The sequence below is a fragment of the Dendrobates tinctorius genome, unplaced genomic scaffold (assembly GCF_039654945.1).
Source record: "Dendrobates tinctorius isolate UK_male_01 unplaced genomic scaffold, ASM3965494v1 ptg000270l, whole genome shotgun sequence".
In the NCBI taxonomy this organism is placed as follows: domain Eukaryota; kingdom Metazoa; phylum Chordata; class Amphibia; order Anura; family Dendrobatidae; genus Dendrobates; species Dendrobates tinctorius.
The window spans coordinates 2,793,070-3,081,427 of record NW_027361937.1 but is presented as its reverse complement, the minus strand read 5'-3'; the positions used below and the strand labels follow the sequence as shown (position 1 = coordinate 3,081,427).

Here is a 288,358-nt window from a genome sequence, read left to right as displayed (position 1 = left end):
ATGCTTTGTCTCGAAGTTTCTCCCCAGCGGTTAATACTGAAAAGGAGGAATCTATTCTGTAGAAAGGGGTGGTGGTGGCAGCTTTTGGTTCTGAGTTGGAAAATAGCATTCTTAAAGTCCAGGATGCAACACCAACCAACACTCCGTATGGGAAATTATTTGTGCCTAAAGCCCTGAGGAGAGCTTGGCTTACGGAATGTCATGAGTCTTGTTTGGCAGGTCATTCAGGGATTGCCGAAACTAGAAAATCGATTGGCCGGAATTTCTGGTGGCCTGGTGGCTAAGAGAAATCGTCAAGTGGGTGCGTCAGTGTACCATGTGCGCTAGGTCTAAGGCTTCTCATTCTCCAGCGGCAGGGTTGCTGTGCCCATTAGAGGTTCTTAGTTCCCCATGGACGCATCTTGCAATGGATTTTATCACCGACCTGCCGGTATCTGAGGGTTTTTCTGTCATTTGGGTTGTGGTAGACCGGTTTAGTAAGATGTGTCATCTGGTCCCGTTCAATAAATTACCCTGCGCTAAGACACTTGCCAGGGCATTTGTGGAAGAAATTGTCAGACTCCATGGTGTCCCCACGGACATTGTCTCCGATAGGGGACCAGAGTTTGTGGCTTGATTTTGGTGTGCCTTTTGTGACAGACTTAAGGTTCATTTGTCACTTTCGTCGGGTTATCATCCAGAGTCCAATGGACAGACCAAGAGGAAGAACCAGGACTTTGAGCAGTTTTTGAGATGTTTTGTAGCAGACAAATAATCATACGTCTTCTTCGGCTGGGTGTTCTCCTTTTTTTGTGGTACTGGGAAGCATCCATCTTTCGGTCCTTTTTCTAGGATTGGGGCAGCGGTACCTGAGGAGGAGAGTTTTTCTGCAAATTTGGAAAGTGTTTGGACCAGTGTGCGCCATAATCTGAATCAGGCTAATAGGAGGTCTAAGAAATATTTTGACAAGAAAAGAGGGGAGGCGAGGTTTATTGTTGGGGACATGGTTTTGTTGTCCTCTAGGAATCTGCATTTAAAGATCCCTTCTAAAAAGTTGGGGCCTAAGTTTGTAGGACCCTTCAAAGTGGTTCAGATAGTCAACTAGGCAGCAGTCAGATTGGACATTCCTTCGTCCTGGAAAATTAATTCAGTTTTTCATGTATCTTTGCAGAAGAAAGTTGACACGCCTGATAAGGTGGCTATGCCGTCTGCTCCCCCAATTGATGAGGACTGAGTTTGAGATTTAATGCATTCTTGATTCCAGGTGGCACAGAGGAGGCTTACAGTATCTTGTGTCCTGGAAGGGTTTCGGTACCGAGGACAATTCCTGGGTAAAAGCTGTGGACGTCTTAGCCTCAAGATTAATTAAGGCTTTTCACATGAGATTTCCGAATAAGGCTCGGCCTAGAGGATCCGGGGGATCCTTGTTAAAGAGGAGGTACTGTAAGAATCTGTTCAGTTTGTGACTATCCGCCATTTTCTTGTAGCGTTCTGGCTGCTGGTCTTTTTCCCCTGGTGCTGAGTTTGTCTTGGGTCAGGTGTTTGTATTACCCTTTATTAACCTGCACCTGTCTCCCATTCCTTGCTGGACAACAGTGTTAATCAGCTTGAAGTCTGGCTTGGAGCCTTGCTTTGCCTCCTGTGTGTTTAATTAGTGCAGTTATGGGACCTCTGGTTCTGCTAGTCTTAGTTTCTGTTTTTCAGTTTCTTTCTGCAGCCTTTTCTTTGTTTTTCTATTAGGAGGTTATCTGTTTTTGTGCCCAGTCCTTAGATCTTTCAGGGACCCCCTTCCCCCTATCTATAGGTCTTCGCTTGAGATTAACCTAGGATCATCGGTGGGTCTATTCACAATGAATGGGTCGCCCACACCATCGTAGGGTATCAGCCTACTCGCAGTGCAGGGTCAGTTTTCCCCCTCTTACCCTAGTCCTGTGCTGCAGAACAGTAACAGCTAATGGCCCAGGAGTTAACTGTTATTGCCCTCCATTGACGGCAGAAATGTAATAACCTGCCACCCACCGGTAGGTCGGAGCTACCGGGATTTGTCTCCAGATTTGAAGGAACGTTTACCAAACAGGTTTCCCTTTTGTTTGAAATTTTTATTGCCCCACCGGTCTTGGGTTCTATAATCCTTCCTTTTGCCAAACGAAGGCTTCCTGAAGGCTCTCCCATAGAAGGGAACATATGAATTAGGGAACCCCTTCTTTCTTTCCCCTGCTTTGGTCAGGATTTCATCCAGTACTGCACCAAACAGGTACTCACACTGACAGGGTATAGCGCAGAGTTTGGCTTTAGTCTGCATGTCGCCTTTCCACCCTTTTAACCATAAGGCCCGGCAGGCTGCATTGGTTAGTCCTGCAGTTCTGGGGCTGCCAGGCGGAGAGAGTCGGCCGAAGTGTCTGATAGGAAGACCACTGCACCTCTGATTAGGGGGATGGAGGAACACAGTTTGTCTCAGGACGTTCCGTTCTTTATACTCTCCTCCAACTGGTCTAACCATATCAGTATGGATCTCCCAGTACACGTGGCCAATATTGCTTGCTTGATGGCCCCTGTGTATGTTTCCCAGGACCTTTTGAGGAGTGCATCTGCTTTGCAATCTAGGGGGTCGGAAAGCATTCCCAAATCTTCCACTGGCAAGGAAGATCGGCGGGAAGTGGAGGCTACAGCCACATCTACCTTGGGGGCAGGAGGCTAGATCCTCAAACTGATACCACCGCTTGGATGTTGTGGGCATGAATCCTCTCTGCCCCTGCTTCTCCCATTCCTTCTTCACTAGCTCCTTTATTGCTGGGATTACTGGGAATGCTCAACCTTTCCATTGGGAGAGGCCTGCAAACATTATCTCGAGGAGTTTTGGGGTCTTTAGTATCAGACAACCCCATAGTGTTACGCACCGACTTGACCAGGTTGTTAATGCTGTCGGTACGAAAACACGTGTGCGCCTCTTCCTCTGAGGACAATGATTCTCGGGATACCTCTGAATCAAGTTCCCCGCTATCTGAAGGCGATCTGGACCTAGGTGAGGTGGTCTCCCTGCTGGGCTTTTGCCCTCCGACACTACTGGAACCTCCCAGTGCCTGTAGGTCTTCTCTGATCATTAGTCGGATGTCCTCTGCCCTTACTGAGGACTCTTCCTGCAGGGTATGCCCAATGCAGATTTGACATAACCTCTTGGGATAACTATCTGGAAGGGGCTGGGGGCATAAGGCACATTCCTTATGTTTCAATTTTCCGGTCTGTTGGAATAATGCATATTGATCTGTATGTATTGCAACAACTACTACTGTACTGTTTTATATATTGTGCATATTGTGAGATTGTTAACAAAGTTCAGTGAAGAAAAAAAAAAAAAAAACAGACAGGATGCCCCCTCCTTCTCTTCCCTTCTTGCTGTTGTAATGCTCCCATGCTGCAAGCCACAGCAGATACCAGACTGATCACATTTCATGCTGTAAGCTGTTCAACCTGGATATGAATAAATCTACATTCTGTGTTGCTGACTCTGGATGTTACTCTGATTAATCCACTGCTAACAGGTTATGGGCCCAGAGTCCTAGAGTCCCAGATCACAGAGAAAAGAAAAGAAATGAAGACAGCAAAGATGGCCACCAGCAGCTCCATGAAGTTTACAGTACCAAGTCTCACTAACCAGAATTATCAATCCTGGAAATTCAAAGTGAAAATGCTGCTGATAAGAGAAGGTACGTGGAAATACACACAGGAGCCTAAACCTGACCCAGTATCACAGGAGTGGATAGAGATGGATCAGAAAGCACAAAGTACCATATCACTCAGTATAGATGATGATCAGATTGTGCATGTGTGTAAAAGTGAAACTGCAAGAGAAATGTGGGAGCAGCTGCAAAAGGTGCATGAGAGGATACATTTAAGCAATAAACTTTCTCATGAGAAAATTGTACCAGTCTAAACTACAGAATGGCCAGGATATGCAGGACTACATTACAAGCATTCTAGAGATTGTAGAACGCCTGAGAGGCATTGGGGAAGATTTGAAGGACTTTCATGTAGACGCATTACTGCTTAGTGGTCTTCCAGAAAACTATGACACGCTTGTAACCGCACTAGATGCGCGCCCAGATGATGAGCTTACATTGGAGTATGTCAGAGGGAAACTTATAGATGAATATAAGCAGAAAGCGGAAGGTGTAAACAGCAGGACATGCGATGCAGAATCTGCTTTACAGACACAAAATCTAAATGATAACAGAAAGCACCTAAAAGAAACACGTGAATGTTTTGTTTGCAAGAAATCAGGATATTTGAAAGCTGACTGCAGAGTCTGGAAAGCTAGAATGAATCAGCTGAAAAAGCAAAGCAGTCTTCAAAGGGTTAAAAGTGCTGTGTCTGCAGAAAATGATTCTGTGAATACTGAAACTGCATTTACTGTCAGTGTAAATACATCAAAGCATGCATGGTGTATAGACTCTGGAGCAACTAGTCACATGACTAATAAAAGGGACATCTTTTCTAAGCTTAACGAAAGTAAGTCAGAGAAAGTGATTATGGCTAATGGTCAGTACATGATTCACAAGGTATAGGAGATGGTTATATTGATTGTCAAATCTCACCAACACAAAGCAAGAAGATCCCAGTAAAAAATGTGCTCTATGTGCCTAGTCTTGAGAGTAATTTACTATCTGTGAAGAAACTCACAAAACAAGGAAATGAAGTTACATTTAAGCATGATAGCTGCATCATCTCAAAAGAGGGCCACACACTAGCAGAAGGAAAAATCACAAATGAACTTTACCAGCTTAAATGCAAAGAGTGTGTGTATACTGCTCAGGAAGAAAGGCACAATAACTGCATTCATGTATGGCATAGGCGCCTAGCACACAGAGACCCAGAAGCAATAAGGAAGTTAGTTCAAAAGCAACTAGCTGAGGACATTACAATTGATCTATGTAACCAGATAATGAAATGTACTAGCTGCATCAAAGGGAAAATGTCTAGAAAAGCTTTTCCTAAGAGAAGTACTACAAGAACAGAACAGACACTAGATTTAATACATACAGATGTCTGTGGTCCAATGAGCACTCAGACTCCTGGGAAGAAGAGATATTTTCTCACATTTATTGATGATCATTCAAGATATACAGTTGTCCATCTGCTTCACAGCAAGAAAGAAGTTCCAGAGAAACTTGAAGTATATCTAGCTGAGGTATATAATAAATTTGGGAGAATGCCAAAGATTCTACGTGCACATAATGGGACTGAATACACAAGTAATGAGACACAGAGCATTTTAAAGAAAAATGGAATCCTATTTCAGACCACTGTACCGTACAATCCTGAGCAAAATGGTGTCGCGGAAAGAAGGAACTGAACATTCTGTGAAAGTGGAAGAAGTATGTTGTTTGATGCAAATCTGCCCACAGCATATTGGGGTGAAGCAATCATGACAGCTTGCTATCTTCAGAACAGACTACCAGGTAAAGCTACAGAGAAAACTCCGTTTGAGCAATGGAACAGCAGAAAGCCAAAACTACATCATATAAGAATATTCGGAAGTAAAGTGCTTGTACATGTTCCCAAAGAAAGGCGAACTAAGTGGGAATCTCACGCTAAGGAAGGGATCCTGGTAGGCTACAGTGAAACCCAGAAAGATTATAGGATTCTACACCCAGAAACAAACAAGGTCACAATAAGTAGAGATGTAGTGATTGATGAGAACTTTGTGTCCCCCAAGTTTTGTGACATCACGCCAGTAGTCCAGCTGAAGTCACAATTGCAAGACAATAACAAGGAGGATGTAGAGGTCTGGCTGGATTCTTCAACCACTGAAGGAACAACAGAAAAATCAGGTGAATCTGAAATCAGGAGATCTTCAAGATCAAACAGAGGCGTACCAGCTAAACGTCTATCCTACATAGTCAAGACACTACCTGAATCAGAGCCGCAGTCATGGGATGAAATGCAAGAACTACCTGTCCATGAAAGAACAAAGTGGATCAATGCTGCTAATGAGGAAATCAAATCGCTTCATCAACTTCAAACTTGGAAACTCACCAAGCTGCCACAGGGCAAAAAGGCAATCAAGTGCAAGTGGGTCTTCAAAACCAAATATGACTCTGAAGGTAAAGCCCACAGATTTAAAGCAAGGTTGGTGGCAAAAGGATATTCTCAAAAATATGGCGAACGTTACAATGCTAGTTTGCTCCAGTCGCTAAACAGACCACGTTCAGAGCTTTGTTAGCTGTAGCTGCTGTACAAAAGATGAATGTCAGACATTTGGATATAAAAACTGCCTTTTTAAATGGTGACATTGAGGAGGACTTATACATGACTCAACCTGAAGGTTATGTAAAAAGGGGGTGAAGAGAATCTTGTTTGCAAACTACAAAAATCCCTTTATGGTCTTAAGCAATCAGCAAGAGCATGGAATACCAAGGCGAATAAGGTCTTGTTGGAAGAAGGTTTTAAAAGAGGTCAAGCGGATCCATGCTTATACACAAAATATACAGATGGAAAGTGGATGTATATTCTCTTATACTGTATGTGGACGATGTGATTGTAGTTCATCAGGAAGACGCAGAAATTGGAAAAATGGCTGAAATTCTGAACCAGCATTTCGAAACGAAAGACCTTGGAAATGTGACATATTATCTAGGAATCCAAATCCAGAGAGAGGAAGATGGAAGTTTTCTTCTAAACCAAAGTGCAAAAATTAATTCAATTCTGAATCAGTTTGGAATGTCAGAAGCCAAAGGTATATCAACCCCAATGGAACCATCCTACCTGAAGCTGGAAGGAGAAGATGACCTGTTGCCAAACAATGAGAAATATCGTCAGGCAGTGGGGGCACTTCTATACATATCAACTATGACTCGACCGGATATCACAACAACAGTTGGAATCCTTTGCAGATAAGTGGAAAAACCACGCCAAAGAGACTGGAATGCTGTTAAGAGACTTCTCCGATATTTAAAAGAAACGCAAGATATAAATTTAAAGCTGTCTACATCGGGAGATCTAGAACTCACCGGCTATGTACGGCCTTTTGGACAAAACAGTAAAACAAACCGCTAGCACTTTGTGCAGTTCTTGAACTAGTGGGGGTCAGACCACTCAGGGTTAACAATGTCCTTAAAAAACAAAATGTGCACAAACACTTTCCTGGAGTCCGCCTCTCCATGCCTCCAACAGCCCAAACTAAGCCTGGAGTTCAGCTATTTAAATCTAGACCATGTGACACTCCATCATGTGACTGATCACATGATCCTGACATCACACAGGTCCTGTAAGGACACTGAAGGGAGATATATGTGGACCCCCTCCCTCCCACTCTATGGAGGGCCACTAAAATCAGCCAATAATATAACTTTCAATAAACCGATCCAACACATAGTGTGCTGGAGGAAACGATTCTGATTTTACATCACTGACACCATCATGCGCAGTGACACACATCTCCCCTCCATCAACAGTGACTCTGTCACACCATGCACCGAGCTCCTGTGCATAATGTCACTGATGATCACTGTATTATCTGTACACTGACACTACTGTATATGCAGAGCTCATGTGTATAATATCACTGGTGATCACGGTATTATCTGTACACTGAAACTATATACAGAGCTCCTGTGTATGTCACCGGTGATCACTGTATTATGTGTACACTGACACTATACACTGTAGTATAAACAAACCTCCTGTGTATAATGTGTAGGGATTTCCTCTGGTAGGCAATGGCAGGGCCGCAGTAATAAGGCAACCACAGGCTTAGAGTCCAGCTTCAGTGGTTTAATGTCACTTTAAAACAGCAGGTTAACAGAAAGTAACGAAAAAACACAAATATACTCCAGCTTGGAGAACCACCGGTCCCAGACTCACCCTTGCATGGGACGGGCTTAACTAAGCGGCTGCCAGAGCAGTGGCATCCGCCAGGTGCCATTCCCCGGGTTGTTTGGAGTCTTGCTGCTATAGCTCTGCAGCACGGGTTGTCCAGCAAACAATTTCAGGCTAACTCCAGCCAAGTTCCTGTATCTTCCACACACACTCAGCATGTGCCAAATACCAACCTCCATTACATAGCCCATAACCCCACCCACTGGTGAGGTAGACATCACATGGGCTGATCACGTGACCATGACATCATCGCAGGTCCTTGTCTTTAAGGAAAATCCTGGCCAAACTTTAATCTGCTGGGAGAAATGTATCTCCCATCCAGCAAAACACCCTTTGCTGTACCACATACCTCCCTCCTTTGTTCAACCCTAGGGGGGTGGACACATGACATGCAGTGAACTCTGGACTGGGCATCTGCGTTATCCTGCAGTCTGCCTGCCCTATGTTCTACTGAAAATTTAAAATTTTGCAGGTACAGGAACCACCTGGTTCATTCCCCTCTTTAGCTTGACTCATCCATGTAAGAGGTGAATGATCTGACTCCAAACGAAACGTTCTCCCAAGCAAATAATAGCGCAATGATTCAAGTGCCCACTTAATGGCCAGGCACTCTCTCTCCACAATACTGTACCTGGTTTCAGCTGGGGTAAGCTTCTGGCTTAGGAAACTAACGGGATGCTCTTCCGTGTTAACCTCCTGAGAGGCATCAGTCTGCACAATGAACTCTCTTTTGAAATCGGGTGTCATAAGAACTGGTGTACCACACAGTACCAATTTTAACTTTACAAAGGCTTCCTCTATCTGATCATTCCAGTGGACCATCACAGACTTCCTCCCTTTCAAGCAGTCTGTTAAAGGCGCGGACAGGGTTGCAGAGTTGGGAATAAACCGCCTGTAATATCCCACTAGACCTAAAATGGCTTTTACCTGTTTTGTTGTAAGGGGACAGGGCCAGTTCTGGATTGCCTCCACTTTGTTTACTTGGGGTTTGAGGATTACTCTCTCAATTACGTAACCCAAGTACCGAGCTTCCTCAAACCCTATGGAACACTTCTTTGGGTTGGCAGTTAGCCCTGCTTATCGCAGAGAATCTATCACCACCTGTACTTTTGGTAAGTGACTTTCCCAGTTGGTACTGTACACCACAATATCGTCTAGATAGGCTGAGGCATAGCAGCGATAGGGACGGAGAACAATATCCATTAACCACTGGAACATCGCTGGCGCGCCATGCAACCCAAGGGGTAATACTTTATACTGGAACAGCCTCTCGGGTGTTACAAAAGCCATTTTTTCCCTCGAAGCCTAGGGGTACCTGCCAATATCCTTTTGTGAGGTCAAGGTTTGAAAAATACCGTGACTGCCCAAACCGCTCTATCAACTCATCGACCCAGGGCATAGGGTAGGCGTCAAATTTTGAAATTTCATTAAGTTTTCTAAAGTCATTACAGAACCTTAGCATCCCATCAGGCTTGGGTATTAGGACTATTGGGCTGACCCACTCACTTTGGGACTCTTCAATGACCCCTAACTGCAGCATAGTTTTTACCTCTTCCGAGAAGGCTTGTCGCGGGCCTCATGCACCTATATGGCTTTAGCAGGACTGGCCTGTGGTCCGTGACAATGTCATGTTGGATTAGGGAGGTGCATCCAGGGACATCTGTATTTCGGCTAACAAACTCCCGGATGTCCTGAACCTGTCTAGGAGACAAAGTATCTGTGATTTTGACTACAAAGAGGGTTTCTCCTGACTCCCTCAGAGGTAATGGAGCCTTCTCCACCTGAAATGCAGGCAGCCGACTATCCCCACCAAGGAGGTCTCTATCTTTCCATGGTTTAAGCAAATTAATGTTATAAACCTGCTCTGGCTTTCTCCGTCCTGGTTGGTACACCTTGTAGTCTACTGGCCCCACCTTCTATATAATCTCGTAGGGTCCCTGCCACCTTGCAAAAAATTTGCTATCTACTGTAGGCACAATTACCAATACCTGATCCCCAGGGCTAAAGGTTCCTACGCGAGCCTCCCGGTTATAGACCCAACTCTGCGACCGTTGTGCTGCCTCCATATGTTCCCGGACTAATGGTAGGACTGTCTTCATTCTTTCTTGCATTTTTGCAACATGTTCTATCACACTTTGGTGGGGGGTAGGTTGGCTCTCCCAGGTCTCTTTGGCTGTATCAAGTAAGCCCCGTGGATGTCTGCATTACAATAGTTCAAAGGGCGAGAACCCTGTAGATGTCGGGGCACCTCCCGCACTGCAAACAACAAATATGGCATTAAGAGATCCCAATCCTTCACATCTTTGGAAACTGCTTTATTTAACATGCTCTTCAGCGTATTATTGAATCTTTCTGCCAGACCATCTGTTTAGGGATGATAAACCGATGTGTGCAATTGTTTAACATTTTACATAAATGGGGTTCCCTGGTCTTTTAACATCTCTTGAGGAATTCCCACCCACGAAAACATACCCATGAGTTCTTTTGCTATGAGCTTAGCTGATGTGTGGCACAGTGGAACGGCCTCAGGATACATGGTAGCATAATCTAGAACGACAAGGGTGTGTTGGTGTCCCCTTGCTGACTTATTGACAGGCCCAACTAAATCCATTGCCACTCTTTCAAAAGGTACCTCTATAATTGGTAAAGGCACCAAAGGACTCCGAAAGTGAGGCTGGGGACTGGTTACCTGGCACACTGGACAGGAATTACAGTACTGTTTAACTTCTTCATGGACACCTAGCAGGTAAAAATGCTGCAGAAATCGGTCTAGGGTTTTCTTTTGGCCCAAATGCCCACCAAGTACATGCGCATGTGCTAAATCTATTACCAGCCTACTATATGCCTGAGGTACCAGTGACTGTTCTACCATTTCCCCACATATTTTCTCGACTCGATACGACAAATCTCGGTTCAGCTCAAAGCGTGGCAACACTGTAGCTGCCCCAGGTTGTTGGGGTTCCCCATTGACAAACAGTCCATTATCCCTGGCTCAAGTCAAAGTAGGGTCTCGGAGTTACGCCGTACCAAAATTGTCACCTGATACATTTAAGTCTGAAAATTCAGGTCCCAGCGGCAAGTCTTCCACCTCTCTAGCCAATACTTCTATGGGAGAATTCTTCCCCTCCTCCACAGAAGGGAAGGTTACCTCTACCGCCAGCACTTCTTCCTTTCTGCCACCAGGTTCATGCCCTACTTCTGGAGAATGTAACCTGGTTGCCCCTGGTGCCGGCAGTTGCTCAGTGGGTGGGACAACAGTTGGCCAAAGCACAGAAAATAAAGTAAAGTCTCTTCCAATTATCACTTCATAATGCAAATTAATCACAACTCCCACTTCGTGGCACTGCCTCCCTGCTGGCGTGTTTATCATCACTAGTGCGGTGGGATAGTCTTTTAAGTTCCCATGTATACACATCACCCCAATTTTCCGACCAGTATACTCGCTGGTTTGTACTCGGCTGGCTCGTACCAGGGTTACGAGACTCCCTGAGTCCAGTAGGGCCACAGCCAGGGTGCCCTCCACTTCAACCTTACACAAATGTTCCCTATTCGGGGTGCCCATTGCACACATCGGTTTGGCATAGTGGGACTGGCGGTACCCAAAGTTTGTGTCCATGGGCTCAGCCAGGAGGGGGCAATCAGCTCTCATATGATCTGGTTCCTCGCACAGCCAACAGATTATGGGGCTCCTTTCTTCCCCAGATAAGTCCTGAGTGGCCTTCCTTTGCGCTGCTCGCTGAGCCAGGGGTGGAGACTTAGGTAACCTTCCTGTTACCTTCCGGGGAGTCCCTCCCTGTAGCTCTTTGGTAGCCCCATATCTTTCTATGAGGTCTATCATCTGAAGGGCATTAGTAGGGGATGCCTGCCCGACCCTTGTTTGGAGGGAGTGGGGCAAAGCCCTCCAAAATGTATCAGTCACTATGTGGTCCAGCATGGCTGTGGGAGACAATACCTCAGGCTGCAACCACTTTTGTAACAGGTGCACCAGATCGTAATACTGGGACCGAGCCAGCTTGGAGAGGGGTAAACTCCCACTGGTGTACCCGCTGGGCCCGAACTAACACATTTACCCTAAGACGTGCCAGTATCTCACCCTTAACGATTGTGTAGTCTGCCCTTTGCTCAGTGGGTAGGTCCTGATATGCTTTCAACGGTCCTGGGGCCAGAAACGAAGTGATGATTTCTGCCACTGGTCCCGGGGTAGTTTGTCCCTCTCAGCCACTCCTTCGAACATCTCCAGGTAGGTCTCAACATCGTCAGACTTCTCCATTTTGGGAACCGCTTTCCGGACATCATGGATTCCCCGGGAATTTCCTGTTGTCTGTGTTGTCGTGATGTGCTGTATCAACGACCAATTGGTTTCCTGCTGCTGTTGATTAAATATCAGCTTTGCTGCGTAGCTTCTTGCTGCTGCTGCATGGCATCCTGCTGCTGCTGCTGCATGGCCTCCTGCTGCTGCTGCTTAGTCTGCTGCTGCTGTTGCGTGACTTCCACAAGCATTTTTACCATGGTCTCCATTTCTGGAAAGTTCCCCACCTGGGTCTGCGGCACTCTTTTCACCTAGGACATAAGCTGGAGTACAGAGCAAAAAACAGCCCGGTCTCACTGCGTATTCCCGCATTCAAGCCACCAATTGTAGATATTTGCTCTGGTAGGCAACGGCAGGGCCGCAGTAATGAGGCAACACACAGGCTTAGAGTCCAGCTTCAGTGGTTTAATGTCACTTTAAACCAGCAGGCTAACAGAAAATAACAAAAAAAAACACAAATATACTCCAGCTTGGAGAACCACTGGCCCCAGACTCACCCTTGCATAGGACGGGCTTAACTAAGCGGCTGCCAGGACTGCGACATCCGCCAAGTGCCATTCCCCGGGTTGTTCGGAGTCTTGCTGCTATAGCTCTGCAGCACGGGTTGTCCAGCAAACAAATTCAGGCTAACTCCAGCCAAGTTCCTCTATCCTCCACACACACTCAACATGTGCCAAATACCAACCTCCATTACATAGCCCATAACCCCACGCACAGGTGAGGTAGACATCACATGGGCTGATCACATGACCATGACATCATCGCAGGTCCTTATCTTTAGGGAAAATCCCGGCCAAACTTTAACCAGCTGGGAGAAATGTATCTCTCATCCAACAAAACAAACTTTGCTGTACCACAAATGGCACTTATGGTAAAATTAGTATTTTTTTATTAATGATCAGTATTGTAGTATTCGGACACTATGTGGTGGTAATATGTGGTCTCGCAATGGTGTGGTGGTATTTGTCCCTTGTATGTGGCATCAATGTTCATTCTAAAAAAATGTATGTGACACATTCTCTTAAAGAAACATAAATAAAAATATACCTAAAAATAGTACTGGATATTTTAACGAATATTTAATAATTTAATAGGTTAGAGTAGAGTAGGGCATGACCAAAAGAGTCTAGCTTGTCGTGGTGGCTAAAAAAAAATCTTTCAGCCAAAACAAAAGCTGCTGGCTTTTGTTAGATCTTGCGATCTTGTGTTAGATGGGAATTGATAATGTGTGATTGATGAGGATTTGTGTGACGTCCGTCCGCGGATCTGGGCTGCAGTAGGGACAGCACCCCGAGAAACCCCGAGACCCAACAGATCTGACAGGCACACAGTAATTAGTTTCACTTCTCTCTCCTTGCCCACTTATCAGAAAACCCCACCCCTCCTAGTTATCTCCTGACTCTACAGGCTCTGTGAAACCTGATATCACAGTGACTCAGCAGACCTTCTAGTGAGCAGATATCAACACTTTGGCTTCTCAGGCACATTGCGCCTGATTTCAACACAAATTGAAAGGTTAGTATTTTCTTTTTTTATTCATCACGATTGTGTATTTAGCTTGTTTTATGAAGGATTAATGCTAAGTTAGTGTACATAAGTACTGTTTTCTTAGACAAAAGGAGGGTGGCTTCTAAGGCACATTGCGCCCTAACACATACTCTTTCTCTCTTGCTTCAGATTTTCTGCTGCAATGGCCAGAAAACAGTATGATTCATCTAAACCCCTTCATTTAGAAGAAATGAAGATTTTTTTGTTAGAAGATGATGAGGAAGAACCAGCAGTAACTGAGGATTTAGAGGAATCTAGTGACATTTCATCTGAAGATGAGGTAGCAGAATGTAACACTGGTTCTGGAACAGAGCAGGATGATGATGACACTGATACAGAGGAAACAGACACAGATCTAGCTTATTATTTGGGCAAAGATAAAAATACAAAGGACGTCCCAAGGACGTTCCAGAACAAACACGACTCTACCACCTTCTAAAAGACGCAGTTGTACTACCTGCTCATTTGTATCTGGTTTCAGAAGGTTTTCTAAATATGACTGCAAAATATGTAAAGAATCAATCTGCCTTTCCCATGCAACTTTCGTCTGCCAGCCTTGCTTTTCTAAGTGTACCTGTGCTGCTTCTGCTGCAATTGAAACCACTGAAGATGAGTAGAAAATAATTAAGTAACATCTAAGTGCAATATCCTTTAAGTTTTTTTCCATAATTTTATATTTAAGCAATAGTTAAGTAAAGATAACTGGAGCCTATTTGGCGGTACTACCGAAAAGTGGTACTTTTTGTTTTAATAAGTTTATGGTTAATAAATGTTTTTTTTTGCATCTGATTTGGTGTAATCTCTTTTAATACATTCCTATGAAGGTCACTGACTACTTCTATAGTCCTGAAATTGAAATATGTAGCTACTATAGGTGGTTTTCTGACCTGTGCTTGTCAGGCACATTGCGCATGAACTCAGGAGAATCTATATTGCGCCTAACGGAGGGTTAACCCCTATACAGGGATCTGGAATTGTAGCAAGGCCCAGGGGGTGGCTATCTAGAAGCAGTGCGCCAGAGCTGGACGGTCGCCAATAGGGAAGAAGGCAGGGAACCAAAAACGTAGTCAGAAGCCGGGCGAGCAGCGGAGGTACAGAAACGGCAGGCAGTGGCAGAGTCGAATATCCAGGTCAAGGTCACAAAACGGGAGGGCGGTAAAGGTACAAAAAAATGGCAGGCAGTAGCAGAGTCGAATATCCAGGCCAAGGTCACAAACCGGGAGAAAAGCAGAGGTACAAAATCGTCAGGCAGTAGAGGGGTCAGAAATCCAGGCTGAGGTCAGAGTCAAACAATAGTAAATCACACAGTAGCACATAGGGGAACCAAGAATATATCCAGCGGCTTGCAAGACCAGTCCCAAGGTATTTGAGGGATCAGGTCATCCCTCACAGGCTCCCGGACTGATGATGTCTTGAGGACCGCCACCAGGACCAGGCCAGATGGTGATGCACCAACCCCTCCATGACCGACAGAGGAGCGGAGCCTGCGTCCATCAGATGCCTGCGCAGGAGCCCCTTCTCTGATGCCGCCATCACTCGGGGGTGAACCACGGTGCCTCCCAGTGGCCGAGGCAGGAACAGCAGGCCCCGAGTCTGACGGCGATGTGACAGTCCGGCGCCTCCTAGTGACCGAGGCCGGGACAGCAGGCCCCGAGTCTGACGGCGACGTGACAGTATCCCCCCCCTCTAAGAGGGACCTCAGGACCCTCAAAACCCGGTTTGTCAGGATGAAGGAGATGAAATGTCCTAATTAATGCTTTGGCATGGATGTTCCCCGCGGGGACCCAGGACTTTTCCTCTGGGCCGTAGCCCTTCCAGTGTACAAGATACTGTACGGAGCCTCTCACAAGGCGGGAGTCAAGGATACCCTGGACTTCATACTCCAAGGTTCCCCCGACTGAAACAGGAGGAGGAGGGGACTGGACAGGGTGAATTGGGGAGTAATACTGGTTGAGGAGAGACTTGTGGAACACGTTGGGCAACTTAAATGACTGAGGAAGTTTTAAACGGAAGGCTACCGGGTTAATCACCTCTATAATTTCGTATGGGCCAATAAATCTGGGACCCAGTTTGGCAGATGGCACTTTAAGCTTGATGGTTTTGGTAGAGAGCCAAACCTTGTCTCCAACTCACAGGTGTGGCCCCTTAGATCGCCGTCTGTTCACAGCCGAAGCCTGTCTAACCTGGGCCCCTTTCAAGTTCACCTCAGACCAAATCGTTTTTAAGCGATGTATATTTTTCTCTACCCCAAGGAGCTCCGACATCCTGGCCAAGAATGAACTAAAGCGCGGATGCAGTCAATGGTTGCAGAAAAAGGGGGTAGTCTTAATGGAGTCCTGGTATCGATTATTTAGGGCAAACTCAGCTAGTGGCAGATGTTCCACCCAATTGGACTGATGTTCTGACACATAACAGCGGAGGTATTGCTCCAGAGCCTGGTTGGTACGCTCGGTTTGACCATTGGTTTAGGGGTGGTAGGCAGAGGAGAAGGACAACTCAATACCAATGCGTTTGCAGAACGCCCTCCAGAATTTTGAGACGAACTGGATACCTCTGTCAGATACAATATTCACTGGAGCACCGTGAAGACGTAAACATGCACAATGAACAGTTTACTCAAGGTTTCGGAGTTAGGTAACCCAGACAGGGGGAAAAAATGACACTGTTTGCTGAACCTGTCCACCACCACCCAGATACACGTTTTCCCATCTGAGGGCGGCAGGTCCTTTATGAAGTCCATGGAGATGTGGGTCCATGGACTCTCAGGGGTGGGCAAGGACTGGAGCCAGCCGGCAGGGCGATTATGGGGGAACTTGGCGCGGGCACAGACTTCACACGCTAAAACATAGTCTTTACAGTCCTTAACCACCGTCGGCCACCAAAAGTTCCTAGTTACCAGTCTGGTGGTATTATTGAGACCTGGATGGCCTGCCAGAACAAAGTCATGCGATTCTTTAAGAACTTGTAGGCAAAACGCAGCCGGGACGAACAATTTTTTGGGGGGCGTAGTGTCAGGAGCTTGTTCTGGGGACCTACGGATCTCCTCCAGAAGGTCCAAAGACTCTGCCGACACAATGATCCCATTGGCCAATATCGGGACTGGCTCACAGTCCTCGGCTTATGAGGTGCAAAAACTGCGAGAGAGGGCATCAGCCCTCACATTTTTAGTACCACGGCGAAAGGTGATTAAAAAATCAAGCCTAGAGAAGAACAAGGCCCACCTTGTGTTACACCCGGTCCCCGTCCTGGCGCTGCGCCCAGGTCTGCCGCTGCTCTCCGTTCTGGGCACTCACCTCGAGCCTCTCATGCCACTGCTCAGCATTCTGTCCTCCCTCCTGCCTCCTCCTCCTGGCGTCCTGTGAGGAGATCTGTAACTAAGGCTATTAGGGCACACCCGCCCACTCTCTTGCCTTCTTAAAGGGGCGGCGTGCATTATTCCAAAATGCAATCAACTAATGGCAGCGCACAGGCTGCTATTTCTGGCCTCTCCTCCATAGGGAGAGCGCTGGAGCAACGAGTATCTATCATTGCTACATCCGGTTCTCATGCTAACCTATCTGCACTGCATCTGCAGTCTCTGTGCATTGTCTAATGCTCTCTGTTTCCACAGCATATCAGTATCCTGTGTTACCTGGTTATATCAGCAACCATCTGGGCCTAAGCCATCCCGTTCCGCCTACAGCCATCCGAGTCCAAGGACTGTGTGAAGGTCACTGGATCCGACTCCTTACCAACTAATCGGATCCAGGATCCAGCGCATTACGAACTCTGCTGTAACTTTTGTTATCCCTTTTGGTCCCGCTGGGACAGCTGCCACGTGTTCGGGGTCTAACTGGAGGTAGCACCTGTGTCCTCCGGGTATTCGATTCTGGCCCTGCCTGAGGGGCTTTATTACGGGTGCCCGGGGCTCACTAGTCACGCCCCCTTCGGAGCCCCCCGGACCGTCGTCCTGAGGTTCCACTTAAAAAATAAAAACGAATGTGAACTTCACCATCTCTGCCTCCGCTTCCATTCGTTACAGATTGCTCCGGCCATGGAATCCGCTGGACCCCAGAGGCCTCCAACGTTGGAGTTGTGCCAAGAGGTGACCCGTTTAAGAGATCAACAGGATAAGATCACGACGTATCTACGCAACCTGTCCACCCGCATGGATTCTCTGCAGAACCCGGCTGCTCCTGATTCACCTAGCAACACCCAGGTACCTGCTGTCATGACAAGCAAGGGCCCCCGCCTGGTGGCTCCTACCCGCTTCCATGGTGATCGCACTCAGTGTCTGGGTTTTCTCAATCAGTGTACCCTACACTTCGAAATATTGGGGCATATGTTTGCTTCTGACCATGCCAAAGTGGGCTTCATTATGTCACATCTTGCAGGAGAGGCTCTCGCCTTGCTGAATCCATTATGGGAGAGAGGAGACCCGCTGGTTAATGATCGTTAATCTTTCTTAGAAACTTTTCGCAGGACCTTTGGTCACGTCGACCGCTTCTGCCCTGCTTCGCTTACACCAAGGAACCCTCATGGTGGCTCAGTATGCTGTTCAGTTCCGCACCCTCTCGTCTGAGTTATCTTGGAACAATGAGGCCTTGCTGGCTACCATCTGGGAGGGCCTATCTAGAAAAATTAAGGATGAGCTGGTGGGACGTGACAGGCCTACCATCTTGGATGACCTGATTTCCTTGGCGACCCGGATTGACCTGCGTTTTCAGGAGCGTTCCATGGAGATTAAGCGTGACAGGAGGTCCTACCACCTGGACGCTAATTCTTCCAAGACGTCTACCTCATCCTCTTCTCCCGAAGCTATGGAGGTAGATCGAGTAAGTCTGGCCAGCCGCCGCCAGGAGGTGCGCCGCAAAAACAGAACCTGTTTGTACTGTGGTAGTTTCGATCACCTGATCCGCTCCTGTCCAAAGAAATCGGAAAACTCCTGTGCCTAGGCTCGGTAGGAGAGGCCACCCTAGGTAGAGAACATTCCTCTCCTTCGTTGCAGATCTCAGTCTCCATGACCTGCGGAGCAATAAAATTTTCTGGACTCTGTCTGTTGGACTCCGGAGCCTCCGGAAGCTTTATGTCATGGTCACGTGTGTCAGGACGCAGATGATGCCGCAAGGCGAACCCATGTGACACACGTGACCCTGGATACACCGCCTCCAGTGGGGCGCATTTCAATAATAATGCGTGCAGGTGGATACGCCGCCTCCACCTGGCGAATTTGGGAATTACACGTTATACATAAAATATCTGGAAACACCGCCTCCAGTATGGCGAATTTAAATAATAAGGGGGAACCTGGGAAACATTAACAATGGTGGGCCCTGCTATAGGGAAAAGGGAATTGGAGACCTCCTGAGCTCCCCTGAGCCAGTGTCCCTGCACTCCTAACATTCCCTATGCCGGTTTCGCACCGGGCGCCGCACGCGTACCTTAACGCCCTTGCTCACCCTGACCCTAAACCCTCACTAGGGAATGGGTCGGTGCGGAGACAAATCCCACCACTGCACTAATAACACACATGAGGAAAGAGACAATACAGGGGAAACACCACTTAGCTTTGCTCTGTTGCGTGCGCTCCCAGCAACAGAGCCCTCCACCTGAGTGCATCATCTCCTCCACCCGGATCCATCACCATAACAGGATCCTTCACCTTAGTGCAACCTTGGAGCAGAGTCCAACACCAGTTGCAGCTGCTTAGAACCAGAGTCCCAAGGATGAGTTCAGCTGCTGACACGAAGTCGAGCATGCTTGAGTCCAGCTCAGCGGCCAAGTCCCACATGGTGAGTGCCACTCTCCATAGTCGCCACTCCACCAGCCCATGCAGACACTTCCCGCTGACACCATCACTGCGACTCCACCACGCCATGCCAGCCCTTTGTCCAGACACCATAGCTGACACTCTTCCCCCCTGGCTAAGCTGCGCAGGACTCCTCACCAGCTCCATTCTTCATCCAGGCTCTCCAAAACAGAGTGAACACAAACTCACAATATCACAGGCAGTGATTGCACCCCCTGAGCACACCTTTATAGGGTGTCACACCTGATCCATAATTAAGTGCAAAAAACCCTAAAGTGCAATACCACTCACCACCACCGGGGACAGTCAAGACACCTTGGAACTTTCCAAAGTAAAAAAAGTTCACTTTGCATTTAATACCGCCAGATCCAACACAGGATCATGACACTTTATCCAGCAGACGCTTGTGGATCGCTACCACTTACCAGTTCAGGCTCTTCCCAACCCGTTGCGAGTAACCGCTGTCGATGACCAGCCTTTGACCAAACCCGTCCAGTTCCAGACTGAGCCAGTGGAACTCCGGTTAGGTCTTATGCATTCTGAAAGAATCCGTTTTTATGTGTACCCTGGTTTGTCTCACCCCTTGCTTCTAGGTTTGCCTTGGTTTCAGAAACATGAACCAGTCCTTAATTGGAGAACAGGCGAGATTCTACGTTGAGGAGATTCCTGCTCGGACCGTTGTTTAACCCGGATTGAACCAGCTTCACCCCCGGTCCAACCTGCTACCCTGCCTAGATTACCATCCGCTTACTGGTCCTTCTCGGATATCTTTGGGAAAAAGGAGGCTGAAAAACTTCCTCCCCACAGGTCGTATGACTGTCCTATAGACCTTCTTCCTGGAACATCTCCTCCCCGTGGGAGAGTTTACCCTCTTTCCCAGGCAGAGACTCAGGCTATGTCGGACTACATCCAGGAGACCTTGGCCAGAGGGTTTATACGAAAATCATCGTCACCAGCAGGAGCAGGCTTCTTCTTCGTGAAGAAAAAGGACGGATCCCTGCAGCCCTGTATCGACTACCGAGGACTGAACCAGATCACGGTAAAAAACAGGTACCCTTTGCCTCTAATTTCAGAACTGTTTGACCGTCTCCGAGGGGCCAGGATCTTCACCAAGCTGGATCTCAGAGGGGTTTACAATTTGATCCGAATCAGAGATGGAGACGAATGGAAAACAGCCTTCAACACTCGTGATGGCCACTACAAGTACCTGGTAATGCCGTTTGGTCTAATCAATGCTCCCGCTGTTTTCCAAGAGTTCGTCAATGACATTTTCAGGGATCTGCTTTACACCTGTGTTGTTGTCTACCTAGAGGACATTCTGATTTTTTCAACTGACTTGGTCTCCCATCGCAGACAAGTGCGCCTGGTCTTACAGAGGCTCAGGGAGAACAGACTGTACGCCAAGTTTGAAAAGTGCCTCTTTGAACAATCCTCTTTGCATTTCCTCGGTTACATTGTTTCCTCCACAGGATTAAAAATGGATCCAGAGAAGTTATCGGCTGTACTCAAGTGGCCTCGTCCGTCTGGGTTGAAGGCCATACAGAGATTCCTGGGCTTCGCCAACTACTACAGGCAATTCATTCCTAACTTCTCCACCCGAGTGGCGCCCATCTCAGCTCTAACCCGGAAAGGTACAAATCCGAAGGATTGGCCTCCTGAGGCTGAGGAGGCCTTTGTTTCTCTCAAAAAGGCCTTTGCTGTCGCACCTGTTCTTCATCATCCTAACTCCAATAAACAATTTTTTCTTGAGGTCGATGCCTCTTCAGTAGGTACGGGAGCTGTACTAACCCAGAAATCGTCCTCCGGGCGAATGCATTCCTGTGTTTTTTTTCCAAGGTTTTTTCTTCCACAGAGAGGAATTATTCTGTTGGAGATCGGGAATTGTGGGCTATCAAATTGGCTCTGCAGGAGTGGAGGCATCTTCTAGAAGGAGCTCTTCATCAGGTAGTCGTATACACCGATCACAAAAACCTTGCTTACCTCCAAACTGCACAAAGGCTGAATCCTCGTCAAGCCCGCTGGGCTTTGTTTTTTGCTCATTTTAACTTTGTTCTTCATTTTCGCCCAGCTGACAAAAATGTCAAGCAGACGCACTTTCCAGAGCCTTTCTACCTCCTGATCAAGAAGAAGAACCGCAGCACATCATTGAACCCTCAAGGATAGTCGCAGTCGCTTCTACTGATCTTGCCCGGCTGCCTCCCGGGAAGACTTTTGTGTCAGCTTCTGAGCGTACTCGTGTCCTTCGGTGGGGTCACTCGTCCAAGTTGGCTGGTCACGCTGGCCAGAGAAAGACTCTGCAACTCATCTCCCGGTACTACTGGTGGCCTGCCATGGCTAAGGACATTCTGGAGTACGTCACAGCCTGTCCTTCCTGTGCTCATAACAAGACGGCCAAGCACCTACCCGCAGGTAGGTTCAGCCTCTTCCAATTCCGTCTGCCCCCTGGCAGCATATCACGATGGACTTCATCACAGATCTCCCAATCTCATCTGGCTGTTCTGTTGTGTGGGTATTGGTGGATCTCTTCTCTAAAATGGCTCACTTCGTTCCACTACCCGGTCTTCCAACTGCTCCCGATTTGGCAGACCTGTTCATCCGGCACATCTTCCATCTCCATGGTTTCCCTCTCCACATCATGTCCAACAGAGGAGTCCAGTTCACCTCAAGATTCTGGAGAGCAGTTTGTAAACTGGTAAGAATTGAACTGGATTTTTCCTCGGCGTACCATCCCCAGTCCAATGGACAAGTGGAGAGGACAAATCAAATCCTGGCTGGATTCCTGCATCACTTTGTCAACGCCCATCATGGCGACTGGGTAGATTTACTGTCCTGGGCCGAATTTTCTTACAACAATCAAGTAAGTGAATCTTCTGGAAAGTCTCCCTTTCAGATTGTTTTCGGATTGCAACCCGGAATACCTCTTCCCATCTCCGGATCATCTGGCGTTCCAGCTGCCGATACTTTCTCCGAAGATTTTTCTAAGGTCTGGAGGGATACCAAAACTGCTCTGGAGAAAGCCTCCCAGCATATGAAAAGGCATGTGGACAAGAGACATTTGGATGCGCCTATCTTTTGTCCCGGAGACAAGGTATGGCTCTCTTCTAAGTACATCCGGTTAAAGATGCCATCCTACAAATTGTTGGGTACCCGGTTCATCGGGCCATTTGAGATCTTCTTGACAGATCAATCCAGTCTCGTACAAGCTGAAGTTGCCCACTTCCCTACCTGTGCCTAACTCCTTTCATGTTTCTCTCCTCAAACCAGTAGTTTTGAGTTCCTTCTTTAAGGATCCGGGTACCACTCCTGACCCTGTCTCGGAGGATGATGTTTTTGAGGTAAAACATATCCTGGCCGTAAAAAAAGTAAGGGGTAAGACCTCCTACCTGGTGGACTGGAAGGGTTTTGGTCCTGAGGAGAGATCTTGGGAGCCTAGGGAGAACATCCAGGCTGTGAGCGGGCGGTGGGACTGTGCAGCGTTCCAGTGTTGGATATGGAGCTGGGGTGGAGCCTGGGCAGAGTCTCAAGAGGGCCCGAAAATGTTGCCAGTATGGGGCCCTGAAATTCCTGGTGGCAGTCCTGGTAAATTACAGGGTGGACCATTTGTATGGATACACCTAAATAAAATGGGAATAGTTGGTGATATCAACTTCCTGTTTGTGGCACATAAGTATATGCGGGGGGGGGGAACTTTTCAAGATGGGTAGTGACCATGGCAGCCATTTTGAAGTTGGCCAACTTTTTGTTTTTTCCAATGGGAAGAGGGTCATGTGACACATCAAGCTTATTGAGAATTTCACAAGAAAAACAATGGTGTGCTTGGTTTTAACGTAACTTTATTCTTTCATTAGTTATTTACAAGTTTATGACCACTCGTCTCCCACTCTTGACACAAATGGCCAACTTCAAAAATGGCCGCCATGGTCACCACCCATGTTGAAAAGTTTCCCCCCTTCCATATACTAATGTCCTACAAACAGGAAGTTGATATCACCAACCATTCCAATTTTATTTAGGTGTATCCATATAAATGGCCCACCCAGAACACTCAATTTCCAGCCTGAGTAAAATGTGAGCGTAAGACTAAGTAAATAGAGACACAGTTACTGTGGGCCCAGAAATATTTGGAAGGTGACACAAGTTTTGGCATTTTAGTTCTTTACTAAAACATATTGAATATACAGTTATTTCATCAATATGGGCTTAAAGTGCACAATCTCAGCTTTAATTTGAGGTTATTCACATCCTAATTGGAGTAAGAGTTTATTTATTACAGCTCTTTAATAAGTATCTGCCTATCTTTTTAACTCCTTTTACCCCCCAAAGTGGTTTACATGTTAATGACCAGGACAATTTTCACAATTCTGCCCAGTGTCACTTTATGAGATAACAACTCTGGATCGCTTCAACAGATCCCACAGACTCTGAGATTATTTTTTCATGACATATTGTACTTCATGATAGTGATAATATCTCTTCAATATAACTTGCGTTTATTTGTGAAAAGAAATTAAAATTTGGTGAAAATTTTGAAAATTTTGCAATTTTCAAACTTTGAATTCTTATGCCCTTAAATCACAGAGCTGTCAGGAACACCGCACTGAACTTGCTCACTGAGCCAGTGCGCGTGTCCTGAGTAAAGCGAACAGTGCTCAAAGATACCTGTGGAGCGGGCAGTAACCGAGTAGATGCGTATTTCAGAGCCGCAGGACCTGAAGCACGTGACTCCTAGAGGCGTGGCCTAAACTCCACAGAGCTAGGAGCTGCAAGAGAATTCCTAGCAGAGTAACTGCGAGACAAAGTTACCAAGGGGCATAGACAGGGAGAATAGTCAGGACGTAGCCAATGAGTCACACACAGAGATAGCTGCAAGGTACCAAAGGGGTGAGCAGAGAGTAGTCAGGTCACAGGCAATGAGTCATACACAGATATGGCTGCAAGGTACCAAAGGGGCGAGCAGAGAGTAGTCAGGTCACAGGCAAAGAGTCATACACAGATAATAACGCAGTACAAAATCAACAGGCAAACTCACAACGGGAAACAGAGCTGGGTCAGAACCATATAAACAAGCTATAGCAACAAACAGGCACACGGGGGTCAGCACACTAGGCCAAAGGCAAAAGTATAACAGGCAGGGATTGAAGCTTCCCAGGGGTTTAAGAAGCTCTCCCAGAACCAGAAAGAGGCCACAATCATTAACCACAAGTGTGCAGGTCAAAACCTGCACAGAGCTCCAGACATTAACCCCCGGTGTGCAGCTCAAAAACCTGCACTGGGATCATGACAAGAGCTATGTCACACAAAATAGTTAATAAATAACATTTCCCACATGTCTACTTTATATCAGCACGATTTTTGAAACAAAATGATTTTTGTTAGGAAGTTATAAGTATTAAAAGTTAATCAGAGATCGCTCCTCTTAACAACAAAATTTACAAAACCATTTTTTTATGGAACACCTCACATTTGAAGTGACTTTGATGGGTCTATAAGATAGAAGATACCCAAAAGTGACACCATTCTAAAAACTGCACCCCTTAAGTTGGTCAAATCCACATTCAAGAAGTTTATTAACCCTTTAGGTGCTTCACCACCGCACAGTTCATCAGCGTCTTTAGATGCACAGAGGTCAGACATTTCATGAATTCACATTCACTTTGACATTTAGACCATGGTCACATGTAGCGTAAATGCCGTGTATTTTCTGCTGCTTTTTTAACATTCCAAGCAAAGTGAATGTGATTTCATGAAAACTGAGCCCCCCATGCATTTAGAGACGCTGCTAAACTGTGCGGCTTTGGTGCTTTTTTCTCTCTGTAATCTTCTATGTGAAACCTAAATAAACTTGTAGATACTTTTTTAAGTGCAGAATAAAAGCTTATATGTGCTATAAATAGCACATTAAAAACTCTTGACTCACATCTGCACAAAAACCACATCAGTTAAGGGGAAAAGGCAAAAAAAAATGCAGCACAAAATGCAGTAACCAAAGAAAATTGTTATTGTGTAATTTGGTGTGGACACCTGCAGAAAACGAAAAACACAGTATTTCTGCAAGGTGTGAATGTGGCCTTAGGTTACTTTCACACATCAGGTGTGTGGGGTCCGGCGGCGTGCGGCGGAAAGCCGGGCCGCCGGATCCGGCCTGCAGCCGTGACATCGGATGTGTATGGGGCGTCTGATACGGCTCGGACAGGATTTAAAGGAGCCGCAGGAGGAGGTGGACAGAGGCAGCCGCTGAGAGAGACAGCTGCTGAAAGGGAGGTGAGGGGAGGGGAGGAGAGGAGAGGGGGGTGGAGAGAGAGAGAGACATGTGGGGTTAACACTCAGTGTCCAGGCGAGAGAATCTCTCTCTCTTGCTGGGCACTTGTGGGGTTAACCCCACAGAGAGATCTCTCTCTCTCACCCAGACACTGTAAGTGTTAACCCCACAAGTGCCCGGCGAGAGAGATCTCTCACAAGTGTCCGGGTGACAGAGAGAGAGATGCAGAGATCGTTTTTTGCAGATGCCGGACAGCTAATTTTTGCCGTGTCAGGCAACAACCGGACACGACGCATAACCATCCGGCATGATGCGGCGACCATGAAAGCTTATGGGACAAAACCGGATCCGGTGCTGGATCCGGTTATGAAAAATTTTGCCGCATTGTGCCAGATTACAAAAGCCGGATGTGTGAAAGAGGCCTTACAGACACCAAAAAGCCAGATGTCATATAGTGAAGTTGCATAAAGATGAGAAAGTTCTGTCTGCTATGACTGTGAATGAAGAAACAAAAAATAAATCCATAAGTCCCAACTAGAGATGAGCAAGATAAAACAGATGATGTAGCGCCAGCCCTGGTTAACCAAAAGCCACGCCGGAGTTGCCAGAAGGTAAGAGAACTTCAGTGACCTGTCCAGCCGCCAGGAACCTCTGACCTGGACGATGGGCTGGAGTACCATGAATACAACCAGTGGCAAAAATTATGTAATCACCAGCCTTGGAGGAACTTCATTCAGTTGTTTAATTTTGTAGAAAAAAGCAGATCACCGACATGGCACAAAACTAAAATCAATTCAAATGGCAACTTTCTGGCTTTAAGAAACACTAAAAGAAATCAAGAACAAAAAATGTGGTAGTCAGTAATGGTTACTTTTTTAAACCAAGCATAGGGAAAAATTATGGAATCACTCAATTCTGAGGAAAAAATTATGGAATCATGAAAAACAAACCAACAAAAAAACACTCCAACACATCACTAGTATTTTGTTGCACCACCTATGACTTTTATAACAGCTTGCAGTCTCTGAGGCATGGACTTAATGAGTGTCAAACAGTACTCTTCATCAATCTGGCTCCAACTTTCTCTGATTGCTGTTGCAAAATCAGCTTTGCAGGTTGGAGCCTTGTCATGGACCATTTTCTTCAACTTCTACCAAAGATTTTCAATTGGATTGAGATCCGGACTATTTGCAGGCCATGACATTGACCTTATGTGTCTTTTTTTCAAGGAATGCTTTCACAGTTTTTGCTCTATGGCATGATGCATTATCATCTTGAAAAATGATATCATCATCCCCAAACATACTTTCATTTGATGGGATAAGAAAAGTGTCCAAAATATCAACATTAACTTGTGCATTTATTGAAGATGTAATGACAGCCATCTCCCCAGTGCCTTTCCCTGACATGCAGCCCCATATCATCAATGACTGTGGAAATGTGCATGTTCTCTTCAGGCAGTCATCTTTATAAATCTCATTGGAACAGCACCAAACAAAAGTTCCAGCATCATCACCTTGCCCAATGCAGATTTGCGATTCATCACTGAATTTGACTTTCATCCAGCCATCCACAATCCACGATTGCTTTTCCTTAGCCCAATGTAACCTTGTTTTATTCTGTTTAGGTGTTAATGATAGCTTTCGTTTAGCTTTTCTGTATGTAAATCCTATTTCCTTTAGGCAGTTTCTTACAGTTCGGTCACAGACGTTGACTCCAGTTTCCTCCCATTCGTTCCTCATTTGTTTTGTTGTGCATTTCCTGTTTTGGAGACATATTGCTTTAAGTTTCCGGTCTTGAAACTTTGATGTCTTCCTTGGTCTACCAGTATGTTTGCCTTTAACAACCTTCGCATGTTGTTTGTATTTGGTCTAGATTTTAGACACAGCTGACTGTGAACAACCAACATCTTTTGCAAAATTGCGTGATGATTTACCCTCTTTTAAGAGTTTGATAATCCTCTCCTTTGCTTCAATTGACATCTCTCGTGTTGGAGCCATGATTCATGTCAGTCCACTTGGTGCAACAGCTCTCAAAGGTGTGTATAAAGAGTAGAGGGCACCACACAGAGGGATACACCGAAAGTCTGTAAAACAGCAAACTGTAAAACATAAAGAGAAAAGCTACAGACTCAAACCAGGATCACCTGAATAGACAAAGTAGTTTTATTGGACACAAAAAAGACATAACCAATTAAAAACATTTAAAAAGTCATAAACATGACAATAACCAAACCCTGTTTAGCCCACAATAGAGCTAAATGACTCCGCCAAAGGGCAAATGTTGCACACATGCAATTTATAGCAACCTATATCCCATAAGACAATACAGCATTCAAGACAATAGGTGTAGGTGTTAATAAAGATAACACAAACTAGTTGTTGAATATGAACAAAATAAACCAAATACACCTATCAGGAAGTGGAACGACACTTATTTACTTGTCCCCCACATATTGTTGTAAACCATTGAAATGTAAAAATGAACATTCCCAAAAGCTCAAATCACCATATATAGAGCTATAAAGAATCCACAAGGGACAAGTGCCCTTTGGGGGAGTCATTTAGCTCTATTGTGGGCTAAACAGGGTTTGGTTATTGTCATGTTTATGACTTATTAAATGTTTTTAATTGGTTATGTCTTTTTTGTATCCAATAAAACTACTTTGTCTATTCAGGTGATCCTGGTTTGAGTCTGTAGCTTTTCTCTTTATATTTTACAGCTCTCCAAGGTGTGCTCACTCCTTTTTAGATGCAGACTAACGAGTAGATCTAATTTGATGCAGGTGTTAGTTTTGGGAATGAAAATTTACAGGGTGATTCCATAATTTTTTCCTCAGAATTGAGTGATTCCATAATTTTTTTCCCTATGCTTGGTTTAAAAAAGTAACCATTACTGACTACCACTTTTTTTGTTCTTGATTTCTTTTAATGTTTCTTAAAGCCAGAAAGTTGCCATGTGAATTGACTTTAGTTTTGTGCCATGATCTGCTTTTTTTCTACAAAATTAAAAAACTGAATGACCATTCTCCAAGGCCAGTGATTCCATAATTTTTGCCAGGGGTTGTATATCCACTTACCTCTAGTCCCAACTGTCATGTCTACAGTGGACAGTCACGGATTTGGATCTACACCCTACAGTGTGGGGCACCTGATAACTGTCCCTCACTACCACTGCCCCTCTGAAATCTCCTCCTGCCAGGGTAGAAAAAAATGATAATTGGGCGTGGATTGGGGTGTGGTCACAATTTGCAGCAGAGAAATACAAATGGCGTATGATTGGTCCCTCTTTCTGTTGTTAAAAAGTTGGTAGGCATACTGAAAGTCTACATTTCAATTGCATCTCAGTTGCTTCATTTTAGGCCGGGGTCACACTTGCAAGTGCAATGCGAGAAACTCGCGCGAGTCTCTTGCATCAATACCTGGCACTTCCACCTGCACTCGGGACCGGAGTGTGCAGCTGCATGTATTTCTATGCAGCTGAACACTCCGGTCCAAACTGCCAGCGGCAGTGCCGGGTATTGATGCGAGAGACTCACGTGAGTTTCTCGCATTGCACTCGCAAGTGTGACCCCGGCCTTAAATAAAAAATAGCTGCACGCAGAGACCAAATCACAAAGATTCTGTAACTGTCCAAATATTTCTGGACCTAACTGTGTATTAACCTCAGGCAGTCACATGCGCAGAAGTATGTATGTGACATTACATGTTTAAGAACACGAGACAACCCCTTTAAAATAAATGCAACATCATCATTTATTAAGAAAATTGAGTGCCCTGAGTATCTTTATTTCCTATGTTTTGTGGATTATCATACGGAAACAGAACTGTCATGGTCCAGTCCGGAGTTTATTTTCTGCTGTCTTCACTCCGGACTGGTCATGCGGGAGTTAATCTCCTCAGCCTCGTTCTGGAGCTAGCTGGGCTATTTCAGTCTCTCACAGCCTGCTGACCAGTGTTAGTGATAGCTCAAGCTTCCAGTTTAGAGCCTCTGACCATTGTACCTTGGTGTTCCTCCTGCCTTTGACTGATATTCACGTGTATGAACCGGACTGATTTCTGACCCTGTCTCTTGGTAGTCGTCTCTGCTGTTACGTTTCCTCTGGCATCTGACTCCCCGGCTTGTACCCCGACCACGTATTTCGTCTCACGTTTTGGACCCCGTGCTCATGTTCTGGCTTTCTGACTCTCGGCTTGGTATTTTGACTACGTGTATTGCTGCTCCTTCTGGTACGTCTGCTCCTTCTGGTACGTCTGCTCCTGCTAGTTTCTGACTCGGTTCATCTGACTATTCTCTCTTGTTACCTGTGGCACCTGTGCTGTTGCTCAGGGTTGCTGCTCTTAGTGTGTAACCTCTCTTCCCTCACCAGCTCCCCCTGGTGGAGGTTTCACTACATTATCACTAACCAATACATTTAAATGGGATTTTGCACTTTTTTTTCTTTGGTCATGGATCTGCTGCATAACTTGGCAGATCAAGTGTCCAGTTTGACGCAGATGGCGCAGGACTTTTCTGTGAATCATCAGTCCCTTGTCATGTCTCATACCCACTTACAGAAAGAACTGACTGAGACTATTAAGACCATGCAGGGAAACACCTCTCATATTGTTTGTCAACCAGGTGACTCTGTAGATGTTATTTTGCACTCTCCTGAACCCTCAGTTAAACTTCCTGACACATTTTCTGGCGAAAAAGATCAATTTCACATATTCAAGGAGAGTTGTAAATTATGGTTTTCTATAGACCCGGATCGTCTGGGGATGAGACTCAGCGGGTGGGGATTGTTATCTCCTTACTTAGGGAGGGTCCCCAATCCTGGGCTTTTTCATTGCCCCCTACTGCCCCTGAACGGATGTCGGTAGATAGGTTCTTTGAGGCCCTAGGACTTATCTATGACGAACCGGACCATGTTAGGGTGGCGGAGGACACTATTTTGGGTCTGGGGCAAGGGAAGCACTCAGCCGAATGGTACAGCTCCGAATTCCGTCGATGATCCACTGAGGTGTCCTGGGATGACTCCGCTCTGAGATGTCTGTTCAGGAAGGGACTGTCAGATTGTTTGAAGGACGCTCTGGCTCTCCATCCACCTCCCAGCTCATTGGAGGAGGCTATTACTCAGGCTATCCGTATGGATCAGTGACTGTGGGAGAGAGGTGTTACTCAGCGAGGGTTTCCGTTTTTCCCTGCTAACCCTGATGTTTTGCTTCCATCTGAACCTATGAAGTTGGGAGCCACCAACCCCCAGGAGAAAGAGGGGAAACGGCGATGTGATGGAAAATTGTGTTTTTATTGCGGAGATCCCGGACATTGGAAAAAAGACTGCCCCTCCTGTCCTCCGACTAACAAGCGGCTGAGTCTGGGTGATAATCGTGGAGGTCACCCAGACTCTCAGGTACCTTTTTCTTCTTTTTCAAAGATACTGCTAAAGGTGGAACTTGGTGTCGAGAACGGCTTTTTCCCTACTTCGGCTTTTGTAGACTGTGGGTCATCCCTGAACCTGATTGACTCTAAGCTGGTGGCTCGCTGTAGATTAGGGACAGTTAGCTTGGGGACTCCCTTAAAAATTGTGGCTATTGACTCTACACCTCTCACTAAGGATGGTCTCCATTTCATTTCTAAAGAATTCACCCTCAGGGTGGGGGCCCTACACCAGGAACGCATGTCATGCTTTGTTTTGGATAACCTCCCTGCTGGCCTGGTGTTAGGGTTTCCCTGGTTGCAACGGCATAACCTGGTTATTTACTGGGGGTCCCGGGATATTGTTAAATGGGGACTTGGTTGTTCTGAAAATTGTCTTGCTACTGTGTCTATGTCATCTGTCAGTCTGGAGGATATTCCGGAGTACCTGAAGGATTTTGAGGATGTGTTCTCCGAAAAGGAGGCTGAGGTTCTACCACCACACCGCCCATTCGATTGTGCCGTGGATCTTGTTCCCTGTGCCAAATTGCCCAAAGCTCGGCTGTACAATCTCTCCGGCCCTGAGCGGGCTGCTATGAAGGAGTATATCTCTGAGAGCCTCCATAAAGGGCATATACGGCCATCTGTCTCTCCCGTGGCAGCGGGGTTCTTTTTTGTGAAAAAAAAGGATGGTGGTTTACACCCATGCCTCGATTTTCGAGAACTGAATAAAATAACCATAAGAAACGCTTACCCTCTCCCACTGATACCTGATTTGTACAATCAATTGTTGGGGGCCAGGTGGTTCTCTAAGTTGGACCTCAGGGGAGCATACAATTTCATCCGTATGCGGGAGGGGGACGAATGGAAAACTGTGTTTCTCACCTCTGAGGGTCTGTTTGAAAATTTGGTTATGCCCTTTGGTTTGACTACCGCACCAGCGGTATTCCAGAATTTCATTAACCATGTTTTTTCTGATTTTATTGGACGCTTTGTAGTTGTTTATCTTGACGATATACTCATATATTCTTCTGATAGACAAAGTCATATGGGTCATCTTCATGCGGTTCTCCAGAGGCTCAGGGAGAACTCACTCTTTGCCAAATTGGAGAAATGTTCATTTTTTACTCAAGAATTGTCCTTTCTAGGGGTCATCCTGTCTGCTAAGGGGTTTCGTATGGACCCTAGGAAGGTACAGGCCATTGTGGATTGGGTGCAACCCAGAGATCTCAAGGGTCTTCAGCGATTTCTGGGTTTCGCCAATTATTATAGAAAATTCATCAAGGGGTTCTCTCAAGTGGTAAAACCCCTCACTGATGTCACCCAAAGGGGGGCGGATCTCAAAAATTGGTCAGCTCCAGCTGTGGCGGCGTTTTCCTTGTTAAAAGAACGTTTCATGACTTGGTGCAACCTGACATGTCTAAACCATTCATCATAGAAGTGGATGCCTCTGAGGTGGGAGTGGGGCTGTGTTGTCCCAGGGGCCCACCACATTAACTAACTTAAGACCCTGTGCCTTCTTTTCTAAAAAATTTTCCTCTGCTGTAAGGAATTATGATGTGGGTAACCGAGAGTTGTTGGCCATTAAATTGGCTTTTGAAGAATGGAGGCACTTTTTGGAGGGGGCTGTCCATCGTATCACTGTCATTACAGATCACAAGAACCTGTCTTACATCGAATCCGCCAAACGTTTGACTCCGAGACAGGCAAGGTGGTCACTTTTTTTTTCCCGATTTCAGTTTTCCATCACTTTCAGACCAGGTTCCAAGAATGTGAAGGCGGATGCCTTGTCTCGCAGCATAGATCCTGTATCGCCACCTGAGACTCCTTCCTCCATTCTTCAGCACGGGGTGGTAGTGGCTGTGGTGTCCCAGAGATTGGAGCAGGAGATTCGTGAGGCCCAATCTCTTGCTACTCCGTCCATACCTGAAAATAAGCTCTTTGTGCCTGTCCAGTATTGGTTAAGGGTGCTTCGGGAGTTCCACGACTCAGCTCTGAGTGGGCATCCTGGAATCTCGGCCACTCGTGAAGCCTTCACTAGTCTGTTCTGGTGGCCCTCGTTGATTTCTGACGTCACTGGTTTTGTGTCCTCCTGTGAAACTTGTGCCCGCACTAAAGCCTCCCACAACCGGCCGGCCGGGGAATTGGTGCCACTGCCAATTCCGGATAGACCATGGACTCACCTGTCCATGGATTTTAGCACCGATCTCAAACCTTCTAATGGCAAAACCGTGATCTGGGTAGTTGTGGATAGGTTCAGTAAACAAGCACATTTTGTACCCTTAACGGGCCTTCCTAATGCTGAGACTCTATCTAAGCTATTCATTGAGCATGTGATTTGGTTGCATGGTGTGCCTGTCAGTGTGGTGTCTGATAGAGGGGTGCAATTCATGGCAAAATTCTGGAGAGCTTTTTGTAAAAGGCTGGGCATCAGTCTGACCTTTTCATCGGCCTACCATCCCGAGAGCAATGGTCAGACTGAAAGGACCAATCAGTCTTTGGAGCAGATCCTGCGGTGTCTTGTCACATCCAGACAGGATGATTGGTGCTCTGTGATACCTATAGTGGAATTCGCCTTCAATAATCGTGTCAATCAGTCTACTGGTACTTCTCCTTTCTTCTGCAACTATGGGTTTCACCCTCATTTTGGTGAATTCTAGATTCGGAGTGTCCAGGGGCTGATTCGGCCTTTTTGCGGTTGGAGGAGATTTGGAGGGAGGTTCAGAGAAACATTGGGGAGGCTCAGGGCAAATATAAATTTTTTGCGGATAAATGACACTCGGTGGGGCCGACTTATCAGGTGGGGGATAAGGTATGGTTATCCACCAAAAACATAAGGCTGAGAATTCCTTCTGCTAAGTTGGGTCCCAAGTTTATTGGTCCATATGAGATTTTAGAGGTGATTAATCCTGGGGCCTTTCGCCTGCGTTTGCCTCCGTCATTACGGATTCCTAATGTGTTCCATAAAGCGCTTCTGAAGCCGTCGGTGCCTTCCTCTGATGAGTCTCCCTCGCACCCGCCAGCTGTTATGGTAGATGGTCAGACCGAGTATGAGGTGGAACAGGTGGTGGATTCTTGTATGCTCCGTCGTTCACTTCAGTACTTGGTCCATTGGAAAGGATACGGTCCTGAGGATCGGTCATGGGTGCCGGCGCGTTCGGTCCATGCGGATCGGTTGGTCCGTGCCTTTCACGCTCGTCATCCAGGGAAGCCTGGGGGTCCAGTGGCCCCCCCATTGAGAGGGGGGTACTGTCATGGTCCAGTCCGGAGTTTATTTTCTGCTGTCTTCACTCCGGACTGGTCATGCGGGAGTTAATCTCCTCAGCCTCGTTCTGGAGCTAGCTGGGCTATTTCAGTCTCTCACAGCCTGCTGACCAGTGTTAGTGATAGCTCAAGCTTCCAGTTTAGAGCCTCTGACCCTTGTACCTTGGTGTTCCTCCTGCCTTTGACTGATATTCACGTGTATGACCCGGACTGATTTCTGACCCCGTCTCTTGGTAGTCGTCTCTGCTGTTACGTTCCCTTGCTGGCATATGACTCCCCGGCTTGTACCCCCACCACGTATTTCGTCTCACGTTTTGGACTCCGTGCTCATGGTCTGGCTTTCTGACTCTCGGCTTAGTATTTTGACTACGTGTATTGCTGCTCCTTCTGGTACGTCTGCTCCTGCTAGTTTCTGACTCGGTTCGCCTGACTATTCTCTCTCGTTACCTGTGGCACCTGTGCTGTTGCTCAGGGTTGCAGCTCTAAGTGTGTAACCTCTCTTCCCTCACCAGCTCCCCCTGGTGGAGGTTTCACTACAAGAACCATATATAAAACAGACAAAATAAAAATATTAACTGAAAATCTGTGACAATGACAGAGTTCTATGATCAGGATAGCTCTGCTCAAGCTACTTATTGTTCAGCGAAATTAAGTTTAATGTATATTATATATAGATTTATGAAATATTTTATCGCAATCTAGCACAGGTAGAAATTACTAGAATATCAAGCTTTCTGGAATATGGGACATGCATTTTACACATTAACCGACTTGTAAAATTCCAGAGTCAAGTACAACAATAAGGCCAGGGTCACGCTTGCGAGTGTGATGCGAAAAACTCGCGAGAGTCTCTCGCATCAATACCCGGTACTGCCGCCGGCACTCGGGACCGGAATTTCAGGTATTTTTTTGCAGCCGCACACTCCTGTCCAAGTGCCGGCGGCAGCGCCAGGTATTGATGCGAGAGACTCGCATCACACTCGCAAGTGTGACCACGACCTAAAAAAGGCAGTGGAATACGGGGTTCACAAACCAAGCTACAATACAAAAGCAAAGACAGGCAGGCTTGATACATTTACATAAAATGTAATAGTACGGTACATATACTGTATTGTGCTCGCTTGCACAGAAAACAGAAACAAGGAATCGGAAAGGTTACCAGAAAAATTTACTTTGTACACTATCCATTTTTACCACTAGATGGTGCTTTAGACTACGTTACATAACATAATAGTGTAAGTTTCATTTTTCTAAAATAGAAACTGACAGTTTCTTATAAAATGACAACACACATTGGGGCATATCAATACTGTTTAATTCTTATACAGTCTTAAAATGGTCACATTTATCAAACTGGTTCATGTTGTTTAACAAATCTTGCGCACTTTAAATCTATGATACTGTTGTCAGCACACCATATCGGCCTGATTTAATCCAGAGCTCGAACAATGTGACTGTCAGAAATGGAACCAGCTACAGTATTGTAGAAAACAATCCAGGTTCATAGATATAAAATCTTTGTCTTTATTGGCAAGTTGTATTGCAGTGCACGGACCCAGCGATTCATACTGCGATTCATACTGCAATTCATGCTGTACACGTTTTTGGCAGCATGATTCACCTGACAGGTTCCTTTTAACAGAAGAACATACAGTGTGCAATAGGTTTTAGATTCCATGGTCAGCAGACTTAGGCCTCTTTCACACAGCCGTTTTGTGCCGTCAGGCGAGATCCGGCTTTTTTTTGTAAAACCGGATCCGGTTTTTCCCCATTGACTTGTATTAGCGCTCGATCACGCCGGATGGCATTGCGGTTCGTCCGTGTTATGCCGGCTCATTCCGGCGTCTGGAAAAAACGGCTACTGTAACGTTTTTTGTCTCCGGCGAAAAAACCGGAAGCGCCGGATCCGGATCCGCTTTTTCTAAAAATAGCCGGATCCTGCCTGACGGCAAAAAACTGATGTGTGAAAGAGGCCTTAGGCCTCTTTCACACATCAGTTTTTTTACAATCATTCATAATTTGTCAAAGTTTGAAAAAAATGGATCCTGTGCAGATTGTAAAAAACTGATGCGACGGATCAGTTTTTTTGACGGATTTGTCAAGGCAGCTGAGGTGAACTTGCGCTTCTGGAGAGAGAGAGAGAGAGAGAGGATCCGTCGCTGTCCGACTTTTCGACGTACACAAAAAGCGATCATATGTCTGTTGTCTCCGTCCAACAGACAAAGAATTTTCGACGGATCCGGCGAACGATGAAACGTGCGGCCATCTGTCGCAATCCGTCGCTAATACAAGCCTATGAGAAAAAAACGGATCCAGCGCTGGATCCGTTTTTTCCAAAAAACAACGGTTGGGACTGATGGCAAAAAAATGATGTGTGAAAGAGGCCTTAACGGTGTCCGACTAAGGCTGCGGACTTCCACCGTGAAGCTCTGCCCACTGCTGCACCTCCTCTGGTCAGCTCCGCCTGCGGCAACATACTTCTACATGCGGCCCGCGTGCCCTAGCTTTAACATTGTGTACGCAGGTCATGCAGATGTATGCGGATGCCTCAGCATGCGTGATTTTGACAATGCAGCGACCGCATCAAATTGCAACATGTTGCGTTAGACAGGGATCGCCGCAACGTCAAAATGATGCATGTGGAGGCATCCGCATACATCCGCATGACCTGCGTACCCAATGTTAAAGATAGGTACGCAGGCCGCATGCAGAAGTATGCGGCCGTATGCGGAGCTGACTGGAGGAGGTGAGGCAGTGGGTGGACCTTCACGGAGGAAGTCTGCAGCCCTCCGCAGCTCCTCCATACGCAAATGTGAAACTAGCCTTATAGCTCTCAAATAACAGGATTCCTTTAATGCCACATGAACTCAAACAAGGGAGCTGACATACGGCAAGTAACTGCTTTTGCTGAAGGAAACAATAGTCAAGTTCATAATCCGTTTACTATGCAGAGAGTGAAAACATCCATGTACACAAACATTCATATTTTCTTTAAAGGAGATGACCCATACTTGCACAAAACCTTCTTAAATAAAAAGAGTGCATTATGTAAAGTAAAAACAGCATATATTGAATTCTCTGTGGGGAGGTAAAACACTGACTAGAAAGCAACAGCATCATTTCTGTTGCTCTCTGTGGTAACATAGGCCTCCAGCATGGCAATACTTTGTTGATTCAAATATGTCATGTAGGACACACAAATAACACTACTGCCCTCTGCAAAAGATGCCACAGACTGGGAAGGATACTATGGGCTTCATTAATTTCTTACACTGCTCTCGTGAAAAGAAAGCTTTGCTCTAAAGTATTCGTTTGCTATGGGCAAGAAAAATGGATTTACTATAAGACAGTTTTGATGAATGAGACTTGATAAGAATTATCCTGTACAACCCACACAAGGGAAACAAGGTTCTTTTTTTCGCGACCCACCCTGCATGTGATAACTTCGCAATATAATGATTTATTGTGAAGAAAGAGGGGAAAAAGGAACCATAGGCTGGATAAAAATAAAATTTACTTTTTACTTTATTCCATTAAAGGGAATCTGTTACCTGTTTTTTCGTATACAAGATGCAGCCGCCGTCATCAGGGGCTTATCTACAGCATTCTGTAATGCTGTAGATAAGCCCCCGATGAAACCTGGCACCTGCGCATTGCAGTACTCTGCTCTGCCCTCAACAGGGCAGAGCAGTGCGCCTGCGCCAGAGCCGCGACGGGAAGTAAAGAAGACATTGTCGCTAGAAGATGGGAGGCGCTGGACCGGATCGCGACACCCATCGGACCCGGACCACCCCTGGGTGAGTATAGTCTAACTCGTTTTTCTTCTCTTTCAGGTTACATTGGGGGCTTATCTACAGCATTCTGTAATGCTGTAGATAAGCCTCTGATGGCAGTGGCCACATCTTGTATTCCTTTAAAAGGAAAAAAGTGTTGTCCAGACAGATTCTAACGTATTTCTGGCCGTAGCCCTTAGTCGTAGACACACACTGACAACTGAAAGAGCCCTAAGGCCAGGGTCACACTAGAGAGGAATACGGGCGAGTGAGAGGCGTTAAAAGCACACATTACACACGAACAAATGATTCTCTATGGGGCAGCTCCCAACAGCCGTATAATTCTCGTCCGTATTGTCAGCGTACTACGCCCAGAGTACGCTAATGCAAGTCTATGGGTGCGCAAAAAATACGGATTACACACGGACCACACGTGTGACTTGCGAGAAATACGCAGGTCTTTTGGCAGGTGACAGGAAATGGGCCAATCCATCATCAGGAAGCTTAGACATGCTAATTAACTCAAAAAGCGCTCCAGACATCCAGGAAGTACGCCTCCACGGAGTCCTGCAGCGTCATGGCGCCATATTTCCTCAATGTGGAGATGCTTATTGTATTAGTGCAGGAGCGGCCAGAAATCTAGGACCAACGTGATGCCCATTATGCCAACCGGGCAAGAAAGGAGGTGTCATGGAGGCGCATATGTCGCCAGATGTTCCACGATTTTGGTGATCAGCCACGTGAGGAGCAGCAGCAACTGAGTAAGTGCAACTCAAAAACTGTTTAAAATTACCTCACATCAAAAAAGGCATTTAGAATCAGCCCCCCCCCCCTTCCTGTGCTTGGACTTTTTGCCTCATGAGGCGGGTAGATTTTTATGTGACCCATGGTTTTACACTGCCATAATTTGGCCCAGGCCAAAAGCTCCTCATCCTCCTAGCCAACCAAGTTATTAAGTGTAGTTACTTGATACCTGAACTATTGTGACCCTGTGTATCTGGCCTGGATATCCTAATTATATATGCCACCCTGGGTAGAAAGCACACCCTAGAAGGCCACATGCCTAGGCTACTGGTAGCAAATTTGACCTAGCAAATATGTGAAATTGAGAATATTTCCTGTCACATTGCAGTGGAAGATGTGATGAGACGCTGGTGCAGCGCCCGCGACCAATACGGGCGGGAACGTCAGCAGCGGGCCAGGAGTGGTGATGCGGGCCACACAAAGCGAAAATATATTTATTATGATCGCCTCTCCTTCCTCGCTCCTATTCTGGATCTGAGACCGTAGGTGGATACCTCACACCACATTACACAGATACTTTACAGGGCCAAAAAAATGTATTTATTTTTGGCTCTGTTCTATTTCATAACAGAACTCAGTCCAACCTTACAGAGAGAGGAACTGGCTCAGATACCGAGCCCATCATAGATCCTGGGTCTGTAGGGGATGAGGTGGCTGGCCCATCTTCTCCCCCTCCAAGAAGCATGGGTGAAGATTCCTCTCAGGAAAACCCAGTGCCTGCACCACAAACCCCACCACCAGGACCACATCCACAAGCAGGACCGTCTGCTGCTGCACCATCAGCCATACAGGAGGAGCAGGGCAACATCAGCAGCAGCTCAACTGCCCAGATCTTGGGCTCCCCACAGCCTGCTGGACCATCCCGGTGAGGAAGAAGAAGGCACCATATCCCTGCCCAAGATACCCGTACCAGTGTTGACACAGGGGTACTCAACTATCTGGCTAGAGTCAATAATGATGATGGCGAGGAGGCATACTCATGCAGCCTGGCCCTTTATCTTCGTGCCCTTTCCCGTGAGGTGAGGCTACGAATTTGAGGATCTTTTCAGATCCTGCTGGATGCAAGCACACACCCCAATACCCCATATGAGTTATTTGAATATCTGGAGAGGTGGCAGCTTTCACCCAGAAATCTGATGCGTCTTAGACACCCCACACACATGCTTGCTCAAGCAGGCTCTGAGGATCCTCAAATACGTGGGCCTACACCTCACCCCCTTCCTCCGCCTACCCAACCTTTCCAACAGCAGCCATATATGTCTGGCCCTAGCCAACCTCACCAATATGGCCACTTGTTCCCACCCAGTGTTGGAGGCTGGTCCCAACCTGGTTGGGGACGACATGGCTATTTTGGTGGGTATGAGACACGGGCCTACCAGCCCCAACAAGAGACCCCTCTCCAGTATCACTCTGGCCAGTACCAACCACAATCCCAGGAGGCAGTACACTACCCACATCATGGGCAACAGTATGCCCCCACACAGGGCAATGGCCAAGTTGGGCAAAGTAGCCAGCAGCGAAAACACAGGCTGGTCTTCCGCCTTCTCCTCCCCCGACCTACCAAAATTTATAATGTTGCCATTTTGGTATTGCGTAATGGTTTTGTGGTTGTTTTGTATGTCAGAAAATGTTATTTGTACCCAATTTTCACATTGCACAAAGGCCAATTTGGCCCATTGCCACATTTATCATATGTTTTTCTTTAAAAAAAAGGAAAAAGTAAACATTTGTCTACTACATTTCACGTCTCTGTCTCAATTCTAAAAAAGGGTGTCAGCATACTAACATACACTTACCAATGCAATTAAACAGTCACAGAATCATAAGGGGTTTAAATATATATATTTAGACAGACAGAAACCAAAAAATTATAACATAGACACAGCATGCACTTGCCAAGAAGTTTCCCCCTCAGATGACATAAAGTAATTTGTGAAAATATCACGCACTTTGAGCCCAGAGAGCGGTCTAGGTTGAGGGTTGATAGGTGGTCTCGCCCTACGCACATTGTCCGACCCACGCACAACACCAGCAGAGAAGGAACAATCATGTATCCTGGTGAAGTTATGAAGAACCACACAGGCTTTAACAGCTTCATTAACATTTTGTTCAGTCAGCTGAATGGCAGACTGGAGTACCCGCCATTTGGTACAAAGAATGCCAAAGGAACACTCCACCAGTCGCCGAGCACGTGATAGGCGCAAGTTAAAAATTATGCGCCGGTGGTCCAGGTTGCGCCGGTGATATGGCCTCATGACATTGCGCGTTAACTGAAAAGCCTCATCTGCCACAAGGACATAAGGGACTGATTCTTGAGTGGAGCCTGGTAGCTGGCGTGGTGGTGGTAGATCCAACTGGTTGGTGCGTAGCCGCCGACCCATAATAGAAGTATTGAAGATTCTAGAGTCTCCCGTCCTTCCATAGGCCCCAATGTCAACAATTATAAACTTGTATTGAGGGTCAGCCAGAGCCAACAATACAACAGAAAAGTATTGTTTATAATTGAAGAATTGGGAGCCAGAGATCAGCGGCTTACGCACCCGGATATGTTTGCCATCAAGGGCCCCAATACAATTAGGAAACTGGCATTCCTCCTCAAAGTCCCTTGATATCCTCAACCAGTCTTCCATCCTGGGCTCGGGCATGACCAGGGCCGGCCCGAACGTATAGGCGAACTAGGCGGCCGCCTAGGGCGCCGACCCAAAGGGGCGCCAGAGAAAAAATAGAAAAAATTCTAAAAAATCTTTTCAAAAGGCAAAAAGTTTTAGGGATGGAGAGAAAAGTGTACATATTTAAGGGCAAATATGACGCAAGAGAGGTTGGTTGGGTTGGCAACAATTTCGATAGAATCTGAAGTTGATAAACAAATTAATCTCGGCGACTTAGTGTCATCCTTTTAAAAAAAAAAGGCAGGGAAACAAAAATTTTAATTACCTATGGTCGTTTTTGTTTTGTGTTATTGATTACTTTGTATATATTTGTCCTATACAACTTCTCAGAAGATTAAAGAGTTAGGAGAGAGTTAATTAATCATTGTTGTCGTGGTTTATTTTGCTCCTAAATTTATATCCCAAGTTTTCATCTACTGCTAAGAATAGTAGGGGCGCAACAAAATAGTTTCTCCTAGGGCGCCGAAATCTCTCGGGTCGGCCCTGGGCATGACGAGTTGATGTAGTTTTGACCATTTTTCACTACATGTCGACCTGACTATGCCAGAAATGGTAGATCTTCCAATGAGAAACTCATGGTGGAGGGCGGCATAAGATAGGCCAGTGGACAGGAAGCTGAAGAACAACAGAAATGGAACATTTTAGAATGCACAAATTAACAAAAGACCAGGTACATACATACTAAACTTGTTAGTGATTCAGATCTACTAACACACATATATTTGGTCGCACAATGACTAAGGCTAGTTTCACATTAGCGTTTTTTTGCGCAGCGCATCGTGCGCATAAAAAACGCAAAGAAAAACGCAAAACAAACGCGCGTTTTTTTAACGTCATGCGCACGCTGATGCGTCAAAAAAACGCAGCGTTGCTTGCGTTTTACATGCGTTTTTGCATGCGTTTGCGTTTTTTTATGCACATGCGTTTTTAGGTGTGACATTTTTTTCCATTGTCTAGAGAACATTCTAGACTTGTTTCACTCAAAAACGCATGCGCAAAAAAACGCAACCGTGTGCAAGACCATGCGCACGCATGCGTTCCCATAGACTTCAATGTGTTGTTTTTGCGCATTCCGTGCGCAAGCGTGCGCATGCGTTTTTTTGCCGAGACAGGGCGCACCAAAAAATGCAACATGTTGCGTCTGGCGCGCCTGGCGCAAAAGACAAAAAAGCGCATGCGCACGAAAACGCAAGTGTGCGCAAGACCATGCGCACGTCATGTTAAATATAGGTGCGCAGTGCGCATGCGCACTGGTGCGCACGATGCGCTGCGCACAAAAGCGCAAATGTGAAACCAGCCTAAGTGATATTCAGTACATATTACACAAAACATTCTGGTCTGTAAGTTTAAACATATCTGGAATAAGATGAGGGCATTAAACAGTCCAAGAAGCAAAAAATATATACTTTGGGCAACACATCTTGAACATAGAGAATGTGGTTGTGTAGTACATACCGTAATGTGAGTAGAAGTCGCTCCTCTGCAGATATAGCTTTGCGCATCCTTGTGTCCTGAAAGGTTATCCCAGGGCGCACTGTCTCCAAGAGTCGATCAAATGTTGCAAGGCTCATGCGACAGTATTGGTAAAATTTTTCCGGATGCTCCCGCAGAGGCGGTTAAAATGACCGCTTGTGAGTCGTAGCCTCAAAAGTGGATGGACCCACATGCGTCTCCTCCTCCGTGGATCCACTATCACTGGATACGGTTGACCAAAGCGGCGTGACAAAAGCCAGTTGAAGAGAACCTGCTCAGTTGTGTTGAAACTCAGACTGTCTGCCATGTTGCACATACAACACCAGCACACCTAGTCAAGGCAAGGTCAAAAATGGACAGAATGGAGGCAGCCACCTGTTCCTGAGCCAATAAATAGGGTGCAGGCTAATGATTTAAATAGTTTGCAGGCCTCAAAACCGTTAAATGTCCATTTTGCAAGCCTGCGAGAAAATCTCGCCATACGGATGCCATACGGATTACATACAAATGCTGACATGCGCAAAAAACGCGACCACACCTTGCTTACGGATGACATACGGAGCACTATTTAGGGGTCATTCATCCGTATTAGGCATGTAAAATATAGACCGTATTTTGCGTCGGTTAGTGTGACCCCGGCCTATGGAGCGTTTCCACAACTCAGACAACTCCTTCTTAATCCGCATGCTTCCCCCTTGTAAAATACCAGCACTTATATTCACTGCCGGTGCCATACCAACGGTGCCGCTGGTACAGCACCAGCAGTGAGTATAATTGTTATTTTACAAGGGGAAAACATATGGATTGAGATGCAGTTGTCCAAGTAGTGAACAACCCCTTTAAGCCTAGTTTCACACTAGCGTATGGCTGAGGTGCGGAGGGCTGCGGGCTTCCTCCATGAAGCTCCGCTCCCAGCCGCGCCTCCTCCATTCTGCCCTGCCTCTGTCGGCATGCGGCCTGCGTACCCTCTCTAGCATTGGGTACGCAGGCCGTGCCAATGAATGCAGATGCCTCCGCATGAGTCTTTTTGACAGTGCGGCGACCTGTGCCAAACGCAGCATGTTGCATTTTGGTGCGCTCGCCGTACCGTCAAAAAGACATATGTGGAGGCATCCGCATTCATCGTCATGGCCTGCGTACCTAATGCTAAAGATAGGGTACGCAGGCCGCATGCCGACAGAGGCGGGGCAGAACAGAGGAGGCGCAGACGGGGGCGGAGCTTCATGGAGGAAGCCCAATATTGCGGGCTTGCGGAACGCACCAAATAATAAAGATGGAATAAGGTGCGTTTGCAGCCCTGGGTCCACCGTGCAGAGATGATAAACTGCTGCTCGGTAATGGCGGAGAACTAAGCGAACACCGGGGGGGGATATCCACTGACCCGGTGTGCACAGGAGCGAACTCTGTTACCTCACAGAGCCTCTGAAACAAATGCCGGAGCCTGTTAATACTCACAGGCTCGGCACTAGCTAACAGTCACAGAACTCTGCCTCAGAGACTCGGGGGCTAGAGTCCCTCTAGACCACTAGCACTCTGCACCACAGCTGCAGTGCCAGCAAGAGAATGGAAATTTTAAATTGCACCAAGTGCGCCCAGCACCGCTCCGGCGGACGCCACTAACCACACAGAGCAGGGAGGAAAGTGCTTAGCTAGCGCACGGCGCCGCTGTAAGGAATGCTGCTGCTCGTGCGGTGCAGAGGTGCCTTGTGCTGGATGGCACTATATAGTGCTAATGCTCGTGTGGAGAGCGGGATGCTCTGTGCCACCTAGACTATGCCACTACTGGCGCAGACTCTGACTCTGTAGCCCTTATACCATACACAACCAAAGGGAGAGGATCATAATGAGTCAGTCACCAGTCTCATGCATCCATCTTCACACACACAACTACCCATAAGAGTCCATACTAGCACATGGCCATGCTGCTCTTTTATAGCGGCGTCCTTCCGGGACCTTCCCAGTAGTGGAAAAAACCCTCGCTCCTTGTAACCTATTAAACAGTTCCGATATCAGGGGCAGAGGATACTTATTCTTAACGGTTATGGCATTAAGACCCCTGTAATCGATGCAGGGACGTAGTTCTACATTTTTCTTCCGGACGAAGAAGAATCCCGCCCCCGATGGTGATACTGACTTCCTAATGAATCCTCTTGCCAGATTCTCCCTGATGTATTGGGACATGGCCTCTGTCTCCGGGAGAGATAAGGGGTAGACTCAACCCTGGGGAGGCACAGCACCCGGCAAGAGGTCAATAGGACAGTCATAGGGGTGATGCGGTGGAAGGGTTTCCGCCGCCTTTTTGGAGAACACGTCTGCATACTGACGATAGTGTTTGGGGAGCGGGGAAAGATCTGCGGGAACCTCGGTGGAGGCAACCTGAACGCACTCCCTCATACATCTACCCTCACACGATTTACTCCAACCAAGAATCTTCCCTGAGGACCACTCTATATGGGGAGAGTGATACCACAACCAGGGGACCTCGAGAAGGACCTGGTCGATACCTTCGGGAATGACGAGGAGGGATATCGCTTCCTGATGAGATGGAGACACTGAGAGTAACAATGGGGCGGTCTGGTGGGTAATCTGTGAAGGCAGAGTTGCGCCGTTCACCACTCTGACGGTGACTGGCCTAGATAACATAACCAGGGGTATTGCGTGTCGTTGAGCGAAGGCAGACGACATAAAATTGCCCTCCGCTCCAGAATCCACGCAAACCTCCACCGCTAGAGTGGAAAAACCAAACTCAAGTGTCCCCTTAAAGGATAACTTGGAGAAAAATGCCGCTGATTCTAGTGAGCCGCCTCCTACTGCCACTAGGCGCAAGCGTTTTCCCAGCCGCTGTGGGCACCGGTTGGCAAGGTGACCAGACTGCCGGCAAACATGACAGATCACAGGGGCTCGAGCGGACCAGGGCCTGGATCCCTCATGGGAAGCCCCCTGACGTTCGGACACCCGATCGGGAGATTCCAGAGGTTTACCAAAACTGGGTGTCAACCTAAACCTCTGCCTACACTGGGACCGCTCCAACCTTCGCTCGGCAAAGCGAATGTCTATACGAGTGGAGACGGGTATAAGCTCCTCCAGTGTGGCGGGAATTTCCCTGGTAGCCAGAGCGTCCTTCACATGGTCAGCCAAACCTCTCCAGAATGCCAGAATGAGGACCTTATCTGGCCACTCCAACTCCGAGGTCAGCGTCAGGAACTGGATGGCAAAGTAGCTGACCATGGACGAGCCCTGTGACAATGCCAGCAGTTGGAGCGTGGTGTCATGGGTGACTCGAGGTCCCAGGAAGACCTGCTTCAGAGTGCCCAAGAACTGCGAGGCACTCTGCACCACATGATCACCATGCACCCACAGCGGTGTGGCCCACTCCAAAGCCCTGGCCGACAAGAGGGAAATAATAAATTCAACCTTAGCCCGCTCAGAGGGGAATCGTGCTGCCAGCAGCTACAGCTGTATAGTGCACTGGCTCATGAAACCCCTACAAGAAGCACTATCGCCCGAGAACTTCTCGGGCAGCGGGAGGCGGGACAACGTCGGGGCAGGGATGGCAGTGGTAACACAGGAGACAGCCTCCGTGGCTGCCTGAACAGCGAAAGCAGTAACATCCGCAGCTGAGGCTGAATGCTCGAGAGCCGCCAACCTGCCCTCCAGCTGCCGGATGTACTGCAGCAGTCGCTGTTCATCCGCCATTACTAGCCAGACCCTGGCGCTAGTATAATGTTACGGGCTTGCGGAACGCACCAAATAATAAAGATGGAATAAGGTGCGTTCGCAGCCTGGGGTCCACCGTGCAGAGATGGTAAATAGCGGAGAACTAAGTGAACACCGGGGGGATATCCGCTGACTCGGTGTGCACAGGAGCGAACTGTGTTACCTCACAGAGCTGCTGAAACAAATGCCGGAGCCTGTTAATACTCACAGGGCTCGGCTGGGTGAGCACTAGCTAACGGTCACAGAACTCTGCCTCAGAGACTTGGGGTTAGAGTCCCTCTAGACCACTAGCGCTCGGCACTGCAGCTGCGGTGCCAGCAAGAGAACAGAAAGTATAAATTGCACCAAGTGCGCACTGCACCGCTCCGGCGGACGCCACTAACCACCCAGAGCAGGGAGGAAGGCGCTTAACTAGCACACGACACCGCTGTAAGGAACGCTGCTGCTCGTGCGGTGCAGAGGTGCCTTGTGCTGGATGGCACTATATGGCACTAATGCTCGTGTGGAGAGCGGGATGCTCTGTGGCACCTAGGCTATGCCACTACTGGCGCAGACTCTGACTCTGTAACCCCTATACCATACACAACCAAAGGGAGGGGATCATAATGAGTCAGTCACCAGTCTCATGCATCCATCTTCACACACACAACTACCCATAAGAGTCTATACTAGCGCAAAGGGTTAAAAAAACACACACATAAGAATAAAGTATTTTAATTAAATATAACACAACATGGTTTGCCATCTTTATTGCACGCCCAATTCATGCGACGCCATTGTTCTCCTGTAATAAAAAGTAAAAAAATAAATCAATAATATACTCCCTGTCCGACGCAGTCCAATTAATAACGAGTGTCCCACGATGATTTCCCCTACAGAACATTGACAGTTCATGTCACTGCTCTATAGGGTCTCCAGTGACACACTGACAGGAGACAATGGCTCATGCAGTGCATCACTGAGGTTACCTGAGTTCATTCTCTCACTTTAGGGCATTGCTGCGTGTGAATTTTCTCACCCAGCATTGCCAGTGAATGAACTTAAGTGACCTCACTCCTGGCAGCAGCGGAGGGATATACATTACGTAGGATTACCTCCGCTGTCAGTGCATCGTGGAGGCCATGTAGAGCACTGACATCACCTGATGTCAGTGTTCTACACCGGAGATCGTCCTGGGACACTCGTTTATAATTGAACTACGGCGGAAAGGTAAGTATAGGTTGTTTTTTTGTTTTATTTTTATTAAAGGAGATGAGGGCATCGGGAACTAGGTGATTGGTAAGTATGTATTCTATGTTATGTGTTGTATGTTATGTGTATGTTCTGTATGTTATATATTTTATGTTCTGTATTTTTTTTTGTTTTTTTTTACATTCAACACGTTAGCCAGATGATGGGACTACTACTGATGGGACTTGTAGTCCCATAGGACGATGCCTGCATACACACACACACACAGCCCCCGTACAGCCCAGCTCAGCCCCGGCAGATCCCGAACAGCCCCGGCAACCCCCGCAGACCCTCCCGGATAGTAACCCTTTGATACTATAAGACTAATAATGGATAGGTGTCTAATTGACGCCTCTCCATTATTAACCGGGCTTAATGTCACCTTACAATAGCAAGGTGACATTAACCCCTTATTACTCCATATACCACCACTACATGACAGTGGGAAGAGAGGGGCTAAGTGCAGGAATTGGAGCATCTTAGAGATGCATCATTTCTGGGGCAGCTGCAGGCTGGTGTTTGTAGCCAGGGGGGCCAATATCCATGGTCCCTTCCTAGGCTATGAATATCAGCCCGCAGCTGTCTGCATAGCCTTTCTGGCTATTAATTATAGGGGGACCCCCACGTCATTTTTTTTGGGGCCCCCCTATTTTAATAGCCAGTAAAGGCTATGTAGACAGCTGCGGGCTGATATTCATAGCCGGGGAAGGGGCCATGGGTATGACCCCCTTCCCAGGCTATAAACATCGGCCCCCAGTCGCTGGCTTTCTCTCTCCGGACTAGAAAATTGCGTGGGAGCCCACGCAATTTTTTTTCCATTTTTTTTTAATTAAACAGATATTGCGTTTAAGGCCGGGGTCACACTTTACGAGAAAATCGCAAGAGTCTCGCACCTCAATACCCGCCATTGCCGCTGGCACTCGGGACCGGAGTGAGCGACTGCATGTATTTCTATGCAGCTGAACGCTCCGGTCCGAATGCTGGCAGCAGTGTTGGGTATTGAGGTGCGAGACTCGTGCAAGTTTCTCGTAAGGCCGAGATCAGACATGCAAGGAATACGGCCAAGTCTCGCATGTTAACAGCCGACACTGCCGCCGGCCTCGGAGCATGCAGCCACATAGCAATACATGGAGCCGCATGCTCCGCTCCCGAAGCCGGCAGCAGTGCGGGGTGTTAACATGCGAGACTCAGCCATATTCCTCGCCTGTCTGAACCCTGCCTAAAGTGTGACCCCGGCCTAACACAGATTTTTTTCTATCTATGGATATCTGTATCTATAGAGATATCTAACTATCTATATATAGATATCTGTATCTATAGAGATATCTAACTATCTATCGATAGATAGATAGATATATCTATAGATAGCTAGAAAGATATCTATGTATCTATAGATGTATGTATAGATATATCTATCTCATTCGTTCTATCTATATATATAATCTATCTATAGATAGATTATAGATATAGATAGATATTGGATGGATAGATAGATAGATAGATAGATATGGGATAGACAAATAGAAGGAATGAGATAGATAGATAATAGATAGACAGCTCTATAGACAGATCTATAGAAACATCGATCTATCCCATATCTATCTATCCCATATATCTGTCTGTCTGTATAGCTATCTATCTATACCATATCTATCTATCTCATATCTGTCTATATATATCTGTCTGTCTGTCTATCTATCTATCTGTGTGTGTAATGGAGTGTGGGTTGGACAAATGTAAAAGAGGAGGTTGGACAAGAAGTGACATCACAATTTTTTTTTTGTTAAATAGCATATCTTTATTTAGCTTACAAAAACGCATTCAAATCAGCATGAAAAAACCGCATGAAAACCAGCATAAAAAACGCATGAAAAACGCACGGATTTTTACCTGCGTTTTCTGCCAAGAGGTGCAGATTCTAGACCTACTTCACCACCCTGATCTCCTCACTAGCCAACAACCCCAAGAAACTTTTTGACACTTTTCACTCCCTCCTCAGGTCAAAAGCACAAGCCCCGATCACAGAGATTTGTGCTGATGACCTGGCCTCCCACTTTATAGAAAAAATAGATTATATCCGTCAGGAAATCTGCTCCCAACCACCAAGTGCTGTGACTCCCATCCCTTCCTGCGTCTCCCCTGGCTCACTTTCCACATTTGATCCCATCACAGAAGAAGAAGTCTCCAGACTCCTCTCTTCCTCTCATCCGACTAAATGCACTACCAACCCCATTCCCTCACATCTCCTCCAGTCTCTCTCTCCAGTCGTCACAACTCACCTAACTGCAACCTTTAATCTCTCCCTCTCCTCGGGCATTTTCCCATCCTACTTCAAACATTGTTACTCCATTACTAAAGAAATCCGCTCTTGACCCATCCTGCACAAACAACTACAGACCAGTCTCCAATCTCCCCTTCATCTCTAAACTTTTGGAGCGCCTAGTTTACTCCCGCCTTACCCATTACCTCTCCACTCACTCCCTTCACAGTCCGGCTTCCGCCCCCTACATTCGACTGAAACTGCACTCATCAAAGTGACCAATGACCTTCTGACTATCAGGTTCCTGACAGTGCCGGCATGCAGCCTCCGCTGAGCAGGGACTCACCAGTGCTGTAGGGGTCCCGGGAACAGTAACAGCTGGAAAGTACAGACGCACAGGACCTGAACGCTGAAGTATTAGCAAGCAGGCAAGGGACCTAAAGTCACGTGACCACAAGGGGGCGGGGCTTAGCGTCCTGCTTACTGAAATGGAAGAACACTCAGAGTCGGGCAAACCAGAAATCATACACAATACGGGCGAACAAGGTACAGGAGGGACAAGCAGATGGGAGGTCAGACGAAGCCAAAGGTCATACACAAGAGGGCAGTGCGGTACCAAGGGGACGAGCAGAGAGCAGTCGAGTCACAAGCAGAGGGTCATACACGAGAGGACAGTGCGGTATAAGAGGGTCAGGCAGAACTCGTAACGGACAGAACCGGATCACAACCAAACAAGCAACAAGTTATCAGGCACAAGGCACACGTATACAAGAGGCCACTTAACTAAGCCGAGGGCAGGAGTATAACTGACACCGGACCTAGGTCCAGTGAGCATTAAATAGCCTCCTTCTGCCAGAGAGAGGCAGCACAATTAACTCATATCTGACCAGGACGGGCCAAAGCGAAATCCCATCCTGGATCATGACACTGACAGCACAACGTAACAGTGACCACTCTCTGCTCATTTTTCTCGACCTATCTGCAGCCTCCTCTTCCTCTCGCTGTCGGGGTACCTCAGGGCTCAGTCCTTGGCCCCCTTCTCTTCTCTCTCTACACGGCCCCAATTGGACAGACCATCAACAGATTTGGCTTTCAGTACCATCTTTATGCTGATGACACACAACTATATACGTCATTCCCCGACCTTACCCCCGCTGTACTACAGAACGCCGGTGACTGTCTGTCCGCAGTTTCCAACATCATGTCCGCTCTCTATCTGAAACTCAACCTCTCCAAAACTGAACTTCTTCTGCTCCCGCCGTCTACTAACCTCCCTAAATCTGACATTTCCCTCTCAGTGCGTTGCACCATAATAACACTCCGGCAGCAGGCGCGCTGTCTGGGTGTTATGTTTGACACCAATCTCTCCTTCACATCCCATATACAATCTCTTGCCCGCTCTTGCCGCTTACACCTAAAGAACATCTCTAGAATACGCCCTTTTCTCACCATGGAAACAACAAAAACCCTCACTGTAGCATTGATCCATTCCCGCCTGGACTACTGCAACGCTCTATTTATTGGCCTCCCTGTTACTCGACTATCCCCTCTCCGGTCCATACTTAATGCAGCAGCCAAGGTCATCCATCTGGCTAATCGGTACTCGGACACGTCCAGTCTTCGCCAGTCCTTACATTGGCTGCCCATTCATTATTGGATCCAATTCAAAGTACTTGTTCTCACCCACAAAGCTCTCAACAGTGCAGCACCCCCCTACATCTCCTCCCTCATTTCTGTCTATCGGCCTAAGGGACCGCTGCACTCTGCAAACGACTTTCGACTAACCTCTGCACCTGCAACTTTCGACTAACCTCCGTACCTCCCACTCCTAACTCCAAGACTTCTCCCGCGCTGTGCCAATCCTCTTGAATGCTAAACCCCAAGAAATTAGGACTATCCACAATTTGCATAGTTTCAGACGCTCCCTCAAATCACATTTGTTCAGAGCGGCCTATCACGTTCACTAATCAAAGTCATTCTATGTGTAAGTGTGCATGTGTAGCCCATTCACTATCTCCATCCATACCTCACTCCCTCAAGATGGCTGGACCATCATTGTAAATACACCATTGTAAATACACACCTGTACTTTGTATCTCCCCCACCTCATTGTAGATTGTAAGCTCCCACGAGCAGGGTCGTCTTAGGCCATGTGCACACGTTGCGGATTGTGCTGCGGATTTTTCCGCACGGATTTGTATAAATCCGCAGGTCAAAAGACCTGCGTTTTAGCCTGCGGTTTGACACCTGTACAATGGAGCAGGTGTAAAACCGCTTCGGATTCCGCACAAAGAAGTGGCATGCTGCGGATTTGAAACCACAGCAAATCCGCATGGAAAAATCTGCAGCATGTGCACTGCGGTTTTCATTTTCCATAGAAAATAAAGGTACCGTACAACGCAGCAGAAACTTCTGCGGATCCGCAGGGCCAAATCCGCTGTGGATCCGCAGCAGAATCCGCAACGTGTGCACACATCCTTATTTTGCTTTAATTATTGTATTGTTAACGTTGTTACTTATGACTTGTGTTTTGAAACTTAAACTGTAAAGCGCTGCGGAATATGTTGGCGCTATATAAATAAAGATTATTATTATTATTCTGTGCGGAAAATTCTGCAGGCAAATCCGCAATGTGTGCACATACCCTCAGGGTCAATCCAGGTCTCTTGCCCCAAACCTAGCCTAGCCTCATTAGCAAACAGAAGTCTGTAAGTTTGGGGCAGGAGACCCGCAATGAGTCTGGGCATTATGGTATTTATACAGACCATAGAATCATAGAATCATAGAATGGTAGAGTTGGAAGGGACCTCCTGGGCCATCTGGTCCAACCCCCTGCTCAATGCAGGATTCGCTAAATCATCCCAGTTAGATGTCTGTCCAGCCTCTGTTTGAAGACTTCCATTGAAGGAGAACTCACCACTTCTCGTGGCAGCCTGTTCCACTCATTGATCACTCTAACTGTCAAAAAGTTTTTTCTAATATCTAATCTGTGTCTCCTCCCATTCAGCTTCATCCCATTGCTTCTAGTCTTTCCTTGTGCAAATGAGAATAAAGTTGATCCTTCTACAATGTGACAGCCCTTTAGATATTTGTAGACAGCTATTAAGTCTCCTCTCAGTCTTCTCTTTTGCAAACTAAACATTCCCAAATCCTGCAACCTTTCCTCATAAGACAGGGTTTGCAGACCGGTCACCATTCTGGTCGCTCTTTTCTGAACTTGCTCCAGTTTGTTGATGTCTTTTTTAAAATGTGGTGCCCAAAATTGGACACAATATTCCAGATGAGGTCTGACCAAAGAGGAGTAGAGGGAAATAATGACTTCACGTGATCTAGACTGTATGCTTCTGTTAATACATCCTAGAATTGCATTTGCCTTTTTTGCTGCTGCATCACACTGTTGACTCATATTCAGTCTGTGATCTATTAGTATACCCAAGTCTTTTTCACATGTGCTGTCACTTAGCCCTATTCCTCCCATTCTATATATGCTTTTTTCATTTTTATTGCCCAGATGTAGTACTTTGCATTTCTCCGTTAAAAACCATTCTGTTAGTTGCTGCCCACTTCTCCAGTTTATTTAAATCTTTATGAATCCTCTCTCTCTCTTCTCTAGTATTAGCTATCCCTCCTAGCTTTGTGTCATCATGATATATGGAACCTGGCCTTACTCTAGGGTGCTGCCCATACAACACAGCCAGCACCCACGCTGTATGGAGCGAGCTCAGCTCTGGAGCCTGTTTCATACAGTTATCTGTCACACTAAGCGATATCGCTAGCAATATCGCCATAACGTGTCTGATACTTATCTCCGACCGCGCAAGAACGTCCTGGACCGTTTCTCGTCAGCTTCCTGCTGGGCTTCCTACTGTGGAGACGAGCGACGCGTGGACGCGGGCGGGAGGACGTCAGGATCGCCTTGTCTGACAGGTAAGTAACGACCCCCGACCGCTGCTATGTCGCTGGTGAGATCTGCCTGTGTGGCAGCTCACTAGTGACCACTTAGCGATGCACCAGCGATCCTGACCGCATCACATCGCTGGTCGGGATCGCTGGTGCATCGCTAAGTGTGACAGTACCTTTATATGTCTGTCATCAGTTGCCAAGGGGTTGATCATTAAGTTATATTTCATGAGATGGTACCAATATAAAATATAACTAATTCTACAAAAAACATTCCCTCATACAGCTACATTGATAGAATAAAAAAGAAATTACAGCTCTTGGAAATGAGACATCAGAAAAATGTATTATTACTTATTTTACTCACTTATATGGTGCTATTAATTCCACAGCGTGTTACAGACACCATTGAGCACTGTCCCCATTGGGGCTCATAATGTGGATTCCCTATCATTATTGCTTTGGAGTGTGGGAGCAAACCACATTGGATTTGAATCCAGTACCCCATCAGGGGTAATCTCTGAGCCATCATGCTGAAAAGCCTGGGGACTCCAGAGGCCAAAACAAGCATAGTTCCTAAAGGATTGAGCATGTTTAACATTCCTTTGTAAGTTTTTAAGTATTTATGCCTTTTTCTGTGATTTTTATCTGAATTGACAAGGCTACAAGCAGAAAAAAGAAACATAGTTGCTTTTAAAAACAGATGTGAACATATTTTACCTCAGAAAAGCCATAACGCAAATACTAGGCAAATCTGCCAGTGACTCCTGCCCCCCGACCCCCCCCCAGTGAGGAAAACGAACCGGTTCTTTATCACACGACGACGTAACAAAAACGCAGTTATTTAGTCTTTTTTATCTTACAGAACGTTTAACGTGTTTTGAACTAAGAATTTAGCAGGTAACGTATTCTACGTCATAACCAGCCATTAACTGAGAAGAACCGTTCGGAGACAAGATGGCGACGGAAGGCTGGTCAGGTAGGTGACGTCACGCTCCTGGCGCGGCTTCTGGGGCCAAAGAGATAGGCGGTGTTTGTCGTAAAGCAAGACTGCGGTGTAGGTCGCTCTGCTGGGACGCGAGGAGGCTTTGTGTTCGGGAACGGTTGTTTGTGTGGAGGAACTTCAAGGAAGCGAGAAAGGAAGGACGACTCTGAGAGTAGGTGAGCGCCATGTTTAACGTTCACTGTGCATGTCGAGCAGTGGTAATATGCATGTGTTCTGTCTGCGCACTATGGCGCGCACGATGAGGCCCCGGCCATGCCATGCTGCGCTATCACGTTTTCCAAGGTGCAGCAACGGTAATGGACTGCTCCGGTAGTAATGAGTGCAGACACCGACAGGAAGATGATATATATGTATATTACACTGCCTGCATGTGGCCGGATTTTACATGATGTAAATTTGTATATTGGGTATTGTGGTAATTTCTGTTAATTTCCTGCTCCTTGGTTTTAATCCAGTTCATGTATTCACTAATTGGATCAATCATGTTTCCGGTTGGCGCTGGCATGTAGAAGACCGTGGTGCTCTGTAATAGGGTCAAACTAACACTATAGAGGTCCACACCGGGCACCCCCACTGATGGCGTGTGGCTGCCGGCCAGATGTGCTCCGTCCTCTGCAGAGTACTACTACACATCTGCAGCATTGATTTGAATAGGAGGCGAATGTGCAGCACCAAGCCCTGGTTACTATAAGGCTATGTGCACACGCTGCGGATTGATCTGCGGATTTTTCCACTCGGATTTGGTGAAATCCGCAGGACAAAAGTCCTGTAGTTTATCTGCGGATTAGCCTGCGGTTTTGCCCTGCGGTTTCACACCTCATAAGGATAAGGTCTGAAACCGCTGCGGATTCCGCACAAACAATTGACATGCTGCGGATTGTAATCCGCGGCAAAATCGCACGGAAAAATCCGCAGCATCTGCACAGCGGTTTTAGTTTTGCATAGGCTAACATGGTACTGTACACGGCTGCGGGTCCGCTAGGCCAAATCCGCTGTGGATCCGCAACAGAATCCGCAATGTGTGCACATAGCCTAAAGCCCCCGTTACACACTGAGATATCGCTGTAAAGTCACCGATTTTGTGACGTAGCAGCGATATTGCTAGCGATATCGCTACATGTGATACTTACCTCCGACCGCCTCCCCCGCTGATTATCGCTGGTTGCGCGAGAAGGTCCTGGACCATTTCTCGTTGGGCGCTTCCTGTGGCGCCGACGAGCGACGCGTGGACGCGGGCGGGAGGACGTCAGGATCGCCGCGTCTGACAGGTAAGTAGCAACCCCCGACCCCAGCGATGTCGCTGGTGAGATCTGCCTGTGTGGCAGCTCACTAGCGACCACTTAGCGATGCACCAGAGATCCATATCATTGTCGGGATCGCTGGTGCATCGCTAAGGCTAGTTTCACACTAGCGTTTATTCGACGCAGCGCACGGCGCCGCTAAGCCCCGCCCCCTGCCGGCTCCCTGCCCGCCCCATCCGGTCATCGCCGCCTATCGCACATGGACGCTTGCGATCTGCGCACCCTATCTTTAGCATAAAGTGCGCTGGCCGTGCGCTAGTAGGATTTTGGCGTGCGCTGCGCACTTTTGAAGGTGCGCCGAAATGCAACAAGCTGCGTTCGGGGCGCACCTTCAAAAGTGCGCAGCGCACGCCAAAATCCTACTAGCGCACGGCCAGCGCACGATCTGCGCACCCTATGCTAAAGATAGGGTGCGCAGATCACAAGCGTCCATGTGCGATAGTAGGCGGCGATGACAGGATGGGGCGGGCAGGGAGCCGGCAGGGGGTGGGGCTTAGCGGCGCCGTGCGCTGCGTCGAATAAGCGCTAGTGTGAAACTAGCCTAAGTGTAACGGTACCCTAAGTAGACAGAGCAGCTCAGCAAGTGGGTACTTCCTGCCAGTGGCCGCCAGCTGAACTGCGGGGTGCCTGGCGATAATAGACCAGACATTGATGACCTATCCTAAGGATAGGTTATCAATGAAAAAATAGTGGACAACCTCTTTAAATATGAATCTGTCAGTAGGATCAACCCTCCCAAGTCGTCTATATTTGCATATAGGTCATAGGAAGCTGAATAAAATGATACCTGTAATCTGAGCTCTTATTCTAGAGACACATTTTTCTTAATATGTAGCTGAAGCTGTTAAGATCTCTAAAGGCCCCCTCTCACATAGCGAGATCGCTAATGTATCACCGATTTTGTGACGCAACAGCGATCTCGCTACATGTGACACGCAGCAGCGACCGGCCCCCTTGCTGGATATCGCTGATCGTGCAGGAATGTCCTGGGCCATTTTTTCGTCGGCGTCCCGCTGTCCAGCGCGCATCGCTGGAGCGTTGCTGCGTCGCTGAAGAGATCTGCCTGTTTGGCAGCTTACTAGCGATGATTTAGCGATGCACCAGCGATCCCTACCAGGTCGTATCGTTGTCGGGGTCGCTGGTGCATCGCTGAGTGAAACGGGACCCTAAGGCTGCGTTCACACGTTCAGGTTTTTTCACGGCGTTTTTTACTGCGAAAACGCAGAAAAACAGCATCCCATGCAATCCTATGGGATTCCGCAATGCTGTGCTAATGCTGCGGAATCACATCGCGGAAAAATATGCAGCATGCTCATTAATTTGCGGAATCGCAGCGATTCCGCCCACATAGGAATGCATTGTTCTGCTTATTTTCCGCATGTGGCTGTGCCCGCCATGTGAAAAGTAAGCAGAAAATGTGCGGATGGTACCCACGGTCCGGAGGAAAGGAGACTGTCCTCCGGGCTGTGGGTACCATATCCCTGTAAAAAATAGAATTAAAATAAAAAAAAATCGGGTTATATTCACCTTCCGATGTCCCGCGCAGCGTCCCCAGGCTTCAGCGATACACGCGGCAGCTCCAGTTCCCAGTAATGCATTGTGATGACCTTTGCTGACGTCGCGTCTCACGATGCTGTAGCGGTCTTGCGAGACCGCGACATCATCAAAGGTTATTGCCGCAATGCATCACTGGGAACGGGACCTGTCGGAGTATCGCGGAGGCCTGGGGATGCTGCGCGGGACGTCGGAAGGTGAGAATATCATTATTATTTATCCCAGAATACAGGACGATTTTCCCTCCTCGCTAGGTTCACTTTCCACTGTTCAGCGTGTGTCTGGGGGAGGAGCAGCTGCTCTCTGCAGTGAGGCTGCTAGAGGGGGGAGGATTTCTTACTGTGTGATGAGGGCTTCTTCATGTGGACGGGGAGGGCTTGTAGCTATGAAGGGTGGGGTTGTTGCTATAGAGGGCATGTTTGGAGTAAAGTAGTAGGTTACGACTAGTTTTCATTTCAATGCCATAACACCCCCCCTTGGACGTTCTGTTCAGAATATTTCGAAAACCGTGCAAACTAGTGACAGAAAGTAAATTACTTATTGTCATAATTCTGCAGCCCCGATATGTACTGAGATTATGTGAAAAGCCCGGACAACCCCTTTAAGCAACGCTGTACCTTGGTCAGTTCAGAACCTGGTGGTACTAACCATGAATGCAAGTCCGTTAGGTTGAGGGACTCACCGGGCAGACCAGATTCTTCAGGGCCAATGGGAACACTCAATGAGGGCAGCATCCTCCAACCTAAAAGAGTTGACAGCTGTAAGGCGGGCACTTTGTGCAGGAAAGGAAATCCAAGGGATACATATCACAATATTGTCCGACAACAGCACGACTATACCTTATATAAAACGACAAGGGTGTACAAGGTCAACATCCCTGATGGCAGAAGCCAAAGAGCTGTTCAGATGGGCAGAAAGCAACCTTTTGTCCCAATCGGGTACATAATTGATAGGGGCAGACATTCTTGTGGCAGATTTTCCAGGACGTCCACCTGACAGCACCATGGAGGACGTCCTCTTCCTCCTTACAGGGACAGGAAAAGCACACGAGAGGTTGAAAGGTCATGTCCCACCCCCTCAGTGTTTTTCCTGTCCCTGCATGGAGGGACACACGAGAGACTGAGCTGAACTTACCGGAGGGGATCGTGCGGCCAGTCCAATCCTTTCCCTGTCAAGAGGTCCCGGGGCCGAAACTCTCCAAGAGGGGAGTCCCTCTGCTTCATAAGCCAGGAGCAGGACGACGCTCCTGGAGGGAGCCGTTCCTCCCCGGGGAGGCTCTCTGCTCCAGGACTAAGCGCCATAGCAGGCGATGGTCGGCTCCCCGTAGGCGGCTGGCCGAGCGGGCACAGGCAGGAGGACGGCGCGGTCGTCGTCGGGAGAAAGGAGCGGCGACTCCAACAGACCGCCACAGCAGACGGGGGTTGCCCCCCCCCCGCAGGCGACAGGCCGAGCGGGCACCGGCAGCAGGAGCAGAGCGCGGTCGCGCGCAGGCGCAGCCAGGGCAGGAAGTGGAGGAGGCGGCCTATCGCGAGAGTTCGCGCGTCACGTCCGGTGACGTCACACGCCGGCCTTGAATCCCAGCGCGCGCTCCTGAGGTCCAGATCGCTCTGCAGAATCGCGCAGGATGGAAGGAAACGCTCCAGCAGGTGGAGGGCAGACCACCCATCCCCCGCAGCCCAGTTCTGAGTAGGTGCCCCATTCTGTATTATTAGGAGAAGGGAACCCCGGCTGAATCCCCCTCTGGGGTGAAGGACCCGGCAAAAGCCACCTCCAAATCGGTCCGATGCCCTGTATGTAGGATAAAGCTGCCAGACACCTATAACAAGACCCTATGCGGACCCTGTACCTCTAGGGTCATAGGCGAGGAATAGCCATCCCTCCTTGCCGAAATGAGATCGCTGATAAGGGAGGAAGTTCAGGCCTCTACAGCCAGCCTCGCACGGCGTCAGTCCCCCAGCCCAGGGCCGAGTCGCAAGCGTCCAAGGTGGGAAGCAGACCCAGTTTCGGAAGCAAGCCCTAGTGAGGAGTCTGACTTCCGGGAGTCAGATCAGGAGGAAGAAGGCGAGATCCTGGGGGATAGACAGGATCAGAGCAGGAAGTACTTGTTCATACTTGAGGACACGGATGAGTTGGTCCAGGCAGTCAGAAATACTATGCAGATAGAGGAAGTCCCTAGACCACAGTCCAGACAGGACTTAATGTTTGGAGGACTGGTGGCCCGGAAACAGGTAGTGTTCCCCGTAAGTGAACACATCAAGACAATGGTCCAGGAGGAGTGGAAAGAGGCAGAGCGTCGGTTGATACTCTCCCAAGACTTTAAAAATAGACTGCCTTTTGATCCCGAGGAAACACGGGCATGGGAGGAAGTCCCTAAAATAGACATTCCTGTCGCCAAGGTTACCAAGAAGACGGCCATCCCATTTGAGGACTCATCAGGTCTCCGAGACCCGATGGATAGGAAGGCGGACGTCTTGTTAAAGAGAACATGGGAGATGTCGGCGGCTCTTATTAGGGCCAACATAGCAGCCACCTCGGTGGCCAGGTCTCTGTTCTTGTGGATGGGGCAGTTGGAGGAACACCTAACCAACAAGACCCCTAGATCAGAGATCCTAGCATCACTTCCTCTCATGAAATCGGCCACGGCGTTCCTGTTGGATACGTCGGCTGAGTCAGTGAGGTTTGCAGCCAGAAACGGCTCCCTCTCTAATGCGGCCCGAAGAGCAGTCTGGCTTAAATCCTGGTCGGGGGATAACGCTTCTAAAACAAAGCTATGCGCCATCCCCTTCTCTGGCCTGAGGGTATTTGGTCCAGCCCTAGCTAACATTCTAGAGCTAGTGTCCGATAAAAATAAGGGATTCCCGGAGGAAAAACCCAGACGGCCCCAGCCCTTTCGGAGAGGCTCCTCTAGGAGACAGACTGACTACAGGGGTCGGGCAAGGTCCAATAGAAGCTCCTATAGGAGCTCCTTCAAGGGGGGAGGAACAAGGGTCCCCTCTTCACATCAACATCTAGATCGAGGAGGCAATGACGCCATAGGTATTGGGGGGAGACTTCGCCACTTCGCAGCAAATTGGTCCCAAGTCACCCACAATCAGTGGGTCCTCAGAACCATCGCGGAAGGCTACAGTATAGAGCTTTATTTGCCTCCCCCCGACAGATATATTGCCCCCACTGTCGTCCCGAAGGACTCCGCAATGTGGACGGACCTACAGGACATGGTCAACTCAAAAGTCATAGTACCAGTTCCCCCGTCGGAAAGAGGAAGAGGGCACTACTCTTCCCTGTTTTCGATCACAAAACCATCCGGTGAGGCCCGCACTATCATAAACTTGAAACCACTGAATGCCTGGGTCAGGTACAAGAGATTCCGGATGGAATCGATCCGATCCGCAATCCTCCTAATAGACAGGGACGCCGTCATGTGCACCCTAGACCTGAAAAAGGCATACTAGCATATAGATCTTTTCGCAATCCGGAAGAACTCGAAGGTCCCCAGATTCTACTCCCTGATTTCGACGGACCACCCGGAAGGTGTAGACGCCCTGAGTCAGACTTGGGGAGAATCCCTCTCTTATGCGTTCCCACCACTGGCTCTCATACCGGCAGTGCTCAGGAAGATACGCGAGGACCACGCAAGAGTGATGTTGATCGTGCCATACTGGCCGAAGAGAAGCTGGTTTCCCCTTCTAGGAGCCATGACAGTAGGGAATCCAGTCGAGCTACCCCCGTTGGAGGACATCATCCACCAGGGCCCAATCCACCACCCGAACCCAGCAAGACTCCACCTATCGGCTTGGATCCTGAGAGGGACATCCCGAAGGCAAAGGGGTTGTCGGATCAGGTCATATCCACCCTACAGGCCAGTAGGAAACCGGTGACATCCGCAATCTATCGAAAGATATTGAAAAGATTTTGTCTGGAGGGTGGCAGGTCTGATCTCGTGGCAGGCACCCCTGACCTCCCTAACATACTAAGCTTTTTGCAGGCAGCGTTTAATAAAGGCCTTAAGCCCAGCACTCTAAAAGTCCAAATTTCGGCCTTGAGCGCCTTCTTCGATTACCAGTTAGCTTCCCATCCCTGGGTAATAAGATTTATAAGAGCCACGCAGCGCCTGCGCCCCACGATTAGGCAGCTCACCCCGCCTTGGGACCTGGGCCTGGTACTCAGGTTTCTCTGTACAGACCCCTACGCGCTCGGCAAGAAAATAACCATCTCTGCTCTCACTCGTAAAACGGCCTTCCTGGTAGCCATTACCACGGCCAAAAGAATAGGGGAGATCCAGGCCCTGTCCACTAAGGACCCATATCTCCAGATAAGAGATAACCGTCTAATCTTAAGGTTAGACCCGGCATTTACCCAAAAGGTAGCCTCTTCTAAAAATTTAAACCAGGAGATAGTGTTAACATCTTTCTGTGATAATCCCCGTAATAAAAAGAAGCAGCGTCTTCACTCACTGGATGTGAGGCGGGCAGTTCTAGACAATCTAGAGGTCACAAATAGCTGGCGCATCGACCCAAACCTGTTCATCCTTTTTGGGGGTAAAAATAAGGGGAAGAAGGCCTCTAAGGCGTCCATCGCGCGCTGGATTACCTCAGTAATCTGACGCCTACCAAGCCGAAGGCGCCAACCCGCCAGATTCCATAAAGGCCCACTCTACAAGGGTGGTATTGGCCTCATGGGCCGAACGGGCGGGGGCCTCGGTTGATCAAATATGTAGAGCAGCAACCTGGGCCAATCTTAATACATTCTGCAAGCACTACAAGCTTGATGTGTTAGCTGGTCAGCAGACCGCATTCGGGAGAAAAGTTCTCCAGGCGGTAATCCCACCCTGAGGAGGTGCTTTGGTACTCTCCATGGTGCTGTCAGGTGGACGTCCTGGAAAATAGGTATTAGACCTACCGGTAATGATGTTTCCAGGAGTCCATCCTGACAGCACGGGTAGTTCCCTCCCTGTTATGTTATACTATGTTGTATTATGTTAGATCATATGCTGTAATATGATTGTTTCATTAAACTGTTACTAGCATCATCCACCTTGTGGTACTTGTTAAATCACTGAGGGAGAGGGGGTGGGACATGACCTTTTAACCTCTCGTGTGCTTTTCCTGTCCCTGTAAGTAGGAGGAGGACGTCCTCCATGGTGCTGTCAGGATGGACTCCTGGAAACATCATTACCGGTAGGTCTAATACCTATTTTTTAAACCGTCACGTATTACACCAGGGAGAGTGGTCCCTGAATCGAGAAGTATTTGGGGAAATTCTGTGCCATCTGGGGCACACCAGAAGTGCATCTGTTTGCCACACGAGGAAATCGGAAGGTAAACCGGTTCTACTCCCTAAATCCAAGAGAAAACCCAGAAGGAGTGGATGCACTGCTGCACCGCTGGAAGTTTCACCTAGGTTATGCGTTTCCCCCGATTCCATTGATCCCGATAGTCCTGAAGAAAATTTGGGAAGAAAGGACATGGATAATCCTTGTCGTACCCTTTTGGCCAAAAAGGGCATGGTTCACATGGCTCAGACTCATGTCTATCTCGGACCCATTGATCCTCCCGGATATCCTGAATCTCCTGCACCAGGGCCCAATACTACATCCTCAAGTGCACAGACTCCATCTCACCGCTTGGAACTTGAGAGGGGACTCCTACTAGCAAAAGGATTCTCAAACCTTTTAGTGACCACTGTGCTCGCTAGCAGGAAGGAGGACACATTAGACAAGTACCAAAAAATATGGGAAAAATTCCTGGATTTTTCGGTACGACAGTTGTCCGATACAAGTTAAGAAGTCCCGGTAAAGGAAATTCTAGAATTTCTTCAAAAAGGGCTGGAAAGAGGGTTGTCTACTAGCACTCTAAAAGTGCAAGTCTCCGCCCTGGGTGCGTTGTTTGACCAAAAACTTGCTGATTACCCTTGGGTCTATAGTTTAATCCGAGCCTCCTTTACAGCCAGACCCTCAAAATCACTAAGGTAGCTCCCTGGGATCTAAATTTTGTTTTGAATGCCCTACCTTCTCCTCCTTTCGAGCCTCTTACTTCTTCTATTTCAGTAAAGGCCTTGACATTAAAAACAGTGCTCCTGGTTGCCCTGACGTCAGCTCGGCATATCTGCGAGATGCAAGCTATCTCTTGTAAATCCACCATATACTACCTTTCTGGATGACAGAGTAATTATAAAGGCTGACCCGGCCTTCCTTCCGAAGGTCAATTCAAAACTTCACAGGGACCAGGAAATAATTTTGCCCTCATTTTGTGCCAACCCAAAATCCTACGGAGAGCAAAACTTCCTTTGTCTAGATGTCAGACGTTGCCTGCTCCAATATATAAAAGGCTCAAAATCATGGCGACAGTCATCAGCCCTTTTTGTCTCCTTCCAGGGAGCAAACAGGGAGAAAAAAGGCTTCAAAATCAACTATCGCACGATGGCATTGTATGGCTATTTCACTGTCTTACTCTTCCTCAGGTCAGACTTCCCCCCCCCCCCACTGGGTGTAACGGCTCACTCTACAAGGGCCATAGAGCCACATCCTGGGCTGAAAGGGTGAAGGCATACTGTGAATGGGCACACCTGTGTGATGTCAGTGGTTGTGCGCCAGATCCAAGATGGTGGCATCTAGGGCGATAGCGACGGCCAGGGCTTGGGAATTCTGGACTCGTCCTGGCGGAGGGGCATACTTGGGCATCGGAGGAGGCAGAGAGTGCAGTGGATCCCTCTTATAAGGAGGGATGACCACAGGAGAGGCGCTCGTGTCCGAAGCTTCACCATGAAGGATGTTGGACAGCAGCAGGAGCTCTCACCAGGTTCAATGCCTGATCACCAGTGTACCAAGGGGACCAGCCACTCGAGTGACAGGAGTGGCAGTCTTCCTGACCAGAGGTTGCAGGACTCCTCAGTATCCAGGAGGGACGTTGTTCGTACCCCTGATCAGCTTCTGAATCACTTACCCTTGATTGACAGCAGGTGGTGAATGATCTACGCGAATGTCACCTTTGTGGTAATGGGGTCATTTTCTGCTTAAATCACCAGGGGCCGCGGAAAGCTAGTGCCAAGCTAAACAATAAAGAATGTGCCCTTTGCAAAGCCCCGCTGGCTGTGGCAGAAGGATCTCTGCGCTGACTGTATGAATAAAACAATACGGGACGAGACCTCCCTGACTTCGCCACAAGCCTTAGGGCCATAATCGGGGCAGAAGTAAAATGTTCCTTAAAGTCAGCCTTGAGGAAAGGAGGCAAGGAAAGCCGTGAGATGGTCACAGATTCGGAGGCCCCTCTATCTTGTGGGGATTATCATGAGTAATCCCCGTCTCCCTTATTCTCCTACCCCCAATTCTCCGACTCCTCCTTGGACAGTGATATAGGGCACTCTGACTGGAGCATGCGTATTCCTGTGCAGCCGCATGCTCCGGTCCGAGTGCCGGCGGCAGTTTTCATGCGAGAGACTCGCACGAGAATCGTGTAAGTCTCTCGCAAGTGAGTGTGAACCCTTAGGATAAGAGCCCTAAAATTGATTGGGCAGTGGCTAGGTCTTCTAAGAAATTGTCCCTGCCTTTAGAGGACTCTGGCATGCTAAAGATACTGTCACACTTAGCGATGCACCAGCGATCCTGACCAGCGATTTGATGCGGTCAGGATCGCTGGTGCATCGCTAAGTGGTCGCTAGTGAGCTGCCACACAGGCAGATCACACCAGCGACATCGCTGGGGACGGGGGTCGCTACTTACCTGTCACACTAGGCAATCCTGCGTCCTTCCGCCCGGCTCCACGCTCATCTCTCCACAGGAAACGCTGCAGGAAGCTGACGACGAGAAACGGTCCAGGACGTTCTTGCGCGATCAGCGATAACCAGCGGGGGAGCCGGTCGTAGGTAAGTATCACACACAGCGATATCGCTAGCAATATCGCTATAACGTCACAAGTTATAGCGATATTGCTAGAGATATCGCTTAGTGTGACAAACCCTTAAGAGACCCATTAGACAAAAAAGCAGATGGGCTCTTGAGGCACACCTGGGAGGCAGCTGCAGGAGGGCTGATAGCAGTGATAGACGGGACGTGTACTTGCCCGCTCCCTTATGATCTGGCTGCAACAAAATGAGGAACAACTGAGGAGTAAGGTTCCAAGGGATGATATCATGGCCAATAGTGCAAGGGACAGCAGCCTTCTTAGCGGAATCCTCAGCAAACTCAGTAAGGTTTCCAGCTAAAAGGATGTCCGGGTGATTTGCTTTCAAAAAATAGACTGTTCCATTCCATGTGACGGTCAATTTCTCTTTGGGCAGAAGCTGGAGGATATCTTGCAGGAGACAAAAAGAAGGGATTTCCACGTTTCCCAGGCAAGACCAGAAAACCGTTTCTGAGACGAAAATTTAATAGAGGTCGTCCCCCGGGGGAAAAGAAGAGCTGGGACTTCAAAGACAGATAGGGGCCTGGTTACATGTTTAGAGGGCCCTACACAGCATCAAAAAAATCCCCCCCAATGACATCAAGTCAGAGGTGGGGGGAGACTCTCTTCCTCCCTGCCTGGGTGAACATCTCCCCCAGTGGTTGGGTACTGAATGTCATCAGAGACTGCTTAAGGATAGTCTTCATTTGTCCACCCCGACGGACTTTTGTATCAACACCCCGCAGGAAGTCTCATAGAATCATAGAATCGTAGAGTTGGAAGGGACCTCCTGGGCCATCTGGTCCAACCCCCTGCTCAAAGCAGGATTCGCTAAATCATCCCAGTCAGATGTTTGTCCAGCCTCTGTTTGAAGACTTCCACAGGAACAACTAGCCATGGAGGCGGAGGACTGAGGACTGGTGCAAAAAACAGGTTCTACAAGTAGTCCCGAGGGAAGAGGAATGAAGGGGATTTTATTCCCCTCTCTTTTTGATGCCAAAGCTGGACGGTTCTGGGAGAACTATTGTCAACCTGAGGCAGCTCAAAGGTGGGTGGTGAATTCTACCTTCAATATGGAGTCGATCAATACGGCTATAAAGATGTTGTTCCAGGACTGCTTCATGGCGGTCATAGACTTAAAAGATGCCTATTACCATATCCTAGTCCATCGGGATCATCAGAAGTACCTAAGGGTAGCTCTGTATGTCCAGGGACAGGTCAGGCACTCTCAGTATGGAGCCCTTCCATTCGGTCTGTCTATAGCTCCAAGGGTGTCTACCAAGGTGATGGCGGAGGTGATGTCATACCTTCTTTCTCAGGACATAGTTATACCTGGACGACTTCTTATAGTGGGAAGGTCACTGTGTAAAACAGGTGAAGGAAGTGACTTTAACCATAAAAGAGCTACGATATATCCAAGTTGAATTTAGTACCAGGAAAGGTGCTATCCTTCCTCGGGTTGGTGCTGGAATCCGAGCGCCAGCTCTGCCTCCTGCCAGAGAGAAAAAATTGTCAAAATAAGGGGTTTGGTACTGTCAGCAATACAGCAGCCCGTAATGACAGTGAGGAAAGTGATGTCCCTGCTGGGATCTCTAACATAATGTACATCGGCAGTAGGTTGGGCACAATTTCACCTGAGGCAGCTACAGTGGAGGTCCTGTCGATGCAGAGATCATTGGAAGGACATTTAGAAGGGAAAGTACATCTTTCCTTGGTTGTAAGAAATTCCCTGGCCTGGTGGACTGTAAGGGAGCATTTGGCATCGGGGTCCAATGGTTAAGACATGTGGAGGATGTGGTCACGACAGATGCGAGTGGTACTGGATGGGGAGCACTACTAAAGTCCCACTCAATACAGGGAACCTGGTCTTCTCTAGAAAGCAAGTTTCAAATGTAAAGGAGCTGTGAGCTGTGGAAAAGGCCTTAAAACATTGTCTCCCCTTACTTCAGGGTTGCCATTCCTGGGTCATGTCGGACAATTGAGCAGTGGTGGCTTATATCAACCACCAGGGAGATCCTGTACTCTTATGGAGGTAGCCACCATCCTGTTTCAGCTAGCAGAACAACACCTTCTATCACTCACGGCACTTCACATAAGGAGCAGGGAAAATGTGAAGGCAGACTTCTGAGTTGCAGGGAACTGAGACGGGGAATGGTCTCTAAACCCTCGACTGTTCCAGCAAATACTGCAGGCTTGGGGCAAGCCAGAAATAAACTTATTTGCCACCTTACACAACAGGAAGGTCAAGAACTTCTGCACACTAGATCCAAGAGAAAATCAGTTTGCGGTAGACATCCTGCTAATACCTTCGACATACTCCATGGCCTACGTGCTTCCCCCGATAGGAATGATTACAGGGGTTGTGAGAGAGAATAGAGAGGATCAGACGAGAGTTATTTTCATTGCTCCATTTCATTTTGTTGATATAATGTGGTGATAGTTTTGCTGTGTGAACTAAACAGGGGAGCATCTCATGCTCTGTAAACTAAGGGTATGTGCACACTTAGTTTTTTGTCTCTGCGGATTTTGTAGAGAAAACCGCAGGTAAATCCGCAGGACAAAGTCCTGCGGTTTATCTGCGGTTTTGCCCTGCGGTTTTACACCTCATAATGGATGAGGTGTAAAACTGCAGCGTTTCTGCACCAAACAATTGACATGCTGCGTTTTGAAAACCGCAGCAAAACCGCGCGGAAAAAAACACAGCATGTGCACAGCTTTTTTAAATTTCCATAGGAAATAAAGGTACTGTACAACGCAGCAGAATCTGCTGTGTTTCTGCAGAGCCAAAACCGCTGCGGAAACGCAGCAGAATCCGCGAAGTGTGCACATACCCTAAGGCTGTGTGCACACGCTGCGGATTAGGTGCGGATTCATCCGTGCGGATTTTGTAAAATCCGCAGGTGAAACCGCAGGTCAAAAGACCTGCGGATTGTTCTGCGGTTTTGCCCTGCGGTTTTTCATCTCCTCAATGGAGGAGATGGCAAACCGCAGGAGAATCCGCAGAAAGAATTGACATGTCAATTCTTTCTGCGGATTGAAAACCGCAGATAATCCGCGCGGAAAATTCTGCACCGTCTGCACTGCGGTTTTTGGTTCCCATAGGGAATCATGGTACTGTACACCAGCAAACCGCAGCAAAATCCGCAGCGTGTGCACACAGCCTAAGTGAAGTGAGGGAGAGGTACCGCTCTTTTATTTTCAGTAGGGTTCCTGTCCTGACTGGGCGGGTCCCCTCTCTCAGGTGTGTTGTCATGGGGAAAGGGAAAACCGGCTACCGGTAAGTAACCTTGGTGTTTCCACAGCCTGTTAATTTCTTTTTGCGGATATGCAACGTTTTTCACCCATTGACTTCCATTGAGTCACTCAAATCTGCAGCAAAAACGCAGGTGTAAAAAGGTTTGTGGATTTGATGCCAAAAATGCAGCATATTTGTCAAAGGAACTGATGTCAGAAGGAGGAAGTGTGTGTGGGCAGAGAATCTAGAAGAGAGCACATCAACAATGGAGGTTGGACTTGAAAATTACATCCTTTTTTTTTTTTTTTTTTTTTTTTTTTTTTAAAAAAGATATCTTTATTTAGCAAACAAATCCACATACCAATCTGCCTAAAAAATGCATAAAATCCGCGCAAAAAAGTGCGGAATTTCCACCGCGTTTTCTGCTGAGATGCAGAAATTTCTGCAAGCAATTCCACAACCCGTCCCGTGTGAAATTTTTGCACATTGGTCGTCGGGGGTGCAGGCAATTTCAGCAATATCAAGCTGGTCAAATGAAAATGTATTTCATGAGCTGATGAACACAGACAGGTATTTATATATGTAGATTGGTAATACAATAAATTGCTTTGATAAGTAGAGGACAATAAATGTCTTCCGGTTGAGGTGCCACAGGTCATTGTGTCTTGCTGCAGGTTTATGAAAATGAATGTTTAAACTGTATTTGGTGATAAAATTGTGAATGTGTGGTTTGGCTATTTTCTTGCTGAAGGGGCAAGTTTACCTTTCAAATGGTGTATCATATGTGTGTGTGTGGGGGCGAAGTAATGAGCGAAAAAGCAGTGCGTGTTTACAAATGAGTTGGTAGTGTGCTTTGGGGTACTGTGGTGCCACCTGCAGGTCATTTTTCCTTACTGCAGGTTTATGAAAATTAATGTTTAAAGTGTATTTTGTGATCAAATCATGGATGTGTGGTTTGTTTGGCTATTTTCTTGCTGAAGGGGGCAAGTTTACCTTTCAAATGGTGTATCATTTGTGTGTGTGGGTGCAGTGTGAACGGGGATACAAAGGAATCACCGAAAAACAGTGTTAAATTAGAAATAATAGAATAGATCTCCACTCGCAAAGCAAATGCCTTCCGGGCCCTAGTGTGTCTAGAGCACATTTGGCTCCCAAGTGTTTGGCATTTCTGTAGTGATGAGAGCCTGAATAATTTACAGGTGAGTGTCTCCAGAAACATGGGCTGGGCATAACGTTCGGGTCAATACAACGGCAGTTTGCAGTTTTCACTTGGCAAAATCCACTACTACTTGTGTCTGAAGAACACCCTTAGAGTCACATTGTTAATACTCCTGTAGATAATTCTCCAAAGGGGAATAATTTCCAAAATGGGGTCACTGGAGGGGAGGAATTCAGCTTTTCTAGCACTTAGAAGCTCTTTATATGGAGTCTGCAAACTATCTAGGAAAATCTACGCTCCAGGAGGCAAATAGCACTCCATCCCTCCCGAGTCTCGCCATATGACTTAGGCTTGGATCACACTTCCGTTTTATAAAATCCATCCAAATCCGTCGTTTTCCGTTAAACGGATCCGCCATTTTTTTGTAGGATCCGGTTTTTGGTCCCATAAACTTCCATTATCGATTACCGCGGATCCGTCAAACGGATCCGTTTGCGGTAAAACGGATCTGTTTTTTCATGCAAAAAGCGGATGCTAAAAAACGGATGTGTGAAACAGGCTTAAACAGTACTGTACATCCACATATGGGGTATTTCTACGTTCAGCAGAAATTGTGGGACAAACTTTGGTGCCATTTTACCCATTTCCCAGTGTGAAAATGTAAAAATGTAAATTATTTTTTCTTCACTGCACAGTGGTACACAATTCTGTGACACATCTGTGGTGTCAATATAATCACTGCACCCCTAGATGAATTCATTGAAAGGTTTAGTTTGTAAAATGGAGTCACTTATGGGGAGGTGGGGTTCTGCCATTCTGGCACCTCAGGGGCTCTGCCAATGTAACATGACCCCCCTCAAACCAGTGCAGCTAAATCTGCACTGTGACATGGCGCCTCTTCCTTTCTGAACCTTAGCCCCTTAGTGACAGAGCCAAACTTTTGAAATGACCATTGTCACTTTGTGGTAGTAACTCTGGAACGCTTCAACAAATCCCAGTAATTTTGAGATTGTTTTTTTTCGTTGCACAATATCCTATTTGATAATGGTAAATTTAAGTCGACAAGTTTTTGTGTTTATTTACAAAAGTATCAGAAATTTGACAAAAAATGTAAAAAAAAAAAAAAAAAAAAAACATTTTCAAACTTTGATTATCCGATTATCCCATTAGTCCAGATAGTCAAAACATTATTAAATAAGATCTCCCTCATGTCTGCTTTACATCAGCACCATTTGTAAAATGTTTTTTGTTTTTTTTTGTTAGCATTTTAGGAGGTTTAATAATGTAGCAGCATTTTAATTTTTTCACAGATTTACGAAATTTTTTTTTTTTTAGGGAACTATCCAGGTTTGAAATGACTTTGGGGGTCTTATATATTGGCAAGCCCCCAAAAGTGATACCATTTTAAAAACTGCACCCCCTGACACATTGAAAACTGCTGTTAGGTAGTTAACCCTTCAAGTGATTTTCAGGAATTAATGCAAAGTGACATGACAGGAAAGAAAACGTGTATTCTTAAGGGCCTGTCACACTAAGCGATATCGCTAGCAATATCGCTATAACGTTACTGGTTTTTGTGACGTTATAGCGATATTGCTAGTGATATCGCTATGTCTGATGCTTACCTCCGACCCGCTGCTTATCGCTGATCGCGCGAGAATGGCATGGGCCGTTTCTCGTCGTCAGCTTCCTGCTGTGGAGAGACAAGCATGGAGGCGGGCGGGAGGACGTCAGGATCGCCTAGTGTGACAGGTAAATAGCGACCCCTGACCCCGTTTCATCGCTGGTGAGATCTGCCTGTGTGGCAGCTCACTAGCGACCACTTAGCGATGTACCAGCGATCCTGACCGCGTCATATCGCTGGTCGGGAACGCTGGTATATCGCTAAGTGTGACAGTACCTTTACCACCTAAATGTATTTAACTTCTGAACAGGTTACTATAGTCAGCAGACTCTTAAGGTCGTTATTTGGCCGTGAATTGCCATGGCAAACATTAGGACCACATGATCAAGATCTCAGGTTGCCGAAGGGGATAAAGAGGAGGGCCCCCCCCCACACTTTGTTAACCATTTATATGATGTAGTCACTATTCACAGCAACAACCTAAGAGGCTAAACAGATTTGGACAGTGCAAGCACTGATCATGGCTGATACAGCAAGTTGTCAGCTGTAGTGTACAGCCGACAGCTGCTGTATTGTAACCTGTTTGGGGATGCTAGTCTCAGGTCAGTAAAAAGTCATATTGGCGGTTAAGCTGTGCCTCAATATATCAAAGTATACATACGAAGGTGACATTAAAAACAGGCAAAGAGGATTAGAGTCCAATAGGACTTAGGGAAGCATTTACGAAAGCCAGTATACTTGTCACAAAGATTGTTAAACAGAGACCATCCAGTCAGTACCTGCCCCCAGGTTGAAATCTAGTAAACCATTCTTAATAAATTCATTATGTTGGCTATTTGATGCTTACCCATACTGTGTCCAGACCACAGAGACCCTCCTTGTGGACCCTGCTTTCTCAAAGGGGTGATGACCACTGTCCTTTCTTTGATGTTTATATGTGTACTGGCTAGATGATGCCAATTATTGTGGCGCATTCTTCTCGTGCCCCACACTTAATAGGTCACTTCCTCTGTTGCTGTCATCGCACCGTGTGTGTGCGGGTAAACTTTGAACAAAATCATCACTTAGTTTATCAAGTGCATCAGGGGTAAGATCATCTTTAATACTAGGTTGAATGGAGTCAATCTCAGTTTCAAGATCAAGTCCTTCAGTTTAACAATCTGTTCCTTGGTATCTGAGTCTAAAATGCAATCAGAATCCTTCTTAACCTTATTGAGATGTAAGAGCCAAGATTGATCCCGGGCGCAGAAGTCCATGTGCTTTGAATTGCAAGCTGTAAGAAACACAGATCGTATACAAAACAATATTTGTAAAGCATAAATTTCGTAACCAGGCTGAGAACTTGTCCAGAAAACCTTAGTGTTCTCCCTATATATGGAAAAGGAAATCTGATTGGTGGAGTACTCCCACATACATTAAGGGTATATCCAGACTATCAGGAATTGGCAGCGCTTTAGACGCAGGTGAGCCACTGGCGACTATGGACGCATAATGGGCATGAAATTTCTTGAAATCCCATCCCCTATGCTTTAAAGGGAATCTGTCACCTATTTTTTCGTATATAAGATGTGGCCACCACCATCAGGGGCTTATCTACAGCATTCTGTAATGCTGTAGATAAGCCCCCGATATAACCTGAAAGAGAAGAAAAACTATTTATATTATACTCACCCAGGGGAGGTCCGGGTCCAGAGGGTGTCGCGGTCCTGCACCTCCCATCTTCTAGCGATGACGTCCTCTTCTTTGCTTTGCGAGAAGATGGGAGGCGCCGGACCGCGACACCCTCCGGACCTGGACCACCCCTGGGTGAGTATAATCTAACTCGTTTTTCTTCTCTTTCAGGTTACATCGGGGGCTTATCTACAGCATTATAGAATGCTGTAGATAAGCCCCTTATGGCGGTGGCCGTACCTTATATACGAAAAAATAGGTAACAGATTCCCTTTAAACATCTGGATGCTGCACAAATACACAGCGTCAAACCCGCAGTGTTCACTGATTGTGTGCACATACTGTAAGGTAGCGCTAATTGTTAGTGATGAGGGACATTCACTTGGCTGCGATATTGATGCACACAGGAACACTTTCCGCTTAAACAGTCTAGTGCAGTTTATTATGCCTTCATAAACCGCTGAGGAACATGTTACACGTCACATGTTTACACATAGGCCATCACAATCCTTGGTACATGGCTTTAATACGCTGTCACTAAACACGCTGGACCTCTTTGTCCAGTTACCGTGGGCGACCGCACGCAGTACAGTTCATGAATGTCCATAGACTATCCCAGGCACCAACAGTTATCCCCATGTCCGGGGTTACCTCGCAGGAGCTCCTGCTCCAGATGCCGACTCTTTGGTAGTCCTTGCTCTCAGGGAAGCTGCCGAACTGGGATCACCATCACAACTTCTCCTTTGAGGCCCTGGTATTTCTCCAGGTTCTCATATTCCTTCTTTCTGATGTTGCTGTCACTTGGCACTGCCACATCTATTATCTTTGCTGTTGTCCGATCCTTGTCTATCACAATGTCTGGTTGGTTAGCCAACAAATGCTTATGCGTCTGGATCTTGAAGTCCTACAGGATTTTATGTTTAATTTTAGAATTTCTAATTCATGGTTTGCGGTTACCCCAATTTTCTTGGTGTTTCAATGTATGTGGGAGTACTCCACCACTCCGATGTCCTTTTCCACATACAGGGAGAGCACTGTATAGGGTTTTCTGGACATGTTCTCGGCCTGTTACGAAATATGTGCTTTACGAATATTGTTCGTCTGTTCTCAGACGGTGTATCAAAAACTTTTCAGTGAGTGCCGTGGCACTGTTAGTTATCAGTCCTCTAAAAGATAAAGTGAGTTGTTTTGCATTTTAGCAACCCTTTGAAAGCAGAAACTTGGTTGCTGCTACAGTTCATGCAAGTTGATTGACACGTCCCATACCATCGTCCTTGTCTGGCTGAACCATCTCTTGACAACATGCGCGGGTCTATGGATAGGCAGCCATGATTTTAAAGGTAACCTGTCATCGCGATTTTATTATGTTTTAAAATAAAAGTATGGGCATAATAGCGCGTATACTGATTTTAAAAGATGTGTAGTGAATTTATCCGCATCCTGGTTCTTATTTAATTCACATTAAAAGTTTTGGTGTAATATCCTCTTTGTCCATCTGAGCAGGACTGTGCATAGGGTTTTTCGCTCTGCTGTGGCCCCTCAGCATTTGCACAAGCCGCCTCTTTGTTTTTTCTTTGTTTTTTTTTTTTTAAGTTTGCGCTAGCGTTGCCCTTGTTGCTGGTGGAGCTTGTTAACATTCATCTCCCAGTGGTCTTCAACCATATGGTGCCTAGGGGGCAGCGCATGCTCAGATTGCCTGCCATCCAGATGCCTTCAGCAAAATGGTGGTGGTGCATGTGCGGATTTAGATCTCAGCTCGTCATTGAGCAGAGGTCTAAATCTGTGCGGATTTCTTCCCTACAGGTATCTATTAAATCTGTACAAAAGAGCCACTATGACCATACCTTTATTTTTAACATACTAATTTGTAATGACAGGTTCCCTATAAAGAAAGGGGTTGTCCTGTTTGTTTGGGGGTTTTTTTGTCCCCCCTCCAATGACAAAAATAAGTTTGTGATAACGTTCACTTCATTCTTTTGTTGGATCCAGTATTTATTAAAAAAAAAAAATTAAAATGTAGAACCATCCCAAACAAAACAAAAACTGAGGGCAATGATTGTTTTTGAACAGTTCAGTTTTATTGAGAGAAAAAATGGACCAGACACTTGGGTTTCTGTTTTGCTTCAAATCAGTTTCTCTTAATGAGATGCCTACATTTTAGCATTATGGCATGCATATAGGGCATGTGCATTTTTTTGATCCTGCCAAAAACTTAACTGGAACGACGATAACTGAAAAATTTAATGAAACTTCAGTTCCCATACAAATGAATGTGTGTTGTGCTAGAATATTTTGATTAAATTTTTATTATCCAAAAACCGAAATAACTGCTGGACACGTTAACTGAGTCTGAAGTCTTAACACTTCAATCCTCGATTGCACATTATACCTTCTGGACTGCTGCCTTTAAAAGCAGAAATTAGTTGTTTGCTATGGATTCAAGCTGGCTACATAATAGCTGTTGGCCGAGCACTCATTTGACTGTTGTCTATCTCCATATCCCCCAATTCCTTCCCCCCAACATAAACATCAATGGAGAAAGCTGCTGCGTTATAGTAGATTGTCTCCTGAAGTTTGAAAGGATTTGTTGTTAAAATCCAAACTGCTCAACGTAATCTGTCTTTGTAGTCGGGAGGCCACCATAAACATTAGTGTTGGCTTGTGTTTGGCTCAGTCTAATGTGTATGAGGGCACTTACATTAGAAGGAACTGATCATTCAGCTCTGGGTCAAAGTAGAAGCTTTACAAAGAGCCATTGCGAGTTATGTACAGCGGTGATATAACATCATTCTTGTGCCATGTGCAGACGTTGAGCGTTGAATCCATGGTTTTTTTTACCTCAGTATCTGTAAGGCCTCTTCACAACCGCAGCTTGAAAAAGGAGAGACAGAGAGAATTTTTTCTGCCACCAGAACGTGATTTAGGGTTAAATTTCTGGCAAGGAAATTCTTCCGGACATGCTCAGTGTAAACAAGCGGATCCTTGCAGACAAAAATCGTTTCATTGTCCGTCCACTCAAGTCATCGGACGCCAAAATTTTGGCGGATCCGTCAAAATTAAAGTCAATGGGGAAAAAAAAAATGGCGGATCCGTTTTTTTTTGCAAAACGGCGGATTTTGACTGATGGAAACAAACGGAAATGTGAAACAGGCCTAAGCCACAACTGGGAGAGGGTAAAAAATGCAGAAGTGGAGACTTGTTTCTATTATACTTCTCCTCTGATTATTCCACATCTGGTTTGGCCTTACAAATACTAAGGTGTAAAATACTGACCAAATACTCAGTGTGCTCGTGACCTTAAAGGGATTTTTTGGTTTGGGGAAAACTTATGTCTTCCGCTGCAATTTGTCTTACAAAAAAAAGCAAAACAGTTTTCTCGCTCCTTTGGTCCAGTGCTAAGTCTCTGCTGCTTCAAGTGCCGGTTCTTGTCTGCAGCTCATTCAACAAGTCAACAGCTTGATGCAGTGTGTGGCTTACAGCCAATTGGTGATGCCAATACTAATGGATCAGATAGGCAGCCCAGCACTGTGTAAGTGGACCCCACAAGGATAGGCACCACAGTACACTCAACTAACACAAATGCAAGCATACTGCATAAAATTGTGCTATAGAAGGATGAAACATAATGTATAAAATACATTAACTGAGCTATTGTTCGATATTTTGACCAAAAGACACAAGCTTGCAACCCACGTCCAGGGTTCTCATACTTGGGAGTCCCTAAGCTGAAATTTAAAACCTGCTCACAGAAAAAGGATATTCAGTCTCGCCGTGTGGCAGTGGCTAAGCAGTACTGTTCAGTCACATATAGGGTATTGCCATGTTCAGCAGAAATTGTGTCAAAAATTTTGTTGCTAGTTTTGCTCTTTTCCCCATGTGAAAATTTTAAATTTGGGAACAACAAAACTTTTGTGGTTAAAAATGTAAAAAAAAAATTTACTTCGCTACCCAATGATATAACATTCTGTGACATGTGTCAAAACTGCACCGCTAGAAAAATATTTAGAATTGAGAGTCCTCAGTGGTTGATACCTTTTAATGGCTAATGGAAAAGATGGTAACAAATTGCAAGCTTTCGAGACTACTCGGGTCTCTTCATCAGGCATTGACTAATAAAAATTCTGAAGAATCACATATTTATACTCAACACAGCACAGAAAGAAATAATGCAATAAATAAGACAAGTGACGTGAAGCACAACTATTATTATGGGAGAGTGATAAACAGTTGTGGCCATAAATATTGGAACAGTTCATAGATAAGGAGTGTGAAAGTTTTATTGTCCTCTGATTGAGGTCCGGTTCTGTGTTGTGATGCCCCCAAAAGATCTGCGGAGCTAATTCCTTAATTGATGTAAAAAGACATAAATCCATGCGACACATTCATTCCTGCATTGAGTGTGTCAAAGGTTGTCATAAGTTTATACTCCCAAACTCTTCAGCCTCTCTGAGATGTGAAGTTACCTTTCAATACAAGTAATTTCATGTCCATGGTGCTGTGAATCAGGCATTCAAGTGTTTGGCCACAGGTAGATCCATTCTTTTTTCACTTATTGTTTGGTGGTGAGAATTCATCCTTGTGTTAAGCCTTTGCCCTGTCTCCCCCACATACAGAACCCCAGTTGGACATTTAGTACAAATAAGTACACATTAGATGTGATGCAGCTGAAAGTACCTGGGATCTTTATCTTGTCCATGATCATTATAAATGGACAGGCTTTTACATTTTTTCTGGTTGCAAGGAAAGCTTCCTGCAGTTGTTGGGGAGGACAGGGAGCTCCTGACAATGATGCTTCTTAGGACCCCGTCACACATAGCGACTCACCAGCGATCCCGACAACTATATTAACGTGTCAGGATCACTGGTGAGTCGCTACATGATCGCTGGTGAGCTGTCAAACAGACAGCTTCACCAGCGATCAGCACCAGCAAAGCCGAGCGCGCGGCGTCACTGTGTACTTTAGATACCAGTGCACTGATGCGAGGAGCTGGTAACTGAGGTACACATCGGGTTTCTAAGGGACGTGCGTCACTTGGAAACCTGATGTGTACCTTAGTTACCAGCTCTCTGCATCAGCGCGCTGGTAACTAAGGTACACATCGGGTTTCTAAGTGACGCACGTACCTTAGTTACCAGCTGATTGCTGGTCTCCCGCCTGTTACACGCAGCGATGCGTGCTGGCAAGCGGGAGACCAGCGATCAAAGAAATGTCCAGGGCTTTCCAAGAGCGATCAGCGATACCGGGAGGGGGGCTGGTCACTGATCGCAGTCACACACAGCGATCTCGCCGGCGTGTCACAAAACTTGTGACTCAGCAGCGATCTTGCTAGCGAGAATGCTATGTGTGACGGGGCCCTTAGATTTGGGGGCTGCCTAAATAAAACTCCTTGTGGAGTGTGTCAATGACTGCCTTCTGGACATCTGTCAAGTCAGCAGCCTTCCCCATAATTGTGGAGCCTACCGAAACAGACTAAGGGTTGTTTTTAAATGCTTTGGAAGCCTTTGCGGATGTTTTTTGCTAATTATTCTAATTTACTGAGATAATGACTTTTGGGTTTTCATTGGCTGTAAGCCAAAACCATCTATTAACAGAAATAAACACTTGAAATGGATCACTGTTTGTAATGACGCTTTATAATGAGTTTTACTTTTAGTATTGAAGAACCGAAATAAATAAAATTTTTGATATTCTAATTTTGTGAGAATCCCCTGTAGTTTAATCTATAGAAAAGAGAGACAGGCAAAAATGTCAGCAAAGCTGCTTCAGGATTAAAACTGCTAGCTTTTCCTCACACAGCTTTTCCTAGGAAAACCTCAGCAGGTTTACTGGTGTCTTAGGGTATGTGCACTAGGGTGACCGCAAAAAATCGATGTCGGAATTCTTTCATTGTAGATCACGTATATAATACATCTAAAATCTGATCGACCAGGTTACATGTGAAACCTGAACGGGTCCAAAATACAAATCATACATGAGCTTTCAGATTTTGCTGGCTGAATTGGCCACTTATGAAACACTAGGCACATAAAAGGTTTTATCAGGCTTCAGTACAATGCCCATTACCTATAGAGATATACCTATTGAGATTTGGATTTTTATCCTTGGTCACATTGCAAAATTCGTTAAAGGGTTCATTGTGACTTGTAGGAATGGTGCTTCAAACAGGTGACACTATAGAGGTCAAGTCCTCTTTCTTTCTGAATAGCCAATTTGCACATTGGCTTTGAAGTGTGCTGAAAGTGTACAACCTAGGATGTATATTAGTTGTGCGCTACTAAACACAACATGTAGTGGATGGCTTCTCCTTAGAGAGCAGTCACAATTGCATTTTGGAACTAGGTCTCGGACATCATGCCCATAAACCAAAAGTACTGTAGAAGTTGGAGCAAGTGAATATTAAGGTTACAAAAAAAAACAAACCTGAATTTGTGTCACTTTTATTTGAGGAACCCTTTGCTTTACCATGTTTTATATTTTTTTTTATAGCCCTTTTAACTTCATATAATCTTTTTGTGAAAAGATGTTTTGTCGTCATTGCCAAAACATTACTGGAGGCTATGGAGCGATGCACTTACACTCAACACAAAGTTACTAAGGCCTAGTGCATTCTCTGGCCCAGCCTATGTCGAGAAAGGGTGACACTTTTTGCCATACATATTTAAAAAAAAAAAAAAAATCGTTCAAGGTTCTAATATTTTTAAGAAGTGACTGAAGGCAAGCAATGAATGCCCTTCTTCTTTTTTTCTGGTTTATAATGTAGCTTTATCTAGTAACCTCCAAAGTTCATGACAACTTGTTACACCTCAGATGAGGACAGTCCTCATATGGCGAAGCTTGGCACGGTGCTGCAAGACGAGTAAGGTGTTTTATGTCCTTGTGAAAGGTGAGGCCCTCCATGACACAAGACCTTTCTCAACATAGGAGCCCCTGATTATTTTGCCAACAAAAGCCAGGATTTAGAGATTTGCTTAAGCAACTTCTTTATGGCGTCAAACCGATTTAGAATTAATGCATGGGTGACATTGGTTCCTAAAAAGGAGCTTAGGCTCTGTTCTCGCTAGCGTTTAGGAGAATTTTTCTTCCTGTACAAATTCTAGAAGAAGAGGGTCATTCCCGCATATTTTGGAGAATTTCTATTGGTTTTCCTGTTTCCAAATCTATGCTCCAATTCTTTACTTGGTTTTGACCGAAGAACCTTTTGGCAATTTTGAACCCCTCTTAAAAATTGAAACTTTGGCGTGTGGGATTCAATTGTTTGGTTAATTGCTTTTTTATAAGTGTTCCTTAATCAAACCTATAAACCGTTTTTTTTTTTTTTGTTTGTTTTTTATTAGTATTGTTGCAAGGAGTCAGGTAAAAAACATGCGTAGAAATAATTGGTGGCTTTCAGTTTGTCTTCTGTGGATTCCTGTAGGTTTATTTTACTACTTTTTTCACTGTATGATGTTGACTTAAACTTGTATAATAAATTGCATTTTACTAAACCAGTTTTGTTTCAATGCTTTTCATCTTTAGCAGCTTTTTTGTTTTCTCAATTATTTCAGACAATTAAGATTCTATCTCAAGTAATTTTTATTACATGGTCAGTTTAAAATTAGTGATTTCTGTTGGAAAACAAACAAAAAAAATCAAATTAACGGCTATTTTGTGGTGATGCTGGCGCATAACATATTTTTAAAATCTATGCCTGGACGTCTTTTTTTTTTTTTTTTTTTCCTGCGAAGTTCCATTGGGATTTGTCAAATATGCCTCGCCGGAGAAACAAGACTTCTTCTAGTACTTCCAGGAATGGAACTGACAGCGATGATCCAAAAGATTTGGACAGAAGAATTTTTGTTGGCAATTTACCTACAGAAGCAATGACCTATCGAGACATGGAAGAGCTGTTTTCCAAATATGGAAAAATCAGTGGTTAGTATTACTTTTAATTTAATGGCAGGAAGTTGTAATTGTAAATTAGTTTGAATAAAATGTATCTTTTGGATTGTGGGGGAGTTTTTTTCATTTTCCTTTTTACCTCAACCTTAAAAAAAAAATCTAATTGAGTAAATATTCTTGAAAGCTACTTTTAGCTTTGACTCCCATCTGTTTGACGTTTGCCACCATCTGTGTTTGACCATTTACCACCATTGTGTTTGGTGTACCACAGGTTACCTTCTGAATCTGCCATAGGTTGGTTGCCTGCACTATTGACTGGCTAAATGCTATGTATACCAAAGCAAAAAGAGCAATTTTTCACTGCCTCAAGTCAAGTAAAATTGTATTTCATAAATATTCATAAAAAAAAGTATTCAAAATTGATTATTAAAAGGAAAAAAAAGTCACAACCTATCCAGCAAAGACAAGCCCTATAGTATGTCAATGGAAATGTAGCAACATTTTGGCTCTTAAGAGTCTTGACAATGGAAAAAAGGCAAATTATTAGTTGCCCATGTCCTGAAAGCAGGGAACGTCGTTTAAAGAAATAAAATCTTCTGCTCACACAGCAGTTTGAGAACAGTCAAGTCAATGGTCTCTGCAAGTCTTTAACTGGTTCTGCAGATGGAACCATAAATGCACACCTGATGGTTGCTGCCGAACGCTGACCTCTGCTGTACTGGCAGATGTCATTAGTGAAGTTATTCATTGGCTGAAGCAGTCATGTGCCCAAGTATAACAAATCACCACTGCAGGACAGATGAAAGACTGTTGAAGCCACAATGCAGGCACGGCAGATGACGCTAAAGTTTTGTTAGTTTTCCTCTTGCTTTTTTTTTTTTTTTTTTTAAATTCTAAAACTTTCCTTTATTTATTGTGCCTTGCTTATATAGCGCTATATTATTCCACCGCGCTATACATACATTTTCATTGCTGTCTCTGACTGATCTTGCAATCTAAATTCCCTATGAGTATGTCTTTGAAGTGTGGGAGGAAACCCACGCAAACAGGAGGAGAACATACAAACTCCTTGCAGATGTTGTCCTTGCTTTTAAAACACTTTTATAGACCCAAAATAGGTAGTTTTTCGTTGAGTTAATCTAGTAAAAAAAAAAAACCCCAATTCTTGACCACTTGCATTCAGGGCTTTTCAGTGGGGCTAATTTTTTTCTTCTCTATTTGCTGTAACAATTACTATTTTTCCAGCTCTCACCATGTTCCGTCGTTATGGATTTGTCCAGTTTGAGCGTATAGAAGATGCTGATGCTGCTGTAAAAGGTGAAAAAGGTCACCGTTATAAAGGGAGTGTATTAGGTAAGGCAATCTTTAGAATCCTTACTGAATGCAGTGATATATTTTTGAGGTTCTCGCTTTGCTCTAGCATTTTTGCAACATAGCTGTTACATTTTCCAATCTGTTTAGTCAATATTTCAAATTGTACTAACAAGAACAGATTTAATGAAACGGGGTTTCATGGCAAACCAGTTATTTAACTGAACACAGTGGAAATTTTACATCATATGGTCGCGGTGAGTGTTTGGAGTGAGCTTAAAAATGATCTGCCCCATGCCCTGCCGATGCCATCTCTGTTGCACAGCCAGGATCCTCCTGCAAAAGCAGCGGTCGGAGCTTGCTCCTATCTGGCTTTGGCTGGCATTTAAATGGCACCCAATGCTATTGTAGTGAATCGATGTGTTGTCATGGCAGCCTGGGGCCTGCTGATGGAGTCTCGTAGGTCTACTGCAATTTCACTATATACTGCAATACCATTTTTTTATTTTTAAAGTCCCTTTTAGAGGATTAAAAATAAAGTGTACAGTAGCAGATTAATATAAGTTGTCTAAAAAAAATCCATTAGCTTGCAAAAGTATTCACCACCTTGGATGAGGTAGCGTGTTTCGCTACCTCACAACCTGGAACTTTGTTTGCGGGGGTGGCATCAGTTCATGTCAAGAATACGCCATGCCTACAACTGTGATCATTTTGATTTCTTTTTATTGTGAAGCAAACAACAAATGAAACAAAATACCTGAAAACTTCAGTGTGCATAACTATTCAACCCTCTAAAGTCAGTACTTTGTGGAGCCTCCTTTTGCAGCAATTTCAGCTGCCAGTTGCTTGGATAAATCTCTGAGCTTTCCACATCTTGCCACTGGGATTTTTGCCCATTTCTCAAGACAAAACTGATCTAGCTCCTTCAAATTCGATGGATTCTTCTGGTGAATAGCAATATTCAAGTCTCTCCACAGATTCTCAATTGAATTAAGGTCTGGACTTTGACTAGGCCACTCCGATTCCTCTTAAACCATTCCATTGTTGCTTTAGCCGTATGCTTTGGATCACTATCTTGTTGGAAGTTGAATCTCCGTCCCAGTCTCATATCTGAACTGAAACCGATTTTACTCAAGAATATGCCACTATCGTTTTTCTCTGTGGGGATGGTGTCCATAGGATTATGAGCTGTGTTGGTTTGGCGCCAGCAAGTGGTTAGTAAACTTTGTGGTCAAAAAGTTCTGTTTTGGTCTCATTTGACCACAGCACCTTCTTCCATACATTTGGAGCGTTTGCCACATGTCTTTTGGCAAACCCAAAACAAACCTTACAATTTTTAAGTGGGTTTTGAAAAATGTACTACTTTTTGTTTGTTTCAAGAATTTTTCAGCATGTCTCTGGGTAAAAAAAAAAAAAAATTTGCTCTTCAATGGATACTTGGCTGGCCAGGACAGTCTGCAGCATGCTTTGTTTTAAAGCAGGTGGTGGTAGAGAGCAGATTGTTTGTAGAAGGATTTTTTTTGTGGAAAGATGGGAAAATATTTTTAATATTTTGACACTTCTTGCTGATTTGCTGAAATGTGAAGTTTCTTTTAATGAATTTGGTGTATGTTTCATCTGCTGACCCTCCATCACCAGAAATGGTACAAGAGTCGAGGACTGCAATATATTTTCATTGGAATTTACTCCACTTTTATAGCGCAAACTGCCTAGTCCCATCGTGCTTGAGCTCCATCTGATTTTCTAAAATTAGGCGGAACTTGCTGCGATTGTCACAAAAATGGTAAAACCTGCAAAAGTTTTCTGCTACGTGACGTTTTGCAAAAGTTTGACATCAAGCACTTTTAGACCAGAAAACCACTTGATGTATTGGGGCCAAAAACATGCCGTTCGGGACATCAACATGCAATCACATGACCTATCAGTTGGCAAAAAAGGAACTTGCATGTGAATAGCGCACATTTTATTATATAGAATATCAATGAAAACCTGCAGCAGAATACAAAAAACGAGACTTGTGAAGGAGAGAAAACTGTGAAAGTATGCAATTTGAGATGCACATAATTAGATGTAACTACTTTTAGGGTGTAATGTTAAACGGACATGAAGTTTTTAATTTCCTTTTGCTTCTGGTGTTTTTTTTTTGTTACCCCACATGTAAGAGTGACTGTATGAGTAATAAGGTAATGCTATAATCAGGGTCTTAGCCATTTAATGATCAATATGCCTTTTTACTGACCTAAAATATGAGAATAACATCCCACAACACTTTTGGGGGGTTTCCAATAGGTAGTCTTCATCTCTTCTGTTGTGCCGATGGCCTCCTTGATGATCCTGGGCTGAAAGATGGCCGCTGGGTCACCTAGTTATGGTGGCATGTATGCTCTTGCTCACAGCAGGAGCACTGACATGCCTACTCCCTGCTAATGCCCTGCAAATCAAAGGCATTGATATACAGTTGTGGCCAAAAGTATTGACACCCCTGCAATTCTGTCAGATAATACGGTACTCAGTTTCTTCCTGAAAATCATTGCAAACACAAATTCTTTGGTATTATCTTCATTTAATTTGTCTTACATGAAAAAACATAAGAGAATGAAGCAAAAAGCAAAACATTGATCATTTCACACAAAACTCCAAAAATGGGCCAGACAAAAGTATTGGCACCCTCAGCCTAATACTTGGTTGCACAACCTTTAGCCAAAATAACTGTGACCAACCGCTTCCGGTAACCATCAATGAGTTTCTTACAATGCTCTGCTGGAATTTTAGACCATTCTTCTTTGGCAAACTGCTCCAGGTCCCTGATATTTGAAGGGTGCCTTCTCCAAACTGTCATTTTTAGATCTCTCCACAGGTGTTCTATGGGATTCAGGTCTGGACTCATTGCTGGCCACCTTAGAAGTCTCCAGTGCTTTCTCTCAAACCATTTTCTAGTGCTTTTTGAAGTGTGTTTTGGGTCATTGTCCTGCTGGAAGACCCATGACCTCTGAGGGAGACCCAGCTTTCTCACACTGGGCCCTACATTATGCTGCAAAATTTGTTGGTAGTCTTCTGACTTCATAATGCCATGCACACGGTCAAGCAGTCCAGTGCCAGAGGCAGCAAAGCAACCCCAAAACATCAGGGAACCTCCGCCATGTTTGACTGTAGGGACCGTGTTCTTTTCTTTGAATGCCTTTTTTTTTCTCCTGTAAACTCTATGTTGATGCCTTTGCCCAAAAAGCTCTACTTTTGTCTCCTCTGACCAGAGAAGAATCTTCCAAAACGTTTTAGGCTTTTTCAGGTAAGTTTTGGCAGACTCCAGCCTGGCTTTTTTATGTCTCGGGGTAAGAAGTGGGGTCTTCCTGGGTCTCCTACCATACAGTCCCTTTTCATTCAAACTCCAACGGATAGTACGGGTTGACACTGTTGTACCCTCGGACTGCAGGGCAGCTTGAACTTGTTTGGATGTTAGTCGAGGTTCTTTATCCAACATCCGCACAATCTTGCGTTGAAATCTCTTGTCAGTTTTTCTTTTCCGTCCACATCTAGGGAGGTTAGCCACAGTGCCATGGGCTTTAAAGTTCTTGATGACACTGCGCACGGTAGACACAGAAACATTCAGGTCTTTGGAGATGGACTTGTAGCCTTGAGATTGCTCATGCTTCCTCACAATTTGGTTTCTCAAGTCCTCAGACAGTTCTTTAGTCTTCTTTTTTTCTCTATGCTCAATGTGGTACACACAAGGACACAGGAGAAAGGTTGAGTCAACTTTAATCCATGTCAACTGGCTGCAAGTGTGATTTAGTTATTGCCAACACCTGTTAGGTGCCACAGGTAAGTTACAGGTGCTGTTAATTACACAAATTAGAGAAGCATCACATGATTTTTCGAACAGTGCCAATACTTTTGTCCACCCTCTTTTCTATGTTTGGTGTGGAATTATATCCAATTTGGCTTTAGGACAGTTCTTTTTGTGTTTTTTTTTCATTTAAGACAAATTAAATGAAAATAATACCAAAGAATTTGTGTTTGCAATCATTTTCAGGAAGAAACAGTACCGTGTTTTTCGGACTATAAGATGCACCCCAATTTTCAGTAGGAAAATAGGGGGGAAAAAAAAATAATGTATCAAATGGGGGTCCGTCTTACAGTCCGAGTTCAGCTTACCTGGGAAGGGATCCGGCACAGGTGGAGAAGTAGTCACAGGGGTCATTCAGTGGTCCAGGCTCGTGCGGTGGCGGCTCTGTGCTGGGGCAGCTGCGCTGGGGTAGGGGCAGCTGTGCTGGGGCAGCTGGGCTGGGGCTGGGGCAGGTGGGCTCTGCGGTGGTGGCAGCGGGCGGCGCTCTGCTGTGCGGTGGTGGCAGCGGGCTGTGCTCCGGTGCAGGGGCGGCGGCTCCGCCGGCATTTCTTCGCAGCCCAGATGCCCCCCGCACTTCCCTTGCTGGCCGCCGCCATATTGCGGTGGCCTCCGGGAGCATAGATGCCGGGAAGATGGCCGACGGTCCGGGGACGGCGCATGCGCAGCTTCAGATCTCGTCCCGTGATCTCGGGGGACGAGATTCAAATCTCGGCAACGAGATCTCGTCTCCCGAGATCTCGGGATGAGATCTGAAGCTGCGCATGCGCCGTCCCCGGACCGGCGGCCATCTTCCCAGCGTCCATGCTCCTGGAGGCCACCACAACATGGCGGCGGCCAGCAAGGGAAGTGCGGGGGGCCTCCGGGCTGCGAAGAAATGCCGGCGGACGCGCTGCCCCTGCACTGGAGCACAGCCCGCTGCCACCACCGCAGAGCGCCGCCCGCTGCCACCACCGCACCGCAGAGCCCCGCCCGCTGCCACCAGCCAGAAGGTTAGTACCGTGTATTGCGACCATAAGACGCACCCCCAACTTTCCCCCAAAATTTTGGGGGGAAAAAGTGCGTCTTATGGTCGGAAAAATACGGTATTATCTGACAGAATTGCAGGGGTGTCAATACTTTTGGCCACAACTGTATCAGATCAGGGCAGGGAAAGTTGATGGCCCACCCTAGGATAAAATAAATAAGGAAAAAAAAATTTAAAGAACAAAAAAAATATGAATCCAATAAATATATTTTCTGTAAAAACAAAAAATAAACAAAGTACGTATTTGGTATCGCCTCTTCTAAATTGACCTGATGTATAAAACTGTGCCACTGGTTAACCCCTTCAGAGATCAGAGTTAAAATAAACAAGGTAAACTATGCTTTTATCAATCCGCTGAGCAAAAAGTGGAATAAAAGGTGATCAAAAAGCTCAATGGGTATAGATGAAAATGCTATCTTGTCCTTCAAGAAACAAGCCGCTATACTGCTCCATCAGTGATAAAATAAAACTACCTCTTAGAATTGAGTGATGTAAAAACATTTTTTTTTATTTAGCGCTCAAAATATGGCAATGCAAAAAAAGTGTGTGACAGCAGCCAAGCATAAATAATGTATATCTGTTGTCGCTGTAATCGCACCGACCTGAAGAATAAAGCAGTCTAATCACTTATAACAAGAGACGGTGAAAAAATAAACCAATTCTTAACCTGTTGTTGATTTGTTCTACATCCCAAAGATCACATTAAGGTTTGTCTCATACGTGAATGAGATGGAACCCCCGGCATAAGATTGCCTCTAATGAGGTAGATGGAGACAATGGACATAGTTTTCTTACCTTTGATTCAGCGGTGTCCATCTTTTTTAGCGTTCATAACAGCGCGGTTAACCACAGTTGTGTGTACCTCTGAAAAGGACACTGCTGAACAGAGGCCAGACAGAGTCCACAGTAACTCTGCTGCCACATTACATTGATTGGATCCTTCAGGGGGTTTCATCTGAATCGCATCATTTGGAGATTTAGATGGAAACCCTAATGTAATGAATACATTTTCCCAATAAAAGATTCAACTCCACAAAAAAAAGTGCTGAGTCTGTCAATGGAAATATAGCGAGCTTCCACGTTACTGATAACACAAAGATACTGCTTCTCCTCGGTGACCCCGTCAAAAAAAATAAAAAAATCCAGCTAAGGCCTGTTTCACACTTCCGTTTTTGTGTCCGCCAAACGGATCCGTTTCCGTTTTTTTGACGGAAACTGATGCAAACGGATCCGTTTTTTTAAAAACGGATCCGTTTTTTTGACGGATCCGCGGTAACCGTAATGGAAGTCTATGGGACAAAAAAAACGGATCCTGCAAAAAATGGCGGATCCGTTTTTTTACGGAAAACAACGGATTTTGACGGATTTGAAAAAACGGAAGTGTGAAACAGGCCTAATTCTGCTCTCCCAAATTCAAATGTCCCCTCCCTTCTGAGTCTCTGTGTGCCTAAACTGCTGTTAGCATGACTATGATATCAATGCGTCAGTTCCTAGACAAGCTTCAAATTATGGACCATCAGTTCCTTTATGGGGAAACGTGTCGGTGTCATGGTGAGCTGGTAGCAATGTGGGGCATTATTTTATTTTCATAGTTATCCCAGTATTGTCTTTGTCCTAAGGTTATGGTAAATATGTGAAGCCATGCAGGGTTTTCTACATTTGTGAGATCACTATTTAATGTATGTGGACCATGTGTTTTATATCTGGAGAAGAACCCTTTTTTTGCACAAACACTGTCAGCACTTTATATCCTTAGGCAATCTATATTCATATGTGTGGCTAGTGTTCATTTGTATGTTACTTGTAGGATAATGTTTTTACAGTAGACTATCCTGGTTTAGGGCTTCCTAGGGTTTTAAAGGGTGCACCAATACCTCCAGTTATGCAGGGTGAATTATAGGGTGCATTGTTTTAGGGATAGGATCCCCTTACCCTCACCCCTCCTACTTTATTCCCTATACCTAGTAGTATATGTATTGCGCTCTTCGTTGATGATTTTTTGTTTTGCTCTTAAAACATATTTAATTATATTTAATTTTTGGGGATTTTCTCACGTATGCAAGATTTAAGAAGCCACAGTTGGCATCCATGTTTGGCATTTCTGTAGCGATGAGAACCTCCCTAATTTTTGGGGTCCATGTCTACAGAATCATGAGCTGGGCCTAATGTATGGTCACTACAATGGCAGATCTGCAATTTTCACTTGGCAATATTCACTACTGCTCGTTTCTGGCAAACACCCATGGAGTCAAAATAGTCACTGCACCTGTAGAAAAATTCCCAGAAGGGTGTAATTTCCAAAATGGGGTCACTTCAAAGGAGAATCTGGTCTTCTCGCACTTAGGGGCTCTGTATATGGAGACCGCAAACTATTCTACAATAATTTTGTTTTCCAAGAGTCAAATAACGCTCCGTCCCTCCTGAGTCTCACCATTTGGCTAAGCAGTACTCTACAGCCACATATGGGGTATTGCCACCTTCAGCAGAAATTGTGACAGATTTTAGTGTTATTTTTGCCCATTTCCCCGCTTGACAATGTAAAATCTGGGGCTAAAACAAAATTTTTATGGCAAAAATAGTATAAAATTCTGTGACACACCCGTGGTGTCAATATGATCACTGCACCCCTAGATGAATTCATTGAATTCATTAAGATGTGTAGTTTGCAAAATGAGGTCACTTATGGTGGTTCTGCTCTTGGACTTCAGGGGCTCTGCCAATGTGAAGTAGCACTCTCAAACCAATCCAGCAAAATGTGCGCTACAATATTGTGCTTCTTCCTTTCTAAGCTTTGTACTCTGCCTCAAAAAAGTATTTTTCGACCACATATGGGGCATCTGTGTACTGTTATGGTCCATTTGCTCACTTTATCCTCTTTTAAAAGTTGAAAAGTTTTTTCCAAAGTACAACTTTTAGTGGAAAAAATGGTAAATTTCCATTGACTCAGTCCAATGTTAAACAATTCTGTGACTCGCCTGAGGGATAAAAATGCTTACTACAGCTATAGATGAATTCCACAAAAGCTGCCGTTTCCAAAATGGGTAATTTGTGGGGGTTTCTCCTGTTTACACATCAGTGGCTCTGCAAACTCGACATGGCATCCACTCTCTTCCAGTCCTGATGTGTACCCAAAGGCCGGGGTCACACTGGCGAGGAATACGGACGAGTGAGAGGCGTTAGAAGCACGCATTACACACGGACCAATGATTCTCTATGGGGCAGCTCCCATCAGCCGTATATTTCTCATCTGTATTCTACGGTCCGTGCCAGTCGCAGCATGCTGCGATTGTCAGCGTACTACGCCCGTAGTACGCCAATGCAAGTCTATGGGTGCGCTAAAAATACGCATTACACACGGACCAGAGGTGTGACTTGCGAGAAATACGCACTCGGTGTCCTTTAGAAAAGCCGGCAATTCATTGCGCGATACAGTAAACTCAAACTGACAGGTTTTATAACACAAACGAAAGAATAGATATAGACACATATAATACATATGTGTGTGTATGTGTATGTATATATATATATATATATATATATATATATATATATATATATATATATATATATATATATATATATAATTTTATTTCACAGAGTTCTTCATAGCAGAATAGCCGCTAATTCAATTGCCAGCTTTTGTGAAATCATTCCCCAACCCGACATGAAATGACACATGGTTTACATACAGTAAACCATTTCATTTCATGTTTTGTATGTCTTTCATTAGTAATTAGATGAGGGTTGATGTGTAAAATTTGGGAGGTGTAGGTGTTAATTTAAGGGGTTAATTCGTTGTTAAAAAATGTGTGGGCTCCCGCATTGACAAATTACCGCGGGGAATGATTTCACAAAAGCCGGCAATTGAATTAGCGGCTATTCTGCTATGAAGAACTCTGTGAAAAAAAACAAAAACAAATATATATATATATATATATATATATATATATATATATATATATATATATATATATATATATATATATATATATATATATATATATATACACACACTCACTGGCCACTTTATTAGGTACACCATGCTAGTAAGGGGTTGGACCCCCTTTTGCCTTCAGAACTGCCTCAATTCTTCGTGGCAGAGATTCAACAAGGTGCTGGAAGCATTCCCCAGAGATTTTGGACCATATTGACATGATGGCATCACACAGTTGGCGCAGATATGTCGGCTGCACATCCCTGATGCGAATCTCCCGTTCCACCACATCCCAAGATGCTCTATTGGATTGAGATCTGGTGACTGAGGAGGCCATTTGAGTACAGTGAACTCATTGTCATGTTCAAGAAACCAATCTGAGATGATTCGAGCTTTATGACATGGCGCATTATCCTGCTGAAAGTAGCCATCAGATGTTGGGTACATTGTGGTCATAAAGGGATGGACATGGTCAGCAACAATACTCAGGTAGGCTGTGGCGTTGCAACGATGCTCAATTGGTACCAAGGGGCCCAAAGAGTGCCAAGAAAAAATTCCCCACACCATGACACCACCACCACCAGCCTGAACCGTTGATACAAGGCAGGATGGATCCATGCTTTCATGTTGTTTACGCCAAATTCTGACCCTACCATCCGAATTTCGCAGCAGAAATCGAGACTCCTCAGACCAGGCAACGTTTTTCCAATCTTCTACTGTCCAATTTCGATGAGCTTGTGCAAATTGTAGCCTCAGTTTCCTGTTCTTAGCTGAGAGGAGTGGTACCCAGTGTGGTCTTCTGCTGCTGTAGCCCATCTGCCTCAAAGTTCGACGCACTGTGCGTTCAGAGATGCTCTTCTGCCTACCTTGGTTGTAACGGGTGGCAATTTGAGTCACTGTTGCCTTTCTATCAGCTCGAACCAGTCTGCCCATTCTCCTCTGACCTCTGGCATCAACAAGGCATTTCCGGCCACAGAAATGCCGCTCACTGGATTTTTTTTCTTTTTCGGACCATTCTCTGTAAACCCTAGAGATGGTTGTGCGTGAAAATCCCAGTAGATCAGCAGTTTCTGAAATACTCAGACCAGCCCTTCTGGCAACAACAATCATGCCACGTTCAAAGGCACTCAAATCACCTTTCTTCCCCATACTGATGCTCGGTTTGAACTGCAGGAGATTGTCTTGACCATGTCTACATGCCTAAATGCACTGAGTTGCCGCCATGTGATTGGCAGATTAGAAATTAAGTCTTAACACACAGTTGGACAGGTGTACCTAATAAAGTGGCCAGTGAGTGTGTGTATATATATATATATATATATATATATATATATATATATATATATATATATATATATATATAATAATGTGTGTCTCAATGACGTGTGTATGTATATATATATACACATGTATTCTATGTGTCTATATCTATTCTTTCGTTTCTGTTATAAAACCTGTCATAGGGCTCCATTATATGTCCATTTTGCAAGCCGGCGAGAAAATCTCAGCATACGGATTACATACGGGTGCTTACATGCGTAAAATACGCGAACACACCTTGCTTACGGATGACATACGGAGCACTATTTAGGGGTCATTCATCCGTATTACGCATGTAAACTACGGACCGTATTTTGCGTCGGTTAGTGTGACCCCCGGCCAAACAGTAGTTCTCCACCTCATACAGCATATCTGAGTACTCGGGACAGATTGTACAACAAATTGTATGGTTCATTTTCTTCTATTACCCTTGTGAAAATGCAAAATAAACATTTTTGTGTGAAAAAATAAAATGTTAATTTGTTCCATTTTGCCTTAATTCCTGTAAAGGGTTAATAAACTTGTGATTTTGAACACTTGGAGGGGTTCAGTTTTTAAAATTGTCACTTGAGTATCTTCTCTCGTATAGGCCCCTCAAGATTAACCTCAAATGTGATGTTGCCTAAAAATATATTTAACAAAAAAATAAAGCAACCACTTTTGTAAATATTGAAAAAATGAAAAATTGCTGGTAAACTCTTAAACTTTCCAACTGCCTTAGAAAAAAAAAAAATCAAGCATGATCATGGTGTAAAGTGGACACATGGGAAATGCTTACACTAATTTTGTACAGCATGACTATCTGGTTTAAGGATCTAAAAATTGAGAGTTTAAAATTATCAAAATTTTCACCAAAATTCCAGTATTTTCACAAACTCAAAAAATTTTGACCTAAATTTACCAATGGCATAAAGAACAATGTGTCAAAAAAGTCTCAGAATCAGTGGGTTCCATTGACACGTTCCACAGTTAACACATAAAATGACATTTGTCAGAATAATAAAATATGTTTAGGAACGTCTAAACAAGCTTTGGGGCAGAGGGGTTAAACAAATCTGTGTGCTTATTTCCATGCCAGTGCCTGTATCTTACTTTTTGTTGTCCTTCTTTCTAAATAAAAGTGTTTACACCCAAAACACATGAATTTTGTTTAAATTTAAAGGACTTTGCGACAGAATAAACGTGATTTGAGATTCTTTAGGTCTGACTGTTTTATTCTGGTGCATCTAATGGGGAACTAACCTGCCAAAATTTAAGCTTGCATTCTTCATTATTCGATATCTTTTAAATGCTCACAACACCCTTACTGAAGCCAATTTCTGCCTTTTAGTCCGTTATGGTTTTTGTCTATACATGGGGATCTGTGTGGACTATTTATTGCTTATTGACTTCATAGGAAGCCATGTTGCAAGTTTATAACTTTAATAAAGTGTACTTACATAGACAATTGTCCTAACAAACAGTTGTAGAAAATGTTGACCTAGAAAAAAATAAAAAACAAACTTTAAATGTTTTGGGTCATTTTTATGTTTGTCAGTAAATTTCTTGAACTCATGTATTTTACTCCGTCCTACATTTAAAAAAAAAAAAAAAAAAAACACAGAAAATGAAACAAAATATAAAAAAAAACACTAGCAAAGTTAGAACAAAATTGAGGATTCGCTTATTACGATAGGTTTTTTTTTTTTTTACTCTTTTTCACGGTCACTTGTAGACTTTGCATAAAAATACCTGACAAAAAATTGTAATGCGTGCTGGAAGTCATTAGTCCAAATATGAACAGATTATGCTAAGCCAAAAAGCAATTTGGGCAACAAAAGTGTATACAAAGTGATCTTCTCTCTCTTAATATGAAAATTGGAGAAATGCACAATGCACGGTAACTAAATTACCGTACACTTCAGATTCCTGCTGATCACCTGGTAGTATGTGCATATATAAACATTAAAGGGGATCTGTCACCCCATTTTAGCCCTATCAGCTGCCGGCACCGCCATCAGGGGCTTAGCTACAGCATTCTGTAATGCTGTAGCTAAGCCCCTGATGTAACCTGAAAGATAAGAAAAAAAGAGTTAGCTTATACTCACCCCAGCATCCCGTCCGGCGCCTCCCATCTTCATACGATGTCCTCCTCCTTGCTTCTCCCTCGGCTCCTGCGCAGGCGTACTTTATCTGCCCTGTTGAGGGCAAAGCAGAGTACTGCAGTACACAGGGGCTGGACCTCTCTAACCTTTCCCGGCGCCTGAGCACTGCAGTACTTTTACTCTGCACTCAATAGGGCAGGGAAAGTACGCCTGCACAGCAGCCGAGGGAGAAGCAAGGAGGAGGACGACATCGTATGTAAGATGCCACCTTCACAGTAATGCAGCCTTAGTGCTGCTGAAGGTGGCTCTTTTACTTTAATAGGCCTTGGGGGGGAGGGGGTGACAGGTTCCCTTTACAGTGCCTTGCAAAGATATTCGGCCCCCTGGAACTTTTCACCTTTTTTCCACATATCAAGCTTCAAACATAAAGATACTAAATGTAAATTTTTGGTGAACAATCAACAACAAGTGGGACACAACTGTGAAATTGAACAAAATGTATTGGTTATTTTAAATTTTTGTGGAAATTCAAAAACTGAAAAGTGGGGCATGCAATATTATTCGGCCCCTTTACCTTAATACTTTGTTGTGCCACCTTTTGCTGCGATTACACCTGCAAGTCGCTTGGGGTATGTCTCTATCAGTTTTGTACATCGAGAGACTGAAATTCTTGCCCATTCTTCCTTGGCAAACAGCTCAAGCTCAGATTCAGATTCTCTATTGGATTCAGGTCTGGACTTTGACTTGGCCATTCTAACACCTGGATACGTTTATTTGTGAACCATTCCATTGTAGATTTTGCTTTATGTTTGGGATCATTGTCTTGTTGGAAGACATTCTCCGTCCCAGTCTCAGGTCTTTTGCAGACTCCAACAGGTTTTCTTCAAGAATGGTCCTGTATTTGGCTCCATCCATCTTCCCATCAATTTTGGCCATCTTTCCTGTCCCTGCTGAAGAAAAGCTGGCCCAAACCATGATGCCGCCACCACCATGTTTGACAGTGGGGATGGTGTGTTCAGGGTGATGAGCTGTGTTGCCTTTACGCCAAACATCGTTTGGCATTGTTGCCAAAAAGTTTTGGTTTCATCTGACCAGAGCACCTTCTTCCACATGTTTGGTGTGTCTCCCAGGTGTCTTGTTGCAAACTTTAAACAACACTCATGGATATCTTTGAGAAATAGCTTTCTTCTTGCCACTCTTCCATAAAGGCCAGATTTGTGCAGTGTATGTCTGATTGTTGTCGTATGGACAGACTGTCCCACCTCAGCTGTAGATCTCTGCAGTTCATCCAGAGTGATCATGGACCTCTTGGCTGCTTCTCTGATCAGTCTTCTCCTTGTTTGAGATGAAAGTTTAGAGGGACGGCCCGGTCTTGGTAGATTTGCAGTGGTATGATGCTCCTTCCATATCAATATGATCGCGTGCACAGTGCGCCTTGGGATGTTTAAAGTTTTGGAAATAATTTTTTTTATCCAAATCCAGCTTTAAACTTATCCTTAACAGTATCAAGGACCTGCCTGTTGTGTTCCTTGGTCTTCATGATGCTCTTTGTGCTTCAAACAGAACCCTGAGACTATCACAGAGCAGGTGCATTTATACGGAGACTTGATTACACACAGGTGGATTATATTTATCATCATTAGTCATTTAAGACGACATTAGATCATTCAGAGATCCACAATGAACTTATGGAATGAGTTTGCTACACTGAAAGTGAAGGGGCCGAATAATATTGCACTCAACCACTTTTCCGTTTTTGACTTTCCACAAAGATTTAAAATAACCAATAAATTTTGTTCAACTTCACAATTGTGTCCCACTTGTTGATTCTTCACCAAAAATGTACGTTTGGTATCTTTATGTTTGAAGCATGATATGTGGGAAAAGGTTGAAACGTTCCAGGGGGGGCAAATACTTTCGCAAGGCACTGTATCCTGGTTTTTCAATTATATTGTGCTGCTTATTCTCTTCATAGACACAGCTTAGATTTTCACGGCATATTACAAATTTAAATCAAGGAAATCTAAGTCTAGACGTTAATATCTTGACTTACAATAATGAAAACTGCACTATGCTTGTGGCGTTTAAAAGACCTGCTCTCTTCTCTCCACTGGAACTGTCTACCTTCACACACAGTATAATGGTGTTGGAAAAATCAGAAATGGCTTTTACCGTATGACATTTTGCAGTTCACTTGAAGATCAGTACTGTTCATCTTGAGTAGTAAGTTTTTGAGCTTTCTGCCAGAGAAACTACTTTTAATGAATGACACTTGTGTTGCTAATTCCGCTTTTTCCATGACTAATTTTTAAATCTGTAGAAAAATTCTGTGCAGGTTTACGGATTTCCCATTGAAATCAATAAGCGGCTGTTTGTGGGCGAATTTTAATGTGGAATATGCACTAAAATACATGTGGAGAAAAAAAAAGTGATCACCTGCTTAATGTAATATGAATTGGTAATGATGGCTTGTAGAAAATGTTATGTAGTAGTGCAAGCAATGTTACTTGGGCTCCAAATAAATTTCCTTATGTTTAAATTCCTCCATGGTGGTAGCTTTTTTTCTTTCTAGAATTATGTTGGTTTTTGTGACTACTTTTAAGTTATTGAATAGATGGGTTAATTGTGCTTTTCAGATATTAACAAGGCAGCGGAGAGAAGGAATATGCATAAAGCACCATCCAGGCCAAGCCCACCACGAAGGTAACGTAATTGAGGGCCAAACTTGGTCTTCTGTTGGTTGGATTTCCTGGATCAGTCTTTCTCAACCATCGTTTAATGGTTAAGTTCCTGGACGACTTCACACTTTTACGCACCAGCTATGTGCAGATCGTTTGCCAATGTCACAAGACTACAGCAAAGCATGGAATAATCTTTTTGCGTTCCCCCTGCGCGTAATGGATGGTATAAAAATTTTATCAAAACACCTAAAAATACGGTAATATAAAAAAAAAAGCAAACGTAAAAAACCCCCACAAACTCGCATTTTAAAATCCTACTTAAATCAGACTTTCTTTCTTTAGTTTTCTTTTACTCAAACTCTTTTCATATTAAAGCTAACAGTTTCTCTGTTTGAAATGTTTCCTTACTTAAAAAGTAAACAGAGTCCGCATTTAAACATAACTTAAATTTGCTACATCATTTTATCAAATGGGTTGAACATTAAGCAAAATTTCTTACACCCGATTCTAAACATTCATTGGACTTGGAGGAACGACAACCAACGTACAGTCGCAATTTACTGGAGTTCAGACATGGTTTAAATTCTTTTTTTTTTTTTTTAATTTCCAATTTTATTTATTTTATAGTCCTCTTAAGCTTTTCTTTCCTGATGCAGCGCTTATCAGCATAAAAAATGTCTACTTTGTGTTTTGTTTTAATAATGAGCATGAATGAATGTGCAGCTCTTAAAATAAATAAAAAATTTAAAAAAAAAAAATGCTAAGGGACAAGTCATTTCAGTTTTGTGTGTTGTGATTTTACCCGTAAGTTGCTAAAATAAGCGACTCTTTTTACAAAGGTTTATGGCTGTTAAATAAAGTAACCTCACTATTGCAGTGATCATTGTTCAAGTCCTAAGCATAGGCGTTGTATTCTTGTCTTTTGCATTAATTCTGGTGAAAATCAGAAGGCTTTTAATATTTTGGGTGGAGGGAGGAGTTGGCACACGTGAAAGGGTTGTGTTATAAAAAGTTGCATAACACTAATAACTTTGTGTTTTGGTGCTCCAGAGAATTGTACGGATATGGTGACAGTTTGGAGCCGAGGCGTGACCGATCTCCTCTCCGATCCAGCCCGAGGAGAGACACTAGAGAACCAAGAGAGAGAGATTTTCGATCTTTTCGGGACCTGCGAGATGGACAAGGACCAAGAGACTATAGGGACCACAAAGACTTCAGGGATACTCATGCTGGAGATTTAAGGGATGGTCATAGCTCAAGGGATACTAGAGATCTGAGAGATAGCCGTGATCCAAGAGACTATAGAGACCCACGTGATTCAAAAGATCTAAGGGATACAAGAGATATTCGCAATCCCCCCCGTGATACAAGAGAAGTTAGAGAGTCACTGTATGACCGTTATAGAGAGGTCCGTGACCCAAAAAATTCATACAGGTATGAGCTATTGTTTTTTTTTTTTTTTTATTTAAACCTCTTCTGTCTAAATATGAATTGTCTTGTGTGATAGATTCAAAGACATTTATATTTCAGAATATAGATATAATGTCAAGTCTTGTATTTAATGGAACTTTGAAGTTCTAGAAACTTTCCTTCATCACATGTATGCTGTTATATGCACGCAGGGTCCTTCTCTGGCGACCACTGTAGTTCTTTCTTTGCCTGCTCCAAACACTGAGTGGAAAAAGTATTCAAGTGTTCCTCTCCATTTCAAATTAAACAATAAGCTATCTATGGGTATTAAAGAGAATGTGTCAGCACAGTTTGTGAAGTATAGCCATGACTGGCGCTGTAGCATGGATTAAACCGATACATTTGGTGAAGAAATCAACTTTGTTGTTTAACCACCATTTGAAGTTTTCAGCTAATAAAATTTTTGTGCGCTGGACTGTACACTGGGTCTGGGTCGTCTTCTTGGCTGTGATTCCCTGGTCCTTCTGCCTGCTTCCGGTTTATGAATTGGGTAAATAAAAAACTTGGCACTCAAATATGGTAGAGACTGATGGTAGCAATCCAGAAAACAAAGACCATTTCGGTCTATACAGTAGACTTTCATCAGTAAGCGGATTCGCCCAGGAAACACTGATTGATCAAAGGAGACAGCGCAAGTGCCAAGCTTTATATCTACCTATAAGCTGGATAATGGAATATAATCCTACTTGAGCACCTACTGGACAGAAGTTTTTTTTATTTCTGGTCTATGAATGACCTACCTGCTCTGTATGAAATCTTAATCATGACCTATCATTCAAAGACCAGTCAGTCTAAATGGCAGGTGAATCACAGTTTGAGAGGCGAAGACCTAATTAGTACAAAGCTTCAAATTCGGATTACAGAAGAACAAAGCTGTCTTCTTCACCAAACGTAGCAATTTAATCAGCATTACTGCAATTTCTCTACATTAAATTACAAAATCATGATCACAGGGATCAAAAAGGGAATTTGTCGACATCCCAAGCTATATGTACATGTAGGTCTTTTAAAGACTAGTCTACCAATATATTTACATGGCCAGGCTGTTCCTCTATTGCTGAGAAAACAAGTGTTTGACTTGATATGCAAATGAGGCTGAATAGTTATTTGTAGTGTAGATCTGAAGCCTCTGTCACTCCAGCTCTATTCCCTGCCCAGAACCACCACATGCCTGACTTATGGCTGCTTCTTCTGAAGTCACACTGCATAGAGGCTGTTAGTCAAACAGGAGAAGGCGGCGAGGAATAAGCTCGCGTGACAAAGGCTTCAGATCTGCAGCCTCTTTGGCATATAAATAAAGCTATTGCTGGACTTGTCTCTGAAAGGGCTAGATGCATGTATAAATTGTCAGCAGGATTTCACCTCTCAAGCTTATTGCCTTTTAATACCTACCCTTTCTCTAACTGTCAGCAAAAATAAGTCGTAAATGAAAAAAAGTTAATGTTGAAATGCCATCATTTTAAAATGTGCTCTTGCAATTTTTCTGTCTAATGTATCAGATTTATATTCTTCTCCTTAGATTTTATTCACATTCTTACAATAAGTGTTTCATACCACAATATATCCACTTAGTTCTTGGTCTGTTTCATAGATTGAGATTTACTTTACAGGTGATTCTGGGTATAACTTAATTCCATTTATAAGATCCAATGGAACTTTTGTTTTTTCACTTTAAGAGGTTTTCCCATTTTTAGAATATGGACTCCAAATGCTTCTTGTCATGTGAAATAACAAAATCTGATGGTACTTAACCTTCCACAGTAGAGTGCTGGCCCTCTGCCTCCGCTCTGGTATTTTGGCTTGCAGCGGTGACTTTTGTGTGTGTGTGTGTGTGTGTGTGTGTGTGTGTATATATAGCTATATATGTATGTATGTATGTGTGTGTATATATATATATATATATATATATATATATATATATATATATATATATATATATATATATATAATCTCTCAAAGTGTGTATGTATGTGTGTATGTCCGGGATAGGCATCCGCACCGTCGCAGCTACAGCCACAAAATTTGGCACAGTCACACGTCTGGACCCCAAGAGCGGCCTAAGCTAGGTTTTCCAATTCACCAAACAATTTTGCCCCCATCTGCAAACTGGGGAAAAAGTGTGTGCGTGTCAAGCCCCGCCCCTCATTATGATGTCATAATGCCCCTATTTGCATAGTGGGGAAACTGTGCGTATCAAGCCCCGACCCTCATTATGATGTCACAATGGTTGCCAGGGCGACGCTGATGTCATCATAGATTGCAAGCCCCGCCGCGCATTATGATGTCATAATGGTTGACTGGGATGGAGGATGTGTGATGGGTATATGAGCACGGGACTATGGGATGGCGGATATGTATATGGGCACGGGACTATGGGATGGAGGATTTGTGATGGGTATATGGTCACTGGACTATGGGATGGAGGATATGTGTGATGGGTATATGGGCACGGGACTATGGGATGGCGGATATGTATGATGGGTATATGGGCACGGGACTATGGTATGTAGAATATGTATGATGGGTATATGGGCACGGGACTATGGGATGTAGAATATGTATGATGGGTATATGGGCATGGGACTATGGGATGGAGAATATGTATGATGGGTATATGGGCACGGGACTATGGGATGTAGAATATGTATGATGGGTATATGGGCACGGGACTATGGGATGTAGAATATGTATGATGGGTATATGGGCATGGGACTATGGGATGGAGGATATGTATGATGGGTATATGGGCATGGGACTATGGGATGTAGAATATGTATGATGGGTATATGGGCATGGGACTATGGGATGTAGAATATGTATGATGGGTATATGGGCATGGGACTATGGGATGGAGAATATGTATGATGGGTATATGGGCATGGGACTATGGGATGGAGGATATGTATGATGGGTATATGGGCACGGGCCTATGGGATCGTGGATATGTATGATGGGTATATGGGCACAGGACTATGGGATAGAGGATAATTATAATTTGCTATAACTAACCACAGTTACTATGCCCGGGCAGCGCCGGGCTCTTCAGCTAGTATGTGTATGTATATCCCCTTCTGCAGGCAGGTGGCGGTGGCACCTGCTCTCTGCAGCATGAACGCATCTATGATGTGTATTTATTGTTTTTGATGGTATACATGCATTTAAAAAATAAAAAATCAGTCTGAAAATAGTGCCGGCCACACCAGCACAAAAGCAGCTATGGGTGATAAGTTAGCTACTACTGTGCAAGTCACTGGCCGCGCCATCTTGCTAGAGAGGAAAAAAAAAATTGCCTCCTCCAAGATGGCGCCTACGCAGTAGCATCTATCAGAACGCTGATAGCTGCTACTGTGCAGGCGTGGTCAGCGCCGTTTTCAGACTGATCTATTTTTTTATATAGGTATACAATCAAAAACAATAAATACACATAGATGCAATCATGCTGCAGCGAAGGCGCCTTCCTGCAGAATGTGTGTTTTTTTTTTTTTTTTTTTTTTTTTTTTTTTTTTATATGTAACTAGGGGGCAGGTCACTGAGGGATCAGTGAACTGTCAGAATTCATACAGAATACCTAATCATAGCACCACATGAAGACCCCGCCCCGGAGCATGAGCATATCATAAAAGCTGAAAATCAAGATTAACTACCACAAGATGGATTTCATCACCCAGGTATCATTGAAATCAGTATAACGGTGCCTACTTGACAGTGTCTCTAGATTACTGTGCACAGTGCTGCTGACAGGCTCCCTTTAACTGCTGGCAGTGAACTTCGTGTGATGTCACTGCTGCCGTCAAAAACGCTGAGACCGGAGCAATATCAAACAACCGATCCTTGATCTGGGGAGGGTGATTGCTATATGATTTTATTTTACATGACTGTAAACATTTGGGGTCCACTTATATTAAATTGGAAAACTAAAGAAAAATGTGTATGAAATACCTAGACACAAAGCAATATGTTCATAGCCCTTTAGCTAAACTTGCCTACACATTTTCGAAAAAAATATGTAATTAATCTGAGACTGTTTTTCAACATTTGTAGTCTATAATTTTTTTGTAATTTGCTTTTACTCTTTTAGAGAAAATGATGATTATTACCAAAAGCGGGAAGACTACGTGGATCGTTATAGAGAGCCTCTCGACAGACAACCAGATGGTAAGCTTTTTTTTTTTTATTCCCCCTCTAAAGCCTGTTTAACCCCTTTCTGCCGTGTGACATACTATACCGTCCATGTGCCCTGGGACTTAATTCCCAGGGACGGGATAGTACGTCACAGCGGTGAGCGCCGCTGATCATGGCCGGGTGTCAGCTGATTATCACAGCTGACACCCGGCACAATGTGTCAGGGTGGTCACGGACCGCCCCCGACACGTTAACCCCTGGCACACCGCGATCAAACACAATTGCGGCGTACCGGGGGTTAAAGGGAAGCATCGGCAGGGAGGGGGCTCCCTCCATGCTTCCCTGAGCCCCCCACAGCAGCTCAATGTGTAGCGCTGCTGTGGGGGGCTCCTTCCCTGCAGGTCCCCGGATCCAATATGACGATGGGGACCTTCGGGGGCCTGCAGGGAGCTGGCTTCCTCAATGCCTGCAAAGCGCAGGCAAGGAGGAAGTCTGCTTCAATGCCTGTGACAGATTGCTGATCTGTCACAGCGATCTGTGATGTGACAGATCAGCGATCTGTCACAGGACAGTGATGTCCCACCTGGGCCAATGTAATAAAGTTAAAAAAAAAATAAAAGTGTAAAAATGTTAAAAAAAATCGCTAAATTAAAAAAAAAAAATATTCCCTAATTCATTTTTTGGAAATAGAAAAAAAAACAAAAGTACACATTTGGTATCGCCGCGTCCGTAACGACCCGCCCTATAAAACTGTCCTATTAGTTAACCCCTTTAGCAAACCCCTTAAAAAATAAAAATAAAAACGAAGCAAAAAATGATTATCATACCGCCGAACAAAAAGTGCAATAACGCGCGATCAAAAAGTCGCATATAAATATCCGTGGTACCGCTGAAAACGTCATGTTGTCCCGCAAAAAACGAGCTGCCATTCAGCGTCATCAGCGAAAAAATAAAAGTTACAGCTCGCAGAATAAAGCGCTGCAAAAATAATTAGTTTTTTATATAAAATGGTTTTCATTGCATAAAAGCGCCAAAACATAAAGAAAGACATAAATGAGGTATCGCTGTAACCGTACTGACCCGAAGAATAAAGCCGCTTTATCAGTTTTACCGCACATGGAACGGTATAAACGCACTCCCCCCCCCCCCCCCCCCCCCAAAAGAAATTCATGAAACGCTGGTTTTTGTTCATTCTGCATCCCAAAAATCTGAATAAAAAGTGATCAAAAGATGTCACGTGCCCGAAATGGTACCAATAAAAACGTCAACTCGTCCTGCAAAAAACAAGACCTCACATGACTCGGTGGGTCAAAATATGGAAAAATTATAGCTCTCAATATGTGGTGATGCAAAAACTATTTTTACAATAAAAAGCGTCTTTTAGCGTGTGACAGCTGCCAAACATAAAAACCGCCATAAATAATAAATCAAACCCCCCTTTATCACCCCCTTAGTTAGGGAAAAATAATAAAATTTAAAAAAAGTATTTGTTTCCATTTTCCCGCTAGGGCTGAGATTAGGGTTAGGGGTGTGTTGGGGTTAGGGTTGGAGTTAGAACTGGGGGGGTTTCCACTGTTTGGGCATATCAGGTGCTCTCCAAACGCAACATGGCGTCTGATCTCAATTCCAGCCAATTCTGCGTTGAAAAAGTCAAATGGTGCTCCTTCCCTTCCAAGCTCTGCCATGCGCCCAAACAGTGCTTTACCCCCACATAAGGGGTATCGGCTTACTCAGGACAAATTGCAAAACAACTTTTGGGGTTCTTTTTCTCCTGTTGCCCTTAGGAAAATAAAAAATTGGGGGCAAAAATATCATTTTGTGGAAAAAAATGATTTTTTTAATTTCACGCCCGGGCGTTATAAACTTCTGTGATGCACTTGGGGGTTAAAAGTGCTCACCACACATCTAGATAAGTTCCGTGGGGGGTCTAGTTTTCCAAATGGGGTCACTTGTGGGGAGTTTCAATAGTTTAGGCACATCAGAGGCTCTCCAAACGCACATGACGCCCGCAGACCATTCCATCAAAGTCTGCATTCCAAAACGTCACTACTTCCCTTCCAAGCCCCGACTTGTGCCCATACAGTAGTTTTCTCCAACATATGAGGTATCAGCGTACTCAGGACAAATTGGACAAAAACTTTTGGAGAAAATAAAAAATTGGGGACTAAAAGATCATGTTTGTGGAAAAAATACGATTTTTTTTATTTTCACGCCCAGGCATTATAAACTTCTGTGAATCCCTTGGGGGTTCAAAGTGCTCACCACACATCTAGATAAGTTCCTTAGGGGGTCTAGTTTCCATAATGGTGTCATTTGTGGGAGGTTTGCACTGTTTTGGCACATCAGGGGCTTTCCAAACGCGACATGGTGTCCGATCTCAATTCCACAAAAAAAGTCAAATGGCGCTGCTTCCCTTCCGAGCTCTGCCATGCGCCCAAATAGTTCTTTACCCCCACATGTGGGGTATCAGCGTACTCAGGACAAATTGCACAATAACTTTTAGGGTCCCGTTACCCTTGGAAAAATAAGAATTGAGGGTGAAAAGATCATTTTTGTGGAAAAAATGATTTTTTACTTGTACGGCTGTACATTATAAACTTCTGTGAAGCCCTTGGGGGTTCAAAGTTCTCACCACACATCTAGATAAGTTCCTTGAGGGGTCTAGTTTCCAAAATGGTGTAATTTGTGGGGGGTTTCCACTGTTTAGGTACATCAGGGGCTTTCCAAACGCGACATGGTGTCTGATCTCAATTCCAGCCAATTTTGCATTGAAAAAGTCAAACGGCGCTCCTTCCCTTCTGAGCTCTGCCATGCGCCTAAACAGTGGTTCCCTCCCCCCCACATATCAGGTATCAGCGTACTCAGGACAAATTGCACAATAACTTTTGCAGTCCAATTTCTCCTGTTACCCTTGGTAAAATAAAAAAAATTGAACCTGAAGTATTTTTTTTGTGAAAAAAGTTAAAAATTCCCGTGAAGCACCTGAAGGGTTAATAAACTTCTTGAATGTGGTTTTGAGCACCTTAAGGGGTGCAGTTTATAGTATGGTGTCACTTTTGGGTATTTTCTATCCTATAGACCCCTCAAAGTGACTTCAAATGTGATGTGGTCCGTAAAAATAAAATGGTGTTGCAAAAATGAGAAATCGTTGGTCAACTTTTAACCCTTACAACTTCCTAACAAAAAAAAATTTTGGTTCCAAAATTGTGCTGATGTAAAGTAAACGTGGGAAATGTTACTTATTAAGTTTTTTGTGTGCCGTATCTCTGTGATTTAAGGGCATAAAAATTCAAAGTTGGAAAATTGTGAAATTTTCGCCAAATTTACTTTTTTTTTCACAAATAAACGCAAGTTATTTGAATGAAGTTTTACCACTAACATGAAGTACAATATGTCACGAGAAAACAATGTCAGAATCACCGGGATCCATGGAAGCGTTTCAGAGTTATTACCTCATAAAGGGACAGTGGTCAGAATTGTAAAAATTGGCCTGGTCTTGAACGTGCAAACCACCCTTAGGGGTTAAGTTGTACAGTACCTTTTATTGTAAATTCAATGGAAATTAAACACAGTGCACATGCTGCGTTTTTTTTCCGCGCGGATTTGCTGCTCCATTACCAGGTGTCAAACCGCAGGCTAATCCGCAGATAAAATGCAGGTCTTTTGACCTGCGGATTTATCCAAATCCGCAGCACAATCTGCAACGTGTGCACATGGCCTTAGGCTAGCAGTAGCCCCTAGGATATTTATGAAGGTAGTTGTGGAAGTTATGGCTCATACCCGAGAACAGGATATCTTAATCATACCTTATCTGGATGATTTATTGGTTGTAGGGAAGTCCGTCCACCAATGTAATAGACACCTAGAGGAGGTAATGACCTTCCAAAGAAGTCTGGTTTGGTTATTTAAATCTTAAAAAATCCAGATTAGTGCCCTTAAAAACTGTTTCTTGGCATCATATTGGATTTGAAGAATCCGGAATGTCGCCTCCCAGTTTCTAAGATGGCAAAGATCCGGTGCCAGATGAAATAAGCTATAATAGTCTCCTCCATGTCTCTTAGGGCTGCAATGTCCCTGCTTGGGTGCTTTGACATCATGCTTCCCAATGGTGTTATGGGTACGATTCCTTCCCAGGGTTCTCTAGTGGGATGCGTTGCATCAACTTAGAGGGAAAGATGATGTCTCATCGGACAGTACAATCTCTTCAGTGGTGGTTAGAGGTATCAAATCTGTCCAGGGAGTTCCCTGGATGGTTAATATCACTGTCACCACCGATGCCAGCCCCTCAGGTTGTTGTGGTCCAGGGAATCTGGAATGTAAGTGAGAAAGAGTTACTGGCTGTACAGTGGGCTATTAGCAAGTTCCTTGTTTCCCTGCAGGGCCAGAATGTCAAGATCCTCTCAGATAATCGTGTAACTGTGGCTTACATAAACCTCTGGGGGAAGGGGGGACTCAATCAAAAACCTAGAGAGTGACAGATTTGTTTCAGGTAGCGGAGAATCATCTCCTCTCCCTGATACCACTACATATAAGAGGGAAGGAAAAAATACCAAAGTGGACTTCCTAAGCTGCAATCCTCTGAGACAAGGAGAGTGGATGCTGGATCAAGATGTCTTTACACATTTCAAATGTGGGGCCTCCCTGTAGTAGTTTTGTTTGCCTGAAAGTTAAATCGGAAGGTGATGGAGTTCTGTTCCCTGAACCCAAGGGAGGTTCTTTGGGCTGTAGACATGCTCTTGATTCCCTGGGATTTCATCAAGGCATACACTTTCCGTCCAGTTTCTCCAATTCCCCTGGTCATAAGGAAAATCGGTTAAGACAAGGCAAGGATTGTGTTAATTGCCACCTTCTGGCCCAAGAGACTTTGGTTCTCATATCTGAGAAAGATGACAGTGTGCAATTCGTGGGTCCTACCAGAAATCTTGAATCTTTTTTTCCCCAAGGGCTGATATTCCATCCACAAGTAACCAGCCTCCACTTAACGGCGTGGATCTTGAAAGGACACAGTTAAAGGCTTTTCTGCTAGTCTCATAGCCACTCTACTTCAGAGTAGGAAACCAATCGCAATTCAGATGTATGCTAGAGCTTGGAGATTTTATTTTTCTATCCTTTTCAGGTTCTAGGGTGGAGTAGGGATCGCCAATAGTGAAGATTCTGGCGTTTCTACTGAGGGGTGTTGAATTGGGGTTATCCACCAGCACTCCAAAAATACAGGTGTCAGCTCTCAGGGCTTTGTATAGCTGTGATTTGGCTGTTAACTATTGGGTATTACAATTAATTAAAGCATCTCTAAGATCTAGACCCATTTCTAAGGTAAATTTGGTACAGTGGGACTTAAATTTGGTCTTGACAGCCTTAACTGATATGCCATTTGAACACAATGAGTCAGCAACCCTTAAGGTTCTTTCTTTCAAAACAGCACTGCTGATAGCGTTAACTTCAGCCAGAAGAGTTAACGATATAGCCCCGCCTTTTACCCAGATCCTAGATGATATGGCTTACCTTCCTACGATGGCGAGTCGGTTCAATAGACTACAGGAAGTCTTTCTTCCACCTCTTTGTCCCAATCCAAAGAACCAGAAGGAGGAGAAGTTACAGTTACTAAGGATTAAAGAAGGGATAGGTCATTGTTCGTATCCTTACAGGGTTTTAAGAAAGGTTGTAGATCCTCAAAACCTACTATTGCTAGATGGATTATAGAGGTCATTTCTCTATCCTACTCATCAAGTGGCAAGGAAGTGCCGGAAGGTTTAAGGGCTTATTCCACTCGGGCCATAGCAAACTCCTGGGCAGAGAAAGCAAATGTGTCGATAGAAGAGATTTGTTAGGCTGCTTCCTGGTCTCTCATTTTGGAGCATTGGTTCCTTTGGTGACCGTCTGACCTGTAAATGACACATGAGATTCTCCACTGTCTCGTTGCTTGCTATGTGGCAGCAGACTCTTCATGTAGGATTGAGCTGTGCTTTAGGGAGAAAACCTATACCACTAGGTTGAGGTTCGATGTTAATTCATATGGATTTTCCAGACCATAAAGAACAGTACAAGTTTGAACTGTCGCACCGTTCTTTCGGGCTCAGCTCTATTGAGTGCTCTGCCAAATCATTATGGAAATAAGTCAAGGGTATCTGGTGATACCTGCAAACTATAAGACAACATCTGTAGTATTGCTTAAAAGTGTGTCCCAAAGTACAGGGTATGCCGTGATTACAAAACTTTTTGTTACAACTTCTGATTTACCTTGGTATGACCACTACAATGTCTGACTTCTCGCAAGAGTAAACGTAGGTAATTAAAATAAATGAAAAAATTCACAGCTCCCCACTTCTGCAACAATCTACAGGTGCTTTTGGCAAACCCAAAAACTTCACACTAAAAAGGTCTGCTGTTCTGTTTCAATGCTGCTATGTGTTTTTTTTTTTATTTACATTGTGCACTTATAATTCCATAAGGACAATAAATGCGGACTCGTGTTTAACTATTTCAAGTTCTTAATCTTACCCTAACAACCCTGGCTTGTGGCACAACTTTGTTGCATAGTTCAGTTTTACTGCTTGTGATACCAAATGAACCTATTGCTAATTTTTTGAGTTCTACTTGTAGACCGATACAAGCGTGAAGAACGTAGACGAGAGGAGCTATATAGACAATATTTTGATGACCTTCAAAAAAAAGCAGATCAGGATCGCAGCGTGGAATGCTCTGTTATTGTTGCAAACAAGCAGTCAAAGTAAGAAAATGTAGAACATTTGCATTCACTTTATTCAATTTTTTTTCCTGTATTAAAGCTTGGCTGTGAATGAACTAATTGTGTATACATATATATATTTTTAGGGAGTATGCAGAGTCGGTGGGAAGAAAGGTCCGTGACCTGGGCATGTTGGTAGACTTGATATTTTTGAATACAGATGTATCTTTATCTCAAGTCTTGGAAGATGTGACTAGAGGGGGCACACCTTTTGGTATAGTTATATCCCAGCAACATCAGACTCATCGCTCCTGCACAGTGAATATCTTGTTTGGCACACCTCAAGGTAATGTCATCTGCTTCTAGTTAACACTTTGTGTCGTCTTTGAAGATTTTTATGAAGGCTATAAAAAAAAAATACAGCTTTTATTTTAACCCCTTAGGCTAGTTTCACACTAGCGTTTCACTGACCTGCGTCGGTCTGCGCACAGCCGCCGCTAATCTCCGTCCCCTGCCGCACCTCCTACTGTTACCTCCGCCTATGGGCGCATGACGCGGCATGCGACCTGCGTACCCTATCTTTAACATTGGGTACGCAGGCCGTGCGCAGGTACTCGTTTGCCAGCGCATGCATCCTTTTGACAATGCGTCGAGCGCACCAAAATGCGGTCCTCTCCCCCGGCCCTCGGTGTCGTCTTGGAAGAAAATGTCTGTCACATGCGCAGTGCGCCTGCCAAGATTTGCCAGCCGGCAACAATAGATTTTTCCTATTGGTTCATTTTTATAACTGTGATAGACACTATCACAGTGATCAAAATAAAAAAAAATGGTAAAACCCCCCTTTACCACCCCTTTAGTTAGGTAAAGATAAAATTAAAAGAAGAAAATACTTTTTTCTTACATTAGGGTTGGGGTTATGGCTGTGGCTGGGGGTGTGTTGAGGTTAGGGTTGGATTTAGAATTGGGGGGGGGGTTCCAAATGCGACATGGTGCCCACCATTGATTACAGCCAATTTTTCGTTAAAGTCCAATGGTACATCCTCCCTTCTGAGATCTGCCAGCCGGCAACAATTTTGCTATTTGTTCATTATGATAACTGAAATCAAAATGTGATCAAAAGAGCAAAATACCTAAACAAACCCCCTTTATCACCCCCTTAGTTAGGTAAAAATAAAGTAAAAAAAAAGTACATTTTTCCATTAGGGCTGGGGTTGGGGCTAGTGTTAGGGTTGGGGCTAGGGTTGTGGTGATGGGGCTAGGGTTGTGGTGTTGGGGTTAGGATTGTGTTGCTGGGGTTATTGTACGGATTAGGGTTGGGATTCGGGTTAGGGGTGTGTTGAGGTTAGGGCTGTTTTAGGGTTGGAGTTAGAATTGGGGGGTTTCCACTGTTTGGGTACATCAGGGGGTCTCCAAACACAACATGGTGCCCACCATTGATTCCAGCCAATTTTATGTTCAAAAAGTCAAATGGTGCTGCCTCCCTTCTGGGCCCTGCTACGCGGCCAAACAGTAGCTTTCTCCCACATATGGGGTATCGGTGTACTCGGGAGAAATTGCACAATAAATTTTGTGGTCCATTTTCTCCTGATACCCTTGTGAAAATATTAATTTGGTTCCAAATTAATTTTTTTTGTGAAAAAATTCTTTCTGTGGATTCAAAACCGCAGCTTTTCCGCAGTTGAAAAACCGCAGCATGTGCACAGCGGATTGTAAGTCACATAGACTTACATTGTACAGTACACTGTCTGCAGAACTGCTGCGGATCCGCAGAGGCCTAATCCGCAGCGTGTGCACATAGCCTAAGGGGTGCAGTTTTTAGAATGGTGTCACTTTTGGGTATTTTCTCTCAAATGTGATGCGAGTCCCTAAAAGGTTTTTTTGTTAGAAAAATGAAAAATCACTGGACAACTTTTAACCCTTATAACATCCTAACAAAAAAATTGTTTCCAAAATTGTGCTGGTGTAAAGTAGACATGTGGGAAATGTTAACTATTTTGTGCGAAATGACGTTGATTTAAGGGCACAAAAATTAAGGTTTTTTTGCCAAATTTCAGTTTTTGTTTTTATAAAAAAAACGCGTCATATAGAAGAAATTTTACCACGAACATGAAGTACAATATGTCACGAAAAAACAGTCTCGGAATCAGTAGAAGCGTTCCAGAGCTATAACCTCATAAAGTGACAGTGGTCAGAGTTGTAAAAATTGGCTTGGTCATTAAGTATACAAAATTGGCCCTGTCACTAAGGGGTTAAAGAGCACAATTACAAAATGTTTGTGCCATGAATGATTGAGCAATAAACACAGCTTTAAGTGTACACAGTTTCATAAATCTCCCTCATTGACATTTTTCTATTTTACCTTTTATTTTTAATTGACATCAGAAAGTTCCGGCATATCCGTTATTGAGAACGTGAATGCAAGATGTCACATTTCGTTTTCACGTCCTGTTCAGTTGCAAAGTACGAAATGTCTGCCATATAGTTAATAACTATAGGGCTTATTTTATTTTTGATCTCATGTATGGCAGGTTTTCTTTTCTTAGAAAGCTGCAAATGCAATGGAAATGTTGGTCTTTTTAAACCAATGTTAAAGCATTGAAGTAGTTGTTAAAGGCTTGTTTTTCCTATGTATAACTTCAGTTTTTGGTTTCTGTACATTTGTTTGTATGCACTAGCATTCTGTCAGAACAGCTATAAAAACTTCTATTTTGACAAGAAACTATCATTATCACTGCAGAACATCGGAACATGCCACTTGCAGATGCCATGGTTCTTGTGGCAAGAAGCTATGAACGGTATAAAGTAGAGAAGCGTGAGAAGGAACGTGAAGATATTGCAAGACAAGCTGCCAAGCTATCTGCAGACGCTGTTTTAAGAGAACGTACTGGGGCTTTGGATGAAGGAATAAGAGCTCCTCCACCTCCTGGAATAATGACCTTGCTTAACTTGCTTGCAGATAATAGATATGTTACTGCCGAGGAAATAGATAAGGTTATACTCTATTTAAGAGATCGTAAAGAGAGAATTTTGGCTTTATCTGGTGAACCATTAACGCGTAAGTAGGGATGTTCTAATTGCTTAAAAACTTTAGTTTATTAAATTTTACTTTAACTCTCAACCTTACATTTGTCTGTTTTTGTGTTTGTTTTTTTTTTTTTTATGTTTATAGCACAACTCTCAAGGCCGTTGGGAGCAAGCTCTGGACCTTCTCTTGAGGGATCTTTGACCCTTGGAAGCAGTCAAACAATGCAGATGACACAGCCACTGACTTCTGGTACTCCAGCCGCTCAAACTCCAAGCAAATCTCAACAAGAGCTGCAGGCAAAAATTCTCAGTCTGTTCAATAGTGGAGCAGTCTCTTCTATTAGTTCCAAACCATCCAGTTCAGTAGCAACAGCTACCCCAGGCCAGAGCTTTGGCAGTACAGCCTCTACACAACGTCCAGTTATCCAAATGGATGTTGCATCTCTTGGTCCTTCTGTCCAGCGGTCTCAGACCATAGTTAACCAACATCCTAGCTCTTTGACTCAAGGTGAAGGAGCAAGGAGTGCAGCATCCAGGCCTGTTCCATCTGTTCAAATGCAAAATATGTATGGGCAAGTTCGTCCACAAGCTCCAAATAATGTATCTAACCAACGACCAGCGGCATCTGTAGGCATAAACTTTGACAATCCTAGCGTGCAGAAAGCTCTGGACACATTGATTCAGAGTGGACCTGCACTTTCCCATTTTGTGAGTCAGACAAATGCTCAAGCAGTTCGCAGTGGGCCTCCACAACAGCCTTCAATGGTCACTTATCCTCGCCACTTCTAAATCATGCGTTAGGTCTTACCGATCTTGTTTTGACCTCTAGAGGTAACCTACTAGTGCATTTCTAAAATACAAACAGATGTATATTCCTTTTTGTTTTGTTTTACGATAAAACCAGTTAATAAAACAAAACTTTCTGTAATGGTTCGTTAATAAGCAGATTCCCCACTTTTTGTTTTCAGAAGTGTTCTCCTATTTTGTTTAATCTGCATTAGTCACCAGTAGTTTTGCATTGTTAAAATTGTTTTGTGAAAACTCCCTGCAATGTCATGTGTTTTATTACATGAAATTTGTTTGATGTCCTCAACTTTTTAAGTAAAAGTTATTTAAAAAAATAAAAGTTTTTGACTCCTTATTAAAAGCATAAGTTTGCTAAGTATATGCTTAAGTCTTGACTCCAGAATATGGAGCAGGAGTTCTTGTATTTATTGACTTGCCAGTTGTTCATACTTCAGGTTTTATACCTTTGATTTATAGTACTTGGTCGAAAAGATTTTTTGATTTTCAAAATAATTAGTCAACTGGTTTAACTGCAAAAAGAGGTTCATCATTAATGTACTATCATAGCCTTCAAAAGCTCATATCTCTCTTCAGTTGACATGGCCATGCGTCTGTTGTTGCTGTTTCTTGTCCTTGTGTTACATCTCAATATTGCACTCTAAACACATCGTCATCTCCCCTTCCCATTTGTACTGAGATGAAATATCACGTCACATGTTCGGCTGCTTACTGGTTTACTCCCTCACTCCTGATTTCTTGAGCAGACTGAGCAATAGAACAGTTGGATAGCTGTGTATGTGAAGACCATGGGTAATTACAGCTCCGTATTGTACTAGAGGCATGTAGAGCGTTAACGTTATCTGCGAGGGGAGAAAGGAATCAGATGAACTGTAGCCCTTTACACGGTAATCATGCCGGATTAAAAAAACATTAAACTTCGTCAGTATAATAATTAAATAAAAAAAAAAACAAAAAAAACTTTGGTGTGGCATCACTTGGTGAGCATTCAGTCAAGCAGGTACTTTTGTTATTTTTTTGTTTTCCCAGAAGACAACTTAAAATTGTATAATAGCATTTTCAATAACACATCCAAAGGTTGTAATAAAATTAGGTTTATTGCATTTTGTGCTGACAGTCTCAAAACAAATTAAATCGGCACATTAAAGCTGTATGAGTAAGTAAGATAGCATTCAACCACAAAGAGAACCACACTAAATAACTACACAAAACATGAAACTAGTCCTGTAAGATACATAATGAAAGCAGCCAGTCTATAGCAGTGATTCATTTCATTTGGTTTGGAACAGAAATATTTGTACACTGATTTTTTTTTTTAATCTATATCCATAGTAATAAACAGACAAAATTAAAGCATTTTTATTTATTAGCCATCTAGGGAAATAGCACATGTCAAGTAACTGGGAGTCACATAAAACATAGAGTGCAGTTTAGGGTTTCTTTTAAGATCACATTGGTGGTAGAACTTTTCAAAACACATTTAAATATGTCTAAGTATGAATATATATATTTTTATATTTATGTATATTGCACATTAACCATTAATTTAAGATGTTGGAGCATTTTACTAAAGTCTTGGTGTCAGTCAGTATTCTGACCCTTGTAGTGCAACTTGTTTAAAATTGCTAAGCTGCCACACTAGCACTGAACTTTATTACTTTCCACCCAAAATACTAATCAGGACATGCCAGTATCGTATTGGAAGATTTTAGAGAAGACCGACTTCTCAGCCACATGTCATCGTGTAAAGAAAAAGCAAATTGCTTACTCAAGTCTTATCACTTGCTGAGGCATCACTAGGTCTCCCTTTTTATTTTTTTTTCCCCCACTTTTGTTGATAGAACTATTACCAAAATATTTCTTATTTTTCCAAAGGTCCCTGATATGTCTGCATAGAAGCAAGAATGTGCACGATCCAACTCTGAGATGTACAAATGAACACTAACTATTAGCGGGTTTAGTAAATCTTGGCCTCTTCATAAATTGCTCCTTTATACTAAACCCTAGCCAAGCTACTCCATTGGCAATGAAGCATGGTTTTGGGTTGTTTTTTTTTTTCTTTGCTAGTGCAGATTTGAAATTGGCAATTTTGGAAATTTAATGCAGTTGGTGGGGGGGGGGAAATAAAGCTTAAATGTAGTTTTTGGTTCTATATAAACAAAGATGCGGCATATAAGTTAAACTTTTGAACGTAATTTTGTTCAAATCCCTCATTTTTATCTGTTTTGATATTTGGCAGACCAGTTTTGTGCTGCTTTTGTTTAGCTTGCGAGAATACGTAGACTAAAATAATTGTATCTGGAGATATGTTGATCTCTATGAGCTCTTTTTCTAATATAATCTAGAATGTATACATTGGATGAATGCATTTGATGGATGCCATACTGTGGCATTTGTCACCTATAGGGACCCAGTGTGGGAAAAAAAATGTTTATTTTATACTGACCAAAAGGACAAGTCTTCATCGGGCTAATGTAACCTTTTGGGCAGGTTTAATCTGGATGCTAGGAGCTTTCTACATCACAGACCTAAAGTTAACATTGCCTTAATTTAATCTGTAAAATTAATATTCTGATAGCATTTAACACTGGGATTCAAACAAAAATACTTAGTTTCATTGCAATAGAATAGAGGGATTCAAAATGGTGGGAAATTGGCGGGAAAAGTATTCCACAAAGATGAACACTTTTTGTACAAGGATTAAGCCTCATTTACATAAAACCAGAAGATCAATATAAGGGAGAAATGCACATTTTCTCAACTTTGTTACAATGTTACATCATCCGTTTGCTAAGATCTATGTACTGGAGCACAAGAAAGCCAGTTTTTCACTCTTAGAGGCACTTCAAGGAACAAATAGTAAAACTCATGGACCACTTATGTACAAATGTGAGAACAGGCAATTTAGCCTGTGGCTGCTGCAAAAGATGCCTTGCACAGAAAAGCTTGGACCTTGCGAAGTTATGATCACTGTCATGTTCATATTTGCTCAAATTGCCTGAATTAAACAAAATTTGCATTGCAGTAATGCACGGCTGCTGCTTTTCTCATTGTACACAAGATAATGTAGAACTGCTAGAGAATGGATGCAAGTTACAAAAGTAGTTCAAGCCTATAATTGAAATGGAGGGATGACGAGGAGAGCCATGTGTTAAACACGTGGTAAAGAATAAATGTGTTTATTAAAGGTTGTCGTTTTGATTTTTGCTCTAGATACTGACTTCATGCTGCAGTCTTTGTTTGAAACCATTTTACTACTGTATTTGGCAGGTTTTTACTGACTTGAGGACAAATGGAATACATTTATTGCAAACACTACAATTTTCATTTCATACATGAAAGCACCAGAATAAGCTAAAAAATAATCTAAACACCAAAAGCAAATAAGTCATATATAGCTTTTCCAATATTTTAAATATATTTTACAAGATACCTCAGTGATGAGGAGCTTGCGCGATTACAATTACTGTATAAAAATATTGAATGAGTGTGCTACAGATGCGAAATTAATAAAATTTTGCAGTACATGCTTACTCTACCTTTTAAATCCACTTTGTTTTAAACCATAGAACTCTGCATTCTGTCATAAATCTCTTTATATATTATAGTTTAAAAAATATATATATGTACACCGGCAAGTGCTTTTTTTTTTTTTATCTTACGCCACATACAGCTTAAGTCACAGCACTATTAACAATGGCACTGTAAAACAATTAAACAACTAAAATGAGTGGGTTGTGGATTTCTCTTTTTAATAGTTATATACTGTGAATGCTGAATTAACTGCACGTACTACAATGAAGTGGGAGCCCATCAAAAACAACAAACGTGCAAATGAAAATTAAAGCCCAACAAAAGTTTCAACCTTTATCCTATTTCTTACAGTTCTGGAAGACCGGTTTGTGAATAGTATGCTTGCTGTTTTTATATATTATAATTTTTTATTTTTGGCATTTTCTTTTTTTAGTTTTGTTACTAAAATATGATGTTTCGAAAGTGCATAAACATTACCGGCCTTGTATCATTTTGATTGTTTGTCGGCTAACCGTATCAACGGTGGTTTTGATGAGTTTTTTTAAATGTGCATTCTCACTTTATGTGGGAGCCACTTCATTGCAGTGAAGGAGGACAAAAGAAGCAAGCGGAAAAGAATCACAGCTTAAAGACTTGAGTGGGATTGTGTGAAATGAATTTTACATAAGGAATCTATCCTAGGCCATGCAATTTGAGACTGCAAAAGTATGTTAGTCTCTAAAAGGTCCCCTGATTTCCCTGCTACCAGTCTGAATCTACACAAACTGTTGCCTGTGCGCTTTTTATCAAATTTGTAATCACTCACCGTCCTTCTGGCACAGATCCTCAGAGGCAATACTATAGAGCAAACGGGTAGAGGAAAAGTAAAAGGCAGAAACTTTTTTTTTTTTTTTTTGCATCAGATTATTATTGCAACATGCTCCTCGGCATCAGACAATATAACAGCCCTTGCTTGATTTCCTGCACAGCTGAGTGGTCCTTTTAATGTCTTGTTTGGCCTCTTCTGCGACTTTGGCTTTATTCTTACTGATCTGGGGCATGTGCAGTCTGAATAAGACCATGAAAGTTGTCAATTATGTCTGCTGTTACCCCAAATCCTGACAGCTCAAATTGCTGAAGCCGAGGAGAAAATAGTGGCTGTCAAGAATAGGGTGTGGAGGGAGGAACATTTGGAACGGTAAAGCATGCTGGTGAATACTCCCTCTTTCCCTTTTCTTGTCACACCAATACTTTATCTAATGACTGGTCTTTATTTCCAATAGGTGTAGATGAAAGTTATCTTCTGTTTTCTGCCTGTATAACCCTTGTGTTCTCCAAGTCTGTGTCGGGGAGAAATTAGTGTAACAGTGGATCACAGTATGCACAGAGGGGCCAGTATTTATAGCATCTTAAGCAGTGCGGCTCAGTTTAAGAAACATACATAGACTTATGTAAGGGTTTAGAAACCAGCTTCATCAGTAGCACACTGGTGAAGATATGAGGAACAGTTGCACTTGTGCTGGAATGGAAGATCTGGTGCTGCAGTTCACATGTAAGGGCATTAAAGGGTAATGGTGGAAGCAAGTGAAGTTTGTGAGCACTGACCATATGCCTTTTCCCAACTCTCCTGATCTCTTAATACTTTTGCAATGTGGAGAGAGGTTTGAAGGCTCCTGCTAAGTGCAGCAAAAACTTCATCCAGGTTCTGGTATTCAAGAATAGATGGTTATGACCTCACGTCCACCACCACGAACCAACATAACTCGGTCCAGATGTTCTGTGAGGACTTCTAAAAACTCCATATCTGGTGGCAGAAGTTGAGGAAAATTAGAAACTGTTGTGAGTGGATCATTATAAAATGATTGCACCAGTCATATGAATGTAAAAATGATATACAGTATATAGAAAATTGCAATGCAGTGCTCATTTAAAGAACAGATGCTGTGTAGCCCTAGATGGCCACTATCGTTCAGAAAACAATTTTATAATGTACAAGATCAGCCAAACTTCACATTTTGAGCTATAAATGACATGGATACAGAAATTGACTTGGTGCTGGGTTTCAGTATGTTGAGATATTTTTACCACAAAAAAAAATATTTTTTCAAAGATGAATTATATTGTGTTTTGTAGAAAAGGATACAGTTTTCATCGCCTTTCCTATTACGAGGTGGACCAGGCATATTAAGTAGAACAAGTTTTGCATCATGAGATTTCTTGACAATAACCTCATTAAGTTTCACAGCTGTATGCATCCTCCGAACGTTTGATTGGTTCCTGGGTAAAAATAAATTGAATAAGAAACTTTGTATAGGCTTACAAATCTACTAGAATACTAGAGCTTCCACTGATATTTAACAAGCACATTTTCAAAACAAAAAGACTTACAAGTTCTCCCATTCTCTGATTGCAGGAAAAAAAGAAACAAAGCTGAATTAATGGTACATGAAGAGAAAATATGCATAATCTTTATTTCTACTTCATTACAGTGGGTGGAGTTCAATAAAAAAAATTGTAAAAATCTTGTGATTCTATGTGATCTGTTGATAGCTAGACACCCATAAAACTCAACATTTACAGCACTCAAGTGATAAGTCTCCTACTAGTTGGCTACTTGACAAAGCTCTTCTTAGTTACAACTCATATTACCAGATCAGTTATTACTGAAACTGCGATTGCAACCCCTATTTTGGAAATTGACAGAATACAATCTTTGAGTCGTGTAGTGGATGATAATTGGCATCTTGCCATCCTTAATGGGGGGTGGGGGGGGAATCCTATAAAATGACTAGTGATGAGCGCACATACTCAAAGTTTTCCAAGCATCTGGGTGTTCTCGTATATTATGTTTGAGTCTCTGTGGCCGCATGATTTGCAGTTAGACAGCCTCAACACATGAGGATTGCGTAATAAATGTGCAATCCTCTTGTTGAGTCTGTCTTATCAGCCGCAAATCCTACAGCTGCAGAGACTTGAACATAATATGTAAGCACGCCCAGGTGTTCATCACTAGACTATATCAATGCAATTTCAAATCCTGGCTCCAAACCCAGCAGTTGGAAGAGCTGGTGGTAGTGCAAGGGTCCTTCAAAAATCCCAAAACCACCTAACGCAGGAGTTGTGCTCCAGTCACTATCAGACTAATCTGGGTACCCCCAACAGCTCTTGATTGCGTCTTTAACAGATCCAGTTTCCCCTACCTAGTGAATTGGACCTGACCTTAAGCTGAAGTCTTCAGCCACCTGTACAACCATCCACAATCATAGAATGTGAGTACCATATACCCAGCCTTTGGACCTGGTACCTCAACCTCCTCTCTGCTAAAGGAGCCACCTACTTGCTGTTGTCCCCACTGGTACTCTGGTTTGAACTGCAATAGCCCTCCATATAACTTGCCCCAATATTTTGATTATTCTCACAATGGCACCAGCACAATGCAGTTTTTCCATCATATATTCATCTGGATCCTTCTTAACATTGATTTTATAGATACAATGTTGGTTCTGTAGTTATTATTGTCATGTAGTTCTGGGGCTCCTGGATTTAAATCTGACCAGGGACAATATTTGCATTGAGTTTGTGCGATGTTTGCTTGAGTACTCCTTGAGTACTCTTGTTTCCTCACCCACTCTAAAAGATACCCACATGGCCTCCACCATCTTTTACACAGGGTGTGGTGTGCTTTGGCTCATGAGACATCTGCCAAAGAATGCTTTTCCAGAACTTTGCTGCTTTCTTTAGATGTGTTTTGTGATAGTCTTATCTGGCCTTTCTATTTTTAAGGCTGATTAGAAGTTTGCACTTTGGGAAATCCTCTGTATTTTCTCTCGTGAAGTCTTGACTCTTTATGGTAGACCAAGATACTGAAACATCTACTTCCTGGAGAGTTTTCTTCACTTGGGTAAATGTTTTTTTTTTCACCATGGAAAGAATTCTGCTACCTTTGTTACCTCTCTAATGGCTTTTTTTCAGCCTAATGATGGCCTGTTTATCTTCCATTGAGCTCTTTTGACTGCATGTTGTGGGTTCATAGCAACAGCTTCCAAATGCCACACCTAGAATGTTACAGAACTTTTATTTGGTTAATGATGGATTAAAAAGGGAATAGCCCATGCAGCCAATTAAAGAGCTTTTGACATTATTGCCCCAATTACATCTGGACCATTTGTAAAGAGGCCGCTACATACTAAAGAGCTGTGATTCTTAAGCCCTTACTCCAATTAGGATGAGACTACACAAGCTGAGTGTGCACTTTTTAAAGTCATATTGACTACCAAAAACATATTCAAGGTATTGTTATATAATCAGCTAAAATGCCAAAATTTGTTTCAATGTCCAAATTTTTCTGGTCTAACTACATAAGCTAGAATAAAAATGCCTTAAAATCACTCCTTTGCATAATGTGCCCCTTCCTATCTAACAAGTGATTGGGCACTCTAACTTCTGTTTCAAGGTACAAATACCATTCAGAAGATATGACCTGTTTGCTAAACAAATATAGAGAAATATAAACTAATAATTGCCACAGAACTTTCCTCATGGCATTGTAAACTATCTGTTTAAGCCATCACATCAACAAGACTCTAGCATTTCAGCCAACTGTATTCTCAAATAACGATATTGAAAACAGAAGTAGGCAGAACAAAATAAATGGGTGGTTTTAATCAGTCACCACTCCTAGATTGATACCTACACTGGCAACCCTAATTTGTTGTCTAATGGGTCAATCCACAACACCCATATTAAGATAAGCTGTGCTCTCCTAGTCTAGATGACAAAAGTATAAGAGATGTAATTTGCTTAATTTTTATGCTAGCCAATTATATTCTTCAAAAGGCTTGTCAGCAATCATCTCCCACAACATTCATCTTGACACTCATTGACCAAAAGGCCTACCCTCAATTCGCTTCTGGACTTACTCAAAAAATTAGGTATCTTATACTACTGAGGCTTCCCCTGAGCTCTGGTGTCCATACATGGGGAACACACCTTCACACTTGATGTAACCTTCCTGGTGTTTGTTAATTAGCTTTTAGAACTGTACAACCACTGTTGGCTTCCACAAGCCCAAGACAGAGGGCTTCCACAAGCCCAAGACAGAGGGCTTCTTGTCAACAAGAAAACATTCTGGCATCATTCTTAAGAGGCTGTCTGCACTGCTTAATATGAAGAAATCACTAGTTTGTTCCAAGAGTAGATGGCTCTAATGCATCCTTTTCCTGCCTTCTTAGATATCAGACTGATCATATGCATTCAAGGTGCCCTAATTTCCCTTGCTTGTATTTTTCTAGTCTAGGGCAGTACTTTATTCTGCTTTCTTTATTATTGAAGTTGGTTTTCTTAAGTTCCTTTTTGATTTTGTTTTCCCCTTGATTTCTACCTGTATTTTTCCTCACCGTGTTACCCTTGGAATCTAACTCTGCCTTATCTATCCAGTCACGTCCCATACTGTTCATTATCCCTACATTTAGATGAATTCACAAAAATCTCCTACAGTATGAAATAACTATACACTCCAGAGAAGCTTGTGCAAATGCTCAACCAACTGGTGGCTCCTACACATCTAAGACAGATAACTTTCATCCCTCCACAATGGTTTTTACTGGGTTCTGTCCATTTCCATAGGTGTCATTCTCTGGGTAAACTATATTCTGTTTTGCACCTTGAGGTTGTGATTTCTAAATAAATATTGGAGAATCAACAAAGTATGGCTACTTGCCACTGTCTTCATCTGACGTATTATAAAACATTTTGCCAATGATTACGCTGCCGCTTTTCCTCCCTAATGCAGTGGAAAACGAAAATGTTCATTTCTGATGTTCCCTTACAACATGCTGACTTCAAAAAATTGAATCTCTAAACTGGCTTACAAACATACGCTTTCTGTCCTAGCACCTAATGTTCTGCTATTGAACTATGCTCACAACCACACCATTCAAGTTATAGTAATTTATATGAAAATGGCAATAAAAGTAGACACATGTTTTCCTTCACCCCTGGAAGCTAAATTGCTCATCATACTCTTTGTATTGTCTATATTTGATACTGTTGGGCATTTTGTCCTCACAATTCTTCCCCAATCACTGTATACTGCCCAAGCCTTTATTTACCGTTGTAGTTAATTTCCAAGGTGACAGCAAGGAAAAAGAGCTATGGGTCAGATACAATGGCTTGTGAAAGTATTCACCCACCTTTTGACTTTTTACCTATTTTGTTACATTACAACCTAGATTTTAAATATTTTGGTAATTTGATTTGTATGTGATGTATCAGCACTAAATAGTCTAAGTTGGTGAAGTGAGAAAATGAGGCTGCAACACCATTAAGCAAGAGGCACCATTAACCAAACAACACTATGAAGACCAAGGAGATTTCTACACAAGTCATGCACAAAGTTGTTGAGAAGTACAAGTCAACATTGGGTTATAAAAAAACAAAATATTCCAATCTCTGATGATACCCCAGAGCATCATCAAATCCATTATCATCAAAGGGAAAGAATATGGTACCACAACAAAGCTGCCAAGAGAGGGTTGCCCACCAAAGTTCTCAGCTTGGGAAAGGAGGGCATTTATCAGAGAGGCAGCATAGACTAAAGGTAACCCTGAAGGAGCAGAAGAGTTCCCAAGCAGAGGCTGGAGTATCTGTCCATAGAGTGAGCAGAAAAGCCTTACACAAATTGTAAGGCCTGATTTGAGTTTGCTAAAAGACGTGGGAATCTCCTCAACTGTATGGAAGAAGGTGCTGTGGTAAGATGAGACTAAAATCTAACTGGCCACCAAGGTAAACACTCTGACTCCAAACCAACACGGCTCATAACCCCAAGAACACCATCCCCACAGTGAAACAAGGTGGTGGCTGCATCATACTGTGGGGATGTTTTTCGGCAGCAGTGACAGAAAATGGTCTGATTCGAGGGTAAGATGCATGGTGCGTAACGGATATTCTTGAGCAAAACCTGTTTCGGTATGTCAGGAATTTGAGATGGGGATGGAGGTTCACCTTCCAAAAAGACAATGAGCCAAAACATACTGCTAAAGCAACACTTGAATGATTTAAGGGGAAATGTGTAAATGTTTTGGAGTGGCCTAGTCAAAGTTCATACCTTAATCCAATTGAGAATCTGGTCAGCTTTGAAGATTGCTGTTCACCAAAGGAAACCATCTAACATGAAGGAGTTGGAACAGTTTTGTCTTGAGGAATGGGCAAAATTCGCAGTGGAAAGCTTAGATACTTATCCAAAGTGACTTGAAGTTGTAATTACTGCAAAAGGATGCTCTAAAAAGAACTGACTTTAGTAGGTGAATACTTATGCACACTGAAATTTTCAGTTTTGTCCTATTTGTTTGCTTCACTATAAAAAGAAAACCAAATTATCACAATTGTAGGCATGTTCTTTACATGAACTGATGCAAACCCTAAAAAGAAAGTGAAATTCCTAGTTGTGAGGTAGCAAAACATGAAAAATGCCAAAGGAGGTGTGTGAGGGACGAAGGAGATGCCCCTCATGGAATGTGCCCCCACCTTGGCATTCCCCCAGCCCATGAAAAGCAATACAATGTTTTCCTTTAATTAAAAAACGCCAGGGACAGGCTCTTTGAAGCTTGGTCCTCAGACTCCTCACCAATTAGCACCAAGCTGTGAGCTCCTGCAGCTACAGGCAAACTGACTGAAGCACATGATAGAGTGGTAGACGGAGGAGATGTAGGCTTGTGCTGAATTGTACAGCATTTGGTGGGTGAGTGATAAGTTAAAATTGGATTGTGGCGGATGGGCAATCAGTACAATGACTGGCACAGGGTAGTGGCATCAGTGTAACGGTTTGAAAAGAATATAATCCTGGCTTCTGCGTTTAGGATGGATTGGAGATGGGAGCTTTAAGAAAGACAAAGATCGATTAGTAGAGACTTGCAATAGTCCAGACGAGAATGAGTAAGAGCAAAAGTAAGTTTTAGTAGAGTCAACGATAAGAAAAGGTCAAATTTTAGAGCTGTTTTTGAAGTGCAGGTGACATGAGAGAGCAAGTCACCTGCACCCTGTAGGGGGTGTATTAAAAATCTAAATCAAATATGACCCCAAATGGAGATGGCAATATCGGGCATAGGAAGGTTAGTGGAGGAAGGAAACGCAAGAAATTCACTTTCTGACAAGTTCAGTCTTAGAGGGAGACCGTGAAATAGAGTGAGACAGCGGAAAGGCAGTTAGTGCTATTTTGTAGTAATGCAGGTGTGATGTCAGGAGAGAATATGTATAGTTGGGTGTCATCAGCATAGAGATAGTACTAAAAAAATCTACTGATGGTTTGTCCAATATGGGCAGTATATACAGTGCCTTGCAAAAGGATTCGGCTCCCTGGAACTTTTCAACCTTTTCCCACATATCATGCTTCAAACATAAAGATACCAGATGTAAATTTTTGGTGAATAATCAGCAACAAGTGGGACACAATTGTGAAGTTGAACGAAATTTATTGGTTATTTTACATTTTTGTGGAAATTCAAAAACTGAAAAGTGGGTCGTGCAATATTATTCTGCCCCTTTAACTTAATACTTTGTTGCGCCACCTTTTGCTGCGATTACAGCTGCAAGTCGCTTGGGGTATGTCTCTTATCAGTCTTGTACATTGAGAGACTGAAATTCTTGCCCATTCTTCCTTGGCAAACAGCTCGAGCTCAGTGAGATTTGATGGAGATCGTTTGTGAACAGCAGTTTTCAGCTGGACTTTGACTTGGCCATTCTAACACCTGGATACATTTATTTGTGAACCATTCAATTGTAGATTTTGCTTTATGTTTGGGATCATTGTGTTGGAAGACAAATCTCCGTCCCAGTCTCAGGCCTTTTGCAGACTCCAACAGGTTTTCTTCAAGGATGGTCCTGTATTTGGCTCCATCCATCTTCCCATCTATTTTAACCATCTTCCCTGTACCTGCTAAAGAAAAGCAGGCCCAAACCATGATGCTGCCACCACCATGTTTGACAGTGGGGATGGTGTGTTCAGGGTGATTAGCTGTGTTGCCTTTACGCTAAACATCGTTTGGTATTGTTGCCAAAAGGTTCAATTTTGGTTTCCTCTGACCAGAGCACCTTCCACATGTTTGGTGTGTCTCCCAGGTGGCTTGTTGCAAACTTTAAACAACACTTTTTATGCATATGTTTGAGAAATGGCTTTTTTGCCACTTTTCCATAAAGGCCAGTGTACGACTGATTGTTGTCCTATGGACAGACTGTCCCACCTCAGCTGTAGATCTCTGCAGTTCATCCAGAGTGATCATGGGCTTCTTGGCTGCATCTCTGATCAGTCTTCTCCTTGTTTGAGATGAAAGTTTAGAGGGACGGCCCGGTCTTGGTAGATTTGCAGTGGTATGATAATCCTTCAATTTCAATATGATCGCTTGCACAGTGCTCCTTGGGATGTTTAAAGTTTTGGAAATTATTTTGTATCCAAATCCGACTTTAAACTTCTCCACAACAGTATCACGGACCTGCCTGTTGTGTTCCTTGGTGCTCATTATGCTCTCTGTGCTTCAAACAGAACCCTGAGACTATCACTGAGCAGGTGCATTTATACGGAGACTTGATTACACACATGTGGATTATATTTATCATCATTAGTCAATTAGGACTACATTGGATCATTGAGAGATCCACAATGAACTTCTGGAGTGAGTTTGCTGCACTGAAAGTAAAGGGGCCGAATAATATTGCACGCCCCACTTCAGTTTTTGAATTTCCACAAAAATTTAAAATAACCAATAAATTTCGTTCAACTTCACAATTGTGTCCCACTTGTTGATTCTTCACCAAAAATTTACATTTGGTATCTTTATGTTTGAAGCATGATATTTGGGAAAAGGTTGAAAAGTTCTAGGGAGCCGAATACTTTCGCAACGCACTGTAAGGAGAAGCTGAGAGGGCCTAGGATTGATCCTTGAGGAATCCCGATAGTAAAGGGAAGAGTGAGCCAGCAAAAGATACAGAAAAGGAACAGAAGTAGGAGTAGAAGCATGAGAGAGCAGTATCTTTGATCCTTGAGACTGAGCGTGGTGAGGAGGAGCTGGTGATTCACAGTGTCGAATGCTGCAGAGAGATCCAGAAGACTCAACAGCGAGTAGTGACTAGGGATGAGCGAATACTGAAGTATTCGGACTCGCAATACTCATACTGAGTATACTGTAATACTCGGGTATTCGGTACGATTAGCGAGTCCAATGATAGTCAATGGAAAATGCGAGTAATTGTCTGCTGGACCCTACAAAGCGGTCTGGGGGCTGAGGAAAAGGCTAAATGTGTAAAAGTTATAAAAAAATGTATGCTGTAAACAAATGTATATAACATGGGGCACTTGGTCAGGGGCTGCACGACTGATTTTACACCACTGCTTCACTAGAATGTACAGTAGTAATAAACAGCAAAGCACTCAAAGTTTCAAAAATTATTGAGAAGGTGCACAAGTAGGGTATCCATCCCGTTATACTAGTAACAATGATGAACTTGGCACTCAAATGCGTGAAAAAATTCTTTATATTTTATTGGCATCCAAGTCACATTAATTCTGAACGTTTTCGGTCCTTCATTGGACCTTCATCAGAGAATTTTGTCAACATGATTTACTGTTTAAAAAATAGAAACAAATACATTCAATACATTAAGTATCATTAAGTATCACGTGATGCACACAAATAGAAAAATTAGGTGGAACGAAAATTATATAACAGGTTACGTCAAATAAGCTTATATAAAGTCCTGAACTATAGAGATTGTTAAACAAAGACACATAATGCGTAATCCTTCCACGAAGATATATGTGAGATATGGTATTAAGGAAAAAAACAACCATACTATGCTCAGTTAAAGTTGAAGTGAAGCTCCTCTGCAGTAGAATAAAGGATACAAGTGCTCCAAGGTATTGTGTGCAATATGTGTCAAAGAGGATTGTATTTAGTGCCTATATCAAATATGGTTTGAACATGTTGGTTCTCCTAGGAGGAAAGAAGGAAGAGTATAGTTAGACCACATATTATAATCCAGTGCAATATATTCATTTATTTATAATATACGTGCGCTACCCATTTGTTTAAAAAGACAAAACGAGGTAAAGGGCATTAAACTCCCTATAATTACCTGGATGCTGCTTTGGAAGCTATATATTGGTATAAGCGCTATATGTATTGCGACATAAGTCGCTATGGGATGGCGCTGAAAAAGAGGGAAAGAGACCGATACTGAATATGCAGGTTCTATATTAGGTGGGCCGTATGTAATGATGGCCCCTTACTGTACCTTGGATGGGGGTCCCTTGTAGCTTGCGGTGTGTACCGCTCTGAGATGAGGATGCCATGGTCCGGCGTCTACTTCCGGGTTTTTAGCCCGGTGGGCACGCCTCCCTGGACCGCGCCAGAGGTCACGTGACACCGCTGTATATGTCTGCATTGTATGTGTGAGGCGCTTGCTAGGGCGCGTCACAGCGGTCTATCAACTCAGCTGTGTGCGCCTGCACTCTGTAGAAGATAGGGTTCTATTGTTATGCTTGTGGCGCTTGCTGGGGCGTGTCAGCGGTCTCTCAACCACGCTGTGTGCGCCTGCGCTCTGTGTAGAGGATAGGATTCTCATGGTGCGCAAGTCACCGGGGGAAGATAAGGGTATTGAGCGTTTAAAATAGCGATCACATGATCAGGGAAATATGAACCCTGTTAGGAAAAGAAACTGCAGCAGCACATATATGGGTACATAAGGGATATCTGTCACTGGATTTTAACAGAGTATATTTATATGGATCTGATTTTTACTCTTAAAATAGGCAACTGTAAATAAATAGAGATAAATAATAAAGGCATTCCCTATAATATAAAGGTTGGTGGGGTGTATCTCATACCAAATAGACAGAGGTGCCCAGTGGGAAGATGAAGAGTAGGTCTAACAATTCTATTCAAAGAGAAAAGGGAGAGAATGTATGGTTAATAATCAAAAATCAATAAAATATGTACAAATACACAAATAACTGACATTGAATCTGGAAATAAATGTTATACAGGAACCCGGTGTTTCATAGGAAATTCTGAATGTCATAGTCTCTATTTAGTCCTTTTGGCTCCAAGGTTTGTAGAGTAAAGATCCATTAGGCCTCCCTTCTCTTGAGGGTCTTGGACCAGGTCCAAAAAAAGGGCTAAATAGAGACTATGACATTCAGAGTTTCCTATAAGGCTGTGTGCACACGCTGCGGATTTTGCTGCGGTTCCGCAGCGGTTTTGGCCGCTGCGGACCCGCAGCAGTTTCTTCTGCGGTGTACAGTACAATGATTCCCTATGGGAATCAAAAACCGCAGTGCAGACGGTGCGGAATTTTCCGCGCGGATTATCTGCGGTTTTCAATCCGCAGAAAGAATTGACATGTCAATTCTTTCTGCGGATTCTCCTGCGGTTTGCCATCTCCTCCATTGAGGAGATGAAAAACCGCAGGGCAAAACCGCAGAGCAATCCGCAGGTAAAACCGCAGGTCTTTTGACCTGCGGTTTCACCTGCGGATTGTACAAAATCCGCGCGGATGAATCCGCACCTTTTCCGCAGCGTGTGCACACAGCCTAAAACACCGGGTTCCTGTATAACATTTATTTCCAGATTCAATGTCAGTTATTTGTGTTTTTGTACATATTTTATTGATTTTTGATTATTAACCATATAATCTCTCCCTTTTCTCTTTGAATAGAATCGTTAGACCTACTCTTCATCTTCCCACTGGGCACCTCTGTCTATTTGGTATGATATACACCCCACCAACCTTTATATTATAGGGAATGCCTTTATTATTTATCTCTATTTATTTACAGTTGCCTATTTTAACCCCTTCACGACCTTTGACGCCACGTAGGCGTCATGAAAAGTCGTGCCAGAACGACCCATGACGCCTATGTGGCGTCATGACTTTAAAGCCCCCCTGCGGGTCGGGTGACCTAGGTCACTGAAAGGTCACCCGACCCGCAGATACAGGGGGCTTTGTTCTTCGCCACAGGGGGCGTGGCTTCGCCCCCACGTGGCTACGATCGCTCTGATTGACTGTTAAAAGTGAAACAGCCAATCAGAGCGATAGTAATATTTCATCAATGAAAAATGATGAAATATTACAATCCAGCCATGGCCGATGCTGCTGTAGCATCGGACATGGCTGGAGACACCGATTCCACCCCCCCCACCGGCGATCGCCCCCCCCAACTGAATGACAGCGGCGATCAGCCGCCGCTGTCATCATCTGCCCCCCTCCCATTCCCTCTGCTCCCCGCCAGATTCCGATAACCCCCTCTCACCTCCCCCGGCACCTTCTAAGTCCCCCTGTCGCTCCCGGTGTCCGGCGGGTCCGATTCATGGGCGCCGTCATCTTAGAAAATGGCGGGCGCATGCGCAGTGCGCCCGCACGAATCTGCCGGCTGCAGATTCCATTCTTTCATTTTGATCACTCTCACAGTGATCAAAATGAAAGAAAAAGTAAATAAACCCCCCGATTATCACCCCCATAGGTAGGCATAACTAATAAAATAAAGAAAATATTTTTATTTTTCCATTAGGGTTAGGGTTGAAAAGAGGGTTAGGGTTGAAAAGAGGGTTAGGGTTGGAAAGAGGGTTAGGGTTGGAAAGAGGGTTAAGGTTAGGGTTGGAAAGAGGGTTAGGGTTGGAAAGAGGGTTAGGGTTGGAAAGAGGGTTAGGATTGGAAAGAGGGTTAGGGTTGGAAAGAGGGTTAGGGTTGGAAAGAGGGTTAGGGTTGAATTAGGGTTAGGGTTGGAATTAGGGTTAGAATTAGGGTTAGGGTTGGAATTAGGGTTAGCGTTGGAATTAGGGTTAGGCTTGTGGTTAGGGATGTGTTAGGGTTAGGGCTGTGGTTAGGGGTGTGTTGGGGTTAGGGTTGGAGTTAGAATTGAGGGGTTTCCACTGTTTAGGCATATCAGGGGGTCGCCAAACGCGACATGGTGCAACCATTGATTCCAGCCAATTTTGCGTTCAAAAAGTCAAACGGTGCTCCCTCCCTTCCAAGCCCTGACGTGTGCCCAAACAGTGGTTTACCCCAACATATGAGGTATCAGCGTATTCAGGAAAAATTGCACAACAACTTTTGGGGACTAATTTCTCGTGTTACCCTTGGGAAAAGAAAAAATTGGGGGCTAAAAAATTATTTTTGTGGAAAAAAATGATTTTTTCATTTTCACGTCTCTGCATTATAAACTTCTGTGAAGCACTTGGGGGTTCAAAGTGCTCACAACACATCTTACATACGTTCCTTGGAAGGTCTAGTTTCCAAAATGGGGTCACTTGTGGGGGGTTTCCTCTGTTTAGGCACATCAGAGGCTCTGCAAACGTAACATGATGCCCGCAGACCATTCGATCAAGTCGGTATTTCAAAACGTCACTACTTCCCTTCTGAGCCCCGACGTGTGTCCAAACAATGGTCCCTCCCCACATATGGGGTATCAGCGTACTCAGGACAAACTGGACAACAACTTTTGGGGTCCAATTTCTCCTGTTACCCTTGTGAAAATAAAAAATTGCGAGCTAAAAATTCATTTTTTGAGGAAAAAAAAAGATTTTTTATTTTCATGGCTCTGCGTTACAATCTTCTGTGAAGCACTTCGGGGTTCAAGGTGCTCACCACACATCTAGATAAGTTCCTTGGGGGGTCTAGTTTCCAAAATGGGGTCACTTGTGGGGGGTTTCCACAGTTTAGGTACATCAAGGGCTCTGCAAATGTAACATGATGCCCGCAGACCATTCCATCAAAGTCTGCATACCAAAACGTCACTACTTCCCTTCCGAGCCCTGACGTGTGCCCATACAGTGGTCATCCCCCACATATGGGGTATCAGCGTACTCAGGACAAACTAGACAACAACTTTTTGGGGTCCAATTTCTCCTGTTACCCTTGTGAAAAAAAAAATTGCGTACTAAAATTCATTTTTTTTGAGGGAAAAAAAATGATTTTTTATTTTCACGGCTCTGCATTATAAACTTCTGTGAAGCACTTGGGGGTTCAAGGTGCTCACCACATGTCTAGATAAGTTCCTTGGGGGGTCTAGTTTCCAAAATGGGGTCACTTGTGGGGGGTTTCTACTGTTTAGGCACACAGGGGCTCAGCAAATGTAACGACGCCCGCAGACCATTCCATCAAAGTCAGCATTTCAAAATGTCACTACTTCCCTGCAGAGCCCCAACGTGTGCCCAAACAGTGGTTCCCCCCCACATATGGGGTACCAGCGTACTCAGGACAAACTGGACAACAACTTTTGGGGTCCAATTTATCCTAGTACCCTTGTGAAAATAAAAAATTGCCAACTAAAAAAATTTTTTTTAGAAAAAAAAAAGATTTTTTATTTTCTCTGCTCTGCATTATAAACTTCTGTGAATCACCTGGGGGTTCAAAGTGCTCACTATGCATCTAGATAAGTTCCTTAGGGGGTCTAGTTTCCAAAATGGGGTCATTTGTGGGGGAGCTCCAAAGTTTAGGCACACAGGGGCTCTCCAAACACGACATGGTGTCCGCTAACGATTGGAGCTAATTTTCATTTCAAAAAGTCAAATGGCGCTCATTCCCTTCTGCGCCCTGCCGTGCACCCAAACAGTGGCCCCCCCCACATATGGGGTACCAGCATACTCAGGACAATCTGGACAACAACTTTTTTGGTCCAATTTCTCCTGTTACCCTTGTGAAAATAAAAATAGCGTGCTAAAAAATCATTTTTGAGGAAAAAAAATGATTTTTTATTTTCACTGCTCTATGTTATAAACTTTTGTGAAGCACTTGGGGGTTCAAAGTGATCACTATGCATCTAGATAAGTTCCTTAAGGGGTCTAGTTTCCAAAATGGTGTCACTTGTGGGGGAGCTCCAATGTTTAGGCACACAGGGGCTCTCCAAACGTGACATGGTGTCCGATAACGATTGGAGCTAATTTTCCATTCAAAAAGTCAAATGGCGCTCCTTCCCTTCCGGGCCCTGCCGTGCACCCAAACAGTGGTTTATGACCACATATGAGGTATCGGTGTACTCAGGAGAAATTGCCCAACAAATTTTAGGATCCATTTTATCCTGTTGCCCATGTGAAAATGAAAAAACTGAGGCTAAAAGATAATTTTTTGTGAAAAAAAAGTACTTTTTTTTTCTACGGATCAATTTGAGAAGCACCTGGGGGTTCAAAGTGATCACTATGCATCTAGATAAGTTCCTTGGGGGGGTCTAGTTTCCAAAATGGGGTCACTTGTGGGGGAGCTCCAGTGTTTAGGCACACAGCAACTCTCCAAACGCGACATGGCAAGCGCTAAATATTCCAGCATATTTTCCATTCAAAAAGTCAAATGGCGCTCCTTCCCTTCTGAGCCCTGCCGTGCGCCCAAACAGTGGTTTATGACCACATATGAGGTATCGGTGTACTCAGGGGAAATTGCCCAACAAATTTTAGGATCCATTTTATCCTGTTGCCCATGTGAAAATGAAAAAATTGATGCTGAAAGAAAATTTTTGTTGGAAAAATTAAAATGTCCTTTTTTTCCTTCCATGTTGCTTTAGTTCCTGTGAAACACCTAAAGGGTTAATAATCTTCTTGAATGTAGTTTTGAGTAGCTTGAGGGGTGCAGTTTTTAGAACGGTGTCACTTTTGGGTATTTTCTGCCATATAGACCCCTCAAAGTGACTTCAAATGTGAGGTGGTCCCTAAAAAAATGGTTTTGTAAATTTTGTTGTAAAAATGAGAAATCGCTGGTCAACTTTTAACTGTTATAACTTCCTTACAAAAAAATGATGTAAAGTAGACATGTGAGAAATGTTATTTAGTAACTATTTTGTGTCACATAACTCTCTAGTTTAACAGAATAAAAATTCAAAATTTGAAAATTGCGAAATTTTCAAAATTTTCGCCAAATTTCTGATTTTTCACAAATAAACGCAAAAATTATCGATCTAAATTTACCACTAACATGAAGTCCAATATGTCACGAAAAATCAATCTCAGAATCGCTAGGATCCGTTGAAGCGTTCCTGAGTTATTACCTCATAAAGGGACACTGGTCAGAATTGCAAAAAATGGCCAGGTCATTAAGGTCAAAATAGGCTGGGTCATGAAGGTGTTAAGAGTAAAAATCAGATCCATATAAATATACTCTGTTAAAATCCAGTGACAGATGTCGCTTATGTACCCATACAGTCATATGTAAAAGTTTGGGCACCCCTATTAATGTTAACCTTTTTTCATTATAACAATTTTGGTTTTTGCAACAGGTATTTCAGTTTCATATATCTAATAACTGATGGACTCAGTTATATTTCTGGATTCAAATGAGGTTTATTGTACTAACAGAAAATGTGCAATCTGCATTTAAACAAAATTTGACCGGTGCAAAAGTATGGGCACCCTTATCATTTTCTTGATTTGAACACTCCTAACTACTTTTTACTGACTTCCTGAAGCACTAAATTGGTTTTGTAACCTCATTGAGCTTTGAACTTCATAGCCAGGTGTATCAACTCATGAGAAAAGGTATTTAAAGTGGCCACTTGCAAGTAGTTCTCCTATTTGATTCTCCTATGAAGAGTGGCATCATGGGCTCCTCAAAACAACTCTCAAATGATCTGAAAACAAAGATTATTCAACATAGCTTTTCAGGGGAAGGATACAAAAAGTTGTCTCAGAGATTTAACCAGTCAGTTTCCACTGTGAGGAACATAGTAAGGAAATGGAAGAACACAGGTACAGTTCTTGTTAAGCCCAGAAGTGGCAGGCCAAGAAAAATATCAGAAAGGCAGAGAAGAAGAATGGTGAGAACAGTCAAGGACAATCCACAGACCACCTCCAAAGACCTGCAGCATCCTCTTGCTGCAGATGGTGTCACTGTGCATCGGTCAACAATACAGCGCACTTTGCACAAGGAGAAGCTGTATGGGAGAGTGATGCGAAAGAAGCCGTTTCTGCAAGCACGCCACAAACAGAGTCGCCTGAGGTATGCAAAAGCACATTTGGACAAGCCAGTTACATTTTGGAAGAAGGTCCTGTGAACTGATGAAGCAAAGATTGAGTTGTTTGGTCATACAAAAAGGCGTTATGCATGCGCTGTATTGTTGACCGATGCACAGTGACACCATCTGCAGCAAGATGATGCTGCAGGTCTTTGGAGGTGGTCTGTGGATTGTCCTTGACTGTTCTCACCATTCTTCTCTGCCTTTCTGATATTTTTCTTGGCCTGCCACTTCTGGGCTTAACAAGAACTGTACCTGTGTTCTTCCATTTCCTTACTATGTTCCTCACAGTGGAAACTGACTGGTTAAATCTCTGAGACAACTTTTTGTATCCTTCCCCTGAAAAGCTATGTTGAATAATCTTTGTTTTCAGATCATTTGAGAGTTGTTTTGAGGAGCCCATGATGCCACTCTTCATAGGAGAATCAAATAGGAGAACTACTTGCAAGTGGCCACTTTAAATACCTTTTCTCATGAGTTGATACACCTGGCTATGAAGTTCAAAGCTCAATGAGGTTACAAAACCAATTTAGTGCTTCAGGAAGTCAGTAAAAAGTAGTTAGGAGTGTTCAAATCAAGAAAATGATAAGGGTGCCCATACTTTTGCACTGGTCAAATTTTGTTTAACTGCAGATTGCACATTTTCTGTTAGTACAATAAATCTCATTTGAATCCAGAAATATAACTGAGTCCATCAGTTATTAGATATATGAAACTGAAATACCTGTTGCAAAAACCAAAATTGTTATAAAGAAAAAAGGTTAACATTAATAGGGGTGCCCAAACTTTTACATATGACTGTATATGTGCTGCTGCAGTTTCTTTGCCTAACAGGGTTCATATTTCCCTGATCATGTGATCGCTATTTTAAACTCTCAATACCCTTATCTTCCCCCGATGACTTGCGCACCATGAGAATCCTATCCTCTACACAGAGCGCAGGCGCACACAGCGTGGTTGAGAGACCGCTGTGACACGCCCCAGCAAGCGCCACAAGCATAACAATAGAACTCTATCTTCTACACAGAGCGCAGGCGCACACAGCTGAGTTGATAGACCGCTGTGACGCGCCCTAGCAAGCGCCTCACACATACAATGCAGACATATACAGCGGTGTCACGTGACCGCTATGACGCAGTCCAGGGGGGCGTGCCCACCGGGTTAAAAACCTGAAAGTAGACGCCGGACCATGGCATCCTCATCTCAGAGCGGTACACACCGCAAGATACAAGGGACCCCCATCCAAGGTACAGTAAGGGGCCATCATTACATACGGCCCACCTAATATAGAACCTGCATATTCAGTATCGGTCTCTTTCCCTCTTTTTCAGCGCCTTCCCATAGCGACTTATGTCGCAATACATATAGCGCTTATACCAATATATAGCTTCCAAAGCAGCATCCAGGTAATTATAGGGAGTTTAAAGCCCTTTACCTAGTTTTGTCTTTTTAAACAAATGGGTAGCGCACGTATATTATAAATAAATGAATATATTGCACTGGATTATAATATGTGGTCTAACTATACTCTTCCTTCTTTCCTCCTAGGAGGACCAGCATGTTCAAACCATATATGATATAGGCACTAAATACAATCCTCTTTGACACTTTGCACACAATACCTTGGAGCACTTGTATCTAGAGTTGAGCGAAACGGGACGGTCAATTTCAAAAGTCGCCGACTTTCGCAAAGGTCGGGTTTCATGAAACGAAACCCGACCATAGCGTGACGTCGGCCATGAGGTCGGCGACCATGGCGCCAAAGTCGCGTTTCAAATGATGCTTCAGCGCCCTTTTTCAGCCAATGATGGAGGACGCACACTGTGGGCAATGCGATGACATAGGCAGCGGTCATCACCATCTTTGAGAAGGGCATGCAAGTGATTGGCTTGCTTTGTGTGGCGTCACAGGGGCTATAGAAGGGCGTGCATGCCGACCGTCATCTTACTTCTGCTGATCTCAGAATAGGGAGAGCTGCTGCTGGTTCTGTAGGGAGAGCGTTAAGCAGGGAAGAAGATGCAAAAAAACTGCTGCTGCTAGTGATTTTGCCTGTACAACACACCAGTTAGTGTGCAGTGCAAGGGGAGGCTATATTTTGGTGCATCAGCTCTGTTGGTTATTAGGCTGCCTTATAAGACTCCCTGATAGCTACATTGCTGTTTTCACACTGCTGTGCAAACTGCTTTTTTAAAAGCAAAAATACTTTTCATCCTCTTTTTTGCCCAGTTACCAAGCGTTCATTTTTCCACACTTTTGTGTGCAGCAGTCCTGCTTATTAGGCTGCCTGCTGCCATACTTGGGACTGAGAGCATCATTGTAAGCTTGCTAAAATCTCTAGGGAGATTCAGATTCTCCCCAGTCCTATATAGACATTTTATACACCATCCAATTTCAGCCTGTTATATTGAGGTGTAATCTACACTGGGCCTGAGATAATAGTTCAGTGTCCTCAAGTCTGTAGGGAGATTCAAATTCTCCCCTATACTATATACACCTTGTACCTTGTTTTACAGTACCATATTGCTGGTGGTATTTAGGGTACATTTTCCCCAAAATGAGGAAGTGTGTTGGAAGTGGGCGTGGGTTGCCAGCTGGTAATGATGGTGTTGGTGGAGGTGGTGGATCTGCTGGTAGTGGCAAAAGCACAATAGCACCTAATGCAGGAGGTGTTGAGCCTGCATCATCGTCTGGATCCACAAGGCCTCGAAGGCTCCCTTTTCTGGGAGTAGATAAACCGTTTTTAAAGCCAGAGCTTCAGGAACAAGTTTTGGCTTACATTGCTGACACAGCCTCCAGCTCTATCGCCTCCTCTTCTGAACTTTCAAAAAATAAAAGCACTGAGTCGTCATTGGAGGCTCATGGTCAGGAACCACACCTTTCCTTGTGTCCTTCACCCCTACCAAAAGTAAAGGATGCGGCAGGCCACACTACAGATTACTCCATGGAGCACTTTTCACATACCATGCCTGGGTTATCAAGTCAAATCGTGAATTACCCAGTCCAAGAAGAATCTGACATGGAGTGCACTGATGCACAGCCACTGCTAGATTTATCTGCTGATACATTCACTCAGAGCACTACATTGTCCTCGCAGTGTACTGAGCCAGAATCTGACCCTGATGAAACTCGGGTGCCCCTTCCCGCATGCTATACCACCTTTCATGGTGACACAGAGGAAGGTGCACATGACATTGAAGAGGATGTGATGGATGACCCAGTTGTTGACCCAGATTGGCATCCATTAGGGGAAGAGGATGCCGCTGCCAATAGCTCAGAAGTGGAGGAGGAGCATCCGCAGCAGGCATCGACATCACAACAGCTGTTATCTGGCATGCCCGGAGCAGTCCAAAAACGGGTTACAAAAACCAAAAGAGTAGCAGGACAGCTAGGCCAGACGGTCAAATTAGCACAGCGTGCAAGGCCTCAAGATGTCTTCCATAGTAGGAAGAGTGCAGTGTGGCACTTTTTTGAACAAAATCCAAATGATCAGGCAAAGGTTATCTGTAAGAAGTGCGCAAAGACCTTTAGCAGAGGGAAAAATCTGAGAAATTTCAATACCGGTTGCATGCTTAGACATTTAACCACCATGCACTTGCAAGCATGGACGGACTACCAAACCTCACGTACCACATGTGCAACTGCTCCCAATGAAGGTAGTCAGCAACGCTACATTGTTTCCCCCACTGTAAGCCCACCGGTTAGCACACCACCAGCAGCAAATGTTGAGGTGTCGTTGCAAGGCCAAAGCAGTCAGGGAATCACAATGTTATTGCTATGAAAGACTGAATCTAAGCCATCAGAAAGAACACCAACTCCATCACCATCATCAACCCTCCCTCAGTCCGCCATGTCCACTGCTAGTTCCACCATATGCAGCTCTCAAGTCCAGCTCACCCTACCAGAGACTATGAGTAAGACAAGAAAGTACTCATCCACGTACACTGGGTTTGAACGCCCACATTGCCACGCTAATCTCGTTAGAGGTGATGCCCTACCGGTTGGTTGAAAGCGAAGCTTTCCGCAAACTCATGGCCTACGCAGTTCCACGCTATGACCTACCCAGTCGGCACTTTTCTCGCAAAGCCATCTCAGCCCTCCACCTTCATGTGAAAGACCGCATTGTCCATGCACTCAAGCAATCAGTGAGTGGAAAGGTGCACCTCACAACAGATGCATGGTCCAATAGGCATGGCCAGGGCCGTTACGTGTCCATCACTGCACACTGGGTTAATGTGGTGAATGCAGGGTCCACAGGGGACAGCGGCGGTGGGACAGTGCTGCCTAGCCCACGGTATAGGAAACATTTGGGTGTAGGCGTTCGACCCGCCTCCTCCAGAAGCGAAAGCTCATCCACAGAGCGCAGTCGCACGAGCACTCCATCCGCAGCTGCCAGTGTTGCACACTCAGTGTCCCACTATCGAACAGCTAGTGGTAAGCGTCAGCAGGCTGTGTTGAAGATGATGTGTTTGGGCAACAACAGACACACCGCGGAGGTACTGGCCAACTACTTGCAGCGACAAACTGAGTCATGGCTGGGCAGCCTACATCTTGAGGCAGGCAAGGTAGTTTGTGATAACGGCCGGAATTTTGTGGCAGCCATAGCCCTTTCAAAACTCAGACACATAGCTTGCCTGGCTCACACCTTGAACCTGGTGGTGCAGTGCTTCAATAATTATCCGGAGGTAACAGGCCTGCTCCAGAAGGTCCGGAGACTGTGCTCGCATATCCGCTGGTTGCCCGTACACTCCAGTCGTATGCAGAAGCTGCAGCGATTGCTCCAACTTCCCAAGCACCGCCTAATTATCGACGTTGCAACAAGGTGGAACTCCACCCTGCACATGGTTGAGAGGCTGTGCGAACAGAGGCAGGCTGTAATGCATTTGTGGGAGGATACACGGCCAGGCACTTTGAGGGCAGACATGGAGTTGTCGGGTGTGCAGTAGTCCAAGCTGAAATACCTCTGTAAAGTCCTTCAGTGTTTTGAGGAATGCACACGACTTGTAAGCGCAGACGATGCCATCATAAGCAAGAGCAACCCACTTATGCGTTTGCTCATGCAAACTTTGACACACATTAAGGAGTAGGCGTCTGCAGCCGAGGAGGAGGGAAACCTTGATGACAGCCATTGTCTGCTCCGGGTTCTCTACTGGATGAGGTGGAGGAAGAGGAGGATGATGATGGGGATGATTATTTAGGGGAGGAGGATGCTTCTTGTGGGGCAAGAGAAAATGTTGGCGTGGCAAGGTCTGGTACAGGGTTTGTGCGTGACTGGAGCGATGTGGATTTGCCAGAAAGTGCTCCTCCACCCAGCACTCGCAGTGCATCATTGACACCTGGAACATTGTCCCACATGTCTGATTATGCCTTGCAGATCCTAAAGAGGGACCCCCGCATTGCCAAAATGATGAACGATGACGACTACTGGTTGGCCAGCATCCTCGATCCACGCTATAAAGGCAAATTACAGAACATCATGCCACAGGAGAACCTAGAGATAATATTGGCTAACAAGCAACTCTGGTAAACCGTTTGTTTGAGGCATTCCCAGCACACAGCAGCGGTAATGGTTCTCCAACGAGCCGTAGGGGGAAACATGGAAGATGTGTTCGTGGTGCACACATCAGTAGTGGCGTTGGAGACAGGGGTTTCATGACCATGTTGTGGACTGATTTTTCAAGTCCCGCTCACACGACTGGTAATACTGCATCGATTGAAAGTGACAGGAGACAGCAGTTGTCAACTATGGTTACAAACTACTTCTCCCATATTGATGTTCTCCCTCACAGGTCATTCCCCTTTGACTATTGCGCCTCTAAACTGTACGCCTGGCCTGAATTGTCACAATATGCCTTACAGGAGCTCGCTTGCCCTGCTGCTAGTGTGCTATATCAGGGATATATATTCAAATATATCCCTGAGGAAGGTGCCAGGAAGGGCGCCGAAATGCGTAGGAGGAAATAAAGGAGTACACTGCTACAACATCTTGCATCCCAGGTGATTTGTGAATCTCGGCAGCGCGGACTGCAACACACCCTGCTTCCCACAACTTTCTGAAAATCCTTCTCTCGGACTGCCACTACAAATTTGGTGAACTGAAAGATGATGGTTAAGACGTAGCTATGCCCTGTCCTGCTGGCCGGGCTCTAGCTTCAGATGATCAATGGCTTCCATTATGGACTTCAACTCACAATGAGATGCAGTGGTGGTTTATCATCAGCTTTCACAGTTTTCCTACTCACAGACGTGTGACATTCCTGCCCACATTTTTAAATGTGCCCTCTCATGCCAATCCAATAGAATCGCCTACAGCCTGTGGTTTCTGTCTTTTGCACTCCAAAGTTACCTGACAGATCATGATAGGCAGTGAGGACCATGTTTACATCTCTCCCTGTGATCAAAATTTGATGGAGATGAGTAACAGTGATGGGATCAACGGTACTGCGATACAGCAACCCTTTCTTCACAAAGAACTGTTTTCGCTGTCTCCACACACAAAGTAATTGAGGGTCATCATCGCCTCTGAGATTTCTCCAGGGAGTTTTTCCCGTGATTAGTAATTCCTAAATTTCTGCAATCATTCGACTTTATGTCTGTACTTTTATCCATCTCATTTCCTCTTGCGTAGAGTCTGAACTGTCTTACTGTATGTTAGGAGCGGTGGAACGCACTAAATAAAATTATAAAGTGCGTTCACCGCTCGGGGTCCACCGTGCGGTAGAATGTAAGACCGCTGCTAGGTGGTGGCAGAAGGTATCTGGTGGTAGCGTGCACAGGGTTCAGACTTCACCCAGGTGCACTGAGCAAGCTCTGTTGCACTCACAGAGCTGCAAGGATAAGTACATGAACAGATAACGCTGGAGCAAGCGCTTTCACTCACAGAGCTGCAAGCATGCACAAGCTCTGTTGCACACACAGAGCTGCAAGCATACACAAGCTCTGTTACACTCACAGAGCTGCAAGCATATACACATGTGCAATAACGCTGAGTCTGTTTTAAATGTCACAGGAGCTCAGCGACACAGACGCGGTATGTGGTCACAGGAGTGGCCCTAGCTAACGGCATCAAATCCGTCTAGATCTACCGTGGACGTCTGAGGGATAGGGCGTTGCACGTGAGAACGCACCTAGTGCTGCGACTGCAGCGCGACGATAGCTAAGCCGCTGAAGAAACGCCACTGTCAAGCAGGCACAAGATGACGCTAGCTGCTGAGCGCTGGAGCAATGGCGCGCTGGCGCTAATACTGGCTCTGACTCAAACACTCACACATTCGTAATAACCAAGGAATGGGGGTTTCAAATGAGTCATTCACCAGTCCATGCATCCATCAACAAACATACAGCAGCAAGTAAGACTATACTAGCGCATGGCGGTACAGCCTTGCGCGCTTTTTATAGCGTACGGGACCTGCCGGAAATCTCCAGAACTCCAATAGGAGCCAATAGGATTCAGAGCAGGACCTGAGCACCTGACTCCCAAACTCCAATAGGAGCTCGTCCTGTGAGCATGCTCAGAAGCTGGCACAAAGGACTTAGCCTGTGGAGATAAATGTGAGGACCTGGGTTTCTGCATAGGTATGGCAGAACTCAGATTCCTAACACTGTGACAGAAATATATATGAAGATTTAAAAATACCCCAACAGTGTATACTGGTGTACGCTTCAAAAACATTTCCTTTTTTCTACTTTTTAGATTGTTGTCTAATCCATACTGAGGCTGTGAGTGTCTTTGTCATACGCCAGAAATAAACACAGATTTTAAATGTTTAAACTATGCTATATATACCTGTTATCCGGTGATACTGTACCCTTTCTCAACTTTCTGCAATATTGTCGAATCCATACTGTGCCTGAGACCATCTGAGTCTGCCTCCTGATTACAGATGAGTGGTGTTTGAGTGGAACTGTTGGCCAAGTTCAAATTCTAGCTGTTTTGGGCGGTGTTAGATCCGTTCGTCGAACTGCAACACTTTGATTAAAATTCGGCTGTTCGAGTTACCGTTCGAAAACGTTTCGTTAAACAAAAGCGTATCTTTTTTTCACATTAATAATGGTTTTCAATGATAATAGACAGTTTTAGGGCATAGTAGCGGTGTCTGGTAGCCAGCGGAGTAGTACACCTGTGAAGGAGCTACACCGTGTGTGTTTCTAATAATTTTTTTTACGCATATTGTCCTGAAAATCCTTATGGGCCTAGTAACTGTGTCTGCTACTCAGAAGAGGAGCCCACCCGTGAACCAAGCTATGCCGCCTGTTTATGAAAGAACCGGTTTTTGACTGCATTTACACCACTTAATACTTTGGGCCTAGTAACTGTATGCTACTCAGCAGAGTTGGCCACCCGTGAACCAAGCTATGCCGCCTGTTTATGTAAGAACTGTGTGCTACTCAGCAGAGGAGCCCATCTGTTAAGCAAGCTACAGCACCTGTGGTTTGGACACTTAATTTTTTCACATTCTTTCTGGAATGCCGTTAAGGCCTAATTCCGGAATTACGGTTGACCTGCACTTACTGGGAAATGCTTGTTCGTGGGGAAGAATTGTAATCCCAGATCCCCATCACTAACGGGGTTCAGCGTGTTATCCGCACCTGAAAGCCATACACGCTGGTCCTTTCATTGTAGCACGCGTGCAGCCCTGGACATGTAAGGGCATGACAGACCTGTTATTGGCCGATCTCGCTTGCCAGAGCCTCGCGTGTCCCTCTAGTAAGCTGGACGCGGACCGCGGGGGCATGCCTGAGTCGTTCGTTAACGGAATTAAGCTTGCAATCTGCAGCTTTTTTGTGGATGGCATGGTTGAGGTTGCCCATGTTGAGTCCAGTTAAGCCACAGGCTCCACTCCTGGTGGTGCCCTTCTGGACATTCCTGTAGGGTTCAGCTTGCAACCATACTGCCCCCGGAAACCAAACACTTTTCCTGACAGTGACAATCTGGTCAAAGAGCGCGATGACATCACGTCCGTACGCCCTCTGCCTAAACAGTCCAAGTGCAGAGAGATGGAAGATGGGGATGACGAGGAGTCCAGAGTACAGGGATTCCCTAGTGAGGAGACTTATTTAATTTTTTAAAGGTTGGGAGCAATTTTTGGGGAGCACGATACTCTGGAGAATGATATCTGGGGCCCACCATACACTGGAGCATTCTATAGGTGGACATCAGTCACTGGAGCAGCATTTACAGGGCCCATTATACACTGGAGCATTCGAAATGTGGCCCATTATATATGGAGCATTATTTGGGCCCATAAGACACTGGAGCTTCATCCATGGTGAACAACATATACTGTAGCATTATGTGGAGCTCATCATATACTGTATGGAACATTATATGAGACCAATGATTCTGTATGGAGAAATATATGGGCCTTATTACTCTGTATGGTGCACTATGCGGTGGCCATAATACTGTATGGAGGAATATACTGTCTGTTTTTGGAGCTATTGGAGAATTTAAAATGGATATCAGTCAGTGATGTAAGAATTGAAGTATTTTTCATTGTACTGTACCGCTATTTCTCTACCGTATCAAAGGATCATGAATTGTGTCATGTGTTAAAGGAGCCCAGTGACACTCTTTGGCCCTGGGCCAACGAAAATCTGGAGCCAGCACTACCCCCCCACAACTTTAGCCAAATAACCCCCAGTTTTCAATGCCTAACTATTATTATAAAGTAAATTTAAGGTTGACAAGCTTAAGGAATAAGAATTGATGTTTTTGACATTAAAATGGGCACTGTAGGTGTGTTTCTTGTCCTCCACTCACTGCCGACTTTTCTTCCCCATTGACTTACATTGGGTTTCGTGTTTCAGTCGGACTTCGACTTTTCACAATAATCGGCCGATTTCGTTCGACCTGACTTTTGCAAAAGTCAGGTTTCGTGAAACCCGACTCGACCCGAAAAAAGGCAAAGTCGCTCATCTCTACTTGTATGCTTTATTCTACTGCAGAGGAGCTTCACTTCAACTTTACTTTTACTGAGCATAGTATGGTTGGTTTTTTTTCCTTAATACCATATCTCACATATATCTTCGCAGAAAGATTACGCATTATGTCTTTGTTTAACAATCTCTATAGTTCAGGACTTTATATAAGCTTATTCGACATAACCTGCTATAGAATTTTTGTTCCACCTAATTTTTCTATTTGTGTGCATCACGTGATACTTAATGTATTGAATGTATTTCTTTTCTATTTTTTTAAACAGTAAATCATGTTGACAAATTCACTGATGAAGGTCCAATGAAGGACCGAAAACGTTCAGAATTCATGTGATTTGGATGCCAATAACATATAAAGAATTTTTTCACGCATTTGAGTGCCAAGTTCATCATTGTCACTAGAATGTACAAACACTATTTGAAGTCCTGTGGTTTTTTGCTGGCAGAGCTGGAGTCGTACGCCACTCACGCAGTGCCAGTGATATATCAGAAGTGCCGTAAGAGCGACTGATGATGGAGGCGATCTTCTGACAGCTAAGTGTGTAAGTGGTGTAAGGAGAGCGATATGCCCTAGGGGCTGTGTGATGGTTAACACAGGAAGAAGCCACGCATCATCATCATCATCACAAGGGATTCACAATAATAAAGCTTGGACTACTGTCCTTGTTGTTCCACTGCCACTGCCCAATGTGTAGGCATAGACACTAGTCTTCAAAACAGCCCAAGGGGCTGTATCATGGTTGATGAAGAAAGCAAGGCAGGTCTGAAGGGCCAAACGATGAAGGAGCTAGGACTACTAGCATAGTAGTTCCAGTGTCCAGGCATAGCCATAGTGTCTCCAAAAATTAGCCCAAGGGGCATGATACCACGGTTGATGAAGGAAGAAGGGTCTCACTTTCATCACAAGTGCCTCCGATGGGAAATATTAATTAATGTAACATTGTTTTTAGCTTATTATTGACCATGAGGTACATGTGGCAGAAACCAGATTTGAAAACGTGTAAGAAGAAGAGAAGGGGCTTGTGTGGGAAGGGATGGACGTAATCACCAAAAATAACGTTTTGGGTGACTTTAGGTTGGGATACTGTCATCTGGAGGGCTTAAATACTGTTGTGAATTCCAGTCCTTGTTAAATTTTATCAGTCAGCCTGTCTGCATTCTCTGTAGTCAGCCGTGTGCGTCTATCTGTGATGATTGCCCCAGCGGCACTTACAACATGCTCTGACATCACACTAGCAGCAGGGCAGGCCAGCACCTCCAAGGCATATAATGAGAGGTCTGGCCAACTATGCAGCTTGGATACCCAGTAATTAAACAGTACAGAAGCGTCAGGAAGGACGCAGGTATGGTCACTTAGATAGTCGTTGACCATCTTGTTCAACTTCTCCCTCCTTGACATTGCTACTGTTCCAGCTAGTCCTTGGTGATGAGCCGGGTTATTGAAGATGGCCCAGTTTGTGGACATTTTACCACCTCTTTTGGACCTGCTTGGAGTGTCTCTTCCCATTAATGCATTCTGTTGCACAGAGCTAGTACTTCTGCTAGCAATGGAGTCTGAGGGTGCTGATGCCATCAAATGATCGACAACGGCCTTTGTGACTGCAACAATAGCGAAGAAAATTTGTCCTTGTACCGTGGGTCTAGAAAGGTGGCCAGCCAGTATTGGTTGCTATTGAAAATGTGGATTACACAAGGGTCTTGGCACAGACAGTCAGATATGAAGTGTGCCATGTGTGCCAAGTTGCTAAGAGGCAAAGCTTCTGTGATCCCAGAAGGAGGAACAATACCCATCCTATCCTCACACTGACTCCTCCACCTCCTCTTCAGCCCACCCACGCTGGACAGACATGAAGCTGGGGTTGGGATTCCCCTCTAGCATGAGGTGTCCCCTCGGTACCACTGAAAAAGAAGTCCTCTCATTTTCATCATCATCTTCATCCCCCAATGTTACCTGATAATATTGACTGGGCTGGGTAGGATCACCCATTGTGAAATCTTGCTCCATACCCAGCTGCTGGGCATGCAAAGATTCCATTTTTTGATTCTGCAGTGATTTTTTCAGCAGACATAGCATAGGGATGATTACGCTGTTAATAGCCTGATCACCGCTCACAAGCTTGGTGCAGTACTCAAAGTTATCAAGCACCTCACAAATATCAGCGATCCACACCCACTCAACAGTTGTTATGTGTCTTGGCTGAGTCTCAGTGTGACGGGCATGTTTAAGCTGGTATTCAGCATGTGCCCTCTGCTGCTCACCCTTGCCAACATATGATATGTTGAGTTCCAACGTGTTGGCAGGTCACAAATGAGTCTGTGGTTTGGCAAATTAAATTGCTTTTGAAGCGCTGCAAGACCGGCAACAGTGGTTGAGGAATGATGAAAATGGGCACAAATACGGCGCACCTTCTCAAGTAGGTATGGCAAGTCAGGGTATGTTTTTATAAATTTCTACACCACTAGGTTCAGCATGTGAGCCATGCATGGCACATGTACCAGCTTCCTGAGCTTTAAAGCCGCCACCAGGTTACGCCCATTGTCACAGACAACCAGACCAAGTTGGAGTTGCAATGGGGAGAGCCACTGATCAATCTGTTTTTTAGTCCTTGCCACAGCTCTGCTGCAGTGTGTGGTGTTTCACCTAAGCAAATTAGCTTCAGCAGAGTTTGTTGCCACTTTGCCGATGCGCTGCTGCACAGCTCCCAAGTTGGGAGTGATGTGGAGGGTAATTCAGCATAGGATGATGAGGTGGAGGAAGAGGGGAGACTGGATGCATATGATGAGGCTAAACCCCTGATTGAGGTTGGGCCCGCTTTTCATGGCGTGGGTAGGATATGTGATGATGGTCCAGTTTGAGACTTTGTCCCACCCTCCACCAGGTTGAGCCAGTGTTCCATGACAGAGATGTATCGTCCCCGGCCACAAGTACTTGTCCACGTGTCTGTAGTAAGGTGGACCTTCCCAGTTACAGCGTTGGTGAGAGCACGCTTTAGATTGTTTAAGACGTGCTGGTGTAACGCAGGGACGGCACAGCGGGAAAAATAGTGCCGGCTGGGAACCGAGTATCGTGGGGCAGCCTCAGCCAAAAGATCATGGAAAGACTGTATCCCCACAAGCCTATATGGAAACATCTCCACGGCTAGCAACTTGGCGATGTGCACGTTCAGTATTTGTGCTTGTGGGTGCGTGGCTTGGTATTTACGCCTCCTTTCATACATCTGGAGCACGGACAACTGGACGCTTTCCTGGGACAAACAAGTGGATGAGCTTGTAAACCAAACAGATCAAGGAAGCATATAGCCATAAAATAAACAGCTTTATTGGAATTCATACAAAAAGACAATCATAAAAAGAGATGGATATCCAATTAGATACCACAAATGCACATGCCTCTGTAAAGTACCTAACGCTACACCAAGGGGCACACTCATAAATGTCCATCAAATTTAAAGGATCACAGTATAGTACAATCAATACAGAATATGTGAGATACCAAATGGATATGTGACATGCTTGGTGTCTACACTGCATGAAATATCACCGAAATATAAGTCAAAAGAATGCAAACTCTCTGCAAGCTATATAAGGCTAAATTCCATCTATGCGGGTAAATGACATGATTCAGATTACAAGCAGAAAGCGCATAGTAAAGTGCTTAGCAGTGGTGACATACTATAGTGGTCAAGTGGCGACAAAAAATATGACACTATATAACTGGGGTTAAGTAAAGACTGTGCTGGGATGGTTAACGCTAAAATACCAGCGTAAATGCATAAATAAACGACCCATAGGGTTCCTCCATAGCATTAATCCCTGAATGTATTACAGCAGCCCCAAAAAAGACAGAGTAATAGGCATATGACCTTATGATATCGCAGTCCCCGACACGCGTTTCGCGTGAGCTTCGTCCTGGGGGGTGAGTACTCCAGGGGTTAAGTAAAGACTGTGCTGGGATGTGTCTTTTTGTATGAATTCCAATAAAGCTGTGTTTATTTTATGGCTATATGCTTCCTTGATCTGTTTGTTTTACATGTTTTTTGGGAAGTGCCATTTTTTCTAGGCCTAACTTGTTGAATTATAAGTGGATTAGCTTGTTGTGGCCTGTGTCTGTGCAACTGCAGCTTGTGAGCAAGAGGTATGATGATCACCTGCTTCCTGCCCAGCAGATTGGAAAGGACGTATCACAGGCGACATGGCAGTGGTTTGACCCGCAGTCGCAGACACTGATTTGGTACCCTGCTCAGCCCACCGACTAGGGTACTTGGCTGCCATGTGTTTCCGCATACTGGTGGTGCTTTGGTTGCCTTTGCCCTGGCCTCTGCTCAGCTTCATATGGCAGATGCTACAGATGACAACATTTGGTTCAGAAGGACTATCGGAAAAAAATTTCCATACGGCAGCTGAACGCACCCTTGCCTTGACTTGGGGCACAGAGGGATTGCTCTTGGCAACAGTTGACACACTTCGCACTCTGCTCAAATCAGTAGCCCTTGGTGCCTTTGTTGGTGCTACTTATCCACCTTCTTCCTCTGTGTTGATTTGCTGGCTATGCGTGCCAATGGTCCAGGTCGGATCGGTGGTCTCATCATCAACCACCTCGTCATCCATGTCATCCTCCTGTGTTGATATTGGCAACTGGCCTGATGTCAACTGTGTGTCATCACCATCAGCCTCCACCTCTTCACCCGGTATATCATGTGGATGAAAGTGGCTTTCTTCTGGCCGTGGGGTTTCAAATATTTGGCCATCATCAACAGACGATACCTCCTCACGTTCCTCTTCAATGTCGTGCGGTGAGAGATCAGAGGCAACTAAATAAAATGGATTAAACAGATCCTCAGAGTGACCAATGTTGGGATCAAATGTTTCCTGCATGCGTCCTATTTGCTGTGAACACAGCAACACCGCAACAGCACAAAAAACTGCCCTGCAGGGGTAAATAAGACCCCAAAAATAGCTGGGAAAACTGTCACTACTCCGTCCATGACCTTATACTTTCAGCTCTGAAAAGAGCTTTTGGGTTTTTACAGAGGATTTCTGGATGATTTGCAGAAACAAACACAACTCTCCCTACACCAGCTGTGTTCTGCATGCAATGTGCAGAAAATGGCGGCGGCAGGGCTTAGATAGAGCCAGGCTATGATGACTCATAGCCTATGATGCTGGGCGGCCAGCCAATCATAGTAATGCCACCCACAACCAAGAAGGCTGCAGCATTACTGTGATTGGCAAATGCTGGGCGGGAGATCCGAGTAGTGCGAGGCGAGTAGTGAAATACTCGCTATGTTCTGAGTACCGTGAGTACTTCACTACTCGCCGAGCACCGAATACCCACGATTATGCTCGCTCATCCCTAGTAGTGACCATGAAATTTAGCTGTCAGTAGATCACTAGACTTCTGTAAGAGCAGTTGCAGTAGAGTGTAGGAGCGGAAACCAGATTGTAAAGAGTCAAGAAGAGCGAGCGTAATCTGTGAGATAACAGATTAGACAGGAATGGACCAAGCGTTCCAGGAGTTGAAATGAAGGGAAGATTAGGCAGACACGCCTGTAGTTAGCAGCAGCGAGGGAGGAGAATGCGTGATATTAGCGATTGGGAGAAAATTTTCTATTGGATATGGTCAATTTTTCTTTGAAATAATTGGCAAGAGCAGCAGTGCTGATGTCGGTGGTGGCAGTCTGCACTCTTGTATTGAGGAGAGAATGAAAAGAGTAAAACAGTCATTTAGGATTGTTGGATAGTGCGGTGATAAGGCTGTTGAAGTATGTTTGTTTGGAGAGGTGAAGGGCAGAGTTGTATGTTTTAAACATAAACTTATAATGGAAGAAATTTTCAGCCAGATATGGATTTTGGTCACAGATGTTTGGCGCACCTTTAGAGAAAGCGTGTTTGTAGCTTGTGCTAGTATTGTCACCATCTGTTCTGAGTTGTTCTGAATGTAGGAGATGCAGCTTCATCCAGGGCACTTTGCAAACTTTCATTATACTGTTTCAGGACATGTGAGGGAGGATTGGGGCCAATGATGACTTCAAATTCTTCATAGGCTTCTAGGTATTAATGGCACATATATTAGAGAGGTAAGTGGTGGTTTTCTGAGAGGGGTGACCGTTCTTGACAGAGAGTGAAAGAAGGTTGTGGTCAGAGAGCAGGAGATAGAGTTAGTAAAATCATACACTGAGCAGAGCCGTTAGAAGACCAGGTCCAGAATTTTCCCATCTTCATGCATAGGAGAGTTAGTAAGCTGTGAAAGGCTGAGAGAGGAAGTTGGCAATAAAAGGTGAGTGGCAGATGATGAGAGGAGATCACCAATGGGGATGTTAACGTCCTCCATGATGAGAGTAGGCATATCACAGCATAGAAAGTGTGGAAGCCAGGTAGCAAAGTGACCCAGGAACAGATGAGAGAACGTGGAGGGTGGTGCATCCACCAATTGCAGGGTGAACGGCCGGTAGTGTCTGACAGTGTGGGCCTCAAAAGAAAGAAAGATAAGTGAGAGTACTGCAGGGATAACCTGAGAAGTACATTTTGTTGAAAGGAGCAGACCAACACTTCCCCTTGGTCTCTTGTCAGGTCTGGCAGTATGTGAAAAATGTAGGCCACCATATGAGAGAGCAGCAGTGGTTTCTGACTGCTAGATCCAGGTTTCAGTAAGAGCCAGAAGGTTACAAGAATTTGAAAGAAAAAAGTCATGGATGTAGGAGAGTTTGTTACACACTGACCGTGAGTTCCAGAGGACAAAGTTAAGAGACAGAAGGCATGCAAGGAACATTAATGAGATTCGCAGGGTTTCTGAGTGTAGCAGGGGAGGAGTTAAACTTACTGTTACAAGAAAGGCCTGGGTTACCAGAGATATCTCCTGTGACTAGTAGGAGAATAGAGTGAGCAGATGGTTAAGTGATTTATCAGAGTGTCCATTGTGTTGTATGGTGTGAGTGAATGGATCTGTGCGGTTTAAGATTGTGAAAAGTGTGAGAGCTTTACAGAGGAGAGAGATGCTGATATGGATGGAGTGTGAAAGGGCGATGAATGTGAGTAATTGCAGCAGCTAGAACATAAATTGTACAAGTACTGTACATACAGTGAATACATTTTTCAATGCAAATGACCTGGTAATAAGTTTCTTTGAACATCTTGCATGGCTTGATTGTCTCCTGCCCTATCCATTGGCTATGTTTGACACTTTGAAAAATATGGCGCTTGGAAAAAATCAGCACAAATGCCTTCTCCTTAGCGCTGTCAAAATATGTAGGAAGGTTTGTTCTAACATCTATCACTAATTTAACGTGTTAACAATCAATCAACTAGCTTAAGACAATGGAGGGGCAATATAATGCAGAAGCAAACTTGCAGCTCAACATGGATCATAAACTGTAAAAGTGACATGACCTTGCAGCATTAGAAAACTTGTGCAGATTAATGAAATATATATACCAATGAATGATAAAATAATGATATAATGCTAATCTGTATACCCTTATTAACAACTACTATAATCCTTTGGGCGTTATGTCCTTCTGTGGGTGAAAGTTCCTCATCTAAGAGGCCTACTAGCCTCAATCACAGATAACCTTTTCTTACCTGCAGATTGTACATGTCACTCTATTTTAATGACAGTCTGTCCCCAACCCCTGCATTTTTTTCTATGTAATCTCAGACTTAACCCTGCTATCACTCACCTCAATTCTTTCTCCAATACCACACCATGTTCACTTGTCTTATTTTTTACTATAATCAACTATTGTTTAACACATGTTCCTTTATTCCGCCTCACCTTCATGTACCATGAAGTTTGGGGGCAAGAACTAGACAGGCAGTTCACAGAGGCGAAGTGAAACTGATGTTTTTACCTCGCCCATAAGTCAATACTCACTGTAAAAGCTAAGGTGGTATCCTGTGTCATGAGACTTTGTGTCTCTTCATAATTTGTAACCTTCTGAATCCAGGACAGGTTGCTGGGTTTTGTAGTCCCACAAACCTGTATTTTAGCAAAGGGCTGGATTTAGGGGTTAACCAGAAGTGATGGGTGGGACTGGTTAACCACACACCTCCCAGGGGGTGTGCTCCTGTGATGACAGGAAGGTCCTATATGTGTTTCCCGTTTGCACCACATGGAGGAGATGGCCATGTGAAAGACTGGAGCTACTGAGAGTCCAGGGAGTACTGAAGGTCTGGACTACAGACAGGACCCATGTGAAGCCAGCCTGTGAAGCCTGCAATGCTGCTAAGCAGGTAACCCAGAGCATGGGGAACTGTGTGCACGGACGGGGGTCAGTTACTGTACTGTGCGGACAACTGCAGTTGAGAATGGACTGTTTTTCTCAGATCTGTGATGTTTACATGGTCTACAGTGGTTTATGATGACGTAATAAACCAGATCTGGACTTATTTCGAAGAAACGGTTGCTGTATGTTTTGAATATCACTGCCAAGGGAGTGGACCCTCACCCGCTTAGTGATCGCTATGTCACAGTACATACAACAAGAATTGTGGAAACCACAGTAAAAAATTGCGACCATAGATCCATAATAATAAAATTATTTCTCTTTATTAAATTGTAAATAGGACAGGACAAAAAATGGGGAACTGTGCAAGGAACAATCAAAAAGTGCAATAGTATAAGTGCTCATACAAGCAGGACCCGCCCCAGTCAGCCTGAACCATCATATACCAAGATAGATGCATATATTTCCTGTGTTAATGCTCCATATGAGGAGCATTATATATCTTGCATAAAAAGGGAAACAATGCCCATCAGCTATCACACAGGATAAATCTGTGCACTATCACAAAAGAAGGTAACTAGAGGGGTTAACAAATAAACAATACTACCCTCGGGCCATATAAACCATATCTTACATATATAGAAAGACGGAGGATGGTGCAGCAAACAATGCCCGAATTGCACCGGCAGGCAATTACCCGCCCTAAGAAAATAAGGACCCAAATCGTTACCTTAATGAGGCTCCAGGATGACCGGGCGGACCGCTCGTTCCCCGACGAGCCCCCTGAGGAAGGAGCTTATCGCTCCGAAACGCGCGTCGGGGAACGAGCGGTCCGCCCGGTCATCCTGGAGCCTCATTAAGGTAACGATTTGGGTCCTTATTTTCTTAGGGCGGGTAATTGCCTGCCGGTGCAATTCGGGCATTGTTTGCTGCACCATCCTCCGTCTTTCTATATATGTAAGATATGGTTTATATGGCCCGAGGGTAGTATTGTTTATTTGTTAACCCCTCTAGTTACCTTCTTTTGTGATAGTGCACAGATTTATCCTGTGTGATAGCTGATGGGCATTGTTTCCCTTTTTATGCAAGATATATAATGCTCCTCATATGGAGCATTAACACAGGAAATATATGCATCTATCTTGGTATATGATGGTTCAGGCTGACTGGGGCGGGTCCTGCTTGTATGAGCACTTATACTATTGCACTTTTTGATTGTTCCTTGCACAGTTCCCCATTTTTTGTCCTGTCCTATTTACAATTTAATAAAGAGAAATAATTTTATTATTATGGATCTATGGTCGCAATTTTTTACTGTGGTTTCCACAATTCTTGGTGTATACATCAGCGATTGATTCTATTTTGTCCAAACAGAGTGACACCTATGAGGAATGATATATAATATATTTAGGATGCGGCTCTGTACCGTTGCTATTATAAATTACACAGTACATACAAGCATACATAAAGTAGGTGAGGCCACAGGGCTAATACAGTACATTCAACTGCTAAACATTTGTAATCTGTCACTGCAGAGCCATTGAAGTCTGTGTAAGAGCTGTAGCACTAAAGAGAATGTGTACTAATCCATTTTTGCCTACTGAAGACCTTCATCTTTTTTATGTATATAAAATCTACTTACGGTTTCATGTTGAAAAAGTCTCTTATCCCTTCTGGAGTGCTAGGACTTTTGCTTTTATTTTTGTCTGCTGTAAACTTATCCTTTGTCCAGGTAAGGTGCTCCTTTTCTTGAGTAGTGTCTGGTTCCTCTGGCGGAGATTGTGGTGTACTTGTTGCATTTTCATCATGAATTAGTTTTTCCTGAATTTAAATGAATACTCAGGCAGCAATTTAAAAATGGGACATTTTATGTGTCTAAAAAATTAATTCCAATATTACCTCTTCCTCAAGCTTTTCTTCACAATCTCCTACTTGCTCTTCTGGAACGCTTAGATATAGTCGTGAATTTGTTGGGTTTTTGCGTCTTATTGAACCACGTGATTCATCTGTAATGCTTTGAATCTATACAGAAAAGAATGTAAATTAATGTAGACCAATTCTTAGCTTTAATAAATTTGAAAAACATGGTTGCTTTAAAAAAAGAAACGTTTTTAAGGCTTCAAGTACTTGATATTGCCTTTCGGACTGAGATTATGTGTCTGCATATTCCAAGATTGCATGCAATTAAGATTTTTAAAAAGAGAACATATTGAATATTTACCTCCCTTTCCCTTTCTGTTTTTGTCAAATGCATTTGCTTCAAAATTTGAGATCGCTGTTCCATCACTAGAGTCTTTTCGTATGTGTATGCTGAAATATCACTGTCATGCTACAATGCAATATAATAATGTTAAGAAAAAATGAAAGTACAACTGTAAATTATATAATCTGAAACAGTTTTGATTTCTTAAGTAAAATCTATTTTTATTCTTTAAAGTGTAACTGGCATTTTAGGTGAACCTGCAGCATAATGTCTGCCTCTACCTTCTCTCTCATACTTCTTCTTTCCTCCATTGACGTACATGAACTGCAACTTTCACTCGTACCTCAGTGAGCTGACATTTTACCAGTGAATTAAGAGTGAATGATCAGTCCAGTAGGATAAAGCGAATTTTCTTGAATAAGATATTATATCTAAAAAGCTCTTTTTTCCACTTGAACTTTTGATTAATGGCAAAAAAATTTCAGGAACTTGTTCTACAGGAATCACCATAATATTAAACTTTTTTTGATGTTTAATTAACAGATGTCTAGATAAACTGTGTAGGACTAAGCCGACTTTAGTGTTGTGGCGATGTCCATTCACTCTAGCACGTAGCGTTTGGGTCCTGCTGCCGACAAATTGTAGGCCGCACGAACAGATGACTACATAAATCACAAAAGTGCTTTCACGGGTTAAGTGTTGCTTTAACATAAATTTATCTCCTATACTGTTAGATGTTATTGTTTTTTCTTCGTGCTGAATAATGGTGCAGGTGCAGCAATTTTTTAATCTGCATTTGTATACTCCTGCATTTTTTATTTATGTCATAGGGTCATAACCCCCATTTTTTCTGGGAACATTACTGGGAGCTATTAGATTTTTAATTGTGCGACCCCTCCTAACAGTGATACCAGGATCATATTATTTCTTTTTATTGACCTGAAGAAGACTTCAGGGTGTAGGAGTCAAAACACCGTTGTCCTGTAATTTTTTTATTACCTCAATAAAGCAGATATTTATGTATAACATATATGAGAATATCTAAGGGAACGCTGGCTACATACTGGGATTTTCCGTGCTATCTATTGTTTTACCACAGATGTCTGAGGGCCTTTTCCATATGCCCAGTTGGCCGAGCTGCAGACTGTTCCCCTTGGATTCCTGTCGGATCCCGTTTCAATGCTTCATTTTCACCTTTGACTTGGTGAGTGCAATTATATAAGCGTGCAATTTACACCTAGTTTCTACTGCACTTAGATTGTCACGGCGTTCTCTTTTTTCCCTATCCTCAGGGTTGTTTTGATTCAGTCTTGGTAACTTACCATTTCTACTACTTCAACTTCTGCATTAATTCTTAGGTGGTATAAGAAAGTGGTTAAATCCTTTTTCATCTGGATACTGTTGTCGTCCATTTGCGCCACTGTGAAAATCCGCATTGTACATCTCCTCCAAACCTTAGTAGACAATGATGAATGGCAATTATATGTTTGATGTTATTTAAAAGCTATCTTGGTTACATTCATATTTACTGACTGTGAGATTGTTTCATATTATCTGGACTGAATACGAACAAGTGCAAAGTTCCCTACTTTCAGTTTATTATTGATGCAACTGAAAAGCCCTATTTTCAATATCCATATCGTCAAGGTTCTTATTTTTTTAATGAAAAAAGTCAATTGTATAGTTAACTCTTTATATCATTGAATGAAGCAAGTAAATTGTTATTGTAATAGATAAAGATCTATCTATTAAAAATGCCTAAAATAAGATGGTTATCTAATGAGTCTTGATATTTTATGTGTCTGCAAAATGGAAACTTAAGTTGCACCTACAAGACTATCTGCTACTGTCTTGGGAGAAAACCGAAAACTGGATCTACTCAGCACAGAAAAAGGATTAGTAACTCCATATACTCAACCACAGGAGAGGATGTATTCATATTTGGCAGGAAACACATCCTCAGTTACCAGGTTCAAATAAATATCATGCTCCACAAACCGGTTCCATTTGCAACAGTCATTTGCCCTAGACAACTTTGTGATGTTGTCCTTACAAGCAAATTTGGGAAAGAACAAAATAAATATTTGAAGCTGGAAAACAAAAAAAAGTTCAACTGGACAAACACATGCAAGAGTGACTGATTCAGATAACTGGAAATCCCGATCCAACGGACCAAAAAAGATAAATCCACAAATAAACATCTTTAGTTGAAAAATGCCTTGAGTAAGAATTGGACAAGTTTTTTTTGGCTTGTTTTTTTTCTTTGCTTTGAAAAAGTAATTTCCAAATTGTTACAGGAAGCACGGCCTAAAGTATCTCTACTTACTTCTTACTAAATTTCCCTAAGGACAGAGTTAATATTCCTGTAAAAAGTGTTCTTAAAATTAGCTCTAATGCATTAAAACAAGCCTATGTTCTGTTTTCCATTACATATTTGGAAATCATAATATTATATCCTAAAATTCAAAAATCTCTATTTAATTTGTTTCGAAACCAAAAACAATTTTTTGTAATTTGTAAATTAGCATGTCTTGATTGCATTGTTTTCAGAATTGTTTTTACATATATGTTATCAGTGTATTTTCTCCCCCTTAATTTATGGAAGATAAATATTAAATTCAATGTGGGAAGATTCATTGAATCTAACAGAAAAATATATTTTGCCAGTTGCAACCGATTCAGTTGCTACATTCTGGAAGATTCTTTGTGAACCTGTCAGTTATGGGTAATAATTATGCAATTACATTTGATTACAGCATAAATGTAAGGTGAATGTCTTGTCTAAAAATAACATGCTGATACATGGCTTGATTAAAGAGTAATATAATAAAAGCACATGGGTTTTTACAATGATTCACCAAACTTTTAAATATGCTTATAGTATAAACGTTCCCAATTGATTACCTTGTGGTGACGCAGAAGGAATGGCAAGAGCATCAGCATACCACCATCATGGACAACCCACCAAACATCAATATTGCCTTCAGAAAATCTTTCCTGGTTTCCAGGGAACATTGACACATTTTTGGTGGCAATTAAAGCCAAATGTGCAGCAGTAGTTTCCCTCACAAGTTCTGCAATTATAGAAAATGAAACGGTATAACGGGTAGTTAACATTTAGAGATTAAGTAAATATTACTCCAATTTGTAACGAGAATGTAGCGAATATATTTAAAACAAGAGGTAGTACCAATGAAATCTCTCCATGTCTGGTGGTCCTCCTTCTTTTTCCAATTACGTGGCCATCCCACAAGGACAGTGTTATGCTGCAGCCCTCCAAGGCCACTAGACTGAATTAAATGAGAAATTCCATCTCGAATATTGGAGGAAATAACTACCTGGCAGAAACCTTTCACCTTTTCAGCTTCCATAAGCCTGTGTATAGACTGAAATAAAATTGAAAAGATATGAAATCTAAATCTTAAGAAAATCTTTTACTCTGCAGTGGAAAAAAAATGCATTGTACTCACCTCTTCAGCACGTTGAGATTGAGGATGGTTTTCCAAATATGTCCCTTCCAACACAGAGCCTACAATGGTAAGTCCTTTACCTGCTTTTAATTGAGAGGTTAAAGAAAGAAGCTGAGGATGAACAACATTTTGGTCCTGATCCACTCGGACTAGAACAAGCAACTGAGGTCTGAAAAAAAGAAAAGACAAACTCAATTCCCAAATAAAATAGAGGAGAGAGCTATATATTACTTAAGATATGACTAATAATTCATATACATACCTCCAATTTTTGGTATGTGGTGGGCCTTCCTCCAATCTTAGGAGAGCATATCGAGCAGCACTGAGTGACAGTCCACGAATACCATCCCCCCACTCCTTCTCAGCCCTGTATATTTAGAAATTTGGTACAGTAAATTATGGAATACTACTTAATTTAGTCTATTAACAGAGACATTCTATAAAGTACAACTAATGTGCTATATAGCAAGTTAATTTAGAGAAATGGTTTTTATCCTGATATCAAATATTCCAAAAGAAGACCTTTCAACAAATTTTTCATGTTGAAGTGGACACATGCTGTAATAGTCGCTGCAGAGTGGAATAAAGCTTTTTTTTTTTATTTCGCCTCTCTGTTTCGGAAACACTGGCAATGAAAGTATTCGGTACATATTGAGTTAACTTTTGTTAAGTCCAAGTGGTTGTTATAAGATAGCAACTCATACAGAGAAGTAGTGCATGTCCCAATGAAAACTCTCTGATAACTCCCACTTAGACTTAAGGAACATTAACTCATTATGTGCCAAATACTTTGCTTGTTAATATCTCCACTGTGGAGAAGAAAAATTGAAAACAAAGATGTTTTATTCTATTGTACAGCCACTATCACATCATGTGTCCACCTCAAAGGTCCTCTTTAAATAGAGAATAAAACATAATATTGTACGTAAAATGTCTTAACGGCTAACCAACTGCAAAAGTATTATAAAAAGTATTGTAAGAAGCCTATAAAAAAATATTCATTATCCTTTGGTGTATTAGATTATTATTGAGCACATGTAGTTTTGGTGCAGCATGTCGGCCACTTTTCACTAACAATCTCTAAAAGCAAAGTTCCCCAAGAAATTAATGTAAAAGCAATGACTTAGAATGTTTGACCTCGGCCTATTCAATTATAATGTCCATGGCGTAAAACCTATTTCGCAGTAACTAAAAATATAATAATGGAAATATAAGTGACCATTACAAAAAAGTAGTCTACTTTACGATCAGCTATGTTTTTGGATTAGCGTTTTATTTATACTCACCCACGGTACTCAATATATTTGTAGATAAGACCAGCAATCAGCATGGCTACAAGAGCATAATACCAAGAGCAGAGAAACATCAAAGACAGACAAAGGCTCATTCCAAGGAATGAAAGTGTCCTGCAAAGGAGACACAGTATGTTTATTAGTATTGTAAGGAACAATGCCTTAAAACAAGCTTATCTAGAGACACATGTATCCAGAGACAAAAAACAGCTTCCCCTAAAATTCAGCTTTCTAGCTGGTGGCTCTCCTGGCTTCCACCTTGCTAAATGTTTAAAGGGAAGTCAGCATAAGAAAACTACCTCGTGTTCAAATCAGGTTTTTGTGTTAATTTTTCTTCTGTAATAGGTTACCCATTCTTCTGCTCACATACTCTCAGAAAAATAACTGTTCCCCCATTTGTATGCAAATTAGCTTTCTTCCAGAAAGAGCCAAACCAGATATCCATCTATAGCTATTTTGAGGTTCTTGTTCCAGTACAGAGTAGATTACTGACTAGCTTGATAAAATCATTTTTAAAGGGACTTTATCAGCGCAGGACAACTGCTCAAACCAAGCATGGCGCTCGGTGCTTCATGGAGGGGCCAATCATTTATATACACCTTCCCACCTGCTAGATGGAAAACAATCTCCACCCTTCCCTGGTCGTATGAAGCCAGAGCTGTCAATCAAGGAAGCGGGGCAGGATGGAGAAAAATGGAAAACAAGAGGGTGGGAAAGTATTTAAATGATTGGCCCCGCCATGAAGCACCAAGCAGCGGAACTTAGTTTGAACAGTCATCCTGTGCTGACAGAGTACCTTTAAACAGGCCTAGGAGGTCCTTGTTCCCAACAGTTGTCTACAGATACGTGTTTAATTTGAGGTACAGTGAAAACTTGAAGACAACCACCCAAAATGTTGTAGAAAAATGGTCACTTGGTGGAGAGGTGGTGTTTTCAATGTAAATTATTGGTATGTATAATAGTCTGAGGACATCTCATTTAAATTACGGGATGGATTTTTTTCACCCAAGGTGTTGAAACGCCTGTAAATATTTCTGCATACATGAGCTGGATATTTTTAATAAGAAAAAGTACCTCCACTGCCCCCCCAGAGCTAAACCTTAATTGTTGAATAGGGGGAGACAGCTTTTTGAGACAACTGTAAGGAGAACTAATAACAGGTACATTACATTTTTTGAATAAAAATTCATGCAAGCTAATCTAAAGAACTGTCTTTTATTTTGAGCAAATCATTATAATATAGATTTCTCCGATATGGGGATTGTATCAAGCCAACTACTCCATGTCTTATCCTTTCAAGGCCTTCACACTCACCAATGATAATATTTGAAGCGAGGCCTCCAGTTGGGAGTCCTGAGCAATGTCTGAACTGCGCAGGCCAAGTTAACAAACATGTAACACATCAAGAAAAACCTGCAGTTACAGTAAAGAAGAAGAAAAGACAGGAACTAGAAAGTTAGGAGTCACAGAAAAATGCCAAAGTTAGAGTGATGGAAATAAAAGAAAATTATCTGAGATATACTATATGTTGAAAATGTATCATATAAAAAAACTAATGTATAATAAACATACATAGAAAGAATTGGAGCAACTTCATCCAAAGATGCTATAAGGATGCCAATCTCACAGATGCAAGCTGTCAGCAGCAAAGCCCATGTTGGTTCTCCATTAGCCTTTCCATGGCCGAAAACCTACATAGATAATAAATATACAAAGACGTATCAGCGCTGTATACTAGTATGCAAAGTTTTAAAATCTGGATGATAAATATCACCTCCTTGACACTCAAAGTAGGAAGAAACTTGCAGTTGTGAATATTGTACACAGAGAAATTGCAATGACTCATTGAAGAAATAAAAATCTTACATTTACTTCAATGATTTCAAGGGAATGTGTCATCAGAAATAGACTGTTTGTTTTACCACTTGCCAACCGTGCAATTATTCTTTTTTATCCTCCCCGTGTTCCAAGAGCCATGACTTTTTGATTTTTTCATCCATCCTCATAGCCATATAAGGGCTTGTTTTTTGTGGGATGAGTTGTAGTTTTCAATTACTTCCTTAGTTTTATCATTCAGCATACTTGAACATGGGAAAAAAAATTCCAAGTGCAGCAAAATTCCACTATCGTTTTTTGTGTTTATGGCCTTCATCATGTGCTAAATAAAAAAAATAACCTGTAAATATGATTCTCCAGGTCAGTAAGATGATTATGTTGATGCCAAACTTTTTTTTTTAGTTTAAGTGGTGAAAAAATGGGAAAAAAATCATAAAATAATGTACAAAGTTTGAATGTGTCACCAGATTCTGAAATGCATAGCATTTCCATTTGGCAGCCTATAAGCACCCTGCTATTATATCTCTGGGGGCTGTGCAAATGGAATGGCACATCTACCGGGCTGTGCGCAATAATTCCCACTGTCAGATTGACAGTGGCATTTAATTAGTTAATTGTAGTGTTCAGAACACATGACACATGCACAAAAACTGAACGGGTCATAAGACCCTGTTCACACCACCCAAGAACTAAGACACAAAAACAGAACACAGTATGACAAACGTGCATAAATACTCTGCTGTAAAACATATGTAACTGTAAGTAGCAAGTGCTAGTAAAAGATGTTAACAAAACCAGGGTATTTTGTTGATACGTTTTTTTGCAAAAAAATGTACGCTAAGCCACTCCGCCGCGTCAAGGCATACCCTTCTCGGAGCAGTCCTATCTAATATATTTAAAAACCTGAACATGTGAATAATACCTTCATGAGCAGGGTTCAGAAAGGTGCTGCCCGGTATGGGCTCGCTGGGCAAAATGGCTTTTTATGCATGTCCCAAAGGAGTTTGTCCTTTGGGACATGCATAAAAAGCCATTTTGCCCAGCGAGCCCATACCGGGCAGCACCTTTCTAAACCCTGCTCATGAAGGTATTATTCACATGTTCAGGTTTTTAAATATATTAGATAGGACTGCTCCGAGAAGGGTATGCCTTGACGCGGCGGAGTGGCTTAGCGTACATTTTTTTGCAAAAAAACGTATCAACAAAATACCCTGGTTTTGTTAACATCTTTTACTAGCACTTGCTACTTACAGTTACATATGTTTTACAGCAGAGTATTTATGCACGTTTGTCATACTGTGTTCTGTTTTTGTGTCTTAGTTAATTGTAGTGTGCAGAGCTCAGCTGCTCTCCCGGCTGTTCTTGGCAGATGGTAGCAGAATGAGGCCGGGGTCACACTTTCAACTGCAATGCGAGAAAACTCGCATCAATACCCGGCACTGATGCCTGCACTTGGGACCGGAGCGCTCAGCTGCATAGAATTACATACAGATGCACACTCCGGTCCGGAGTGCCGGCGGTAGTGCCGGGTATTGACGCAAGTTTTCTCGCATTGCAGTTGAAAGTGTGACCCCAGCCTAACAGCCATCATCTGCAGGCAATAATGTAGCTTCAGCTTCTGAGCCTGCTTGAAAGACAGGCACCTAACATAAGACATAACAGTACGCCATATGACATAACTAGTTTATTTGTTAACTATATTATTTTATTAATGTTGGCAATGATTTTTTTCAAAGTTATGATCTGTTCTAAAAATGACAAATCTTTCAGCTTTCACAATGGCCATAGAGGCTTTTTACATTCATAATTCCTGTTCTTTCAGGGAATCCACTTGTACATTAGCAGCAAAAGACTGACTCAGACTCTAGGTTTAGTATTAAAGTGTGTAAACTTCATTGAGAAGGGAGGGGAAGCTAAAAATCATATATTGTGTTATCAGCTGTAATCCTGCTTGGTATGATAAGACCACAGAAAGTTCTACCTGAAAGGACAGGAGATGAAAGGCTATGTTCACACCTTGCATTTTTTATGCAAATTTTAAGCTACATTTTACAGTACCAGCAAAGGCTATTAGATTTCAGAAATCTCAAGAACACACATTGACTGAGTTGGAAAACTGTGTTTTTTAAAAACTGCAGCATGTCACTCCTTTCAGCATTTTTGCTGCATTTTTTCACCCATAGAAAACAATGGGTAACTGCAGGTTTTGCTGTATTTTTGGTGCAATAACCTAAGGAAGCTGCATCATGTTTTTTTAGGGGACTAAACTTCATCAACACGCACAACAGACAATAAAAAACAATAACGTAGCGGGAAAGGCAGCAAAAGCTCAACAAAACCTGATTTTTGTAATGAACTTCTTTACTGTCAAAATAGCATACTTTGCCTGCAGGAAAAAACACAGCAAAAACACAATGTGTGAACATAGCCCTAGTCATAATATATATAAAAAGCTCATAATATATATAAAAAATAGCAATTTAAAGAAATACAAACCAGTACAAAGGTTTAGGCAAGTGTGAAAAATGCTGCAAGTAAGAATGCTTTCAAAGTAGAAGTGTTCATAGTTTGCTTGTAGCAATTAAGAAAATGCATAGTGAAGGAAAAAAGAAATATCAATCAAATCAATATTTGGTATGACCAGTGACCACCTTTTGCCACCAAAACAGCATCAAATCATCTATTTTAGTATACTGCATAAAGTTTGGGAGGAACTTGGCAGGATTAATGTGTCAAACATACAACTCACCGTACATCTTCCGTGAATGTAGTCTTGTGCAAAGCTTTCTGTCTCTTCATGTTATCCCACACAGACTTGATGATGTTGACATCAGGGCACAGTGGTGTACTTATTATCACTTCCATGACTTCTTGTTCAGCTATAAGCCCCAATCACACACAGCGATCTCGCTAGCGAGATCGCTGCTGAGTCACAAGTTTTGTGACGCGACAGCGATCTCACCAGCGAGATCGCTGTGTGTCACACCTATCAGCAACCGGCCCCCTGCCAGGTATCGCTGATTGTTGTGGAAAGCCCTGGAAATTTTTTTGATCGTTGGTCTCCCACTGGCCAGCACGCATCGCTGCGTGTGGCAGGCGGGAGACCAGCGAGCTGGAGCTGGTAACCAAGGTAAACAGCGGGTTTCTAAGCGCCGTGCGGTGCTTAGAAACCCGCTGTTTACTTTGGTTACCAGCTCCCTGCACCAGCGCGCTGGTATCTAAGGTACACAGCGACGTGCGCGCTCGTCGTCGCTGGTGCTGATCGCTGGTGAAGCTGCCTGTTTGGCAACTCACCAGCGATCCTGACAAGTTCATATCGTTGTCGGGATCGCTGGTGAGTCGCTATGTGTGACGGGGCCCTTACGCTGAGATTTGGAGCCAATCAGTCCCCTCCTTGGTGGTATTGCATGATGTATAAATATTTTTCTGTGTTTCTTAGCATTGAGGACACTATAGATCCTGACCAAATCCATTTGCTGAAATGCTATCCCAGCCTTCCAAAGAACCTCCACCATGATTCACTGTTGCCCACAGAAATCTCATTATAGTACTGCTCTCCAGCCCTTTGGTGAACAAACTGACTTCTATTACAGCCAAACATTAAACATTTTGACTCATCAGTTTAAATAATGCTGTTTTCTGCACCTAAGTACTTATGTTTTTGTGTAAAGTTTAGTTGCTTGGGCTTATTTGATTGTCAAAGGTATGTTTTTTTGGCTGTAATTCCCCCATGAAGACAACTTTTGGCCCTAGTACTATAAACAGTAGATGGGTGTACCTGGGTCCTACTTGTTGCTGCCAGTCCTTAGTTGATGACCGTGCTGGACATCTTCCGATTTTGAAGGAATGTTGTAAGCATGATGTGTCTTTCATCGGTTGCACTAAATTTCTTTGGCCAACCACTGCATCTTTTGACAGTTTCCTTGGCTGAGTGTTTGGAATCATTGTCTTGCTGAAATGTCCACCCTCGTTTCATCTTCATCATTGTGGTAGATGGCAGCAGATTTTTATCAAGAATGTATTGGTACATTTGTCCATTCATCCTTCCTTCAATTATATGAAGTTTGACAGTGCCATATGCTGAAAAACAGCCCCACACCATCATGTTCCCACTTCCAAACTTCACTGTTGATATGGTGTTTTTGGGTGATAAGCAGTGACTTTTGGCCTCCAAATATGGTGCGTATTATGGCATCCAAAGAGTTCAATTTTGGTCTCATCTGACCAAACTATATTCTCCCAGTATTTCACAGACTTGTCTAAATGTTGTTGAACATTATTTATACTCTCTTGAACATGATTTTTATTCAGAAATGGAGTCTTGCATGGCGAGCTTGCATACAGGCCATGGAGGTTGAGTGCATTACTTATAGGTTTATTTGAAACAATTATACCTAATGATTCCAGGTCTATATATTGCTCTCCACAGTTGGTCCTTCACTCTTGAACAACTGTTCCGATAATTATTTTGACTTCTCTGAAATCTTGTGGGGGAACACCTGATCGTTTATAGTGAAATTATGTTCTTTCCACTTCTGGATTATGGCCCAAACAGTGCTCACTGGGACCTTCTGTAGTTTAGAAATTCTTCTGAAACCAGTGTCATCAGTATGTTTTGCAACAATAAGGTTGCTAAGGTCTTGAGACAGGTTACTGGTTTTACCCATCATGAGATGTTTCTTGTGTGGCACCTTAGTAATGAGTCACCTTTTTATAGGCCATCAGTTGAACCATCTGATATTATTTTTCACTCAGTGGCAGTATTGATTTCTAATTATTGATAGATTTCAGCTGCTGTCATGAGTTTCCATGGCTTTTTGAACTTCTCTTTCTTCATGTGTTCATCTGGTGAGACTTTCATGTCATTAGCACCTTTAGAAATATATTTACTTATAATATTGGTGACATGTTCAATACTTATTTCATCGGCTGTACATTAAAGTCAACAGGAGCAGCTGACCATCTAATGTGTATAGTACTCTCCCGACTTTTTCCTAACAGATACTGTTAGTTGACAAAAAGATTAGGCGGTTTGAAGTGAAATATCTGACACTTTTGTTCTCCATTGAAAACATATGAACACTCAGACAAGTGGAACCTCAATGTGTATATAAATTAATAAAATATATAATATTTGTTAGTTTTCCAGAAAATATCATTAACATTCTAATCTGCACTGAGATACAACTGACTTACTCTGAGGAAAGGTACAATTCCATCCCGAGATATAGCTTGTAAGAGACGTGGAGCTCCTGTCAAACTTTGCAAACCAGCTCCACAGGTAGAGAAGAAAGACCCAATAACAATGACCCAAGGTGAAGGCCAGGACAATGTTCCCACCACTAAATTTCCATTAACAGCTTCTCCAAATCTGTAGATGATAAAAACATAGCATTTTTTTTGTGAAATTTAGCAAATTTCAACATACTATGCCATGTATTAGTATTATTATTATTTTACTCATTTATATAGCGCCATTAATTCCACAGCGCTTTACAGACATTATCATCGGTGTCCCTGATGGGGCTCACAATCTAAATATGTAAAGTTATGGATTTGCTGAAAAGGCCATGTGATGTAGGAATGCACAGAAGATAAGCCATGCAAACATCTAAAAAACAGTGTTATGTATAAACCAAAACTTTACAGTTTGGTGCACCAAAAATAATGTTATGCTTGTTTCATGTTCAAGAATAAACTTTTACTATACTTACTTGTCACGCAAAACAACACCTTCAATGCAGGCACCAAACAGAATAACAGTAGAAATATCTATTCAGCTGTAAAGGAAAATCTGAGCCAGTACTTACGAAATCAGAAATCAAATTGTCAAAATACCAATTTCAAGGATAGTTTTACTACTATCAAGTGGATATGGTCAATGTTGTTTTTTTCTGAATGTATTTCAATATTTTTGCCAAGATGTGGTTGAGACATTATTATTAGTAATATATACATTTTATAAAGGTATATCTTTACATAATAGGTATATGTAATTTGACCAATTTTCATCAGTGTGCAGGATCCAATTTTCATCAGTTTTTGGCCAGTATCAGTTTTTATAATCTCAGTGTGGCCTCAATTTTTCACATACAGTAGTTGTTCTAAAACTTGGGAAAGTTACAAACATGAATGGCTCTGTATACAAGTATGTATAATATGTATGCTTGTACTCTTAGTAAATGGGTGATGGGTGATTACCTTAAACTGTAAAAAAAAAAAGGACAGTACTAGAATGCCATCAGAGTGTTATCTGTTTTTTTCACTGACCTACTCAATTAAATGGGCAAATTGCATTAAAAGATGAACATGTGATCATTTCTGCAGACTATAACAGAAAGTTGTTCTATCCATGAAAAATGAAGTGAGAATGAGGCCTTACTGAAGTCTCATACACTACATTGAGTTTTGATGCTTTCTCATAGACAATATTGGAATATAATTTATTTTCACAATTACATTTTCATAAACTAAAAAGTTGTAATGAAGAGCTCATTTCCATTGGGAGCTATCCAGGGCTGGACTGGCCATCTGGCAATTCTGGCAAATGCCAGAAGGGCCTGTCTAGTTGTAGGCTGCCTTGTCTGCTACATTGTTAACAGAATCAGTGTTCTCAAGACACCCATACTGTTAACAGTTGTGACGGAGCACAAAGTCGCTGACTCCGTCAGTTACCCCACTCGGCACTCGATATCATTGCTCCCACACCATGCAGGCATGAACGGAGACTAGATCCCGTTACCTGTAATCCTTTCCTACAGTAAATTCTGCTAGAAAAAGGCATGCTTGTGCCAAAACGTTGCAGAAGATAATCTGTCTTTCTATTGATTTTTGCCTTTTTGTATGGTGGTGGTATTTGCCTCATTGTTCTACATCGGAAAATAAATTTTCATTTGAGTGCCCAAGCTTTTTGTTATTTGATAGTTAGCCCAGAAGGCCACGGGTGTCATTAGAAATATTGGTCTTGTAGTAAATCTTGCTTTCCTCCAGCCAGGGTAATATTAGTAATATATCCCATCTGATGATTGGGGACAGGGACAGCATGGGCCTGTGTGATTTCAAATGCCAGGACTGAGTTTCAGTCCCAGTCCGTATCTGTTGCTATCTAATCAGATTATTGTTAGTCTGCTTTTCTGGTCTACTCTAAAACCCCCCCATACACTTTATTTAGCTGTCTCAGAGTGTTCATGATTTCTTTATAAGAGAGCCACTGCCAGACTTCTCTGGCAGCAGACTATCTCGCCAAGAACAGAAGGATTGGCCGCCTGAAATTGGACATGCGATATCCTTATGTTCCCTGACATCATTTGTTGGGGACCTCCATATCTATTAGATTGTAGGTGAATTCAGCAAAGACAAGTCTAATGTGTATTGAGGCCATAAGGTTTTCATATATGTTTTAAACAATTCAAGATGGGGCTATTTTCCTTTGTCCATGATTATACACATTTCTGGCGGGCTTTTGTTGATACAGTTTTAAGAATTCAAATTAAATTTTTTGTCTTTTTTTGTGTGACGGGGGCTTAATATTTTTATATTCAGATTCTTAAACTGTAAAGCGCTGCGGAATATGTTGGTGCTATATAAACAAAGATTATTATTATTCTATGCAGGAAAGATGTATATCTTTGTACCGTGTTAGCCAGTAGATAGAAAAATATTCAGAATTGAGAGTCCTCAGTGGTTGATACCTATTAATGGCTAACTGAAAAGATGGAAACACATTGCAAGCTTTCGAGACTACTCAGGTCTCTTCATCAGGTATGTACTAGTACAAAATCTGAAGAGCACATATTTACTGTGCTGTATTGTGCATATATATGTGACTCTTCAGATTTTGTATTAGTCTATGCCTGATGAAGAGACCTGATTAGTCTGAAAGCATGCAATGTGTTACCATCTTTTCAGTTAGCCATTAAAAGGTATCAACCACTGAGGACTCTCAATTCTGAATATTTTTATTATTCTATGGTGATATTGGGTGAAAATGTAAAAAAAAATTACTTTAAAAGCACAAAGAGACACTTAAATTGCTTTTTAATGGCTTTCTTCTCTAAAGGGATTATGTCAGCAGGGTTTTGCTATGTAATCTGATAGTTCCAAGATGTAGGGGCAAAGACCCTGATTCCAGTTATGTGTCACTTATTAGGCTATATGTCTTTATTTTAATAAAATCAGTATTTTATTAGCAGGAGATAAATCGCTACAGGACAAGCCGACTCATGCCTCCTAGTCCAACATCGTCCCCAGCACTGATTAGCAGCCTTCTGTCAATATACAATGTACTCAGAAAGCTGCCCCTCCGTGCTGTGGGTGGAGTTATACAGGGCTCAGCATTCTGAGCTGTGCTAGATCTGCAGCAGAGAAAACTGTGATTCTATCTGCTGACAGATTCACTATAATAATTGTATCATAATTATTTTTATATATGGACTAAATACTGTAATTTAGACTAGTAGTGATTAGAGATGGGCGAACCCGGACAGGAATGTTCAGTGTTTGTACTGGATAGTCACTGTTCGGGCCTGAACACCAAACACAGACTTTCTGCTAAATCTGGTGCAGTGTTGGGGTAAGCAGAAAAAGAGAGAATTTTTTTTCTTTTCTTAGCTGTTCGGGAATCCATTGTTTTCATTGGGGTCAAGTTCTGGTGGAAGTTCGGATACTGTTCTGGTACCCAAACCAAACTTTTTAAAAAGTTTGGTCAGGTACCAGAATTCGAGCTTCCACCACTCCACCCTTCCCTAGTAATGACTTTAGAGCTCATCCAGGTCTGATAGGACACAGTAGTGCCTACATCTTCCTGACACCGTTTCTTGATTGTTAGTCTCCCGCTGGCCAGCACGCATCGCTGCATGTGGCAGCGGGAGAGCAACGATCAGCGAGCTCCCAGCGCTGTAAGCAGATGCTGGGAGCTGGTATCCCAAGGTAAATATCAGGTAACATTATATAAATTATTTAAATTTATTTGCATTTTGCAGTGAGAAATAAGTATTTGATCCTTCGGGCAAACAAGACTTAATACTTAGTGGAAAAACTTTTATTGGCAGTGTAAGGTAGCGCTGTCATTCAGATAGGGGACACTCGCTTGGCAGCCAAATAATCAGATCCGGCACGGGTTTTCCACAAAACAATCTCAGTCCATGCGGTTTATTCATGCATCATAAACCATCAAAGCAGTAGAAAACAGCATAGCGTCCATGTCCAGCCTGTGGTCACACAGGTTATGCAATGTTCCATACGCAGGCTCTTCAGCCTCACAGTCATATCACCCGTCAGGGTTCCCTCATGGCTGCTTCAGCTTACTGCAGACGTCCATTCCCTCCTCTGGGATCTCTCAGGCACTTGCAGCCATTAAACAGTGTTTCCTTGCTGTCAGGAAGGCAGCCCCATCTCTCTCAGACGGGACCTTCCAAAAGGGACCAACCAGGTCCAAGCATTCACTCCATGGACCTACCCTGGCCACCTTATATGGTCTGTAGCCACGCCCACCGGGTCACATGGCTATGACCTCATCACAGGTCCTTCAACCACTCATACACACTTTATAATAGCATTCTTAAACACACCCCCTGGGTGGGTTTGTAGGTAACTGGTCTGCCCATCTCACCAGCTACCTGGAGACTTCTCCCTGACACATTGGAACGAAAGATCAGCTCTGCTGATCAGCACATAAGCAAGCCTCCATCCCAAGTCCACCCACCTTGAGATACATAACGATCCTTTAGCACCCTGCTCCTGTTACCACTCTGGACAAGGCTAGCCGTTCGTCCTGGGACACCCACACAGCGGACACAGTGATCACTACACCACAGCAGTCAGACTTTTTTGTAGTTGATGATGAGGTTTGCGTACATGTCAGGAGGAATTTTGGTCCACTCCTCTTTGCAGATCATCACTAAATCATTAAGATTTTTAGGCTGCTGCTTGATAACTTCAACTCCTGTAAACCCAGCAACGACCCATTTTTAATGTCCTGGCGGATGGAAGGAGGTTGTCACTCAGGATTTTATGGTACATGGCTCAATCCATTCTTTCCATTGATGTGGTGAAGTATTCCTGTGCCCTTAGCAGAGAAACACCCCCAAACCATAATGTTTCCACCTCCATGCTTGACAGTGGGGACGGTGTTCTTTAGGTCATTGGCAGCATTACTCTTCCTCCAAACATGGTGAGTTAAGTTAATGCCAAAGATCTCTATTTTTGTCTCATTTGACCACAGCACATTCACTTACAGAATCATCCAGGTGTTCATTGACAATCTTCAAAATGACAAAAATCTTGGCACTCAAATGTGTGAAATATTCAGATACTTTTTATTTCGTGCATCCAGACAGAAAAGGTTAAACGTTTTCGGTCCACTATAGGACCTTCATCAGAACAATCTTGTCTACTGAAACAGATAAATCCTTTAACTACTAGTCAAAGAGGACAAAGTAGAGAATCTGGATAGCCTGTAAATGTGTTAGGTAGCTGGCATCTGGGAAGCATGTATGGACTGGACCGTCCAAATTTAGAACAGGCAGCTGTGCACTGTAGTGCTTCAGAGAAGAGACCTCCAGGGTCACCGGAGGGGAGACAGCGCTGATAGCAGTGGGTATACAACCTCTGGAGTAGTATAGCGCAAGTGACGTCCTGGTCTGTGGTCTGGCATTGGCAATCTTCAGACGGGCCTGCACATGTGCCTTCTTGAGAAGGGGGACCTTGTGGGCACTGTAGGATTTTAAACTTTTACGGCGTAATGTGTTACCAATGGTTTTCATGGTGACTGTGGTCCCAGCTACTTTGAGCTCATTTACAAGTTCCCCCGTGTAGTTTTAGGCTGATCTCTCACCTTCCCCAAGATCAAGGATACCCCACGAGGTGAGATTTTGCATGGTGCCCCAGATCGATGACGATTGAGTCATTTTGTATTTCTTCCATTTTCTTACTATTGCACCAACACTTGTCTCCTTCCTACCCAGCATGTTACTTATTATTTTGTGGCCCATTCCAGCTTCGTGCACGTCTATGATCTTGTCCCTGACATACTTAAAAAGCTTTTTGGTCTTGCCCATGTTGTAGAGGTTAGAGGCTGACTGATTGCGTCTGTGGACAGGAGTCTTTTATAAAGGTGGCTATGTAAGACAGCTGTTTTTAATGCAGGTAACGAGTTGATTAGGAGCGTCTAACTGGTCTGTAGGAGCCAGAACTCTTAATGGTTGGTAGGGGATCAAATACTTATTTCTCACTGCAAAATGCAAATACATTTATATAATTTATACAATGTGATTTTCTGGATTTTATTTTTGATATTCTATTTCTCAATGTTAAAATTAACCTACCTTTAAAATTATAGACTGTTCATGTCTTTGTGAGTGGGCAAGCTTACAAAATCAGCAAGGGGCCAAATAATTATTTCCTTCACTGTAAATATAGGTGGTACCTTCTGCGATGTACAGGGTGGGCCATTTATATGGATACACTTGGGTGGGCCATTTATAAGGATACACCTAAATAAAATGGGAATGATTGGTGATATCAACTTCCTGTTTGTGGCACACTAGTATATGGGAGGGGGAAAACTTTTCAAGAAGGGCGGTGACCAAGGTGGCCATTTTGAAGTCGGGCCACCCAGGTGTATCCAGATAAATGGCCGACCCAGTATATAAAACAGTAAGTTGTGAGAAGTCGGGCTTAGTGTGAAAACAAGATCTTAATAATAAGGATAGTGAGATTGAACATTAAGAAAATGTTACCACAAATTCTGAAAAATGTGTTTCACAAAAAAAACTTGATTTAGACCATTATATTTACTGATAACATATTCCTTAGCAATAGTGCCTGAACCAACTTGATAAGTCATATTGTACAAAAGCCAGTGTAAGGTTGATAAAATAGTAGAATACATTTTCCATTATATACTAAAAGGCATAATGTATAATTAAAATTATTCATCTATTGGTAAAGGATACAAACAAAAGATGTAGTGGCAATAGCCATTATAGTGCCAATGGGAATGGATTTTTGTGCATCACGGAGATCTCCAGACCTGTTAGAACCGGCCATTATTCCTGCGTGACAAAAAAAAGTGAGAACTGAAAGTAATTACGGGGCCAGATATAAGGTGATACAGTATAAAGAGTAACTAATGATAATGCCTTTGCCGTGATTCACACACATCCTACCATTCGCACTTTCATGCAGTTATCACCATTATCTTTAGACTCCTTATTTATTTGAAGGCGAGAATACATTTGGTTTAATTCTGTTGATTTAGTTTTCTTTTTTTTATTTGCCACATTTTTATTTGATCTACAAATATGACGTTTCACAGATTTTCAGAATACAATAGGAATATTTTGAATTTTCTAAAAAAACAGTCTATGATCTCTTTGTTTTTTATTGATATGTTCTTTTTAACATTGCTTTCAAGTGCTCGCTTTCAAGGAATTAGCTTTATAAATCGCTACACAGAAGTGATAACATGGATTCTCATTAAAGCTCAATTATCTCAAGCTGTGAAAAGTGATTAAAAATATTGTCAGGTTGAATATTCCAATGCTCAAATGACATCCTCCTACAGATGCTCTTCTCCTAATCAAAGAGGCCGGTGGAGCAGAAGAGTATCACGAGCCAATGAATGCCAACCAGATGAGAAACAAAATCACATTGCCTCCTCTTTAAAAGCTCAAATTAAGAATTCTGTAAAGAAGAGAATCTCGCACCATCTTTTTCAGTGAAGAAAATGGCTTTTAACCTCTTGTCGACCCATGATGAAAATATATGTTATGGACAGTGTTTCATCACAGTGATCTTGTGGGTGTTGAAAACTCATTGGCGAGAGTGAGGCTCAGTCACACAGCCAGGCTTCAAACGCAACATCCAGGATCAAAGATATCTTCCATTTCGGCAGTGGGCTAGTTTCGCACTAGCGTTTGAATTCCATTTTTCCTGTTCCCATAACATGAAGAAAGCCAATCTAGGACAGGGGCATGCTGAGCAGTCATTATGGCAATGGAAAGCTCAGCAGTCCAATTGGAGGCTAGGCTTTGCTGAGTTGTCAGTATCTTGAGTGACAGTTCAGCCATCCAATCAGGGCTGAGACGTGCCGGGGTTTCTTCCATGTGTCTACTATTCGAGTGAATACCTGGCTATTTAGCTGGCTCTCTGCCTCCAATTAGTGCCAGTTGTAGCTTTACTTACATGATGTGCTTGCTCTGTTCTCTGTCTTCCTGTATTTGATCTTTGCTGCCCGACCTTGGACCTTGCCTTTGACTATCTGTTTGCCTTACCCTTTAGTTTTGATCCGATACCTTACTGGAATTTTTACCTCGGACTGTTGCCTGACTACGCCTTTGCCTTATCCCTTTTGTTTATGACGAGCCTTCTTGGTATCTGACTTCGGACCTCTTGACTATCCAGCCTCACAGCTTGCCCGTGACCAGTGATTAGCATCACATCATTTTAACAGAAAAAAATGCTGTTCTTTTTCTGCCAAAGAAAATGACCGGATTTTTGGCAGAGCCTCCTTCAGCGCAAGTTTGAAAATAACCTTACACTCTGTGGTCTATATTGAACATCAGCAGTCACCGTGGCATGTAAGTAATTAGGCAGAGAGAGGGGCTGCCATCTTAGCAAACCAATCAGACCTTGATTGGCTACCTCTCTGCTTTACAAGAGTATTGCCAAGTTTTATAGGTGCTAACAACTCATAAAAGTTAAAGTCTTCTTATAAAACTAAAAGAGTTAAAAAAAAACTAAAATATTAGTCAAAAGAAAAACATAGGAAATAAAATATTTAGTATTGCTGCACTTATAACAATTTGAATTATAAAATTATTTTTAAGGCTGCACAGTAAACAACGTATCGAATTTAAATAAAAATTACAGAATTGTTGTTTTTTTAATACCTCTCTTCCTGAAATATTAAGTAAAAACCAGTCAAATAGTTGTATGATCCCAAAAATGGTACCATTGAAAGCATCAAGTATAAAAAAAGACCCAAGACACATCCTTCAATGAGAAAAAATTAATTAGTGCTGTTAATTATGACGATATAAAACCATTTTTTAGTCGCTTCTATTGTGCCTCAGTAGTAAAAAAAACCAAAAGCATAAATTTGGTATCTGTAATCATTCCACCCCACAGAATAAAGTTAACATGTCATTTATACGGCACAGTAAACATGAAAATGAAAACAAAGAAACAAAACCCAAACAGTTATATAATTGAATATTTTGATTGGGGTTGCACCCTCTCCCCCAACAAAAAAATAAATAAAAGTTAATTAATTATACTTCAAAATGATGCCACTGAAATCATACTACAGTGATAGTTAATAGTGGGGTACCACAGTTGCCAGTATTGGGCCCTCTTCATTGTAACATATTTATTAATGACCTTTTGTGGGGTTTACAGAGTAGAAAATTAATACTGAACTCTGCAGGGTAATCAACACGGAGCAGGACAATGTAATGTTACAGATGGACTAATGTGACCTGGAGGCTTTGGCTGAGAAATAGCAATTGAACTTTAATGTAGATAAAAGTAAGGTCATGTTAATGTAGATAAATGTAAGGTCATGCACTTGGGCAGAGGAAATAAAATGTATAAGTATGTACTAAATTGTAAAACGCTGGGTAAAATTGTCACCGAAAAAGACTTGGGCATATTGGTGGGCAGTAAAGTCCACTTTAGTGAAGAGTGTCAGCCAGCTGCTGCCAAGGCAAATAAAATAATGGGATCCATTAAAGGAGGCAGAGATGCTCATGATACAAACACAGTTTTGCGTCTATACAAGTCATTAGAGTGGCCACACTTAGATTAATTTGTACAATTTTGGTCCCCGTTGCATATGAAGGATATAACTGAACTTGAGCGGGTGCAGAGAAGGTCGACCAAGGTTAGGACTGCAAAACCAAGACAGGTCATCAAACTTTCGGTTATTCAGTTTGGAAATACCAAGCCTTAAGGGTGATCTTATAACAATGTACAAATATATGAGGGGACAGCACAGAGATCTTTTTAATGATCTTTTTACACCTAGGCCTGTCATGGGGACAAGGGGGAATCCTTTATGTCTAGAGTAAAGAAAGTTTAATCATAACCACAGAAGGTGATTCTTTACTGAAAGAGGAGTGAGGTAATGGATCTCCTGCCACATAATGTTGTATTGGTTGACTCACTATGAAAATTCAAGGAAAGAATGCTGTACTAGATTTTATGATGGGGCGTTGATCCAGGGAACTATTCTGATTGTCGTATGTGGAGTTGGGAAGGAATATTTACCTTAGTATGAAGCTATTAGTGTCTACCCCTTGGAGTTTTTGCCTTCCTCTGTATATATATACTAGCTGAAGAGCCCGGCGCTGCCCGGGCATAGTAACTAACTGTGTTTAGTTATAGCAAATTATAATTATCCTCCATCCCATAGTCCCGTGCCCATATACCCATCACACATCCTCCATCCCATAGTCCCGTGCCCATATACCCATCATACATATCCTCCATCCCATAGTCCAGTGCCCATATACCCATCATACATATTCTCCATCCCATAGTCCCATGCCCATATACCCATCATACATATTCTCCATCCCATAGTCGAGTGCCCATATACCCATCACACATCCTCCATCCCATAGTCCTGTGCCCATATACATATCCGCCATCCCATAGTCCCGTGTCCATATACCCGTCATAGATATCCTCCATCCCATAGTCCAGTGGCGGGGCTTGCAACCTATGATGGCATCAGCGTCGCCATGGCAGCCATTATGACATCATAATGAGGGGCGGGGCTTGACACGCACACACTTTTTCCCCAGTATGTAGATAGGGGCATTGTGACATCATAATGAGGGGCGGGGCTTGACGCGCATACACTTTTTCCCCAGTATGTAGACAGGGGCAAAATTGTTTGGTGAATTGGAACGCGCGGGGTTAAAATTTCGCCTCACAACATAGCCTAGGACGCTCTCGGGGTCCAGACGTGTGACTGTGCCAAATTTTGTGGCTGTAGCTGCGACAGTGCGGATGCCTATCCCGGACATACACACACACACACATACACACATACATACACACACACACTTACATACATACATACACACTTTGAGCTTTATATATTAGATTAGGCTAAAGGTTGAAATCGATGGACTTAAGTGTACCTTCAACCTTAAGGCTGTGTTCACACACAGCGTTTTTTTAGCAGTTTCTACTGCGGTTTTCACTATAAAACCGCTAAAAATAAGCTTCCCAGTCATGTCTATGCATTTTGCACTTTTTGTGCACATTGATGCGTTTTTTTACCGCGAAAAAACCGCATCGCGGTAAAAACGCAGCATGCTCATTAATTTTGCGGATTTTTCCGCGGTTTTGGCTTCTTCCATGCGGTTGGAAACCGCTGCGGAAAAAAACGCATCAAAAAACGCGCAAAAATAGGTGCGGTTTCTGGGAAGGGATTCAGGTTTTTGAGCAGAAATTTTCTGCAACGTGTGCACTTAGCCTAAGAATTGTAAAAAAGCTACATCAACACAAAAAAAGGCTATGGCTCTCAGAATGCAAGAAAGAAAAAATTACCTGTAACAGAGGGAAAATAAATTCCAACTAATAGTGTGAAGTATGTTGTCATGTCGCTAAAGACATATGGCTGGTCTATATTGCCCGGTTCTCCAGAAGGTACAGATTGCAAGCCACTTTTCTCCACCATGACGCCTTTGGTTAAATAGTTCGACCACACGTTGTCTGAAGAGTTAAATAGAAAAAGTACAGGATGATTACCCTTTCAGATATGAATCATGCACCTAATTTTCATTTCCACGTAATATTTTATCATTTCTGTCATTGTATAAAATGGTTTCTCCTTTTACTAACTTCGGCTTTTTATCTGCCTCTGTAACAACTCACCTTGGATTAGAGTGCTCGCCGCTCCAGGAATGCCCTGAATCTCTGTGACATTATTCTGAGAGAAGTACAGGTCACACGTCGCATTCAAGAACGGAGAGGAGCAGAAAAGAGCCCACAGCTTGGTGGTGACTGTCTCATTCCCAATGTCTATGAACTTAGCACAGATATCAAAACCTTTTCGGGAAAGAGTGCGGTTGCCAAGGATGCAGATGCTGAAAAGAAGTGAAGAAAGAAGAGAGCAGAAATTGTGCACATTAATAAGGAAATAAAGAATTACAGCCAAAAAGAAAAAAATGAAAAAGGGTTTCTGAATATTATTTTAGAACTGGGAGTGTTCAAAAATAAGGAGGTAAGCACTACTCGCGTTGCTCCAGCATTGCACCCCTCTGTTCCCGGTTGGAACCCGAAGTGATGATGTTTCATCCATCATTCTTGTTACTGCTCTGGCCAATCACTGCCCCTAGCAGTCACATATTTATGTGTAGCATGTGACTGTTGGGGCCAGAGATTGGCTATAGCGGTCATGTGAATGATGATTGGAATATCGTACAAGTAGGCTCCACTTTATTCAAAGAGTAAGTAATCTACAGTGGCATATAAAAGTTTGGCGACACCTGGTCAAAATGACTTATTTTGAACAGTTGAGCAAGTTGAAGATGAAATGATTAGTGAATGTGCCAGGGATTGCCTGTTTGTTATGGTATCCCCACATGTGTTGAGGCTGTCTTACATTCGCAAATCATGCAGCCGCAGGGACTGGAACATAATATAGAAGCATGCCCAAGATACTCGGATAACACCCGAGAGTGCTCGGATAAGACGTTATTCGAGTAAATTCGCCCATCACTAGAAATGATCTCCAAAAGACCTAAAGTTAAAGATGACACATTTCCTGTGTATTTTATGCAAAAAGATATTGTCATCGTTTACATTTTAAATATTACAAACAGGAAAATGGGCCTATGGAAAAGATGGGCACCCTGCATTTGTTAGTACCTTGTAGCACCCCCTTTTGAAAGTATCACAGCTTGTAAATGCTTTTTGTAGCCAGACAAAAGTTTTTCAATTCTTATTCGAGGGATTTTCATCAATTGTTACTTGGAAAATTCTTCCAGTTCTGTGAGATTCTCGGGGCGTTTTGCATCCTCTGCTATTTTGAGGTCTACCTCCAGATTTTCAATGATGTTCAGATCAGGGGACTGTGAGGGCCATTGTAAGACCTTCAGCTTGAGCCTTTTGAGGTAGTCTATTGTGGATTTTGACATATGTTTGTAAGAGATTGACAGTCATGTGCTTCTCTTTTGATTAGAAAAACAGTTATAACCTGTGTATCCAAAAAAGTTGTGTATCTTGCATAGAACCTTACAGGCACCAAGATGCACGCTTAATGTATTGCTATAATATGGGGATGACTTAATTTGTTCTGATAAAAGTATTAGGCTAGTTTCACACTTGCTTTTTTTTGCAGCGCGTTTTTCCCGCAAAAAAACGCATTGAAAAAACGCATACAAAAGCATACAACTGCTGCGTTTTTTTCAAGCATTTTTATGAGCATGCATGAAAAAAACGCAGCGTTTTTAAGCGTTTGTATGCGTTTTTAGTGCGTTTTTACCGCGTTTGCATTTTTTTCCAACATTTTTAGGTGGCCCCTCACTACCCAAACCATGACTTTACTAACCCTAACCCTGACCCTAACCCTGACCCTAACCCTAACCCTGACCCTAACCCTTAACCAAATCATACTTAACCCTAACCCAAACCCTAAACCCTAACTAACCCTAACCCTGACCCTAACCCTAACCCTGACCCTAACCCTAACCCTAACCCTGACCCTAACCCTTAACAAAACCATACTTAACCCTAACCCTGACCCTAACCCTAACCCTAACCCTGACCCTAACCCTTAACCAAACCATACTTAACCCTAATCCTGACCCTAACCCTGACCCTAACCCTAACCCTAACCCTGACCCTAACCCTTAACAAAACCATACTTAACCCTAATCCTGACCCTAACCCTGACCCTAACCCTTAACAAAACCATACTTAACCCTAACCCTGACCCTAACCCTAACCCTGACCCTAACCCTGACCCTAGCCCTAACCCTGACCCTAACCCTTAACCAAACCATACTTAACCCTAATCCTGACCCTAACCCTGACCCTAATCCTTAACAAAACCATACTTAACCCTAACCCTGACCCTAACCCTGACCCTAACCCTGACCCTAACCCTAACCCTAACCCTGACCCTAACCCTTAACAAAACCATACTTAACCCTAATCCTGACCCTAACCCTGACCCTAACCCTTAACCAAACCATACTTAACCCTAACCCTGACCCAAAACCCAACCCTAACCCTGACCCTGACCCTAACCCTAACCCTAAACCCCCTTAACTAACCCTAACTCCAACCCAAACCCCTAAATTCCATGGTTAAAAAAAAAAAACGCATATGCAAAAAAACGCTTACATGAGCATGCCAGTGCGCACATATGCGCATCCATAGGCTATAATGGCCATTTTTAGCGCAAAACGTGCGCATATGTGCGCATGCACTTTTTTGCAGGGCCAAAAAATGCAACATGCTGCGTCTGGAAAATCCAATCGCACACCCCAAAAAAACGCAGCGCATGAAAATCGCATACATGCGCTTACAAGCGCGCAGGTATGCGCACCCATGTTAAATATAGGGGAAAAAACGCATGCGCAGGTTAGCGTTTTTTTCCAGCGCTAAAAAACGCAAATGTGAAACCAGCCTTAGATATACGGAAAGGATAAGATTAGTACATAGGATATTAGGTTTAGATTTAGCTATAAGATAGGATTGGGTATAGTGCAGTGGTGGGAACAATAAGTTCAGGAAGCAGACTAATTCAGAATAGAAACAGTTAATGTGTTCAGAAACAGCCCCAGTGGTGTGGGAGGGGCAGGGCAAGTTATTTAGAGGAACACTTCCTTGTTAGTGCAGTAAGAGACTAGATGGAAAGACAGCAGTAGTTGGAGGTCTGATGGCATGAGGAGAACGGGCTGTTCAGCAGACAGAAAGCGTCAGCTATAAACTCGGAGCAGAGATTCCTGGAAAATCCAGGGCCTTCGATCAAAATGAAAAGCATGCCTCAATATCTTCCTAGACTATAACTAACCTAGACAAGTAGTCAACCGAGACTATAACCTAGTTATAGTCTTGGTTGACTACTTGGTTGCACCCCTATATTATACATATATTTGTTTGTATAATGCGGTGCACCAAAATACCTTTTCCCTTTCAATATCTTCCTAGGAGAGGAAGACGGATGGGCAATTGCATAAGGGAGTTGGGACAGGACTTATGCAAGCTGCAGAGCCGGATACAGTATCCCAGGGGTCAGAGATGACAGAGAGGCAAGGTATAGCTCAGGGAGAGTGAAAAGTAGACATCAAAACGTGCAGTGCTATGGACTTTGAAAACGGATAGGTTTGTGCCCAGTACTGCGTGTTTCAATATGATAAAAATTGGCAGTTAAGTAAACGTCTATGAAACAAATTTGATGCCCCCTAATGTGTGCGCGGTGGTTCCTGAAATTGAAGAACTGGAGCCAACAGAGGCCTGCAACCAAAAGGTGAGTGTTACGCACCACACGCATAGCACAGTAGTATTGGGATACTGTTAATTTGTAGGGTGCCAGGATTAGGGAACACAGTAGCACCTCGCCCATGACTATTTTACATGTAGAAGCCATCTTCTTTTCAACTTCAGCATTTTTACAGATGGTGTTATGTTTGCATCAAGAATTTGTTGAAATTTCATTGAATCCATCCTTCCCTGTGCCATTGGCTGTGACACAACCACAAAGGATGATTGATCCACCCCCATTCATAATGGTTGGTTAGATGTTCTTTTGCATATTTCTGATGCTGAATTTTATGGTGAGGTTGCAGGGGAGGTTTTCTTCTCATGACTGTTTCATGATGGCCGCATTATGGGCGGGTGTCTCTGAACAGTAGAACAATGTACCACAACTCCAGAGTATGCTAAATCTTTCTGAAGGTCTTTTGCAGTCAAGCAGGTGTTATGAATTGTCTCGATAGCAATCCTACAAACAGCTCTCACTGAAATTTTGCTTGGTCTTCCAGGCCTTATCTGGACTTCCACTGTTCTTTTCAACTGCCATTATTTAAATACATTTCGAATTGAGGAAAGGACAACTTGAAGACGCTCTGCTATCTTCTTATAGCCTTCTCCTGCTTTGTAGGCCTCCACCATTTTCTTTAGAAAATCCGTGGCTGCTGTTTTCTTTTTTACACAAAGTTAGAGGAGGCTGGGTTTTTCTAAAGCTGGGAAATTTGCATCAAATGGTCTTTCCTAACGATGATAGTGAACAAGCCATAACCCTAACAGGCTAATTAAGTTCTGAAACCTTGGTCAAAGTTACCTGAGCACACAAATCTTCAAGATTGACCAAACTTTGGCATTGACCCATTTACCCTTTTGTAATTTTTTTAAAAAAGACAATATTTTTTTTTGCCCAAAATACAAAAGAAATGTGTCATCTTTAACTTTAGGCCTTTTAGAGATCATTTCATCTTCAACTTGCTTAACTGTTCACAATAACAGTAATTTTAACCAGGGGTGCACAAACATTTACATGCCTCTGTATCATTCTTTTATATTTTCATGTCACCGGTTCCAGTGGAGCAGTGGTTATGTGTACGAACTACTGTTTCATTCGGTCGCCACAAAACTGTCAGAAATAGCCAAACCTCAAGCTATCATATATTATCCACCTATCCTGTAAAAAAGTGATAAACTGTGCTCCTGCTCCAACCCCTTTACCCTTGCAGAGTCATTATTTATTGACCATTCGTTTCTTTCTATGACAGTTCAGAAACTAAAAGGAGTTGTCTAATCCTCTTTCTTCTGGAAACAAATATTAGATTGACAACTTAGACCAATGTCTTGGTTGCGCTGCTTGTCTGAAGAGTGCCCTCTTCTATGGCGCAAGCAAAGACATCTTTATCCTTACAGCATCAAAGGAACTGCGGGCCACTAAAGGAGGCCAGAATCCAAAGATCTGGCCAGCTTCAGAGCAGCACTTGCAAGTTGTATAACAAACAGTTACATGCAAACGCTCCTTGCCCAGGAAACCGACCACCTCTCATAGATTGCAGAGATAGCCGATAACCTAGACAATGAGTAGTAAACTATATACCGTAATTAATAATCCCTCCATTCGTGACAATGGAGAAGATTTTTAATAAAAGGAAAGTTGGGTGTTTTTTCCAAGTACTTTTCGATATTACCCATTTAAGAAGTTGAGACAAACCCTCAGCTACTCTGCAGATTCAGAATTCTACCAAACAGCGTGCATAACTTCTCACACCTGAATTTTGTGAATAAATTCTCACACCAGATTTTTCATGTTTAGTGAAATGGGATCCTTATCTGCCTGGTTTTTGATCAGAGGATTTGTGCTGCAAACACTATGTAATGAATTATTTTCTGTCTAATATCACATTCTATAGACAATACTGTATACATGCAGATAAAGTGCACAGTTTACAGCTTTATTTCATTGCTTTTCTGTAGACATTTAATTTGAAACTTTATCCACCATGTGTTATCAAATCTCTCAGTGAAAGCCTTATTTACTATTTTTGGGTGGGTGAGGGGGATTTTCTGGATTCTGATAAGATCCAATCCTTTTTCTGGCTTACTCTTTGAATAAAGACTAGCCATGAGGTCACAGTTAAAGCTGCCTAATGGCTCATGCATGGATCATGGACCACAATATTCGGACTGTCCAGAGGTCTCCTGAAATGAGCATGGTGAAACCAGGTGTATGTGTCCAAATCTGCACTGCTGATAAAGATGGATGGCGGACGATATTCTTCAAAGCTTTTGTTTCAAACAGGTTAATAGTCTACGCGTTTCGAGGCCATGAAGGTGTAAGGCGGCCAGGGTGGTAATCAAGGCAACTGGCTTCACTGTTCCCACACCCTGACGCCTCACAGGTAAAACAACAAGTCCTTTCTGCTGTGTGTGTGATGTGTGCAGCAGAGTACTCACTTCAGTTGCTGGAGTCCCCTCAGTCTCTGTAACTCTAGCTTCAGGTTTCCAGGTTCCATTAAACACTGTAGAGTCATAGTCCTTTTCTAACAGTTCAACATTACTAATAACATGAGCACACATCACTTTGGCAGCACAATTCACACAAAGCCGAATATCCTTAACTTTCCCTGCCTTCCAGGCAGACTCCATTCTCACTGTAATCCTCTCTTTTCTCCCGGCAATCCCAGCCATGTCATCCGGTTCAATTATGGAAAGGTGCCGGCAATGCCAGCTCAGCTGCTCGCGCCCCAGTCTTAGACCCTGAATTCTTCCTGGGGATGGTTCCATTGAGCTGTGCCAGTTTATACTATTATCCAGCCTGGGGCCCCTAACTTCCATCCATAGACTTATCCCCATGGCCTGCCACTGTCAACTGCATGCGCCCTGCCTCTGGGCAGACCACCCGGGCTTCTGACACAACCAGGAAATATCCTGACTAAACTCCCCTGCTCTCCGCTGCCCCTCCCATCTAGTTAAGCCCTGTGCTGCCTGTCTCCTACCTTATAATACTTTCTATCTCTAGTCCTTAAATCTATAATGCCCCCTCTATTCTATCCCTAAGCCTATGAACAGTTCATGACAGAAACATTACATTACAGCACATGACATTACAGTGTGTAAGCATTCATAAACAATGAGGTGCTGCATCGGACTGTGTGAACAGCGTCCCAAAGAGAGAAAGCACATGAGGGTCCCCACCACCTCCTTACACTGGACCTCTTCCTCAGGACAAAACCTTACAAGTTGTAAGTTGTTGTTCTGAGGAAGAGTTTCTGCATGACTTTGAAATGCGTTGACTATTAACCTGCTTGAAATAAAGCTTTGAAGAACATTGTCCGCCGACCATCTTTATCAGCAGTGCAGAATTGGACACATACACCCGGTTTCACCATTATTCTCGGTCTTTGGACCCATGTCCTGCAGCAGCTGATCCATGCTTTTTACATGTTGCTTAGTTGCAAAAAGACAAGGTGAGCGTACCTCTCCTCTGTGCACCCCACATTTTTAACCAGTTAAGACCCTATTTGCGCTTTTTTTGCTCTCCAGATTTTCTACTTCTACTGACAGGAGCATCACAGTTTCATATATTTCTATGGGCCTGTCACGCTCAGGTTGGGAAAACCATGACCAGTCCATACATTGAGATGATGGACTGAGATCTGCAGACACCTGGATGAGTCCTCAAACTGGTTTCACACATCCATGAAATATGGACTGTACTTGAATCAGAAAACCTGGCCTGACTGCCGAGTCTCCTGACGTGCAATAACTGCTTCATAGTTGCTTATGGAGCAGTTAACTCGGGTCAGGAGACCCAGTGGTCGGACCTTCTGATCTGAAAATAGTCTGTATTTCACTGATATGTGCATCCTGCCTAAACATGCACGGTTAAATTGTACCCATCCAATCTGTGTCTTGAGCAGGTATTTAGATTTGCCGAATATTTTTCAAATAATTTTAAGTCAATTTCAAAACAGGCAAAATACAAGCAAAAGTAACAACGATAATGGTAAAAAAAAGAAACCAGTAATGATTAATATAAAGTATCTTTGCATTTACAGATTGGCCACCACACTTTTAGTATACAGCACTATATAGATGACATTTGTGTCTTCATTGCGAAGTACTTTTAATTATGGCTTCTGCTATTTTTACATTTCCACTCCTGCCCAGGAATTAACACCAGACTGTTTAGCACTGCAGTTTCCTACATGTACTCTGCGACTCAGCTTCTTTTTAAGTAGAATTTCTGCACATATTTATTGATTTTCATATGCAATATTAGAGACATCTGGTGAGAATAAACCAAGGGACACATATATTTATCAAGCTCCAGTATGTACAGCATCTTCTTGACTATCTTATTATTTTTTTTGTTGAACAGCGCTAGAGAAGCCAAAGCAGTCAAGAGTAGGAAAAGCACATTTAGAATTTACAATCTTGTAACCTTTTACCACCATCTGTTGACTATATTGGTTTCATTAGTCATTTGCTACTGTGGTTTTATACAGTGATGTCGTAATTAGTGATGAGCGAGTATGCTCATTACTCGAGATTTCCGAGCATGCTCGGGTGTTCTCAGAGTATTTTGGGCGTGCTCGGAGATTTAGTTTGTGTCGCCACAGCAGCATGATTTGTGGCTGCTAGACAACCTGAACACATGCAGGGATTGCCTGTTTGTTAGGAAATCCCCACATGTATTCAGGCTGTCTAGCAGCTACAAATCATGCAGCTGCGGCAACACAAACTAAATCACTGAGTACGCCCAAAATACTTGGAGATCATCCGAGCATGCTTGTAGAAACCCGAGCATGAAGTATACTCGCTCATCACTAGTCGTAATAGAACCAATGGACTGGATATCTAAAAGGCAGCTGAAGTGTTTAGTTCTAAAGGCCTCCATATACATTAGATGGCTCTTGAGCCTACCATGCTTCTTACGATCATTTTCCAGACAGCAATTTCAGTCAGTTCTCCAATACACATTGTTTAGACGAGCGCTCCTGTGTTCTCCATGAAAAAGCCACCGGCTCACAGGTCGTCTGGCAGCTTATCTCCAGGAGAACACTGCAATCAGCAGTGCAAAGAAGGACGTGCCCGATTGTCATCTTCCCCAACAATCACTAAGACGGTGCTGAACCTGTCAATATTGGAAGGTTCAACCAACATTACTCTAATATATATGGGGGTCGTAAGTCTCCACAATGTGCCATGTTAAACTGCAGACTAAAGTTTGAGCTCTGCAAGTGACGTAGTGGAGTCATTATTACTTTCTTATATACTATCCATAATCCCATATAATACTGTAGATGAAAAGGGCAAGTTTTATGTTTTTATAGTCATAATAAAATAACAGCAATATAGTTGCAATATTCTTGTCAATAGGGGGCAGTTTAGTAGATATACATTTTTGTATATAGCAGATTTATAATTGTATGTATATATTTTTGGTCATAGAGGACATTTTAGACTATAATTGTTGTGCAATATATTTATAGTTTTCAAGTTGAAACGTTCTAAGAAGGAAAGGAGGGATCAGAAGGAGAAGTCAAAGACCCCAATGTTTTTTATTTTCAGTCCGGAACACTGTATATGTCTGTCCTCTTGACTAACCATATTCACAACTGGATCTACCAAGAAGTGGTGCCCCAAGTCTCACTTCTTGGTAGGGGCAGTGTATGGAATACTTACACTGAAAAAGGAGCATGGAGAGCACCTCAAAATATCATACGTTGAGCTAATGCCGCTAGGCAAAATTTCTGAATATGAGGTTCTTAGTTTAACACTCTGATCAGACTGTATGAAGCCCACTGCCACGTCACAGCACACCTCTCTTTTATTCTGGGCTTGCACTCCTCCCATTTGGCACAGGTGATTTTAATTACCAGGAGACTGCAAAGGGGGTCCAGCCTATTTTGGTTCTTACTTGAGAGCTTGAGGAAGGTGAGTTCCAATGCTCCTTTCACTTGGTGTTGGTGCTGTATGGCGGCCATTGTTGCTGTGGTGTTGTGCTGGTGGAGCAGTGCAGTCTGGAGCATGGGCGCTGTAAAGCACCAGGCCGCCCGTTCTGCTGGTGCATTGTCGCAGCAGTGGTGGTTAGCGCATGATGCCGCTCCTTTAAGACAGCGAAAATTAGGACCCACTGAGAGGTTCGCCGTGACGTGGCAGTGGCCTTCATACAGTCTGATCAGAATTTTAAACTAAGAACCTCATGTTCAGTTATATATATTTTTATCTAGCAACATTGGATCAATGTATGATTTTTTGCAGATGCGGTCCATGCTCTTTTTTTCCAGCATATGGTATACTTACATTGACACTATCATTATTGGACTGCTGTATTAAATATACAGTAGGTGTTCCTTTTACTTAGTGTGAAATAATAAGGGCTTCCCCCTTATCTCACAGTCTACTTGATATCTCACCTTATACAGTATATATTTTTCAGTCCACATTCATTCTTTGCTTTTTTTAACTTTTTTTTTATTAAAGGACACTGTGTTCTCAATGTATAACCTTTATTATAATACACATACTGTGTACCTGCCCTGTATGTTGGTCTCCATCTTATGCCATTTTCATGCGCTTCGTTCTGTGCGGCTCCCCAGTTATTTTATTAATTTTTTACTATTTTATTATATTGCATTTTTCAATAAAATACATTTGATATTTCCCCAATGAGTGGTTAGTTATCTCAGCATTTATATTGGTGATTAAAGGTCAGTTTACATGGACTGACCGGTGGCACGATACGACCGCCGATCAGTAAACTTTTAACAATCGGTGGTCATTTGACTGGTTGCCCATTTAGGCTGGGTTCACACGTAGCAGAATTCCCGCGGAAGTTACCGCGAGAATTCTGGAATTCCATTCCGCGGGAAAATCGCATTTTAGATTCCCGCGATTTTCCCGTGGAAAAACTAGCTATTTGCAATCGTAATTAGCTTGCAGAATGCTAGCGTTTTCCAAGCGATCTGTAGGACCGCTTGGAGAACTGATTGACAGGTTGCTCACATTCGTCAAACATAGTGTTTGACGAGTGTGACCAACTTTTTACCATTGAGGCTGCCTATGCAGCATCAGTAGTAAAAAGATCTAATGTTAAAAATAATAAAAAAATAAAAAATCGGGTTATATTCACCATCCGGCGTCCCGCGTAGCATCCCCAGGGCCCCGCGATGCTCCGGCAGGTCCCGTTCCCAGTGATGCATTGCGGCAATGACCTTTGATGACGTCGCGGTCTTGCGAGACCGCTACAGCATCGCGAGACGCGACGTCAGTTAAGGTCATCGCAATGCATTACTGGGAATGGGAGCTGCCGCGTGTATCGCTAAAGCCTGGGGACGCTGCGCCGGACGTCGGAAGGTAAATATAACCCGATTTTTTAATTTTAATTCTATTTTTTACAGGGATATGGTACCCAGAGCCCGGAGGACAGTCTCCTCTCCTCCGGACCGTGGGTACCATCTGCAAATGTTCTGCTTACTTTTCGCATGGTGGGCACAGCCACATGCGGAAAGTAAGCAGAACAATGCATTCTTATGTGGGCGGAATCGCCATGACTCTGCAAATTAATGAGCATGCTGTGTATTTTTCCACGATGCGATTCCACCGCGGGAAAATCCGCAGCATTAGCACTGCATTGCGGAATCCCATAGGAATGCATGGGATGCTTTTTTTTTTGCAGCAAAATCGTACAGTAAAAACCACCGCGAAAAAACCTGAACATGTGAACGCAGCCTAAGAGGCAGACCAAAGCATTTAATGCATGCTGTACTAAATTACTCAGTGCTGCCATGATTGTCGGCAGTGAGAGTCCTGTTTACACAGGATGTTGCACCTTTGAGAATGATGTACTTTTACGCTGCACAAAATATTATTTCAGCCGAAGAACGAGCGCTTTGCTCGTTCAGTGCGTGATCTGCAGCCTGTATACACTGCAAGATAATTGGGAAACAAGTGTTTTTAACAATGCTCTTATCTTTACTCTTATTTGTAGGTTGAGAGAAAGCAGAATTCATAACAATGGACAATGGTCTGATTTATTTTATATCTCTATTTATGTGAAGAGATAAGGAGTAGAAATAAGAAGAGCTGCAACGTTGGCATAACTCATGGCTATGAGGCTACGAGGGATACCAGATTTTTTTTTTGAAGATTTATAGGGGTGAATATTGCTTTCCTAGAGGTAAGCACCATTGCAGATGTATTGAGAAATATGTTGTATATGCCCCAATACAAAGTTGCCTTGTGTATGACCATTTGTACTTATACATAAAAATTCGGAATGAAACTGTTCTGCCGTGTTTACCTGTCAAGAAAAGGTTTGAATAAAATTAAACGATAACAAAGCAGTAATAGGAATACAAACTTACAAGTAACATTAAGGAATATTTAAGGAAACTCACGGAAAATCTGGTGGGTCAAAGGCAGACTTAATGACTCCGGCATATATTGACAAGATTGATAGGATCACACAACCCAAGAACACCAACGCAAACTTATTGACGTACTTCACTCCCACAAAAACCACAATGGCCATGCAGGTTAGCACACACGTGCCATATACACGCATGTTATTAAGTAGTGCAGCAGGCTCCTCACTAGCTTCTTTGGCCTTAAAGACGGCCATATTAGGGAAGAGATATGTCTAGGTAAAGAAAAAGATTTAGCATATTAAGAAAAATAGTTTTACTTTCAGAGATGTTGTTAACTTGTCTTTTTAACAATTAAGCTGATTTTCCCACAATAGACTTATTACACAAATCTACTGTCTGATAGCTGGGTCTTCTAATAATCAGCAGAAGGGTCTTAAGCTCCCCCTATAGATAGAAGTAATGCATGTATGGTACGGCTCCATTAAAAAATCTTCTTGGACTAAGCTGAGTGTTTCCATCAGCCCTACAGACACTAAATGAAGCAGAAGGGTGCATGTTCAACTGACTGTTTTCAAGCTGCATGACCTGAGGACCATCTAATACACATTAGACGGCTAGCAGCCAAACGATAGTTCACCAATTGTTTGCCAGTGTCAGCCATCTCGGTCGTTTGTCCTATACACAAGAGTTGTCATTTGGCAAAGAGGTTTTGTGCTCTCTACAAGAGAGCCGTCATCGGACATTTCTGGCGGTTGCTTGTTTTCAGGGAACAAAGCAATTGGAAGTCAAAAATCAGACAAGCCAAATGGAACAACCCCCTGAGAATAAGTCAGCCGGTGCCCCCATATGCATTAGTCTGTCGGCAGAACCCGTCAATATTCGCAAGTTTGGCAGACATTGGTCTATGTATAGAGGGCTTTAATGGTCACTGGAGGGCCTAGTGATGGTAGTGATGGGCCTCCTGGCAATTAGATATTTATCACCTATTCTGTCAGTAAGTAATAGAAGTCTATTGTGGGGAAATCACTTTACAGTTCTTACCAAGCAAGGAAACTAGCAATAAAGAACATTTAAAACTAAATTGTAAGTAGTATTATTGACTGGACTTTTCTGGATGATTACAATCATTGATTGTTTTGGATTGTAGACTAAAGGCTTTTTCTGCTAATCCCAATAAACTCAGAATAATGTAGCCTCACTGTTAACCTACGACGGCAAACTACAAGCAACATAGTTGAATGTGTAACTATAGGTGTAGATGCAGTCATAGAGGCAACTTATGTATCTGCTTTTCCTAAAGGAATGTTCTGGTTTGGCCGCACTTATCTTCTTTATATGTGCTCTGTTTTATCGTCTCCATGTGTTGGACCATTTTATGGGCCCCGATTCACCATTGTAGTTTCTCTACTTTTCTGGAGTAATTCATTGTTTCTTAGTGGCTTTAGTATTTGTGTCAATTTTGTGCCACTTTTTTTTTACGCTGTCTTTGTTTTTTAAGTCTTTTTTATTTTTTGACAACCACTTTGCTTATTCAGATATTTTAAACCTATTCATGAAATGAGAAATGGCCTATGCTATTACTGGTGGTTCAGTCACTCTGTCCTTGGTCACATTTACCTCACTTGACAAGTGGAAAGGTTTTAAATACAAGAATTAGGACTGTCCCACAAGGGTTGCCGTGACGTGGCGGGCTGGCTTGTACATTATTTTGATCAAAATTATGTTAACTAAATACCCTTATTATTATTACTACCTTCATGCAATTTTTGCAATTTATTTTTTACTTTTTTATTTTAGGATTTTTTTTGTGTTTTGTTTTTGGTTTTCAATTCATGAAATGAGACTATTCCCAAATATCTTTTTTATTAGCGCGTCTCATTCCAGTCAATGCTTGGAAGTAAAGTTTCTGGAGTTTTTTATTTGGCGTATTTTAAGACAAACATACAACTTTTTAAAGTACTTCCAAATTTTTGCATTAATAAGTTGCAAAAATAGTTCAAGACAAGAATAAAGTGCATTTTTGATTTTGCACCAAATGAATGAATAAAGTGTGCCGTTCTGAAGAATCTGGAGCAAAAAAAAAAAATCAGCGAGTCAAAAAAAAAAGGTAAGTGACTTCAGTAAACCGTATATGATGAATCAGAGCCTTACAGTGTAATTTTTGCTTATAGAGAAACTGATTAATAACTCACCAAGAGAATCTCGATGGTCCCCAGAATGTACATGGCTCCTGCGAACGTGGTCCCCAAGTAAAAGCAAAGCCCCACAGCTCCTCCAAACTCCGGGCCCAACGAGCGAGAGATCATGTAATATGAGCCACCAGCTACAGAGAGATAGACTTCTCAGAAGCATATATTGATGATATGGGCAACATCATACAGGAAAGATGTATATCTTTGAACCATGATAGCCAGTAGATAGAAAAATATTCAGAATTGAGAGTCCTCAGTGGTATTATTTTATTGAAAACAGCCACCCAAGGAAGCCCTGCTGGGCGAAACGCATCGGGAAAAGGAGAGGTATACCGGGATCCCACATGGGTGAGGTTATGCACGCTATGGCACTGTAAACGGCACATTACTGGGTATTTGGTTGTGGATGGCAGGGGTGTAGCACTTGCATATGGAAACCTGGGTATATCCCATTTACACAGAATGTTTTTTCCTCTTTGGCCATTGCGGGATTTCTCTGGATGTTTATTTACAGACAGTTTCTAATTTAGAATTGATGCATGGATGATCCTATGTAATCCCTAGTATGGGCATGAGGAGTGGTTTCCTTAATTAAGGAAATTCTCCCTTAAAAACCACCCAAAACCCGACATTTTTTGTATTTAAATAACTGTATAAGATTGCCTTATATTTTTGTGTGCTATTTATGCATAAATCTGTACCTGTTATGGCTCTCCTTATGTGTTTCCACCTTGGAGATACACTCATTCTGACTTTTTGTGTTTGGTATTGTGTAATTGTGTAAATTTTCAATAAAATAATAGTTTTTATGGCTAAATAAGTGAGACTTTCTTGTACAATTCAGTTTCCCTTTGGGGCATTATGACTCTAGTATTTTCTATAGGTTCAATTTCATGGAGAGTTGCCCATTAATTTTGATGTTGCTATGACTAATGACCTTTGGCAGGTATGATGTCTTTTGCTCTACAGAAAAAAATGCAATAGATAAGACAAGTGACATGAAGCAGAACTATCATTTTGCGGAGTAATAGACAGTTATGGCCATAAATATTGGACCAGTTCATAGATAAGGAGTGTGAAAGTTTTATCGTCCTCTGATTGGGGTCCGGTAATGTGTTGTGATGCCCCCACAAGGTTTTATGAGCAAATTGATGTAAAAAGACATGAATCCATGCGACACATTCATTCCTGCGCTGAGAGTGTCAAAGTTCATCATGAGTTTGTACTCCCAGACTTTTCTGTCTCTCTGAGATGTGAAGTTACCTTTCAATACCAGTAATGTCATGTCCATGGTGCTGTGATCAGGCATACAAAAATGTTTTGCCACAGGTAGATCCATTCTTTTTTCTCTTATTGTGTGGCGATGAGAATTCATCCTTGTTCTCAGTTTTTGCCTGGTCTCCCCCACATACAGACCCCCAGTTGGCCATTTAGTACAAATAAAGATGTTGAACAATACAGGGCCCAGGACAGGGCCCAGGACAGAGCCCTGTGGTACCCCACTTGAGACATTCTTCCAACTGGATGTGCAGCCATTTATGACTTGAATTCATTTAGGTTAGCTAAGTGTTTCCTGACTATCTTTCTGTTTATAGATATCCTGGATTCTTCTATTCCCTTAAAAGGACAGTGAAGAACAGTTGATGTTACATTTCCTTTCTGAGAGAAAACAGATGCAAAATAGAATTTAAAAGTTTGTCCTTCTCAACATCCTGTCTTACCATTTCATCATTTTCATCCTGTAAAACTCCTATAGCATCTTTGACTTTTCTTTTACTTTTGACATATCCCCAAAATTCTTTATTATTGCTTTTGACGTCTCTTGCAAGCCTCAATTCATTGTCAGCTTTAGTTAATCTGATTTGTGCCCTGCAAGTTCTGCAGACAGCATTATATTCTTCTTTAGATATGCCTCCTTCTTTCCATTTTATAAACATTTCATTCTTCCTTTTTAGCATGTGCTTAAGTTCTGTGTTCATCCATCCTGGTTTCCTTAAATGCTTCCTATTCTTCCCTCTTTTTGGGGACGAATAGGAAGCATTGGACACTCCTTATCTATGAACTGGTCCACTATTTATGGCCATAACTGTCTATCACTCCCCCATAATGATAGTTCTGCTTCACTTCACCTGTCTTGTCTATTGCATTTTTTCTGTGCTGTGTTATGCATAAATATGTGATTCTTCAGATGTTGTATTAGTCTTTGCCTGATGAAGAGACCTGAGTAGTCTGGAAAGCTTGCAATTTGTTACCATCTTTTCAGTTAGCCATTAAAAGGTATCAACCACTGAGGACTCTCAATTCTGAATATTTTTTATGGGCAATATTACACATTGTATCACCACACTGCACCTCAAACCACTGAGTTACTGATCAGTGCACTGCACTCTTCCAGCACTGCATCCAAGTATAGCGGTGCTTAATACATTAGATTTATATGTTAGGCCTGACAATGTATTGCTATGCTACGTTATTGCTAAAGACAGTTTTATAGAGATTGATCAAGAAACTTCATTGCAATCCTTTCCTCCTTCCCTCGGCATTTTCATTACTACACATTCTTCTTAAGGACTAATCCCCTTATGCTCCTATTTAATCTGATTGCGGCAAAGCGCCTGCATCTGGCATATAGTCTCCAACACCCCCCACACACATTGCGTCTGCATCCAGCCGTAGTGCGCACCCCCACCCAATTCCTCCCACCCACGCACTGCATCTCCCTTATTTTTATTTTGCTCATCTGAAATTCCCCCTACCTGGCACAACTCCATTGGTAGCGATGGCGCTCATTGAGATAGCAGTCAGCATGGTCTGCAGAGCAAACACAGGTAGGCGCCATGAGCCTGTACCCAATGCATAATGGGGTGGGGTAGATGATGACAGGAGCAGTGCATCATAAGGGGAGGAAGACATGAGACGCAATGCATCATGGGAGGATAAGAGAAGCAGTGCACCATGAAGAGAATTTGTCTCAGGTACAGTGCGTGGTAAGGTGAAGATGTCAGACGCAGTGCAATGTGGGGGATTTCTGGTGCAGTGCATGGTGGGAGTAAATGATATCAAATGCAGTGCACAGTAAGAGGGTGTGATATCAGATGCAGTCCATACTCAGACTACATTGCCTGAGCTACAATGCCAACTCAGACAATGGGACCTGAGATGTAGCGCACACTTGTAGTGCACCCTCAGTCAACATAACCTGAGAACCACTGCACCCACAAGGTGACATCCAGCACAGTGCACATTCACAGGATATGACACCAGCAGCATACAACCAGGGAGCATGATTTCAGATGCAGCGAACAGTCTGAACATGTGATATCAGATGCAGTGAACAGCCAGAAAATCTAAAATACAAGACTTTCACATTAGGTCATGTAACATAGTGTTTTTTTCATGGAACGCAAAGATTTAGCACTTGGACAGGGTAGAGGCTATGGCATATTCAGATGTACTGGTCAAAATCGATCAATGGTTATGCATGGAAAAGTGGTTAGGGTACAGTCATTTTGGAAGACCGTAAAAACATGGAAAGTCGTATCAGTTAAAAGGTATCTTCTATCTGATGGGCGGTAGGAGGACGACGGCCATAAGAACTCTTTGTGGACAGAATTTCAATCATTTAGGATATAAGAATGAAGCAGCTGTTATGTCCGATATCACATGAAAAAGGGGTCACTTCAGATACAGAGGATGCAATGTCATACATAAGGAATGAAACATAGAAGACATAATATCACAGAACACAAATATAAGAATTAGGCACTGACATACCAAGTAATATGATATTGTACTGTCTTGTTTGCTATGTTGGTGGCTTGTTTGCATACAGTTGTGGCCAAAAGTATTGACACCCCTGCAATTCTGTCAGATAATATTCAGTTTCTTCCTGAAAATGATTGCAATCACAAATTCTTTGGTATTATCTTCATTTAATTTGTCTTAAATGAAAAAACACAAAAGAGAATGAAGCAAAAAGCAAAACATTGATCATTTCACACAAAACTCCAAAAATGGGCCAGACAAAAGTATTGGCACCCTCAGCCTAATACTTGGTTGCACAACCTTTAGCCAAAATAACTGCGACCAACCGCTTCCGGTAACCATCAATGAGTTTCTTACAATGCTCTGCTGGAATTTTAGACCATTCTTCTTTGGCAAACTGCTCCAGGTCCCTGATATTTGAAGGGTGCCTTCTCCAAACTGCCATTTTTAGATCTCTCCACAGGTGTTCTATGGGATTCAGGTCTGGACTCATTGCAGGCCACCTTAGAAGTCTCCAGTGCTTTCTCTCAAACCATTTTCTAGTGCTTTTTGAAGTGTGTTTTGGGTCATTGTCCTGCTGGAAGACCCATGACCTCTGAGGGAGACCCAGCTTTCTCACACTGGGCACTACAGTATGCTGCCAAATTTGTTGGTAGTCTTCAGACTTCATAATGCCATGCACATGGTCAAGCAGTCCAGTGCCAGAGGCAGCAAAGCAACCCCAAAACATCAGGGAACCTCCGCCATGTTTGACTGTAGGGACCGTGTTTTTGTCTTTGAATGCCTCTTTTTTTCTCCTGTAAACTCTATGTTGATGCCTTTCCCCAAAAAGCTCTTCTTTTGTCTCATCTGACCAGAGAACATTCTTCCAAAACGTTTTAGGCTTTTTCAGGTAAGTTTTGGCAAACTCCAGCCTGGCTTTTTTATGTCTTGGGGTAAGAAGTGGGGTCTTCCTGGGTCTCCTACCATACAGTCCCTTTTCATTCAGACGCCGACGGATAGTACGGGTTGACACTGTTGTACCCTTGGACTGCAGGGCAGCTTGAACTTGTTTGGATGTTAGTCGAGGTTCTTTATCCAACATCCGCACAATCTTGCGTTGAAATCTCTTGTCAATTTTTCTTTTCCGTCCACATCTAGGGAGGTTAGCCACAGTGCCATGGGCTTTAAACTTCTTGATGACACTGCGCACGGTAGACACAGGAACATTCAGGTCTTTGGAGATGGACTTGTAGCCTTGAGATTGCTCATGCTTCCACACAATTTGGTTTCTCAAGTCCTCAGACAGTTCTTTGGTCTTCTTTCTTTTCTCCATGCTCAATGTGGTACACACAAGGACACAGGACAGAGGTTGAGTCAACTTTAATCCATGTCAACTGGCTGCAAGTGTGATTTAGTTATTGCCAACACCTGTTAGGTGCCACAGGTAAGTTACAGGTGCTGTTAATTACACAAATTAGAGAAGCATCACATGATTTTTCGAACAGTGCCAATACTTTTGTCCACCCTCTTTTTTATGTTTGGTGTGGAATTATATCCAATTTGGCTTTAGGACAATTCTTTTTGTGTTTTTTCATTTAAGACAAATTAAATGAAGATAATAATAACAAAGAATTTGTGTTTGCAATAATTTTCAGGAAGAAACGGAGTATTATCTGACAAAATTGCAGGGGTGTCAATACTTTTGCCCACAACTGTAGATAGTGCCCACATAGCCATATATCTTGTGTCAAGAAAACCAGAAAAATTAAGTATTTTCCAGGTTAGATGAACTCTCCCATGCTTGAAAGTTTTACTTAGCTAGGGTCAGCTAACAGGGAGAGTTTTACAAACTGCTTAAATGGAATCTGTCAGCAGGTTTTCATGCAATCCAAGAGCAGCACAATGTAAGGGGCTGATACCCTGATTCCAGCGATGTATCACTTGCAGGCTTGCATGTTGTCATTTTGAGTAGAATATATAATCACTGCACTCATAGAGGTTGAAGAGGTTTGCTTCAAGTGAATCGTTTATTACAGGTGATAGGTGAACTGACAGGCAAAAATTAACGTTTCAGCCAGTTAATGGCCTTGATCACAATGCCGCCTTTGAAAATATCTCTCTAGTTTACAATACAAGCGATCAATTGGAGACGGTTGATGTAGAAATAGACAAAAGGTGACGCCACACTGGTTGTATGTGATTTTTCAGTGAGGTAATTCTTAAATTGATAAGGTTGTGCATGCAACCTAAATTGTGTCATGGAAACAGCTGGATGGCGCTGTAGTAGAAGCAGACATCAGTGGCTGTTATGGGGGTGCTGGCATGTATTAAGCCAGGTTCAGATAATCTGGTCACCGCTGTAGTATAGGATCCAATGGTGGTAGCACAGATATAGGTGCAGGTACTGCTGTATCACAGGAGCATTCTTGGGCGCCGCAGCTGCAGAAGCCGGTGTTAGTGGACGAGTGGGAGACGCTGGCACATTAAGTGGAGGAAGAACATGGCAACGTTTACTAGGCATTGTTCCTACCAGCCAGTTTCCCAGTTTCCCAGTTTCCACACTGATGAGGGGCAATACCTGTGGATGGATACCATGTTTTGGCATATGTGGTTTCCTTCATTGGAGACTGCCCTTCCCGTGGTTGTTCCTTCCCGGGGAAAGACCTGGCTGGTCATTGCTTGCGTTGAGAAACATGTGATGATGTCTCCGCGGCTTCTGTTTTGCATGTTTTGCATATTTCCCATAAGGGATGGGGGCAGTGCTCTAGAATCACTGCGTTGAGAAACACGTGATGGTGTCTCCGCAGTGTTGGATGTTGATCTCCATGAGTTCATTCATCCTCATTTTCCACAGTCTTTTACTAGGCATTGCTCCTACCAGCCAGTTTCCTACTCCACACTGATGAGGGGCAGTACCCCGAAACAGCTGTCTTTGGATGGATACCATGTTTTGGCATAGGTGGTTTCCTTCATTGGAGACTGCCCTTCCCGTGGTTGTTCCTTCCCGGGGAAAGACCTGGCTGGTCATTGCTTGCGTTGAGAAACATGTGATGGTGTCTCCGCGGCTTCTGTTTTGCATGTTTTGCATATTTCCCATAAGGGATGGGGGCAGTGCTCTAGAATCACTGCGTTGAGAAACACGTGATGGTGTCTCCGTAGTGTTGGATGTTGATCTCCATGAGTTCATTCATCCTCATTTTCCACAGTCTTTTACTAGGCATTGCTCCTACCAGCCAGTTTCCTACTCCACACTGATGAGGGGCAATACCCCGAAACAGCTGTCTGTGGATGGATACCATGTTTTGGCATAGGTGGTTTCCTTCATTGGAGACTGCCCTTCCCGTGGTTGTTCCTTCCCGGAGAAAGACCTGGCTGGTCATTGCTTGCGTTGAGAAACATGTGATGGTGTCTCCGCGGCTTCTGTTTTGCATGTTTTGCATATTTCCCATAAGGGATGGGGGCAGTGCTCTAGAATCACTGTGTTGAGAAACACGTGATGGTGTCTCCGCAGTGTTGGATGTTGATCTCCATGAGTTCAATCATCCTCATTTTCCACAGTCTTTTACTAGGCATTGCTCCTACCAGCCAGTTTCCTACTCCACACTGATGAGGGGCAATACCCCGAAACAGCTGTCTGTGGATGGATACCATGTTTTGGCATAGGTGGTTTCCTTCATTGAAGACTGCCCTTCCCGTGGTTATTCCTTCCCGGGGAAAGACCTGGCTGGTCATTGCTTGCGTTGAGAAACATGTGATGGTGTCTCCGCGGCTTCTGTTTGGCATGCATCCTAAATTGTGTCATGGAAACAGCTGGATGGCGCTGTAGTAGAAGCAGACATCAGTGGCTGTTATGGGGGTGCTGGCATGTATTAAGCCAGGTTCAGATAATCTGGTCACCACTGTAGTATAGGATCCAATGGTGGTAGCACAGATATAGGTGCAGGTACTACTGTATCACAGGAGCGTTCTTGGGCGCCGCAGCTGCAGAAGCCGGTGTTAGTGGACGAGTGGGAGACGCTGGCACATTAAGTGGAGGAAGAACACGGCAACGTTGAATTAGCCAATGACAGGCTGAGAAAGGCCACACTTCAGGTTGACCAGATGAATGCTGATCTGAAGACAGAACATAGTAATGCTGAGAAGAATGAGAGTGCCCTTCAGCAATTAGTTCGCCAGAATAAGGAGTTAGAAGCAAAGATTGCACTACTGGAGGAACAGCTTGATGCGGAAATTAAAGGGCGACAATCTGCAAGCAAACAAGTAGGTCGTACGGAGAAAAAACTGAAGGTTGTACTAAGGCAAATGGATGATGAAAGGCGTAGTTCTGAGCAGTACAAAGACCTGGCAGAGGGAAACAATGTGAGTATGAAACAGCTAAAACGCCAGGTGGAAGATGCAGAGAAAGAAGCTCAACGTGCCAATACGTTACAGTGTGAACTAGAGGATGTTACAGAGACAGCAGGTGCAATGAACCATGAGGTTAATGCACTGAAAAGCAAACTTAGACGTGGTGGGGTACCATTTGTTACAAGATGCTTAGATAGAGAAAGGATGGTGACTAAACAGTGTCTGACAACGCAGACAGACCATGACTGGAGGGTCAAAGACAACGACCGAAATTCTTACCGCTGGGGAATGGGGAGGCCTAACGTAGGGATGAGGTCGTATGACAGATGGAGACGGTTCTGTCGACCTGTGGGGCAAGGTGTAATGAGTGCCCAGTCTCGAGACCCTGGGGTAATGTGTGTTCAACCCCACAAGTTTGAACAGAGGGGGGAGGTATGTGGTGTAGTGACCACTGTGTCCGCTAGGGGGCGCTGTGTGGATGTCCCAGGAGAGAGGATGAGTGGCAGAATACTGAATGACCGTTATGTATCTCAAGGTGGGTGGCCTTGGGATGGAGACTTGTGCGTGTATTGATCAGCAGTGATACTGCTGAGGTGCTGTTTCAATGTGTTTGGGAAGTCTCCAGGTAACTGGTGAGACCGGCGGAACCAGTTACCTACAAACCCACCCAGGGGGTGTGTTTAAGAACGCTATTGTAAAGTGTGTATGAGTGGTTGAAGGACCTGTGATGAGGTCATAGCCATGTGACCTAGTGGGTGTGGCTACGGACCATATAAGGTGGCCAGAGTAGGTCTCATGGAGTGAATACTGGGACCTGGTTGGTCTGTTTTGGAAGGTCCCGTCTGAGAGAGATGGGGCTGTCTTCCTGACAGCAAGTGAACGCTGTGTTAATGGCTGCACATGCCTGATAGTTCCCTGGAGGGAATGGACGTCTGCAGCGTGGTGAAGCAGCCATGAGGTAAACCCAGAGAGGGGATATAACTGTAAGGCTAAGAGAGCCTGTGTGCTGCGTATGGCACAACCTGTGTGACCACAGGGATAACAGAGTGAAGCTCTGTCATGGACGCTATGCTGTTAATATGAACTTTATGTTGCTGGTCATGGTTTATGATGCCTAAATAAACCGCATGGACTGTGATTGTTTTTATGGAAAACCTGTGCCAGATGTGATTAATTGGCTGGCAAGCGAGTGTCCCCAACCTTGAATGACAGCGCTACCTGATTGCTGATGACACAAAGCTAGGAGGGATAGCTAATACTAGAGAAGAGAGAGAGAGGATTCAAAAAGATTTAAATAAACTGGAGAAGTGGGCAGCAACTAACAGAATGGTTTTTAACAGGGAGAAATGCAAAGTACTACATCTGGGCAATAAAAATGAAAAAAGCATATATAGAATGGGAGGAATAGGGCTAAGTGACAGCACATGTGAAAAAGACTTGGGTATACTAATAGATCACAGACTGAATATGAGTCAACAGTGTGATGCAGCAGCAAAAAAGGCAAATGCAATTCTAGGATGTATTAACAGAAGCATACAGTCTAGATCACGTGAAGTCATTATTTCCCTCTACTCCTCTTTGGTCAGACCTCATCTGGAATATTGTGTCCAGTTTTGGGCACCACATTTTAAAAAAGACATCAACAAACTGGAGCAAGTTCAGAAAAGAGCGACCAGAATGGTGACCGGTCTGCAAACCCTGTCTTATGAGGAAAGGTTGCAGGATTTGGGAATGTTTAGTTTGCAAAAGAGAAGACTGAGAGGAGACTTAATAGCTGTCTACAAATATCTAAAGGGCTGTCACATTGTAGAAGGATCAACTTTATTCTCATTTGCACAAGGAAAGACTAGAAGCAATGGGATGAAACTGAATGGGAAGAGACACAGATTAGATATTAGAAAAAACTTTTTGACAGTTAGAGTGATCAATGAGTGGAACAGGCTGCCACGAGAAGTGGTGAGTTCTCCTTCAATGGAAGTCTTCAAACAGAGGCTGGACAGACATCTGACTGGGATGATTTAGCGAATCCTGCTTTGAGCAGGGGGTTGGACCAGATGGCCCAGGAGGTCCCTTCCAACTCTACGATTCTATGATTCTATGATTCTACCTTACAACACCATTCCCCCTATTGTGGAATTTTCTATCTATTTCTACATCAACCGTCTCCATTGATCGCTTGTATTGTAAACTAGAGAGATATTTTCAAAGGCGGCATTGTGATCAAGGCCAATAACTGGCCGAAACGTTAATTTTTGCCTGTCAGTTCACCTATCACCTATAATAAACGATTCACTTGAAGCAAACCTCTTCAAACTCTATGAGTGCAGTGATTATATATTCTACTATTTATGGGACCACTGGCTCCGTTCACTAGCACCATCATATCCACAAGAGTCGAGTGCTAACCTTCTGCTCTTCTACAGTGTTGTCATTTTGAAACATTCACTGTTTATGTTTTTAAGAAGTGTAAATGTTCTTTAAAGAAGCTTAAAAATTTAGCAAAATACAATACCTTCATCAAATCTCATAAATTTGAATTAACTAATTCCCCAACAATATTTTCCTGTTTTTTATTACATTGACAAACCATGTAGTCTTTCAGCTTCATAAAATGGATGTCCTAGCAACACCCAGCAAAGGGCTGGTATAGGGATGTTAAGATTTAATACTGGGGTATGGAACCTCTTTTTAGTAGACAGGTTGGCTACCAATAGTGGAATAGCAGCTGCTGTACCAAGTAGAAAGGTATAAGCTAGGTCGGGTGTTCTAGGATGGTACCACCAACCAGAGAGGTTCAGGTTATATTATGATATAGTAGTGTGGCACCACCCAGCAGAGGGGTTGAGGTTTGGTTATGGTGTTGTAGTGTGGCACCAACTTACAGAGTTTGAGGTTAGGTTATGGTGTGTTAGTATGGCACCACCTAGAAGAGAGGGTGAAGTTAGATTATGGTATGGTAGTGTGGCACCATTAGGCATAAAGGTTGAGGTTAGGTTATGATGTGGTAGTGTTGCATCACCCAGCAGAGAGGTTAGTTTATGGTGTGTTAGTGTTGCACCACCCAGCAGAGAAGTTAGGTTATGGTGTGATAGTGTGGCACCACCCAGCAGAAAGGTTGAGGTTAGGTTATGGAGTGGTAGTGTGGCACCAAACAGCAGACAGGTTGAGGATAGGTTATTGTATGGTAGTGTGGCACCACCCAGCAGAAAGCTTGAGGTTAGGTTATGGTGTAGTAGTGTTGCACGACCCAGCAGAAAGGTCAGGATATGGTGTACTAGCGTGGCACCACAGGACAGAGAGGTTGAGGTTAGGTTATAGTGTGGTAGTGTGGCAACGCCCAGCAGAGATCATGAGGTTAGGTTATGGTGTGATAGTGTGGCATCACCCAGTAGAGAGGTAGAGGTTAAATTATGCCTTCGACACCGTGGACCATTCCCTCCTGCTGCAGACTCTCTCATCTCTTGGCATCACAGACTTGGCCCTATCCTGGATTTCATCATACCTAACAGACCGAACATTTAGTGTCTCCCTCTCACACACTCCACCTTCTCACCTCGCCCCGTCTGTTGGTGTTCCTCAAGGCTCAGTCCTCGGACCCCTACTCTTCTCCATCTACAACTTCGGCCTGGGACAGCTCATAGAATCCCACGGCTTGCAGTACCACATCTATGCCGATGACACGCAGATCTAACTATCTGGACCTGACCTCACCTCCTTACTGACCAAAATCCCACAATGTCTGTCTGCTATTTCAGCCTTCTTTTCTGCTCACTTTCTCAAACTGAACATGGACAAAACAGAATTCATCATCTTTCCCCCATCTCACTCTACCCCTCCACCAGACCTATCCATCAATGTCAATGGCTGCTCTCTTTCCCCTGTCCCGCACGCTTGGTGCCTTGGGGTGATCCTCGACTCTGCCCTCTCTTTCAAACTACATATCCAAGCCCTTGCCTCCTCCTGCCGCCTCAAACTCAAAAATATTTCCCGGATCCGCGCATTCCTCAACCATGAAACCACAAAAACACTAGTGCACGTCCTTATCATCTCCCGCCTCGACTACTGCAACCTCCTACTCTCTGGCCTCCCCTCCAGCACTCTGGCACCACTCCAGTCTAACCTACACTCTGCTGCCCAACTAATGCACCTGTCTCCCCGCTATTCCCCAGCCTCCCCCCTATGCGAGGCCCTTCACTGGCTTCCTATTGTCCAGAGGCTCCAGTTCAAAACCCTAACCCTGACATACAAAGCCATCCACAACCTGTCTCCTCCATACATCTGTAACATGGTCTCCCGGTACCTATCCTCTCAAGATCTTCTTCTCTACTCCCCCTCATCTCTTCTTCCCACAACCGCATACAAGACTTCTCCCGTGCTTCCCCCATACTTTGGAACTCTCTGCCGCAGCACATCAGACTCTCACCAACAACGGAAACCTTCAAGAAGAACCTGAAGACCCACCTGTTCCGACAAGCCTACAGCATGCAATGATCCTCGGTCTACTCAACCACCGCACAACCAGCTCTACCCTCTCCTAGTGTATCCTCACCCATCCTTGTAGACTGTGAGCCCTCGCGGGCAGGGTCCCCTCTCCTTCTGTACTTTTGTGTCCCATGTCTTGCACATGTTTACTGTACTTGTCTATATTTCCCCTTTTCCTTGTAAAGCACCATGGAATAACTGGCGCTATATAAATGTATAATAATAATAATTATGGTGTAGTAGTGTAACACCACCCAGCAGAGAGGTAGAGGTTAGGTTATGATGTGGTAGTGTGGCACCACCCAGCATTGATCTTGAGGTTAATTTATGGCATGGTAGTGTGGCACCACCCAGCAGAGATCTTGAGGTTAGGTTATGGTGTGGTAGTGTGGCACCAGCCAGCAGAGAGGTTGAGGTTGGGTTATGGTGTAGTAGTGTGGTGCCACCCAGCAGATAGGTAGTGGTTAGGTTACAGTGTGGTAGTCTGGCACCAGCCAGCAAATAGGTTAAGGTTAGGTTATGGTGTAGTATTGTGGCACCACCCAGCAGAGATGTAGAGGTTAGGTTATGGTATGGTAGTGTGGCACCACCCAGCAGAAAGCTTGAGGTTAGGTTATGATGTAGTAGTGTTGAACCACCCAGCAGAAAGGTTAGGTTATGGCACCACAGGAAAGAGAGGTTGAGGTTAGGTTATAGTGTGATAGTGTGGCCCCACCCAGTAGAGAGGTTGAGGTTAGGTTATGGTGTAGTAGTGTAGCATCACCCAGCAGAGAGGTAGAGATTAAGTTATGATGTGGTAGTGTGTCACCACCCAGTATTGATCTTGAGGTTAGGTTATGGTGTGGTAGTGTGGCACCAGCCAGCAGAAATCTCATGGTTAGGTTATAGTGTGGTAGTATGGCACCAGCCAGCAGAGAGGTTGAGGTTGGGTTATGATGTAGTAGTGTGGCACGATCCAGCAGAGGGGTAGCGGTTAGGTTACGGTGTGGTAGTCTGGCACTAGCCAGCAGATAGGTTGAGGTTAGGTTATAGTATAATATTGTGGCACCACCCAGCAGAGAATTAGTGGTGTGGTAGTGTGGCACCACCCAGAAAAGAGGTAGAGGTGAAGTTATGGTGTATTATACCAGTGCAAACTAGACTAGCCTTAATCGTTATTATTGCACCGTTGACATCACTAGGTACTAATGCATGGTGTCCATATTAGAATGGTTTTCCTTTAGGTCAAGCAATAATTACAGTATTCCTCTTCTTGATTAAATACTGTTATATGCCAAGGACTTTAATATTTGATGCTAGTGTGAAGGGTAGGTTGTGATATTTATTCCTTAGGTTTTCAGAAGAGTGACTTTCACACTTGAAAACATGTGAAAGTAGAATCGACATGTGATGGAAATGGATGCACCGATAAATCCACAAAGAAATAAGGGTATGATTGTATTTACTGTGGTGTTGCATTCAGGCAAGGGCTACACGGGGACATCTGACACCTGCACCCCCTTTCGCAGCAGCTGTATTGCAGTACTGACAGCAGGGCAGTGTGCATGATGTATGCTTCTATCCCACCATCTTCTTGTTATTATAGCCTCTTGAGACAATGCAATCTGACAATGTAGTCATTGAAACAGGGAAGACTATGAATCTTTTGTCTAACTGCAAGGGTTCATCGAAATATGTGCGTTAGCTGCGTGATATTAGAAAAGGATGCAGTACCCGATTCAGTCACTGGATGTCATAACAGACAATAGCTAAGATATAACTGCCAGTTACATGCATCAATATTTGTATTCATTTGGTAGGGTGATATTTGAACTCTGTGTCATTGCATTCCTTGTCCCCATCAAGAGTTTGTCTTAATCTCTCATTTTTAGGGGGATTCACGCAGAACCCCCAAATTCTTTGCAGAAAAGCAATATGAACATAGCCTGACATTCAGGATGCCTAGACAGTTCTAAATCTTACTTTTACAGGGAACCTGGCATCAGGATTTTACTACCCCATTTGAGAGCAGCATGATGTAGGAGCAGAGACCCTGATCTCAGCGATGTACCACTTACCAGGCTGCTTGTTGCAGTTTTGATAAAATCCCTGTATTATCTGCGGCAGATCTACCTGTTCTCTGAATGCTGAGATCTGTATAACCCCGCCCCCACCTCTGATTGGCAGCTTTCTGTGTACTCTCTACATAGGCAGAATCATCCAATCAATGGTGGGGGCGGGGTAATACAGAGTTCATGATTATGGAGGTCTACATGGCAGCAGGTTTACTAGACCTCTAATGATAATATCCTATTGATAAAACAGTTATTTTATCAAAACTACAGCAAGCAGCCCAGTAAGTGAAACATCGCTGGAATCAGGGTCTCTGCCCCTTTATTATGCCGAGCTCAGATTAGGTCACAAAAAACAGGAGATTGATTCTCTTTAAAGCTCTACATTCTGTTTTATAACTAGTGCAGAGTCAAATGTGATATTTAATACAATGTAATCTATTGTATTGTTTGCGAACTGAAATAATCTAGTACCTGTAGTCCTATGTAAAACCACAGATACTCTGTGATACCTTAAAGCTGGGTTGTGCCAAAAGACAGGCTTAGTTCTGATAAGAGGATCATCTCTGTACAGAGGGCAGTAGGGTTGCATGTTACAATACATGTGTGGTTAATGGAAGCTTTGTTTGCTCTTTGATCAATTTGGCAAATGATTTTTCTACATTTTGAGAGTTGGCAGCTTTAATAGAATGTCTTCTACATCGTTAATTTAATAACCTAGATTAGAATGAATTTCACCATTTTAGTTCTATCCGAATAGCGCACTTCCAAATAAGCACATAGAATCCAGAACTAGACGATAATTCAAGAAGCCGCGCTGCTCATTTAAGGATTAGCTCTGGCACTAGCGGTGATCCTATAAAGAGTGGGTGTGATATTAGACACAGTCACTGGCACTAACATCAGACAACATCATGGAATCAAAATACTGAATAAATGTGGAATCACACATTGTCAGCCCATATGACATCCATAATGGGGTATCAGCCACACATAGAAGACCATGTGCACCATCTGATGGACTTCCCAGAAGATATGTCACAGTGCACGTATATGGTAACATATGGGACCGCTTTGGATAAATGCTGCTGAATTGCCCGATTGAATTGTCCAAATGCTGGAAGAAGAAAAGCTGTGAAGAGCGTCATGGAGATGGTAGGAGAGAGAAGCCATTCGGTATGAGAGGGTTATGAGAACAGGAATGTGCAGACATACAGTAATATTGAGAAATAAAGGTTGGAATAAATAAGAACATAGAACATCAGTCATAAATAGTTTTTTTTTTTTTTTTGCTTTTTTCCAAAAAAATCCATCATCTAAATGTACGTATATTTCATTCTAGGACTAGCAGCCTGACCTAATCCATTATGTTGTGGGAATATAAGGAATCTAGGCACCAATGTAGGACACTCGGCTATAGTGGTCATTGCTTGGCATCTCCTCTATCTGCCACAGATGTGCTGTGATTGCCTATTTCTGTACTGATATTTGTTCTCTTATAGCTATCAAGAGAAAAAAAACTACTTTTAATAGCATGTCAATCAATGGTACTAGTGGAACTAATACATATATATATAGTGCATGTCCACCACTCAGCCAGAACAGTAAAACCACCAGTCTATGTCCTACACAGCCAGCTGCAGTACACTGTGTTCCAACAGATTTCCATCGTAGCCAACATTAGAATTTTTTTTTACCAATTTGGCCTACAGTTGCTCTTCTGAGGGACCCGATGGGCTAGTGTTCACTCCCCTCATACAACAATAAGGTTTGGATGCCCTTGAGTCTGGTTCTCTGGTTGTCCTTTCCTGGACAACTTTTGGCAGGTACTAACTAGAGATCATCAAATTGATTCAATGCAATTTGAAATCAAATTGAATTTTCCCGAAATCCGCAGGTTCTGATTCGAACAATACGCAGCTTGAAATTACTAAAAAATTGTCTGTTACGATTTTAGCTCCCTCTCTCTCTCTGTTCCTTTCTCTCATTTTGGGGGAAATATTTGCCAAAGTTTGGGAATTCAAATTTTAAAAGGTTCAGTCATCTCTAATACTAACCACTGTATAGCTAGAAACATCCCACTGTTTTGGAAATGCTCTGACCCATCCATCGTGGCATCATGATCTGGACCTTTTTAGATTTATTTCCAACATTTTAATTAATCAAGACCTATTTAATTTTCTGCCTTAAGTATCCCAACCCTTGACAGGTACTATTGTTAAGAGACTCTATTGACTTCATTTGTCCAAGGTTTTAATGTTATGGCTGATTGGTTTAGGTTTGTACTATCCAACAAGTTTAGAGTTTAGTGCCACGTGATTACAAAGCCTCGGTGTAATGACCTGATTTACTGTTCTTCCATCATCCACTGCTCCCCAGTCCCATACTCACAGTAGAGCAGCACATCACGACAATAATAAAAGACTCCAAGACACCTCCAACTCCCACAACCCAAGTAAGACGTAGGAAAAGGATGACACCGAAAATGTTCTGTAAGCAGGGCAGGTAGACACCCATGAACGTTCCCATCCTCGGAGCCTGGGAAAACGAACATTAATTCTATAAGGTATTGAAATACTTATATGTGGGAAAAAATGCAAACCTACAGTATATGAAAATGTAGTCCAAACAGATTGTAATAAAGTTATAGTGTAGCAGCTTAAAATATAAAAAAAATGCAGGTAGCCAAGTTTGTTTTCTATAAAGACATGATATAATTATTAATAACCACAGAACTTTGGCCTAAAATACAGAATGGTGGACAGTAAGTTTAATGGGATTTTCCAGGGTAAAAAATATTCATAAATTAGCTGTATTATGTGACCAGACCAGTGTGTAATGGGGGCCACCTGACTGTCTTCTTCAAAGGCAAAGCCACCCCTCATCGCCAAAGGGGCCCCTGCAAGACTTGCAAAACAGAAACTGCACTAATACCAGACATGTATTATTAGCGGGCAGGGTCCCCTCTCCTTATGTACTAGTGTGTCCCTTGTCTTACACATGTTTATTGTACCTGTCTATATTTCCCCTTTTCACATGTAAAGCGCCATGGAATAAATGGCGCTATATAAATGCATAATAATAATAATTAGTGAAATTTCCAATGTTAGAAAGGTGGATGGACCTGTGGCACATCATAGTCACATGACCTAAGGTTCTTCACCCTGCGGGACTCTTGAGGAACTGAAGAGGAGAGAACAGACTGGTATGTTCTTTATACTCTCCCTGTGTATATAGTATGTAGTGTGCATATAGCATACATTTTGTGTATATAGAGTGGATAGAGTAGATATAGTATAGATTCTGTATGTAAATAGCAAAAATACTGTTAGCAAATATAGCTAGTAAAATTCAAGTGTGACTTACTACCAGTGTTGTTAAAGAAATGAAGGAAACTGTCAGATAATCTAATCCATGTCAGATGAGAGGTCCTTCAGGGATTCTAAATGTGTCTGGGGGTTCACTCCATGTTGCCCTTAACTAAGCAGTAAAGCTTGGCTCTTAATGAACATGGTGTTCCCATGAGGTTCCTGGGTTAAGTTTCACCATTTCTCCAATTTTCTCTTATAAATCAGAATGGTTTGTCACCTTTGATGTAAGGTTTCCTTGTTAGCAGCAGGTAAGAAAAATATCAGTCACCTTTGACCAGACCATACTACGGTCAAAGTGAGATGTATTCTCTTGTCTCCTTAAACCAGTGAGGTTTTTTTTAGGTAATAAAAATATCAATAGGGTAGATATAATTGACCAATAGCTTCCAACATTTTTTATTTAATTAAATGCATTGACACTATTTAAAGGGAATCTGTCATCAGGTTTTTGTACCTCATCCGAGAGCAAAGTAATTTAGGAAAAGAGACTCCGATTCCAACAATGTATTTCCTTAGTTTACTGGATTCAACAGTTGTAACACAATCTAAATGTTTCTAAATGTAGCATGAAACAGAGCTCAGAAAGCTAACCCCTCTCACGCCACAGATTTCTGTGTACATTTTATATTGACAGTAAGCTACCTGTCAGTGGAGGAGACGTGGTCGGACTAGAGCACACAAGAGCGGTAGTCCAGACCGTGATAATGTCCTAGTGTCCTAGTTTAAAACATTAATTTTATTGAAACAAAGTATAATAAATGACACATCACTGAAATCTGTGTCTCAGCTCCTACCTCTTACTGTCCTCAGATTACATACAAAATCCTGCTGTGCTGACAGATTCCTTTTAAAATGCAAAGATTTAGCAAGTACTTGGGAAAGAACAATTTATACCCGGGTATTTGCAGATATGGAAAATGCAGGCTTAGGTTCAAGTAGTCAGAATTCTTTTGATAAGTACTCAACCACCTGTTATGGTCAAAGATTAGTTGTGTTCTAGGCATAGGTTTACTCGATACTGACACAATTTTACTATTCTTCTATGCTTCAGTATTTTTTGGTAAAGGTTCCTACCTCATGGCTATCAAATGGCGTTGTCAGTCTTGTCTAGCCACAAATTTCAAATCAAATTTACTGGCAACAATGCAGGGCTGGTGTCACCACCCGGGCAAATGCCGGGGCCCTGGCCAAATGGAGGGGCCACTAGCCGTCAGGGACACTGAGGGTCGGGATGGCCCCCCCACATTGTACTTTCATCTGTTTCAAATACTAACCTCTCCCAATTCCCCTGCTGCTCCCATCTCCTTAGTGACGTCTGACTCTGTGACGTTTCAGTGCAGAAGGCGCAATGACGTCACTACAGCACACTTCTGTGCTGAGCAGTGCACAGGGTAAGAAGATGCTGAGGAGACCGGAGCAGCAGGGGAACGGGGAGAGGTGAGTATTTGATTGTTTATTATTTATGTATGGAAAATTATATGGGGCACATTATACTGTATGGAGTAATATATGGGGCCCATCATTCTGTATGGAACAATATATGGGGTCCATTATACTGTATAAAGTATTATGTGAGGTCCATTATACTATATGGAGCACTATGAGGGGGCCCATTATACTGTATGGAGCATAATATGGAGCTCATTATTTTGTATGGAGCAACATATGGGGCCCATTATATTGCATGGAAAACTATGTGGTGCCTATAATACTTCTTGGAGCACTATGTTATGCCCATAATATTGTATGGAGGACTATGCGATACCCATAATACTGTATGGAGGACTATGCGATGCCCATAATACTGTATGGAGCACAATATGGGGCCCATAATACTGTATGGAGGACTATGTGGTGCCCATAATACTGTATGCAGAACTATGTGGTGCCCATAATATTTATGGAGGACTATGTGGTGCCCATAATACTGTATAGAGGACGTGCCCATAATAGTGTATGAATGACTAATTTTTGCCTTAATACTGTATGGAGGACTATATGGTACCCATAATACTGTATGGAGGACTATGTGATGCCCATAATACTGTATGGAGGACTATGTGGTGCCCAGAATACTGTATAGAAGACTATGTGGTGTCCATAATACTGTATGGAGAACTATGTGGTGTTCATAATACTGTATGGAGGGCTATGTGATGCCCATATATTGTATGGAAGACTGTGGTGCCCATAATACTGTATGGAGGACGTGCCTATAATACTGTATGGAGGACTATTTGGTGCCCATAATACTGTATAAAGGACTATGTGGTGCCCATAATACTGTATGGAGGACTATGTGGTGCCCATAATATTTATGGAAGACTATGTGGTGCCCATATTACTATATGGAGGACATGCCCATAATAGTGTATGAATGACTATGTTTTGCCTTATTACTATATGCAGGACTATATGAAACCCATAATACTGTATGGAGGACTATGTGATGCCCGTAATACTGCATGGAGCACAATATGGGGCCCATAATACTGTATGGAGGACTAAGTGGTGGCCATAATACTGTATAAAGGACTATGTGGCGCCCATAATACTGTATGGAGGACTATCTGGTGCCCATAATATTTATGGAAGACTATGTGGTGCCCATATTACTATATGGAGGACATGCCCATAATAGTGTATGAATGACTATGTTTTGCCTTATTACTATATGCAGGACTATATGGTACCCATAATACTGTATGGAGGACTATGTGATGCCCGTAATACTGCATGGAGGACTATGTGGTGCCCAGAATACTGTATAGAAGACTATGTGGTGTCCATAATACTGTATGGAGGACTATGTGGTGTTCATAATACTGTATGGAGGACTATGTGATGCCCATATATTGTATGGAAGACTGTGGTGCCCATAATACTGTATGGAGGACGTGCCCATAATACTGTATGGAGGACTATTTGGTGCCCATAATACTGTATGAAGGACTATGTCGTGCTCTTAATACTGCATGGAGCACAATATGGGGCCCATAATACTGTATGGAGGACTAAGTGGTGGCCATAATACTGTATGAAGGACTATGTGGCGCCCATAATACTGTATGAAGGACTATGTGGTGCCCATAATACTGTATGGAGGACTAAGTGGTGGCCATAATACTGTATGAAGTACTATGTGGTGCCCATAATACTGTATGGAGGACTATGTGGTGCCAATAATACTGTATGAAGGACTATGTGAAGCCCATAATACTGTATGGAGGACTATGTGGTGCCCATAATACTGTATGAAGGACTATGTGAAGCCCATAATACTGTATGAAGGACTATACTGTTCATTCTAAAATGAAAAGTCTGCAGTCACTCTGTGTGACTGCAGACATTTCAACCACCCCAGCGTATGCACGGTGCACTGCGAGGATTCACCACTTTCTGAGCTATTGTTTAATTTGCAATAGATATCACTCATGTAATGTAAGAAGTGAAATCTTTGGCATTGTACTATGCCTATATTTATCTGCCTTATCTGTGCATCATGAATCATGGTGTGTGTTAAAGGAGCCCACTGAGATTCTTTCGCCCGGGGCCAACAAAAACATGGAGCCGGCCCTACAACCATGAAATACTTGGTCATGACAAATATATCAGAGCTGGAGAGTCTTTGACTTAAGGTACTGTCACACTTAGCGATGTACCAGCGATCCCGACCAGTGATATGACGCGGTCAGGATCGCTGGTGCATCGCTATGACGCGGTCAGGATCGCTGGTACATCGCTAAGTGGTCACTAGTGAGCTGCCACACAGGCAGATCTCACCAGAGACATCCCAGGGGTCGGGGGTCACTACTTACCTGTCACACCAGGCGATCCTGTGTCCTCCTGCCCGGCTCCACGCGTCGCTCGTCGTCACAGCAGGAAGCGCCGCAGGAAGCTGACGACGAGAAACGGTCCAGGACGTTCTCGCGCGATCAGCGATAACCAGCGGGTTGTAGGTAAGTATCACACATAGCGATATCGCTAGCAATATCTCTATAACGTCACTAGTTATAGCGATATTGCTAGCGATATCTCTTAGTGTGACAGGCCCTTTAGTGGTTGTCTGCTCTTCTGGCCAGTACAATATGTAGGCAGGAGTTGTCTTTTTGTAAAAAAACACCACAAAAAGTTCATATTTTGGAGAATCATCTGTGACAATTATTGACTATCATTTAAAGGGATTGTTCAGTTTATCTATAGTTTAACTAATGTGTGATTTTGTCATTGCATTATGGAATTTGCTCCTTTGAGAAGCACTGGCTGCTTGTTAGTACAGCCACCCGTTCAGCCTGCATAGCACTCATTTTCTCAAAATGGAAGTTTATGGAGGACCATGTATCCTGATGTCCAAGAACCTCTTCTAATTGAAAAACAACTTGGTGCACATGATTCACTATCAGCTGCCATTTTCAGAACCGGATAGCTGAGTAGTCTCTAAGAAAGGCTCCATTAACAAGCAGGCACCACATCAGAAAAGAGGAAAACCTGTAATATTAATAAATTAGTAAATGGCACAAAATCATATCCTATTCGGTAAATTATAGAAAAAGTGGACAACCGCATTTTGGGGAAGGTATTATCAGGAAATGACCTTCTCTTTAAATCAATTTTATGATATAGTTTAAAAAAAAATTGGCAATATTTTTATACCACAATTTTTACACTGGCCACTGATGCTTTTATACACTCATACTTCCTGTCCTTTTAGGAGGAGTTTACAGGAGTTTTTCTTATCCTCAGAGGCAGGATTACAATGACTGATAATAACACCTGTATACACAGCTGAGAACACAGGCTCCACCAATCACAATAGGTGATGTCACAGATGACCCTGCTCCTCCTCCCTACACAAAACCCTACTCAATGCAAAAGATTGGGTTAGAGTTTGACAACTGTGGCTATGTACATGTGTTGTTTCCTGAAACAAAAGAAGTTTATAGTCTAAAAAATCATTTATATTTTTTAAATTTTCTGTACAGATTATGCTAGGTAAAAAACTGACCCCTCCAAAACAAAACATTTAACACAAAAACTTAATCAATAGGCCGTTTTCTGATTACAGCTATTTATAGCTGTTTTCTGAATATAGCGAAATATGACCTGCTACAGAGGAGTATGTGCAGACAATGGAAACCACTAGTACATGGAAAATACTGTTTGAGAATGCTTTTGTTCACTACATACAAGGTCCATGCGCTACATAATGTAGGAGAAGACTATTGAATACCACAGTCCTGATGTGGACCATTGCTCCTTAGTCATGGCTGTGATAAATAGTCATTTAATCCATGGAGGCTGACACTATTATTTATATAGCTTGGTTAATGGGCTTGCTTTTGTCGGACCATAATGACTTTAATTGATTTGACCTACTCAGATTACAAGCATTAATTATTGTCTATCTTTCTCTCGCTGCTTTAAAATTTTGCATTTCACTGAATCGTTCTGATCATCGTATACATATACTAGAGCGTAACAAACGAACAGCCTCATAAAGCTGCATTGTATTCTACAAACATTATTGCTTCTGTATATTACAGGTCGATAGTCACCTAGGGAGGCTTACTTAAAGGCCACAACCTTCAAATTTCCCTGCAGCTAAGATTAGCCAAGCCCTTGTGGCCATTCTCTTTCTGATCATTGCGGAATATTGATGCTGTTTGCACTAATCCTTCTATATCCCATGCAGTCAGATGAAAGAAAATTCTTTATAATTACACTCACTGTACGGATCATTGGCTAGATGGTCTTCTTCTGTTACACTTAATGTATAAGCCAAACACCGAGACTTCTAGAGAGAGATGGGTATGTCAACAGTTAAAGGAACATGTGCCCAGTGCTAAGGGCCCAGCAGTATCACTGATGTTGGGGGCCCACTGTTACATTCAAGTAGTGCATTCCCTCATTCACAAATGTACCTATGATCCTATATAATAATACACTGGGTAGTTTGTTAAGATGCTGCCTCAAGAGTATTCTTAGTACTACTGCTTATATATGGGCGGGTAATCCTTCACAGCGGCCCACCGGGGGATTCACCTGTTCCCCTGTGGGCCAGTCCGAGCCTAATGGTTTCCAACCTACATGCAACATGGTAAAGAGTAGGAAGTGCTGAACATATTCATGTATTGTTTTTTGGAGGCAATAATTAGTAAAACTCGACTTTAGAAGTTTAAAAACTTTAGTTGTTAAAAGGTCTGCTCGTTATGGGTTTAGGGGTCCAGTGAATAATATAATTAAAGGGGTTATCCCAGCTTGGAACAAAATTCTGCACTCACTCAATGTGACTGCAGACTGTCAAACTGTAGTAGCGTGCTATATGCACCATGTCACATAACACCCTGGTATTCCCCTTGCTATTTGGCAGTCACAAGGCCACATGTATGCGATTTGCATATTTGCGGTCAAAAGTCAACTAGACATGTCCGGCTTCTCTCAGTAGAAGTGAGGCCAGATGTCTAGTTGGCATCTGAACGCAAATATACACATTGAATATGTATGGTCACATAACTGCTGACTGTCACAGGGAATACTGGGGAATCAGGATAGCGTGAATATCGCACATTGCCATCTTTCAGCAATCTACAATCACAAAGAGTAACTGTAGACTTTTGTCCCACGAAGGTGAACCCCTTTAATGTATTGATAGCCTATCCTACAGAAATATGCATAGAGTTAGCTGTCGATCAGGAAGTTAGACCACCTACTAGACTCCTAAGCTCAGAATGAGCAAGAATGAAGATACAATTCCATAAATGAAGAAACAACTACAAGTCGTTCTCAATCTTTTCCTACAAAGCTATATTTTAATCTAAGTCCAGATAAAGCTCCTGGAAACAACAGGTGCCCTTTCAGGTTATTTTCTAGAGTCTCACCTGAATAGGCTTTTTCTTTGCCCCTTCATTGTTTTCAGCTTCTTCATGCTCACGCACTCCTTGGGTCAGGTTTGTGTAATTGGCCAAGCCACTGAGAAGTGAGGAGACCATTGGACTAGTGTCCATTTCTTCCTGCAAATATAACATTGAATAATTTTGTAAGTTGGTGAATTTTACAAGGAAACAGAATAAAGTGAAAGCGCTTAATTTAAAAGATAATGAGAGCCAATCTAGTGTTTCAATAACTTTTCACTTACGTAAGCTGTAAGCTTCACCAGTTTCTATTTCTAATTTTCAGAAGTATTTGAGCTAGTGAATGGAGTTCACATCTGTGATGTCTCCTATACCCAGCACACAGAGACTTGAGGAATTCCTACTCTCCTGTCTTTATGTAGCATTTGTTCAGAAAAGCAGGAGGGTTTAAAACAGCAGTACTGAGCAGTGTACCTCTGAATCCCAGTGAGGTAAACTCTTGCTAGAAACCAGCCTGCAGCACAATCTGTCTACGTCCACCATGCCTGTCCTCTAAATGTGCTCTTCCCTTCCTCCTCCCCTTTCTATAGGCCTTAATAGGCAGTGGTCAGTTCGCTGGTACACCATTGTTTTGAGCTAAATAGATTTTATTTGTTTTTCAGACTGGATGATAAGTTCAGGATGTAGTGGGGGGTAAGTGATGTGGCTCATAAGTAGAGAAACAAGCTGATCTTTATGTTATATGTTAAAATTTTCTTATAATCTCTTGTACTTGATGAGCAGTTGTGCTCAAAAGTTTACATACCCCAGCAGAATTTTTGCTTTATTGGCCTTTTTTTCTGAGAATATGAATGAAAACACCAAAACTTTCTCTCCACTCATGGTTAGTGGTTGGGTGAAGCCATTTATTGTCAAACTATTGTGTTTTCTTTTTTTAAATCATAATGACAACCCAAAACATCCAAATGACCCTGATCAAAAATTCACATACCCCATTTCTTAATACTGTGTATGGCCCCCTCTTACATCAATGACAGCTTGAAGTCTTTTGTGGTAGTTGTGGATGAGGTTCTTTATTTTGTCAGATGTTAAAGCTGCCCACTCGTCTTGGCAAAAAGCTTCCAGTTCCTGTAAATTCCTGGGCTGTCTAGCATGAACTGCGCGCTTGAGATCTCGCCAGAGTGGCTCAATGATATTGAGGTCAGGAGACTAAGATGGCCACTCCCAAACCTTCACTTTATTCTGCTGTAGCCAATGACAGGTCGACTTGGCCTTGTGTTTTGGATCGTTGTCATGTTGGAATGTCCAAATACGTCCCATGAGCAGCTTCCGGACTAATGATGGCCAATTTGCCTCCTGTATTTGCTGATGACGTGCTGCATTCACCTTTCCTTCAACTTTCACCAAGCTTCCTGTGCCTTTGTAGCTCACACATCCCCAAAACATCAGCGATCCACCTCCGTGCTTTAAAGTAGGAATGGTGTTCCTTTCATCATAGGCCTTGTTGACCTCTTTCCAAGTGTAAGATTTATGTTTGTGGTCATAAAGTTCAATTTTGGTCTCATCACTCCAAATGACCTTGTTCAAGAAGTTTTGAGGCTTATCTCTGTGCTGTTTCACGTATTGTAGGCGAGATACTTTGTGGCGTTTGCGCAGTAATGGCTTTCTTCTGGCGACTCGACCATGCAGCCCATTTTTCTTCAAGTGCCTCCTTATTGTGCATCTTGAAACAGCCACACCACTAGTTTTCAGCTCCAGTATTTCAGCTGATGTTATATGTGGGGTTTTCTTTGTATCTCAACAATTTTCTTGGCATTTGTGGATGAAATTTTTGTTAGTCTACCTGACCGTGGTTTTGTTTTTACAGAGCCCATGATTTTCCATTTGTTAATCACAGTTTGAAAACTGGTGACTGGCATTATCAATTCCTTGGATATCCTTTTGTATCCCTTTCCTGTTTTATACAGTTCAACTACCTTTTCCCGTAGATCTGTTGACAATTATTTTGCTTTCCCCATGACACACAATCCAGAAAAAGCAGTGGCTGGATCCCAGAAACTCACTCAGCTTTTATGCACACACACTGATTATAAGCAAACAGGTCACAGGTGAGGATGTTACCTTTAGTAGCCATTCAAACCCATTTGTGTCAACTTCTGTGCATGTTATCAGGCCCAAATCACCAGGGTATGTAAACTTTTGATCAGGGTCATTTGGATGTTTTGGGTTGTCATTATGATTTGAAAAGAGAAAACACCGTAGTTCGACAATAAATGGTGTCACCCAACCACTAACCATGAGTGGAGGAATAGCTTTGGTGTTATCATTCATATTCTCTGAAAAAAAGGCCAAGAAAGCAAAAATTCTGCTGGGGTATGTAAACATTTGAGCACAACTGTATGTGACATTTTTAAAACCACACTGACCATTTAATTAAAATAATTTATGTATATGTGTATCGAAACAGTTTCAAATATACCCAGACCTACAACTAAGGATAACAGGGCAAGACTCGGGCTTGGGTATACTGGCTACGCTACAGTAATCTACTTCTGCGCTCAATGACAAGCAGCAGCTGGTAAAGAATACTAGGGTACTTGGATAGATAGGATGGATGGATAGATAGATATGGGATAGATAGATAGATAGATAGATGGATGGATAGATAGATATGAGATAGACAGATGAGGGATAGATAAGATAGATAGAAAGATACGTCACACAAATATGGCATATTTCCTCTAAATTAATATGGTGTGCAGTTTTATGCTTCACATTGTTGAAAAAAAGAATAAAGGAGAAGACCACTATTGGGGTGACCCTCTTAAATGAGAGACTGAAAAAAAATTAGATGTGAGCAGTGTAAAGGCGCCCATACAAGCATAAGGCAAAGAACATTACAAACAACCAAAGGACATCATTTATGTATGCAGAACCAGTGGGCTAATCAATATAGGAAAGTGTTCTTTACAGTTAGAGTAGTAACTTTATAATGACCATAAACGTTATTGCTAAGCATTCTATGACAACATTTGAAAAAGACTAGACATTTATCTCATGGCTGATTTTGAAACTGAGCCATAATTAAAATACAATTACGGTTGGATTTATTTAATGGATGGAAATTATTCGCCAGCCATGTGAGATGAGGAAAAAATTAAGTTTCCCTTCTGAAATTGAATTGGCTACAATTGCCCTAAAGGTATTTAATTTGCCTTCTTTTGATTCAAGCAAACCCCCATTTAACCCCCTTTATTCCAAACTAAAGACTTACCTCAAACAGGGCCATGTTTTTTCCAGTGTCCATTTCTGAGCTGTTAATGAATGGGGAACTTTCCTTGGGATTTCCATCTCCTGAAGACAAAAGAAATATAAAAAGTGATTACATGATTGCTATTCCAGGTACGATCCCTCTGCTCCCCTATAATCCCTTTCCTCTAAATCCTACTTTTATAATGTTAAAACAACTAAGCTCTGGACCTCCAACTATATCCTTAGAAATAAAGCAGAGGATGAAATAAATAACAACACCACAAAGATAGCCTTAATGCCTACCGGGGAGTACTAGCGCAAGAGGTCATGCTCCGAAGATAGACTATGTGAATCTTCGGACTAATAACAGGCAAGAACGTTAGTCAAGTGTGGTGAAAGCATGAAGACATCTCCCAGCAGAAATGTAACAGCATCCTTTACACGGAGAGAAAAAACACAGTTGCTGTGATCTCAATTAACTGAGAATCAATTACGAAATTCTAAAGCAATAGGGCAAATAAATAAATAGACATGATTTGCCAACAATTTTGTTCATGCTGTCATCATCATCCTCATTATTTCCCGATGACTATCATTGTGCAGCTTTTCTTTCCCATCAATATTTTGTCTATCCGTGTTATTTTTATAGGGATGCTGAAGCTGAGTAACTCAGCATAACATTTACTTGGCAGATTTGTCAATAATCTTATACTGTATATATGGGAGCACAGTAATGGTCTTAAGGATGCTGTTTCTAAATATGCAGACAGCAAGCTTTTGTAGGGAGCCTTACAGACTGGGCAATGCTCCCCTGGAAAAGGTATAAAATTAGCTCTCTTTCTTTAGTGCCATCTATTGGAAGTAACTTCCCTATAGGACAATGTCTGAGTTAAGGACATAACGGTCGTGGTTGTTGGGGGCGCGACAGCAACCAAGCCTTTGAAGGAGGGGACAAAGCAAGCACTTTTTCTAGCCTTATGCACATCCTGGAGGAAGAAGAGGATGCTGCTCATCGTGGGAGTATCGACAGATAAGATACATCATTTTTCTTAATGTCTATGTAAAAAGCAACAGGACAAGGGACATTATTACAGTATTGGGGCCAGGATGGCGAACATCATTGCAGTTTTGGGACCATGATGGGGGACGTACAGTCATGGCTGAAAGTGTTGCCACCCTTGAAATTATTCCAGAAAATGAAGTATTTCACCCAGAAATGTATTGCAATTACATGTTTAGTTACACCCATGATTATTTCTTTTGTGTTTATTGAAACAACACAAAAAAATTGAAAAAACGCAAATTGGACATAATTTCACACAAAACCTCCAAAATTGTTCATAAACAACTTTGTTTCAAGCATGTGATGCTCTTTCAAACTCACCTGTGGCAAGTAACAGGAGTGAACAATATGAAAATCACACCTGAAACCAGATAAAAAAGGGGAGAACTTGACTCAGTCTGTTAGGGACGGCGGAGCGCACAAAATAATAAATAATAAGTGCGTTCGCCGCCCGGGGTCCACCGTGCAGAAGATGTTACACTGCTGCTATGTAATGGCAGACGCACTATATCCGCGGGCACGTCCGCAGAGGCTACTTGGACGCAGCCCCCCATGCACCTTCCCACACAGCCCTTGCTCCATCCCAGTATTCTCCCCGAGGACCACTCTATATGAGGGGAATGGCAACAGAGTCAGGGAACCCCAAGGAGCACCTGGTCGATGCCCTCTTGCATAATGAGCAGGGACAGCGTCTCATGTTGACATGGTGGAATTGAGAGCCTAAGGGGTGCTGTCTGGTGGGTAATCTGGGATGATAAGGTTGAACCGTTGACCACCCTGATGGGCACGGGGTGAGGAAGTGGCACCAACGGGATAGCGTGCTGTCGGGCAAAGGCCGAGGACATAAAGTTCCCTTCTGCCCCGGAGTCCACCGTGACCTCTACCTCCCAGGAGGAAGCACCGCTATCTAACGTCCCTGGGAATTTCCGTTTTGGGGGAGAAGGTCTCCATAGCAAATAGACTCCCACCAATTACCACTGGACACGATCGTTTTTTCGACCGCTGCGGACACCTGTTAGCCAGGTGACCAGACTGTCGACACTGGTAGCAGCGTGTGGAGCTTTGTGCCGGACGCGGCTTGGGACCGGTGCAGGACACCTCCATGGGCTCTGGAAGGAAACTCCAGCTTGGGTGGTTCAAGAGGTTCAGAGAGGTTGGGAGCCAAGCTAACCTTTCATCTGGATTGAGTACGCTCCAGCCCGCGCTCTGAAAAACGGAGATCAATGCGGGTGGAAATGGCAATCAGCTCTTCCAGACTTACGGGAACCTCCCTCGTGGATAGAGCATCCTTAACATGCTCAACCAAACCTCTCCAGAACACAGGGACGAGGGTTTTATCAGGCCACTCCAGCTCGGAAGCCAGTGTCCGGAAACGGACGGCGTACTGGCTGACCGACAGGGATCCCTGTGTTAATGCAAGTAACTGGAGAGAGGTGTCGTGAGTGACCCGGGGCCCCAAAAAGACCTGCTTTAGTGACGCTAGAAACTGAGCAGCGCTCAGAACCACGGGATCATCACGCCCCCACAGTGGCGTGGCCCATTCTAACGCCCTGCCCGAAAGAAGAGAGACGATAAACCCCACCTTAGCTCACTCTGTAGGGAATTGCGCGGCCAGTAACTCGAGCTGGATGGAGCACTGGCTCACAAAACTCCTACAGGTGGTGCTGTCACCAGAAAACTTATCGGGCAACGGGAGGCGGGATATTGTCGGCGCAGGCGTGGATGTGGGCATACAAGAGACAGCCTCTGCGACTGCCTGGGCAGCGGCCGCAGTAACCCTCGCAGCTGCGGTGGGACTGTCGAGAGCCGCCAACCTGCCCTCCAGCTGCCGAATATACTGTAGTAGCTGCTGCTGGCCCACCATTACTAGCCAGACCCTGGCGCTAGTATAATGTTAGGGACGGCGGAAAGCACTAAATAATAATAAGTGCGCTCGCCGCCCGGGGTCCACCGTGCAGAAGATGTTACACTGCTGCTATGTAATGGCAGACGCACTATATGGCGGTATAACGCACGCGGGTTGAACGTCACCCGGAGTGCGCTGACGCCGAGGTGTTAAATACAAAGACTGAGCCTGTTGATGTCCCAGGACTCAGTGGAGTGCACGCACGGTATATGGTCACAGGACTTGGGGCCAAGACACAGGGTCCGGATCCCTCTGGACCTACTGTGCGTGCGGCATCGCAACCGCATACGCCAAGGAGTACTGCTGACTGCAGCGCGGCGACAGACACTGCCGCTATACGACAATGCCCAGTAGCAGGCGCACTGTCGGACGCTAGCACTGTGGAGGATGCGTATTGTGGCCTGTAGCTTGCCACTGACTGGCGCTGACTAACACTAGTTCCCTATCCACACACGTAATATCAGAGTGAGGGGAATCTTAATGAGTCATTTGCAAGTCCATACATCCTTCATCATTCACACATTTAGCAACTAGAGTCTATACTAGCGCAAGGCCGAGCGGCCATGCGAACGATTTATAGCCGGGACCTTCTGGAAGCTTCCAGATCCCTGAGAAGGACCAATCAGATCTGGAGAAGGACCTGTGCATGTGACTCCCGATCTCCAATGGGAGATCGTCTCATGAGCATGCTCAGTGGAGTGACGGAAGGACTTAGCCTCTGGAGCGGTTTGCTGCCGAGCAGCCTGCATTGCTATTGCTGGCCCAAAGGTGGCAGCAACAGCCAGACCCACAGCGCAGGTCTTGGCAGAGCGTCGGGAACGGCGGGGCTGCTGAGCAAGCTCCTCTGTGGTTGTTGGAGAATGGGAGACCGCAGAATGTGAGGTTCTGGATTTCTGCTGTGCCGCTGCAGGAACACGACGCCTAACACAGTCTTTGCATTGTATGTCTGTGTGTGCCATAATAAGCATGCAGAACAGAAAGAGAAGAAAACTATCTGAGGACCTGAGAACCAAATTTGTTGAACAATATCAACAATCTCAAGGTTACAAGTCCATCTCCAGAGATCTTGATGTTCCTTTGTCCATCGTACGCAAGATAATCAAGAAGTTTACAACCCCAGGCATTGTAGCTAATCTCGCTGGATGTGGACGGCAGAGAAAAATTGACGAAAGTTTCCAACGCAGGATATTCCAGATGGTGGATAAGCAGCCTAAATCAAACTCCAAAGAAATTCAAGCTGTCCTGCAGTCTCATGGTGCATCAATGTCAGCGTGAACTATTCATTGACGTTTGATTGAAATTAAATATTTATTGCAGGAGACCCAGGATGACCACACTGCTGACAAAGACCTAGAAAAGCTAGACTGCAGCTTGACAAAATATATGTAAGCCAAAATCCTTCTGGGAAAGTGTATTGTAGAGAGATGAGACTAACATAGAGCTTTCTGGCAAAGCACATTATTCTACTGTTTACCAAAAATGGAATGAGGCCTACAAAGAAAAGAACACAGTACCTACAGTCAAATATGGTGGAGGTTTAAAGATGTTTTGGGGTTGTTTTGCTGCCTCTGGCACTGAGTGCCTTGACTGTGCAAGGCATCAAGAAATCTGAAGATTACAAAAGGATTTTGGGTTGCAAGGTAGTGCCCAGTGTCAAAAAGTTGTTGTATCCTAGGTCATGGGTCTTCCAATAGGACAATGACCTCAAACATACTTCAAGAGGCACCAAGAAATGGATGGAAAAAAGCACTTGAGAGTTCTGAAGTGGCAACGATTCTGCATTGAAGCATTACAATGAAATACTTCAAACTGCCCTGGATGAATTTGCACCCCCTATAAATAGAACACCACAACGCAGACGGCGACAACCCTGGCACACGGTGCAAACACGTTTCCTGCAGCGGTGCTCCAGGTGCGCCGAACGTCTGTGGAGAAAATCCAATCTACACGAAGATTTCATCCATTTTAAGTTTATGCTTAGAACATACAACACTGGCCTTCACCTCTCCAAACAAACCTATTTCAACACCCTCATCATCTCACTGTCCAATAACCCGAAACGTCTCTTTGACACTTTTCATTCTCTACTCAATCCAAGAGTACAGGCCCCAACCACGGAGCTCCGAGCTGACGATCTGGCCAATTACTTCAAAGAAAAAATTGACCAGATCCGACAGGAAATTATCTCCAAATCCCCTCATACCATGCACTGTCCTCCCTCCCCCACTGCATCTAACTCACTCTCTGATTTTGAACCAGTCACAGAAGAAGAAGTAAGCAGGCTCCTTGCATCTTCTCGCCCAACTACTTGCACCAGTGACCCATTTCCGTCACATCTCCTCCAGTCCCTTTCCCCTGCTGTCACCCCTCACCTAACTAAAATATTTAACCTCTCTCTCTCTTCTGGTATTTTTCCCTCCTCATTTAAGCATGCCATCATACATCCACTACTTAAAAAACCATCCCTCGACCAAAACTGTGCCGCTAACTATAGACCTGTCTCTAATCTTCCCTTCATCTCTAAACTCCTGGAACGCCTGGTCCACTCCCGTCTTATCCGCTATCTCTCAGAAAACTCTGTTCTCGACCCTCTCCAATCCGGTTTCCGCTCTTTACACTCCACTGAAACTGCCCTCACTAAAGTCTCTAATGATCTGCTAACAGCTAAATCAAATGGTCATTACTCCATGCTAATTCTCTTGGATCTCTCTGCAGCATTCAACACTGTGGATCATCAGCTCCTCCTCACTATGCTCCATTCCATTGGCCTCAAGGACACCGTTCTCTCCTGGTTCTCCTCCTATCTCTCCGACCGCTCCTTTACTGTTTCTTTTGCCGGTTCCTCCTCCTCTCACCTTCCCCTTACTGTTGGGGTTCCTCAAGGATCGGTTCTAGGCCCCCTCCTCTTCTCCTTGTACACTGCCCCTATTGGTCAAATAATCAGTAGATTTGGTTTCCAGTACCATCTCTATGCTGATGACACCCAATTATACGCTTCTTCTCCTGACATCACGCCAGCCTTTCTAGAAAACACTGGCGATTGTCTAAACGCTGTGTCTAATATCATGTCCTCACTATATCTGAAACTGAACCTGTCAAAGACTGAACTCCTTGTGTTTCCTCCCGCTACTAATGTACCTACACCCGACATTGCCATTTCCGTCTGTGGTTCCACTATTACTCCCCAGCAACATGCCCGCTGTCTTGGGGTCATACTTGATTCCGAGCTTTCCTTTGCCCCCCACATTCGATCACTGGCTCGCTCTTGTCATCTGCACCTCAAAAACATCTCTAGAATTCGACCTTTTCTTACTTTTGACTCTGCAAAAACTCTTACTGTTTCTCTTATTCATTCTCGTCTCGACTATTGTAACTCTCTTCTAATCGGTCTCCCTCTTACAAAACTCTCCCCTCTCCAATCTGTCTTGAATGCTGCAGCCAGGATCATATTCCTCACCAATCGTTACACCGATGCCTCTACCTTGTGCCAGTCATTACACTGGCTACCCATCCACTCCAGAATTCAGTATAAACTTATTACCCTCAACCACAAAGCCCTCCATGGCTCAGCACCACCCTACATCTCCTCCCTTGTTTCAGTATACCACCCTACCCGCGCCCTCCGTTCTGCTGATGACCTGAGGTTAGTATCCTCAATAGTCAGAACCTCCCACTCCCGTCTCCAAGACTTTACACGTGCCGCGCCAATTCTTTGGAATGCACTTCCCAGGTCAATACGATTAGTCCCCAATCCCCACAATTTTAAGCGTGTCCTGAAAACGCATTTATTCAGACTGGCCTATCGCCTCAACACATTAACCTAACCTATCCCTGTGTGGCAGAGCCAAAAGTTTTACCATAACCAGGTTCCCAGCATCATGTTCCCACATGCTTTATGCATCCATTAGCCCTCTGTGTCTGTACTGTTACACACTTAACATTATGGCTGGTCCATACAATCAGGGCAACTGTTACCACCCACCTTTCGTGTCTACCTCTTTCCTCATAGACTGTAAGCTTGCGAGCAGGGCCCTCACTCCTCTTGGTATTTGTTATAATCTACTGTATGTGATTATTGTTATGCTGTAATGTCTATTGTCTGTACAAATCCCCTCTGAAATGTAAAGTGCTGCGGAATATGTCGGCGCTATAAAAATAAAATTTATTATTATTATTATTATTATTATAGTATCTAAATTCCATTGGACACCGGTGGAGACATCTTAAAATTGCTGTTGCAAGAAGGCACCCTTCAAATATGAGAGACCTGGAGCAGTTTCTAAAAGGAGAGTGGTCCAAAATTCCAGTTGAGAGGTGTAAGAAGCTTGTTGATAGCTATAGGAAGAGACTGATTTAAGTTATTTATTCCAAAAGGTGTACAACCAAATAAGTTGAGGGTGCCAATGATTTTGTCTGGTAAATTTTGGGGTTTTGTATGAAATTATGTCCAATTTAACATTTTTTCTGTTTTTTTGTGTTGTTCCAATACACAAAAAGGAAATAAACGTTTGCAAAAAAAGTGTAATTTCAATAATTTTCTGGGAGAAATACTTAATTTTCTGGAACAATTTCAAGGGTATGAACACTTTCAGCCATGAATGTAATTATCATATAGTGTCATATGGGGAACAGTGTTACTGTATAAGGTCAATTGGGAGACATTATCACTATATGCGGGCCATAGTGGGGAACATTGTTAGTGTATGGGGGAACCGCTACTGCAATCTGGTAGCGGTTTGGGTACACAAGGGCAATTGGTTTTGGTGTAGAACAGTCTTAGGTTTATTTGTCAGTCAAAACCATTAGCAGAGTTCGAATGAAAGCTAAATAGCTTTTCTGAGGCTTGAACGAATAACAACACTGGAAGAAAACAGCGCCTTCTTTTGGTAATCAAAAAATACACAACGGTCTCACACATGCAGCAGTCCAGGCACTGCTTCTCCCTCAGTTTGGTAAGCAAAAATGAACGCACTGCAGCTCCCTCACGTTAGACACACCTAAGTCACTTCAACTGCCTTTTGTAGGACTTGCAAAGCCCAGACTGGAAGTATGGAAGTGACCTTTCCCACTTAGACACTTTTGGTCACTCAGGCCTCAAATCTGGTCCCAATAAAAACCTCAGCCACCTACTATTGCTGGAGCCTTCAATTCTGGGATTTAAAGGGAACCTGTCAGCAGGATAGCAAGATTGTGCCCAGTAACCTACACACAGTGTCAGGTCGGTGCCGGTATACTGATTAAAATGATACCTTGGTTGATTAAATCCGTCTTGTGGTTGTTGTTGTTTAATCTTTATTTTCAGCTTTGAGTTAATTATGTTTGTGCTTCGGGGCGGACCTGTGGGGGGGGGGTCTTCATGTTGTACTCAGATTAGGTATTCATAATGCAGCCTGCTGACAAGTAAATGATCCCTCAGTGACTTGCCCCCTAGTTTGCATAATGAATATATGTACATACGTCAAAAAAAAAAAAACCTTCTGCAGGGAGGTGCCAGCTGTGACACTTGATCTGCAACACTGGATGTTTAACCACTTTCTGCCATCTGACATACTATACCGTCCAAGTGACCTTTGACTGTCTGATGATAGACGGTATAGTACGTCATATCTTTAATGCGACCATCGCGACTGAAGTCGCGGTGATTGCATTAAAATTCCGGCGCCATCTACCTCAGGGAAGATGGTGTCGGCATCCCGAGGGGTGTCCCCGCCCACCCGCACTCATGATTGCTGTGATTGGCTGTTCAATTCTGAACAGCCAGTCACAACCTCTCATTGTTTCAGCCAATCAGATTGGCTGAAACAGTGATGTCCCAGCCTAGGATCGAGTACCAATGTACTCGATCCTAGACTGGTGTCTGGCAATGTCAGGCATGGGCGAAAACCTCTTCCGCCACTCATAACACCTTGGGGGTCTAGTTTCCAAAAAGGGGGCACTAGTGTTTTTTTTTACTGTTTATGCACATCAGGGGCTCTGCAAATGGAACATGACGCCCGCAGACCAATCAATGTCTGTTTTCCAAAACGTCACTACTTCCTTTCCGACCCCCGACGTGTGCCCAGTTTTTTTCCCCACATATCAGGTATCAGCGTACTCAGGACAAATTGGACAAGAACTTTTGGGGTCCAATTTCTCCTAGTACCCTTGGGAAAATTAAAAATTGGGGACTAAAAGATTATTTTTGTGGAAAAAATGTATTTTTTTTCACCCCCGGGCATTATAAACTTTAGTGAAACACTTGAGGGTTAAAAGTTCTCACCACACATCTAAATAAGTTCCTTAGGGGGTCTAGTTTCCAAAATGGGGTCACTTGTGGGGGGTTTCTATTTTTAAGGCACATCAGGGGCTCTGTAAACAGAACATGACACCCGCAGACCATTCCATCAAAGTCTGCGTTCCAAAACGTCACTACTTCCCTTCTGAGTGCCGACGTATGCCCAAACAGTAGTTTTCTCCCACATATGGGGTACCAATGTACTCTGGACAAATTGGACAACAACTTTTGGGGTGCAATTTCTCCTGTTACCCTTGGGAAAATAAAAAATTGGGGGCTAAAAAATCATTTTTTTCCATGGCCGGGCATGATAAACTTTAGTGAAACACCTGGGGGTTCAAAGTTCTCACCACACATCTAGATAAGTTCCATAGTGGGTCTAGTTTCCAAAATGGGGTCATTTGTGGGGGGTTTCCACTGTTTATGCACAACAGAGGTTCTTCAAACGCGAGATGGTGTCCGATCTCTATTCCTGCCAATTTTGGTTTGAAAAAGTCAAGAAGTGCTCTTTCCCTTCTGAGCTCTGCCGTGCACCCAAACAGTGGTTCCCCCCACATATGGGGTATCAGCGTACTCAGCACAAATTGAACAACAACTTTTGGGGTTCAATTTCTCCTGTTACCCTTTGGAAAATAAAAAATGGGGAATAAAAGATCATGTTTGATCATGTTTGTGGAAAAAATATTTTTTTATTTTCACGGCTCTACGTTATAAACTTGTGTGAAGCACTTGAGAGTTCAAAGTGCTCACCACACATCTAGATAAGTTCCTTGGGGGGTCTAGTTTCCAAAATGGGGTCACTTGTGGGGAGTTTCCACTGTTTAGGCAAGTCAGGGGCTCTCCAAACACGACATGGCATCCGATCTCAATTCCAGCCAATTTTGGTTTAAAAAAGTCAAACGGTGCTCCTTCCCTTCTGAGTCCTGCCGTGCACCCAAACAGTGGTTTTCCCCCACATATGGGGTATCGGCGTACTCAGGAGAAATTGCACAACAACTTTATCTATATATTTTCTCCTTTTACCCTTGTGAAAATAAAAAAATTGTTGCTAAAATATAATTTTTGTGACTAAAAAGTTAAATGTTCATTTTTTCCTTCAATGTTGATTTTGCTCCTGTGAAACACCTGAAGGGTTAATAGACTTCTTGAATGTGGTTTTGATCAGCTTGAGGGGTGCAGTTTTTAGAATGGTGTCATTTTCGGTATTTTCTGCCATATAGACCCCTCAAAGTTATTTAAAATGTGAGATGTTCCCTAAAAAAAAGTTTTGTAAATTTTGCTGTAAAAATGAGAAATTGCTGGTCAACTTTTAACCCTTATAACTTCCTAACAAAAAAAAATTGTTTCCAAAATTGTGCTGATGTAAATTTTTTTCATAAATAAACGGATGTCATATCGAAGAAATTTTACCACTAACATGAAGTACAATTCTTTCTCAGAATTGCCAAGATCCGTTGAAGCATTCCAGAGTTATTACCTCATAAAGGGACAGTGGTCAGAATTGTAAAAATTGGCCTGGTCATTAACGTGCAAACGACCCTCGGGGTAAAGGGGTTAATGTGCAGTTAATAAATGTGCTTGAGGTTATCCTGAGGAGTATATAAAAAAAATTCCATTTTGAAATGGCGATCGACGATAGCTGTTACTTGGAGGACGACATTTTTTTTTCTTCTCTAGCAAGATGGCGCCGCCGGCACCTGCGCAGTAGCAGTTATCGGATCACCTCTATATACACCGATAGCTGCTACTGTGCAGGCACGGCATACACTATCTTAAAATGGATTTTTTTATACTCTTCAGAAAAACATAAGTCACCTTTATTACTGCACATTAAACATGCAATTATGCTGCAGCACAGGTGCCATGGTTGGCACCTACCTTCAGAAGGGTTTTTTATTATTTTTAAGTATGCACAGATATTCATTATGCAACCTAGGGGGTGGTCATTGAGGGATCAGTGACCTGTCAGCAGTCTTCATTATGAAAATCTAAGCAGAGCAATCAATGAAGACCCCAACACAGACCCACCCCAAAGCACGAGCATATCATTAACTGAAAATAAAGATAAAAGAACAACCACAAGACGGATTTCATCAGCCAAGTATCATTTTAATCAGTATAACGGCACCGACCTGACACTGTGTGTTGGTTACTGTGCCTGTGCACAATACTGCTGACAAGTTCCCTTTAAATCACTGAGGCCAGCCACCTCGTTGACGCATGCCTGTCATCCAGGACTTTGCCTCCTGCTCCTTTACATAACCCCCATCTGCCAAAATTGAGGGAGCTTGGCACCTTCTGCCTTCAAACAAATAACCCTTGACAGGGCATCAGTATTTCCATGAAATTTTCCCGGTCCATGCACCACATGAAACATAAAATCTTGCAAAGCCAAAATTACTGGCATTGTTCCCCCTTTTGTCTCCCATACACATCAGTGGGGCATGGTAGGACACCAGCCTAAATTTCTGTCCCAACATATAATAGTTCAATGCATCTTGTGCCTATTTGATAGCCAAGCACTCTTTTTCTATGATCAAATAGCTTTTATCACATGAAGACTGATTTTGACTCAAATAGATTATCGGATGTTCCTCCACATTGATTTCCTGAGTCATGACAGCCACTAGCCCGAAATTCGACACATCTGTCTGAACTATGAAAACCCTGTAGAAGTCCGGCACTACCAAGTCTGGCTAACTGCAGAGGGCTGGTTTTAACTCCTGAAAGGCCCCCGCAGCTTCTGGAGACCACTAATCCATTTCTGATTTTGTTCCCTTTAGAAGACCGCTTAGATGGGCTGCTACCATGGTAAAATTAGAGATCAATTCCCATGGCTCCTGAGGAACACCATGCAACACATGTGATATGCTAATTTTAGGCGAAATCTAGTTGTCAGCCAAGCTACTGGGCATTACAGCTTTTCCCCACAATTCCCAGAACAACTGAAAGTAACTTCTGACAATCACAGCATGCAGCAAGTCTTTTACCACTAGTACTTTGTGCGACAGAGAACCACAGTCTGTGCGTATGTCAACCCAGGTCATGGGATAGTTCTTAGCGTTTCCATGGATGCATCCTATACCCAACACCTTCCCAGGGGCTAGCACATAGAATCGTAGAATGGAAGAGTTGGAAGGGACCTCTTGGGCCATCTGGTCCAACCCAAAGCAGGATTCAATAAATCATCCCAGACAGATATCTGTCCACCATCTGTTTGAAGACTTCTATTGAAGCACATGCAAATATGTGGTCCTCATTAGGAACATAAAGGTTCCTGAGTCCAGGCATCCGGTCACTTGGACACTATTCCATTCCTATGCTGCAGTCCATTGGTTCTGTGGTCGTAGAACAAAGGGAGGCTATATGGCTGGGGCAAGGCACCTGCAACACTGCAACAGACAATGGCACCAGACTGATTTCTCAGAAGTGGATCTGACACCTCCTATGTCTTGGGCACCCACAAGTAAGGTTTCAGACCCCCTCTTTTGAGTGTTAGCCCCCCCCTTAGGGTTCCTCAATAAGATGTCCTTAAACTTATTTGACTTCTCAGAGATCCAGGTATCTCCACAACCAGGTATCTCTGCACAAGACTCACAAGGTCATCTGCATTCTGGGGATCATCACTCTTTCCACCATCTGTGCTAGGGAACAGGTCTTGGGCTGTTGCCATTTTTGTACTAAGTGTAGCAGGTCAAACATCTGGGACCTGGGAGGCTTGTTCCTATAGTAGCCCAAGAACAGCAGTTATTGTGCCCTGACTGCCAGTGTAGTGCCCAGATTAGATGTAATCTCCACCTTCAGCTTTATATACTCCTTTGCACCCTGTAGGGAAGGTCATAGTATACTTTTTGCTGTTCCTCAGTCAGGTATGGAACTCGAACCACTGCCCATTGCTCTGGGAGCAGTTTCTCCCTTTCTGCCACCCTCTCAAGGATCGTAAGGAAAACCTTGACGTCATCCTCCAGAGTAATTTTCTGACCTCCCATAGCATTTTCCTTTACCGTCGGTTACCGTCGCTTTGGCTGGCAGAAGGTGCTGTCTCCCTGACCCAGACAGTTTCTTCCAAGAGAGCCATCTTCTGCTGTTGCTCTTGTAACTTCTAGATCAGGAGTCTGTTATTTTTCTGTTGGTCTTCTGCAGGACCAGTTGCTTACCCAGCTCCTTCATACCTTCAAACCGTGCTGCAGCTGCTTTTACCTAGGACATTCAGTATTTGCAGTGTAATTCTCTGTACCCTTTGGGACTTCATGCTCACATTCTTCACCAATTGTAGGGATTCACGCTTTCTGGTAGCAGTTTGGTTCTGGTGTAAAACAGTTTAAGTTTATTTGTCTGCATTAACCAGTAACAGAATTCACATAACAGCAAAATAGCTTTTCCTAGGCTTAAAGAATTAACAACACATGGAAGAAAACAGTTCCTTCTCTTGGTAGGCAAGAGATACACAACAGTCTCAACCATGCAGCAATCCAGACATTGCTTCTCACTCAGTTTAGTCAGCAACAATGAACACACTGCAGCTTCGACATGTTAGACACACCTGAGTCATTTCAGCTGCATTTTGTAGGACTTCTAAAGGCCAGACTTGACGTATGGGAGCGACCTTTCCCACCCAGACTCTTTTAGTCACTCCTAAATCCTGGATCCCAAAACCAGTCCCAATGAAAACCTTTTCAGCAACCTATCGTAGCTGAAGCTTTCAATTCTGGGACTTGTCGATTGTGCCTGCTTCTTTACAGGGGACAAAATTACTTTAGGTACTAATTGGGGTACATTATTACTATATGGATCCAAGTGGAGTACATTATTACTGTATGAAGCTAATTGTGGGACATTGCTACTGTATATGGCTAATTGTGAACATTATTATGGTATAGGCGCTAGAATGGGGGACATAGTCACTTCACAATTGGGGTAATTAATAATAATAATAACAGTAATATTCTTTATTGGCACCATACTTTAACAATGTTCACCTTTATAGCCATTATTAATTATTCATTTATGGGGCCAAAATTTGAGATGCTCCAACTATAACTGCACATAAAAGGTGGATGCTATTGCTGTATGGGATAAAAATGGTGTACGTTACTGCCATTTTATGTGGGCAAAAATGGAAATTTTACTATAGTATGGGGTTCACAAAAGGGAACATAAGCATTAAAGGGAATCTGTCAGCAGACTTTTGCTATGTAATATGAGACCACCATAATGAATGAGCAAAGACACTGATTCTAGTGATTTGTCACTTACTAGGCTGTTTTTTACTGTTTCAGTATAATTAGTGTTTTATCAACAGGAGATTATCGCTTCAGTAAAACTGGTCCAGCGATTCCTGGTCCACTATGCCCTCAGCACTGATTAGAAGCTCTCTGTTACTATACATTGTTCACAGAAAGTTGTTAATCAAATGTCACTGAGGTTATGCACAATTCAACAACTGAGCTCTGCTAGATCTTCAGCAGAGAAAACTGTAACTGTATCATAACTGCTGCACCCAGTAAACTAACTGATATATCGCTGGAATCGGGGTCTCTGTCCCTACATAATGCTGCTACTGAGAGGTTCCCTTTAATAGTCTATGGACACCACAGAGAAGTACATTTTTATTGTGATGGAGTTACAAAGCGATACATCACTATTATAATGTCTTATAATTTTGGGGATGCTGTTACCAGGGGGTTGAACAAAACAGAGGTACAGTGGTACTTGATTTGAGAAAAAAGTTGAGAAAAAAATGGGGAGGGTGCGCTAGAAGCCATGAGTCATAGGTGTCTGCATGTTACTTTCTGCAGCAACAAGTCATGGCTGGAAGAAGTCATAGAGGTCTGCGCCAGATGAAGAAGAAAAGCAAAAATGAAAAACTTCAATTGGAGATATCACTGGTAAGTCTGTTATGAATGGTTCACCGAGGAGGATAGCAGGTCCAGGCTAAGCCACAGAAAACTAGAGAGGTTGGTAACTAAGCGGATTGCAGACCCCTGATCCTATCCACACAACTAGCAGTAGCCGTGGAGTGTACCTACGATGATCCTAGATGCCTCGGCACAGCCGGAGAGCTAACTAAGCCTAAAGCAAGAAAGGGGAATTCTAAACTGCCCCGGAGCAGACCCCAAAGGAAAAGATAGCCCACAAACATATATTGTCGGTGAGACAAGATGAAAACACAAACGGAGGCAGGAAAATAGACTGAGCAAATGATGGGGCCCACACTGACTAGACAGGACAGGAAAGGAAAGACACTGTCTGCAATCACACAAAAAACCCTGCAAAAAGTCCAACATGTCTGATGCACAAAAAACCCTGAAGTCGCACAACTTCGCCCCCACTATATCAGCACTCTAGTATATTCTGAAAGCAAATCAAAAAGAGACCAATAAAACAGGGGACAAAACAAACTGGCAAAAGCAGTAACATATGGGTGGTGATTCAGCACAGCCCCAGCCGGAGCTGGCTGACCCGCACAAAGCAGAGATAGACAAAACCAGATCAAATGCAAACAGAATAGCAAATGAACCACTTAGCTGAACCATGCAGGGACAGAGCAGGAGACATCAGACCTCAGAAGGCACAGGAAGAAAATCACCAGCAGGGATAGAGGGAGTCAGCTGTCTTAAATCTCAATCTGAAACCCCAGATCTCCAATCGTCATCCTCATTATCAGGTGGCAAGCCTTTGTCAATCAGATCAGCTGCACTACCTCCAGTAACCACCAGAGGGAGACCAATTCACCACATCAGTGCCCTTTTTGGTCAAATCAGTCACTGGTTTAACAATACCAGAAAAATTACTTATAAATTTACCGTAGAAATTAGCAAAACCCAAAAACTTATGGAGAGCCTTCAAAGAAGTGGGCTGAACCCAATCATAAATGGTCTGTATCTTGGCCAGGTCCATTTCAATAGCAGACGGGGACAAAATGAATCCCAAAAATGAAATCCTCTGTACACCAAAGAGGCACTTCGATCCATTAACATACAGAGGAGTTTCCCTCAAAATCAGGAAAACGGTCCGGACATGTTTCACATGAGAATCCCAATCACTGGAAAAGATCAAAATATCATCCAGATAAATGATCAAAAACGTATCCACAAAGTCCCGGAAAATATCGTTCATAAAAGATTGAAAGACAGAAGGGGCATTAGTGAGCCCAAAAGGCATCAACAGGTACTCAAAACGTCCCTCCGGAGTATTAAACGCCGTCTTCCATTCATCCCCATGCTTGATGCGAATAAGATTATACGACCCCCTGAGGTCAAGCTTGGTAAACCATCAGGCACTTTTAACTCTGGAAAATAAATGAGAAATCAGGGGTAACGGGTACTGATATTTAACAGTGATTTTGTTAAGGGAACGATAGTCAATACATGGCCTTAATGAACCATCTTTCTTGGCCACAAAAAATAAAAAACAGCACCTAAAGGTGAAGAGGATGGTCTAATATGACCCTTCTCCAATGACTCCTTGATATAAGATCACATAGCATCATGTTCGGGTACCGATAAGTTGAAAAGCCGACCCTTGGGAAATTTACACCCGCGCATTAACTCAATTGCACAGTCATAACTCCCATGAGGAGGCAAAGACACAGACTTACTCTCACTAAATACATCAGAAAAATCAGCCAAATAGTCAGGAATATCATGAGACTGGGGAGAGGTGGAGAAAACAGAAGTGTCACTAAGAACACATTGACAACCCCAACTCACCACAGACACAGATTTCCAATCCAAAACAGGATTATGAGTTTGCAACCAAGGAAAACCCAGAACAATAGTATCATGCAAATTGTGCAACACCAAAAATTTACAATTTACTTGGGGGTCCGGAGCGACCCGCATTATCACCTGGGTCCAAAACTGGGGTTTATTCTCCGCCAAGGGAGTAGCATCAATACCCCTCAAAGGGATAGGAGTCCGCAGGGGTATCAGGGGAAAACCACAACGTTTAGCAAAGTCCAAATCCATCAGATTCAAAGCTGCTCCTAAATCGACAAAAGCCTTAGCGGAAAATGTAGACAAGGAGCAGATCAGGGTAATCGCCAAAAGGAACTTAGGCTGTACACTGCCCACTGCAAATGTGTGGGCAAAACGCTTTTCTCGTTTAGGGCAGACAGAAATAGTATGAGAGACGTCCCCACAGAAAAAACACAGCTTATTAAGCCTTCTAAACTCCTGACGTTACGCCCTGGACAAAACCCTATCGCATTGCATGGGTTCAGAAATTCATTCGAAAGGCAGCAATGCCTCTCGTGTAGTTTACGTTCACGTAAACGCCGATCAATTTGAATGGCCAATGACATAGAGTCGTCAAGACCAGAGGGAACAGGAAATCCCACCATAACATCTTTTACGGTTTCTGCCAAACCCTTCAGAAAGAGAGCTGCTAGGGCATCGTCATTCCACTTAATAAGGACCGCCCACTTTCTGAATTTTTGACAATATAACTCTGCAGAATCCTGACCCTGGTTCAATGCCAATAAGGTTTTCTCAGCTTGATCAATAGCACTAGGTTCATCATACAACAACCCCAAGGCTTGAAAAAATGCATCCACATTAGCCAGAATAGGATCTCTGGGTGTCAAAGAAAAGGCCCAATCCTGGGGATCGCCGCGCAGCAGGGAGATGACAATTTTAACCTGCTGCACAGAGCTCCCCAATGAGTTAGGTTTCAAAGCAAAAAATAGTTTACAATTATTCTTAAAATTCAAAAATTTAGACCGATCCCCAGAAAACACATCAGGAGTAGGGATTTTTGGTTCAACAGCAGATGATTGAGCAAGATAGGCAGAAATTCCCCGCACTTCAGCAGTGAGCTGCTCAACACGATCAGACAGTTGCTTAGCCTCCATTTAGACAAAAAATATCCTCCTACAGCTCCAGAAAAAAAAAAGAGGAAAAAATATATTTAAAAAATTCTGACACTTTTATTTATTTTTTTCATTATTTCCTTCTTTAGAGTACCCTAGAGTCTACAGTTAGGCTGGTGATTCTGTTATGAATGGGTCACCGAGAGGAGGATAGCAGGCCCAGGCTAAGCCACAGAAAACCAGAGAGGTTGGTAACTAAGCTGATTGCAGACCCCTGATCCTATCCACACAACTAGCAGTAGCCGTGGCGCATACCTATGATGATCCTAGATGCCTCGGCACAGCTAGAGAGCTAACTAAGCCTAAAGCAAGAAAGGGGAAATCTAAACTGTTCCAGAGCAGATCCCAAAGGAATAGATAGCCCCCAAACATATATTTTCGGTGAGACAAGATGAAAACACAAACGCAGGCAGGAAAATAGACTGAGCAAATGATGGGGCCCACACTGACTAGACAGGACAAGAAAGGAAAGACACTGTCTGCAATTACGCAAAAAACCCTGCAAAAAGTCCAACACGTCTGATGCGCAAAAAACACTGAAGTCGCACGACTTTGCCACCACTATATCAGTACTCTGGTATATTCTGAGTCAAAGCAAAAAGAGACCAATAAAACAGGGGACAAAACAAATTGGCACAAGCAGTAATATATGGGCGGTGATTCAGCACAGCCCCAGCCGGAGCTGGCTGACCTGCACAAAGCAGAGATAGACAAAACCAGATCAAATGCAAACAGAATAGCAAATGAACCACTTAGCTGAACCATGCAGGGACGGAGCAGGAGACATCTGACCTCAGAAGGCACAGGAAGAAAATCACCAGCAGGGATAGAGGGAGTCATCTGTCTTAAATCTCAATCTGAAACCCCAGATCTCCAATAGTCATCCTCATTATCAGGTGGCAAGCCTCTGTCAATCAGATCAGCTCCACTACCTCCAATAATCACCAGAGGGAGCCCAGAAAGAGAACTCGCAACCCCTCTATCAATCTGACCAGCTCCACTACCTTCAGTAATAACCAGAGGGAGGCCAGAAAGAGAATTCACAACATAAGTCAATGGATTTACCCGTACTGCATATACTTATACTCTCTGCATAACTCCTGTGTATAAAGTCACTGGTGGTAATATTTGTCCTATTACTGTGCTTTTTGGTAATGATCAGTGTGGAGAAACAGCATTGTATCTTAACTAACTAGACGACTATTTTTAGCAAACCAAAAATAATAGACTGGTATCTGTATGTTGACTTTTGAATTTGTGTGTTGGTCAAGAAAACAGACTTTTGCTTGTGTAAGCCTTTACTATTCAAATTTCATATAACATATTGTGGTCTTATCCTTGATGGCCAGTGATGTTTATTGATATGCTAATTATGCATTGTGAGGCCATATAGTTTGATGACTTCGAAAACAGATGAGGGAAAATTATGCAAATAGATTAAATAGTCCATTCAATGTCAGCAAGCAGTTAATCCTGAATGCTATATATGTGTTTTCAACTATGCAAGCTTATATCTGGTATATAGTTATTTCAGCTTACTCTGCTTGTCCCCTTATGTTGTGAGGTCAAGAAACTTTTCAAAGTGCTTTATGATCCATGTAGTGCTGGACATCTGTTTCTCTGACCACAACATTTTATTGGGTCCTGCTGTCTCAATTTAGTTTGATTGATTAACGAGAAGAGAGAGAGCACAAAAAAAACCCAATCCTTAGCCTCCTATATATTCAGACATAGCTTGGGGAAGGCATTTATGCAGGGGGCATTTATGCACATGTAATCGAAGTACATGTATCAAAGTACTGACAGTTATAACATCGCAGTTAGACAGGGCAGGAGACAGGTAAGACATTTATATACATCTACTCCCTGTACATTTGGAATACAACAAATATATACCATATGCATTTGTGTAATTTATATCCTGGCCGCTGCATTCACACACATCCACCGCCCTGGCATTAACTCTCTACACTCCATCCATATCGGCCCCTCGCTCCTTTCCTCTCCTATGTATAGCACTCACGCTCTTTTCACATTGTTAAATTGCACAGATCCAGTCAATCCCACCATTCAACACAAGAGACGCTCTCACAAATCACTTAACCATCTGCTCACTCTTTCTATCCTCCTTCTCCTAGTCGCATGAGACATTGCTCCCAACCCTGGTCCCCCATGTTATAGAAAGCCAAACCCCCCAACTGCTACACTCAGAAACCCCTCTAATCTTATTAATATTCCCTGCATGCCATCTGTCTCTCTTAATTGTGCACTTTGGAATTCTCGCTCAGTGTGTAATAAACTCTCCTTCATTCATGACTTTTTCCTTTCTAATTCTCTTAACCTTCTGGCTCTTACTGAAACCTGGATCCAGCAGTCAGACACTACCGCTGCTGCTGCTCTTTCATACGGGGGACTACACTTCTCTCTTACCCCAAGATCAGGCAATAGAGCAGGTGGAGGCGTTGGTCTGCTTCTATCACCAAAATGTACCTTTCAGGTTATCCCTCAACTACCCTCACTAGTCTTCCCTTCTTTTGAGGTCCATGCCGTCAGACTCTACACCCCCTTCTCCATGCGAGTGGCGGTGGTTTATCGTCCTCCCGGCCCCTCCCATCAGTTCCTGGATCATTTTGCCTCTTGGCTTCCACATTTTCTCTCCTGTGACATCCCTTCCCTCATCATGGGAGATTTTCAACATCCCCATTGCTCTTCCCCTCTCCCCATCTGCTACTCTCCTTTTATCTCTAACCTCCTCGTTTGGCTTTTTTGCAGCTTACTAATTCTCCAACGCATGAAGACGGAAACTCCCTCGACTTGGTCTTCTCTCGGCTTTGTGCAGTGGATGATTTTGCAAACTCCCCTCTCCCGCTCTCTGATCACAATCTTCTTTCTCTATCATGAACTGCCAGGCTGCTCAGGTCACCCCCACTGTCCATACTTATAGAAACATACAGGCCATTAACACCCAGAAACTTATGAAGAACTTGCAGTCTTCATTGGCCCCTATCGCCTCCTTCTAATGTCCTGATTCTGCACTGAAGCATTACAATGAAATACTTCAAAGTGCCCTGGATGAATTTGCACCTGCTATAAATAGAACACCACAACACAGACGGCGACAACCCTGGCACACCCTGCAAACACGTTTCCTGCAGCGGTGCTCCAGGTGCGCAGAACGTCTGTGGAGAAAATCCAATCTACACGAAGATTTCATCCATTATAAGTTTATGCTTAGTAAAATACACTATAGGAACAAAGAAGCGCAATAGGGTCTTATCTGGTGACAATGGTATAAAGATATATGAAATCCACTCACCCGCGAAAGGAGAGATCAGGCATAAGGAAATCGTCAGCTGCTGCACATCTAAATGATCAGACAAGTGACCGCCAGTAAATCGCTTCTTATGAATATTTGTCAACCCCTGCAGAAGAAGTGTTTTCCACTTCAAAACGCGTTGGGATAAAATGGGAATAAATGATTGATCTTTTAATATAACTGGATTGTGTATTATGTCAAGCAGTGCATGTAAGTCCAAAAAATAAGTTCCATAAGAAGCGAAAGTTTATGCTTAGAACATACAACACTGCCCTTAACCTCTCCAAACAAACCTATTTCAACACCCTCATTACCTCACTGTCCAATAACCTGAAACGTCTCTTTGACACTTTTCATTCTCTACTCAACCCAAAAGTACAGGCCCCAACCACGGAGCTCCGAGCTGACGATCTGGCCAGTTACTTCAAAGAAAAAATTGACCAGATCCGACAGGATATTATCTCCCAATCACCTCATACCATGCACTGTCCTCCCTCCCCCACTGCATCTAGCTCACTCTCTGATTTTGAACCAGTTACAGAAGAAGAAGTAAGCAGGCTCCTTGCATCTTCTTGCCCAACTACTTGCACCAGTGACCCATTTCCGTCACATCTCCTCCAGTCCCTTTCCCCTGCTGTCACCCCTCACCTAACTAAAATATTTAACCTCTCTCTTCTGGTATCTTTCCCTCCTCATTTAAGCATGCCATTGTAGGGTTGGTGGGCTGGGCTGGGGGGCGGTCCCTCTGGTTACTGCGCAGTGACGTACAGACACAAGCTGGAGGCAAGTTTCAGGTGCAACAGGTCCAAGTTTATTCTCTCTCGCCGTCCGCCAGACGGCCTCACAGTACACCGCACTTCCTTCACAGCACTCCGGTTACAATACACAAGGGGACACCGTGCTTTCTCCAGGGATGTCTATATACGTACCGTCCCACTCTTCACTCTGTGACGCTCCTGACAGCTCCGTCACTGTAACTGCCGTAGGCCTGTACACCAACAGTAAAGTTACTGGTCGCACGTCGTTCCAAACACGGTGTCCTACATCCGGAGCCTCGTCTATACTGCGGTACTTCGTGTCAGGACCACCCCCCTGACTTTCTCTCTCCTCAGTCCCCCTGGTTGGGTTTTCCTCACAGTGCCACAACTGTCACAGTGTCCTCATCACTTGAGCTCCCCCTGGGGACTGGAACTTTCTGGAACCCTTCTGTCAAATTTATATCTTTCCCGGTTACCTCTAACTCCGCCCCCCATGACCAACGGTTTCTTAAGCCCTAAGCTGATGTCAAGTCCTATGCTCACACTCCTCCCTGCCCTCTAATGGTCAACCCAAGGTACTGCACGTCCACTACAGTTTCCTAGCTGTTTCCCCACTGTACTAACTGACACCTGTCTAAACTGTGGAAACCTTCCTTTCTCTATTCTGACAAGTCCGTCCGTCAGGTCACCTTCCCTACACCATCACTACTTAAAAAACCATCCCTCGACCAAAACTGTGCTGCTAACTATAGACCTGTCTCTAATCTTCCCTTCATCTCTAAACTCCTGGAACACCTGGTCTACTCCAGTCTTATCCGCTATCTCTCTGATAACTCTCTTCTCGACCCTCTCCAATCCGGTTTCTGCTCCTTACACTCTACTGAAACTGCCCTCACTAAAGTCTCTAATGATCTACTAACAGCTAAATCAAATGGTCATTACTCCATGCTAATTCTCTTGGATCTCTCTGCAGCATTCGACACTGTGGATCATCAGCTCCTCCTCACTATGCTCCATTCCATTGGCCTCAAGGACACCATTCTCTCCTGGTTCTCCTCCTATCTCTCTGACCGCTCCTTTACTGTATCTTTTGCCGGTTCCTCCTCCTCACCTTCCCCTTACTGTTGGGGTTCCTCAAGGATCGGTTCTAGGCCCCCTCCTCTTCTCCTTGTACACTGCCCCCATTGGTCAAACAATCAGTAGATTTGGCTTCCAGTACCATCTTTATGCTGGACACCCAATTATACGCTTCTTCTCCTGACATCACGCCAGCCTTTCTAGAAAACACCGGCGATTGTCTAAATGTTGTGTCTAACATCATGTCCTCACTATATCTGAAACTGAACCTGTCAAATACAGGGGAAGAGTCTTGAGGAGTTCATCTGCATATTCCCAGTGCCTTCTGGGATAAGTGAAGAGTCTCCGCGAGCTCAACAATAACTGGGTTTTGGCTGTTGCAGCTGAAAAGAGGAAATCGGAAAACCAGGGGAAGAGTCTTGAGGAGATCATCTGCATATTCCCAGTGCCTTCTGGGATAAGTGAAGAGTCTCCGCGAGCTCAACGATCACTGGGTTTTGGCTGTTGCAGCTGAAAAGAGGAAATCGGAAAACCAGGGGAAGAGTCTTGAGGAGATCATCTGCCTATCGGCGCACAAATTTTGGCTCATCTTTCATCGTTTTTAAGAAATCTCAATATGGAAGAGGCCAGGAGCCATTTGGTGAGCTGCATTTCTTGCTACATGTTCACAGACTTACCAGTGGAAAAGCCAAACTTCTCATGCCACAAATGCAAGCTTGTGTCCCTGTTGGAGGAAAAGTTGCAAAGTCTCGAAGAGAGGTTAGCTACGTTGAAGATCATTAAGGAAGGTGAAGAGTTCTTGGACAGAGCAGAATTATCTCTTCATGTTACAGAAAGAGAAGAAATTCGAAGTGCACCTGAAGAAACAGAGGAATGGAGACATGTGACCCAGAGAAGCAGGAGGATCAGGAGGCAGTCAGCACCCATACTCCTCAGGAACCAGTACCAGGCTCTCACGCAGGAAACCAATGAAGAAATACATCAGGATAAGACTTTGCCCACAAACAGCAACCTTGTACGCCTTCAGAGTCCTACTGGATGGAGAAAGAAAAATGTTGTGAAGAAGAAACGGAGAGTGGTGGTCATGGGGGATTCCCTGTTGAGAGGAACAGAGGCCGCTATCTGCAGACCGGATATAACTTCAAGAGAAATGTGCTGTCTTCCAGGTGCAAAAATTAAAGATGTGTCTGACAGGATATCAGGACTCTTCAGATCTACAGATGACTACCCATTCCTGCTACTACATGTGGGGACAAATGACACCGCAAGAAACGACCTGGAAACCATCTGCAGAGACTTTGAAGACTTAGGCAAGAAAGTGAAAGAACTGGGAGCGCAGGTGGTCTTCTCTTCCATCCTCCCAGTGGATGGCCATGGAACAAGGAGGTGGAATAAGATTCTGCAGGTGAACAACTGGCTACGTCTATGGTGCCGTCAGCAACGATTTGGATTTCTGGATCACGGAGTGAGGTACCTTTACGATGGACTACTTGCTAGAGATGGGGTGCACCTTACGAAGACTGGAAAACATGTATTTGGAAGTCGTCTTGCTATACTTGTAAGGAGAGCTTTAAACTAGAACAACATGGGAAGGGAAGCAAAAGACTAGAAAAAGCCATACACCTGACAAATGCTATTGAGAACTCTGCTATTAGAAGTGGAAAGGAAGAACAGGAAGAACAAAGACAAAAGAATCTAATTAATAAAAATATTGGAGAAAGAGAAACCAATCACAAACTAAAATGTTTCTATACTAATGCACAAAGCATGGGCAACAAACAAGGAGAATTGGAACTACTAACGCAGGAAAAGAAATATGATGTCATTGGAATCACTGAAACTTGGTGGGACAATACACATGATTGGAATACAAGACTAGAAGGATACAACTTATTTGCAAGAAACAGACTTGATAAACGAGGAGGAGGTGTCGCATTGTATGTTAGAAACGCGTATATCTGCACAGAGATTGAAGCTTCAGAGACTGGGAGTTCTGTGGAAACTGTTTGGGTAAGAATACAAGGACAGAACAATGGAAAGGACACCATTGTAGGCATTTACTACAGGCCGCCTGTGCAAGCTGAAGATATGGATGAACTCTTTATGCATCAAATGGCCAAGTTCTCCCAAAAATATGACATAGTTGTCATGGGAGATTTCAACTATCCAGACATTTGTTGGGAATCTCTCTCAGGCAAAACTAACAGGTCAAGGAAATTCTTATCCTCTCTTGCTGACAACTTTATCTTCCAAAAGGTAGGGGGGAAAACAAGGGGAACTGCTACCTTGGATCTAATCCTTATAAACAGGGAGGAAATGGTTGAGGAGGTAAAAGTGGCTGGGACCCTAGGAGGTAGCGACCATGCTATTTTAGAATTTTGGATAACTAGAGGAGGAAGACCTGTGAAGACTCAGACGTCAAGGTTAGATTTCAGAAAGGCAGATTTTAAGGGATTCAGAAAGAGAATTGGAGGGATTCAATGGCTGGATATCCTTAAAGACAAAAATGTCCAGGAAGGATGGGAAATCTTGAAAAATGAAATTCTCAAAGCACAATTGTTAACAATTCCGAAAAGAGGGAAGAATAGGAAGCATTTAAGGAAGCCAGGATGGATGAACACAGAACTTAAGCACATGCTAAAGAGGAAGAAAAAAATGTTTATAAAATGGAAAGAGGGAGGCATATCTAAAGAAGAATATAATGCTGTCTGCAGAACCTGCAGGGCACAAATCAGATTAGCTAAAGCTGACAATGAATTGAGGCTTGCAAGAGATGTCAAAAGCAATAATAAAGGATTTTGGGGATATGTCAAAAGTAAAAGAAAAGTCAAAGATGCTATAGGATTTTTACAGGATGAAAATGATGAAATGGTAAGACAGGATGTTGAGAAGGCCAAACTTTTAAATTCCTATTTTGCATCTGTTTTCTCTCAGAAAGGAAATGTGACATCAACTGTTCTTCACTGTCCTATTAAGGGAATAGAAGAATCCAGGATATCTATAAATCGAAAGATAGTGAGGAAACACTTAGCTAACCTAAATGAATTCAAGTCTCCAGGTCCAGATGAATTACACCCCAGAGTACTGAAGGAGATAGCAGAAGAAATTTTTGAACCCCTCTCCATAATATTTGAAAATTCTTGGAGAACAGGAGAAGTCCCAGAAGACTGGAGAAGAGCAAATGTTGTTCCTATCTTCAAAAAGGGGAAGAAGGTGGACCCAGGCAACTATAGGCCGGTGAGTCTGACTTCTATACCAGGAAAGATCTTTGAACAAATTATTAAACAACATGTATGTCAGTACCTGGATAAGAATGAAGTGATTAAACAGAGTCAGCATGGGTTTGTAACTAATAAGTCATGTCAGACTAACTTAATTTCCTTCTATGATGGAATCACTGATTGGGTGGATCAAGGAAATGCTGTAGATATAGTATATCTTGACTTCAGCAAAGCATTTGACAAAGTATCTCATACAATCCTTATTGAAAAAATGACTAAGTATGGAATGGACAAGGCAACTGTTAGGTGGATTCATAACTGGCTTAGTGATCGGACCCAAAGAGTGGTCGTAAATGGCTGCACATCCAGTTGGAAGAATGTCTCAAGTGGGGTACCACAGGGCTCTGTCCTGGGCCCTTTATTGTTCAACATCTTTATCAACGATTTAGATGAAGGAATTGAGGGTAAACTGATTACATTTGCTGATGACACAAAGCTAGGAGGGATAGCTAATACTAGAGAAGAGAGAGAGAGGATTCAAAAAGATATAAATAAACTGGAGAAGTGGGCAGCAACTAACAGAATGGTTTTTAACAGGGAAAAATGCAAATTACTACATCTGGGCAATAAAAATGAAAAAAGCATACACAGAATGAGAGGAATAGGCCTAAGCAACAGCACATGTGAAAAAGACTTGGGTATACTAATAGATCACAAACTGAATATGAGTCAACAGTGTGATGCAGCAGCAAAAAAAGCAAATGCAATTCTAGGATGTATTAACAGAAGCATACAGTCTAGATCACGTGAAGTCATTATTTCCCTCTACTCCTCTTTGGTCAGACCTCATCTGGAATATTGTGTCCAGTTTTGGGCACCACATTTTAAAAAAGACATCAACAAACTGGAGCAAGTTCAGAAAAGAGCAACCAGAATGGTGACCGGTCTGCAAACCCTGTCTTATGAGGAAAGGTTGCAGGATTTGGGATTGTTTAGTTTGCAAAAGAGAAGACTGAGAGGAGACTTAATAGCTGTCTACAAATATCTCAAGGGCTGTCACATTGCAGAAGGATCATCTTTATTCTCATTTGCACAAGGAAAGACTAGAAGCAATGGGATGAAACTGAATGGGAGGAGACACAGATTAGATATTAGAAAAAACTTTTTGACAGTTAGAGTGATCAATGAGTGGAACAAGCTGCCACGAGAAGTGGTGAGTTCTCCTTCAATGGATGTCTTCAAACAGAGGCTGGACAGACATCTGACTGGGATGATTTAGCGAATCCTGCTTTGAGCAGGGGGTTGGACCAGATGGCCCAGGAGGTCCCTTCCAACTCTACGATTCTATGATTCTAAGACTGAACTCCTTGTGTTTCCTCCCTCTACTAGTGTACCTATACCCGACATTGCCATTTCTGTGTGTGGCTCCACTATTACTCCCCAGCAACATGCCAGCTGTCTTGGGGTCATACTTGATTCCGAGCTTTCCTTTGCCCCCCACATTCGATCACTGGCTCGCTCTTGTCATCTGCACCTCAAAAACATTTCTAGAATTCGACCTTTTCTTACTTTTGAGTCTGCAAAAACTCTTACTGTTTCTCTTATTCATTCTCGTCTCGACTATTGTAACTCTCTTCTAATCGGTCTCCCTCTTACCAAACTCTCCCCTCTCCAATCTGTCTTGAATGCTGCAGGCAGGATCATATTCCTCACCAATCATTACACCGATGCCTCTACCTTGTGCCAGTCATTACACTTGCTACCCATCCACTCCAGAATTCAGTATAAGCTTATTACCCTCACCCACAAAGCCCTCCATGGCTCAGCACCACCCTACATCTCCTCCCTTGTTTCAGTATACCACCCTACCCGCGCCCTCCATTTTGTCGGTGACCTGAGGTTAGCATCCTCAATAATCTGAATCTCCCACTCCCGTCTCCAAGACTTTACACGTGCTGTGCCAGTTCTTTGGAATGCACTTCCCAGGTCAATACGATTAGTCCCCAATTCCCTCAATTTTAAGCGTGCCCTGAAAACGCATTTATTCAGACTAGCCTATCGCCTCAACACATTAACCTAATCTATCCCTGTGTGGCACAGCCAAAAGTTTTACCATAACCAGGTTTCCCGCATCATGTTCCCACATGCTTTATGCATCCATTATCCCTCTGTGTCTGTACTGTTACACATTTAACATTATGGCTGGTCCATACAATCAGGGCAACTGTTACCACCCACCTTTCGTGTCTACCTCTTTCCTCATAGACAGTAAGCTAGCGAGCAGGGCCCTCATTCCTTTTGGTATTTGTTATAATCTATGTGATTATTGTTATGCTGTAATGTCTATTGTCTGTACAAGTCCCCTCTAAAATGTAAAGTGCTGCGGAATATGTCGGCGCTATAGAAATAAAATTTATTATTATTATTATTATAAGTAATGCTACATGATCTCATCTCCATTCTTACACCGGTATGTAAATATTGAATAAAGGACACTTGTTAAGTATAAAAATAGGTTACATGCCTCTGTATAGAGAGAGAGAGAGCCAGAGATTCTGCCAAGACATCCAAACATCCAGGGGACTCTACACGACTACAGCCACAATATCATGACTCCATCACGAGGGACATAGATTCATTATTCCACAGGATGCCAGCTTAGGGAACTTCGGGCCTCGCTGGAAGGATTCATGTCTGCTCAATTGACCATCACTGAAGCATGGATACATTTGGAGAAAGCCAGGATTGGGACCCGCCGGTCACCTGGCTCGATGGAGATGTTCAGAGAAGCCAGGTTGTGACCCTCGGGTCAACTGGCTTTGTACCTGAATGGACTGTCATCTTCCTAAGCTTTTCGTTACCTCCTTACTGTGTGCGTGCCACAGGTGAGGTAATCGACCCTGGAAGATATAGCCATGTTGTGACCCTTGTGTCAAGTGGTCTTGAACCTGAATGGACTGTCATCATCCTACGCTTGTCGTTACCTCTTCTCTGTGTGCGTGCCACAGGTGGGGAGGTCAAAATAGGAGAGAGGAGGGGGTGCTCCTGGTGTGATACCCGGTGGTCAAATAGCGTAGGTTAGGAACAAAGTACACTAACCTACCGTGGTTATGCTGCTGGCATAACCACGTTTGCAGAGCCTGCAGTGCTTATCGTGCACCATTTGTCATCCTGGCTTCCAGGTTCCAAGGTTAGCTGGTCACAAGGGGCGTCATGTGATGCAGATGTCACCACAGGTCCTCCGTCTTTGAGGTCTTGCAGGATGGTTGGAAGCCTGCTAGGTCCGTGCTGCACCAAGCCGCTCACCCAGAAGGGTGTAAAATACAAGGAAAGAGAAGTACGGCTGATTAGGGCGCTCAGACCAAGACAGACACTTGTTTTGGATGGAAAAGAAACTTCTTTACTTGGTCATTATGTCCTCACAAAGCTTTTTGGCGGTGAATCCGCCTTCATCAGGTGATGACCAGTGTAAAAAAACAAGGGGTATTTAAAGGGAGCTAATCAATTATCTCATTTGGACATTTAACCCCTTCCCAGCTTGAAATCAAATGGGCTGATAACTGCATACAATAGATGGCTGAGAAAAGAGAATGTTTCAATTCAGGATAATGGGGCATTAAATGGGTAGAAGTGTATTTATTACAGCTAAGACACATTAAAAAAAACAAATAAAGGGCAAATGAATGTTAAGAATTATGAAAGACTAAAACAAAGTTTAAGGGGTTTTTTAGATTTTTTTTTCCTTTATAAAAATATTTTTAAAAACATTTCTGCTGATGTAGCAACAAAAAGCTGAGAGATTAAAATTACATATTAAAAAGCTAAGAGTTATTTTTTTTTTTCCTCAGAGATCTCAGGGAGCCTAAATGAAAAAATTCTCTTTTCCCTTACACATAGAATATAAATCGTGGAGCAATGGAAAAATCAAATTAGAGAAAACCACATTTTCAGAAAAATTATTGACAATTTGACAATTATTGACCACATATCTGACACTGTAAATGACAGGTACAGACAAGTCATTAACAGGGAGAATTATTGGATTTTCAAGTTGGGGTGTTTACATCCTGAGGGCCTCAACCTTAATCTTGAAAATATGGTTTTCTGAAATTTGATTTTTCCATTGCTCCACGCTTTATATTCTATGTGTAGGGGAAAAGAGAATTTTTTCATTTAGGCTCCCTGAGATCTCTGAGGAAAAAAATAAATAAATAACTCTTAGCTTTTTAATATGTAATTTTAATCTCTCAGCTTTTTGTTGCTACATCAGCAGAAATGTTTTTAAAAATATTTTTATAAAGGAAAAAAAAACCCTTAAAAATTTTTTCAGTCTTTTATAATTCTTAACGCTCATTTTCCCTTTATTTGTATTGTTTTTTTATTGTGTCTTAGCTGTAATAAATTCACTTCTACCCATTTAATACCCCATTATCCTGAATTGAAACATTCTCTTTTCTCAGCCAGCTATTGTATGCAGTTATCAGCCCATTTGATTTCAAGCTGGGAAGGGGTTAAATGTCCGAATGTTATCATTGATTAGCTCCCTTTAAATACCCCTTGTTTGTTACACTGGTCTACACCTGATGAAGGCGCATTCACCGCCGAAAAGCTTTGTGAGGACATAATGACCAAGTAAAGAAGCTTCTTTTCCATCCAAAACAAGTGTCTGTCTTGGTCTCAGCGCCCTAATCCGCCGTACTTCTCTTTCCTCACAGGTGGGGAGGTCGACTCTGGGAGCTCTAAAGTAACAGCTGCCATTATCCTGGCGAGTCAGCGGAAGGGTGAGACTTTGTAATGTGCACCATCTTGGGGTATTTTGTTGGGACTCTTCTATCTGTTATCTGCCTGTTTTGTGCTTCAATAAAGTATTGCCACACTGTTTTACCCTCACCCTGTGTGTGAGTAGCGCTATGCCCACGTTTAAAGGGAGAGCGGGCATTCAGTGGGATGATCCCTGTTCCATGCGGTTTTGGCTAGCGGACCTGAGCGCCCACCAACCCCCCCCTTGTTTCCCCAATCAGTATGGTGGTATTAGTCAGCGACTATATTGTGGGAATATGTGATGTGATATGATCATGGTTTGGTGGTATTTATCTTTTCTATGCAATATTATTTTTATATTGGTATTGGTATGTATATATTTTCTCTATATTTTTTTTTTTAATGGGGGAAATATATGTCTTTGTAAGATCTAGAATGTTACGGGGACCCCTGCATCTGTCCAACATGCTGATGGGGGTGGGCCTAGTCTAAAGTTTGCATTTTTTGTGAACTGTAAAATTACAATACATTTATAAAGAAAAATCTGGATAAGTTTTTACTGCTTCAAAGAATCACAGGAACATTAAATTTTTTACAGACAGTGAAAAATTATTTATTTTTATGGACAACATAATAAATTGATAACAGGGGCTATACTAAGATCGCCTGTCAGAAAATCTGTCATTAAAATAGCATTACAGGAAATGTATGGTCAAGCGAATATGTACGGTGTGAAAAAGAACAAGGAGTCCTGCAAGTCATGATGTGGCCCCCAGAGAGCCTTTATCTCAACATCATCAAGTCTGTCTTGAATTACATGAAGAGACTGAAAGATTTGCAGAAGCCTACATCCACAGTGGATCTGTTGTTAGTTATCCAAGATGTTTGGAACAACATTCCTGCATAGTTCCTTTAAAACCTGTGTTCAAGTCTACCTAGAAGGATTAATGTTATTTTAAAGGCAATGGGTGGTTATATCAAGTATTGATTTGATTTTGATTTCCATTTTGCTCATTTTAATTGATAAAAATACATTTTTTATCATTTCTATCATTGAAAGCATTCTTTGCAACATTTTTTTCACACCTGCCTACAACTTTTGCACAGTACTGTACATACAGTATATATACTTCGAGATAAGGTAAACATGCCCTGTAAAAAATGTCTGACACTGGCAATTTTAAGAAAGTTTTGCTTGTAAAAAAATCCAACACACAGTATTTATGATAGGAATTTGGTATTGCATTGCTGTTCAAGCTCCATTTTTCATTTTGCCTTAGGGAAAATGTGACAGGGCTTAGCTACAAATACAGCAGTAAACCATAGCAAATAATAAATGTCTGACTTCTGTGGTAAAACAAGAGCATAGATTATGCCAATCATGAGATATAGTTAGGTTGCTTTACTGACGGAACTTGAAACCAGTCTTGCAACTAGAAGATAGGGAATCATTATTGGTCCCAGTTATGGTGTGATGGATAATGGATCATGATGTAGTCATATCAAAGGTTCCATCTTGCGTCCCGTTTATACAGATCGATAATACAGCATCCACTATGGCCCCATGTTATAATTTCCTGTGACTCCCATTTTATTTGGATGCATGCTGAGGTTTTTTCCTCACACATTTATATGGAAAATTGTAGTATGCCCCACTACATGCCGAATTACCAAGGTATTTTCTTCCAGAGTCATTGATTCCATAAAGCAATATGATGTCCCACCATACAACCAAGGACAGTTTTTAGAGAATTTGGGGTCTTGATGAACAAGAAAAGTAGGCTCTCCTGCTTGCCAATTTTAGACATATTTCTAGCAATTTTAGCCCTATTAAGCCCACTTACAGTGATATAGTGCTAACATAATGCTGCTATACACCACCGATATAATACACCCAACATAGTCCTCAAATAGAATGCAGTTTCCAAAATAATAATGAGTCGGTTTCTAAGGTGGCCTAGGAAATGAACCCCTAAAACCTGTCGTGCATGCATAATTTCAACAGTACATTACATACATTATTAGCCTTATCCCCATTGGAGCTTACAATCTAGATTCCCTATCAGTATGTCTTTGGAATGTGAGAGGAAACTGGAGTGCCCGGAGGAAACCCACGCAAACACGAGGAAAACATACAAACTCCTTGCAGATGTTGTCCTTGGTGGGATTTGAAAAGGGGACCCTGATGCTGTAATGTCACCATGCTGCCCATATATAAAACCAGTGTCCTTGTTAATAAATGGCATTTATCTACCAGATCTATCAACATAGCATAAGAGAATAAAAATATTCTGAAAAGAAGGCCAAATGCTTAACCTTTAAACAAGATAAGTCAATGACAAGTGAAAGGGGCAGCATTGGTGTATTGCTTGCTTCGACCGAAAGAAGATGTCAAATGACAAATGAGCCTGTATCTGTGTATTTGTCCAAACGCAATAAGAAAGAAAATGACATTACATTTATTGCAAAACCAATTTGATGACCAGACATGCTGTATATTATTAAAAAAAAAAGTTTTATGGCCATTTACCAGTATACATGCTCCATAGTCTATCAACATGTTAACCTACATATAAAGGTTTTTCTTATCACCATGCTTCAGGGCCGGCACGAGAGATTACGGCGCCCTAGGCGAAACTATTTTGTTGCGCCCCTACTATTCTTGGCAGTAGATGAAAACTTGGGATATAAATTTAGGAGCAAAATAAACCACAACAACAATGATTAATTAACTCTCTCCTAACTCTTTAATCTTCTGAGAAGTTGTATAGGACGAATATATACAAAGTAATCAATAACACAAAACAAAAACGACCATAGGTAATTAAAATTTTTGTTTCCTTGCCTTTTTTTTGAAAAGGATGACACTATGTCACCGAGATTAATTTGTTTAACAACTTCAGATTCTATCGAAATTGTTGCCAACCCAACCAACCTCTCTTGCGTCATATTTGCCCTTAAATATGTACACTTTTCTTTCCATCCCTAAAACTTTTTGCCTTTTGAAAAGATTTTTTATAATTTTTTCTATTTTTTTCTCTGGCACCCCCTTTGGGTCGGCGCCCTAGGCGGCCGCCTAGTTCGCATATACGTTCGGGCTGGCCCTGTCATGCTTGTACCTAATTATTATTATTATTATTACTAATAAAATGACTGCTTTAATTTGTTACAGATATGTACCCATCAGTCTTCATACAGTATATACACTAATATCGGCTTAGGTATATAAACAGTGATACATTAGTCAGTATTTTAATCTTTTTTTCGATCTTATTACAGACTACAGTTTACTTGATTGCAATCCAATAATATATCATTATCATATACAAGGCAATAATTTCTATAGGAAATTGTACTGTGAATTATAAGAATAGCAACGGTCACCTTGAAGTTCCATGAACATATAAAAGTAAAGGCTGTAAATGGCATCCTAATTCTTAATAATGTATAGAAGAGAGAACATTATTCTTTATAAAAATCGGCCTCAGCTGCTGCAAAATCTCTTTTAGAAGAGATGATGGGAGCTTAATTTCTAATTGCCATCTTCCTCTTCAAATCTGAGATCTGTATATTCTAGTACACTACGTTCCATATGTGGACCTCTGCATGTAGTACCAAATGTAGTACACATGCCCCTTGGTGATAGTTTCCTCCACAATGACCCATATACTGTGTTACCTGCTACAAAATACCTCATTAGGGCTATCTGCTCTCTGAGTTAGATACATCTTAAAACATTCCAATGGTAGGCTTCTTTAAAATTGGATGATGAAGCTTCGGTCAACATTTTTCACAATACCTTTTTTAAAAACAAAAAAAAGGCAAAAATGGCACTAGTTTGGGATTTGACTATGGTATAGGCCAGTGTTTCCCAAACTTCAGCCCTCACTGACCCCACGGGTCATGTTTTCAGGATTTCCATAGAATTGCACAGATGGTGGAAGTATCACCAAGGCATCAGGAATTCTCTCTCCTGTGCAACACTATGGAAATCCTGAAAACATGACCCGTGGGGTCTGTGGGGACTGGAGTTTGGGAATCATGGGTATAGGCTATAATCATGTCTCATCCCTCTCAGCTACTCTGTAGTTCTGAGATAGATCTTCTAACTCACACCTTTCAGAATCGAAAAAAGTAATGATGCCACTTGGTCTCACAGGTAGACTAAGAGCAATCTGATGGGCTTGGAGCAGCCAAAGCCAAAAGACAATCCTCTAAAGGGAAATTAGAGTGTAAAAGTAGAGTTGCTTTTTTTAATTCTACATCCTATTTGGTTAAACTAGACAAACCTGAGAACTTGTCACCAGGTCAAAAGTAACCAGATTTTGCTCTTATTTTATTCCTGCTGCTCCCCTGAGTTTTTTGCTGTTTTTCTTTTTTGAAATCCACTGTACAGTTCCAGAAATGTGGGCAGTTTTATTGGGTGTAAATGTTTGTGGTCTTTGCAAGAGGTCATGGCTCACAAGATTTTGTGTGTGTGGGGGGGTGTTTTTAGGTTGCATTACCTTGTATGCACTAAGTAAAAAGGCCCCCATCTCTGATTCCATATAGAAGATAAAAAAAATTGAATATTCAGGTGAGTAGCAAGAATATAATAAGAACAATCAGGACTTGATGTTCTAATTTTAAAGAGATCTCATGATGAAAACTGTCTTCAAAGGGGTTGTCCAACACTTTAACATTAACTTTATCCTGAGGATAGGTCATCAATGTCTGATCATTGGGGGTTCGACACAACAGCACCCCCAGCGCTCCACCATTCCCAGCCGTAACTGCTCACATCTCCTTCTACAGAATAGTGGCTGCAGCTGGGTACTACACATCCACACCCTATTGATTTGAATAGGGGGGTATGCAGCCACTATACAGTTGATGTGCAGCCCTATAACTGAGTAGTTCTTGTCGCCCCATACACTGGTAACAGCTGATTGTCGGGGATGCCGGATGTTGCACCCCCCCACTAATCAAATATTGACCTATCCTAAGGATAGGCCATTAGTTAAAGTCCTGGACAACCCCTTTAACTAGAGCTTCATCATTAACCGTAAAGGTTTTTCTTCCCTGTTATCACCACACTATTACTGGCTATCGACCTTCTTCAGCTCTCATCACCATCAACTATCAAAACCCAGATTAGGAATACGTACTTATGCTCTACAACCAAGAGCAGCATTCTTTGGAAAAAAAAAAGCTTGATGTTCATAGAAATAAACTCCATAGTGAATCTTTTTATCATCTGCAGTAAACCGTGATTGATTTAGAAATGTTATCCTACAAACTGGAAATATGTTTCATTAATAATTAATTTGTCTATTCACTACAGGAAGCTCTTGTCCAGCTGAACTTCTCAACATTACGTTCCTTAGTTCGATATGGTGGCAAGTAAATATAAATTATGCTTCATTACAAGTCTATTGATAGTTGGGTTTACCACATCAATCTTTTTTTTATTAATTATAATTTTTATTGGTACAATAAAAAGATAATACACTGAACATATACAATATAATAAAATTAGCACAATGCTTCTCCCACCATTTCAACAGGGACCATAACACAGTGATTTCTGGTCTCACCACTGATCAAAGTCTATGCCAAATCTTAAAATATTTGTTAATTGATCCCTGATTTATAAGCAGAGCTCAATATAACATTGAGATAGATTAAATTATGTTGCTAAATCAGAAAAAGAAAGGTCTATACATCACCAGGAGGGCCTGTGCAACATGTACATTCAACATATGGTCACTCCTTTGAAAACTGTGTCCCCAGCTGAGCCTTATCTACCACTGGGGTGAGCATCACAATTAGTAGCACTAGATTAGTAGATCAGCGTGGATGTAAATTTTACATATAAAGAGCCATGTAGTATATACAGGAATGCCATACACTACAATGGACTTCTAATTTGAAAGAAGTAAGGAACGCAAACTACACAAAAGGGAGCACACTGCTTGGGAAGACATTTTTGCCTCATTGAATATTAAATGAACACTGGGGATTGTAAGTTGAAATCTTCAATCATGAAATTTCATTGACACGCTCAATCCATATTCCTGCTTTAACACCATTTTTAGAGTAGAAGTAGCACTTGAAGCTTCTGGACGCCAGTGCAAAATCTTTAGCAAAACTATGTGGCAAATAGAAGCCTGGCAATTGCATGTGTAGTAGTGTGGTCTTTGCTTTCCCTCAGGCATTGGGGTTAAGTATGACTGCTAACTCTGCATTACTTATAACTCCCCCCAAAGCCGCTTTTCCAAATTTCTGTTTGTAACAAGTGCAGTCAACTATATAGCAAGACGATCAACCTTTTTTATTTTTTTTTAAGGTCCTTTTACATTGACCAATGTGGGGACGGTGTCGGTCCCCATAGAGTTTGCATACTGTCAGCTTTGCATGCCCTGCTTTCACCGAGATATGCCGCTGACAACAATTATTTTTTATGTTGCATAAAAGATGTGATCAGTCAATGACCCAACGTTTTACTAGATGTCATGTTTACATGTGTCAATAATTCGGAATGAGTGTTCTCACTAACGCTCCTATGGGTAATTATTGGATCCTGAAATAAGAACCTTTATCTGAATGTTTAAATGTGCGATAAGGTTAAGTATTAAAAGGGTGAGGCACTGCATGGTATACTCACTACAGTAGTTTAGTGTAAGTCAAAATTCCATTTTTACATTGGAATGGGAAATGGTTGCCTAAGATTAGCAAAACAGCTTAATTTCACTTCAAAAGAAGGATTTGGCCCTATAAATCCACCTTGTGTTACACGTAGTGATGCCAAAAAGACACATTAGACTGTTGATTCACTTCACCCTTTTTCATAACTGACCTTGGCTTCTACAAAAGTGAGAAAAAAAATGAGTTTATTATGCCCCATCTGCATGGATAAAATAATTACCTCTTGTTCTAAGCTAATACACATCAATAATGGGATGTGTCAGCTGACACCTGGAGCACCTCCTTTAGCCCCCAAGCCTCGCTCCCCACAGGCACCTGGAGCGCATCTTTTTGCACCCTGCAGGTTTGAAAGAGCATTTAGTGCCACATTCAATGACCCGCTGCCACACAGATTTTGCTTGAGAAAGGCTACTAATGCCGAAATGTTGCTGGAATATATCTGTCTACACCAGGGTAATTTTTTTGTTTTTGTTATGTGGTAGTGTTCGCCTCATTTGTTTTGACTATTGGTTAATACATTTATCATATGCGTGCCGAAGTTTTTTTGTATATATAATATTCATATATATGTATATATGTGAAATGCTGAGGGGAGCAGTGGGAATAAAACAAGAATTAAAACTTGACACTTTTGACCCAGTGACAGGTCCTTTTTGAAGTTGAATTTCAACCAAATCTTGGCTTTCCCTGTAATATGCAGTTCTATTTGATTCCCTTGTCATATTGTATCTACACTACAGCCATGTAAGCAAACACCCATCCTACTACCATTACTCCATTACTCAATCCTTATCTATGAATGGAATGGAACTCACTATCTATAGTCGCTGATGATCTTAAAATTTGAGAGGCTCTATTCAAAAAGTGAATGATACCATGCACAATTATGTACAGGAAATCATCAGAAATATTTTCCAGCCAAGAAGTTCTTCAAAAGACATTAGTAGTAAGAACCTGAGATAGTTGTATTGATTCTCCAAGAAGGAACTCCAACTCATGATTTAGATTAGGGTGCCTTAGACTGAGACTGCATATCTACAGTACGTAAGCATGAAGCAGAGTATTGGTTCCATACTATTATTTTACCTTAAGCATTATATCTGACTCAGTGTGGTCATAGATTTGAGGATGAGACAACCTGATTTAATGGATGTGTTGTCCTGGTGCTTAATAGCATCATACACTGCTGACCTATGAGAGCATAACTGCTTCTTTAAATACTGTTGTTCTTCATTCTTTTCTACCCAACCACCTCCTTCTAAAATGGCCACCAATTATTTTGAGGGAGGACATTTCTTCTAATATCTTGTTTTTTTCATTGTTCCCTTTTTTTTATATAACATTTATTTTTAATTTTGTTTTTAGGTAACATGAGTAATCTCAATTACAAAATGTACTATCTAAGCCTATGGTCGATTCTCTTGTCCTTTTATTAAACAACCAATAATGGCCTAATGTTTCCAGGGAACAGCAGTGATTTAACCAATGTAGTGCAAATTTCCCAAGATATATATGAAAATTACTGCTGTCCATTAACTGCTAATGTACTGATCTCTGTATATGAGAATTTTCCTTGCATTTTAGAGCTACCCATCAAACATTTGTACCTCCAAGAGAATGAGGAACGGAGATGTAGCTGATGGAAACTCTTCTCTTAAAACTTAGAGCTATGTGTTCATTGCATTACTAGCCTCTATTGTGGCGTGTTACACATTATAGAAGTAATCATTATGGGTATGGTAACATAGCTCATAAAAATCCATTCAATAAAATTAGCAAGATCTTCATCCCCTCAGGCTTCTCTTCCAATATCATCTCCATGCAAACCCAACAAACCTAATAGTTTACTTTGATTCTGATTACTCTCAGTGATAATCAAATGACTTGCTATACCCTTATTACTAGGGTCACAAAATGGATGAGGCATTGGGGTAAAAACTATTTACTAAGTGTTACATTTCATATATTGCCCATAAATAATGTTAACACATGGTCGGACATCCACCAAAGTTGTCCATTTTGTTATCTTATTTATCAGGTGAGGAGCTCAAGGTAACAAAGTATAGTAAGGAAAAGTACTTCTTAGGAAAAATTATGACAAGCAAAATTAAAGGGGTTGTTCGGTTGGAATAAGTTATCACCTATCCACTAGGTATGTAATAATTTTTATATCAGACCCCACTGATCACTGCAACAGGACACTTTTATCCCTGTTAGAAGGGAGATGCTGTGTGCGACTTTCACCCAATTTCTTATGTGGCGGCTGGAGAAAAACAAATACTGTGCTCCAACTGTCCCACAGAGAATGAAAGGAGTGATGGTCGAGTATGCACACAGCCGCTCCATTCTAGCAGGAATAAAAGTGCTGCTGGTAATTTGGTGTCGGTCCCAGTGGTTGGAGCCAAACCAATCTAAAAGTTGTCACTGATCCAAAGGATAGGTGATAACTTGTTCCAACGTGACAACTCCTTGAACAAAATTTTTGTTCAACAAAAATTACAGAAAACTTTATTCCACTCAAGCTCCTACCAACATGGAAAATTCATTTTACCATCTGAAGCAAGGGTATACAGTATGTATAATGGGGTCAAACCCCTGGAATTAGCTCTAGCATCTAAGAGGGAAAGTGGTGAGAATGAGGCAAATAATCCCTCATTTCCATTATAGTTAGTGTTCATATTAGTATTAACCAGCACCACATGCGAGTCCAAATTTGCTATGAAATCCCTTTAACGTTTATATATGACCCTGGTCTAAAGGATTGTTGTAGGCCTTTGCATACACAGCACCATGACTATGCATTTCTATGCATAAATTTTAGAGGTAATAAAAGATTTTAAATGCTGAAATAAAAAAAGGTTCTATTTTTCCAAAATAAAAATGCTAAGAGGCAAATCATCTAAAAAAGGAAATATCCCGGAATGATGATTAGTCAATTAACCCGACGTTCTCATTAAGTGAATTCAGAAATAAATTAAATAATCTAATTCCAATTTAAGAATAGAATTAATTTTTGGGATGTGTTTGAGGGGAATAGTTATTAACTAATCATATTTTAGTTTGGTAGTGAAATAAAGTACATTTCTATTACATTGATGAATCTTGATTTTTGGTCATCTAGTCACCTGTCTGCTTACCCAAATACTTCAGCCTGCTCCCTTATTCCTCTTCTCTTTCCTTTTTTTTTCTTGTCCTACACATTTCTAAACTATTGTAGGAACCCCAACCTTACCAATGTGTACTTAAGTAGCCAACACCGCAAATCCCTCCTACAAGAATTCCCATCCATTTCAATGAAGGGCAAAAAAATCGTTATAGCGAAAAATTGTAAAAAAAAAATTAATTTTGTAGCAGAAAATATTTTTATTCAGTTTTTGAATGGTGTCTTTCTTGATAAGAAATGATGGTCAAGTAACTGGAATAAAAACTTTAAATGAACAAGAATTTTCGAATTAAATTGATTGAGTGGTCCAAAAATTGCAGAATTTACTGCTGCCACAAAGCTAAAAATTGGAATTTTTAATGAAGCATTTTAATGCACAAGGTCAGATTTATTTAGTTTAGGTCCATTATAAGTAGTAAACCCAGTATGGATTTAGTATAGTATAATAAAGTATTTAATATTTTCTATGTAATTAATCCAGCACAAATTGCAGATCTGTAGAGTATAAAGTACAGACTAAGGCCAATAATATTCAACGTTTGACATCATACAAGGGGCAATATCTCATGGTCATTCTAAGACCTCTGCTACACTAGAACTTGTACATCAGGTGTCTGATATTTCTCTTTTTGATTATGAAAGGGAACGATTGGGTTACTAAATGGAGACCTTCCAATTTAATTAAAATTTGTGCAATATTGAGTTTTTCTGATTGTCAAAAAGCTTCTTATCTCACGTAAGGTAGGCCAATTCCCAATCCATTTGAGTTATTAGGCTTAACAATAGTCCCATATATGGCCAGCTTTAGTGAATTCTTTTTACTTTCATCTAGTCTAAAAGAAATTGAATGAATAGAGAGAGCCATAAAGCCAGTTGTAAAATGACTGTGATTTGAGATTGTATTGTTAACCCAGAAAGTCTCTAGATCATTCCAGGCACAAGTTGTTTACGGAAGGGTGCAAAAAAGCATCCCGGCAAGGAGCTGGCTAGGCTTACAGGTAACATCCAAATATCAGTGCTCAGTTCTGCAACAGACAATTGCTTAGAAAGTTAGACTTATTTCTCTAAAACATTTTAAAATATTACATGATCGGTGTCTCTCCAGAGATAACTGACGTCAATTCTCACCTCTTAATAATAATTGATTACACCCTGACGCGTAAAGAGACAGTCAGTTTTAAAGGCCTTGAAAAATACAGTCCTGATCAAAAGTTTGGACACACCTCTTTATACAATGTTCTTCCTTGTTCTTATTAGAATGTGCACATTGTAATTTCAGACTCAAAGCAGCAAAACCACAAAGGAACATATATGGAAAAAGGAGTAAAGAAACACATGTGAAACAAACTAGAGAATCTGTTAAACTTTAAATTCCTGAAAGTAGCTTCTTTTTATTCTCATGACAGGTTTACAACGTCTTGGAATTCTCTCAAGCAGCTTCATTAAAGGGATGCCTCACAGCCATCAGTCATTTCTGCCATTCTTCTGGGCGCCGCCTCCTCAGCGTTCAGTTATTTTACCCAGCCCAAGATCCCGCCCCGCAGTGTGAATAAATTAGAAGAGACAGCGGGGTGGGATCTCGGGCCGCACGTCCACACAGGCGCGAGAAGGAAGACATCATGTCAGTGGACGGGCAGCGCTAGCTGCACTTGCCCAAGAAACAAGATTACAGTGCAGGCGCCGGGTAAATAGCTGAATGCTGAGGAGGCGGCACCCAAAAAGAATGGAAGCAATGACTGATGGCTGAGAGGCATCTGTGTCCGGGGGCAAAGACCTGCCCCCAGACAAACTAGAGGTAAGAGTGACAAATTATAAAAATGATCCTTTCAGCGATGGAAGGGACCCAAACTAAAAGAGCCACCTTGACAGAATGCAGCATTAGTGCTGCACAAGGTGGCTCTTTTAGTTAAAAACGCCTGGGGGGGTGACAGGTTCCCTTTAAGTAGTCATCTGGAATGGATTTCCAACAGTCTTGAAAGAGTTCCCGAACCTGCTACTTTGCCTTCATTCTGCGGTCCAACTCAGCTCAATTGCACTGAGGTCAGGTGATTGTGAGGGCCATGACACCTGATGCAACACTAAATTCCTCTTGGTGACATTGCCTTTACATAGACTGGAGGTGTGTTTTCAGGGACAGTCCTGTTGCTACTCAAATAATGGTCCCACTAAGTGCAAACAAGATTGGAAGTCATGTTGCTGCAGAATGGTATGGCAGCCATGCTAGGTAAGCATGCATAGAATTTAGAATAAAGGGCCCTTTACATTTAGCGATGCACCAGCGATCCCGACCACGATACTACCCAGTCAGGATCGCTGGTGCATCGCTAAATGGTCACTAGTGAGCTGCCACACAGGCAGCTCACACCAGCAATGTAGCGATGCTCGGCGGTCGTACTTACCATTCAGACGAAGCGATGACCACCGTCTTCCGCCTGCGGCCATAGCTCGCTTGTCGGCGCCAGCAGGAAGCCGACGATGAGAAATGGACGTGGACGATCTCGTGCGATCAGCGATAACCAGCGGGGGAGCCAGTCGGAGGTAAGTATCACATGTAGCGATATCGCTAGAGATATCGCTGCTGTGTCACAAAATCGGTGATGCTTTAGCGATATCGCTAGCTATATCGCTATGTGTAAAGCCCCCTTAAGTCACCAACATTTTCGTCAACAAAGCACCTCTAGACGATCGTACCTCCTCTTCCATGCTTCACAATAGGTCCCACACATGTAGAAACCATCTGCACACATTTTCTGTATCTCACAAAGACATGGCAGTTGGTATAACAAATCTACAATTTTTACTCATCACACCACAGAACAGTTTAAATTCCCAATGCCCTGATATTCAGTTCATGCGTTTCTTGACCCAAACAAGTCTTCTTCTTTACGGTCCTCAGTAGTAGCTTCTTTGCAGCAATTTGACCATAAATGTCTGCTTCTCATAGTCTCCTCTTAACAGCTGATGTTGAGATGTGTCTGTTAATAGTTGTCTTTGTATTATTTTTGCTATCTGAGGTTCGCTCAATTAGCGTTTTTTGAGGCTGGCAATTCTGATGAGTTTATCCTCGGCAGCTGCATAATTCTTGATCTTCCTTTCCTACGGTGGTCTTCAAGAGATCCAATTTCATGACAGTAATTGATGGTTTCATGATTGCATTTGAGGATACCTTCAAGGTTCTAGCAATTTTCTGGATTCACTGATTAGTATGTCTTAAAGTAATGATGCGCTGTAATTTCTCTTTACTTAGTTGAGTGGTTCTTGCTATATTCTGGCTTAGAACAGTTGTGGAATAGGGTTCAGCAGTCAGCTGTATACCAAAACTGCCAAACATACCTGATGGTCACAAACATTTACTTTTGATGTGGCACCCCCATTCATTGGAAGTAATTCCAAGTGACTGCCTAGCGAAGCTGCTTGATAGAATGCCGAGGGTGTGTAAAGCTGTCACCAGAGCAAAAAGGGGGTACTCTGAAGAAAATAAGACTTACCCCACATTCTGAATTGTTTCACATGTGTTTGTGTACTTTTTGTTTCCATATGTGTCCATTTACGGTTTTGCTGCCTTCAGTCTGAATCTACAATGTGTAAATTAAAAAAAAACAAGAAAAACTATTGCAAGAATAGGTGTGTCCAAACTTTTTTTTCCATTACTGTATAAAGGTACTAAATTTTAATATTTTGAAATATTAATTAGGCTACTTAGCAGTTATCTTTTAAATAGGAGGGTCAGTAGGAAAGTCTACAGATAACAAGCTAATTATGTGGTGTATATCAGTAAGCTTTTAAAGGAAACCTGTCATCTCAAGAAAAGCTATTTACCCGCAGATATAAGATTAATCTGTGGGTAAATAATAGTATTTAAACCCAATGTACCCAGCTTACTGGAAGCCCAGCTGCTGGGAGAGAATTAAGTTTTATTCTCCATGTAGCCGTTTTCTTTTAGTCATTGCAGGGTGGGGGCTTACAGTCAATGCTCACTATATATTGACCGTGCTGTAATCACTCCCTGGTACATTGATTGACAGCCTGCTGTGCAGCATATGTATGTAGAGCTGGCTGTCAGTCAAAGTGCTGATAAGTGATTACACCTGCACTCACTCTTTTTCAACTGGGCTTAGTGCACTAGGGCTGCAGGGAAAATAACTTCATTTTCTCACTGCAGCCACTGATCAAACAAGGCTGCCACACATGATTTAAATGCTATTTACCTGCAGGCTACCATTATATCTGGAGATAAATATCGTTTCTGGATGTAACAGGTTGCGCCTATTGATAAGAAAGCTACTGTTTGTATCATCCACTGATATTTCTGATCTTCCACAGTGAGAGTAGATAATTGTACCCTATTTCTACTTTGTTTAAATGATTAGGGTCCTAAAAGAATGTTTGTTTGTTTTTTAAACCAGATGGACGCTTTAGTAGGATAGTTTTAACATAAGTGATTTTTGCTTTGTTTTCTACAATATACAGTTTCGCCATCCTACAAGCCTACCAACACATTTTACAAAATGACCAACAGAAAGAGCGCCTTCTTAAAGCACACTGTGTAAAGACTGAATAAAACTTGCCTGTAGGTGTATCTGGAATGCAATTTTAGTAATTTTCTTATAATGGCCATACACATTAGATAAATGTTGGCCCAAATTGTCATTTTGAGCAGGATCAGCTGAGCATCTGGTGTCTCGACTGTGCCCAGTAGTAGATGTCAGGGAAAGAAGGGTCAGGCACTTTGGATTTAAACCTGCTAGTTCTTTTGTTAAAATGGACCTGTCAGTTCTAATAATGCTATATAAAATATTCATATTTTTCTGGAAACTTTTTTTTAGATCTCTGCATTGTAATGTTCTCTATTACTCATCTAGAAATGTATTGATTGACAACTAGGTGTAAAAAGGTGGGGGCGTGTCTCCAGATTCTCTGATACTGCCCAATCGGTGATGGCAATGTAAGACGGCACAGGAACATCCTACCTGATAAGGAGACTGGCGACACCCACTTGTCAATTAATTCATAAATATTGATGAGGAATAATAGAGGAACAGCCCAATATTGAGTTCTAAATAAAAATAAAAGGCTCCAGAAATGATATTTCATGGGGTTTACTAAAAGCAGACATGTCAGTAGTATTGATATGGCCATTTTAGAGGTGTCTGGCAATGTTTTGCTGCCCTCTCCCTATTGAGAACACATTCATAATGTTTATGGGGGTTGAGAGAGACCGCTGTCTAAAATGTATTGCCAGTCAAGGCAGTAAATCATCCTATCAGTATATAGGGCAGCAGGAGAAGGTGAAAGGTGAGGTGACATATATATACATATACACTCACTGGCCACTTTATTAGGTACACCTGTCCAACTGTGTGTTAAGACTTAATTTCTAATCAGCCAATCACATGGCGGCAACTCAGTGCATTTAGGCATGTAGACATGGTCAAGACAATCTCCTGCAGTTCAAACCGAGCATCAGTATGGGGAAGAAAGGTGATTTGAGTGCCTTTGAACGTGGCATGATTGTTGGTGCCAGAAGGGCTGGTCTGAGAATTTCAGAAACTGCTGATCTACTGGGATTTTCACGCACAACCATCTCTAGGGTTTACAGAGAATGGTCCGAAAAAGAAAAAAAATCCAGTGAGCGGCAGTTCTGTGGCCGGAAATGCCATGTTGATGCCAGAGGTCAGAGGAGAATGGGCAGACTGGTTCGAGCTGATAGAAAGGCAACAGTGACTCAAATTGCCACCCGTTACAACCAAGGTAGGCAGAAGAGCATCTCTGAACGCACAGTGCGTCGAACTTTGAGGCAGATGGGCTACAGCAGCAGAAGACCACACTGGGTACCACTCCTCTCAGCTAAGAACAGGAAACTGAGGCTACAATTTGCACAAGCTCATCGAAATTGGACAGTAGAAGATTGGAAAAACGTTGCCTGGTCTGATGAGTCTCGATTTCTGCTGCGACATTCGGATGGTAGGGTCAGAATTTGGCGTAAACAACATGAAAGCATGGATCCATCCTGCCTTGTATCAACGGTTCAGGCTGGTGGTGGTGGTGTCATGGTGTGGGGAATTTTTTCTGGGCACTCTTTGGGCCCCTTGGTACCAATTGAGCATCGTTGCAACGCCACAGCCTACCTGAGTATTGTTGCTGACCATGTCCATCCCTTTATGACCACAATGTACCCAACATCTGATGGCTACTTTCAGCAGGATAATGCGCCATGTCATAAAGCTCGAATCATCTCAGATTGGTTTCTTGAACATGACAATGAGTTTACTGTACTCAAATGGCCTCCTCAGTCACCAGATCTCAATCCAATAGAGCATCTTTGGGATGTGGTGGAACGGGAGATTCGCATCAGGGATGTGCAGCCGACAAATCTGCGCCAACTGTGTGATGCCATCATGTCAATATGGTCCAAAATCTCTGAGGAATGCTTCCAGCACCTTGTTGAATCTCTGCCACGAAGAATTGAGGCAGTTCTGAAGGCAAAAGGGGGTCCAACCTCTTACTAGCATGGTGTACCTAATAAAGTGGCCAGTGAGTGTATATATACACACACAGTATATAATGTGCATGTACAAGGGTGAAGAACCTTTTCTTTTCCAATCAATATCTGCAGGTATGATACACGGAACATCTTCCACACTCAGCATAAGAGGCTGCAGCAAAAAACGAAAAAAAAAAACTGAAAAATCTCAACATGTCATCACTAGAAATTGATCTCATGGTACAGAATACAACCTCAAGATCTAAATTATAGCCGGCTGCTTTACTCGTGTGCGTCAGCTGTTCCAAGTCTATGACCTAATCGGCGGACGACGGGAACATATCCGAATGTCCTTTATTTCCGATGCTAAATATTTTTTTATTTCTAACAAAATGTCAGAACGTTCTAAACAAAAGCTGTAAAATTAAAGCACCGATTTTGTATCAATGCACCAAAACCTGTCTCATTCTAGCGATACATAAAATTCTGTATTCCTTTTTTAATCTATTTTTTTCAGAGATGCTGTTCCCTTAAGTAACGTTTAATGATGTCAGCATGTCAAAGAAAAAAAAAAAAATCTAACGGACGGGTAAATGCTGAATGAAATAGGAAAAGTTACGCCAATGATTCTCTAAGTATGAAAATGACTTGGCTTGTGATGCAGCGACAATGACATGGAATGCAGCGTTTATGTGAGAAGACGGAGGAGCAGTGGAGAATACAAACAAGGGTAAGTCTGGACGGCAATGTACACTGGTGGAGATTGCAGGGTAGATGGGAAAATGCAGTGAACATGAGAGATGATGCACCACCGGTGCTATGGACATGACGATGCTGGTGTAGGCTGATGAGATGTCTCATAGGATGTGCAAAGTAAACAGACATCAGGTCACAAAAAGCACCACCGGGGAGAGAGTGGTCAACATGGGTGGGCAGGGTGCAACAGAGTGACAGAGGTCAGCAGGGACTACAATACTCAGCAAGGGGCAGGAGAAAGGTTCAGTGCAGAAGCGCAACACATCTGGTTAATAAAAAAAAAATCTGAGGGTCACTGTAAAGAATAAAGGTCTAAACGCTGTGAGCTTTCTACAGTGGAGACGCTGATGAGATAACATGGGGCACTTTGCAGTGGCGATTTTGCATTATGATGGCCACTGGGTTATATACAGGTGGCAGAATTCTGCAGACGAAAGCGTGCAATAATGTTTACAGGGAAAGTGGACCCGGTACACATCTGCAAATAGAGAAACGTATGCCTGTACAGACTAGATGTATGTATGAGATGTATGTAGCAGAGCATGCAGAAGGATCACTACACAAGATTGAGTGCTTTACAATTGATTGAAGCTCTTTTCTCAGCAGAAGTGAACCGGTTTAAAGCCGAAGCCCAATGTGCCAGAATCTGCAAAGGTACTTGGTTGTAAAAGCTACGTGCACGAGTGTAGGGTCGAGATTTAGCGATGACGGGACCAAATGCAACAGTGTGCGCTACTTAGAATTTGGGGTCACAAGGCCCCAGTTTCTTGATTTTGGAGAGAATTACTATACTAAAAAAATTTGGTCCCTTTCCGTTTTATGAATGGTCTTCAAAGTGAACATGAAATGGGGGGTTCACCCCTTCTTCCCGGTCCCGGTCTGGTCACTACCGCCCCCCCACTTCAGAAGCAGCACTGCGGAGAATTAGCTCCCCCCACCTCCCTCCTGTTAGATTCCAGCACTTACCTTGGCTGGTGCCCCCTTCTCCCTCCTCACACTCAGTCAGGTTGTTGAGCATCCTGTCTCTCCCCTGTGCTTTCTCTCCCAGTCTCTCTCTCAGGCTCCTTTTCTTCCTTTCCAGGGACTGATGCCTAATACTGCAGCGATGCTCAGTGTGTGATAGAGGGAAAGAGAGAGAGGAGGAGGAGGAGGAGGAGGAGGCTGCAGTGCAGAGATCCTTCAACGCGCACACTCACAGCCCCATGTACAGGGAGAGAGGGAGGGTGAGAGGCAGAGAAGGAGGGAGGCTGAGAGAGGAGAGAGATGGGGGGAAATAGAGACACTGGAAGGGGAGAAGGAGGGGGCAATGGAATAAAAGGCGAAGAAAAACATGCAGGAGAGAATGACGGAGTGCGCCGTGTGGATGACAGGGAATGGGCATCACAGGGAGATACTGTATATGGGAATTCCCTACATCTGTCTGCTTCATCAGCTCTTAAGGTGCCCATACACATTAGATGGATTCTGATGAAATGGACCATTGGATACGATTTCTGTCACGAGCAATCATTCATGATGAAGACAGCCATCGAAAATTAGAACGGACATGTTGGATATTTCTGGTTGTTCTGATCCTATGCTTATGTCTAGCCAGCCAAGTGGCGCCAAAATAACAAAATTAAAAATGAATATCAAATCTTACACCTGACCCAGAAAGTTTACGTGTGTACTCAATACATCTATGGGGTCTTTATGCTTCTTAAATACGCAAGGTGGTCTTTTACCTAGAAGGGGGTCCTATGCTATTTGATGTATGATAGACCAGCCACCCGTTAGCAGGTACTAATACAAGTGCATGACTAAATTTAGATCACACCGAATAGACGAATGAGAGGCAAAAGAAAGAACTACAGAGGAGCACAAGAGGTGCTCTTATCCCCTGATGTGGACCATGTTTTTAAGCCTTTTTCCATTCTCGCTTTACAAATGGCTGTCATTTTAAAACCCGTTATAGTTCGTAATGTCCTGGATTAGGCACAAGCCATTACACAGTATTAGTTTAGCTTTCATCTATTCTACTAACTCCTTCATTAGCCGTGTGCCTACCCACATCTCTGCAGAGATCACTTAATCATGTTCTCAGATGTCTTTATTCTTAAGGAAATGGTGAGGCTCAGTATCAAGGACCATTACAAGGGCTCCACAATACTCTACTGATGACCACCTTGGAAATTGGGTGATCTGCCAAATACTTATGGCCACACCTGGACAGTCTACTCCATCTTGTAGTTTTACCGTACCTGAAACAGACCTGGGAGGTGTCCGTATCGATCAAATATTTCTTCATATCATTTGGATGGTGGAAACAACTACTTGTTGCCAATGGGGTTTCCAATTACTTACATTATGAACAGGTTCTAATTCCCAGGAACTTTCTCTGACTCATGAGTCAATTCTGATTTCTTGGATTAGCAAAACCTGAATGAATATACTTGTAAGAGAAGTAATTAGCTTCTCACAAGTCACAATGGACAATTTCTACCTGGAGATACAAACGAACATGTTGACAATGTATCCCATTAAACTCCATGAACTTTTTAAGATAAGGGCTTAGACATTAATGAGTCAGAGTAGTGTGACACCATGCTGGGGATGCTGGCATTGGTCTTAAAAAACGATGGTTCTTATACTCCTTTGCGGTCACTCCCAAATGTTAAAAGACTATGCCTACTTGATTTGCATTTGCATGGGGCTGACCTATGGTCTTTACATCTGGTCATCTGAACACTAAAGAGATTTGCAAGTAACCAAAGCTCTAGATGTTTAAACATGCAAATTGATTTGCTAACATTGCCTTCATGTGGATCACTGAATGAGCCAATTATGGCTTATGTTCGCCATAGACATCATGATCTAACAAACATGAATGCAGATTGCTCATAGATGCTACAACTGTCGTAATGTAGATATGAAGACTATATTATAAGCTGATCAGATACATGTTCAGATTGATTCATTTGTTTTTGTGTATACATATATTTTCACATATCAATACACATGCCTTGGCCTGTAATGAAGTTCATCTAACATACATAACATAATATACATTCCTGCTCCATGTCCCTCCCTTCTTGCTTCCCGTTCACTTTGATCTTTCTCCCTCATGTTTCCTGTCTCCTCCACACCTCCTGGGAAGCAATCACATCTTATGTATTCTGGTGGCATATCAGTTCTCCCTTGAGTGTGGATGATGCTCCAGAAACCTAAATCTAGAAAGGACACTGCAGAAATGGGGAGGGATAGGGCTAATACTGTCATTTCCATTCAGATGCAGTGACACTGGAAATCCTCTGTATTCTGCAAAGCTGGAAGCTTCTACCTGCCTTTATTTAAGGGGATTAAATCTATAAGGAGGCATCAGGATCATTGACATCAAGAACTATGAGGGAAGCAGCATGGGTGACTTAGCATGTATTAGTGAAATAGCAAGGTGTCTTTTCAGTATATGAGCTGGTGTGGAGAGATGGAGAGAGCTCTGTGTCCTGTACACTCTCAGAGTTTCTATACATAATGTGGGGCTAATTGTATATATATATTATAATTCATTTGTGTAGCGCCATTAATTATGCAGCACTTTACAGACATCATCATCAGTGTCCGCATTTGAGCTCACAATCTAAATTCCCTATCAGTATGTCTTTGGAATATGGGGGGAATCCCACACAAACATGAAGATACAAACTCCTTGCAGCTGTTGTCTTTGTTCCGATATGAACCCAGGACCCCAGCGCTGCATGGCTACTGTGCTAACCACTGAGCCACCATGCTCAGTACTTAGTAGGAGTGCCATGTGCTGAAATACATGCGCTTACACATATTGGAATGCTTTGATATGGACATTAATGGTAGTCTGAGGAATATTCTGACAGACTGAATGCACTCGAGCATGTAAATCATCCCGATCCGCAGCTGGCCCGTTCCCTTTGCTATCATCGATCAATGGAGTCTCAGATGTGCTCGATGAGAGACAAGTACAGAGATGCTACAGACTGTTATAGCATGGTTAGGCCATGAAGGCTGCTCACAGTAGCACAACAAACATGCAGTCTTGCAATGTCATGTTGAAAACATCATAATCCCAGGAGCAGGACCGCTGTGACGTTCCCTCATTAAGGCCTCTTCATGGCGCTGCTTAAATGGTCTCCAGAAAAATCTCCAGCTATCAAGGTGTTCAGGACAAAAGCAGGTCTCATCGATGAAGAGGATAGACCTCCATTCCAAGCTCCATTGCTGTCTTGCGCTGCACTATGATAGCCTTTAGTCGCCGTGGCGTCAGGTCAATGGAACATCTGTAGCTGGATGTGTGACTCTTAAACAAATGTCGTGAAACTACTTCCTGATGGTTTGTGTAGACATTGCTTGACGTCTTAGGCTTGGTAAGTGATGTACAATTTCATTTTTAGTACAGAGTGGATCAATCATTCAACCAGTGGTATGGCCATTTCTCCAAAGTGTCCCAGGTACTGCATTTTCAACACAAAAACACCAAGCTGCATGTTTATCATGCCACTGTGAGCAGCCTGCATGGCCTAAATATGCAAACATGTCCTGCAGTGTCTCAAGACTTGTCTCCTGTCGAGTACATATAGGACGTCATTACTCTGCAATTGCAACGCAAGCTACCAGCAGTGAAACTTAAAGATTTGTGTGCCCAAATGCACTTAGAGTGGCGGACATTCCACAGATAACCATCAATAAATTCACTAGCATGCCAAAGCATGTAAGTGCCTATATTTCAGCACGTGACGATCAGACTCAATACTGAATAAATTGAAATGTGTTGAAAATGTAGTTTGTTTGTTTTTTTCATCATTTACATACAGTGGGTACGGAAAGTATTCAGACCCCTTTAAATTTTTCACTCTTTGTTTCATTGCAGCCATTTCTTAAATTCAAAAAAGTTCATTTTATTATCATTAATGTACACTCTGCACCCCATCTTGACTGAAAAAAACAAATGTAGAAATTTTTTCAGACCCTTTGCTCAGTCACTCATATTTCATATTTAAGTCACATGCTGTCCATTTCCTTGTGATCCTCCTTGAGATGGTTCTACTCCTTCATTGGAGTCCAGCTGTGTTTAATTAAACTGATAGGACTTGATTTGTAAAGGCACACACCTGTCTGCATAAGGCTGGGTTCACATAGCATTTAGGGGGTGTGTTTAACGCATCCGTTACAAAGCGGCATTAATGCTATGTAACGGATGCGTTGACGCACCCATACACTGCTATAGACGAGCGCATTGCTAACGCATGCCATAATCGGCATGCACTAGTGATGTGCCATCATTCTGTGACGGACCCTCAGACACGGTCTGCAGTGTCCGAGGGTCCGTCACTGCTAGTGCAGTGCTGCGGGATCCCTGTGCTAGCGGGATCTCATAACGCGATCGCGTTATGGGAGTAGCGTTAATGCAGTCCGTCAATGCTATGCATTGAACGGACTGCATTAACGCTATGTGAACCTGGCCTAAGACCTCACAGCTCACAGTGCATGTCAGGCCAATCAAAGGAACTGGCCAAGGAGCTCTGAGACAGAAATGTGGCAAGGCACGAAACATAAAGCGAAGTCACAGGGTTTCTTCAGCAAACGTGATAACACACTTTATTCAGGTGCAAGGCATAAACAGGGAATCAGGTGCAGGGCACAAAAGGTGAAACACGGCAAGGTGCGTGCAAGGGCACGCCAAATGTTCCAGACATAACATGTGCAGGAAACATACCAGGGTCCAGGGCAGGGTTCGTGTTAGGGGTCACACCAGAGTTCCTAGGAAGGATGCGTGCTAGGACACGCTAGAGTCCAAGACAAGGTGCGTGCTAGGAGACATGCCAGAGTCCAAGCCAGAGTGCGTGCAAGGAGACATGCCAAGGTCCAAGGCAGGGTGCGATGGCATCGAACTCCGGACATCTGGCAATGACCGACAGGATCCAGGCATCAGGCTGCGGACATCAGCTCCGGACATCAGGCCGCAGTCATCTGGTTCTGGACCTCTGGCAGCGGTCGGCAGGCTTCGGGAATCCGGCAGGCAAACCAGGAAATGAGGCATGCAAACCAGGATACGATGCAGGGTGCGTGCTAGGAGACAGGCCAGGGTCAGATTCAAGGACGGAGGCCTGCACGTGCAGAGGGCACGCCAGGGACAGGTACAATCATACAAACAAGGTGCGTGAATAGAGACACGCCAAGGTCAGAGTTCAAGGCAGAGTCCTGTGCATGCAGAGAGGCATGCCAGGGTCAGGTTCAAGGCAGAGTCCTGCGTGTGCAGAGAGGCACGCCAGGGTCAAGGTTCGAGGCAGAGTCCTGCGCCTGCAGAGAGACACGCCAGGGTCAGGTTCAAGGCAGAGTCCTGCACGTGCAGAGAGGCACGCCAGGGTCAGGTTCAAGGCAGAGTCCTGCGCGTGCAGAGAGGCACGCCAGGGTCAGGCGAGGCAGAGTCCTGCGCATGCAGAGAGGCACGCCAGGATCAGGCAAGGCAGAGTCCTGCGCGTGCAGAGAGGCACGCCAGGGTCAGGGTTCAAGGACAGGGTTAGGACCTGTGCGTGCAAGAGGGCACGACAGGTTACATGCCAAAACCTGCGCTTACTTTTACAGAAGCACGGAGAGGTATGCCAAGGAGCAGGCGAGGACCTGCGAGTGCTTTAGAGAGCACGTAGAGCACAGTGCAGAAACAGCGTGAGGTGCAAGGGAGCACAGAGAGCATGGCTGGGGCACTGGCTAGCTGATCGGGCTGCGGCACTGACAGACGGGCAAGACTCCAGCGAACCTGGCTGAGGAATGGCAGGCGACACAGCTGTCACTGACCGATGAGCACGGCTGAGGCACAAGCAGGCGGGCACGGCTAGGGCAGGCACGGCTGAGGCACAAACAGGAAGCTAGGAAGGCCAGGCATATGCAAAGGGCACACGAAGCAACAAAGCAAAGCAAGACGAGAAACAAGGCAGAGCAAGACAGGGTACGGAACACGGAGCGGAACATAGGCAGAAACACGGAATCAGGTCAGAGCAAGAACAGAGCTAGCAGCGGAGCGTAGGCTGAAGCCCAGAGCCGGGCCAAGGCGGAGCCTTGGGACTAGACAAGAAACGTGCAAGAGAGCACAATAGGAAAGAGTCTAGCAGCGGAGCATAGGCCGAAGCCCCGAGCCGGGCCAAGGCAGAGCCTTGGGACTAGACATGGAAAAGAGCACCAAAAGTAAGAGAGGAGGAATGGTGCGTGTGCGAGGGAGCACTACAGAGTACCATAGGAGAGAGCGAGGCAGAGCAAGCAAAGACAGAGACCATAGGGAGGAACAAGGCAGAACAAGGCAAGGTACAGAACAAGGAACGGAAACTAGACTGAAGCACAGAACGGAATCAGAGCAAGGAAGGACTATAAGGCAAAGCAGAGCAGAGACAAAACATGGCACAAAGGACAAACACTAGACAAGGCACGGGACAAGCGACGGAGTACAAGCACGGAGCGTGTGCAGAGACGCACGACAGGGCAGAGTGCAGGGGTACAGAATAGAGGGAGCGACCCAGCAGACCAAGCAGCCATGCAGGGAAGCAACACAGTACTCAGGCCTGAGCATAGGGAGGGGCGGTCTGATATAGGGCATTAGCACCTCCACTTCCGGGTCAGGACCAAGGGAGAACTTCCAGTTCAGTCCTCCAGGATCACAGAGAGCAGTCACATGACCAGGGGTTTCAGACATGCAGAGATGATTGCAGAACCAGACAATGCTGGAACCTAGGAAAGGTCACATAATCAGGGGTTTCAGACATGCAGAGATGATCACAGAAGGCAGAGCAGAAACGCAGGCATCTTGCAGCCCAACAGTCATGAGGTGAGTGTGCACACTGCTCTAGGGAACATGCAGGATAGCAGACATGAGATGCGCGTGCACACCGCTCCAGGGGTCATGAGGCAAAACAGACATGGTGGACATAACAGACATGGCGAGCATAACAGACATATGAAAGACCGCTTAGAGTTTGCTAAAAAAAACACATGAAGGACTCCCAGAATATGAGAAATAAGATTCTCTGGTCTGATGAGACGAAGCTAGAACTTTTTGGTGATAATTCTAAGCAGTGTGTGTGGAGAAAACTCATCACTGGTCATCACCTGCCCAATACAATCCCCACAGTGAAACATGGTGGTGGCAGCATCATGCTATGGAGGTGTTTTTCAGCTGCAGGGACAGGATGACTGGTTGCAATTGAAGGAAACATGAATGTGGCCAAGTACAGAGATATCCTGGATGAAAACCTCTTACAGAGTGCTCTGGACCTCAGACTTGGCCAAAGGTTCACCTTCCAACAAGACAATGACCCTAAGCACACAGCTAAAATAACAAAGGAGTGGCTTCAGAACAACTTTGTGACCATTCTTGATTGGCCCAGCCAGAACCCTGACCTAAATCCAATTGAGCATCTCTGGAGAGACCTGAAAATGGCAGTCCACCATCCAACCTGACAGAACTGGAGAGGATCTGCAAGGAAGAATGGCAGGGCAGAGGATCCCCAAATTCAGGTGTGAAAAACTTGTTGCATAATTCCCAAGAAGACTCATGGCTATACTAGCTCAAAAAGGTGCTTCTACTCAATACTGAGCAAAGAGTCTGAATGCTTATGACCATGTGATATTTCAGTTTTTCTTTTTTAATAAATTTGCAAAAATTTCTACATTTCTATTTTTTTCACTCAAGATGGGGTGCACAGTGTACATTAATGAGAAAAAAATGAACTTTTTTGAATTTACCAAATGGCTGCAATGAAACAAAGAGTGAAAAATTTAAAGGGGTCTGAATACTTTCCGTACCCACTGTATCACTAGCATGTCTATCGATCCTTTGATTTCCATAATTCCAAGACATTTCCTTCTTGGTGTTATAATTTAAATGTTCAGGAGATACATGTATTATGACAAAGTCACTGGCAAAATGCTAGAGGGGAGATATGTTTCACTGAGGCTATTAGCTTTAGTGATTTGAAACCAAAAAGCTTGCTTCAGCATAATATGTGTTGAGAAGGGTTAATCTGCCATTTTAAGGGCTGAGTTTTGGTTGAGAACCAAAGAGCAGGTGGGAGGTTGTCCACCTTATCTGCACCTCAGGGTGTGGTCTGTGGTTTAAATAGTCAGCTTCCTCAGACAGTGTTTAGTGTGTCTGGAGAGGCTAACTCCAGAGAAGTGTTCGTGTTTGTGCTAACCTGAACTGTGTGTTTTTGCTAACCCTGAGCAGGCAGATCCCTTCTACCACAAGGATTTTGCTTTGTGTTACCACTTTGTTTTGCTTTCCTGTTTTTGCCCAAAGGACCATGTTTATTTTTACTTCACCATGGTTTATTCCGCACATATACCAGTGAAGATCTTAAAAAGGCAGTGTTCTTGTGTTTACCTCCGTGCACAGCTGAGTGAGCCGATCTACCAGAGTGTGCATATATATATCTTTCCCATTTTATTTAAGTCCTATCTGGGCAAATGGAGAGGTGACTCATTAGGGTTAAAGACCATCCATATAAGATACACCTTGTCGTTGGTGTATGGTTTTTATCCTTTTTTTTTAAAAAATGTTAAGCAAGTGCCTTACTTTTTTCACATGTATAGCAATAGTGGAGCTCATGCGTCCAGTAATCACAGTGTGCTGATGCACAGTGTATATGTATGTTTATATATACACATATACACTCACTGGCCACTTTATTAGGTACACCTGTCCAACTGTGTGTTAAGACTTAATTTCTAATCTGCCAATCACATGGCGGCAACTCAGTGCATTTAGGCATGTAGACATGTTCAAGACAATCTCCTGCAGTTCAAACCGAGCATCAGTATGGGGAAGAAAGGTGATTTGAGTGCCTTTGAACGTGGCATGATTGTTGGTGCCAGAAGGGCTGGTCTGAGTATTTCAGAAACTGCTGATCTACTGGGATTTTCACGCACAACCATCTCTAGGGTTTACAGAGAATGGTCCGAAAAAGAAAAAAAATCCAGTGAGCGGCAGTTCTGTGGCCGGAAATGCCTTGTTGATGCCAGAGGTCAGAGGAGAATGGGCAGACTGGTTCGAGCTGATAGAAAGGCAACAGTGACTCAAATTGCCACCCGTTACAACCAAGGTAGGCAGAAGAGCATCTCTGAACGCACAGTGCGTCGAACTTTGAGGCAGATGGGCTACAGCAGCAGAAGACCACACCGGGTACCACTCCTCTCAGCTAAGAACAGGAAACTGAGGCTACAATTTGCACAAGCTCATCGAAATTGGACAGTAGAAGATTGGAAAAACGTTGCCTGGTCTGATGAGTCTCGATTTCTGCTGCGACATTCGGATGGTAGGGTCAGAATTTGGCGTAAACAACATGAAAGCATGGATCCATCCTGCCTTGTATCAACGGTTCAGGCTGGTGGTGGTGGTGTCATGGTGTGGGGAATTTTTTCTTGGCACTCTTTGGGCCCCTTGGTACCAATTGAGCATCGATGCAACGCCACAGCCTACCTGAGTATTGTTGCTGACCATGTCCATCCCTTTATGACCACAATGTACCCAACATCTGATGGCTACTTTCAGCAGGATAATGCGCCATGTCATAAAGCTCGAATCATCTCAGATTGGTTTCTTGAACATGACAATGAGTTCACTGTACTCAAATGGCCTCCTCAGTCACCAGATCTCAATCCAATAGAGCATCTTTGGGATGTGGTGGAACGGGAGATTCGCATCAGGGATGTGCAGCCGACAAATCTGCGCCAACTGTGTGATGCCATCATGTCAATATGGTCCAAAATCTCTGAGGAATGCTTCCAGCACCTTGTTGAATCTCTGCCACGAAGAATTGAGGCAGTTCTGAAGGCAAAAGGGGGTCCAACCCGTTACTAGCATGGTGTACCTAATAAAGTGGCCAGTGAGTGTATATGTATTTCAGTGTGGGTTAATCTGAACAGATTACAGCCCTTTGACACAGAACAAACTTTATACACAGAAGAAGTACAGTCCTACCAATCTTGGTATCATCTTCAGTCTGAGGACCAGCAGCTTATTGCGCCAAACAGAAGTGTTCAACTCCATGCACAGTTCACATTGAACAGTCTGCAGTTTCTACATGTTACTTTGTAGCTCTAACACACAGACTTCTCAGCTTTCCTAGGTAAACCATACAGTCTCCATTCAGAGAGAGACCCCTGCATGTCAGTACAACTCTAGCTTGTCTATCTCCCAGCTACAGTTCAGATTTCGGATGGTCACTCACTAGCTTCAACACACTCCACTCTGCTCAACATCCAGTAGACTGACACATGGTGAGCCCATTGCCTGGTTCTCAGTCAAAGCTAGCTGGATGTATCTAATTAAGATCTAAAGTGCTAGGATTTACAATCGCCTACCTGGCTTTGCTACAATAAAGGCAAATTGCATTTTTTGAGGAATATTTTTATTAATGAACAACCACAGTCCTGTGAGTCAATCCAAAAGGTTAATAAACCTGAACACTGAATATTTAAGAAAGTAAAAGTGAGATTTGTCTTTCTTTGGAGAATTTCTATGTATGCAGAATTATTATGTAACTAAATGAAAAACATAAATTTTCCAATTTCAGTTGTTAATTTTCTACTGTTAAAGTAAGAATAACTTAACAACTCGAAATGTACCAAATACATTTCTGACATTTAATACAAAATTATATGACCAATTTAGCCTCCCTTCTTTTCACTAACAACCATAAGCCATCTATCAATGGAGTCTGTCAGTTTCTGAATCTACTTTTTGAGCAGCAATAACCTCAGCCTCCCAGGTGTTGTTGAGAGAGGTGTACTGTTTTCCTTCACCTTAAATCTACCTTTTAGGAAGGGACCACAAGTTCTCAGTAGCCTTTAGGTCAGTTGAGGAAAAGGCCATGAAATTATTATTTAATCTTTAAGGCCTTTACTGGCTAGCCAAAGCAGTGGAGACTTACAGTATTTGCATGCGCTGGAACATTGCCCAGCTTAAAAATCATGGTTTTCTTTAAAGATCCAGACTTTTTCCCTATACCACTGTTTGAAGAAAGTGTCTTCTGAAAACTGGCAGTAGGTTTGACAGTTGATTTTGATTTCATGTTCATCTCAAAAAGGTCCAACTAACTCAGCTTTAATAATACCAGCCAACATTTCCCCACTGTTCCCACATTAGACATTATGAGACCTGTACCTACTTTCCCAATGATGATCCACTGACCCTTGCTCAGTGAGCTTTAATGCGGTCACCACATCCAGGTGTAATATGAATAAGGAAGCTCTACCTATTCACTTCTATAGAAGTTACAGAACCACCCGAGCAAACTTTTATTTTCAGCTGTACTTGAGGGAAACAGACCATCTTATTGGGAGAAATGGGATTCTGGAGATAGTCCGCAAAAGTGGAACCCACATCTATCAGGTTCGATTACTGTTAGCACTACGCTGGGTCCCTGCTGACAGATAGGGTCTCCAGCATGTCACTTCACTCACCCGCGCTGTGGTCGGTTCTTCCTGTCCCCATGCTCTGCATGCTTCCAGCAGAGCTTCCAGCCGGGCCTCCAGCCATGTCCTTAGAGCACGTGTGCGCGCGCTCCCGTCCTCTTAAAGGGTCAGTGTGTGCACTTGCTATTTCCTCCCCAGCCAATGGCTGTGGGGCACTAAGTTTACAGAATATTGCTTCCTCTCCACTGGGGAGGTGCCTGAGCAACCTTCCTATTCCGCAGTGTAATTTGTGTAAGGTTGTGTACCAGTCCCTGCTGCACTCTGGTGCAGACCCTGCTTGCTGCACTCTGGTGCAGATCCTGCCTGCTGCAATCTGACGCAGACACTGCCTGTGGTACTCTGGTGCAGAGAAAAAAAAGTTTCCAGTCACCGCTTCTGCATCTTGGTAATACCTGGGGCATGGACCCACTGTGTCAGGGCGTGGGAAATCCAAATGAAGAAGAATGTCCAGCTCAACAGCGTAGTGAAAAGCAGAGTTTTTTATTCACTACAAACACATTCCATAGAGAGGATAAAACATCAGCATGACACCTTACACATTGTCGGATGGACGCGTTTCTGGATACCAAGTTCCCTTAATCATCTTCATTTGGACTCTAGTGCAGACCCTGCCTGCTGCACTCTGATACAAACTCTGCCTGCTGCACCATCCAGTCTGTCCTCTGGGTCCAGAAGTTGCGCATCCATTGGTCTGTCCTGGAGTGGCACCTGGCATTCATCGGGAGCCAAGTCTAACCTCACCATCAGAGGCTCTTGTGAACAATCCGGTGCTTGCTCAGTCACGCCCCTCCAGGCTTTCCGCGGTCCTTGGCACAGTGGTTCCACAAACGACGTCCATGACAATTACAGAATCACAGTCTCCTGGGTCAGAAGGGTGCTTCAGGCACTCCAAGACACTGATCACACCAAGCAAGTTGGATGGAACTGGCCCCAACCAGTTTTATTGGTTTTACTTAGGCAGTCCATCAGATAAGGGTCTAGTTTAGACTGAAACATCACTTTTTGGGGGTTACTGCACAATAAAAGAAATTCCACTTTCAAGATATAAGGAGATCCAAAGGGTAAGGTATATGCTTGTGGAGAGTGACATGCAAGGCCTGGCATGCCAGTGTGAGGAGGCTTAAAAACCATGCAATGCTCCTCTGTCAAATAATATATGCAAATTACCTCTTCAGATAGGAAGAGGACTAGAACTATAGTGCCACCAATTGGAAGCCTCAATCCTAAAAGTCAATATAGACCCTTTAACAAGCCTTGCTATATGACTTAGGATAAGGGTTATAAAGAGTGCAGGTGTCTTTCTATTTGATTTTTATGGGAGGTACCCTACCTATGAACCCTCCAAGAAAGAGTACAATGTATCTAAAACATCATGTAACTAAATCTCCACTCAGTCTTGCACTCACCTTAAACTCATGTTGCAAGTTGAGCATAAATCACACACCAGGGGTCCACAAAACTTTGATATACAACACACTGCCACTACTCATCAAAACAACAAGGTAATGAGTCCCCAAAATACATATTGTTGTCTGACAGTCTAAATGTCAAACATTCACAGGAAAACTATCAATTCTATATACTATACAAGGACCACACTTATTAAAGCTTTAAGCTATCATTAAAAAAAAGTCCAGCCGCTTATAAGAAAAATCGGTAAAAAGAAAGACAAAATAAACCAAAATAGAAATTTGCAAAATGGTTATAAAATGATAGAAGAAATATCAGAAAATACCTACAGTAAATGTTTCCATTTACAGATACTCTTCTGTTTCCTTAAGGCAGTGGTCCCCAACCTTCTGACATTGAGAGCCACATTGAGCTTAGAGAGGGAGTCACGAGCCACATTCAGCACTGAGAGAGGGGTCGCGAGCCACATCCAGCTCCCACCCCCTTCAAAGTAGTGTCAACCAAAGCCCCATTACAGGTATAATGATAACCAAAGCTTTTCCACAGAAATCACTCCAAAGCAGTACACTGAGATCCAGGGGTTCGCACAATACCCCCATTCAGTATTATCCCATCAAGGACTCCCACCACACTGTCACATCCAGCTTCGAGCACCTCCTCTGATAGGTAGTATCATCCTCCAGTGTACCATACCTAAAACATCTCTAAACCCCAAGACAGTAAATGTGCATCCAGATCTGCTCTTCTGTGCAGGGCTATTCACAAAGTTCACCATTTTGAGATGTTCTCTTCATACCTGTTTGCTAGACCTGGAGTTAACGCACCAAGCTGGCAGACAGTCGCGAGCCACAATTCATGGGACCACGAGCCACATGTGGCTCCCGAACTACAGGTTGGGGACCCCTGCCTTAAGGGTAGGAGAACAATGGAACACACTCAGACATGGCTAACCCCTAGCATGGGAACCCTTAACCCTTTTCAATTGTTCAAACAATCTTTTTATATTGCTAGTCCTGGGCTGAAGTTTCCACAACAGTCAACATTTTGTAAAGGAAAATTAAAGGTCCGTAACTAGACAGTGAGCTAACATGGAGGCAAGTGAAATGAAAATGGTTAAGTTAATTTTTTTGCATCCCCTCTTACTATAGGAAATGGAGACCGGCCAGTTTGGATTACCAAGGTCCATCTGCCCATCTTTTGAAGGTGTACTAACCAGGCCCAGGTGTCAGGAATGACACTCTCTGTAATCCAAGAGATAGCCTCCTAACATTATTTCCATACAATATCCTTAGTATGCTGGCATAGTATTACAAGATCCATCACGGATTCATCTGGGGTTCAAATCCCACCAAGGACAACATCTGCAAGGAGTTTGTATGTTCTCCCCGTGTTTACGTGGGTTTCCTCCGTGTTCTCCAGTTTCCTTCCACATTCCAAAGACATACTGATAGGGAATCTAGACTGTGAGTCCCAATGGGGACAGAGTCATTAATGATTGTAAAGTGCTGTGGAATTAATGGCGCTATATAAATGAGTAAAATAAATAAAATAAATACAAAGTAATACGGCAATTTGCATATGGCATAGGGTTTGAAATTAGAAAGTGATCTCTGAGACAGAAGAGTGTGTGTGACTTTTATTTGTTATTCTGAGAAGGTTAAATATATAAGTTGTGTAGGTGCCCTAGTTTATGAGCCCCATATTTTAAGAAAATGAACCCCTATAATATCTGCACCTGATTTTTCTCAAAACCACAATGGTAAGGACACGCATACATGGATAGCTGTCATACTGTTTAGCCACGAAATGTTCTCAGCGGGTAAACAAGTCTTTTTAGCAAATGTCACAGTTATTATTGATTGCTTTGACACCAGCGAGTGCTTTAAAATAGTGCATGAGGCTAATATATTGCTGGAGTTTTACCCATGGCCTCTGTGCAGAGGAACTAGCAGTTATCACTGTGACAGCAACCCATATTTTAATGGTTAATATACAGTTATCCCACTGTGCATTCACCGCATATGAACTGTATAAAGAATAGCCACCTGGATATAGCGAATATTCAAGCTCTGGTCTAACTCCATGCCACAGTCTAACAGCAAGCCTGGGCCAGGATCAGGAATGATCTTAAATCCAATCATCTTAACCTCAGATTCAAGAATAATTTTAGACTAGTTGTTATATTTTTTCTTAATATTAATGATATCTACAAACATTTCAGATCTAATTTTTATAAGGACCATAGCCAAAGAAGTGTAAATGGCTTATTTTCACTGTATTTGGATCATAATATTTAGTTTGCCAATTTCTTTAGAAAACTACAATTCGCTAAAGGGAATATGTCAGCACAAAGTGGCTGCTCCAGCCAAGAACAAACAGTTGATACATACCTGGTGTGACCAAAGTTCATTGCATCTTCCTACCAACTTGATTTCCTTCTTTCTGCCCTTGTCTGGTTCCTGTAAAGTCAGAGCTGTCAATTAAGGAAGAGGCAATCGGAGATGGAAAAGAAGTAGATGGGATGGTGCACTGAACTGTTTGGTGATGTCAAGGGTATGTATAAAGGAGAACAAAAGGGATGGCACTCACCGTTCTGAAGTAGAGAATTTATTATAAGAGAAAAAGCATAGGCAACTGCGCTTCAACACGTCCCGTTGAGGTGCAGTTGGCATGAAACGGCCGTTGTCCACAGTTCAGAAGGACCCGTTGAAGCGCAGTTGGCGTGAAACGGCCGTTGTCCACAGTTCAGACATCTCTCCCGAGCCTATGCTTTTTATCCTATAATAAATTCACTACTTCAGAACAGTGAGTGCCATCCCTTTTGTTCTTCCTTATACAACGTGGCTATGCATGTTTTACTTTGGATTGAGCACCCGTTCTATGGGTAGTTGGTGTGTAGCTCTGGTGTGTGAAATTGTACTGCACTATAGTGCATATGAAGGTGGCAGCAGCAGTGCCGAATTGTTTTCTTGCTTTTTGGACATTTGACTTGGATGTCAAGGGTATACCGAGCACCTCTGCTTTGCGTGGAAATTTTTTTATTGACAAACTCTTTAATAAGCAGTTACTGATGTTGTGAATTGGTCCCATACATCACATGTAATCTAGTAAACAACTTATGTCCATTTCGGCAGCTAAGCCAACCCCCTTCGCTTTCACAGCTAGAGTGGGTAGCTCATTAAGCTCCTGAAAGGAGACAGCCGTCCAACCCCCTTTACATACAGCACAGATGATGGCCCAGTATGTTCTGTCTTGTGTCCAGCGCAAGTTGAAAGTGCAATTGATCAGACCTGGGACCTCTGCTGCTATACCAAGAGCAGAGAAAAAAAAATATGAATTTCTATATATTTATACAGCTGCATTCAAAATTATTCCACCCTACTGGAATTAAGGTTTATTAGCAAGATTTAAAAATTGCCTGCGCTTTGCAATAAACTAATCAAAGAAGAACAGCTTAAATAACTAAACACAAGTAATCTAACAAATGTTTTCCCAAAATTCATCACAAAATGACACTTTTAATGATAACTGCAGTCTCAGAATTATTCCCTCCTTCATGACAAGCGTCTTTTGTGCTTAGTACAGAACCTTTGGCTGTTGTGACTTGCTGCAAACTTGATAAATAGCCAGACACCATTTTCTGTCAGTCTTCCTCAGGAATCTCATCCCACTCCTCATGGGCAATAACCTCCGTTTCACTAATATACTTGACCTTGTGTACTGTAAACACCTTCTTCAAATATCACCAAAGATTTTTATGAGGTTCAAGTGAGGAAACTGATGGTCAATTCAGAATATTCTAAAACCAGCCTTAGTGAACTTTGATGCATGCTTGGGATCGCTGCTCGGTTTGAAGGTCCAATGATGTCTCCAATCTTCTGCTTCCTCACAGAAGGCTTTCTCTTAGGAGTTCCGTATACTTGATTGAATGAATTGATATTGTCATTCACCTGCTGCAGGTTTCCAGTGCCATAGGACACAAAGGAGCCCCAGAGCATCACCAAGCCACCACCATGCTGCACTGTACGTATGGTGCTCTTTTCATTCTATGCTTCATTATTCTTCCTCCAGACAAACTGCTGATGTATAGGCCTGAAAAGTTCCAAGTTTTGTACTCTGTTCCACCAAGCAAAATTTCAAAACTTCTGTGGCTTATTTATATGGTTTTCAGCAAATTGGAGCCAACTTTTTTGCTTTTTGATCAATAGAGGTTATGGAGGCATAGAGACCTTCAGCATTTAGTAAGTGATTTAACATGCAAACTGAAATCTCAATGCCTACTGCCACCAATAATGCTGCAGGTCTTTTAATTTGATTGCTTTTGACCACCTGGCTCCTCTGGAATTTGGGGCAGCTGGTGACAGTTTCCTCTTTCTGCCATATCCAGGTAGTGTAGGCAGTCTTCTCTTAATGTTGAACTTGTAAACTATGTTTCCTGCTGTATCTCTATGACCATTAAGGCTCTGATCCATGAAGACTGGTAATTTTCTCACTGGTCTTGATGAGGGAACGTGTTGGAGACAGACAATCCTGATTCATTATGTGATGCATGCCTGTTGATTAATTAGGAGCATCTGGCAAGTGGGGTGCGCCTCTGTGTGCCACGCCAGACTTCTTGCATAATGAACATCACAGGTGATCATGAATTGGTCAAACTGTGGCATCATGCCTC

The 288,358-nt window shown here is 43.1% G+C and overlaps 2 protein-coding genes across 8 annotated transcripts; one reads left to right on the top strand and one right to left on the bottom strand.

Moving 5' to 3' along the window:
• The first annotated feature begins 55,157 nt into the window (after positions 1 to 55,157).
• NCOA5 (nuclear receptor coactivator 5) lies at positions 55,158 to 114,176 on the top strand. Of its 7 annotated transcripts, none has more exons than XM_073559360.1 (10): positions 55,231 to 55,402; positions 81,398 to 81,584; positions 82,797 to 82,904; positions 97,705 to 97,771; positions 98,800 to 99,183; positions 103,298 to 103,374; positions 109,942 to 110,068; positions 110,173 to 110,372; positions 112,764 to 113,081; positions 113,196 to 114,176. In XM_073559360.1, exons 2-10 carry the CDS (start codon positions 81,419 to 81,421, stop codon positions 113,837 to 113,839), a joined length of 2,091 nt encoding a protein of 696 aa, XP_073415461.1. In that variant the 5' UTR covers positions 55,231 to 55,402; positions 81,398 to 81,418; the 3' UTR covers positions 113,840 to 114,176. The 7 variants fall into 7 exon arrangements, with proteins under 7 accessions (XP_073415465.1, XP_073415461.1, XP_073415460.1 ...); XM_073559359.1 differs by having other exon boundaries at positions 55,231 to 55,406; XM_073559363.1 differs by lacking the exon at positions 81,398 to 81,584.
• Positions 114,177 to 114,932: 756 nt separating this feature from the next.
• SLC12A5 (solute carrier family 12 member 5) lies at positions 114,933 to 270,999 on the bottom strand. Its single transcript, XM_073559358.1, has 26 exons — positions 270,772 to 270,999; positions 221,490 to 221,569; positions 218,243 to 218,374; positions 210,385 to 210,531; positions 196,123 to 196,177; positions 193,367 to 193,497; positions 191,205 to 191,446; positions 179,203 to 179,414; positions 178,876 to 179,040; positions 174,267 to 174,365; positions 168,027 to 168,084; positions 167,509 to 167,683; positions 162,049 to 162,167; positions 161,791 to 161,889; positions 160,471 to 160,590; positions 159,447 to 159,551; positions 159,185 to 159,353; positions 158,905 to 159,100; positions 158,619 to 158,788; positions 157,037 to 157,168; positions 155,733 to 155,840; positions 155,411 to 155,533; positions 155,154 to 155,332; positions 119,756 to 119,770; positions 119,511 to 119,644; positions 114,933 to 119,171 (listed from the first exon to the last, which is right to left on the bottom strand). Exons 1-26 carry the CDS (start codon positions 270,821 to 270,823, stop codon positions 119,080 to 119,082), a joined length of 3,309 nt encoding a protein of 1,102 aa, XP_073415459.1. The 5' UTR covers positions 270,824 to 270,999; the 3' UTR covers positions 114,933 to 119,079.
• Positions 271,000 to 288,358: the final 17,359 nt, after the last annotated feature.

Excerpts from the sequence above, each read along its gene's own strand:
- NCOA5 (XM_073559360.1), top strand. The coding sequence starts at position 81,419 with ATGCCTCGCCGGAGAAACAAGACTTCTTCTAGTACTTCCAGGAATGGA. Across the intron at positions 82,905-97,704 it reads TTATAAAGGGAGTGTATTAG|ATATTAACAAGGCAGCGGAG; the intron begins GTAAGGCAATCT and ends TGTGCTTTTCAG. Across the intron at positions 99,184-103,297 it reads GACCCAAAAAATTCATACAG|AGAAAATGATGATTATTACC; the intron begins GTATGAGCTATT and ends TTACTCTTTTAG.
- SLC12A5 (XM_073559358.1), bottom strand. The coding sequence starts at position 270,823 with ATGCTCAACAACCTGACTGAGTGTGAGGAGGGAGAAGGGGGCACCAGC. Across the intron at positions 155,841-157,036 it reads AAGTTGAAGTAGTAGAAATG|CATGACAGTGATATTTCAGC; the intron begins GTAAGTTACCAA and ends ATTGCATTGTAG. Across the intron at positions 155,534-155,732 it reads AAACAGAAAGGGAAAGGGAG|ATTCAAAGCATTACAGATGA; the intron begins GTAAATATTCAA and ends TTTTCTGTATAG.